This window comes from Syngnathus typhle, linkage group LG1 (assembly GCF_033458585.1).
Source record: "Syngnathus typhle isolate RoL2023-S1 ecotype Sweden linkage group LG1, RoL_Styp_1.0, whole genome shotgun sequence".
Lineage (NCBI taxonomy): Eukaryota > Metazoa > Chordata > Actinopteri > Syngnathiformes > Syngnathidae > Syngnathus > Syngnathus typhle.
In genome coordinates this window covers 1,949,898-2,184,442 of record NC_083738.1, presented here as the reverse complement: position 1 = coordinate 2,184,442, position 234,545 = coordinate 1,949,898, and the positions used below count along the sequence as shown (strand labels likewise).

At 42.8% G+C, this 234,545-nt stretch overlaps 1 protein-coding gene across 30 annotated transcripts; it reads left to right on the top strand.

The window, feature by feature from the left end:
- The first annotated feature begins 221 nt into the window (after positions 1–221).
- On the top strand, positions 222–230,232 carry uvssa (UV-stimulated scaffold protein A). 30 transcript variants are annotated; one of them, XR_009715162.1, is made up of 14 exons: positions 222–485; positions 37,020–37,144; positions 40,802–40,955; positions 67,900–68,076; positions 93,958–94,078; positions 98,298–98,783; positions 112,226–112,335; positions 132,660–132,788; positions 227,028–227,318; positions 227,398–227,775; positions 227,865–228,341; positions 228,415–228,514; positions 228,632–229,210; positions 229,323–230,232. XR_009715162.1 is itself a non-coding variant. In XM_061285285.1 (14 exons), the coding sequence occupies exons 2-13, from the start codon at positions 37,035–37,037 to the stop codon at positions 227,051–227,053; spliced, it is 1,749 nt and encodes a 582-aa protein (XP_061141269.1). In that variant the 5' UTR covers positions 222–485; positions 37,020–37,034; the 3' UTR covers positions 227,054–227,087; positions 227,233–227,323. The 30 variants fall into 30 exon arrangements, 12 of the variants coding, with proteins under 12 accessions (XP_061141269.1, XP_061141287.1, XP_061141296.1 ...); XM_061285285.1 differs by lacking the exons at positions 227,398–227,775; positions 227,865–228,341; positions 228,415–228,514; positions 228,632–229,210; positions 229,323–230,232 and adding exons at positions 205,900–206,002; positions 209,748–209,922; positions 210,028–210,087; positions 218,538–218,635 and having other exon boundaries at positions 227,028–227,087; positions 227,233–227,323; XR_009715158.1 differs by having other exon boundaries at positions 227,865–228,039; positions 228,201–229,210.
- The last annotated feature ends 4,313 nt before the right edge of the window (positions 230,233–234,545 follow it).

The following is a 234,545-nucleotide window of genomic DNA, read 5'->3' as shown; positions in this document are numbered from 1 at the left end:
ACTGAGTTAGCAGTTTTGAGTAGGTGGCAGGAGATTGCCTGATTACAAATGTCACAATAACGATGTATGTTTTTCAAATATAAGTAATAAACCAATCTAGTTCAATAAATAAACAATTACTGACTGTATACCATGAATAAATTCTTTTGGGAATTGTTTTCTTCGCAAAAAATCTCGTGACGTCATCAAACGTGTTAGGACCCTTAGCCAATCGGAACACGCAGTAAATGTAGTACCTACATCCGGTCTTCTCGCTCGGCGCGGACAAACTAAGGAAAATTCCGAGGCAAAGAGATCCGAGGAGGTCTCAAAAAGAACAACCATTGAACAACTGAAAAACGTCGGAGAAACGTCGGTCCTACACATCAGCAACAACAAATAAATATTCATATCGAAAGAGATTACGATTGCCAAAAAATCGTTCAAACTCATCCGAATAATCTGATCTCTGGAACGAGATTTCGATCCTCACAAACTGTCACCGGGTAAGTGAAGTCTTTGTATTCGTGTTATACTCCCGGGTACATTGACATTTTAACTGATAGACCAGGGCGGGCAATTCAAATGCTCAGGATCCAACTTCTGTAGACTTTGCACATCATCAGACCATTTAAATCAGGTGTGTTGCAACAGGGAGAGATAGAAAACATGTAGGACACCGGTCCTCCAGATCGGGAATTGTGATAGACCCTTCTGCTATGACGCCACGTTTGTACGTGTTGATGTTACATTCATGGAAGGTCGGAAATTGGAAATATCCTACTCGGATTTTCACGTTTCCGACCTCATGCAAACCAGTCGAATATAAACAACAAAAATGGCTGATTCAATGAAGGTAGATTGGTTGAAAAGTTTTGTACATGAAAACCCAAACTCGTACTTGAAAAAGTAACATTTGAAACTGAAAATAAACGTGTTGAACTTGAAACTTGAAAAAACAAGATACAAATACTTGTATGAAAACTTTTGAGTTGAAAATAGTTTTGCTTCACTTTTGTAAATTTAGTGTGTGTGCGCGTGCGTGCGCGTGCGCGTGCGCGTGTCAAAGTCAAAGTCAGCTTTATTGTCAATCTCTTCACATGCCAAGACACACAAAGAAATCGAAATTACGTTTCCACTATCCCACGGTGACGAGACATAGTACACGATATACATACAAGTAAACAAGAAGGCACAAACAGTGAATAATAAGAGTGATAAATAAATAATAAATAAACAAATAACACGATAAATAAGAGGAGCAAAACGGAGCAAGTGTGCATGCAGCAGACAGTCAGAACATAGCGCAAAAGTACAGGATGCTACGCAGAAGGGGGGAGAGAGATCAGGATCCTAACAGCCTGGAGTATGAAGCTGTTGGTGAGTCTGGTGGTGCGGGAGCGCAGGCTCCTGTTCCTCTTCCCAGAGGGCAGAAGATCGAACAAAGAGTGAGCGGGGTGACTTACATCACTCACAATCGTGGTCGCCTTGCGTGCGTGTGTGTGAGAGATTCATCCGCATCCGTGACTCACTTTGGTTTCGCTATGCATGATGGGTTAGTGTGTGATAATTTTGAAGGCCGACATATTGCATTGCTTTGTAAGGTAAACCATATTTCTAATTAACGTACAATGCACCCATGTCCTCTAGCGACCAACAAGGAACATTACGTGTTGGAAATGTCAACACAGTGGTTATCCTGCCCTCCGAATATGTTGAATATCCGAAGACAGTAAGCTCAACCACTTTCACTCATCAAGACTCTGAAACCCAGGTTGAAGGTTGACTCCAAGTTTAATACCAAGGGAAATGGGAGAATACAAACCACATTGTCATATGAAATAAATTAATTAAATCAATATGAAATCTCAATCATGCCTTTAACTTTCACAATATGAAATATGTATCATGTCACTGTAACAAACGCACTGTTATCTTATCGATAGTAAATCATTATTTATATATTTATTACGCATGAACACATTGACTACGGCCACAATATGGCGACAGGATACTGCTTAACCAACATGACGTTAGCTTTCCCAACAGATCGTCTAACATCACAGGAAACTATAATTTCAGAACTCAAAGGATGTATTTCAAAACATAATAATTTAAAACAAAGTTACATACCAACGATGCCTTGTATAACACAAAATGTAGGCAGTAGTTTTGCCGAACTGCAGGCGAGGATAGAACAAGCAGCGTTCGCTTTCAACACCGTGCCGAACATGTGCTTACTGCCCCGCTTACTTCCTGATTCTAGTCACGTGACCAACCTTAGGAACAATAATCACAGACTACAAAACAAAGACATGACAGTGGTGTTCAAATTTCTAAACAATGTACCGTAAATTTCGGACTATAAGCTGCGACTTTTTTCTCAAATTTTGAACCCTGCGGCTTATAGTCCGGTGCGGCTTATATAGAATTTTTCCCGTGATTTTTGTGATGACTTGATCACTTTTATACACTCGTGAAAAGGCTGTGGACCGCTGTTGTGCGGCACCGCTTTGCTGGGCGGAGGGATATATGACACGGTCACTGGGGAGAAAAGTGGTGTGTTGATCGCATGTCCATCCGCCAGGGAAATAGTGCCGTAGAATTTACACAAAGATGACACAGAACGAGATCAAGACGGACAATACTGAAAGGAAGCTTTTATACACAAACCGTCATTATGGGGGGCTTCTATATGATTTTTTCTGTGATTTTTGTGACGACTTGATCACTTTTATACACTCGTAAAAAGGCTGTGGACTGCTTTTGTGCAGCACCGCTTTGCTGGGCGGAGGGATATGACATGGTCACTGGGGAGAAAATTGGTGTGTTGATTGCATGTCCATCCGCCAGGCAAATAGTGCCGTAAAATTTACGCAAAGATGAGACAGAACGAGATCAAGACGGACATTACTGAAAGGAAGCTTTTATACACAAACCGTCATTATGGGGGACAAAAGAAATACATATGATGCCGCTTTTAAGCTAAAGGCACTCGATGTTGATGACATTGTGTTGCGTCACCCTTTTCTTTATTTCGTGGTCCCGTCTACTCTGGAGCTATACGTGTCGCTTGCTAGTTTAATGTAAATTAGCGCTTCCTGCATGAATAAAATTAGCATGAACAAACCCTCATCATGGAAAATGCTAGAAGAAATGCATAAAACCGACGAAAGAGATACTGAGAAAGTGTGTGGCAAAGGATAACTAACGCTATACCAATCGGAAGACTTCAATGGTTTCAATGCACAGGAGGAAGATGAAGACGATGCTCTTTTTTTACTTTTGCTTGTATGCTTTTTTTAATCAGCCCTGTTAGTGCTGTGCTACCGTGTTGCTGCTGTGTTACCGCCGCGTCTCAGTGACTTTTACTGGTATGTTTTATTTAATCAAACCCTATTAGTGCTGTGTTACTTCCGTGTTGCTGGGGTATTACTGCTGCGTCACAGGCAGCGTTTGGAAAGAAATGTTAAGGTATGTTATTAAAACTTTAAAAAAAGCTTTCGGTGTCCAGTCTTTCTTTGTTAATAACTCGCGTGCACACTTCCGTGTTGCTGCGGTACTACTGCTGCGTCACAGGCAATGTTTAGAAAGACATGTTAAAGTATGTTATTAAAACTTTAAAAAGGCTTTCTGTGCTTTCTGTGTACTGTCTTTCTTTGTAAAAAAAACTCATGTGCACATGCGGCTTATAGTCTGGTGCGGCTTATACAAGAAGAAAAACTAAAATATCCCCGGATTTTAGCTGGTGCGGCATATAGTCCGGTGCGGTTTATAGTTCGGAAATTACGGTATATACTTTTCGCGGGTGATTCTGGAATGCGGGATCACTGTGTGTGTACGTGTGTTTGTGTGTGTGTGTGCGTGCGTGTGTTCTCCATGGATCGCCACCTTGCCGTGGTGGAGAGCCTTGCGTGTTCCGATGAACCTAAGAGAAATGCCGTCTGGAGTCTCGGGAGGAGAAGACGACAGCCTCCACGTGGCCTCCTCTGCAAGTAGCAAGAAATGGCGCAAGACCAACTTGTGAAACGAATGTCGTCAACCAAACGTCGAGCTCGTCGAGCTCGTCGAGCTCGAGCTGGCAGGCTCAGGGCCGGCGGACGGGCAGTCATCCCGTACAGTTCTTCAACTCAATGTCGAGGGCCTAACAACCGCCAAACTCGAAGTCCTGCGTCACCTGGCTAACTCCAACGAGGCAGCGGTTCTGCTCCTGCAGGAGACACACTGCACATCCGACAACATCCTCAAGATCCCTGGGTTCCATCTTGCTGGGTCCACCTACAGCAAGCAACACGGTGTGGCAACGTTCGTCAGGTCTGAATTAAGCTGGTCAGCCAGCAGCCAATCCCCACCTGGCTCTAACATCGAGTGGCTGGTTACAAAAATCCAGGAAACATCAGTCGTCAACGTATACAAACCCCCACCATCGGAGCTGTCCGTGACATCACTCCCATCAACAACTGCACCTGCCATCTATGCAGGTGACTTCAACTGTCAGCACACAGACTGGGGTTACAACCACACAACACCTAATGGAGTGGCGCTGAGTGAATGGGCCTCCAACACTGATGCTCTGCTGCTGTACGACCCCAAGGAGCCTCCAACGTTCTTCTCTGCACGCTGGAACACCTCCACCAACCCGGACCTGGCCTTCGCCATCTGCCACAGTAACGACCCAAAACCGGAGAGACGCATCCTGGATAGGTTTCCCCGATCACATCACCGGCCATCCATCATTAAAGTTCCAGCACTGGTGGAACCGGTACCAGGGAAACCCGTCAAGCGATGGAACTTCCGAAAGGCCAACTGGGAGTCGTATGCTGAGGAGACTGAAAGAAGGTCAGCTGGCCTGCCAGACCCAGACACAGCCGATCTGGATGCGGCCTATGCAGCCTACTGCCAGGTCCTCCTGGGTGCGGCAAAGAAGACCATCCCACGGGGCTATAACAGGAACTACATCCCGGGTTGGGACAAGGAATGCAGCCGCCTTCTGTGCGATCATCAGAGGGCTATCTCCAGAGAAGAGGTGGACATGACTGCAGCAGCACTACTCCAAAAGCTGGATATCACTCGTAGGGCCAGATGGACGGAAGTCGTCGAATCAATCGACTTCACCCATTCTAGTCGCAAGGCGTGGCAGACCATCAACCAGCTCACAGGCAGAAATACAACACCCCACAGCTGCCCAGTCACAGCAAATGCCATTGCATCCCATCTCCTGAAGAACGGCCGCTTCCCGGATGCTGACAAAGTTTTTGCCCGACTGATATCGTGTGAGGTGTCTGGCCTCTCGGGAGCGGCCAGTGTCGATTCCAACCTCTCGGGAGAATTCACAGCAGAGGAACTCAGTGAGGCCTTGAGCAAGCTCAAGCCAGGCAAATCCCCTGGCCGTGACAACATCCACCCAGAGTTTGTCATCCACCAGAGCACAACAACATCTGGTTGGCTCTGTGCTTTCTTTACATCATGCTACCGGAGATTAAAGCTCCCAAAGACTTGGCGCCGTGCCTCTGTCATAGCTCTGCCGAAGCCAAATAAACCTGCAGAAGATCCTAAGTCATACAGACCAATCTCGCTGCTCTGTGTCCCATTTAAGATCTTGGAGAAGATGATCCATAGCCGCATCGAGCCAGTGGTGGACTCACAGCTCCCACGGGAACAAGCTGGTTACCGTTGTGGAAGATCAACAGCAGACCAGGTAACACTACTCTGTCAGGACATCGAGGACAGCTTCCAGGACAGGGAGAAAGCTGGGGTAGTGTACCTAGATCTGACGGCTGCATATGACACCGTGTGGCACCGGGGACTCCACCTGAAGCTGCTGAGGACAATACCAGACCGGCACATGGTGAAGTTCATCATGGAGACAATTTCCAACCGCAGCTTCATCCTCCAGACCAGCAGTGGCAAGTGCAGTAGGCTCAGAAGACTGAGGAACGGGGTACCGCAGGGGTCTGTCCTCTCACCGATGCTGTTCAATGTTTACATCTACGACCTACCTGATACAACATCGAGAAAGTATGGCTACGCAGACGACCTTGCCATCATGCTGAGCCGACCAACATGGAAGGCGATGGAAGAGGGTCTTAATGAAGACATGGGCACACTGGTAGCATACCTTTCGGAGGTGGCGTCTACAGCTCAGCATCGGAAAGACAGTCGCAGCGGCATACCATCTTAGCACCAGAGAAGCCAGGAGAGAACTCGAGGTGCGCGTAGACAACAAATGCCTGGAGGTCCAGCAAGCCCCGAAGTACCTTGGAGTACGCCTGGATCGGACATTATCCTTCAAACAACACCTGGAAGAAGTCAAGGCCAAGGTGACATCCAGAGCCGCGCTGATCCGCCGCCTCGCTGGAACAACCTGGGGAGCCTCCGCTAAGACGCTGCGAATATCCACCCAAGCCCTGGTCTTCTCTGCAGCGGAATACTGCAGCCCAGTCTGGAGCAGAAGCCCGCATGCGAGAAAGGTCGACGTGGCTATTAATACCTCCCTCCGGATAATAACTGGATGTTTGAAACCCACTCCTGTGTCCCTCTTGCCGGTCCTCGCTGGAATAGCACCGGCCGGCCTCCGACGGGAGGCTGCCACCCTCGCCCTGGCCAGGAAGGCACAAAAATATGACTGGCACATCTTGCACAACACCACAATAACACCAGCACCTCCAAGCAGACTCAAGTCCAGACACCCCTACAACAAGGCAGCACAAGCGATGCTCAACTCCACCTCTGAGGACATCTCCAGAGATGCATGGCTGGCAGCAGCTTGGAAGCAGGAGTGGGAGTCTGCCGGACCCTCCCGAGTCCACCGCTACATTTGGGACCCAGGAGATGGCGCCATCGGAGGAGCCGACCTACCACGCCGGCAATGGACCATGCTGAACCGCCTACGGACTGGGGTCGGTCGCTTTGGGTCATCAATGAAGACGTGGGGCTTGGCGGACAGTGCGGCATGTGAGTGTGGTGACCCTGAGCAGACCGCCGACCATATAATCAACATCTGCCCCTTATATGCTCCACCCTCGGAAGCCAGCCTTTTCAACCTAGGACTAGAGATGCGGGCATGGCTACGCGACACCGAGTTGGACATTTGACATTTGACGTTACACGAATGAAGAAGAAGAAGAGTCTCGGCTCCTGGTAGATTCAACCATGGCGGTAAGGTCGAAGGGGAGGTTCCAGGCAAAGTGCGATCCAAAGACCTCAACGGTGGGAGTGGCGGAGGATGACACTGTGAGTCACAACGGCACTGAAGGCGGGCGAAGGCTGCAACAGAGGGTGGTCTCCAATCGTCATGGACCCATGCCATTGGATCCCGGCCCCTTTCTGCCAAGGACCGTGTGGTGGCTGCAGGCGCATCAGTCTCCCCACGTTAAAAGACGTCACGCGCAGGCGTCCTCCTGAAGGGAACGTATTCCATTTTACATCCTGGACAACAAAGTCCTGTGGCGATCAGGAAGTGGTAACGGGGGCAGGACAGTGAGGTCTGGCAGCCCCTAGCCACAACCTGGCACACAGGCGGTGGGTGTTAGATTCAGCCGTTAAGTTCTTGGACTGAGGCAGAAGAGCTTCTCGGCAGCTGCACCCATTACTGAGCAGCCCTATTTAGGATCCACTCTGCTCACCCCATTTAGGGGAGGGGGTTAGAAAAGGTACCCTAAATATAGCCTGCCTCACAAAATCCTGTCTGGAATACCGCATCCAGAGGGATCACCATCACGCGGTCAGAAACAAAAACATGTACACATCGGAGCCTGGAACGTGCGGACCCTAACGGACAACCAAGCCAGTGATCGACCTGAAAGGCGAACTGCCATCTCCAGAGAGCTAAGGAAGTTCCAGATCGACGTCGCAGCACTCTCCGAGACCCGACTAGCAGATGAAGGGCAGCTGAAGGAGGAAAAAGGTGGATATACTTTCTTTTGGAAAGGAAAACCTGCAACTGAGCCAAGAATCCATGGTGTGGGTTTTGCTAGCAAGAACCGCCTCATCAACCACCTCCATGAACTCGCTGTGGGCATTAACGAGCGCCTAATGACCATACGCCTGATGCTTGCCAACAATCAGATGGCCACGGTCATTAGTGCCTATGCACCAACACTTGATGCACAGGACGAAGATAAGGAGGACTTCTACGCTGACCTAGACAAAGTCCTATCGGAAGTCCCCAAGGAGGATAAGCTAATCCTGCTTGGAGACTTCAACGCCAGAGTGGGACGAAACCACCACCTATGGAGGGGTACGCTGGGACGAGAAGGGGTTGGAAACACAAACTCTAATGGCACATTACTACTAACCAAGTGCTCAGAACACAACCTGGTCATCACCAACAATTTTTTCCGTCAGAAAACCAAGTTCAAAACATCTTGGATGGATCCTCGCTCCAAACTGTGGCATCTCATCGACTATGTCATTGTCCGCTCTAAAGACCGCCGCAATGTCCTAAACACCAGAGCAATGACCAGTGCAGACGACTGCTGGATCGACCATCGCCTCATTCGCTCCATCATGTCCATCCGCCTAATGCGGAAAAAACGGATGCAGAAAAGACAATGCCGGCCAAGAATAAACATCGAGCTGTTGAATGACACCGCCTACCAACAACAGCTGCAGGAGGCTCTTAGTGCAGCGCTGCCCAACCACTACCCAGAGGATACTGAAACACACTGGAGCACACTTTCGACTACCATAATGAACACCTGCAAAAAAATCCTCGGGCACAAAAAGCGGACGCATCAAGACTGGTTTGATGAGAATGACACTGAGATCCAGCAGCTAATTAACAACAAGCGGCAAGCTTTCATCAACTGGCAAAATGACATCCACTGCAAGGTGAAAAGAGTAGCCCATGCCAAAGCGAAGGCAGCCGTCCAAACACAGGTTAGGAAACTGAAGAACCAATGGTGGACAAAGAAGGCTCTGGAGATCGAGCAGCTTGCTGACTCTGGAGACACGAGAGGCTTCTTTGATGCCACAAGAGCGGTGTATGGTCCCAGCCACCGCTGCCTAACCCCCCTTCGCTCAAAGGATGGCCTGCTGCTGAAGGACAAGGAGGCAATTGCAAACAGGTGGAAAGAACACTACGAGGACCTCTTAAACAGGGACACTACACCTGAGATGGAGGCTCTTGATCAACTACCACAACAGCCCACAGCTGAAAGCATGGGAGAGCCACCCAGCCTGAACGAGCTGCAGGATGCCATTGGGAAGATGAGGAACAACAAGGCTGCTGGGCCCGATGGAATTCCAGCAGGTCTTGAAGAAAGGCGGATCCGACCTTCTCAGGCACATCCATGCCCTGCTTCTTAAGATCTGGGAAGAAGAGGGAATCCCTGGCAGCTCAGAGATGCCTTAATCGTCCCCGTATTCAAGAAAGGAGACAAGGCAGACTGCGGGTATTACCGTGGCATTTCTCTCCTCTCCGCCATAGGGAAAGCCCTCGCTCGGGTTCTGGCCAACAGACTCACCCCCCTGTCAGAAATCATCCTTCCTGAGTCTCAGAGTGGATTTCGCCCAAGCAGAGGCACCACAGACATGGTTTTCATTGCTCGACAACTGCAAGAAAAATGCCGGGAACAAAATCCACCACTATACATGGCCTTCATATACCTCACCAAAGCCTTCGATTCAGTTAACCGTCAGGCCCTTTGGCTGGTTCTATCCAAGATTGGCTGCCCAGACAAATACATCCGAGTACTGAGACTACTGCATAACATGTCAGCCACAGTGCTCAGCGGCAGTGGAGACGAGACGGAACCTTTCAGGGTTGACATAGGTGTCAAACAGGGATGCGTCATCGCTCCAACAGTATTTTCCATCTTTATTGCTGCTATCCTCCGCCATACAAGCAAGCATCTGCCCCACGGAGTCAAAATCATGTACAGAACTGACGGCCAACTCCTCAACATCAACCGACTCAGGGCTAAAGGTCAAACCACCACCATATACATCATGGAGCTGCAGTATGCGGACGACAATGCCCTTGTGGCCCTGTCGGAAGTAGACCTACAGAGTATTCTGTCTGCCTTCGCGAAGGCATACAAACAGCTTGGTCTGGCCATTAATATAAAAAAGACCCAAATCCTCCACCAACCACTACCAAACTGCAGTTTGCTTGTCCGCCCCCCAAACATCTCTATTGATAACATCCGACTGGAAAAGGTTGACCACTTCCCCTATCTTGGCAGCCTCCTGTCATCTAAAGCCACCATTGATGATGAAATTGACCATCGCCTCAGCTGTGCCAGTGGGGCTTTCTCAAGGCTATGGAGGCGAGTCTTCGAGAATCGTGACCTCCAAGCAAAGACCAAAATCCTGGTCTACAAAGCTGTGGTCCTCCCCACCCTTCTGTATGGGTCAGAAGCCTGGACCACATACAGCAGGCACTTAAGGGCACTGGAGACCTACCATCAGAGATGCCTCCGGAAAATCCTCAGGATCAGCTGGAAGGACCGACGCACCAACACCAGCGTCCTGGAGGAGGCTGGCTTGCCTACCATCACTGCCACCATTGCCCAAAACCAACTGAGATGGATTGGCCATGTAATCCGCATGCCTGACTCTCGCCTCCCAAAACAAGATCTTTATTCCTAGCTTGCTGAAGGAAAGCGGGCCCCGGGAGGTCAGAAAAAGAGGTTCAAGGACAACATAAAAGCAAACCTGAAGAAGTGTCACATAAACCTTAAAACTTGGGAAGACAAGGCCGCAGACAGGACGACGTGGAGAATCCTTGTCCGTGACGGCGCCGCGCAATATAACGTTGACCTCCACCATGCCGCTCAAGACAAACGCAGACGCAGAAAGGAGAGAGCCCCCACCAAGCAGGCCCAACCCAAACCCACCACCATTACATTCCCCTGTCCACACTGCACCAGAGTTATCGGGTCCAGGATCGGCCTCTTCAACCACCTGAAGACCCACAAAGACCAAGAAGGAAGACCGTCATACTCGACTACGAGTGACCGCCGATGATGTCTGTGTGTCTGTGTGTGTGTGTGTGTGTGCGTGTATGAGAGTGTGACAGACAAAATTGTTGATACCTCTTTGTTAATGTAAGAAAAACCTACAATTGCCACAGAAATAACTTGAATCTAACCAAAGTAAGGTCAATTATACAGTTCTTACTGTTTCTTATTGGGGGCAAGAAGGAGGACCGTCTCGTAGATGGGACGCTGGTACATTCCCGTCTGTCTAGGAGACGTTGACCTTGATTTTACTTAACATGCCATTGTTGCTGGGGAAGACCTGAGTAATCAGTCCCATAGGCCACTCGTTTCTCACGAGCTGATTGTCTCAATGTCTGGGGTGGAAGCCCGCCACTTCTGTCGCGGCTGAAATGATCCCAAAACGTTTGGGCCAGATGTTGGGCTTGGCACCACTGGGACTTGTTGAGGTCTTTGATCCAATCACCGACTTGGGCTGAAGGTACACTCACCTTCTGGGTGAGAAGGGTTGCTGGAGTAAGAATGAAAGGATCATCCGGGACAGTAGACACTGGAATCAGAGGTCTGGCGTTGATGATCGCAGCAACCTCTGCCATCATTCTGGAGAGTGCTTCGTGGCTGAGTCTCGAAGTTCCAAGCTGGAGGAACATTGAGTCCAGGATCTTTCGTGCTACTCCAATCATCCTCTCCCATGAACCATGTGAGAGACGTGTGGAACGTTGAACTTCCATGCACATCCTTGGTCCCGGAGGAACTTTTCGACCGAACCGTTGTTGACGTTTGAGGGGATCTTCAGCTCTTTACAAGCGCCGACAAAGTTGGTTCCTCGATCGGAACGAATGAGCTTCACAGGGCCCCTGACGGCAAGTAAACGTTGTAGGGCGTTGATGAAGTTTGAGGTGTCTAAGGATTCAATGACTTCGACGTGGACGGCTCGTACACTCATGCACAGAAATAACACTGCCCAACACTTACTGTGTGCGAGGCCACCTCTCATACGGCGTGAAGATACAGTCCATGGTCCGAACACATCGATGCCCGTTTGTGAATGGAGGTTCGGTAGAGAGGCGGTCTGCCGGAAGGTCTTCTGTGTTTGGGGGGTGCCACACAGTTTGCGACATGTGACACACGCTGCTCACACGCCTTTTGCCGCCAATTATCCAGAAACCGGTAGCCCGCACAGCGCCCTCAGTGAACAGTCTTCCCTGATGTTTTGTCTTCTCATGATAGTGTCGAACCAAGAGCGTTGCTATGTGATGTTTCCTAGGTATGAGGGGGGTTTTCTCCTCTTGCTGGAGCTGCGCTTCTCTGACACGACCTCTGACCCTCAGGGACCATTGGCGTCGATGAAGGAATCCAAGGTTTTGAGAGGGCTGTCTTTAGAAAGTTTCTCCTTCTTTCGCAGAAGGGCATACTCGTGAGGGTAGATCTCCTCTTCAACTGCCCGGATGAATTGTTCTTTTAGACTGAGAGAGTTGGTCGATTGAGATTGTTGCGTGGCAGTGATGCCAACCTTTGCAGCCACTGGCTTTGGTTGTAGAATCCTTTTTGAAACAACGAGCAACATGGGTTAGGCGAGCTATGGCGTGGGTCAAAGTCCAACTTGGAGAAGCGCTGAGACCTGAGTTGTTTGCTCGACATCCTTGTGCTCATAGTCGACACTAGGGTACGGATGTCTGGATCTGATGAAGGATTCACCAGCTCGAAGGAGTCTTCTTCAGGCTGGACCTTAAGGGGCTGCTTCAGGAACGCAGGTCCAGACAGTCAGCTGGAGTCTGAGAGACGTGCAGCAGTAATGGACCTCGTGGCGATATCTGCAGGATTCAGTTCTGTAGACACGTGCTGGAGGGGCCACTTCTGCGTGTTTGTTCCGGAAGACCTTCTCCATGAAGGTGAGGAAATGCTGTTTCATCGCTGGTTTCCTTTCCATGATGTTCAGGAACGAGAGGTTGTCAATGGAGGGAGCCACCTTATTATCATCTTTTGCTTGTTGAAACACTGTAGAACCCAGCTGGTCGGTTTCTCCGTTGCAGATAAGTTTCTCTGTCGACTGTAGTTTAGGATGATCGGTGCCTTGGAATTGACTGTACCTGTCTTTCACCTGAAGGACGTTTGGACAAGGTTCGAAGATGGAGGGGCGTTTCTGCTCTGTAGTCCTGATGTACAGGGCGTTTATGGTGTCAGGCTTGTGAACCCCACCCAAACACACATTTCCGACGATCACCCATCCAAGGTCGAGTTTCTGGGCGAATGGAGCATCTCTTGGACCGTTCACCTGCTTGCGGACTTTATGGGCCGTGATGATGTCTCGCCCAAGGAAAAGCATTATGGGGGCGCTCTGTTCAAGTTCTGGGATGAGATGAGCGATTGATTTCAGGTGAGGGTGGTTGGATGCAGCATGCGGAGTTGGTATCTCGGATCTGTTGTTTGGGATTTTGTTGCATTCTACAAGACTTTTAGTTAGTTAGTTTATTGTTTAGCACATATTATATCAATAACTGTGCAAGGAGGGAGACGAAGCCTAGGGCTTGTAAAGAGCTCCACTCCTTCTAACCCCCAATTCCAACCCTTAATGCTGAGTGCCAAGCAGGGAGGCAATGGGTCCCATTTTTACAGTCTTCGGTATGACCCGGCCGGGGTTTGAACCCACAACCTTCCAGTCTCAGGGCGGACACTCTAACCACTAGGCCACTGAGCTGGTACTTGGCTGGGGAAGCCTAACTTTGCCGTCCATGGATTTGATTTGGTAGCCCGAAGCTCTTTTCCCCATGGTTTCTGTCACTCCAGAACATGTGCGGAAAGAGTATGGAGAAAAGGGGGTCCATGGACATTGAAGGTGTCAAAGAACTCTGAACGAGCCAAGGATCTGTTGCTGTGTTCATCGATGATTGCGTAGACCTTTGTTGCTTTCTCACGATGGTTGACAGTGTAGATCCTGACAAGGCAGATTTTAGAGCATGATCTGTCGCTCTGTTCACCACCGCAGACATCGGTGCAATCGCCTGTGACCTCCGAAGGCGCTGTAGGGACGGGCTTGTCGCCATGCTCTGTAGTGGGGGCTGGCTCCTTTGTCTGCGATACTGGTCCAGGGTGAAGTGCAGAGTCACGTTTCTCACTCCCGCATTCAATACATGTGGCTGTATACTTGCAGTCCTGGGCCATGTGCTTAGTTGACGTGCAACATTTAAAGCAGATTTTGTGCTCTTTCAGAAAAGCTCTCCTCTATGGGTTTCTCCGGGAAAGCCCGAGATTTCCTTAACAGGTGGGGCTTTTTTTTTTTTTTTGGTATGGCGCCGCTGTGAGTGGCAGCCTCCCAGCAGTGTTCTCTCTTTTCCTCTTTATTTCCTTTTCTCTTTTTTCTTTCTTTCTATTTGTCCATTTGGCGACGCTGGTGCCTTCTACCGCACCTCGGCGTCTGCAGATCGCTTCGGATCGGATATTTCTTTTCCCTGGGTCCGGGATGGCTGCACACATCGGTTGGGACCGCCGTGACTCTACGACGGCTTCCTGCTCATCTGGCCGGTGCTGACCGGGTCCCTCACCTTGGCCTCGCAGCCGCGACCCCTGTGGGGAGTCCGCTCACTGGTGCTCGTCGGAACCAACGACCTTCGCCGTGCCAGCCCCATGATGACCATCTCCACGTGGACCGACTTGGTGCCCAGGACGGTGCTCACACGTTTGCCTGTTTTGTGATTTTTAACTGATTCACGACCACGGTCCATTGGGCGCCGTTGAACTTGGCTGCCCTTACACCTGTTTATGGACCCCGTGGAGGCTATTCTGTGTGTTTTGGGGTGTTCTTTGGTGTTGGGGGTGGGGGGCCGGTTGGCCGCTGTTACTTTTTTTTTTTTTTTTTTTTCCTTTGTCTTGTTCCTTTGCTTTGATGGCTTTTAACTTTCGCACTTACTGGCTTTCTTTGTGGTGCCGTTGTCTGGCAGCCTTATAAGAGCCTATTGAGTTGCGCTCATGCCATCCGTGTGTCTTTTATATACCCACTCACACTGCTAAGGCCTAAACTTCCCCATCCCCGGGATCAATAAATGTTCAATCAATCAATCAATTGTGAATAGGGCACTGGCGATCGGGGTTTTCGGCTCCAGCGCTGCGTTCCATAGCACTGACATCTGTCTTGTGGACTGAGATCTCCCTTTGTCCGTTGTTAGGATACGGATTTTAGCTATTGATCTGACTCCAAATTGTGATCAACACTTAACACAAGAATTGCTATGTTCTAATCCACACACTGGCGCACCTAACAATTTTGCGAGTTCGTTCTGTCAAAGAGAAGACCAGTAGATAAATCAGACCGAATTTACCAATTGTTTAATCCTGACAAAGCACAGGCGCCTGGGTCTTGGGTCCTTAACACAAAAACTCGTGTGCCTTCGTGACCAGAAAAGACGACACATTCTTCCGGGTTGCCCAGTTTTAAAGAAACACAATATGAATATTCAAACATGCAAAAGATTGTGTGGTGATTGGTCGATGGTCGATGGTCATCTCCTCCTCGTTTGGGTTTTCCCCTGCTCAGCACAGGTGTCTGGACCACAAAGACGAGTTGTTTTTCGCGTTCCCATCGGCCTTGAGATATGCTCCCTTTCTGGACCTCCTGTTCCACAATACTTTGAAGAAAACAAATTCATGTAGCCTGCACATTCCTTTCCACTTATTAAGCGACCACACTACTACTAGAAATTATATTGATATGATTATATGTGTCTAACGGAGCCTTAATCAAATGTGTTTGCAAACTGCCGAAAGTACATTTCCCTTTATTCCCTCCGTCATTTATGAGGTCATCACCCGTTACTCTAGCAAGCAGCGACCAGCATGCTGTGGCTCATGTTGAGTCACCAGGGTATATTGGCCGTTTGGTGACAACGGGCCAACGGTTTTCTCGATCAACCGGACAGTGAGTGACCTAATACATGGAATACAACAACAAAACCATCACTGCAGTAAAGCCACAGCAACGAGCACAGACATGATGAGGCCTTTCCAGCTTCCGAACGTTTTCATCCAATCAGACCAAATATCGGTGCGTACACCTGAATGATCTTTCATCTTTTTATTCAGTGTCCTTAGTCCTTCCAACGCCTGGGTCAGTCAGCCCTCTGGCGCCGTGTTGTTGGGGATGAAAGTACAACATGCATCACCAAACATTCCGCACACACCATGTTCCTTAGCCAATAGCATGTCCAACGCAATTCTATTTTGGAACGACATCAATGCCAATTGTTCATGGACCGCTGCAAATGATACATTTTTATTGGGGGTGATCCATAGGAAAATGCTTTCGAATCCCGAGGACACTTGATTAACGAGTTCATACTTATCTGGCACACCCTGGGGCACTCCAATGGCGTCAATATATGTTGGATCGTTGTCGCTTAACCATGTGGGCAAAACATCTCTTTTGGCTCGCTTCAGGAGCCCCGCCAGTGGGGACTCCATGTTCCAATTGAGATTCTGTATTTCAATGGGGACAACCACCATAGGCATTATCAAAGACACAAGGGCACAGATACTTGATGCATCCTTCGGCAAGCGATCATATAATTTGTTGTCACCACACCACAACCAGATGTCACTGGTCTTCCTCTGCTCCTTCCATCACTGCTAGTTGAATTCTGGCATGTCCTGTTAAAGCTTAAAAACAAGTAAATTTTGAAAAAAAAAAAAAACCTTTGAATATCACAATTACAAATTGAAACCTACTCACCCATTTCTATTTTACAACCTACTCACCCATTTCTATTTTACCACTCCCCCTTTTGACACATTCACCCAATGTGTCAATACGTATCAAAAGGAACCTGCAAAGCACCCCCTCTCATCACCACACTCATTGTAGCCATGCCCGCGGAACCTCTAGCTCCTCTACCACACACTCAGCAACACAAACAAAATCATTCCACTCCTGTCATTGAGCTTATAGCCCTGCTGACAGCGGACATTTGTACACACAAAAACAGACTTCAAGTAACAAAATAAAAACAGTCATAGAACGAATCCTGGCGCCCGCGGATCATGTCCTGAAAACCATATCATCAACAAGGTCATCATAAAAACCAAAAGGGCAAGGGTCAACATTCTTGTAAATTCAACACAAATTTTCCACGAACGCAATCGACAACCTGCAAGAACGAAAACAAGTTACGCAAGTGGCGCGCAATCCGCTCCTTGGCTGGTGGCTGTTACTGCTGCAAAAAATTAAGTCACACAGAATAACAAAGCAAAGCGTGCACTTGTCGCAAGCAAGCTCAAGCGTCAAACATTTGGTCACTGTCCACCTAGTCCGTCACCCCGTCGGGTGAGCTCAAAGTCGTCACACGTCAAATCGTCCAAAGTCTTAATGTTCGATACTAGTTCTGTCTTGTCTAACCATATTACTGAAATGGGCCTTCTCCATCGCAGTTTTGTTGTCGATGGTGCCCCTGAGTAATCCTAAACCCATATTTAGTCCAAAATTAGTCCTGATCAATCGTGCTTTTCAAATCTGTAGTATCTTTATATTTTTCAGGTGAGAGGAATGTTATCCTCTGCTGTGATCACATCACCCCAACTTTGAATCATGTCAACCATTCACAATAGTCAAGTAAAGTCAAGTTTATTTGTATAGCCCTAAATCACAAGCAGTCTCAAAGGGCTTCACATCGACAGAAATTGACAATTATTCTCAAAGCATCCCCTGATCTTAAGCTCCCAAAATACAAGTACACAACAATACTTGACAATACACAAACACCACACCACAAGCACAGACTTGACATTCATACACCATTACAAACAAACTGTCATTCCACAACACACACATAAAACCCCATACAATATTAAATTGTAAAAGGAATCCTCCCTACGCAAAATTTTCTCCTCAATTAAAATTTCCCTTTTTTATTTTAAATCCAAAGTTAATATCTAATTGTCTGGTTTCCTGTCCTCTCCTCGTTTGCCAATATGCATAATGCTGGAACATGATTTAACTCCCCATTTAGTTTGCTCACATCTCTCACTTAGACTATTTGACACTTTGTGTTGAGCTGTAACTTCAATATTTCCACATTCCCATATTTCTTCCACTAAACAGTTCCATTTGGCTTTCAGTTTAAATTCATCCCTCCAAATAACTACCTCTGGCAAAGAACCAACAATTTATAGAGCACTCCGTTTTACTGTTACCTTGTTCCCTCAGTCATCTTCTCACAAGCATAACTGACCCTCCTAAAAAAATAATGATACCAAAAATAATGTTTAAAAACAATATACACAGCTTCCTCCTGCCACTTACGCTATCACCTTGAAGATTATTGTTCTCATTTTTGTTGATGCCAATTCTTAGAATTAAAACGAAATGCTTACTTTTGCTAATGGAGTCACGCTATATCACAAATTTTGAAAACCTTCTTCCACGCTCCCCCTTTCTACCTATCAAAACCAATTAGAAATATTTTTGCTGTCATGATCATCATTGTGTCCCTCACACTTATTGTTCCCGTACTTTAAATTGTCAATTTTTGTACCTTTGAAGCCCTTTGAGACTTGCTTGTGGGCTATATAAATAAAATTGACTTGCCTTGACTTTATCATGATTCAACTTCTTCTGCATTCTTATGCCTCTTTTTATTTATTTATTCATTTTTTAACTTAACTACTTCTACGAATTCATCTGATTCACTTCATTCCACTTTTGACACATTCCAAATATTCATGCCAAATATTCTAAATATTTACGATTTTCGAGAAATTTACAAATTTTAAGCCAATATTTCACCATTCATTCTTCATGGCTCATTCAATATTTCTCATTTTCTTCCACATAATTCCTCCAATTAACCTTCTTTCACTTTCCAATTCACCTTCTCTCACTTTCTAGATTTAAATTTCACATTTTCACTTTAAACATTGCGAAATGCGGTAACATTTTGCAAATTTTTTATTTTTTTTTATTTCATTTTGTTTACTGTTCATCTTATGCCTACCTATTCCAAAACTTCCCACTTGTGAAAAATTTCAAATTTCCAACTTTAAAATTCACGCCCAATTTTGCAAAATTCTTTCGATATTTTCATCCATTTTCTGACCAATTCAACACGTTCCAAATTTAAACATAATCTTGTAGCATTCCCCGAATTTGTATTCAGCCTCTTCGCCTTCACACACAATTTCTCCAGAAATTACAAATTCTAGTTATTACTGTTCATCCTCCGTGACCCTCGTAAAGACAAGCCACACCAGTAATGGATGGATGGATGGATGGTTAATCCTAACCCTAAATGCCTATCATGAAGTGTCATTTAAATCAATTGTTGCAAGGGTCATGTCACTGTATTTGTTATTTAAAGCCCTACTGTATCCTTTTTAAAAGTAGTGCCCTGTATTACTATTTTGCTGTCGTATGATTTATCATTATTAGTGCATCTTCACTGTCCATATCTATGTATTTTGTTTTTATCCCCGTTCTAGTGTCAATAAGCAGCCTTATTATTCCCTCTTTTATCAAAACTCCTCAGATATGTCCGCCCCAGCACCCAAACACACTTCCATCCCTTTTGTCCCACACTCCACTAACTTTGTAATGCTTCAGCAGTCTTTAGCAATGTGTCCAGTTTGACTTCATGTGACTCATGCAAGTCCTTAGCAGCCTCTCCTCTTAGATTCTCATGATGATGATTCAGGGCTGGATCATCCCTCACTCTCAAATGCGTCCATCTTGTCTTTGTTCTTTCAGTCCATTTTCTTTTTGATCTGCAATTGTGTGTATTCCCGCAAACTGTATAGTTCTTGTCCTGTGAAGAGCTGTGCTTGCCCCCTTCAAGCATGACAACAGCTCCTGTTGTTCTCCCAAAGGTCAAAGGTGTCTCATGACCAGGGACAGTCCTCTGTTGATTTTGAGACAGCCAGTGGAGTAAGAGGACTCAGTTCAGGAATCGTGCCATGCGCTAGGGAAGAACACACTGAACACAAATTTAACAAAACTATCTTTGTGTTATCAGTCTTCCTGTGTACCCCAAATCTTCCTATTAACATTTTGTATCCTATCAGTTGCGCGCACTCATCATCTTACTATCAAGCCGCCCTTATCAAATGCTTTTTTTTCTTCTGAGCAATCCATCCACCCTATCCATTAACACGGCTAAAATCCTCGTTCCAGTGTTTATCATCAAATAAAGTTCCGAAATCTTTTGTAATAAACTGTAATATAATTTAACAATTCACAACATATGCGATGAATGTTATTGTTCAATCTATAGGTCATACAGCGCCTGTGTTCCAACTATGACATTCCTCCTTGATTTACCATCTCATAAGTTATTGTTGTCAGCAGCGCTAAATGATAGTGCTCGAAAGTGAATGCCTTATCGCCCAATTTAAAACACATGCCACATTTGAGCTAGTATTTATTCATTTATTTATTTGCCATCCTCATGTTAGCTGGCATATGTCAGAATTAAAATGTAAATTTGCTTTCAATTTTAAGTCTTTCAAAACTGCTATATCCTTACTGCACCGAAATAAACAGTTAAATATATCTTTAAAAACAACCAAAACAATCTATGCTCCTGCACAGACTCTTACAAGTGGCACCCAAATGCCAGATTACAAATCAAACCTCCTCCTTCACTCTCACATTTTTTGATAAAACAATCTACTTATCTAAACACTGTCATCACCTACTAAATTAATGGCCTGCAAATACAATGTTGTTGCTGTGGTCCCTCAAAACATGTGACTAAAATTTGGATAATTATTAACCCCCATCAATTGAGCAATTATCATCACTATTTACAAGTTAGCCCCCCTCTCTTCTCTCACTTCTCCTCAACATTGTATCAATGTTGACTAGGGGTGTAACGATACATCGATACACATCGATTAATCGATATAATGCTCTACGATTTATTGGCATCGATGCTAAAGGTAAACATCGATTTATATCGCCGTGTTTGACCTCGGACATTAGACGCGACTTTATTTTGAAATCCAGTTCATTGTTGCTTGCTTCCTCTTTCCGGGAGCAGTGCGCCCGGCGTTGTTGTGTTGTGAGCAGAGCACGCACGTGAAAGGGGAGGCGACAACTAGTACCCGGCTCCTGGGCTGGTGCTATGGCTAGTGTCCAAAGAGACGAGGAAATTTGCTCCCCTTCAGGCTTCAAGTCATTCGTTTGGAAGCACTATGGATTCCAAAGAAAAGATGGCTCAACGGACAAGACACGTGCAGTTTGTAAATCCTGCCATGCGGTGATCAAATATTCAGGGAGCACAAATCTCGCCGCACATTTAAAGAAAAAACACATCATCAAAGTTCAGTGTTAAAGTAAGCAATTTGTATAATACAATACTCTTGTAATTTCATAAATAAAGAGTTTGCAGTACCTTGTTGATTTTGCGTATGAATTGTTATAAATCAGGATATTGTTCTATATTTTTTATTTAAAAAAAAAAAATCGATCGTAGAGCACTATATCGCGATATATCGTGAATGAATCGCAGCAGGCTTTAAGATATTGGCAAATATCGTATCGTAGTTCTTTATATCGATATTATATCGTATCGTGACAAAACCCGCGATTTACACCCCTAATGTTGACGTCACAATCTGGCCAGGCCCGCACGTCCCGCTGGCCCCCACCCTTGCCGGTATGAGCCGAACGGGCCCCCTCCTTTCTTGAACATTCTCTGATCCATCCCATCTTCCTCCTCACACGCCCGCACCCACACATGTGCACATAAACGCACACACAGCGAGCGCGCACACAACCGCACTTACACACACGCATCCGCACGGCACGCACGCCAATACACAAAGTGCTCGCACAGAGCTCAGACGAACGACGACAGACTGACACAAACTTTTACAGAGATTACGCACATACACAGAACACACAGACAAAGGGATTTGAATCCATCTCTCATGTAGCTCACAATTTGCGCTTCCACATCAGCATACATTCCTCTCAATCTCACTCCATTCATTCCTCTCATCACACGCACACTCCCCCCAATTTGGTTGCACATTTTGGATATTTTAGCGGTCTGGTCTCTCACAGGAGGAACTGTTACCACCGGATACTTTTTGAGGAGGCCTCACTTCTCCTCGGGGATCTCACAAGCACCCCAGCTATTTGAATGCGATCGTCACCGCACCCTTGTCCGCCACGACGAAGCACTAGGTCCCTGACCTATCCTTAGTACGCGCAAGTCCCTGACTTTACCATACACGTTACACACGTAAGTTCCAAACTTATTCACCGTATATGTAACTTAACTTCTTGCACACCTTATTTGATCTGAACGACAGTCTCCTCTTAAATTTCCTCTTTCAATTTGCAGAATTTCGACATATAGTAACAGGTATTCTGCTTACCTCATCGGTTTAGGAGACGTCGTACCAGCTCAACGTTGTGCGCTTTTTCCTTATTCCAACGGTACGCCGACCGGGAGACAGCTGTCCCAGACTAACTGTCCGATGACTTGGACACAGACCACGAGTTAGTCAATTACCCTTCTTTTGACATCACGTACAGGGTCACCAAGGAACTGTTAGGATACGGATTTTAGCTATTGATCTGACTCCAAATTGTGATCAACACTTAACACGGACCTGCGTGAACTTGGCCCCCCACCCCCCGCAAAATTTAAGCAAAATAGTCTGTTTCGTTTGTGCTTCGTTTGTGCAGGTTTGTGCAGCAAAAAGTTTCGTTTGTGCTGCGATGGTTTTTTAGTTATGAACGATTCTTTTATAGGTCATCCAGAGTTCACCCAGCCCCCCATCTGCTCAAAATGGACCCAAAATGGTACCGTTCGTTTGTGCTTCGTTAGTGCTGGTTTGTGCAGCAAAAAGTTTCGTTTGTGCTGCTTCCGTTTCGGAGATATTAGACATTTATTTTATAGCGATGACGTCACCCAGCCCCCCACCTGTCTCCAAATGGACCCAAAATGGTACCGTTCGTTTGTGCTTCGTTTGTGCAGGTTTGTGCAGCAAAAATTTTTGTTTGTGCTGCTTCCGTTTCGGAGATATTACACATTTATTTTATAGCGATGACGTCTGGTAGCCCCCCCCCCTTGTTTACTTCCAAACGAGCCAAAATAGTGCCGTTCGTTCGTTTGTGTTTCGTTTGTGCTGGTTTGTGCTGCAAAAATTGAACCGATTGTGCCGCAAAAAAAATTGTTGGCGTTCAGTGAATCATTCAATTCGTCATTTATTTAATACTAATTTATTTTCTAGAGATGTCAAATCCTTGCTCCATGGACCGTTAATTAACCATTTGTTTGTGCCATTGCAATTTTTCATTATTAAAATCATGCTTTTTCATTAACCCCCTGTCATGTATTTTATTCTTTTTCACTTGACATCATGATAACTCCTTAATTCTTACACATGTATTATCCAAGTGACCTCTGCAGGTTGGTAAGACATATCGCAACAGGGTGGCAAAAAACAAAGACGTGCAACTTTTTCAAGCGACAAATGCACAACTATCTCCGAAGATTTAACAGTGAGTGACAGAAAGCGTCTTTTTCTGGGAAGTGACCATCGACAGCCACATGTATGGCGAACATCACAGGCAAATAAATCGATGGACTTTGGAGACCCTGAGCCAAGCCACCTTCCAAATTTGGCCACCCTGCGCAAGGCAAAGCAAGAGAAAAATGATTTGGCATTAGGTGACAAAAATCCAATTTTATCATTGCAGATGTTGAAATACAGTGCACCTCACAGTGACAGCATCAAAGACATTGGACATGACAAGTTCTTCTGTCACTATTGGAGTCAAACACAAATGCATGTGTACAAGAGCTTAAAGAAATCCCAGCCAATATTATGTGTTGATGCAACTGGCTCAATAGTTAAAAAACTGATGAGGCCGAATGGCATGTCTGGCCATATCTTCCTGTATCAGGGCGTTATGACAGGGCATACCAGCTCCAGTGTCCCAGTCGTGCAGATGCTGTCAGAGAAGCATGATGTTAATGCTATCACACAGTGGCTGAAGGAATGGATCCATGCAGGTGCATCTGTTCCTAAAGAAGCAGTGAGTGACTTTTCTCTGGCGATTCTTGGAGCTCTAGTCAAAGCTTTTACCCCTCATCCTGATCTGAAGAGCTACATCAATGAGTGCTTTAACATTTCACGTGGGAATCAACCTGGACATCTACCCCCATGTTTTGTCAGGGTAGATGTAGCACACTGCATTAAGATGATCTGCCGATGGGACTGCCTGAAAAACAAAAGACCTCGTGTTAAGGATTTCTTTGTTAGGTCAATAGCACAGCTTCTTAAGTCACAATGTTTGCAACATTCAAAAGAACTTCTTCGTGCTATCACCATTGTGGCACTGAGTGAGACAGAGGGTAATGACAATTCTGGAGCCCCTATCCCATCAGAAAAGTGCAAGAAATACTTGAGAGCGCAAATCGCAGAGGAATTTTTCCCCATTTCAGATGAGGAAGTTGAGGGACAAGAACCAAGTGATGCATTAAATCAGCACGTCCAGACTAATGTCCGAGAGTGGGTGACAGAAATATGTGAGGAGAGCAGGTCATTTGCTATGGCTGACGGGGATAGAGACAACATCCACTTCCTCCCTGAGATTATTCCCCAAATAACAAGACTTGGAAGTTACTTGCCCCTCTGGACAGCAATAATAGTCCCTCTCTTCAAAAGCGCCAGCATCACTGCAAGTTCCGCAGCTGTTGAAGCAGAATTCAAAAACATAAAAAAAGGCCTTTTCAAGCACGAAAGCCTACCCATTCGTGTGGACCGGTTTGTTGCTCGTCATCTTTCCTTCATTGAGGGAAACATGCGGATTTGCTCCGCAAAACAAAAAAGTGATGTGTGTGATGCCACGACCGTCAGAGAGCCTGACAATGTCTGCAGTACTTCTCAAACTGAAGTAGTAAACAAAAGGGGAGAAAAATCTCATCCTGGAGCGGAGCCAGATGCATCTACTGACAGTGTAGTTGAAAACTGGAGAGGTTTAGCGGTCCCACCGAAAAAAAGAAAGATAACTTCATATCTCTCTCCTTGTCCTGAATGGCTGCATATTGACACACAAGTGGGCTGGAAAAAAGTCAAGGTACCATTGTTGAAAAACGGGAACCATCAACAGCCTGTTAAACTTCGCACATCAAAAGTGTTTGTGCTCAATACTTGTGCATTTGATTCTGTCTTGCAATGCTTATGCTGTTCTTTCTGTGAAAGTTTTTCATTTGAAAAGACTGTTCTGAACTATGAATGTGGGAACCAATTCCTCCACCTGGTGAAAACCATCACAACACAGAGTGTGAACCCACAGGTATACTCACAGAGGGCAGAACTGCTGGGGGAAATATTCTAACCTGTCCTCCTGACCTCTGGTGCTCTCCAAATTGATGCACAATGCCACATCTCCACTGTAATTGAGAGCGCAATGAGGAATATCCCAAGTGTTTATTTGATAAAACAATGCTCCTCACAGTACTGCAGTTTAAGCCAACAAGTAACAAGGCAAGTTTCACTTGTTTGTCCAAACGTTGCTGTCCTGCAGACCTGTGGCATGGCTTCTCTTCAGACTGCTGCTGAAGAGGGACTCAGCCTTCCTGACTCTCTCTGCCTCAGGCCAATTGAAAATCCTTCCCAGTGTCCGTCTTCATTCAAAACTCTGGACAACAATACAGGCAAGGCTCTGTGTTCAGGTAATGTTACTCACAGCTACAATCTGGGAGAGTTTGTGTGGATTGACACTGACCTTGGTAGCAGTTGCAAGGAAGTTGCCTTGCTTGAATTTCCCTCCAGTCTGGAGCTAAAAGAGAAGACCTTTACTTTGAGAGCAGTCATTGGCTTTGAACCAGGGCTGACCCAGGATTCTCTCGGGCATTATGTGGCATACTGCAGGAGGACTGCATATGCCTGGGAGATCTATAATGACCTGGGAAGTGGAGTGAAAGCAGCATCAGTAAATACTAAGATCTTCCCACATGCTGTGTTCACACAGTGCAGTGATGCATTGTTTGAATTGTTGGAAAAAAATGTTGATAATGTTCCCTTTGACAAAGAAAGTTATTTTTTCACGTTTTCAAGTTTCTTTTTCTGGCTGTCATCAACTTCACATACATGTATTAATTGTTGCATTAATTAATTAATGTTTTGGAGCAGACATAGACTCATCAGGGTATTTAGGTTGCGGTGAACCTTTTGCATGTCAGATGTAATTGAAAAAAATGATCACATAGGCTTATTGAAAACAAGGAAATTAATCAATGAGCACGATACAAACATAATTACAGAAATATCCTCGTACTAAAAGCCATTCCCCGCAGTGAAAGTTTTCTGTAAGATAAAAAGAAAAGAAAAAAAGGCTAAGAACATATTTACCTTGTATTCGTCCTGCATCAGGAGCATTCCAGGAGCTTGAAATTCGCGACAAAATACAGTGACGTGGGGCTGGGTGACGTCTTCGCTATGAATTAAATGTGTAATATCTGCAAAACCATAGCAGCCGGCACAATCGGTACAATTTTTGCAGCACAAACCAGCACAAACGAAACACAAACAAACGAACGGCACTATTTTGGGTCGTTTGGAAGTAAACAAGGGGGCGGGGCTACCTGACGTCATCGCTATAAAATAAATGTTTAATATCTCCGAAACGGAAGCAGCACAAACGAAAATTTTTGCTGCACAAACCTGCACAAACGAACGGTACCATTTTGGGTCCATTTGGAGACAGGTGGGGGGCTGGGTGACGTCATCGCTATAAAATAAATGTCTAATATCTCCGAAACGGAAGCAGCACAAACGAAAATTTTTGCTGCACAAACCAGCACTAACGAAGCACAAACGAACGGTACCATTTTGGGTCCATTCTGAGCAGATGGGGGGCTGGGTGAACTCTGGATGACCTATAAAAGAATCGTTCATAACTAAAAAACCATCGCAGCACAAACGAAAATTTTTGCTGCACAAACCTGCACAAACGAAGCACAAACGAACGGTACCATTTTGGGTCCATTTGGAGACAGGTGGGGGGCTGGGTGACGTCATCGCTATAAAATAAATGTGTAATATCTCCGAAACGGAAGTAGCACAAACGAAAATTTTTGCTGCACAAACGAAGCACAAACGAACGGTACCATTTTGGGTCCATTTGGAGACAGGTGGGGGGCTGGGTGACGTCATCGCTATAAAATAAATGTCTAATATCTCCGAAACGGAAGCAGCACAAACGAAAATTTTTGCTGCACAAACCAGCACTAACGAAGCACAAATGAACGGTACCATTTTGGGTCCATTTTGAGCAGATGGGGGGCTGGGTGAACTCTGGATGACCTATAAAAGAATCGTTCATAACTAAAAAACCATAGCAGCACAAACGAACATTTTTGCTGCACAAACCAGCACAAACGAAACAGACTATTTTGCTTAAATTTTGCGGGGGGTGGGGGGCCAAGTTCACGCAGGTAACACAGTGGTTCTCAAATAGTGGGGCGCGCCCCCCTTGCTATACCTGGGGGGGCGCGTGTGACCCTGGGGAACAGGCTTTTTTTTTGGCAGTACTAGAATAAAGTGTAATTGCGCCTTTACTACAGCAGGGGGCAGTGGCGCTCTCATTGTTACTTCTGTCACGTTTGCGACAGTGCAACATTTTACGACTTACAAGACAAGTTAGGATAGTCACGGTGGAGAGGGGGGGCGCGAATAGTTTCTTCTTGCTAGGGGGGGCGTAACAGAAAATAATTGAGAAGCACTGACTTAACACAAGAATTGCTATGTTCTAATCCACACACTGGCGCACCTAACAATTTTGCGAGTTCGTTCTGTCAAAGAGAAGACCAGTAGATCAATCAGACCGAATTTACCAATTGTTTAATCCTGACAAAGCAAGCTAATACAGGCGCCTGGGTCTTGGGTCCTTAACACAAAAACTCGTGTGCCTTCGTGACCAGAAAAGACGACACATTCTTCCGGGTTGCCCAGTTTTAAAGAAACACAATATGAATATTCAAACATGCAAAAGCTTGTGTGGTGATTGGTCGATGGTCATCTCCTCCTCGTTTGGGTTTTCCCCTGCTCAGCACAGGTGTCTGGACCACAAAGACCAGTTGTTTTTCGCGTTCCCATCGGCCTTGAGATATGCTCTGGACCTCCTGTTCCACAATACTTTGAAGAAAACAAATCCATGTAGCCTGCACATTCCTTTCCACTTATTAAGCGACCACACTACTACTAGAAATTATATTGATATGATTATATGTGTCTAACGGAGCCTTAATCAAATGTGTTTGCAAACTGCCGAAAGTACATTTCCCTTTACCGTGCATTATCGTGTTCTTGCTTGGTTCAGGAATGTCCGTTTGGCTAATGGCCTTGAAGCTCGGGTCGTTCATGATTTTAGCCTGATGGAAGACGAAGTCCACGAAGATTTCGAAGGGGGGAATGAAACTCCATAATGTTGTTTGTAACTGAATCCGACAGTCCGCCACTTCTCTTGCAGGCTAAAGGGCAGCCTTTGAACCAGGGGACTTATTCCTCTGGCTGTGTCTAGGTACTGAAGGCCTGGAAGGGTTCCGTTTGCCTTGGCTGCTCTTAATTCCATCAAGAGGTCATGGAGCTTTTCACAGTCTTTGTTGGTGATATTTGAGAAATTGTTGAGGCGTTGGAAGAGAGCCTCTTCGACTACTTCAGGGGCTCTGTAGCATGCGTCCAGTCTGTCCCATGTCATCTGGAGTCCTCGTTGGGGATGATTAGCATTGGCATCCCTGATACGTTTTGCATGCTCTCCCGACTCTTTCAAAGTCAAGTCAAAGTCAGCTTTATTGTCAATCTCTTCATATGTCAAGACACACAAAGAAACCGAAATTCCGTTCCCTCCAACCCACGGTGACGAGACACAGTACACGATAAACATACAAGTAGACGTCACAAAATAAAAACAAGAAGGCGCAAACAATAAATAATAAATAGATAAAATGAGTGATTAATAAGTAATAAACAAATAACCCAATAAATAAGAGGAGCAAAACTGAGCCAGTGTGCGTACAGCAGACAGTAAGCATAGCGCAAAGTACAGGGCGCTACGCAGAAAGGGGGGCGAATTCAGGATCCTAACAGCTTGGAGTATGAAGCTGTTGGAGAGTCTGGTGGTGCGGGACCGCAGGCTCCTGTACCTTTTCCCAGAGGGCAGAAGATCGAACAAAGAGTGAGCGGTGTGACTTACATCACTCACGATCATGGTCGCCTTGCGGGTGAGATGGGAGGTGTAAATGTCCTTCAAGGAGGGGAGCGAAGCACCAATAATCTTACCAGCCGTGTTCACTATGCGCTGCAGGGCCTTCAAGTTGTAGTCAGTGCAGCCGCCACCCCAAACAGCAATACAGCTGGAGAGGACATCGGAATGGTGCTGCGGTACTTGACCAGTAGCTCCATCTCCTCGCTGGGAGTGAGATTGAGTCCTCTCACAGCGTTTTGGAAGGACAGTTGCGAAGCTCTGTAGCTTGCAGGCTTGTTGTTGAATTGAGTCATACCTGTAGTGACCAGCTCGCAACAGGCAATATATATATATATATACAGTGCCTTGCGAAAGTATTCGGCCCCCTTGAACCTTTCAACATTTTGCGACATTACACACACACATATACAGTGGAGCCTCGTTTTTCGACCACAATCCGTTCCAGAAGGCTGTTCGAGAAATTAATCGTTTGAATTCTGAATCATGTTTTCCCATTACAAATAATGGGGAAAAAATTAATCAATTCCAAGCACAAAAAACCTCGCCTTTTTTAAGCATTTTTTAATTTGCGCATTTTTGTCCGATCACACAACTGCAGCGCACGGCCGAACGCGTAAGCGTAGCGCGTCGCCAACCGCGTAACTGCACCGCACTGGTCGCATTATTGTGACAGAGCCATCGCTGAAATTTAGAAAATATTTCTAAAGTACCGTTTTTTTCGGACTAAAAGTCGCTCCGGAATATACGTCGCATTAGCCATAAAATGCACAATGAAGTGAAAAAAACATATAAGTCACTCCGGAGTATAAGTCGCATTTTAGGGGAAATTTATTCGACAAAATCCAACACCATGAACAGACATGTACGAGCAACAACAGGCTAAACCAGGGGTGGGCAAACTACGGCCCGCGGGGCACATCCGGCCCACGGTACCGTTTAATCCGGCCCGCCAACCCTGAACAAATTGTATTATTAAACTTTTTTTTTGGTCTTTTTGCCTGCAATGACTGCGTTTCCCCAGTAGATGGGAAAGCGTTCGCCTGCGCATTTACTATCGGAAGCCGTGTCAGAAAGCTCGGTGCACACTCACAAGTGCGTGTACGTACTCAGTAGTACGGACATGGCGCACTCGCGCTCTATTTGTATCAGTCCCGAATTTAGAGCGTGGGCTGTGACGACAGCATTCTTGTAATTCGCGCGCTGAGCTTTCAGATGCAGTTTTGCGCTAAAGCCACCCATAAACCTTCCCCTGGAATCCTTCCATTAAAATGAGTCGCCCAAGGAAAAGCAAGGTGGACACACTGCCGAGTGTTTAAAAAAGAGTGGCCAATTCGGCTCGACGTACGCGACGTGACGTTCAGCAACATGAACATCAACATCAACCCGTCTCAGATCGAGGTCAACGGACCAACACCTCGGATCTCTCCTAAGAATTGCCACAACAAATTTTACTCCAGACTATGACGTACTAGCAAAAAAAGGGAGACCAACAACACTGTTCCCACTGAAAATGAAGGGGAGGCATTTTGAATATGATTTGTACACATAGCAGGGATTGAAACTAGCGACCATTCTCATTTTCGAACAATTCAGGATGCTCAAGGACATTGATGCACCACCTGTTTGCGACTAATCGTAACCTGTAAAGTTCTTAAGGCTTACTTTAAGGAAGTGTTTCCCGTTTCCTCACCTCTGTTACCAGGTGTTTGCGAGTTAAAACTCTGCTCTGATTTTCAGATACCCCTCACCGTGTTGCCGTTTTGATTACCGTTTTTTTCCGTGTATAGTGCGCAAAATTTAACGAATTTATTGTCCTAAAATCTGGGGTGCGCATTATACATGGGTACAAAAAATTTAAAAAAACAATTTTTTAATTTTTTTTTTTTTTTTTTTTTTTTAGAAAACAAAACCAACAACAGGACTGACCGACAAAGTCGTGGAACAAAAAGACAGGGTGACATTACCAAAGACAGGAACAGAAAGCAAACAGACATCATGACAGTAACACATGCAATGATCCGACGGTGAGCGAGGGGCAGACAGGACTTAAATACAAAACACGTTACATTGATTGAGGTGACACAGGAAGAGAGGGGCGACGCGAACAGAAACTATGGAAACCTAGACACATAGCAAAACTGGGGACGAGACATGACAAATCTCCCCCGAAATAAAACTTGTAATCACCTTTCTTCTTGTTTATTGTCAATCGCGCATCGCATTCAGCCATCCTGTCCCAACACACTTAGTCAAAAAAATCCATAATTGACGACACATCGTTTGATGCGATGGTGCAATCCTTGATGGTGTGTTATTGTCAAATATTGTTTGTTTTTTAATCTCCATCGCGGACCGGACGTCATGCGGAAGCAGTATGACTGTGCATGCGCGAAAGCAGTATGACTGCGCATGCGCACTATGGGTCAGCTGCGCAGAACGGATGCGCAAGACAAGTCAGCTATTTACTAATTAGCGAGAGTTCGGTTTAATTAGCAGTTTCATCGAATGGATAAGAGAGCAAGTTATACTGTAGCATTTCGAAAGAAAGTCATTGAAGTGGCAGAAGAATTAGGCAATAGGGCAGCTGCGCGCCAATTTGACGTCAATGAGTCAAACATAAGACTCTGGAGGAAGAAAAAAAAATAATTTGATACAGCGAAGGCTTCAGCAATATAGTCCTCTTCTCTTCTTGACTGACAATGAATGTGATAGTTTAATACAATCAGCAAATAACAAAATGCGTATTACAGGTCGGTCATATTTTATTTCACAACACTTTGCCTTGTTCCTTTCGTCTCTGCTGTTCACTTCAAACACGCTCCATACGAGCGCAATGCTCTCGTATCAGACAAGGCTTGCTCGATCACCTGCTCGTTTGCTGTCTGTCACAATGTACCCTACACAAATCCGAAACATTTGTTGCGGCTCCGAGTCACGACGAGGGGCAAGTTTTGGTTTCCAAGGGTGTTTTTATTCCTCTTCAACGTCTCTCCCATACAGAGCCGCCTTTTTCACGTCTGCACGCCTCTTTCACGTGCGCGCACGGAGCGCGGTGGTGCGTTTACGGGCAGTCGGAGAAATCAACGCCAACAAAAAAAATTACATCCAGCCTAGTTAAGACCATACCAGAATATAAAAATGGGACCCATTGCCTCCCTGCGTGTGTGACGATCATTGGGACTTAAAAAAAAAAAAAAAAAAATAAAAAAATTCATAAAAAAAAAAAATCATAAAAATTGGGTGCGTATTACACATGGGTACAGGCTTTTTTCCAGCATCAGCATGCCATTTTTAGGGTGCGTATTATACATGGGGGCGCACTATACACGGAAAAAAACGGTACTTTATTTGGGTGTATGCTTTCACCGATTCTTCAAGATTATAAATTTGGTCAGAATGTTTGCCGTTTGATGTGATCTCATAAGATAAACATCTTTCATTAATCTGACCTGCAGGCACTGAAGTGATGGAGACTGTTATTCATAATAACAGTGTCGTATTTTATGAGAATCACTGATAGCAGTTTTTTAGTGAATTATTTTTATTTATTTTTTTTAATGCTAATAGTATCAATAAATGCATTTGTTTTCAAAAAACTTGTTTGGAATATCCATGCTTTACTACCTACCAAATGACCTTTACAGGTTGCTTATATTACTTCACACAAACACTACGTCCATCTGCTCCTGGTTCGGCCCTCCGGTCCAAATTTAGAACCCAGTTTGGCCCGCGAGTCGAAAAGTTTGCCCACCCCTGGGCTAAACAATAGGTAGCTAACGTGACATGAACACAAACGAAGAGCTGAGAACGGCCCTGACGTAACATTCAGAGTTATTCAAATATAACTATTACATAAATAACATGTTAATCAAACTATCTGTGTCACTCCAATTCATTAAATCCATTGATCGTCCTTTATGGAAACGATGCCGTGTATGTGTCGCGCCGCTGACGTCTAAATATTCTAAATATTCCACAGACTCATATAACGATATATAAAGTACCGTAATTTTCGGAGTATAAGTCGCACCGGAGTATAAATCGCACCAGCCATAAAATGCCCAAAACTGTGAAAAAAAAAACATATATAAGTCGCTCCGGAGTATAAGTCGCATTTTGGGGGGTAATTTTATTCGACAAAATCCAACACCAAGAGCAGACATGAACGAGCAACAACAGGCTAAACGATACGGTATGCTAACGTGACAAACACAAACGTGGAGCTGAGAATGGGCCTAACGTCATTAAATCCATTGATCAAATTTCTTGTCCTTCATGTCATCCTGGTGACAGAGGACATGTCCAGAGGATATGGCGCTTTGAAGTGTTAATTACTTTATTTGATTTTTTCTCTCTATTTTTCATGTTTTGAATATGTTCAAGATAAAGATATCAAAGCACGTGAAGTGATCAACTATACTAAAAATAACATGTGAAGTGGTCAACTATACTTGTAAGTAAGTGATGTGTTAATGATCAAGTAAAAATTTGTGAAAAAAAACATATATGTCGCTCCTGAGTATAAGTCGCCCCCCCACCCAAACTATGAAAAGAAAACGCAACTTATAGTCCGAAAATTACGGTATATATCCAATAACATCATATAAACAACAATATTATCAAACAATCTGTGTCACTCCGAATCATTAAATCATCGATCAAATTACTCGTTATTATTATTACTAGTCCTTTGTCAACAACGTCAGCCTCGTCGTTATTCCACAGATCTAGTATATAACAATATTGTAGCGTTAACAATGTACCAGGAAAGACTTGGGTTTGGTAAACGGCTCTTTATTTAACAAAACAAGAGTTCAACGAGCCAACAACTACTGAACTGTAACGATAAAAACATATTACAAGTTGCTATACAATGAAATACTGTGATTTTCCATTCATAATGCGCAGAATTGAACTAATATATTGTCCTAAAATCTGGGGTGCGCATTATGCATGGGTACAACAATTTTTGAAGAAAATCTCCCTCGAAATAAAACTTGAAATCACCTTTCTTCTTGTTTGTTGTCAATCACGCATCGCATTCAGCCATCCTGCCCAACACACTTAGTCAGTAAAATTCATAATTGACAACACATCGTTTGATGCGATGGTGCAATCCTTGATGGTGTGTTGTTGTCAAATATTGTTTGTTTTTTAATCTCCATCGCAGACCGGATATCATGCGGAGGCCGCCATGACAGTATGCGCAGAATGGATGCGCAAGACACGTCAGCTATATAAAGAGCGAGAGTTCAGTTCTCTACCTATGTTTATTGTCAATCGCGCATCGCATTCAGCCATCCTGCCCAACACAGTCAGTAAAATTCATAATTGACGACGCATTGTTTGATGCAACGGTGCAATCCTTGATGGTGTGTTATTGTCAAATATTGTTTGTTTTTTAATCTCCATCGCAAACCGGATATTATACGGAGGCCGCCATTACAGATGCGCAGAACGGATGCGCAAGACACGTCAGCTATATAAAGAGCGAGAGTTCAGTTCTCTACCTAAATGCGTATTACAGGTAATATTTTATTTCACAACACTTTGCCTTGTTCCTTTCTTCTCTGCTGTTCACTTCAAACACGCTCCATACGAACACAATGGTCTCGTATCAGATGCTTGCTCGATCACCTGCTCGTTTGCTGTCACAATGTACCCTACACAAATCCGAAACATTTCTTCGCTATCGAGTTTGCTAGCGCATGCGCAGTGATACTGACCGGCAGAATAACATCCGGTTGTTCCCAAAGATGATCTTTTCTCTGAAATAATTTTACGTGTACGGACTTAAGAGTCAAAATTTGGGTGCGTATTATACATGGGTACAGGCTTTTTTCCAGCATTGACATGCCATTTTTAGGGTGCGTATTATGCATGGGGGCGTATTATACATGGAAAATTACGGTATATCAAATAACTATAACATAAATAGTTCACCGCCACACGGCCCCAAGCACCGGCGTCGACTTCCAGGCGTGTGGCGGCGTGCACTTCTATTCCCGGAGGTGGAAGAGAGCTCCATAGAATAGGACCGGGCGTGTGTAAAATCCATGTCTGAGCCCCATCCACCGTCCCCGGGCAGCCACCCGGCCGAGCGCCGGCCCCCGCCTTCCATCCACGCAGGTGAAAGAGATCTCCGTAGAATAGGACTGGGCGTGCGTAAAAGCCATGTCAGATCCCCATCCACCGTCCCCGGACAGCCACCCGGCCGAGCGCCGGCCCCCGACTTCCATCCACAGAGGTGAAAGAGAGATTCGTAGAGTTGGACCAGGCGTGCGTTAAAGCCATAATAGTTTTTCAAACCTTCTGTGTCGCTTCAAATCATTAAATCCTTCAAACTCTTCGTCCTTTGTCACTTACCAACAAAGCCGCTGATGATGCCGGTAGTACGTGGGGCCCTTCGTCATCTTCGTCATCCCGTGATCGAATCTTTGTACTTTATGTAAACAACCGCCGCGCCGCTGATGTCACTTGAAATTCAAATTACAGTAATCCCTTGCTACATTGCGGTTCGTTTATCACGGTTTCGCTTTAATATTTTTTTTTAATTTTGAAAATTTGTGAAAAAATTCACATATAAGTCGCTTCTCAGTATAAGTCGCCCCCCCACCCAAGCTATGAAAATAAACGCGATTTATAGTCCGAAAAATACGGTACTGATGTACTTTCCAAAATTTAAGTGGACCTCAGTGTGCAGGGAGATTAATTTTGTCCGATCGCGCAACTGCATATATATACACAACATAGTTATCTTTTATGTTAGCAAAGCAATGCTAATCTGGCTCACAGATGGCCTGAAAAATAATTAAATAATTGAAACATTACGTATATGGATAGGTCTGATGACACTGAACATTTTGAGTGGCTCAAAGTAAAAAACAATAATCCAGAAATGACAAAATTATCACACCTCAAAAGCACTGGGCAATTTTGCATTCAGGGTTTTTTAACACAGAGAAATTGAAAAAATTGTCCATGAACAAACCCTGACAAAAATATTAACATTAAATATTAACATGCACAAACCATCACTCACCTTTGTTGCTCAGTGAGCTATAGATTCAACTTTTATCATCTACCACCATTTTTAGACTACAATATGTATGTGTGGCGTACCATCTGGTCTAAACATGCAACGTGGTATCCAGTCTTGTCTTATTTATTTACAAAACCTGTTTTAGCAGCTATCCGAATTTCGTTGTACAACTAAGTTGTAAAATGACAATAAAGGGCATTCTATTCCATTCTATTCCATTCTATTCTATTCTATTCTATTCTATTCTATTTTACATAGCCAAAATCCAAAACGTTCTTTATTTTTTTTTTCATCCACCTAACTTTTTGGGGGTGATAGTAGCTGGAAACCCACCTCAAGTTGCTCTCTCCATTGAACATAAACAAACCATTTCTCGTTTCGCTTTTAGAAAAATGAAAAACAAACATTTATCTGATATTCTATTTTTATTTAATATAACTTGAGCTTGCTTTGTCTGGAAACCAGGAGAGGCTCTTTTTCTGCTACTACTTCTATGCGTCTAGCAGCAGTGACTAAAGCAGCTTGTATACAATGTCATTCAAAAGAATGCGCCAAAATCATCACATGTTAATTTAAAAACAACGAAACAATCAAAAACTTTCGCTTTGACACTTGTTGTACATATCTCAAAGTCTTAATGTATTGTTATTACTCAATTTGGCCAGTGCGGCAGCACTAACAACATCAAGGCGATATTTTCTTCCCAAAACATGCCTCAGGTTATTGCAGTCCACCGTGTTGATTGCAGCTGTTAATCAATAGTTTGTCATCGATGTTTTTATCGATAGTGTTGAAACGTGAAGTTTGTCTTTAACATGTAATATGGAGGACATGTTACTTCACACAGGAGTTACTTTGAGGAATGGAGTTGTCTCAGAGGGACAGAGTCTCTGAGCTTGTGGAAGAGCTTACAACTTCTGGACAGCTGCAGCTAAACAAGGAACAAATGAAGAAACTCAAGAATATTTGCAAGTATGTCAAACCCTTTTTTTTGTCATGCATTTCCAGCAACTCTGAGAAAGATCACCAAATGATTCCCGAGCGCGGCACTGCTGCTGCTCACTGCTCCCCTCTCCCCGGGGGATGGATCAGAATCACACGGAGATGGGTTAAATGCAGAGGACAAATTTCACTACACCCAAATGTGTGTGTGACGATCATTGGGACTCAGGGCTGTGGACTCGGTCGGATTTTTGCACCGAGTCCAAGTCCGAGTCCGGCCTCTTGACCACGAGTCCGAGTCCGGCTGTCCATTTTTTCTGTTAATTCATGTGACTGCTTAGTCTTTATTCAAGGCTAATTTAGATCAAAATCTAAATAATTACAACAGTTTTGTGATGGCTTTGTCTTTATTAAACATATAAACAAATACAATAAACAGATACTTTCAAGTTTTAATCATTAATTACACCATTATAGCTCAGATATTTATCTAAACACAAATAATTAGTGACGACCCCACAACTATCGAACCACATCAATGATATAAGCTGGGTGACATAATCGTCCTTGACATTGGTACATAATGTAAACATTAGCCTAAGTGCAACTCAACGTGGCCTGTCCGTTATTTACATTTGTTGGCGGCCTGGGCACCTGTCCGTCAGTATTCTCCCCACCGACTCACAATGTCCCGGGTCAAGGTTAACAGCTACCTAAATAATCGATCTCCAGCAAATTAAATTGGAAAATATTCTTTCTGACCCTCTCACCATCTCCAAAGGGGTTCCTCAAGGCTCGATCCTAGGCCCATTGCTGTTTCCCATTTACATTAATGATGTAGTCAAATATGTCGGCAGTAAGATCCACCTTTTATGCTGATGATACTATCCTATACTCTGAAGGTACTTCTCTCCATTCTGCAGAATCCTCATTACAATTTAGCTTCATCTCCGTTGAACAATATTTCCATAATCTCCATCTCTTTCTTAACACTAAGAAAACCAAATGCAAAATTTTTAACCGGTCTCGTGCTCCCAACGATACCCCTAAAATATTTTTGGTCGAAACTCCATTTCTCTGCAGCTTATGATTGGAATACTATGCAAAATACCCTAAAATTCACTGTCATCACATCATTTACTGTTTTCAAACAAAAATTGCAACAAGTTTTAACCGACTCTGCAGCTGTTAGTTTAAATATGTTATATTGTATAGCCTTTCCCCAACGTATCATCTATTGATACACATTCTAATACATTTTCAACCACCAAGTGACATGCTCTCCAGTGTCTCACAAACAATGCTGTCTTCAATAAAAAGTGCCACTCCTCTACTTGGTTTATTATTCCTGCTCTTGTGCACAAATTTATATCCGTCAAGGTAAAAGTCCTTGTACTTTTCTTCATTAATGCAAATTTCAGATATTGCAATGATGTTAAAAGGTTTGGCCAAAGTCAATGGATAATCCTGAGTTTTGTTTTCCAAAGTTGGCAGATAAACTGGCATTGAAGTGAATTATTGAGAGCTTTCCATCCATGCCGATGCAACTGTTAAACTGCTTCTTAGAGTAATAGCTAAAAAAAAAATTCCCATTACAATAGTAAAGACTGTCATTGATCAATATCTTCATTTGGGTCATTTGAACTTTTTGTGTGTGTGTGTGTGTGCTTTATGTGCATGTGTGTGCTTTGTGCTATGTACCTGATTCATGTTGGAATTATATACACTGCACAAAAAAATTAAAGGAATCATTTTTTATCAGGGTATGGCATGAATTCAATTACACTTTTCTGATAAGGTTTGGGTCAAGTACGCGGCAGAGGGGGGACCGATATCTGCTGCTTTGTGCACGGAGAAACGGGTTGAGCACTGCCCGAGTCCTACAGAATGACCTCCAGCAGGCTACTGGTGTAAATGTCTAGGTCCAAACAGTCAGAAACCGACTTCACGAGGGTGGCGTCAGGGCACGACGTCCTGTAGGTCCTGGGTTCCTCCTGATCTACAACAATGCCCGGCCTCATGTGGCAGGAATATGCAGACAGTATCTGGAGGATGAAGGAATTGACACAATTGAATGGCCCTCACGATCACCTGATCTAAACCCGATAGAACACCTCTGGGACATAATGTTTCAGTCCATCAGACGCTGCCAGGTTGCTCCTCAGACTTTACAGGATCTCCCTGATGCCCTTAGATCTGGGAGGGCATCCTACAACACACCATCCATCGTCTCATTAGGAGCACGCCGCGATGTTGTCAAGCATGCATACAAGCCCCTGGGGGCCACACAAGATATTGTAAATAATTTTGATTTGCAGAAATCGAATTTAGGCAAAATGGATGAGCCTGCCACATCATTTTTTTCACTTTGATTTTTGTGGTGTCTATATACTGATCCCCTCTGTAGGCTGAAAACTTTTTTCCATCAAAAGATCTGGCATCCTTTTGTTCCTGAGACATTAAATCGTCCATATCAGTGTAGCCCGGTGATTACCAGACTAATAGTTTATTTAATTATTTCTGTTACAGTAATTGTCATAATATTCATTATTATGATAGTATATAAATCCTATTTTTTATTTAAATATAGGTCACCCAAACTTAAAAGTAAACTGTCTGTTTAAGCAAGTTAGGTTGTGTTTGTGTTCATACCATTTCATTGGTCAATTAAACAAATTGGCATTGCATAGTCAAATGTGATTGGCTGTTGTTGGGGAGAGGGTTTTTTCCCCCCGGGAAAAAAGAAAGCGTTGAAAAAGACTGAGCGGAACGGACGTATGCGGTATCCTTCCGAAGGAATTGACAGGGTTGTTGGTAAATAATTTGCTAAGAATACAGTGGTATGTTTTAAGATACGTACAGACTCTCTTAGTTTTGCCGAGTCGGGAAAGTTTTGTTTGTCGCAAGAGGAGCGAGCCTGGAACCGGAAATTAGCAAGGCCGTAGCAACCGCGGTTAACGTCTGAGCTACGTTGCCATCTCGTTGCCACGCACTCAAGCTACCGGACGACAGAGGCCATCTCGTTGCCACGCACTCAAGCTACCCGACGACAGAGACCATATCTTGCCACGCACTCAAGCTACGGACAACCGAGACCGTTTATTGCCACGTACTCAAGCTGCAAAAAACCGACGAGGAATTTTAGCTTTGCCGAGTAGTGAGCAAGGCGGGGAACAGGCCTGCAACGGGGTGGTGCGGACTGAGTTGTGAGTACGGAGTGTGCGTGTGTGCGTGAGTGGGCCCACTACACTAAAATTCTGAGCGTGTGTGTATCTGTGTGCGCGTGTGAAAAGAAGTTTGTCTTTTGCCATTGTTCTATGTGGATTTATTTTCGTTTTTGTATTAAAATATGGCTCGTTCTAATTTCGCCAATACGTTATAGTTGCTCTGGGTCTCATTTTAGCTAGTGTTTGTTTGGTTGGTAGTTTTCACCGACCTCACTTAATTAGGTGAACCTTCGTGGTATCCACCTGAGGGCAAACCGGACCCAAGCACCCACCATTCTCTGGTAAGTTCTACACTGAGTGGTTTAAAAGGGTGCTACATCAGTATAGATATCCAAATCTGATGTGTTTTCAAAGTGTTCCTTTAATTTTTTTGAGCAGTGTAGTAGGTTGGTTGGCCTTCTTATGAAGCATCTCTGAACTGTTTTCGCACTCTAATCATTTCTGGTGTTATTCCTTGTAGGGAATCTAACGACTGCATCAATCATGTCTACCGCTCACTAATGTCCCAGCTCACCCAAAACCATGCCGACATCCGTCTTGCAGCCCTTATGATAGCCAGCGACCTTTTCCCCAAATCACATCACTTCCGAACACTCCTGGTGGAGAACTTCCAGGTACTGGGGTAAAGTAAACATTATATCAAATGAGGGCCGAATGTTTGAGAGTGTTGGCAAAGGAAATGAATGCACATTCACATCATGGTTCCTCAGTGTTCGCCCAAGGTTGCAAACGTTTGATGTTTGCCAAGCGTTCACTGAATGTTTACCAACAGTTTTAATGATTTTTAAACATTGTGAAACAGGCTTTAGTTTAATATTCATTGTAAAAGTACTTTGTATGTTCTGGGTGAAAATCATAACTGCGAATGAAAAAGTTTGACTTGTTTGGTAGTGTGTTTGCTGACACAAGAAACAGTATTAATTCTAAAGAGGACAGCTAGAGGCTGACCTTTTTGAGAGATTATCATGGGGATGCCAGTAAATTTTACTATTAATCACCGGGTCGGGCCAGAGTTACAATTCAAGGTTGGATTGATTTCAAAGTGGAATGATTCATTTTGATTAAGTCTGGTACGACTCAGTTCGAGAGGGTATGATTCAATTACTTTCTTGTTGTCCTTTTACATAGTATTGTCAAATCCTGCACTTGTCAAATGTAAACGACCGGCTCTCCGTTTAAAGCAGTGCTTCTCAATTATTTTCTGTTACGCCCCCCCTAGCAAGAAGAAAACTATTCGCGCCCCCCCCCCTCCCCACCGTGACTGTCCTAACTTGTCTTGTAAGTCGTAAAATGTTGCACTGTCGCAAACATCACAGAAGTAACAATGAGAGCGCCACTGCCCCCTGCTGGGAAGATGCGCAATTACACTTTATTCTAGTACTGCAAAAAAAAAGCCTGTTCCCCAGGGTCACACGCGCCCCCCCAGGTATAGCACGGCGCCCCCCAAGGGGGGCGCGCCCCACTATTGGAGAAGCACTGGTTTAAAGGGTTAAAACTCTACTTTGGGCCTACTGCTCTAACGCAGCTCTCATGGGGAGACGAGAGTTACCGTAAATTTCGGACTATAAGCCACGACTTTCTTCTCAAATTTTGAACCCTGCGGCTTATAGTCCGGTGCGGCTTATATAGGATTTTTTCCATGATTTTTGTGATGACTTGATCACTTTTATACACTTGTAAAAAGGCTGTGGACCGCTGTTGTGCGGCACCGCTTTGCTGGGCGGAGGGATGTATGACACGGTCACTGGGGAGAAAAGTGGTGTGTTGATCGCATGTCCATCCGCCAGGCAAATAGTGCCGCAAAATTTACACAAAGATGAGACAGAACGAGATCAAGACGGATAATACTGAAAGGAAGCTTTTATACACAAACCGTCATTATGGGGGGCTTACCGTAATTTTATAGTATAAGTAGCACCAGCCATAAAATGCCCAAAAAAGTGAAAAAAATATATATATAAGTCGCTCCGGAGTATAAGTCGCATTTTGGGGGGCAATTTATTCGACAAAATCCAACACCAAGAACAGACATGAATGAGCAACAACAGGCTAAACGATACGGTATGCTAACGTGACAAACACAAACGAGGAGCTGAGAACTGACGTAACATTCAGTTATTTAAAAGATAACTATTACATAAATAACACGTTTATAAAACCATCTGTGTCACTCCAATTCATTTAATCCATCGATCGTCCTTTGTCAACAATGCCGTGTGCCGCGCCGCAGTTCAAATTATTCCACAGGCCCATACAACGATATATAAACTATATTTTAACTAACTAACACATAAACAACAATATTATAAAACCATTTGTGTCACCCCAAAACATTAAATCCATCGATCAAATTTCTCGTCCTTTATGTCATCCTGGTGACAGAGGACATGTCCAGAGGATATGGCGCTTCAAAGTATTAATTACTTTATTTGAATTTTTTCTCTCTATTTTTCATGTTTTGAATATGTTCAAGATAAAGATATCAAAGCATGTGAAGTGATCAACTATACTAAAAATAACATGTGAAGTGGTCAACTATACTTGTAAGTGATGTGTTAATGATCAAGTAAAAATTTGTGAAAAAAAACATGTATAAGTCTCTCCTGAGTATAAATCGCCCCCCCACCCAAACTATGAAAAAAAATAGTTTCTATTCACTCCTGAGCAATGTTCCCTCTAATTTTTCATGTATCTGGGCATACACACAAGCTCACTGAGGACTACTCTGAGCAACATCAGATATGCACGCTTTATTTTTAAATAAGTAATTTGGTCCACTTAAAAAAAAGACAAAAATCTGAAAAATGGGATGTGTAGATGTTATACAGTATGTGAGAGTCCTGCTTTGGCCATGGGAAGAGTCCTAATCATGCTAATCTGAAGTCTGTTTTTCCGAGGCTTCACCAGCATGTTAATTTTCTCACGCATGGCGACAGCTTCCTGGGCCTGGTCTACTCTTCGCATAAAGAAGCTTTCAAAGCCGCCCCCCTCCCCCATCTTGGCCTTTCTGACCATATCACTGTTATGCTTTTGCCCGCATACAGACAAATGGTGAGAGCATCCAGACCGGTTCGAAAGCGGGTAAGGGTGTGGCCTGAGGGTGCCTGATGCGCTTTGTGACTGCTTTGGCTCTACTGACTGGGACATGTTTAGGAGGGCTGCCACTTGCGACGATCGGACAGACATTGAGGAGTATACTGACTCTGTTTCCTCTCAAAATCCATCGTCACTCGGGCTAACCGGAAGCCATGGCTGACGGGGGCTGTCTTCAGGCTGCTGAGGGCCAGGGACAAAGCCTTTAGAGCGGGGGATGAGGCTGGATTGAGGACTGCGAGGGCCGACCTGTCCCGGGGCATCAAAGAAGCAAAGAGGACGTTCTCTTGCAAAATTAACGCCCACTTCAAGGACAGCAGGGACGCACGGAGCCTTTGGCAGGGCATTCAGACCATCACGGACTACAAGCCCGCACCGCAGAGCTGTGAAGGGGACGTCCGTCTGCTCAATGACCTTAACCGCTTCTTTGCTCGCTTCGACGCTCAGAACAGCACTTGCCCGCTAAAGGCCACTCCTCCTTCACATGAGCTGCCCCTGTGCCTCTCCGCCGACAGCGTGAGGAGGGCGCTTGCCGCTATCAACATCCATAAGGCGGCGGGCCCTGACAACATCCCGGGTCGAGCGCTGAAGGACTGCGCTGGTGAGCTGACGGATGTCTTCACAGACATCTTTAACACTTCCCTGCAGCAGGCCATCGTCCCGTTGTGTTTCAAAGCTTTGTTTCAAAGCTGCCACCATCTGTGCCGAAGAAACCTGCTCCGTCCTGCTTCAATGACTACCGCCCCGTGGCACTTACGCCCATCATCATGAAGTGCTTTGAGCGGCTTGTCATGGAGCACATCCGTTCCGTTCTCCCCCCCACCATTGACCCCTTCCAGTTTGCGTACCGAGCCAAGCGGTCCTCTGAGGATGCCATCTGCTCTGCCCTCCACTCGGCCCTCACCCACCTGGAGAGAAGGGACTCGTATGTGAGATTGCTGTTTGTGGACTTCAGTTCTGCTTTCAACACCATTGTGCCACAACGTCTCATCAGCAAACTTGACAAGCTGGGCCTCAGTACCTATCTCTGCAACTGGCTACTGGACTTCCTCTGTCAGAGGCCACAGGTGGTACGTGTTGGCGACAAGATCTCTGCCAGCATCACGCTGAGCACAGGGGCCCCCCAAGGCTGCATGCTTAGTCCGCTACTCTTCACCCTCTTGACGCATGACTGCATTGCAACCCACAGTGACAACCGCATAGTGAAGTTTGCTGACGACACGACTCTGGTGGGTCTCATCACCAAGGGAGACGAGACTCAGTACAGGCTGGAGGTTGACCTTCTGACCACGTGGTGCAGGGACAACAACCTCCTGCTGAACGTCGACAAGACCAAGGAGGTTGTTGTTGACTTCCGGAAGGTTCACACCCAACACCTGCCGCTGACCATCGACGGTGCTGTGGTGGAGAGAGTGAGCAGCGCCAGGTTCCTGGGGGTGCACATCAGTGAGGATCTCTCCTGGACCACGAACACCGCATCACTGGCGAAGAAGGCCCAGCGCCGCCTGTACTTCCTGCGGAAACTCAGGCGAGCGAGCGCTCCTCCGGCCGTCATGACTACATTTTACCGTGGCACCATTGAAAGCGTCCTCTTCAGCTGTATTGCTGTTTGGGGTGGCGGCTGCACTGACTACAACTTGAAGGCCCTGCAGCGCATAGTGAACACGGCTGGTAAGATTATTGGTGCTTCACTCCCCTCCTTGAAAGACATTTACATCTCCCATCTCACCCGCAAGGCGACCACGATTGTGAGTGATGTGAGTCCCCCCGCTCACTCTTTGTTTGAGCTTCTGTCCTCTGGGAAGAGGTATAAGAGCCTGCGCTCCCGCACCACCAGACTCAACAACAGCTTCATACTCCAGGCGGTTAGGATCCTGAACTCGCTTCCCCTTTCTGCGTAGCGTCCTGTACTTTTGCGCTACACTTACTGTCTGCTGTATGCACACTGGCTCCGTTTTGCTCCTCTTATTTATTGTGTTATCTGTTTATTTATTATTTATTCATCATTCTTATTATTTATTGTTTGTGCCTTCTTGTTTTTATATTGTGTCGTTCACTTGTATGTCTATCGTGTTATATGTCTCGTCACCGTTTGTGTGTCTTGACGTGAAGAGATTGACAATAAAGCTGAATTTGACTTTTGACTTTGGCTTTGGCCATAGAAAGAGTCCTGCTTTGGCCATGGAAAGAGTCCTGCTTTGGCCATGGGAAGAGTCCTGCTTTGCCCTGGCTGAGGGTCCTGTTCTGGAAGATCTGAGACATATACACCTTTCATACATAACATTTTGCTCACATTAAAACATTCACATTTTGCACAATGACTTGTGCTGTAGCTTGTGACACTGTAACACTTTGTCTGTAAAATATCTAATTACACAGTTTTTCTTGGCATTTCTACTACCCATAAATAATCTAAAAGTAACAACATTTAATGATTAATATCCATAAAGACAAAATCTTAATAACCGTCACTAGAATATGCACAAATCTGACTTAAATTTTACCTTATTTTTCACGTCTGTCCTTCTCACTTCTCCAATGGTTGTACACTTTGTCCAGGTTGATGGCTTTGTCTGCTTCTTCGTTTGACTTTATGCGCATCAGCTGGTCCAAATGTGTTACTTCAAGACGATTTCTGGATTTTGTTTTGATATGATTCATTAAACTAAATCCTCTTTAACAGTCGGCATTGGAAGCTTGAAATGTAGCACAAATATTCACAAGCTGTGAGATCTCCTTCAGCTCCTCACATCTAAGTAGACCTTTCTGACTTGAAAAAGAAAAAAATTTCACCCAATTCCACCGCTTTTTCTTCAATTTGCACATACTCCGACAGCCATTCCATCTTAAAAGAACTGCATTTCTTTTTTACTGTGGCTTGGTGACTGGATGTATCGCTGCCTGTTCGTTTTGCCATGATGCGGGGTTTGTATTAGCATCACTTAACCTGCTAGCTAACCTGCACGGCGCATATAGGCAGGGTCCAGACGCAAGCACCGTCAATGCCATGATTGGCTTCGTACCGTAAGTGAACCGTATCCTACATTGGCTGGACACCTGTCACTCACTGAGTGAGAAATAAAATATATATATATTATTGGGCGAATTAATTAGATTAGGTCTAATATTAATATAATATTATTGATATAATATATTATAATAATATGTTATAATCTAATATTAATAATATCTAATATTGGTGAGCAGCACCAAGTTCCTGGGGGTGCACATCAGTGAGGATCTCTCCTGGTCCACCAACACCGCATCACTGGCGAAGAAAGCCCAGCGCCGCCTGTACTTCCTGCGGAAACTCAGGCGAACGAGCGCTCCTCCGGCCGTCATGACTACATTTTACCGCGGCACCATTGAGAGCGTCCTCTCCAGCTGTATTGCTGTTTGGGGTGGCGGCTGCACTGACTACAACTTGAAGGCCCCGCAGCGCATAGTGAACACGGCTGGTAAGATTACCGTTTTTTTTTCGTGTGTAATGCGCCCCCATGTATAATACGCACCCTAAAAATGGCATGCTGATGCTGGAAAAAAGCCTCCCATGTATAATACGCACCCAATTTTTATGAATTTTTTTAATTTTTTTTTTTTATTTTTTTATTTTTTTTTTTATAAAGTCCCAATGATCGTCACACACGCAGGGAGGCAATGGGTCCCATTTTTTAGTCTTTGGTATGGTCTTAACTAGGCTGGATGTAATTCTTTTTGTTGGCGTTGATTTCTCCGACTGCCCATAAACGCACCACCGCGCTCCGTGCGCGCATGTGAAAAAGGCGTGCGGACGTGAAAAAGGCGGCTCTGTATGGGAGAGACGTTGAAGAGGAATAAAAAGACCCTTGGAAACCAAAACTTGCCCCTCGTCGTGACTCGGAGCCGCAACAAATGTTTCGGATTTGTGTAGGGTACATTGTGACAGACAGCAAACGAGCAGGTGATCGAGCAAGCCTTGTCTGATACGAGAGCATTGCGGTCGTATGGAGCGTGTTTGAACTGAGCAGCAGAGACGAAAGGAACAAGGCAAAGTGTTGTGAAATAAAATATTACCTATAATGTTCATTTTGTTATTTGCTGATTGAAACTGCTAATTAAACTGTGAATTGAAACTAATAGGAAGAAAGCAATAACACACCATCAAGAATTGCACCATCGCATCAAACGATGTGTCGTCAATTATGGATTTTACTGACTAAGTGTGTTGGGCAGGATGGCTGAATGCGATGCGCGATTGACAACAAACAAGAAGAAAGGTGATTTCAAGTTTTATTTCGGGGGAGATTTGTCATGTCTCGTCCCCAGTTTTGCTATGTGTCTAGGTTGCCATAGTTTCTGTTCGCGTCGCCCCTCTCTTCCTGTGTCACCTCAATCGATGTAACGTGTTTTGTATTTAAGTCCTGTCTGCCCCTCGCTCACCGTCGGATCATTGCATGTGTTACTGTCATGATTTCTGTTCCTGTCTTTGGTAATGTCACCCTGTCTTTTTGTTCCACGACTTTGTCGGTCAGTCCTGTTGTTGGTTTTGTTGTACCATGACTTTTTTTAAATAAAAAAAAAAATAAAAATAAAAATAAAAAAAAATTGTACCCATGTATAATGCGCACCCCAGATTTTAGGACAATAAATTTGTTAAATTTTGCGCACTATACACGGAAAAAAACGGTATTGGTGCTTCGCTCCCCTCCTTGAAGGCCATTTACACCCCCCATCTCACCCGCAAGGCGACCACGATTGTGAGTGATGTGAGTCACCCCGCTCACTTGATCTTCTGCCCTCTGGGAAAAGGTACAGGAGCCTGCGCTCCCGCACCACCAGACTCTCCAACAGCTTCATACTCCAGGCTGTTAGGATCCTGAACTCGCACCCCCTTTCTGCCTAGCGTCCTGTACTTTGCGCTATGCTTACTGTCTGCTGTACGCACACTGGCTCAGTTTTGCTCCTCTTATTTATTGGGTTATTTGTTTATTATTTATTCATCACTGATTTTATTTATTTATTATTTATTGTTTGTGCCTTGTTTTTATTTTGTGTCGTCTAGTTGTATGTTTATCGTGTACTGTGTCTCGTCACCGTGGGATAGAGGAAACGGAATTTTGGTTTCTTTGTGTGTCTTGACATATGAAGGGATTGACAATAAAGCTGACTTTGACTTTGTATGTGTGCGCGATTGCGCACGCGCGCAGCTTAGAGGGAACATTGCTCCTGAGTGTAAGTCGCCCCCCCACCCGACTACTTATAGTCAGAAAATTACGGTATATATGATTTTTTCCGTGATTTTTGTGACGACTTGATCACTTTTATACACTCGTAAAAAGGCTGTGGACTGCTGTTGTGCAGCGCCGCTTTGCTGGGCGGAGGGATATGACATGGTCACTGGGGAGAAAAGTGGTGTGTTGATCGCATGTCCATCCGCCAGGCAAATAGTGCCGTAAAATTTACACAAAGATGAGACAGAACGAGATCAAGACCGACATTACTGAAAGGAAGCTTTTATACACAAACCATCATTATGGGGAGCTTATATATGATTATTTCCGTGATTTCTGTGATTTGATCACTTTTATACACGTAAAAAGGCTGTGGACCGCTGTTGTGCGGCACCACTTTGCTGGGTGGAGGGATATATGGACACGGTCACTGGGGAGAAAAGTGGTGTGTTGATCGCATGTCCATCCGCCAGGCAAATAGTGCCGTATAATTCACACAAAGAAGAGACGGAACGAGATCAAGACTGACATTACTGAAAGGAAGCTTTTCAAAGTCAAAGTCAGCTTTATTGTCAATCTCTTCACATGTCAAGACACACTAAGAAACCGAAATTACGTTTTCTCTATCCCACGGTGACGACACATATTACACGATAGACATACAAGTAAACGACACAATATAAAAAAGAAGAAGACACAAACAATAAATAATAAGAGTGATGAATAAATAATGAATAAACAGATGACACACTAAAAAAGAGGAGCAAAACGGAGCCAGTGTGCATACAGCAGACAGTAAGCATAGCGCAAAGGTACAGGACGCTACCCAGAAAGGGGAAGCGAGTTCAGGCTCCTAACAGCCTGGGGTATGAGGTGAGTCTGGTGGTGCGGGAGCGCAGGCTCCTATACCTCTTCCCAGAGGGCAGAAGATCAAACAAAGAGTGAGCGGGGTGACTCACATCACACACAATCGTGGTTGCCTTGCGGGTGAGATGGGAGATGTAAATATTAGGGGTGTAAATCGCGGGTTTTGTCACGATACGATATATCGATACAAAGAACTACGATACGATATTTGCAATAATGGAAATTAAAAAACCCTACTTCCCTACTTGGCACTCACTAGAATTGGGGGGTTAGATCACCAAATGATTACCAGGCGCGGCACCGCCGCTGCTCACTGCTCCCTTTAGGGATGGGTTAAATGCAGAGACAAATTTCACCACACCCAGACGTGTGTGTGACAATCATTGGGTTTTTACGTTTCTTCTTTTTTTTACTGCCTACCAACTTCTAGCTAACCAGCTACTAGCCACTTCTAGCATTTGATCTGGATTATTCCCAGCTGCTGTTACGTCTCATCTCTTCCATGAACTATCACTTCTACTTCGGGCTCCTATTCCACCAATTTCTCGCCCATTTGTCTACACTGCTGGTCTTCATCGCCTCAACTAAAATCAACATCTCCCTGCTGCTGCTGCCTCAGCTGCCAGCAAGGCAGGGCTTCTTCGCCGTTGCCGCTAAATCCACCGTAGCGCTGGACTATCTTTGAACTGACATTTCCATTATGGCTCACCCATCCCCTCTTTCTGGACTACCTCTCGCCCCCCCGTCACCCCCACCTCCCGTACTGCCAACCTCAACAACCTCCGCTCCCGCTCCTCCATCCATCTCCTTTGCGCTGCTGAACTGTTGCCCCCTCTTCAACAAATGACCAGTTATTTTTAAACTACTGCTGGACAATAACTTTGAACTGCTCCTTCTCTGTGAAACATGGCAACAGCCCCTGGATTTCTATGCTCTCAACCAAGCCACTCCGTCCAACTACAGCTACATCGCCAAACCCCGCCTCTCTGGGCGAGGGGGTGGCATTGCTGTCCTCCATAAGCAGTCCCGACCCATCACTGAATTGAACTGCAACCTCCCATTTATTTCATCCTTTGATCTCACTTTTCCCCTCCATAACTCTACTACTGGTGTTCTCATCTACCGCCCCCCCAGGTCACATCCGTCTTTTCTTTCTGAACTCTTTGAACTCACCATCATAGCCTCAGTCTCCTATCACCTCCTACTCATCGGTGACTTCAACAGCCACATTGACCAGCCAACTGCCCCACTGACGTCTGACTTCATCTCTCTTCTGGACTGCTTTCATCTCACCCAGCACATCAACTTCCCCACCCACACCAAAGGCAACACCCTGGATATAGTATGCTCCTCCTTTCCACTCACATCCAAACCCCAACCTCTCGCCTTCCCACTGTCAGATCATCTCTGCATCCTCTTCTCCGCCCCTCTACCCTCGCCTCATAATTCCACAAAACGCACCATCTCCTACCGCAACATCAAGAGTAAACCTAATCACGCTTTGCCAGCTCTTATCCTCTGCCCTTCCCTTCCTCCCCTGATGACCTCGAACCCCATGCTCAACAACATTCTTTCTGACTCCCTTGATTCCCTAGCCCCCTGGAAAACGTCCTCTATTACATTCACTAACTCTGCCCCCGGTCCACCTTGGAACTTCGCTCCATGAAACAAACTGGCTGTCAACTTGAACGCCTCTACAAAAGAACCCGCCTCACTGTCCATGCTGAAACATTCAAACAGCACATCTCCTCCTACCGTGATACTCGTCTTGCTGCCAAATCTGCTTACTTCTCATCTCTCATTAATGACACCAACCAGAACCCCCGCATACTGTTCTCCACAGTCAACAAATTGCTCCGGCCACCGGCCACCAGCCCACCCTTCTCACCCGCCCTCTGTAACTCCTTCCATGTCAACTTTAACAACAAAATCGCTCAAATCAACAGTTCTCTGACTGGGACCATCAATAACTCCTCCTCCCCCAGCTCCCCTGCTCTCCTGCTCCCCCTTCCTAACCTCCCACCCTTCCCCTCTCTCACTGCCTTCTCCCTTGTCGACTCCTACATCATCCTAGACATCATCACCGCATCTAACACAACAACCTGCTCTCTCGACCCCCTTCCAACGACCTTAACTAAGGCCTGCCTCCCTCACCTCACCACCCTTTTTAATCAGTCTCTATCCCTTGGCCACTTTCCCACTGTCTATAAGCTTGCAGCCATCACCCTGTCCTCAAAAAGCCCACCTTGGACCCAGTCAATTCCACACCCATTTCCAGTCCACCAACCCGTATGAACCCCTCCAATCCGGGTTCCGCCCACTTCACAGCACCGAAACAGCTCTTGTTAAAGTCACCAACGATTTCCTCATTTCTCCAGACTCTGGTGCCCTCAGCATCTTGTTACTACTTGACTTTAGCGCAGCCTTTGACACTGTGAACCACTCCATCCTCCTTCAAAGGCTGCACCAAAAAGGTGTTGAAGGCACTGCACTCAACTGACTCACCTCCTATCTCGCTAACAGAAACCAGTTCATCTCGCTCTCTGGTCACACATCCATCCTCTCCCCAGTTACACAGGGGAGATTATTCTTGTTCTTGGCCCCCTCCTATTCATCTTTTACCTCTTTCCCCTTGGTAATGTCATTCGCAACTCAATCTGGACTTCCACTGCTACGCTGATGACACACAGATCTATATACACACCACACCAACCCAAAACCCTCACCTACCTTGAAACCTGCATCTGTACAATAAAACCATGGCTGACCCACAACTTTTTCAAACTCAACAGTGACAAAACAGAGCTCTTCCTCATAGGCACGAAATCCCCCCTCAATAAAACTGGATCCATCACACTCACCATTGACTCCTCAACCATCACTCCCTCCCCTCTGGCACGCAACCTTAGCATTATTTTCGACCCGACAGTGTCCTTCCACCTTCATGTTAGCTCAGTTGTCCAGACCTCCTACTTCCACCTCCGCCGCACCGCCAAAATCCAACACTGTCTCTCTCTCCCTGCCGCTAAATCCCTAATCCATGCGCTCATCTCATCCCGGCTTGACTACTGCAACTCCCTTCTCACTGGAATCCCTGCTCACTCACTCCATAGACTTCAACTACCGTTTTTTTCCGTGTATAGTGCGCAAAATTTAACCAATTTATTGTCCTAAAATCTGGGGTGCGCATTATACATGGGTACAAAAAAAATATATATATTTTTTAATTTATTTATTATTATTATTTTTTTTTTATTAAGTCCCAATGATTGTCACACACGCAGGGAGGCAATGGGTCCCATTTTTATAGTCTTTGGTATGGTCTTAACTAGGCTGGATGTAATTTTTTTTGTTGGCGTTGATTTCTCCGACTGCCCATGAACGCACCACCGCGCTCCGTGCGCGCACGGGACAGCAAACGAGCAGGTGATCGAGCAAGCGTCTGATACGAGAGCATTGCGGTCGCATGGAGCGTGTTTGAAGTGAACAGCAGAGAAGAAAGGAACAAGGCAAAGTGTTGTGAAATAAAATGCACAGAACGGATGCGCAAGACACGTCAGCTATATAAAGAGCGAGAGTTGTTTTCTTCCTATTAGTTTCAATTCACAGTTTAATTAGCAGTTTCAATCAGCAAATAACAAAATGCGTATTACAGGTAATATTTTATTTCACAACACTTTGCCTTGTTCCTTTGGTCTCTGCTGTTCATCCTAAAACACAAAGGCGCTCTTTAAGCAATGCGACAGTGAGCGCCCGGCGCGCTGCGGTTGCGCGACCGCACCAAATTAAGCTCCCTGCGCAGTGCGCACTGAGGTCCACTTAAATTTTAGAAAGTACATCAGGACTTTAAAAATATCTTCTAAATTTCAGCGACGGCTCTGTCACAATAATCGACCAGCGCGGTGCAGTTGGGCGGTCGGCGGCGCGCTACGGTTGAGCGTTCTCTCTCGCACTCTCTCTCTCGCTCTCTCTCGCTCTCGCACACACGCGCACACACGCAAACCGGATATCATACGGAGGCCGCCATTACAGATGCGCAGAACGGATGCGCAAGACACGTCAGCTATATTAAGAGCGAGAGTTCAGTTCTCTACCTAAATCCGTATTACAGGTAATATTTTATTTCACAACACTTTGTCTTGTTCCTTTCTTCTCTGCTGTTCACTTCAAACACGCTCCATGCGACCGCAATGCTCTCGTATCAGACGCTTGCTCGATCACCTGCTCGTTTGCTGTCCTGTGCGCGCACGGAGCGCGGTGGTGCGTTTACGGGCAGTCGGAGAAATCAACGCCAACAAAAAAAATTACATCCAGCCTATTTAAGACCATACCAAAGACTATAAAAATGGGACCCATTGCCTCCCTGCGTGTGTGACGGTCATTGGGACTTAAAAAAAAAAGAACAAAAAAAAAAACAATTTTTAAAAAAATTCATAAAAATTGGGTGCGTATTATACATGGGTACAGGCTTTTTTCCAGCATCAGCATGCCATTTTTAGGGTGCGTATTATACATGGGGGCGCACTATACACGGAAAAAAACGGTAGTCCAAAACTCTGCTGCTCGCCTCCTTACCCACACCCGGTCCTGCAAACATATCACTCCTGTTCTCCACTCTCTTCACTGGCTCCCCATCAAGAAGCGTATCATCTTCAAAATACTCCAGTTAGAGTGAGCAACACCCTAACATGTGCTCATAGCGATGGTCGAATGAAGTCTGACTCAGGCCTCGTCAGGCGCTTATTTATTGAGAGAAACAAAGTGGGGTTGAAAGTGGGGGTTTGGGAACACACAGATTGGGTGAAGACGGTCCCCTGCTGATCAAAGCATAGCAGGGGACCTTTTACGACGTTCTGTAAACAAAGCAACTTTGATTGCTTCCTCTGCAGCTACTCAATAAGTTGAAATGATCTTAGCACTTTGGTAAACTAATTTTGTCTAGACAGGACACACTAGTTAAATTATTACAGGTTATATTCCAACATAATCATACGATGAAGATATTCTGCAAACCCTAACATATCCCTCCTGTTTTATCATATGATTATGTCAACCTCGATCAATCAAACGCAAGTAAGAAAATACAATGAAAGCAATAACTTCCAGTGAAGATGAGGCTTTTCCTCAATACTCCAGTCCAAAGTATGTGCAACTCAAAAAACCTGCGGCCAGATTATGTGCAGGAAAAGAGTTACACGGTCCCTCTGCCTTAGGCGACCAGACTGTTATCAATCAAGATAAAAAATTGCTCGTGATTGTTCAGCCGTTGGGGGCTTGGCACGCCCACTGGTGGAGGATGAGCACGATTCTCACCCCCTTCGCAGATCTGCTCCGTCCGGGGAGAATTTGGGAATGTCTGCTGCGTAGTAGTTGTCTTCAGTGGCTCAGGGTGGACTACCTGGCCACCAAGGGGGAAGAGGATTATTCTGCCTCTGTATGAACTGGGGCGGGGACTGTCGATGGCTGGTCTGGTTCCTTGCAGGAACCCTTCACTGGGACGCACTGGGACAGATGATACCACGATCCTCCTTTGCCGGCCAGCCGGACGGCATGTGAGATGCGCTCCACCAATTTATAGGGTCCAGTCGACGCAGGCTCCGTCCCCCTCCTTCTTGGGAACGTTGGGGTGATCTGGACCTGGATCCGCCACCGAAAGGACAGCAGCACGTCCGGAAAACAGCAAAAAACAGCACCTTTTCTGCAACCTTTGCATTAGTCATTTGAGATGTTTCTTCTGCTCCTCTCATCACTGTTTTGGTTGCCCTGGTTACAGAGGCGTTGCTACACCAAAGGGAGGGAAGATTGTGTCTGTAGCAACGTTGATTAGCTAAGGAATGTAGTGTGGTGCAAACTAGCACTTCATTGTCGGCCCGTGACCCCCGCAGAGTTTGTCCATCTGTTCTTCTCCAGTTGTTGGCCGAGAAGTCCGTGAGTGAGAACAGATAACTTCAATTGCCGCTTTCCTGTGGGACAATGCAACTAAACCTTGGCTAGACTTTATCTACTTAGCAAATTAACACTCAATAACAATAAGTAACTTGTCCTAAACACTAAAACAAATGTTAAATAAATGTAAGGTAACTGGTATGCAGTTCCTTAAACAAACATTGAGTAAATATAGGATAACTTGTACGCAACTACCTCAAACTGTGTTTAACACTTAACAAAAAAACCAGTTCTGATCTACGAACCAAACCTACAGTTAACTAAAAGGAATGAAGTTTCTTTCAACCAAATAAGAACATTTCGCCTATGCAAATAAGCTCTGCTCATTGTTAGTGAAGGCCTCTTACAGAAACAAAAACACACAGATAACATAAGGACAGGAAGGACACATATGGCTGACAGGGATCAAAAGACTTCCTTGTCACTAAAGAGACTCCCCTGTCACTAAAGAGAAAGAACGTAGATAAAAGGAAAGCCATAAACTCGTAAATGACAAGGCTTTACTTAAATTATTCCAACATTTCCCTCCTGTTTATCACATATTTGCTCAATGTTTATATTACCAAAAAAAAACAACCACTTCTCTCGATTTTCAGTTGTCGGATCACAAGTATGAGCACAAATAAGTTTACACCAAAAAAGGACAAATGTTGCGACATCATTATTCGGAAACACACAGATCTGGGAAAAAGTCTGTAAACTCAAGTGCAATAATTGCATCATCATCATCGTTATCAACATGCTGTCGTTCAGACATTAGGCATACCCGGGCCATCTCGTCGTCCATGGGCGAGATTGCTGTAGTGATAAGACGATTAAACAGAGCACGGAGACATGGAATACAACAACATCCACACAAGGTGAGTATAGCAGTTATTTAGGACACAAGGGCTTCATACTTCCCAAAAGCAGTCATCCACTTGTTGTGCTCTTTCATCCTCGTGTTGAGGGATTGCAAGTTTGCAGTCATCTTCGTCAGGCTCCCATCAGGGGCGGTGTCCTTCTGGATGAAGGTGCAGCATTGTTCCCTGAACATTAAGCAGACCCTTCCTTTCCCAGACAACAACATAACAAGAGCATTGCGGTTCTGGATTGACATTAGGGAAGGCATGGCTAGCTGTTCGTGCACTGCCTCAAGTCCCACTTGTGTCCGTTTGCCCAATTTCTGCATGTTGCAATGGATGTAATTTATCCTGTCAACGTTCTTGTTCATCGTCCACCAGCAGCAAATGGAGGACTCCCATCCCGCTTCAATTTGGTCAATTAATTCTTATTAATCAGGAACTCCTCTGGGGACTCTAATTGCATCAATTTCAGTCAGATCATCGTCGCCTCTCAAATTTAAAGACATTATGTTTTTGTTTTTTCCAGCTTTTTCTCCGATCTTGGCATGTCGGTACATATATAATTTTGGTTGACTACAGTCTCTAAAAGCAATGGTTTCTTTTCTTTTTCTTCCATTCAACGGATATTATATAGGACACTTTGTCAAACATTTTCACAATCAGTAAACAAACTATCCACATTCATTTTCGAGATATTGATTCCATTCTTTAACATCTACAGCAGTTGTTGACAAACTATTATTTCTTTACATAACGTTTTTGCCACTGTTAAGGCATTCAGTGTTTATTTTGAAGCCAATTCAATCCATTTTTAGAATGCATCTATTATGACCTGGCATTATAACCCTGTGGATTGTGTTAAGCACATGTTAAACAAGCTCTAAAAAAATTTTCATAAACGTTTTGAATATGAATCAAATTCATATGTTGTATAAAGCTGACTGAACTGCCCTTCCATCCCCCCTGTTGAGCCAGGTGTCAACGGCACGTGACAACCCCATGGCTCAATACAGCTGCCCATTTGTATCGTTTCCTTTCCTTTCTCAACGTAACAACCCAATCCACCAATCGAATAAAAAAAATAAACAAAATAAACAAAATAACTGCTGGTAAAATAATATAATAGTTAACTGTTGTAGTTTCATAACTTTAACTAACTCAATCGCTCTCTTATTCTCAAATTTTAAATTTAGCTTTGAAATGTCGGTATTTCATAATCGTACATCATTCAATTCCAGAAAGCAAGTTCTTTCCAATCTTAACGAATTCGGTTTTGTTTTGCGGTGCAAATCAGATAGACTACAGATAAATAAATTCTTTAGTGCACCTATATTAGCGAATTTCATCCTTTTAACACCTAACACAACACACAGACAACACAAAAACAGCAGAGACACAGCTCACAAACAATACCAACAAATAACGCTGCGCAGACGTCATCCTCTATTTTGACGTGTTGGTTATACTTTTTCTTTTTCTTTTTTCTTTCCTCAGTGCTTTTTATCCTTCGTGCAACTATTGTCACACCTTCCCTAGGCATCACCCTGCTTCGATATCACTTGCCACCACGCACTCAGCACACCCCTGGAATGGGTACGACCCTACTCCGCGCACAGCCACAGCAAGGGAAGCAAGAGGGGGGGGGCCCGGCATTTTCATACTGATTTACAACAAAAGCACAAATCACTTATGTCTGTTTGGGAGGATCACAACAGCCAAACGTTACAAATGACAAACCACAAGACACAGGTCTGGGAACCACATCAACGACCGCCAAACGCAAATGCCGGGTCAAGGACTGTTCTTCGTCTGTTCTTTGCAACTCTTGTCAAAAGCAACCTTTATTTTTCTTTTGTTTGTATTTGTTTCTTTTTTTTTCTTTTTCTTCTTTCCTTTCTAGCATCTAACTTACTCAAAATCATTCTTCCTTCAAAGTCACTCAACTACTTGTCCATAGCAGTCTCCGACAACTTCAACCATTCAACCTGTATTTTCCCTTCAGTCGGGCATTCAGTCATCAATGCTCATTTGCATCTCACACACAGTCTCCAAAAAGGAGTCTTTCCATCACATTGGTCCCAATTCATCCAAGCACTCCACACAACATTCACATACCATTTTCAATTCAAGGTTCCTGATAGAACAATCCACTAATCCCAAAAAAACTCAATACAATAAAAACGGCTGGCAAATTAATTAAATTAAGTTTTTTCTTTGTTTTCAAATTTAAAGAACTCAATCTCTCAGATTCAGCTTGCATATAGAAGATCGTATAATCTTACAACACAACCAATCAATAATTTCTAATAAATGTAGCATACAATGTCTCTGTATTAGCATGAGCGGTCAAAAAAAAGGGGGGGGGGAAGCTTGACATGTTGAAAATTTGGCTTTTCCTCTGCCTCTTCCTCCACCCTTTGATTGGTATTGTTTTGCACGACGACACGCTCTCGCCAAGTGGCCCCGTTTCCCACAGTTCCAACAGTCCAAATTTTAGCTGGAGTTTGAATTGAATGGCGGCCTGCGGCCTTGTTGGTCTCTTACTCTTCCTCTGCCCTTTTGGGAGCTTCGGAAGATCGTTGCATCTTCATTTAGATCATTATCATCATCAAATGGGATGCCACTGTGCACCCAGAATTCTTTTCCAAACCCTAATTGAATAGTGGTCTCATCACTTTTTATCTTTCCATTTTTTGTCTCTTGAGTTTGTTCTCTTCTCTCTTGCGAAGCTTTCAACCACATTCTAGCACAATTCAACTCTCTCTCTTTCCTTTTCTTTTTCTGTCCCTTCGTCATCCTATCTACACTCTCCTCCAAAACATCAACCACTATCTTCCACACTTCAACTTTCAACTTCCCTTCTACACCATACTTTTTCTTCCACTTCGGCATGTATTGCATACAATTAAGACATTTACTCGCCATGAACTTCTCATCTTCTTCAAGAGCTAGAAATCTACCGTTCTTATTTCCCATCTTAATTTGGTATTTTTGGTTTATACAATTTTTTTTTATTTCTTTTCTTTTCTTTGAGGATCCTCAATGCAGGTTTAAATTGACCTTTTACCAAATTCTCTCCGCAGTCAATTTATCCTACCAGTCGCACTCTCAACACACAAACACCAACGCTTTTTATTTCTAGGCCTACCCAAGATGGGTGTAAAACCCTCCAACACAGCTTGGAAGAACGGACAAAAAAAGAATCTACGCCCTTCTTCAATTAAGAAAAAGAAGCTCTGTTTTTTCTTAGCCCGTTCCTTTCACTGGGACTTGAACCCAAGCTGTTCTTTGGCCGGAAAAACGTACAAAGAAAAATCTACACCCTTCTTTGACTAACAAAAAAGAAGCTCTGTGTTTCTTAGCACGTTCCTTCCACTGGGACTCTAACCCAAGCCAGATCCCTCAGCTTGGAAAAACAGACAAAGAAGAATCTACGCACTTCTTCGATGAACGAAAAAGAAGCTCCGCTTTTCTTAGCCTGTTTCTTCCTCTGGGACTTGAACCCAAGCTGTCTCCCGTGCACCTTTTACGCGTTTCACAACCACACCATTTTTTTTTTTTTAACTTACCTGACCCCTGGTCCGTTGCATTGCGGGAACCCGTCAATCCACCACTGGCAGACGAAGGCAGACCTAAGATGCTGGCCCAGCGAAGAAATTCTCTTCCCAGGACTTTCTTTTCCAGGTCCCCCTAAAGGGCGCTGGCTTGTCGACAATGCAGCACGTCCTCCTCCGTCAGCCAGATGGCGGGTATGAGGGTCCCGGGTTTCGGCACCAAAATGTTAGGGTGTTGCTCACTCTAACTTATTTTGCAAGAACCACACTGGAGTCAAGTTAGTCATTTTAGGCACCTGCAGGCGGAGAGTTCACTCGTCGCTGTGCTCACAGCGATGGTCGAATGAAGTCTGACTCAGGCCTCGTCAGGCGCTTATTTATTGAGAGAAACAAAGTGGGGTTGAAAGTGGGGGTTTGGGAACACACAGGTTGGGTGAAGACGGTCCCCTGCTGATCAAAGCATAGCAGGGGACCTTTTACGACGTTCTGTAAACAAAGCAACTTTGATTGCTTCCTCTGCAGCTACTCAATAAGTTGAAATGATCTTAGCACTTTGGTAAACTAATTTTGTCTAGACAGGACACACTAGTTAAATTATTACAGGTTATATTCCAACATAATCATACGATGAAGATATTCTGCAAACCCTAACAACTCCTCCTTACCTTCAAACCCCTTCACCACCTGGGTCCTACCTACCTATCCGAACTCCTTATCCCCTACCGCCCCAACCGTCCCCTCCGATCCTCCAATACTTCACGTCTGACAGTCCCAAAATTTAAACTCAAATCCTTGGGTGACAGAGCCTTCTCTTGCACAGCATGCCGACTCTGGAACTCTCTCCCTCAATCTGTCTGTGACTCACCCACACTCCCCATAAAAACGTACCTCTTTTCTCAAGCCTATGACCTCCCCTACCCATAACTGGTGTCCTCTTCTTAACTTTATCCCATTGTCTCTTCCCCGTCCCCCTCCCCCCGTATGTCTTTACCTTGTTCCCTGTAAGCGTCTTTGGGTTTTTGAAAAGCGCTATACAAATCTAATGAATTATTATTATTATCTCAAAAAGAATGAAAAATCTACCTTAGTCTAATTGACGTGCCCGCGGGCCAAAGCCCTGACGGGGAGAGCTTGCGAGCGAGCAAGCCCTGTTCTTTGTCAGAACGACCTCTTTATAGGCCTCCGTATGTAGGTCCTACGCCAGCTTGGTCACGTACGAGTTTTGACATTACGTCATATACCTGTGTTTCCCAGGACTGATTCTAGAATAGATTGCAGCTGCATCTCCAACCTCAACCGAATGAGGTGACCTCTGGGTCTTCCACCACACAGTATCACTATTAACCCCTGCCTCCTTTCTGTCTTTGTTCACATTTATACATTCATGTGTAAATGGAACATCAGTGTTAAATACATGTTTGATATCGATTAACAATTGCAACAATAAAACATGTTTTCACTGTAGTCACTTTAACACATAATCGTAACCAGGGCTGTGGACTCGGACACTGACTCGGGGACTCGGACTCGGTGGACCGAGTCCGACAATAAAAAACAAACAAACATTTGTTTATTTTTCGTGGCTATTTGCCTCGCTTGAGTTCAATATGGTTTTTGGTCAAATGCGCATGTGCGTGAGGGGAAATCCCGCAAAGGAGGAGGGACAAACAGAGCGATTGGTTTTGCTGGCTTTTTAATGAATGGCGACTGCGACTACGGGGGCCCATTAGGTCCAGAAAAGCTGACAAGACGCTTGCCAAAATGGCAAGGAAAAAATGCACGGCTAAACTAATATATGACGATGAACACAGGACGTTTTTAACAGAGTTAAAGTTGTTTTTTGTTGAACGCTATGGCAAGCCATTCTGCCTGATATGTCGGACGTCATTGGCGCATTTAAAAGCTTCAAATGGTTAGCGCCACTTCAGCTCACTTCATGCCAATATCGATAAGGACTTTGCAAAAGGGACTGAATTTCGCAAGCACAAGTTTGGAGACTTTGAAAAGTCAAGCAGAAAAATAGGTACAGTTTTTCAAAAAAATTACAAAGCACTCAGAGACTGTCACACTTGCATTGTTTCAACTGGCTTGGAAAATTGCACGAGCTAAAAAGGCATACAATGAAGTGGAGTTTGTTAAAATATGTCTCAGTGACGTTATTGAATTTTATTTTCATCATGCTGCTGAGAATGTGCGTAGGAATACTGTCCACAGCCCTGCTTGCTTGTTATGAAGACAAATTTAATTGTTGCGTGCGCGCCCGCGCCTGCCTGCCTGCGTGCGTGCATGTACAAGACCCACAATGCCCCGCGCGCAGCCAAGATGGAAGAACCCTGGAGCAGCAAGAGAACAATGTTTTGCCTCTAGATTTGGGGGGGAAACGGAGCATAAGTTACGATCAATGCGACCACGTTGAGTTGCACTTAGGCTAATGTTTACATTATGTACCAATGTCAAGGACGATTATGTCACCCAGTTTATATCATTGATGTGTTTCGATAGTTGTGGGGTCGTCACTAATTATTTGTGTTTAGATAAATGTCTGAGCTATAATGGTGTAATTAATGATTAAAACTTGAAAGTATCTGTTTATTGTATTCGTTTATATGTTTAATAAAGACAAAGCCATCACAAAACTGTTGTAATTATTTAGATTTTGATCTAAATTAGCCTTGAATAAAGACTAAGCAGTCACATGAATTAACAGAAAAAATGGACAGCCGGACTCGGACTCAGACTCAGACTCGGACTCATGGTCAAGAGGCCGGACTCGGACTCGGTGCAAAAATCCGACCGAGTCCACGGCCCTGATCGTAACTATGCTCATGGGTTCTCCTCTCAAGTTGTTTCAAAGTTTATTATAGTAAAACAATAATATAAAATAATCCAAAATTGTGTGTCGCTATGTGTAATTCAGACAGGTCTTGTTTCTCTAGTCAATAACAATTTAATTTCCATCCTATGTCAAGTCAATCTAACTTTGGCACCATCTTCTGGTGAAATTTGGAACGGCGATGGAGGTTGACTGGTTCAACCAACAACCCCCCCTTTACCAGTTTAACAATAGGTAATTTTGAAGAACTAACTTTTAAGTACCGTATTTTCCGCCCTATAAGGCGCACCTAAAAACCTAAATTTTTATCAAAAGTCGACAGTGCGTCTTATAGTCCAGTGCGCCTTATATATGGATCAAGTGATGAATTTGTTGATCCATACTGGTTGTACACAGTGCTCTGCCAAAATGTTTTAGTACGTTTTAGTACGACTAGTAAATTATAAGGTCGCATCGCTTTTCAACATTACGGTAACTGTAGTCAGGGGGCGTCACCGAATAGCTGTTGTACCCGCAAGGCTATTTCATTTCAAAATAGGCTGCTCCGTTAATGTTTCGAGTAAATCTACGGATCGATATGGAAGGGAAACATAGGTAAGTAGTACCAATTAGGGGTGTAAATCGCGGGTTTTGTCACGATACGATATATCGATACAAAGAACTACGATACGATATTTGCCGATATCTTAAAGCCTGCTGCTATTCATTCACGATATAGTGCTCTACGATCGATATATACATTTTTTTTTTTTAAATAAAAAATATAGAACAATACTAGTGTTCGACTCCCCTTTCACGTGCCTGCTCTGCTCACAACGCAACGCCGCGGCGCGCACTGCTCCAGGAAAGAGGGAGCAAGCAGCAATGAACTGGATTTCAAAATAAAGTCGCGTCTAATGTTCGAGGTCAAACACGGCGATATAAATCGATGTTTACGTTTAGCATCGATGCCAATAAATCGTAGAGCATTATATCGATTAATCGATGTGTATCGATGAATCGTTACACCAATGTACCAATGCGTTCGATCGAACTTTAGTCAGTTCTGATCATTTTATAGGAGATTGTTTGAGAAACGCGATTGTTTACACTTTGCTGAGGCTCATGGGAGATTGCGAGCTGAGGCTCATAGAAAATTGCGGATAGTTAATGCTGTAACGATAGCTGCTATACGCGCGAGGGTATTTCATGTCAAAATAGGCTGCTCTGTTAATGTTTCAAGTAAATCTACGGATCGATATGGAAGGGAAACATAGGTAAGTAGTACCAATGCGTTAGATCAAACTTTAGTCAGTTCTGATCATTTTATAGGAGATCGTTCGAGAAACGCGATTGTTTACACTTTGCTGAGGCTCATGGGAGATTGCGAGCTGAGGGTCATGGGTTTTTGTGGATGGCTAATGCTATAACGATAGCTGCTATGCGCGCGAGGCTATTTCATGTCAAAATAGGCTGCTCTGTTCATGTTTCGAGTAAATCTACGGATCGATATGTAAGGGAAACATAGGTAAGTAGTACCAATGCGTTAGATCGAACTTTAGTCAGTTCTGATCATTTTATAGCAGATCGTTTGAGAAACGTGATTGTTTACACTTTGCTGAGGCTCATGGGAGATTGCGAGCTGAGGCTCATAGAAAATTGCGGATGGCTAATGCTATAACGATAGCTGCTATACGCGTGAGGCTATTTCATGTCAAAATAGGCTGCTCTGTTAATGTTTCAAGTAAATCTACGGATCGATATGGAAGGGAAACATAGGTAAGTAGTACCAATGCGTTAGATCGAACTTTAGTCAGTTCTGATCATTTTATAGGAGATCGTTTGAGAAACGTGATTGTTTACACTTTGCTGAGGCTCATGGGAGATTGCGAGCTGAGGCTCATAGAAAATTGCGGATGGCTAATGCTATAACGATAGCTGCTATACGCGCGAGGCTATTTCATGTCAAAATAGGCTGCTCTGTTAACGTTTCGAGTAAATCTACGAATCGATATGGAAGGGAAACATAGGTAAGTAGTACCAATGCGTTAGATCAAACTTTAGTCAGTTCCAATCATTTTATAGGAGATCGTTTGAGAAACGCGATTGTTTACAGAGGGCTCGTTGGTTATTGGCTAGTGGGTGCATACCGCAACCCTAGTCAACCTCAGTTTGTTGCAGTAAAGCTTCTATTTTATGCGCCTTATAGTCTGGTGCGCCTTATATATGGACAAAGTTTTCAAATGGGCCATTCATTGAAGGTGCGCCTTATACCCCGGTGCGCCTAATAGGGCGCAAAATACGGTAACCCTTACTCAGGCCCCCTTCAGGTCTCCCATGTCAAGCTTTGTCATCATCTTCTGGTGAAATTTCGAACTGCATCTGAGCTCATTTAAATCCAATACACATTCACGCACCATCTTGTACCATCCTAACCATCATGTAACTTGACAATATATACTCTATGAATGAACTTGTCATGAGTGATGGGCATCATTTTGATTTGAATTATGCTACTACTGTTAATGCTACTGTTTATTGATGTGGTATATAAGATGTTGGTACTTTTCTTTGTCAAAGTCAAATCAAGTTTATTTATATAGCCCTTAATCACAAACAAGTCTCAAAGAGCTTCACATGGGCAAAGTTGAAAATTATTCTCAACAACCCCTGATCTCAACTCCCAGGCGGGCAGGAGAAAACCCCAACTGGGGAGAATTGAGCAACCTTGAGAAGGAACCACAGATGGGAGGATCCCCCTTCCAGGTTGACCAGGCTGCAATGGATGCAGAGTGGGCAACATTGAACACATAATATAAAACGAAAAAGTAGATGTCCATATTCAAAATGAAGACCTGCAGGAAGGTGCCCCTCAATTGTCATGGCAGTGTCTGCAAGCGGGGGTAATCTGCCTCAGATCCCTCATCCAGAATGTTCGACAATGAATCCAGATAGCCATTTTCACTTTGGGTGTCACCTAAACCCACCCATCCTGGGAGGGGGAGGCAGGACAGAGCACAAACTGCAACCGAATTGGCCAACTCAGGTTACCATTTTTTCTGTGCTATAATGCACACTTAAAAGCTTTTAATCTACTCAAAAAACCACAGTGCGCCATATAATCCGGGGCGCTTTATATATGGATCAATTGGTGAATTTGTTGATCCATGGTTGTACATGGTGCTCTAACCAGTGTGAGTAGTAAATTGCAAGGTCACATCGCTTTCAGCATTACAGCAACTGTGGTCAGGGGTGTCACCGAAGTAATAGCGGTAAATACTCATACTGTGCTTACACCTAGTCCAACACCACTTATGTGTGTATAAAGATGCCAAAATGGCATGCATGCCACTATTTGCCAATGGATTGTGGAGGCCTGGGCTGATATATCAGCCTCAACTGTGGTCCGAGCTTTCGCAAAGGCAGAAATAATAACTGAACTGCCAGGGAATAGCAGTGACACTGACATGGATAATGACGAGAGGGAGCCGGGCATAATGAATGTCGCACTCGCCCAACTGTTGAATTCGGACACAGAAGAGAAGGAATTCGGCGGATTTGTGGGTGGGGATATGTAAATATTAGAGGTGTAACGATTCATCGATACACATCGATTAATCGATATAATGCTCTACGATTTATTGGCATCGATGCTAAACGTAAACATCGATTTATATCGCCGTGTTTGACCTCGGACATTAGACGCGACTTTATTTTGAAATCCAGTTCATTGTTGCTTGCTTCCTCTTTCCGGGAGCAGTGCGCGGCGTGTTGTGTTGTGAGCAGAGCAGGCACGTGAAAGGGGAGTCGACAACTAGTACGCGGCTCCTGAGCTGGTGCTATGGCTAGTGTCCAAAAAGACGAGGAAATTTGCTCCCCTTTAGGCTTCAAGTCATTCGTTTGGAAGCACTTTGGATTCCAAAGAAAAGATGGCTCAACGGACAAGACACGTGCAGTTTGTAAATCCTGCCATGCGGTGATCAAATATTCAGGGAGCACAAATCTCGCCGCACATTTAAAGAAAAAACACGACATCAAAGTTCAGTGTTAAAATAAACACTTTGTATACTACAATACTCTTGTAATTTCCTAAATAAAGAGTTTGCAGTACCTTGTTGATTTTGCGTATGAATTGTTATAAATCAGGATATTGTTCTATATTTTTTATTTAAAAAAAAAAAAAAATCAATCGTAGAGCACTATATCGTGATGTATCGTGAATGAATCACAGAAGGCTTTAAGATATCGGCAAATATCGTATCGTGTTTCTTTGTATCGATATGTTATCGTATCGTGACAAAACCCGCGATTTACACCCTTAGTAAATATGTACATTTACATTTGAACAACGTCGTGTTATTGTGCAGTGTTTGTATTGTATATTGTTCAACTGTTCAAAAAAACTCAATTATGACACGGAAGAAGAAAGATTTGACGCATTCGTGGACAGGGATATGTAAATATGCACAATAATGTTTAAACAATGTTGTGTTGTGCAATTTTTGTATTGTATGTCGTATTGTATATAAAGTTTGCCGTATCTAAAGTTTGACTGAATACCCTGTTGACTAGTTTGACATTCCCTTTTGCACAGCACCATATAGTGGATGCATAACAACCCCAGTTTGATGCAGTAGCTTCTATTCTATGCGCCTTTTAATCTGGTGCGCCCTATATATGAAAATATGTCTGAAATAAAACTTTCAATGACGGTGCACTTTATAAACCAGTGCGCCTTAGATCGAACAGAATAGAATCGGACAAGTCGTAGCAGTATTACAGACATGACAAAACGCAGTTCTAGTTGTGTTCTTAATGGGTTTTTGAAAGGAGAGTATTTGGTCAAATATAACAGATTGGTTCCAGTATCACTTTTGGTAATAGTACGTTTATCTAGATTTACAGTGGTTTCTTTAAATAGGTGCTGATAACGAGCCGGACCAATTATCAACATCTCCGTTCTTATCTCTATAAAATAAAATAAAATAATTATCACACTTTTTTTTAACATAAATACATGTACTTATCTTGAAATTACATTAAGCATAAAATAAATTGATAAACCCAGAAAAATAGATGGTTCGAATAATTAAAAATATAATTGTGTATTTGTTTACCTTTTACTGAAAATGACAATAAAATTGACTTAGCCAGTTGTCCAGATCTATCACACGTGTCATGTAGACATTGTTTGTCTTTTATTAATGAATCAGTCTTTCTCTCTTATGCAGGAGTTCTTGGAGTTGACAGTACAGACTAACTTAAAGCGGCCCCTGCCCCCTCCTCAACTTGTAGCCAGGAAACTGCGGTCACTTGCTGTCCAGACTATCCAGTCCTGGCAATCCTCCTATGGGTCAGCATATAAAAAGTTGGAACTAGGCTATCATTTTCTCAAACAGTTTAAAAAGGTGAGCAATGTGATGTTTCTTCTCATTGAACATTTATATTAACATGATAATTTATGTGGATACATGTTGAGTATTGCTAACAGACACACTAATGTCCACTTTATGCCATCGGCTAATAACCCATAAAAGGCTAACAATGTGGTGTTGAGATTCACTCTGTGGTTTACTTAAATTGGACAATGTCCTTTGTTTGTCAGTCCATCAACCTTTCACCTCCTCTTTCCTTTTGTCAGTGACATTCACAACTGGTGAGGTACTGACTTCCCAGGAGTCAGATATATATAACCAAAAGCAGTGAGCCGCTTTTTAATTTTTGATAAGTATTTATGGTATCTAAACTTCATCTCTAAAGCGCTTTTCACTGACCAAGGTCACACAGTGCTTCACATGACAATAAAAAAAATCTAATACGACACATATCCAATTTGAAAAATTAAATCAGAGAAAGTTAAAATCACTACTTGCCAAATTTAACTTTACTTAATTCAACAAAAACGCAACTAGACTAACTGCTTCCTCAGAAATATGCAATATTGAAATATTTTCCAATATGTGTAATAGAATGGATTTTATTACACTACAAAATCATCAGAGCAGATGAGAGTACAGAGGGGGGGGGCTCAAATTTGACACAGGTGCTTATGAATATAAATTGGGAAAATGATCTCATCCATAGGCGGCTCGGTGGCGCACTGGGTAGCACGTCCGCCTCACAGTTAGGAGGGTGCGGGTTCGATTCCACCTCCGGCCCTCCCTGTGTGGAGTTTGCATGTTCTCCCCGGGCCCGCGTGGGTTTTCTCCGGGCACTCCGGTTTCCTCCCACACCCCAAAAACATGCTTGGTAGGCCGATTGAAGACTCCAAATTGTCCCTAGGTATGAGTGTGAGTGCAAATGGTTGTTTGTCTCTGTGTGCCCTGCGATTGGCTGGCAACCGGTTCAGGGTGTCCCCCGCCTGCTGCCCGATGACGGCTGGGATAGGCTCCAGCACGCCCGCGACCCCCGTGGGGACTAAGCGGTTCGGAAAATGGATGGATGGATGGATCTCATCCATAACCATGTAGATAATAACTATATGTCTTCATGACTGTTATTCAAGACAAATTATCTGCATTTACTAGAAAAATCAAACCAAAACCAACTAAGAAAAAAATCACCTCACGTGGATAAATGAAACTATTTGGACATTATTAAAAAAAAAGAGATCTTGCTCTTACTTGAAGCATCATTTAAAACCAAAAAAGTAAAAAAAAAAAGTAAATGATAGACTAACATCCAAGTCAAGTCAAGTTTATTTATATAGCCCTAACTCACAAGCAGTCTCAAAGGGCTTCACATAGAAAAAACAAATTGACAATTATTCTCAAAGCATCCTCTGATCTTAAGCTCCCAAGAGGGCAAGGAAAAACTCAAAAAAACCCTACTAGGGGAAAAATGAGAAATCTTGAGAAGGGACCACAGATGGGAGGATCCCCCTTTCAGGATCACCAGGCTGCAATGGATGAAGAGGGCACATAAAATACATACTATAAAAAAATCAAAGAAAAAGTGGATGTTCAAATCAAAGCGAAGAGCTGCAGAAGGTGCCCTCGATTGTCCTGGCAGTGTCTTTGAGGAGGGTAAGCCGCTGCAGTTCCCTCATCGTGATTGGTCCACGAGAATCCAGACAGCCGCTCTCAGCTTGGGTGTCACCTAACCACCTCCCCAGCTGGGGAGGGGTGGGAGGGGCTGGGGGGAGGGAGCGAAAAAACTAACTCCAGCCGAATTGGCCACTACAGGTTAATTAAAGGACATATCATAGAAATGTGTCTTAAATGTTTCTACTGAGTAGCTGTTCTAATATCCATTGGTGGGGCATTCCAAAGCTCTGGAGCCCGAATAGAAAATGCTCTAGACCAGGGGTGTCGAACTAATTTTTTTGGCGGGCCGCATTGTAGTCATAGGTTCTTTCGGAGGGCCATTATATACAGCTACAAAACAAGCTGACAAATAACTAGTTTTCAGATCAGACGAGTAAAAACTGGTCATATATTAAAAAAAAAAAGAGATTAAAAGTGAAGACAATTTGCAATTCTAGTAATGACACAAATTTGATGCACAATTTGTCTTTGCGGGCCACATAAAATGATGTGGCGGGCCGTATCTGGCCCCCGGGCCTTGAGTTGGACACCTGTGCTCTAGACCGGGGGTGGGCAAACGTTTCGACTTGTGGGCTGAATTGGGTTCTAAATTTTGACTGGGGGACAGAACCAGGAGCAGATGGATGTAGTGTTTGTGTGAAGTACCGTTTTTTTCATGTATAATGCGCAAAATGTAACTAATTTATTGTCCTAAAATCTGGGGTGTGCATTATACATGCAATTTTTTTTGTTTTTTTATTTTATTATATATATTTTTTATCCGGATATCATACGGAGGCCGCCATTACAGATGTGCTTTCTTCTCTGCTGTTCACTTCAAACACGCTCCATACGAACACAATGCTCTCGTAGCAGACGCTTGCTCGATCACCTGCTCGTTTGCTGTCATAATGTACCCTACATAAATCCGAAACATTTCTTTGCTATTGAGTTTGCTAGCACATGCGCAGTGATACTGACCGGCAGAATAACATTCGGTTGTTCCCAAAGATGATCTTTTTTCTGAAATAATTTTACGTTTACGGACTTAAGTAGGAGTCAAAATTTGGGTGCGTATTATACATGGGTACAGGCTTTTTTCCAGCATCAACATGCCATTTTTAGGGTGCGTATTATACATGGGGGCGCACTATACACGGAAAAAAACAGTAATAGGAATGACATGTAAAGGTCATTGCATAAAAGGTTTTTACTTTTAGTAGGTAGTTAATCATGGATAATCAAAAAAAGCTTTTTGAAAACAAATGCATTTATTAACGGCATTAAAAAAATATTTTACCCCAAAACTACTATCAGTGATTCTCATTAAATGCGACACTGTTATGAATAATATTTCCATCACTTCAGCGCCTGCAGGTCAGATTTATGAAAGGCAAAATCACATCAAATGGCAAACATTCTGACCAGATACATCCTCTTGAAGAATCAGTGAAAGAATACGTACATCTAAATAAATTAATAATGAAACTATAAGTCGCGTTTTATTTCATAATTTGGATGGGGGGGTGACTTATACTCAGGAGCGACTTATATATGTTTTTTTCTCACAAATCTTTACTTGATCATTAACACATCACTGACTTAAAAGTATAGTTGACCACTTCACATGTTATTTTTAGTATAGTTGATCACTTCACATGCTTTGAGATCTTTATCTTGAACATTCAAAACATGAAAAATAGAGAGAAAAAATCAAATAAAAATCAAATAAAGCATATAACACTTTAAAGCGCCATATCCAAGTCCACTGTCTGCTTCTTCTTATCGTGGCTACAAGGCAGTTAGTTACAGGCTTGGCTAGATGTGGTTCAGCCACACCTGAACACATTTCTGTCCCTTCTCGTTAAACTCTGCTAAATCCGATGCTGTGCAGGGATGTTCCAGCAGGGGGCATATGAGGAGGTGTTGCATGGTCTGTGGTTCATTGCCACAGTCACACTCAGTGTTCCGATCATCCAGATGTCCCCATTTGGCGAGGGTGACTTTTGCACGTCCAACACCAGATCTTAGTCTATTTAGGCATTTCCACGTTGCATAGTTGGTGTCTGCTCCTGGGGGCATTGCCTCGCTTGCCTTAAGCTCCATTGTAGTTTCTGGTGGAAGACTGTCAAGTCTTTCTTCCCACCGACTGACTCTTTCACCTGTGTTCTGAGGGGTGGGACACTTTTCAGAAAACATTTCCTGGACTGAAGGCGGCTTTTGGCTGGTACATGGCCGAAGAGAGGATGTCTTTGGTCAGTGGACTGTTGTTGCCACTCTTCCTTGCTTGCTGCTTGTCTACGTATCTCTGGTGGGGCTATTCCTGCCAGGATGTACAGGCGCTCTGTAGGCGTTGGTTTTAGACAGCCAGTAATAAGATGGCAGGTAGCATTTAGGGCGAGGTCCAGCTTCTTGGCATGGGCAGCTCGCTCCCATACTGGGCAAGCATACTCCGCAGCTGAGTAGCAGAGAGCAAGTGCAGTTGGAAAAAAGCCTGTACCCATGTATAATACGCACCCAATTTTTGTGAATCTTGTGAATTTTTTTTTTTTTAAACTCCCAATGATCGTCACACACGCAGGGAGGCAATGGGTCCCATTTTTATAGTCTTTGGTATGGTCTTAACTAGGCTGGATGTAATTCTTTTTGTTGGCGTTGATTTCTCCGACTGCCCGTAAACGCACCACCGCGCTCCGTGCGCGCATGTGAAAAAGGCGTGCGGACGTGAAAAAGGCGGCCCTTGGAAACCAAAACTTGCCCCTCGTCGTGACTCGGAGCCGCAACAAATGTTTCGGATTTGTGTAGGGTACATTGTGACAGACAGCAAACGAGCAGGTGATCGAGCAAGCGTCTGATACGAGAGCATTGCGGTCGCACGGAGCGTGTTTGAAGGGAACAGCAGAGAAGAAAAGAACAAGGCAAAGTGTTGTGAAGTAAAATATTACCTGTAATACGGATTTAGGTAGAGAACTGAACTCTCGCTTTTTATATAGCTGACGTGTCTTGCGCATCCGTTCTGCGCATCTGTAATGGCGGCCTCCGTATGATATCTGGTTTGCGTGTGTGCGTGTGTGCGTGTGTGCGCGTGTGTGCGAGAGCGAGAGCGAGTGAGAGAGAGAGTGCGAGAGAGAACGCTCAACCGTAGCGCGCCGCCGACCGCCCAACTGCACCGCGCTGGTCGCATTATTGTGACAGAGCCGTCGCTGAAATTTAGAAGATATTTTTAAAGTCCTGATGTACTTTCTAAAATTTAAGTGGACCTCAGTGCGCACTGCGCAGGGAGCTTAATTTGGTGCGGTCGCGCAACCGCAGCGCGCCGGGCGCTCACTGTCGCATTGCTTAAAGAGCGCCTTTGTGTTTTAGGATGAACAGCAGAGACCAAAGGAACAAGGCAAAGTGTTGTGAAATAAAATATTACCTGTAATACGCATTTTGTTATTTGCTGATTGAAACTGCTAATTAAACTGTGAATTGAAACTAATAAGAAGAGAACAACTCTCGCTCTTAATATAGCTGACGTGTCTTGCGCATCCGTTCTGCGCATCTGTAATGGCGGCCTCCGTATGACGTCCGGTCCGCGATGGAGATTAAAAAACAAACAATATTTGACAATAACACACCATCAAGGAGTGCACCATCGCATCAAACGATGTGTCGTCACTTATGAATTTTACTGACTAAGTGTGTTGGGCAGGATGGCTGATTGCGATGCGCGATTGACAACAAACAAGAAGAAAGGTGATTTCAAGTTTTATTTCGAGGGAGATTTGTCATGTCTTGTCCCCAGTTTTGCTATGTGTCTAGGTTGCCAAAGTTTCTGTTCGCGTCGCCCCTCTCTTCCTGTGTCACCTCAATCGATGTAACGTGTTTTGTATTTAAGTCCTGTCTGCCCCTCGCTCACCGTCGGATCATTGCATGTGTTACTGTCATGATGTGGTTTCTGTTCCTGTCTTTGGTAATGTCACCCTGTCTTTTTGTTCCACGACTTTGTCGGTCAGTCCTGTTGTTGGTTTTGTTGTACCATGACTTTCTTTAAAAAAAAATAATGATAATAATAAAATAAAAAAATTAAAAAATTTAAAAAAAATTGTACCCATGTATAATGCGAACCCCAGATTTTAGGACAATAAATTCGTTAAATTTTGCGCACTATACACGGAAAAAAACGGTAGTCTTCTCAATGTGGGTCTTAAAGGAGAGGCATCTATCCAGGGTTACCCCTAGGTAGACTGGGTGCTCACAGTGTTCAACGGGGGTTCCTGACCAGCTGACCTTCAGTTGGCGCTTAGCTTCACGATTTTGCAGGTGGAAGGCACACACCTGTGTCTTAGATGGGTTTGCACGTAGATGGTTTTCTTCATAGTAGGGTGTTAGCTCTGTCTGTTAGCACTGTCTGCTGTATGCACACTTGCTCCATTCTTTCTCCTCTTATATTTATTATGTTATTTGTTTATTTATTCATCACTGTTATTTATTCATTGTTTGTGCCTTGTTTTTATTTTTTTGTGTTGTTTACTTGTATGCATATTGTGTACTATGTCTTGTTACCGTGGGATAGTGGGAACGTAATTTCGATCTCTTTGTGTGTCTTGGCATATGAAGAAATTGACAATAGAGCAGACTTTGACTTTAACTTTGATGAAACAACTAAATAAACAAAACAAAAAACTACAGCTGAAAAAAAACCCTGTTGTTTTCAGACGAAACTGGATGAGTGCGCTCTAAATTTCACCATTGGCCGTGACTCATCAACTGGGAAGGGCTTAACAAAAATGGCACCAAAAAGAAACTCATATTCTGCAGGTTACAAACTTCAAATTGTAAAATATGCAGCCGAAAACAGTAATCGAGCAGCAGAAAGAAAGTTTGGAGTTAGTGAGAAACTTGTAAGGCATTGGCGAAAATCGGAGCTTCTTCAGAGCGAACAAAGCTCTGCTTGTGATGGACAGCATGCGAGTGCATATCACGCCACAGATAAAAGAGAAATTAAAAAGCCTCAACTCCATACCTGCCATCATCCCTGGAGGCTGTATTAAAATACTTCAGCCACTTGACGTCTCCGTGAATAGGAGCTTTAAAGCAGTTCTGCGTAAACTGCGGGAGCAGTGGATGGTGGACGGAGAACACAGCTTCACGGCAACCGGGAGAATGCGACATGCAACATTCCTGGACGTCATTGGATGGATTGACAAAGCGTGGGCTTCGGTTACACCCAAAATCGTTCTGTCAGGATTTAGAAAAACTGGAATAATTCCAACTGAAACTGACGAGAAGTCTGACGTCAGCGACGGAGATGACGAAGGGCCCGACGTACAGCTACTAGCCATTTCTACCATTTTATCTGGATTATTCCCTGCTGCTGTCACGTCTCATCTCCTGCATGAACTATCACTTCTGCTACTCCAGGCTTCCATTCCACTAACTTCTCGTCCATTTGTCTACACTGCTGCTGATCTTCATCATTTCAACAACAATCACCGTCTCCCTGCTGCTGCTGCCTCAGCTGCCAGCAAGGCTGGGATCCTCCGCTGTCGCCGCTACATTTACCGTAGCTCCGGATTATCTTTTAAACGACATTTCCCTGATGGCTCACCCATCCCCTCTTTCTGGACTAACTCTCGCCCCCCCGTCACCCCCACTTTCCGTACTGTGAACTTCAACAATCTCCATTCCCCCACCCCCGCTCCTTCATCCATCACCCTTGCACTGCTGAACTGTCGCTCCCTCTCCAACAAATCACTAGTTATTTTCGAACTAATATTGGACAATAATTTGGATCTGCTCCTTCTCTGTGAAACATGGCAACAGCCCCTGGACTATTTTTCTCTCAACCAAGCCACTCCGTCTAACTACAGCTACATCGCCAAACCCCGCCTCTCTGGGCGAGGAGGTGGTATTGCTGTCATCCATAAGCAGTCCCTATCAATCACTGAATTGGACCTCAACCTCCCATCTATTTCATCCTTTGAATATCTCGCTTTTTCCTTCCCCAACTCTACTACTGCTGTTCTTATCTACCGCACCCCCAAGTCACATCCGTCTTTTCTCTCTGAACTCTCTGAACTACTCACCATCTTATCCTCAGTCTCCTATTGCCTCCTACTAATCGGTGACTTCAATATCCACATCGACCAGCCAACTGCTCCACTGACGTCTGACTTCATCTCCGTTCTGGACTGCTTTCATCTCACCCAGCACATCAACTTCCCCACCCACACCAAAGGCCACACCCTGGATATAGTATGCTCCTCCTTTCCACTCACATCCAACCCCTGTCCTCTCACCTTTCCACTGTCAGATCATCTCTGCATCCTCTTCTCCGCCCCTCTACCCTCGCCTCATAAATCCACAAAGCGCACCATCTCCTACCGCAACATCAAGACTGTAAACCCAATCACGCTTTGCCAGCTCTTATCCTCTGCTCTTCCCTCCGACCCCACTTCTTCCTCCCCTGATGACCTTTCCACCACGCTCAACAACATCCTTTCTGACTCCCTTGATTCCCTAGCTTCTGGAAAACATCCTTTGTTACATTCACTAACTCTGCCCCTTAATACACACCGGAACTCCGCACCATGAAACAAACTGGCCGTCAACTCGAACGCCTCTACAAAAGAACCCGCCTCACCGTCCATGCCGAAACCTTTAAACAACACATCTCCTCCTATCGTGATGCTCTTCTTGCTGCCAAATCTGCTTACTTCTCATCTCTCATTAATAACACCAACCGAAACCCCCGCATACTGTTCTCCACCATCAACAAATTGCTCCAGCCACCGGTCACTAAGCCACCTTCCTCACCCGCCGTCTGTAACTCCTTCCTTGTCAACTTTAACAACAAAATCGCCCAAATCAACAGTTCTCTGACCGACACCATCAATAACTCCTCCTCCCCTGCCCTCCTGCCCCCCCCTCCCTGACCGCCCGCCCTTTCCCTCTCTCACTGCCTTCTCCCTTGTTAACTCCTCCACTATCCTAGACATCATTACCTCATCCAAGACAACCACCTGCTCTCTTGACCCTCTTCCAACGACCTTAAGTAAGGCCTGCCTCCCTGTCCTCCTCCCCTACCTCGCCACCCTTTTTAATCAGTCTTTATCCCTTGGCCACTTTCCCACTGTCTATAAACTTGCAGCCATCACCCCCATCCTCAAAAAGCCCACCTTGGACCCACTCAACCTCTCCAACTACCGTCCCATCTCCAACCTTTCACTGCTTTCCAAAACCCTTGAACGCATTGTCTCCGCCCAACCCCACACCCATCTCCAGTCCAACAACCTCTATGAACCCTTCCAGTCCGGATTCCGCCCACTTCACAGCACTGAAACAGCTCTAGTTAAAGTCACCAACGATCTCCTCATTTCTGCAGACTCTGGTGCCCTCAACATCCTACTACTACTTGACTACTACTAGGCCCCCTCCTAATCATCTGTTACCTCTTTCCCCTTGGTACTGTCATCCGCAAACTCAATCTGGACTTCCACTGCTACGCCGATGACACCCAGATCTATATATGTACGACACCAACCCGTAACCCTTCCCTCACCCATCTTGAAACCTGCATCTCTACAATAAAAGCATGGCTGACCCACAACTTTCTCAAACTCAACAGTGACAAAACAGAGCTCCTCCTCATAGGCACTAAATCCTCCCTTAATAAAACTGGATCCATCACACTCACCATTGACTCCTCAAACATCACTCCTTCCCCTCTGGCACGCAATCTTGGCGTTATTTTCGACCCCACAATGTCCTTTCAACCTCATGTTAGCTCAGTTGTCAAGACCTCCTACTTCCACCTCCGACGCATCGCTAAAATCCGGCACTGCCTTTCTCTCCCTGCCGCTGAATCTCTCATCCACGCCTTCATCTCATCCCGGCTTGACTACTGCAACTCCCTTCTCACTGGAATCACTGCTCACTCACTCCATTGACTTCAACTAGTCCAATCCAAAACTCTGCTGCCCGCCTCCTTACCCACACCCGGTCCCGTGAACACATCACTCCTGTTCTCCACTCTTTTCAGTGGCTCCCCATGAAGGAGCGTATCATCTTCAAGATACTCCTCCTCACCTTCAAAGCCCTTCACCACCTGGCTCCCACTTACCTATCCGACCTCCTTGTCCCCTACTGCCCCAACCGTCCCCTCCGATCCTCCAATACTTCACGTCTGACAGTCCCAAAATCCAAACTCAAATCCTTCGGTGACAGAGCCTTCTCCTGCACATCACCCCGACTCTGGAACTCTCTCCCCCAGTCTGTCCGTGACTCACCCACACTCCCCATCTTTAAGTCCCGTCTAAAAACGTACCTCTTCTCCCAAGCTTATGACTTCCCCTACCCATAACTGGTTTCCTCTTCTTAAGTTTATCCGATTGTTTCCTCCCCCACGCCCCCTCATGTATGTGTTTGCCTTGTTCCCTGTAAGCGTCTTTGGGTTATCGAAAAGCGCTATACAAATTTAATGAATTATTATTATTATTATTATCATTATACATGGAAAAAAAACGGTAGTTTATATATCGTTGTATGGGCCTGTGGAATAATTTGAACTGTGGCGCGGCACACGGCATTGTTGACAAAGGACGATCGATAAAAGACTAGAAAGGACGAGAAATTTGATCGATGGATTTAATGATTCGGAGTGACACAAATGGTTTGATAATATTGTTGTTTGCTGACGTCATAGCCCACAGTCGAAATTCGGCACTGATGGAAATAGAGCGGGGTCCCTACTACTTATTACGTACAAGCAATGTGAGCGTGCACCGAACTTTCTGACACTGCTTCTGGGAGTAAATGCGCGGGCGGGCGCTTTCCCATCTACTGGGGAAACATAGTAATTGCTCAAATAGAAAATGACGCAGAAAATGTTTAATCATAAAAAAATTCAGATTTTGCGTGCCAGATTAAACAGCCCCGTGGGCCGGATGTGGCCCGCCGGCCGTAGTTTGCCATTATCTTTTTTGGGCCCTCGCGGTCACTAAGAGACTAGCGTTTTGCGAGCTGAGGTTACGAGACAGAACATAAGGAACAACTAGGTCGACGAGATATGAAGGCGCTAAGCCATGCAATGATTTATAGGTTAATAGAAGAACCTTGAAGTCACATGTTAAATGGACCGGAAGCCAATGTAAATTGGCTAATATTGGGGTAATGTGATCAAATGTTCTTTTCCGCGAGAGCAGCCTTGAAGCAGCATTTTGTACTAACTGTAGACTTTTGATACTGGACCAGAGAATAATGCGTTACAGTAGTCCAGGCGCAACGTAATAAACGCATGTATAATAGTTTCCGCATCACCGATCGCGAGGATCGGACGAATCTTAGCAATATTATGAAGATGAAAAAACGTAATTCTAGTTATGTTCTTAATGTGCTTTTGAATGGATAGCGTTTGATCAAATATTACCCTGAGATTAGTTACAGTATCGCTCTGAGTGGTAGTACGGTTATCAATAGTTATAATGGTTTTCTTAAATAAGTGGTGTCAATCGTGCACTTATCTGATGTAAGTGACCGACCGGCTCTCCGTTTAAAGGGTACAATTCTGTACTTTAGCCCCTCTGCAGCCCCTCTACGTCTGTAGGGGAGCCCCTCTGCAGCCCCTCTACGTCTGTAGGGGAGATGAAAATGGATTTAAGCCGGTACGGAAAGAAGATTCGTTCCGAGTCTAACCGCTGTTCAGGTAACTCATCTATTGTTAGATTAATTCCGTCATTTCCAGACGCCAGTCCCGCTGAAATCATAGAAACCCGAGGGTTGAGTAACTACTTTGTCAAGACCCAGGATCTCCTAGATCGCGGCCGTTTCAGCGGCTCTCCTTTCCTATTAAGATTGTTGCTTTTGTTATTCGCTCGGAATAGTTTAGCTGTCTTTGTTAAGACCGCGGGAACTCTTTTATTTTTACTAGCGTCACACTAGCTGAGCATAAATTAACGGTTTCAAACCAGATTCTGACACTCCCTGATGTCAAGGATTAAAGCTGTCTTCATTTAAAAAAGAACTGAACAGTTTAAAGTATGACTATGATAGAGAAACTAGAGATTTAAAGCATAAAATATCAAAATAATCATTCATCGAAATTAAATGATTATAAAGTAGAAATTTGATGAATAAGCAAGAAAGAGACTTACATATTTCAATTGTTCAAACAACTAACAATAATTTCCACTCACCATTCTCAATAGAGCAAAAATTATTCAGTCTTGAAGTTCTCTCGATTGAAAACTCAAAAATATAGTAAAAAGGGTAAGAGGCTAGAGGTCTAAAGTCAAAGTCAAAAAAGTCAAAGTCAGCTTTATTGTCAATCTCTCCACATGTCACAACACACAAAAAGACCGAAATTACGTTTTTCTCTATCCCACGGTGACGAGACACATAACACGATAGACATACATGTACGCGACACAATATAAAAACAAGAAGGCAAAAATTCTAACAATCAATAGTAAGAGTGATGAATACATAATAAATAAACAGATAACACAATAAATAACGGAGCCAGCAAGCATAGCGCAAAAGTAAAAAAAACATCATAAACAAAAAGGCACAAACAATAAATAAGAGTAATAACAAATAATAAATAATAAGAGCCAGTGTGCATTCAGACAGTTCAGACAGTAAAAGTACAGGACGCTACGCAGAACGGGGGAGCGAGTTCAGAATCCTAACAGCCTGGAGTCTGAAGCTGTTTGAGAGTCTGGTGGTGCGGGAGCGCAGGCTTCTGTACCTCTTCCCAGAGGGCAGAAGATCGAACAAAGAGTGAGCGGGGTGACTCACATCACTCACAATCGTGGCCGCCTTGCGGGTGAGATGGGAGGTGTAAATGTCCTTCAAGGAGGGGAGTGAAGCACCAATAATCTTACCAGCCGTGTTCACTATGCGCTGCAGGGCCTTCAAGTTGTAGTCAGTGCAGCCGCCACCCCAAACAGCAATACAGCTGGAGAGGACGCTCTCAATGGTGCCGCGGTAAAATGTAGTCATTACGGCTGGAGGAGCGCTCGCTCGCCTGAGTTTCCGCAGGAAGTACAGGCGGCGCTGGGCTTTCTTTGTCAGTGATGCGGTGTTGGTGGACCAGGAGAGATCCTCACTGATGTGCACCCCCAGGAACTTGGCGCTGCTCACTCTCTCCACCACAGCACCGTCGAGCAGGGCTGGCCGCCCCCGCGTTTGCCCCTCTTCAGCCTCCTCGCACACCGCTTTCGACGCTTCCCAACCGGGGGAGGAATAGCAGACGAGCCCGGCGACGCTTCAGGACGTAGCAGTCCGAGCTCCTTTGATGTTCCCGCATCAAAGTCCAGAACTCGACAAAACTCGCTTTTGCCGATGTCAAGCAGAACCTGCCTGCCGTACTTGTAGCACGACTCAGTACGACGAGACGAACAAAAAAAACTGCCGGACAAACACTCATTAGACGGACAAAACACCGTTTGGGCGGGACAGAGAGAGGTCGCTGCGTATGCACGCGCCGCCATCTTGAAAAAAACAAAACAAAAAAATCAAAAACAAATGCTGTTTGGTGGAAAAGTCGAGTGATCAGTTCTTGTTTTAAGCTCAGTGGCCTAGTGGTAGAGTGTCCGCCCTGAGACTGGAAGGTTGTGGGTTCAAACCCCGGCCGGGTCATACCAAAGACTATAAAAATGGGACCCATTGCCTCCCTGCTTGGCACTCAGCATTAAGGGTTGGAATTGGGGGGTTAGATCACCAACTGATTCCCGAGCGCGGCACCGCTGCTGCTCACTGCTCCCCTCTCCCCCAGGGGAAGGATTAAAATCACACGGGGATGGGTTAAATGCAGAGGACAAATTTCACCACACCCAGGTGTGTGTGTGACGATCATTGGGACTTTAATTGTTTTTTTTTAATTTAATTAATTAATTGTTCCAAAATCCGAATTCTGTTTAAAAGAACAGGCTGGCCTAAAGAATGGAGATGACTACGCCTTAATGATGGCTCCTCTCTACTGCACCGAGGTCTGCATCTCCTAGCCCAGGGGTGGGCAAACTACGGCCCGCGGGCCACATCCGGCCCACGGGACCGTTTAATCCGGCCCGCCAACCCTGAACAAATTGTATTATTAAACTTTTTTTTTTGGTCATTTTGCCTGCAATGACTGCGTTTCCCCAGTAGATGGGGAAGCGCTCGCCTGCGCATTTACTACCGGAAGCCTTGTCAGAAAGCTCGGTGCACACTCACAAGTGCGTGTACGTACTCAGTAGTACGGACATGGCGCACTCGCGCTCTATTTGTATCGGTCCCAAATTTAGAGCGTGGGCTGTGACGACAGCATTCTTGTAATTCGCGCGCTGAGCTTTCAGATGCAGTTTTGCGCTAAAGCCACCCACAAACCTTCCCCTGGAATCCTTCCATTAAAATGAGTCGCCCAAGGAAAAGCAAGGTGGACACAGTGCCGAGCGTTTAAAAGAGAGTGGCCAATTTGGCTCGACGTACGCGACGTGACGTTCAGCCACATGAACGTCAACATCAACCCGTCACAGATCGAGGTAAACGGACCAACACCTCGGATCTCGCCTAAGAATTGCCACAACATATTTTACTCCAGACTATGACGCACTAGCAAAAAAGGGAGACCAACAACACTGTTCCCACTGAAAATGAAGGGGAGGCATTTTGAATATGATTTGTACACATAGCAGGGATTGAAACTAGCGACCATTCTCATTTTCAAACAATGCAGGATGCTCTAGGACATTGATGCACCACCTGTTTGCGACTAATCTTAACCTGTAAAGTTCTTAAGGCTTACTTGAAGTAAGTGTTTCCCGTTTCCTCACCTCTGTTACCAGGTGTTTGCGGGGTAAAACTCTGCTCTGATTTTCAGATACCCCTCACTGTGTTGCCGTTTTGATTACTTTATTTGGGTGTATGGTTTCACCGATTCTTCAAGATGATATATTTGGTCAGAATGTTTGCCGTTTGATGTGATCTCATAAGATAAACATCTTTCATTAATCTGACCTGCAGGCACTGAAGTGATGGAGACTGTTATTCATAATAACAGTGTCGTATTTTATGAGAATCACCGATAGCAGTTTATTAGTGAATTATTATTATTATTATTTTTAATGCTGATAATAAATGCATTTGTTTTTAAAAAAAAAACTTGTTTGGAATATCCATGCTTTACTACGTACCAAAATCTTTTACGCAATGACCTTTACAGGTCGCTTATATTACTCCACACAAACACTACGTCCATCTGCTCCTGGTTTGGCCCTCCGGTCCAAATTTAGAACCCAGTTCGGCCCGCGAGTCAAAAAGTTTGCCCACCCCTGTCCTAGCCTGTCTTTGATCTTAAAATTGGACTAAATCCAATTTGAAGATAGTATAAATTCATCTTAACGGACCTAGGGTTAATCTCGGAAAGAATGAAATCTATCTTTGTTTAATCGGCGTTCTCGACCCACGGCAGTAGTCGCAGGGCCATACCCCTAACGGGGAAAGGCCACTGGGCGAGAGAGAGCGATGCTCTTTGTCCGAACAAACCTTTTATACCAGTCCAGTTCGTGGGTACTGTGCCTGCTTGGTCACGTCCCAGTTTTTTTCCATGATGTCATACATTGGCCTCAGATGACCCAAATGCTTCCAGAATAGTCTGCACCTGCATCTCGGCCGGTCTCAACCGTTCAACCAGATGAGGTGACCATGTTCTCACGGAAGTAACAATTTTCTCAGGGAGGCTTCATCCTGTTTCCCACTCCCAAATCTTGTCAACTGTCCATCAACGTGACATTTGCAAATGTTCTTTTCTCTGACGTGTTCCGTCAAACAGCATTTTGTTTATGCCTCAACTGGAAAAACGTGACCGAGGTCACGCTCCTGTGTGGGATCTCAGTCTTCCACCACTTAGTATCACCATTAACCCTTTTCGCCTCCTTGTCTTGGCTCACATTTATACATTCACGTGTAAATGGAACATCAATATTACATACATGTTTGATACTGATCAAACATCATGACAATAATAACACATACTTTCACAATAGTCAGTTTAACACAATCATAACTATGATCGTGGATTCTCTTAGTTAGCAGGTTAAAACACTCAAGCATCATCAAAACATATTTTGACAAGCTGGTGACCTGTAGGTCAAGCTCAAAGGTGGGATTGCAGTCTTCCACCCACGGCATCAGTCAGCCCCTTGTCCTTACTCAACTCTTAATACATTCATGTGTAAATGGAACATCAGTGCTATGATGCTGCTCAAGTTGCTACTAACTATACAATATTGCAAAGCAGAATAAAATAAAGTATATTGCGGCTTACTCTGTGATTAACATGTCTCATTCTCATTACTTAACGATGAGCATGGGCTTCCCTAGTTAGCAAATTAAAATATTCAAGCAGTTTCAAAGTATATTATAGCACAGTGGTGGCCAACCCGTGGCTCGCGAGCCGCATGCGGCTCTTTGGCTGGTTTCATGCGGCTCTTTTACGTTCATATCAACATTTGTGTTTATTTTTCGTGCGTATTTGCTTCGCTTGAGTTCAATATGGTATTTTGGTCAAACGCGCATGCGCGTGAGGTGAAATCCCGCAAAGGGGGAGGGACAAACCCATTTGAGGAGTGTCAATTTCGCTCTCAAAATGGCAAGGAAAAAATGCACAGCTAAACGAATATATGACGATGAACACAGGGCAGAGCGATTGGTTTTGCTGGCTTTTTAATGAATGGCAACTGTGACTACGGCAGCCCATTAGGTCTAGAAAAGCTGACAAGACGCTAAGCCAAAGATGGCCAACCCAGCCAAAATGGCAAGGAAAAAATGCCCAGCTAAACGAATATATGACGATGAACACAGGACGTTTTTAACAGAGTTAAAGTTGGTTTTTGTTGAACGCAATGGCAAGCCATTCTGCCTGATATGCCGGACGTCATTAGCGCATTTAAAAGCTTCAAATGTTCAGCGCCACTTCAGCTCACTTCATGCCAATATCGATAAGGACTTTGCAAAAGGGACTGTATTTTGCAAGTTTGGACACTTTGAAAAGTCAGGCAGGAAAATAAGTACAGTTTTTCAAAAAAATTACGAAGCACTGCGAGACTGTCACACTTGCATTGTTTCAACTGGCTTGGAACATTGCACGGGCTAAAAAGCCATACAATGAAGTGGAGTTCGTTAAAATATGCCTCAGTGACGTTATTGAAATCTTGTCTCCTGAAAACGACAAACTAAAACGAATGGTCTGTCCCGCCCACATAGTAAGTGAAAAAACTTATTATGTTTTTGTTTGTGGAATTTGTCGAACTGAGAGTTTGTCTGTGTGAGACAATGCACACAATGTTCATTTTTGAAAATGTGGTCTTTGGTTTTAGTACTGTAGGAGTCAATTTGTCATTATCATGTTGGTGCGTGACATAATAATGTCACACAATAAATTTGGCTGAGCAGAGGGGTGTGTCTGTGTGTGCGTGTGTGTGTGTGTGTGTGTGTGTGTGTGTGACGGGGGGGTGTTCATGTGTGCTCATGTGTATGATGTGGCTCTTTGCGATGACGCAGTAAAAAATGTGACTCTTAGTCTCTGACTGGTTGGCCACCCCTGTTATAGCAAAACAAAATAATATAACATAATCCAAAATTGTGTGTTGCTGTGCTTCAGAACAAATCTTCATCTAATCGATGACTTTTTAAACTATTAATTTACTATGTTAGGTCAATCTAACTTTGGCAGCATCTTCTGGTGAAATTTGGAACAGGAATGGAGGTTTACTGGTTCAACCAAAAACTCCCCTTTACCAATTTAACAATAGTTAGTTTGGAAGAACTAACTTTTAAGTAACCCCTACGGAGGCCCCCTTCTTCAGGTCTTCCATGTCAAGCTTTGAAATTTGAAATTTCATCTTAGCCAATTCGTCTGGGCCAAATCCAATACAGACTCACGCACCATCTTTTACCATCCTATCCACCATGTAACTTGACAGTAGTGATAACGTGCTGGACCAATTATCAGCATCTCAGTTTTGTCTGGGTACGACGGAGGAAATTGAGAGACATTCATTGCTTGATCTCTGCAAGCCTCAAGATTACAACAGTCCCGCGGATCTGTCATCGATAACGGCATATATAATTGATGGTCATCTTCGTAACATTGAAAACTAATATTATATTTACGTATTATATCCCCAAGCGGAATCATATAAATATTAAATAGAATTGGTCCGAATACCGATCCCTGTGAGACAGCACACGTAACATTATAGAACTCAGAGGTCGTGTTGCCATGGACCACATCCATGGCATCCGCATCCTGTCTGATAGATAGGAATTGAACCAGCCTAGTGCTGACCCTGAAATACCAACACAGCTTTTAAGACGCTCTAATAAAATATCGGTCTACAGTGTCGAAGGCAGCACTAAGATCGAGTAATAACAATACCAAAGTGTTTGAATCCATCTCTCTCAGAAATAAAATGGTAAAAGAAATTAGATGAGCAAAATAATTTTTTCCATCAATATAATTAGCACCGTAAAAAGGAATTCTAAAGACATTTGGACAAATATTATAAAACTGATGGGGAAAGACTAAAGTGCACAGAAACATAGGGAGTTACAACGAGAGGAGAAGGTCATCCAGGATCCAAAGAACATTGCAACAACTTTGAATGATTACTTTATAGACTCAGTAGAAGAGGTAACTGCTCACAGATAGCTCACCACCCACCTTTGCCATTTAACTCAAACATCACCTACCGTATTTTTCGGACTATAAATCGCGTTTTTTTTTCATAGTTTGGATGGGGGGGAAGGGGCGACTTATACTCAGGAGCAACTATTTGTGAATTTTTTCACCAATTTTTAAAATTCAAAAGTCTGCGATGTAGTGAAACCGCGATAAACGAACCGCCATGTAGCAAGGCATTACTGTAATCTAAACTGCAACTGCGGCGCGGCACATACGCGGCGGTGTTTTACATAAAGGACAAAGGATTCGATCACGGGATTTAATAACTTGGAGTGACAGAGATTGGTTCATAAAATTGTTGTTTATAATTATATGAGCTTGTGGAATATTTTGAAGTGCAACCGCCGTCAGCGGCGCGCACCCGTATTGTTGACGTAAAGGACGATCGATGGATTTAATGATTTGGAGTGACACAGATGATTTGATAAAGGTGTTATTTATGTTAGTTATTTGGATAACTGTCAATGTTACGTCAGGCCCGTTCTCAGCTCTTCGTTAGTGTTTATGTCACGTTAACGTACCGTATCATTTAGCCTGTTGTTGCTCGTTCATGTCTGTTCTTGGCGTTGGATTTTGTCGAATAAATTTCCCCCAAAATGCGACTTATACTCCGGACCGACTTACATGTTTTTTTTCACTTTATTGTGCATTTTATGGCTAATGCGACGTATATTCCGGAGCGACTTTTAGTCCGAAAAATACGGTATCCTAAATTGTGTGCAGCATCGCAATCTTACGTGTGCGTGTTGGCGACAAAATCTCCGCCAGCATCACGCTGAGCACAGGGGCCCCCCAAGGCTGCGTGCTCAGTCCGCTGCTCTTCACCCTGCTGACGCATGACTTTACTGCAGCCTGAGGGTGCCTCTGATGCGCTTCGTGACTGCTTTGGCACTACTGACTGGCACATGTTTAGGCGGGCAGCCACTTGTGACGATCGGACAGACATAAAGGAGTATACTGACTCTGTTCCCTCTTACATCACAAAGTGCATTGATGATGTGACTCACTCGAAATCCATCGTCACTCGGGCTAACTGGAAGCCATGGCTGACAGGGGCTGTCCTCAGGCTGCTGAGGGCCAGGGACAAAGCCTTCAGAGCGGGGGATGAGGCTGGCTTGAGGACAGCGAGGGCCGACCTGTCCCAGGGCATCAAGGAAGCGAAAAAGGCGTTGTCTTGGAAGATTACACCCCACTTCAAGGACAGCAGGGACGCACGGAGCCTTTGGCAGGGCATTCAGACCATCACGGACTACAAGCCCGCGCCGCAGAGCTGTGAGGGCGACGTCCGTCTGCTCAATGATCTTAACCGCTTCTTTGCTCGCTTCGATGCTCAGAACAGCTCTTGCCCGCTGAAGACCACTCCCCCTTCACACGAGCAGCCCCTGTGCCTCTCTGCCGACAGCGTGAGGAGGGCTCTTGCCGCTATCAACATCCATAAGGCGGCGGGCCCTGACAACATCCCAGGTCGAGCGCTAAAGGACTGCGCTGGGGAGCTGACGGGTGTCTTCACGGACATCTTTAACATTTCCCTGCAGCAGGCCATCGTCCCTTCGTGGTTCAAGGCTGCCACCATCGTACCTGTGCCGAAGAAACCTGCTCCGTCCTGCTTCAGTGACTACCGCCCCCGTGGCACTGACGCCCATCATCATGAAGTGCTTTGAGCGGCTTGTCATGGAGCACATCAGATCCATTCTCCCCCCCCCCACCTTAGACCCCTCCTAGTTTGCGTACCGAGCCAAACGGTCCTCTGAAGATGCCATCTGCTCTGCCCTCCACTCGGCCCTCACCCACCTGGAGAGGAGGGACTCGTACGTGCGATTGCTGTTTGTGGACTTCAGGTCTGCCTTCAACACCATTGTGCCACAACGACTCATCTGCAAACTCGACAAGCTGGGCCTCAGTACCTACTTCTGCAACTGGCTACTGGACTTCCTTTGTCAGAGGGCTCAGGTGGTACGTGTTGGCGACAAAATCTCCGCCAGCATCACGCTGAGCAAAGGGGGCCCCCAAGGCTGCGTGCTCAGTCCGCTGCTCTCCACCCTGCTGACGCATGACTGCACTGCAACCTACAGCAACAACCGCATAGTGAAATTTGCTGACGACACGACTCTGGTGGGTCTCATCACCAAGGGCGACAAGACTCAGTACAGGTTGGAGGTTGACCTTCTGACCGCATGGTGCAGGAACAACAACCTCCTGCTGAACGTCAACAAGACCAAGGAAATTGTTGTTGACTTCCGGAAGGGTCACACCCAACACCTGCCGCTGACCATCGACGGTGCTGTGGTGGAGAGAGTGAGCATCACCAGATTCCTGGGGGTGCACATCAGTGAGGACCTCTCCTGGTCCGTCAACACCGTATCACTGGCCAGGAAAGCTCAGCGCCGCCTGTACTTCCTGCGGAAACTCAGGCGAGCAAGTGCTCCTCCGGCCGTCATGACTAGTGCGGCTAAACAAACAACATGTTTACTCGACCCTCTTCTAGCCAAACTACTTAAAGAATTATTTCAAATTTTAGGACCGTCCGTCTTAAATATAATCAATCTGTCTGTCTCCTCTGGGATAGTCCCAACAGCCTTTAAAACCGCTATCATTAAACCGTTACTTAAGCGACCAAATCTTGACCCGGACTGTCTCAGTAATTATAGACCAGTTTCAAACCTCCCATTCATAGTTAAACTTCTTGAAAAAGCAGTAGCGCAGCAGCTTATTGATTACATGGTCGCCAATAATCGATATGACACTTTTCAGTCTGGTTTTAGAGCTAATCATTCCACTGAGACAGCACTTGCTAAAGTGACTAACGATCTCCTCATAGCTATGGATTCAAACACTCCGTCTGTACCGTTACTACTCGATCTTAGTGCTGCCTTCGACACTGTAGACTTCGATATTTTATTAGGGCGTCTTAAAAGTTGTGTTGGTATTGCAGGGTCAGCACTAGGCTGGTTCCATTCCTATCTATCAAACAGGACGCACCGAGTGGTCCATGGCAATGCGTCCTCGGAGCTCTATAATGTTACGTGTGGTGTCCCACAGGGATCGGTTCTTGGACCAATTCTTTTTAATATTTATATGATTCCGCTTGGGGACATAATACGTAAATATAATATTAGTTTTCAATGCTATGCGGATGACACCCAATTATATATGCCGTTATCGATGACAGATCCGCTGGATTGTTGTAATCTTGAGGCGTGCCTTGCGGAGATCAAGCAATGGATGTCTCTCGACTTCCTTCGTCTTAACCCAGATAAAACTGAGATGTTGATAACTGGTCCAACTCGTTATCAACACTTATTCAAGGAAACCGCTATAACTATAGATAACCGTACTATCACTCAGAGCGATACTGTAACTAATCTCGGGGTAATATTTGACCAAACGCTCTCCTTTCAAAAGCACATTAAGAATATAACCAGAATTGCGTTTTTTAACCTTCGTAATATTGCAAAGATTCGTCCGATCCTCTCGACCGGTGATGCGGAAACTATTATACATGCGTTCGTCACGTTGCGCCTGGACTACTGTAATGTACTATTTTCGGGTCTTCCTAAGTCCCGCATCAAAAGTCTACAGTTAGTACAAAATGCTGCTGCAAGGCTGCTCTCTCGGACAAGAACATTTGATCACATTACCCCAATACTAGCCAACTTACATTGGCTTCCGGTCCATTTAAGATGTGACTTCAAGGTTCTTCTATTAACCTATAAATCACTGCATGGTTTAGCGCCTTCATATCTCGTCGACCTAGTTGTTCCTTATGTTCCGTCTTGTAACCTTCGTTCGCAAAACGCTACCCTTTTAGCGACACCGAGGGCCAAGAAAATGTCTGCAGGCTCTAGAGCATCTTCTATTCGGGCTCCAGAGCTTTGGAATGCCCTACCAATGGATATTAGGACTGCTACCTCAGTAGAAACATTTAAGACACGTTTAAAGACACATTTCTATGACATGGCCTTTAACTAACCTGGAGTGGCCGATTCGGCTGGAGTTTGTTTTCTCTCCCTCTCCACCCCCTCCCTCCCTCCTACGTGGCTAGGTGGCACCCATGCTGACAGTGGCTATCTGGATTCTCATGGGCCAATTCAGGATGGGGGAACTGCAGCTCAACCTCCTCGAAGACTCTGCCAGGACAATTGAGGGCTCCTTCGGCAGCCCTTCGCTCTGACATGGACATCCACTTTTTATTTCATTGATTTTCATATTGTATCATTTGTGCCCTCTCTGCATCCATTTCAACCTGGTGATCCTGAAAGGGGGATCCTTCCATCTGTGGTCCCTTCTCAAGGTTTCTCATTTTTTTGAGTTTTTCCTTGCCCCTTTTGGGAGCTTAAGATCAGGGGATGCTTTGAGAATAATTGTCAATTTTTGTCTATGTGAAGCCCTTTGAGACTGCTTGTGATTTAGGGCTATACAAATAAACTTGACTTGACTTGACTTGACTACATTCTACCGTGGCACCATTGAGAGCGTCCTCTCCAGTTGTATCGCTGTCTGGGGTGGTAGCTGCACTGAATACAACGTGAAGGCCCTCCAGCGCATTGTGAACACGGCTGGTAAGATTATTGGTGCTTCACTCCCCTCCCTGAAGGACATTTACACCTCCCATCTCACCCACAAGGCGACTACGACTGTGAGTGATGTGAGTCACCCCGCTCACTCTTTGTCCGATCTTCTGCCCTCTGGGAAGCGGTACAGGAGCCTGCGCTCCCGCACCACCAGACTCACCAACAGCTTCATTCTCCAGGCTGTTAGGATCCTGAACTCTTTCCCCCCTTCTGCGTCGCGTCCTGTACTTTTGCGCTATATTCCGACTGTCTGCTGTATGCACACTTGCTCCATTTTTGCTCCTCCTATTTGTTGTGTTATTTGTTTATTTATTATTTATTCATCACTCTTATTTATTCATTGATTGTGCCTTCTTGTTTTTATTTTTTTGTGTTGTTTACTTGTATGTATATTGTGTACCGCTTTTTCCGTGTATAATGCGCCCCCATGTATATTACGCACCCTAAAAATGGCATGTTGGTGCTGAAAAAAAGCCTGTACCCATGTATAATACGCACCCAATTTCATTTTATTTTTTTAAGTCCCAATGATCGTCACACACGCAGGGAGGCAATGGGTCCCATTTTTATAGTCTTTGGTATGGTCTTAACTAGGCTGGATGTAATTTTTTTTGTTGGTGTTGATTTCTCCGACTGCCCGTAAAGGCACCACCGCGATCAGTGCGGACATGTGAAAAAGGCGTGCGGACGTGAAAAAGGCGGCTCTGTATGGGAGAGACGTTCAAGAGGAATAAAAACACCCTTGGAAACCAAAACTTTCCCCTTGTCGTGACTCGGAGCCGCAACAAATGTTTCGGATTTGTGTAGGGTACATTGTGACAGCAAACGAGCAGGTGATCGAGCAAGCGTCTGATACGAGAGCATTGTGGTCGTATGGAGCGTGTTTGAAGTGAACAGCAGAGACGAAAGGAACAAGGCAAAGTGTTGTGAAATAAAATATTACCTGTAATACGCATTTTGTTATTTGCTGATTGTATTAAACTATCACATTCATTGTCAGTCAAGAAGAGAAGAGGACTATTCGCATCGGATCCATAGTGCGCATGCGCAGTGATACTGCCTCGGTATGACGTCCGGTCCGCCATGGAGATTAAAAAACAAACAATATTTGACAATAACACACCATCAAGGATTGCACCATCGCATCAAACGATGTGCCTTCAATTATGAATTTTACTGACTAAGTGTATTGGGCAGGATGGCTGAATGCGATGCGCGATTGACAACAAACAAGAAGAAAGGTGATTTCAAGTTTTATTTCGAGGGAGATTTGTCATGTCTCGTCCCCAGTTTTGCTATGTGTCTAGGTTGCCATAGTTTCTGTTCGCGTCGCCCCTCCCTTCCTGTGTCACCTCAATCAATGTAACGTGTTTTGTATTTAAGTCCTGTCTGCCCCTCGCTCACCGTCGGATCATTGCATGTGTTACTGTCATGATGTCTGTTTGGTTTCTGTTCCTGTCTTTGGTAATGTCACCCTATCTTTTTGTTCCACGACTTTGTCGGTCAGTCCTGTTGTTGGTTTTGTTGTACCATGACTTTCTTTAAAAAAAAATAATAATAAAATAAAAAAAATTTAAAAATTTAAAAAAAATTGTACCCATGTATAATGCGCACCCCAGATTTTAGGACAATAAATTCGTTAAATTTTGCGCACTATACACGGAAAAAAACGGTAGTCTTCTCAATGTGGGTCTTAAAGGAGAAGCATGTATCCAGGGTTACCCCTAGGTAGACTGGGTGCTCACAGTGTTCAACGGGGGTTCCTGACCAGCTGACCTTCAGTTGGCGCTTAGCTTCACCATTTTGCAGGTAGAAGGCACACACCTGTGTCTTAGATGGGTTTGCACGTAGATGGTTTTCTTCATAGTAGGGTGTTAGCTCTGTCTGTTAGCACTGTCTGCTGTATGCACACTTGCTCCATTTTTTCTCCTCTTATATTTATTATGTTATTTGTTTATTTATTCATCACTGTTATTTATTCATTGTTTGTGCCTTGTTTTTATTTTTTTGTGTTGTTTACTTGTATGCATATTGTGTACTATGTCTTGTTACCGTGGGATAGTGGGAACGTAATTTCGATCTCTTTGTGTGTCTTGGCATATGAAGAAATTGACAATAGAGCAGACTTTGACTTTAACTTTGTCGGTCAGTCCTGTTGTTGGTTTTGTTGTACCATGATTTTCTTAAAAAAATAAAAAAATAAAAATTAAAAAAATTAAAAATTTAAAATTTTTGTACCCATGTACGTATAATGCGCACCCCAGATTTTAGGACAATATATTAGTTAAATTTCGCGCATTATACACCGAAAAAAACGGTACTATGTCTTGTCACAGTGGGATAGTGGGAACGTTATTTCGTTTTCTTTGTGTGTCTTGGCATGTGAAGAAATTGACAATAAAGCAGACTTTGACTTTGACTTTTTGACTTTGATAGACCTCTGTGTGGTCTCAAAGGTTCTAAACCCAAAGATGCAACATTTCTAAAATACCACAAATGTTTCATTGACAATTTAAGTAATATTACAAGCCAATCTATAAATGAAAGTTGTTTCCCCTAAACCTTGGAAGTCCTCAGTTATTACACCAGTCTTTAAGTCGGGTAATCCTACAATAGCCAACAATTACAGACCGATAAGCATTCTTCCAGCAGTTTCCAATGTCATGTAAAAATATAGTAGCAGAAAAAATTGTTGATCACCTTTTTACAGTCCATACACACTGAACAGGATGCAATTTGGATACCAACCTACCAAGTTGTTGTCCCTCAAATGTGACATGTCAAATGTATGCTGATAAGGGATAAGTCACATCTGCTCTCCCACTGCCCCACCCAATGGTTGCCAGTTTGCTGAAAGCATGTAGATGTATGAAACTGTCCTTGGCGGAAAAGGAGTGGGGCTCACTGCTCTTAAATGTATTCTGAAACATTTACAAATAAATAATAGCTATTTCTACCTCATAATACACTTTTTTTTCCTTCTAGGTAGACTTTCAGGAAGCTGAGGCCGGGACAGTGCCTGAGCAGGAAAGACAGATTGAGAGACAAAGGAAAATGCAGAGGATATACGATGAGAAACTGAACGCAGCCATTAGAGAGTTGGAGGGTAAATGCGAAGTGCACTACACCTGACGCTTGATTTTACACACATCGATTCCATGCGACTCTCTGTCTAATGCGGTTTGGTCAAGGACCTCAAATTCTTTCATCCTAGATACATTTTTAAGTACCGTATTTTCCGCACTATTAGGCGCACCGGATTATAAGGCGCACCTTCAATGAACGGCCCATTTTAAAACTTTGTCCATATATAAGGCGCACCGGATTATAAGGCGCATAAAATAGAAGCTATACTGCAACAAACTGAGGTTGACTAGGGTTGCGGTATGCATCCATTAGCCAATAACCAACAAGCCCTCTGTAAACAATCGCGTTTCCCATGAGCCTCAGCAAAGTGTAAACAATCGCGTTTCTCAAACAATCTCATATAAAATGATGGGAACTGACTAAAGTTCGATCTAACGCATTGGTACTACTTACCTATGTTTCCCTTCCATATCGATCCGTAGATTTACTCGAAACATGAACAGAGCAGCCTATTTTGACATGAAATAGCCTCGCGCGCATAGCAGCTATCGTTATAGCATTAGCCATCCACAAAAACCCATGACCCTCAGCTCGCAATCTCCCATGAGCCTCAGCAAAGTGTAAACAATCACGTTTCTCAAACGATCTCCTATAAAATGATCGGAACTGACTAAAGTTCGGTCTAACACATTGGTACTGCTTACGTATGTTTCCCTTCCATATCAATCCGTAAATTTACTCGAAACATTAACGGAGCAGCCTATTTTGAAATGAAATAGCCTCGCGGGTACAACAGCTATTCGGTGACGCCCCCTGACTACAGTTGCCATAATGTTGGGAAGCGATGTGACCTTGTAATTTACTAGTCGTACTAAAACGTACTGAAACATTTTGGAAGAGCACTGTGTACAACCAGTATGGATCAACACATTCATTAATTAATTATAATAATAATAATAATAATAAATTATATTTATAACGCACTTTACATTTGGGGGAATCTCAAAGTGCTACATGGCAGATAAAAAACAAGAAAACAAAACAAGGACAAGTTTAGAACAACTGGACGACAACCAAGATATGAGAAAAATTACGGAAATGCTAAGGTAAAGAGGTGAGTTTTAAGTCCAGTTTTGAAAGAGTCAGTGGATTGGGGTGCTCTTAGGTGGTCGGGGAGGGAGTTCCACAGTGTAGGGGCTGTATAGCAGAAGGCTCGGTCGCCCATGGTGCGCAGCTTGGTTTTAGGAACGTGGAGAAGGTGTGAATTGGATGAGCGGAGGCTTCGGGTGGCAGGTTTTGGGGCAAGGAGTAATTGATCCATATATAAGGCGCTCTGCATTATAAGGTGCACTGTGTTTTTTTTAGTAAAATGTAAGTTTTTAGGTGTGCCTAATAGTGCGGAAAATACGGTAGTATTTTATATTGATGATATACGGACTGTACGAAGCTAAATGACGTGCACATCTTGATTTGATAAAGTTCCGTTACCAATTTAAACACGTTTGACAAGAAGAAGTCGGGCTGTTTGATCTTTATCTGCTTTACGGGTAGCGAATAACTAGGATTGTTTTTGAGTCGGAAAGTTCGTGGAAGCAACTCATCCACACAGTCACTCACAAGTTAAACAGCGTGTATATTGTATGTATGTATGTATGTATGTATGTATGTATGTATGTATGTATGTATGTATGTATGTATGTATGTATGTATGTATGTATGTATGTATGTGTATGTATGTGTATGTATGTGTATGTATGTGTATGTATTAGGGGTGTAACGATACATCGATACACATCGATTAATCGATATAATGCTCTACGATTTATTGGTATCGATGCTAAAGGTAAACATCGATTTATATCGCCGTGTTTGACCTCGGACATTAGACGCGACTTTATTTTGAAATCCAGTTCATTGTTGCTTGCTTCCTCTTTCCGGCGTTGTTGTGTTGTGAGCAGAGCACGCGCGTGAAAGGGGAGGGGACAATTAGTCCGCGGCTCCTGGGCTGGTGCTATGGCTAGTGTCCAAAAAGACGAGGAAATTTGCTCCCCTTTAGGCTTCAAGTCATTCGTTTGGAAGCACTTTGGATTCCAAAGAAAAGATGGCTCAACGGCCAAGACACGTGCAGTTTGTAAATCCTGCCATGCGGTGATCAAATATTCAGGGAGCACAAATCTCGCCGCACATTTAAAGAAAAAACACGACATCAAAGTTCAGTGTTAAAGTAAGCAATTTGTATACTACAATACTCTTGTAATTTCCTAAATAAAGAGTTCGCAGTGCCTTGTTGATTTCGCGTATGAATTGTTATAAATCAGGATATTGTTATATATTTTTTACTAAAAAAAAAAAAAAAAATCGATCGTAGAGCACTATATCGCGATATATCGTGCATGAATCGCAGCAGGCTTTCACGTGCCTGCTCTGCTCACAACACAACAACGCCGGGCGCACTGCTCCCGGAAAGAGGAAGCAAGCAACAATGAACTGGATTTCAAAATAAAGTCGCGTCTAATGTCCGAGGTCAAACACGGCGATATAAATCAATGTTTACGTTTAGCATCGATGCCAATAAATCGTAGAGCATTATATAGATTAATCGATGTGTATCGATGTATCGTTACACCCCTATCAAATAACTAGTATATAAGCAATAATGTTATCAAACCATCTGTGCACTCTAAATCATTAAATCCATCGATCAAATTTCTCGTCCTTTGTTTCTGAACAACGCCGCGCGTGCGCCCTGACGTCAGCCTCGTCGTTATTCCACAGATCTACTATATAACTATATCGTAGCGTTAACAAAGTTCAAGGAAAGACGTGGGTTTGGTAAACGGCTCTTTAACAAAACAAACTTACAGGCGTGTGGCGGCGTGGACTTCCAGCCACGGAAGTGGAAGAGAGCTCCATAGAATAGGACCGGGCGTGCGTAAAAGCCATGACCGAGCCCCATCCACCGTCCTCGGACAGCCACCCGGCCGAGCGCCGGCCCTCGACTTCCATCCACGGAGGTGAAAGACAGCTCGGTAGAGTAGGACCGGGCGTGCGTAAAAGCATTGTCCGAGCCCCATCGGTTGACATGACTGTTAGATGCCCGTCTCGCCTCCTTGACAGACCTGCGCCGATGGACTGAATGTCTCGGTAGCATGCAATAATTGGATGGGGTCCGGTTGGTGACTGACTTGTAGTGTAACATAACTCCGCTGCAAGACACATAAAATTACCCTATTTTCTGGACAATAAGTCGCAGCTTTTTCCATAGTTTGGCTGGGGCTCCGACTTATACTAAGGAGCGAGTTATGTTATATTTTTAACACATTACTTACTAGTATATCACTTAACATGTTATTTTCACACTAAACCGCATGAGGGCGCTCTAGGCCTGTGGAATAATTGGAACTGCAACTAACGATGAGTCTGACGTCAGCAACGTAGCAGAGGAACCGCCGCGTCTACTTTCGGAGTCAGCAGAGTTGTTTATAAGTGACACAAACGATGAAGATTTCGATGGATTTAATGATTTGGATTGACATGGATGGTTTGATAAACTTGTTAGCATGTTATGTAATGTATTACAGTGAGTGGCGGAGGTTCCCTTCATGTTACGTACAGTCTTCTAATTGTTTTTTTGCCCCGATCTACGTAAAACGTAGTCCTCAGATTGCTTCATCGGGTCTACATATTATGCCTGTATTTTACGGAAGCCACATAAAACAATTTTACAGATTTTGGAATCCGGTTGACACAAAAAGCACACGTTATCAAAAGAAAAATTAAATTAAAATTAAAGGCTTCTAGGTGCACCTTATGGTGCGGATAATACGATAGTAAAAAATATATGAATGAACCCAAGCCATGTGGCTTTACAAGGGTGAAAAAGTGCTGTTTTTGTTTTCGTGTCAAAAGAAAAATGTGAATGATCCATCCATCCATCCATCCATCCATCCATCCATCCATCCATCCATCCATCCATCCATCCATCCATCCATCCATCCATCCATCCATCCATCCATCCATCCATCCATCCATAGGTAGTGATTTTTAACATCCATCCTGTCCCGCTCCCTTCAAAGGTAGTGATTTTTAACATCCATCCTGTCCCGCTCCCTTCAAAGGTAGTGATTTTTAACATCCATCCTGTCCCGCTCCCTTCAAAAGTAGTGATTTTTAACATCCATCCTGTCCCGCTCCCTTCAAAAGTAGTGATTTTTAACAAAAAATTATGTCTTTTACAGACTGTTCCCCGGATATTGAGATGACACTGAGAGAATTAGACTCCTGTTTGAAGCTGCTTTTTCCTCAGTTCACACTTCAAGACACCCTCACAACTAACAGCTGCCACCTCACACAAACAAACACTGGATGTTTGTCAGATGATGAAAGTCCCTGCTGTAGCAAAAACTTGATAAATGACAGAACAGAGAAGATACAAGAGAGTAAAGAGAGGGTGACAAAAGAAGAAAATGACAGAGACAATAAAGATGAGCGTGAGGAGAAAGAAATAAAGAAAAAGAAGCAGAAAAGGTGGGAAAGTGAAGAACTGAAGATGCGAAACAAACAGAAAAAAGGAGAGATTGAAGTAGAACAAAGGCATTCGATAAAACATGAAGCCAAGGGCAGATGTGAAGCAGAAGAGCGTGACCTTCTTCATGTAGACTGTTTTATTCAAAACTCTGGCCTTTTGTCCCGCTCGTATCGTCTGGACTTGAACCTTAGTCCTGGTGAGTAAAATTTTTCAATTTCACAAAATTTAAAAGAAATGTCACTTGTATTTTGTTTGCGTGAAAGATACCGCCATATAGCACTACACTGCCCGCATGTTTATAATTCACTTTTTTTTTTTATCCGTCAGATATTATCTGATTTTAAGATCTGGTTATGTGGTTCGTATATTGTGCATTCAGAACTGCACTATTGGTCCACTTAATTTGATTGATTTGTTTATTCCAGCAATCTCAACACTCTTATTACAACTTCATTTCACATTTTGTTTCACAACTTGCTGGAAAGGGAAGCCAGTTGAAGCAATTCTGCTTAGCTAGTCCCGTCTCGATTTTAACCAAGGATTTGGAGTCGGAGTCACAATCTTGCAGGCACCCTGGGCACTGTCCCCATCAAAAGGTGGCACTTGCACCGATCAATGACTTTTAATTGTCTCCCATGCTGGCCTCCTGTAGCTTGACCATTGTGTTATTAAGTTCAGACATCTCAAGACGGAGGGTTGCCAAAATCTCTGGCCTATGCTCTCAGCCCTCAGGTTGCTTTCCAAGGCTGGAGGTCCCTCGTTTCCAAGGGCGCCAGATTTAATTTCTTTTAGCTTACCGTTTTTTTCCGTGTATAGTGCGCAAAATTTAACTAATTTATTGTCCTAAAATCTGGGGTGCGCATTATACATGGGTACAGTTTTTTTTTAATTTAGTCCCAATGATCGTCACACACGCAGGGAGGCAATGGGTCCCATTTTTATAGTCTTTGGTATGGTCTTAACTAGGCTGGATGTAATTTTTTTTGTTGGCGTTGATTTCTCCGACTGCCCGTAAACGCACCACCGCGCTCCGTGCGCGCACGGGAAAAAGGCGGCTCTGTATGGGAGAGACGTTGAAGAGGAATAAAAACACCCTTGGAAACCAAAACTTGCCCCTCGTCGTGACTCGGAGCCGCAACAAATGTTTCGGATTTGTGTAGGGTACATTGTGACAGACAGCAAACGAGCAGGTGATCGAGCAAGCGTCTGATACGAGAGCATTGCGGTCGCATGGAGCGTGTTTGAAGTGAACAGCAGAGAAGAAAGGAACAAGGCAAAGTGTTGTGAAATAAAATGCACAGAACGGCTGCGCAAGACACGTCAGCTATATAAAGAGCGAGAGTTGTTTTCTTCCTATTAGTTTCAATTCACAGTTTAATTAGCAGTTTCAATCAGCAAATAACAAAATGCGTATTACAGGTAATATTTTATTTCACAACACTGCCTTGTTCCTTTGGTCTCTGCTGTTCATCCTAAAACACAAAGGCGCTCTTTAAGCAATGCGACAGTGAGCGCCCGGCGCGCTGCGGTTGCGCGACCGCACCAAATTAAGCTCCCTGCGCAGTGCGCACTGAGGTCCACTTAAATTTTAGAAAGTACATCAGGACTTTAAAAATATCTTCTAAATTTCAGCGACGGCTCTGTCACAATAATGCGACCAGCGCGGTGCAGTTGGGCGGTCGGCGGCGCGCTACGGTTGAGCGTTCTCTCTCGCGCTCTCTCTCTCGCTCTCTCTCGCTCTCGCACACACGCGCACACACGCAAACCGGATATTATACGGAGGCCACCATTACAGATGCGCAGAACGGATGCGCAAGACATGTCACTTATATAAAGAGCGAGAGTTCAGTTCTCTACCTAAATCCGTATTACAGGTAATATTTTATTTCACAACACTTTGCCTTGTTCCCTTCTTCTCTGCTGTTCACTTCAAACACGCTCCATACGACCACAATGCTCTCGTATCAGACGCTTGCTCGATCACCTGCTCGTTTGCTGTCTGTCACAATGTACCCTACACAAATCCGAAACATTTGTTGTGGCTCCGAGTCACGACGAGGGGCAAGTTGTGGTTTCCAAGGGTGTTTTTATTCCTCTTCAATGTCTCTCCCATACAGAGCCGCCTTTTTCACGTCCGCACGCGTCTTTCCCGTGCGCGCACGGAGCGCGGTGGTGCGTTTACGGGCAGTCGGAGAAATCAACGCCAACAAAAAAAATTACATCCAGCCTAGTTAAGACCATACCAAAGACTATAAAAATGGGACCCATTGCCTCCCTGCGTGTGTGACGGTCATTGGGACTTAAAAAAAAAAACCAAAGAAAAAAAACAATTTTTAAAAAAATTCATAAAAATTGGGTGCGTATTATACATGGGTACAGGCTTTTTTCCAGCATCAGCATGCCATTTTTAGGGTGCGTATTATACATGGGGGCGCACTATACACGGAAAAAAACGGTATTTTACAGGAGCAACCGCATGAGGGTCAACGTTGAGTGGTGATAGTCTGGTCGATTGCGCTGAAAACCCAGTTTAGGAGATCCATAGTTTATGATACAGTTGGGGAAGTGCCTGTTCTTGCCGCTAGGAGATTTGCTCCCGGTGCGCCCTCAAGACTTCAACTACTGCTCGTTTATGTATTACCGTATTGGCCCGAATATAAGACGGTGTTTTTTGCATTAAAATAAGACTGAAAAAGTGGGGGTTGTCTTACATTCGGGGTCTAGACATTATACCCATTCAGAACGCTAGATGGCGCCAGATATCTTTAAAATGAATGCTGAATTTAACTACCCAGGCCAAAGCGAACCCCTGTCACGAAGAATAAAAATAAAAATTGCGGTAGCACGAAGACGAAAAATAAAAAATAGTTAGAATGAAAAGAAAATAAGAGAAGAGATAACAGAAAATGGTTAAACCAGAAGCCATTAATTTACCAATGTGATTGCACTTTAGTTTACATATTTAAATGTTCAGATATTAAGACGTGATAGACAGTTTTTGCATGATTTGAATGAGGCATAATAACTATAATTATATAATAATTTTTCTCTCGAATATATTGTTATAATCATTTGTCTCAGATGTACTGTAATTATTTTCTGTATAAAAATTTAATTTGTTCAAAAAGTATTTTTTCAAACTTGTCTTGAAAAAGAGGGGGTCGTCTTATAATCAGGGTCGTCTTATATTCGGGCCAATACGGTATGTGGGCAGTACAGTGATCCTTCGTTTATTGCTGATAATTGGTTCAAAGACCGCCCGCGATAGGTGAAAATCTGCAATGAATCAATATTTTTACAATATCCAAGAGACTTTTATAATTTTATTTTTAGACACTTTATTTTATTTATAAACCCTTTATTGTATTCTTAAACATTTTAAAGTTAAACTGACTCTTAGAAACATTCAACAAATTGTAAATGTGTCACAGCTCCGCCCTGGTCTCGCCGTGGTGGCCGGCTGACGCGCCCCCGCAGACCAGCTCCAATGCGGAGCTGCACATCTCTGCAACCTGTGCCCTTGTTACTGGCTCATTAGGGCGTGTATTTAAACCCCGCAAGCCCATCAGTCTGGGGTGGTTCGTCTGCCTCAATACATGTATGCCTGCCACCTGGTTCTGCAATGCCACCTGATTCCCATTTGCCCGATCCACTGTGTAGCGCGATGCCTGTTTATGATTCGCTGTTTTGCGAAACTTGGTTTTATGATCTGCTATGGACTCTGTTTGGCTTGACCTTCTGCCTGTCCCTGACCAACCATGAGCTTGTTATGACCGCCTGCTTTGATGACGCACGATGCACGTTCACTGAACGCCTAGTCAGCTTGCCTCGTTGTCCTGCTCTGCCGGCATTCCAGCTCTCCTTGTCTCTGTTAAACTTTGTGTGAGCCCGTTTTGCATTTGGTTGTCCTACCTCATTTGTGACAAAACGAAGTGCAAATCAGAGATGCTGCTGACTCTGCTGACGCAAATGAAGTGGAAGATCGGTTACGTAGCGGGAACCTGAGACAAAGTGTGGTTAGAACTGCTCTTACAGTTCTAAGCCAATCAGCGGCAAGATAGAGATCAACATGTTCCCATATGTCTCGTCTCCTCTACCGGCCAATAGTGTGCTGTAAAGTCATATGGGAAGACAAAACCCCGCGTGAAGTGATGTCGCAAATAGCAGTGATGCACCATGTATATCCGCAATATCTGTTTTCATAAAAACCCGCGATGGACCATGGGCACAATAGGTGAAGCGCAAGGAACCACTGTATATTTACTTTGTTTTATGTTAATTAAGACAAAAGCTATGCAGCGATGCTGCATCATTTCTAGGTGAGATCTCGAGCCCAGATATGACCACATAATTTATTTTATATTGCTGGTCGATATCTTCTTCTCTGTTTGTAAAAATTTTCATCAGCTGGTCTTTCCTGGCATTCTCATCTTTGAGAACTGCAATTTCTTCCATCGTGGTTTTAATCCAATCAATCGAGTCTCCATTTTCATAATACTCTTCTTAATGTCGCTGATCTCCCCTCCAGTCTCTTGAAGAGAGTTCTCTGCAAATTCTTTTTCCAGATGATTTATCACTGCTACACTCATACTTATCTTATTTCATATTTATATAGTAGGGGTGTAACGATACATCGATACACATCGATTAATCGATATAATGCTCTACGATTTATTGGCAACGATGCTAAAGGTAAACATCGATTTATATCGCCGTGTTTGACCTCGGACATTAGACGCGACTTTATTTTGAAATCCAGTTCATTGTTGCTTGCTTTTTCTTTCCGGGAGCAATGCGCCCGGCGTTGTTGTGTTGTGAGCAGAGCACGCACGTGAAATGGTAGGCGACAACTAGTACGCGGCTCCTGGGCTGGTGCTATGGCTAGTGTCCAAAAAGACGAGGAAATCTGCTCCCCTTTAGGCTTCAAGTCATTCGTTTGGAAGCACTTTGGATTCCAAAGAAAAGATGGCTCAACGGACAAGACACGTGCAGTTTGTAAATCCTGCCATGCGGTGATCAAATATTCAGGGAGCCGCACATTTAAAGAAAAAACACGACATCAAAGTTCAGTGTTAAAGTAAGCAATTTGTATACTACAATACCCTTGTAATTTCCTAAATAAAGAGTTTGCAATACCTTGTTTGAAAGAGCTCACGTAAGGATATTGTTGCGTTTTGGTAAAGTGAATTAGTGTTCCGTCTGTACGGCTGGTCTTTGAATGCACCCCGCTTCAATGGCAGAACGCGGATGAATTTAAAGACATCAAATGAGAATAATCCTTGATAAAAATGAAAATTGACTGACGCAAACGTGAGTTCTTCATGTTTTTATTGAAAACAACAGTGCTGACGCCGTGCGACATAGGTTTTTCGCTATAATTCGGTATAATTCGAGGTAGTCCACCCTTACCCAAAGTTAAGGTTTCATGGGAATATTATTGTCATAATTGTCTGGACCATATATAATAATTGTTTAATGGTAGTTATTGATAGATCTTGAAGATGTCAAGTTTTAGGTGCATAAGACTATGTTGTTCATGCATATAGCACGTTCATTGTAAGAGGGGAAGAGATGTTTTGTATTTTGGGCTAACTCAAATTCCGTAGTAGAAAAACCCCGGAAGTGGGATGGGCATTCTGTGTTGTTGTGGTACGGCCTGTGAACGCACTGTGAGTAAGGAATAAAGCAGTTATCATTCACGTCGTCGTCCGACCTATTCTTGCTATCTAAGGACCTGGAAAATAGTAAGGATATAACATATATCACGGGTCATTACGACGAGTTTGGTGGAGTTTTTACTGCTTCTTCCAACTCCTACCGCGCTGACTGTAACCTGACACTCTCTGGCTGCGTCTTGCCTCTTTTCTTTTATTGTCGGACTCGGTGGACTCGGTCAAAATCAGCACAGAGTCCGAGTCCGGCAAAAATGACCGAGTCCGACCGAGTCCGAGTCCCCGAGTCCGAACCGAGTCCACAGCCCTGCCGGCCGGGTCATACCAAAGACTATAAAAATGGGACCCATTGCCTCCCTGCTTGCCACCCAGCATTAAGGGTTGGAATTGGGGGGTTAGATCACCAAACGATTCCCGAGCGCGGCACCGCTGCTGCTCACTGCTCCCCTCTCCCCCAGGGGATGGATCAAAATCACATGGGGATGGGTTAAATGCAGAGGACAAATTTCACCACACCCAGATGTGTGTGTGACGATCACTGGGACTTTAACTGTAACAAGCAATATGGCCTCTTCTGAATTCTCAGCCCTCCCTCCACAGAGCTCTTTGTAGTTTTGAGGCACGTGAACAGTCGTGCACAAATGCAGATAAAGACTGAAAGTGACCCCCACATACAGGCTGCTCTCTCAAACAATGAAAGTGTTGGGTTTCAAATAATAACACTTGATTTCGAACACGTGAACACGAATGCACAAATGGAGATAAAGACTGTAAGTGACTCCATACAGGTTGCTCTCTCAACCAATGAAAGTGTTGGGTTTCAAATAACCCTTGATTTTGCAAAAACAACCTCCAGCAGCAGTTATGCAACAGGGCTTGTCAAAATTACCCAAAAGTTACTATTTTTAAAACAGCGAACTGCGCATGTGCCGCGGCGCAGCGTTTTCGGACAAACACAAGAGCCGCACAGGTCGTGAACAGCTGGAGCGCAAAGGACCAGCTCGCTATTTTTGTTTTTATCAGAGATAACATTAACGGACCTATCATGGTTGGAACAAAACACTGCTGCTTTGGTGTCTGCCGAAGCAACTCGCGATATGCTGACCGGGATCATATGAGGGGAGTTTTTTCATATCTTTCCCAAAGCCGCGGAAGAACCGAGAGAAATGCTTTCGCTGGGTAGAAGCTTGTAAACGGCAGGGATCTACAGTACATAATGTCACCAAAGACACATATATATATGCTCCCTGCATTTTGTCAGTGGAAATGGGCCAACATCTGAAAATCCCGATCCAATACCAGCGACTGCAACGTCTGTGGAGGTAAGTTCTGTCACGAATGGGGTGGTGGAGATGGAGCGAGGCGACCAAGTGCAGCTTGGACCAGGGTTTATTGCAGCAAACTCAAAAGACATACTCGGCAACTAACATAACTTACTGGCAAAATCAATAACAGGAACCGAACAGCCACGTGAGACAAAACGGACAGCGTGGCATTCCATGACAGCAGCAACAGCATGCACAATGCTCCGACAGCACACAAACAGAACTTAAATACAACACAGGCAACAAGAGGCAGGTGAGCATGATTACACTAATCATGGGCACACAAGAAGGGAGGGGCGACGCGAACAGAAACCATGGCAACCTACACACAGCAAAACTGAGGACGAGACATGACAAGTTCATCGTTTGCTTTCTCAGTACAAAGCATGCTATTGGTAACCATAACACGTGTTTACCCATTGAAGCCACTGCTACTACAATGAAATTAAACACTTTTCTGTTTCCTTTTTGAAAAGATTGTGCATATCAAATAGCTCCACCTTACCCTTGGAAGCCACTGCTACTACAATGAAATTAAACATTTTCTGTTAACCTTTTGAAGAAATTGTGCATAACAAGTAGCTTCATCTTACCCATGGAAGCCACTGCTACTACAATGAAATTAAACACTTTTCTGTTCACCTTTTGAAGAAATTGTACATCTCAAGTAGCTTCATCTTACAGTGTTATTTTCTTTTACTGTATTTGTTTGTTACATGAGTTTGTGTAACTGACCATAGAGGATTCTGCCTGGGAGTCTTTACATATATATCACTTTATTCTTGACCTCCCAACTTTGCTTAGGGAGGTTCTAATTTTCTGCAATTACTAAAAATACCCTCGAGAAGACACAGAAAAAGTTAAGCTTAACCTACGTACCAGCTCAGTGGCCTAGTGGTAGAGTGTCCGCCCTGAGACTGGAAGGTTGTGGGGTCATACCAAAGACTATAAAAATGGGACCCATTGTCTCCCTGCTTGGCACTCAGCATTAAGGGTTGGAATTGGGGGGTTAGATCACCAACTGATTCCCGAGCGCGGCATCGCTGCTGCTCACTGCTCCCCTCTCCCCCAGGGGATGGATTAAAATCACATGGGGATGGGTTAAATGCAGAGGACAAATTTCACCACACCCAAATGTGTGTGTGACGATCATTGGGACTTTAACTTTAACTTTTAACCTCACCGCGACTGACGACAAAGCAATCAGCAAAACCATGCAGCACCAGAAATCGCATTAACGGTAAAACAATCTTTGTTCATCATTGGTTAGCAACAGCATAACATTATTAAAAAGAAAACAAGAGACTTATTGTATTGTATTGTATTGTATAAGTGTTGTTCTTAGATTTATTGCACATATTGACTTGTATGTATGCATATTGCATGGCTCTCACATTACGTTTTACAATCCGTAATTTCTGGACTATAAGCCGAACCTGATTATACGGCGCACCAGCTATAATTAGGGGAAAATCTTGTTTTGTTTATATATAAGGCACACCGGACTCTAGGTTACAGGTTTTTTTATGTCTAATTATCATTTGTAAGAGAATATACATAAAGAGGACTGTTTTTTGGGGGACACATATCTTTTATTAACATTTATAATCATACTGTGCAGGAAAGTGAAAAGCGTGACGCAACAAGATGTCATCAACAATAGCCCAGTGCCCTCTAGTGGCCGGAGGAAACCTCTACAGTAGATGCAGCAGCTCAATTTCCTTAAGAGCCAAATCAACTGCCTTTAACTTAAAAGCGGCATCATATGCATTTCTTTTTTCCCTCATAATGAGGGTTTGGCTATAAAAGGGTCCTTTCTCCAGTAATGTCCGTCTTGATCTCATTCTGTTTCTTATTTTTGTCAATTGTGCGGCACTTTTTGCCTGACAGATGAACAATACACTACTCTTCTCCCAAGTGACCGTGTGTCTGGTCAGATAGCCACAACAACGGTCCACAACCTTTTTAAGCACAAAAATCACAAAAAATCCATAGATACGCCGCACCAGATTTCAAGCCGCAGGGTTCAAAGCTTGTGCAAAAAGTAGCGGCTTATAGTCCTGAAAATATGGTATGTGGCGTTCATGGCTCTCTCAGCCAAAAAGGATCCTTGCCATAGTTATATCCACGTTGACTCCACATACAAGACAAACCGGTCCGAGTTTTACATATGTAAACAGATATTCTGCCTCCACCTTTTTTTTTAAATATATGCAAAAGTGTGTTGTGTTGTTTTAAAGCTCCTGTTTTCTGCCTTTCTTTTTGCCATTTTTGAAAAGGGGTAGCTCGGAGATAGCTGTAACTTGAGATTGCGTTGACAATTGTTGCAGAGTTTCTGGGTCCTGTCCTGATTGACGCGCCAAAACAGTAGGGCATTGTGGGATTTGTAGTATGAGCGGTAAATGTGCAGTTTAATACCGGCAGGTCACTTTTTATCATACAATAATGTAATAATTTTGTATTGCCTTGCAAGCCAAATAAAATTACACTGTGTGCCAGTGTTTGATACCAATGTTCTTAAGGCTCTGGATGATGTGGGGCTGTCCTGGATGGCACGACTCTGCAACATTGCATGGGCCACAGTGCCTCTAAATACGAAGACTGGGGTGGTGGTTTCCCTCTTTAAGAAGGGTGCTTTTTAAGTACAGGCGAATCACACTTCTCAGCCTCTCTGTTAAGGGATACTTGGTAGTGCTGGAGAGGAGGTTCCATCAGGACATTGAATCTCAAATTCAGGAGGGTGCTGGGTCAGTGGGATTTTTGCCCTTTGATTGGAACACTGAACCAGCTCTCCACCCTCAGCAGGGGACTAGAAAGTGCATGTGAGTTTGCTCAACCAGTCTACATGTACTTTGTGGACTTGTAGAAAGCGTTTGGCTGTGTACTCAAGGGGATCATATGGGGGTGCTCCAGCAGTAGGACAGGGAACCAGATGCCTGAGTACGCGCTGTCTGACTAGTATCAGAATTTGGTCCGCATTGCTGGCAGTAAGTTGGATTTTTTTTCCAGTGAGGGTTGGGAAGCTTTTTGTCATCAATTCTCTTCATAGCATTCATTGGCAGAATTTCTACGCGCAACCGAGGTGTTGGTGAGAGTTAGGTTTTCTAATCTAAGTATTGCATCTCTGCTTTTTTGTCATGACTCGTCCCCGATCATGTCTGTGTGCAGGAGGGAGTCCTGTGTGCTCATGTCCGTGTGCTCGCACCTCCCCTCCTGTGTGCCCATGATTAGTGTGATCATTCTCACTTGCCTCTTGTTACCTGTCTTGTATTTAAGTCCTGTCTGTGTGTCACTCCCTGTCGGATCATTGCTTGTCTGTTGCGTGTCTGTTATGTGTGCGTGCGTTGTGTGTTAGTGTCACAATGTCCTTTTGGTTCCTGTTGCTGTCGTCATGTCCTGCTGTCTTCTTGTTTCACGTCCCGGTCAGTCACTCAAGTTATTGTTTTGTTAAGTTGTATCAGTTTGCCTTTTGAGTTCGCCAATAAACCCTGGTCCAAGCTGCATTTGGTCGCCCTGCTCCATTCCCCGTTCCTTTACTATGTGTCTAGTTTGTCATGGTTTCTGTCTGTCTGTGTACTCACCGCTCCCTTCTTGTGTCAACTCACAAACCATGTACTAATAATCACAGTCACCTGCCTCTCGTTACCTGTCTCGTATTTAAGTCCGGTCTGCGTGTCACCCTTGTCAGATCATTGTTGTCGTACTGTCTTGCTGTCGTCATGTCCTACTGTCTTCTTGTTTCACGTCCCGGTCAGTCACTCAAGTTATTGTTTTGTTAAGTCGTATCAGTTTGCCTTTTGAGTTCGCCAATAAACCCTGTTCCAAGCTGCATTTGCTCGCCCTGCTCCATTCCCCATCCGATTCCTGACACCTTTTGCTGCTAATGTGGCATTGTTGGGTTCTTCAAGCCGGGATCTTCAACTTTCACTAGAGCAATTCACAGCTGAGTTTGGGGTGGTTGGAATGAAGATCAATGCCTACAAATCTGAGACCATGGTACTAAGTTCATAAAGGGTCCTGCCCTGAGGTCCTGCCCAAATGGATGAGTTCAAGTGTCTTGGGGTCTTGTTGAGGAAAGGGAGAATGGAGTGGGAAATTGACAGGTGAATTGGTGCAGCATCTTCTGTGATGAAGACTCTTACCAGTCCATCATAGTGAAGGGGGAGCCGAGCCGGAATGTTAATCTACTGGTTAATCAATGTTCCTACCCTCAACTTGTGATCGAGATAATAAGCTCCAGTATACAAGCGGCTGAAATTAGTTTTCTACATAGAGCTAATGAGAAAATATCAGTCATCCAGGAGAGTCAAGCCATTTCTCTTCTGCATTGAGAAGAGCCAGAAGACGTGGCTTAGGCAGTTGATTGTTGGACGCCCTTTCTGATGAGGTGCTTTGACCATGTCCCACTGGGAAGATGCCCCAAGGACAACCTGAAACATGCTGGAGATACTGTCTTCCTGGCTGCATTGGGAACATCTCTGAGGAGCTGGACGAAGTGGTTAGGGAGAAGGAAGTCGGGGCCTTCCTGGTTAAACTGCTGCTGCCGTGACCCAACCTCGGAAAAGCATTAGAGCAGTAGTTCTTGACCTTATTGGAGGGACCGGACCCCACCAGTTTCATATACGCATTCACCAAACCCCTCTTTCGTGAAAAGAAAAAACATTTCAAATTCAAGACATCAATGTTAACTAGAATTTTGCAATTTCTGGAGAAATTGCGTGTGAAGGCGAAATGTATGAATAACTTCTTCGGGGAATGCTGCAGAACGATGTTGAAACATGTTGAATTACTTGAGAAATGTAGAATATTTGGAGAATTTGTGGTGAATTTCAAAATAAAAGATGTGAAGTTTTTGGTAAGTTGTGGAATAGGGAGAAACATGATGAACAGTTGAAAGTTGGAAAGGGTTGAATCGGTTGAAAAATGTAGAAATGAGAAGGGAATATGGAAATATTGGAGAATTGGGTGTGAATTTCAAAATAAAAGATGTGAAGTTTTTGGTAAGTTGTGGAATAGGTAGAAAAATGATGAACAGTTGAAAGTTGGAATGGGTTGAATCGGTTGAAAAATGTAGAAATTAGAGTAGAAAAACGAAATTTTAGAGAATTTTGGTTGAATTTCAAAATAAAAGATGTGAAGTTTTTGTTAAGTGGGAAGTTATGGAATAGGTAGAAAATGGTGAACAGTTGAAAGTTGGAATGGGTTGAATCGGTTGAAAAATGTAGAAATGAGAAGGGAAAAAGGAATTGGGTGTGAATTTCAAAATAAAAGATGTGAAGTTTTTGGTAAGTGGGAAGTTGTGGAATAAGTAGAAAAAGTAGAAATTAGAGGTGAAAAACGAAATTTTGCGAAATTTTGTCGGAATTTTTAACGTGAAAACGTGAAATTTTTTAATTTTGGGAATGTCGAGAATCCTTCCGAATGTGATTAGAATGTGTTGAATGATGTGAATTTCAAATTGGAACGACGTAAATGTGAAATGTTGAATGTGCCATTAAGAATGAATGGTGAAAAAATTGTCGGAATTTGGGGAATTTTGCGGAATCGGAAAATTTTCGGAATGAGAAAAATACAAGCCACCCTTTCCTGAATATTTGGAATACGTGAAAAGTGGAATGGAGTGAATCGGGTGAATTTTGTGAAAGAAGAAGCGGGACAAAAAAGTGAGAATAAAATAGAAGAATAATTCACCTTCACACAAAGTAAATGGAGTAGAATAACATGTGTGAAGGCCTTCGCCTTCACACAATTACTGGTGCATAAAATGAGCCGTGCATGAACCAAAACAATGCATGAGCTCAAGTCAAATTACATACCTGCAAGTCAGTGTGATGATAAATCAGGTGTGTTTGGACCTCCGCAGTGGAGGCTCTGCCGAACCCCTGAGACCAACTCACCGAACCCCGAGGGTTCAATGGAACCCAGGGTGAGAAGCACAGCATTAGAGGATTATGATGATAGTGGTTTAAATTCATCACGCATTTTAAGCATTTATTTCAATATAAATTAAATTTTGGGACTCTTCGTCCTTCATATCTTTCAGTTTGACCTGGAATAATAATGTCTGAATTTTCCAAAGGATTTATGTTTTTTTTATTTAAGCTTGCATTTATGTCATATTCATCTCAATAATTATTTGTTGTTCCTGGTTTTTACTGTATTATTCACCTTTTAATATTTCCAGTATGAAATGTTTTGTAATAAAGATTAGCTTGTAATTGTATTTTTTTCTCATTCGGGTTTGTTATTATGGTATGATTTATAGATGTATAGTTCGGATGCAATAGCTCGGTGACTGCAAGTGAAGTTCAGCGTCCTTTAAAATAGCCCTCTCCCAAATAAAAAAAATCCCAAAAGCGGTGAATATGTACCATGCTGGACTTTTTATTGACAAAGTATGCGCTAGAATATCCTCATATTTTGTTTTCTGCTGCATAAAACCGGATTGTCATTGGATAAATGCTGTGCTTTTTTCCATATTGAACGTTCGGGAATGTATGGGACAACGGGATGGCCCAGATACTTGGTTTCTGCATGATGATTGAATGCTCTGTGCCTGTGTGGAGCTGAGCTTCTCCTTATTTAAATGACGAGCAGCAGCTACTCGTATAGTTACGTCCTATTTATTTAATTTTACACAGGTTTTCATGTAGAGGAGACGGAGGATAATGAAGTTGTAGTTTCTACGTTGTTCGATCTACGAAGACTACTAATTACCAAGCACCTACCTGCTGTACGGCATTGGGTTCAGGTTTGTACATGCAGAAGCAACACTTCTCATTTGTGTACATTCATTTTAGGGATGTCCAGTAACTGTTGTTTTTCACCGATGCAATAACTTCCAGTCGCTGACCTTTAAATAGGTCACACATTCAACAACTGGGAACACGAACACACATATAAAACAAGAAGTAACGTCCTTCTAACGCTACACATTTTTAATGTATTGCACCAGTCAATACATTAGGGGTACTGAATGGCTCAAGTAACGTGGCGGTCCTAGACAGTTTATCTAGGGTAGCGAGGGGCTGACAGGAAGGACATAGTTGGGGGTGTCAAAGCTTATAACCCCCCCCCCCACACACACACACACACACACACGCGGCCAAATGCACACGCACACACATACGCACACACGCATGAACGCACACACATTTGTAATTCAGGTTTCATTTTCTGCACTCCTTGGCACATTTAATGAATGTCACATGAATAAACTAGCTTAATGTTGAGTACTAATGGAGTGTGTTTCGGCTATCCAATAACTCTCACCTTGGGCTGCCACAAACGATTATTTTGCTAGTCGACATGGCACCGATAGTAGTTGCTATTAGTCGTTTAATTGGATCATAGATTAAATGCAGCATATTGCAACAGCAAGCACCTGCTCTTTTACAACCATCATTATATTACAGCCTGTTTTATTTGAGGAATGTATCATAAAAATAATGACATTACATTATGAATTATGACATTAACCTTTGATTAAACTCTGCAACTTGTAACATCCTCGAATTATTTTGATGAGATTTATCATGTCTTCGTAATTATATACTGCAGATTCTTTTGTTCAATAGCACAACTTAAATTGAATATACTGTGGCCTTAACATTTTTAGCTGTAAAGGTTTGAGCTTTTTAAAATGGAGCCAAAAACTACTGTGCCCTTTATGCACACTTGCACTATGAATAAAATAAAATTATTTATACAGTAAAAAATAAATGCTAAACATAATTCACTCTTCTCAGGTTTCAACTATCAAGCTTTTTTCGTAATGTGGAAGACTGAAATCAGATGAGCAAAATAATGGAAAAAGGATGGGGGCTAGGAAGGAAAGGGGGGAGGGATTACTAATTCAATATATAAACTGATAGACAATATAAACATCGGACACGACATAAAAGACAAACAAAGTAAGATAATAGATCTGCAGTAGATGCAGTAGATACCCATGATTAAATAAACAATAAACACCAAATAAAAGTCTCAGTATAACAAACAACAGTGACATCTCAAACATCTCAACAGCCCTTCCCTTTGAAGTGGGAGAAACAGCAAAGTGTACATATTTTATAAGGTTAGACAAACTCATACTTTTTCATGGGCATGTATGTGCAAATCTTATTATTTTATATAAACATAACTGCTCAATCAGAACGCGGATACAGCACACAGAGCTTTGTAACCTTCCAATACACATAGGCACAGACCGCTGACACAGCACACACACACACACACACACAGAGCAGTGACTCTCCAATACACATAGATACCAAATGGTCAGGTGACAGCTGAGCCGAGGTTTACCTCATAAGGGCATCCTTTTGCTTTCCCACCTTTTCTTTATCCGGACAGTATAAAACCTGGAGAGGAGGGGTTGTTTTTTCATCTGCTGCAATGCCTCATGTACTGACCGCCATTGAACAACCCGAGATCTTGCCAATAAAGAACCAACTGTTACTCCACATCTTTCTGCTCAATGACCTTAACCGCTTCTTTGCTCGCTTCGACGCTCAGAACAGCACTTGCCCGCTGAAGGCCACTCCCCCTTCACACGAGCTGCCCCTGTGCCTCTCCGCCGACAGCGTGAGGAGGGTGCTTGCCGCTATCAACATCCGTAAGGCGGCGGACCCTGACAACATCCCGGGTCGTGCGCTGAAGGACTGCGCTGGTGAGCTGACGGATGTCTTCACGGACATCTTTAACACTTGTTTTAAAGCTGCCACCATCGTACCTGTGCCGAAGAAACCCGCTCCGTCCTGCTTCAATGACTACCGCCCCGTGGCACTTACGCCCATCATCATGAAGTGCTTTGAGCGGCTTGTCTTGGAGCACATCTGATCCGTTCTACCCCCCACCATTGACCCCTTCCAGTTTGCGTACCAAGCCAAACGGTCCTCTGAGGATGCCATCTGCTCTGCCCTCCACTCAGCCCTCACCCACCTGGAGAAAAGGGATTCGTATGTGAGATTGCTGTTTGTGGACTTCAGTTCTGCCTTCAACACCATTGTGCCACAACGCCTCATCAGCAAACTTGACACGCTGGGCCTCAGTACCTACCTCTGCAACTGGCTACTGGACTTCCTCTGTCAGAGGCCTCAGGTGGTACGTGTTGGCGACAAAATCTCCGCCAGCATCACGCTGAGCACGGGGGCCCCCCAACGCTGCGTGCTCAGTCCGCTGCTCTTCACCCTCCTGACGCACGACTGCAGTGCAACCTACCGCGTCAACCGCATAGTGAAGTTTGCTGACGACATGACTCTGGTGGGTCTCATCACCAAGGGAGACGAGACGAGACTCAGTACGGGCTGGAGGTTGACCTTCTGACCACGTGGTGCAGGGACAACAACCTCCTGCTGAACGTCGACAAGACCAAGGAGATTGTTGTGGACTTCCGGAAGGGTCACACCCAACACCTGCCGCTGACCATCGACGGTGTGGAGAGAGTGAGCAGCGCCAAGTTCCTGGGGGTGCACATCAGTGAGGATCTCTCCTGGTCCACCAACACCGCATCACTGGCAAAGAAAGCCCAGCGCCGCCTGTACTTCCTGCGGAAACTCAGGCGAGCGAGCGCTCCTCCGGCCGTCATGACTACATTTTACCGCGGCACCATTGAGAGCGTCCTCTCCAGCTGTATTGCTGTTTGGGGTGGCGGCTGCACTGACTACAACTTGAAGGCCCTGCAGCGCATAGTGAACACGGCTGGTAAGATTATTGGTGCTTCACTCCCCTCCTTGAAGGACATTTACACCTCCCATCTCACCCGCAAGGCGACCACGATTGTGAGTGATGTAAGTCACCCCGCTCACTCTTTGTTTGAGCTTCTGCCCTCTGGGAAGAGGTACAGGAGCCTGCGCTCCTGCACCACCAGACTCTCCAACAGCTTCATACTCCAGGCTGTTAGGATCCTGAACTCGCCCCCCCTTTTTGGGGGAGTTTTGCTCCTCTTATTTATTGGGTTATTTGTTTATTATTTATTCATCACTCATTTTATTTATTTATTATTTATTAGTTATTGTTTGTGCCTTCTTGTTTTTATTTTGTGTCGTCTGCTTGTATGTTTATCGTGTACTGTGTCTCGTCACCGTGGGATGGAGGAAACGGAATTTCGGTTTCTTTGTGTGTCTGCCATATGAAGGGATTGACAATAAAGCTGACTTTGAACTTTGAACTTTGTTTTTCTTGCTCAATGACTGACATCGTGAATAAAATAGCAACACCTTCTATAAAACATGAACAAAAATAACAACAAACAGCAACATTTTCACATTTGACAACCTACCGTAGTTTTTGGACTAAAAGTTTCTCCGGAGTACAAGTCGCATCAGCCATAAAATGCACCATAAAGGGGAAAAAAAAGATATATAAGTCGCACCGGAGTTTAAGTCACATTTTTGGGGAAATTTATTTGACAAAATCCAACACCAAGAACAGACATGAACCAGCAACAACAGGCTAAACAATACGATATGCTAATGTGACTTAAACACAAACGAGGAGCTGAGAACGGGCTTGACGTAACATTAACAGTGATTCAAATAACTATAAAATGAAGAACACGTTTATGCAACCATCATTAAATCCATCAAATTCTTTGTCCTTTGTGTAAACAACGCCGCGTGTGCCGGACTTGTTGCAGTTCAAATTATTCCACAGGCTCATATACCGTATTGGCCCGAATATAAGACGACCCCGATTATAAGACGACCCCCTCTTTTTCAAGACTCAAGTTTGAAAAAAGGCTTTTTGAACACAGAATTTAATTTTTATACAGAAAATAGTTACATCTGAAACAAATGCTTATAACAATATATTCGAGAGAAAAAGCATGTTATTTTGCCTCATTCAAATCATGCAAAAACTGTGTATCACATCTTAATATCTGTACATTTAAATATGGAAACTAAAGTGCAATCACATTTGTAAATGAATGGCTTCTGGTTTTTGAAATGTAAATAAACCAATCTACTGTGATAAAACAACAAAATGCAATAACTGCATTAACCATCAAAGTGAAGTCTAACTGTAGTCTTGAAACAAATCTGAATAAGGAAAAACATTGCAATAAAATAATGCAAACTGCTACCGCTATTGTCGGGGAGCCTGAGGACTGTATAGGGGGTTGGCTTGAATGGTTATACTCTTTTCACCCCGGGTGTCGGTCAGAACACAGGAAGATAGACGTGGTTCAGTTTTGATTGCTTTACTGAATTATTGGCAAATAATAATAAATAATAGGGGTGTAAATCGCGGGTTTTGTCACGACACGATATCATATCGATACAAAGAACTACGATACGATATTTGCCGATCTCTTAAAGCCTGCTGCGATTCATTCACGATATATCACGATATAGTGCTCTACAATCGATATATATATTTGTGAGGCGAGATTTGTGCTCCCTGAATATTTGATCACCGCATGGCAGGATTTACAAAGTGCACGTGTCTTGTCCGTTGAGCCATCTCTTCTTTGGAATCCAAAGTGCTTCCAAACGAATGACTTGAAGCCTAAAGGGGAGCCAATTTCCTCGTCTTTTTGGACACTAGCCATAGCACCAGCCCAGGAGCCGCGTACTAGTTGTCGACTCCCCTTTCACGTGCCTGCTCTGCTCACAACACAACGCCGCGCACTGCTCCCTGCTCCCGGAAAGAGGAAGCAAGCAACACTGAACTGGATTTCAAAATAAAGTCGCGTCTAATGTCCGAGGTCAAACACGGCGATATAAATCGATGTTTACGTTTAGCATCGATGCCAATAAATCGTATAGCATTATATCGATTAATCGATGTGTATCGATGAATTGTTACACCCCTAATAAATAACCATAAATGAAATACTCTCGGCAACACACCAAAAATAAGTCATCGATAGACGTGGTTCAGTTTTGATTGCTTTACTGAATTATTGGCACATAATAATAAATAATAGGGGTGTAAATCGCGGGTTTTGTCACGATACGATATCATATCGATACAAAGAACTACGATACGATATTTGCTGATATCTTAAAGCCTGCTGCGATTCATTCACGATATATCACGATATAGTGCTCTACGATCGATATATATATTTTTTTAATAAAAAATATAGAACAATATCCTGATTTATAACAATTCATACGCAAAATCAACAAGGTACTGCAAACTCTTTATTTAGGAAATTACAAGGGTATTGTAGTATACAAATTGCTTACTTTAACACTGAACTTTGATGTCGTGTTATTTCTTTAAATGTGCGGCGAGATTTGTGCTCCCTGAATATTTGATCACCGCATGGCAGGATTTACAAACTGCACGTGTCCTCGTCTTTTTGGACACTAGCCATAGCACCAACCCAGGAGCCGTGTACTAGTTGTCGACTCCCCTTTCACGTGCCTGCTCTGCTCACAACACAACGCCGCGCACTGCTCCCTGCTCCCGGAAAGAGGAAGCAAGCAACAATGAACTGGATTTCAAAATAAAGTTGCGTCTAATGTCCGAGTTCAAACACGGCGATATAAATAGATGTTTACGTTTAGTATCGATGCCAATAAATCGTATAGCATTATATCGATTAATCGATGTGTATCGATGAATCGTTACACCCCTAATAAATAACCATAAATGAAATACTCTCGGCAACACACCAAAAATAAGTCATCGATCGAGACAACAAAATAGATTTACTGGCGACCGTTAATCGCCGTGTCGCTGCGTAACGGCTACCCGTACGATGCGAGGCAAACTTCAAGGAGCGCGCCGGAGCTGTCAATCAAACGGCGCGCACACGAAGCAAACCGCGATCGGACAAACGGCACAACAGTGGACAGTAGTAACAATAGTAGACAGTAGTAAAATGTATATACTCACTTTGTGTCGAAGACGCACGCGATCAAGTGAAATACACAGTGAGATACAACTGAAAATGGGTATAATGCAGTGGTTCTTAACCTGGGTTCGATCGAACCCCAGGGGTTCGGTGAGTCGATCTCAGGGGTTCGGCAGAGCACCCGCCACGGAGGTCCGGACACACTTGAATTATTGTGTAAATATGTGATGACACACACGGGCTTGGCCATCACCGGCTGCAGATGATCATGCTACACTGCTTGGCCAATCAGCGCTGCGGGGAATTTAGTGCAGACTCAGTAGTCAACCTTTGACTGTTGTTGTCGTACGTCGTGTAATTTCTTTAATATTTTATTAATATATTTTATTTTACTAACTATGTCGGGGAAAAGAAGAAAGTGGTCGGACGAATATGTTAAACATGGATCCTCATGTATCACGGAACGTGATGGGAGTGGGCGTCCTATCTGCATGATTTGCAACGCCAAATTGAGCAATTCTAGTCTTGCACCGGCAAAACTAAAGGAACACTTCTTGAAGCTGCATGGAGACGGGGAATACAAGAACACAACCAGATTCGATGAAAGGGCCACTCTGCCTGCTCTTAGATTTGTACCTGTTAACAAACTGATCCTGACAGCATCGTACGAAGTTGCTTACCTGATTGCAAAGCAGGGCAAGCTACACACCATTGGGGAAACACTTGTGAAACCAGCTGCATTAAAGATGGCGAATCTGATACTCGGAACAGCGGCCGAAGGTAAATTATCCCAAATTCCCCTTTCAAATGACACCGTCAGTGACAGAATAGAAGACATGAGTAAATACATCTTGGCTCAAGTAGTCGCGGATCTGATTTCAAGCCCGGCAAAATCCAGCCTTCAACTCGACAAAACCACAGACGTTTCTGATCTAAGCCAGCTTGCTGTTTTTGTACGCTATGTGAAAGACGACATGATAAATGAAGAGTTTTTATTTTGTAAGCTTCTTACAACAACAATGAAGGCAGCCGATGTGAAGAAGCTTGTGGATGACTTCTTCAGAGACAACAATCTTTCATGGGATATGGTTTCTGCAGTTTGTACGGACGGAGCTCCAGTCATGCTGGGAAGAAAGTCTGGTTTTGGTGCGCTAGTAAAGACCGATGCACCACACATCATTGTGACGCATTGTATTCTGCACAGGCATGCGTTGGGAACAAAAACCTTACCTAATAAGTATTAAAAACTGTGGTGGAATGTGTGAACTATGTGCGAAAAAGTGCTCTGAGGCACCGCATCTTCAGAGAGCTCTGAATTTGAGGAACTTCTATTCCATTCTAATATTCTGTGGTTATCCCGGGGACAGGTGCTGAATCGTGTTTTTGCCATGCGTGTGGAATTAGCCCTGTTTTTGCAAGAGCACCAACACTGCCATGCAGATTGCTTCAAAAATCCTGAGTTCATTCTCATTTTAGCGTACATGGCTGATATATTCGCAGCTCTCAATCATCTCAATCAGCAGATGCAGGGTGGTGGAGTCAATATCATGGAAGCGGAAGAACACCTGAAGGCTTTACAAAAAAAGCTACCGTTATGGAAACGACGAACAGAGAACAATAACTTTGCAAACTTCTCGCTCCTGGACGACTGTGCAAGTAAGATCAAAGATGTGTCTGGAATCTGAGATATTTCTGTATCCACGGAACTGAAGGAATCAATTACCACGCACTTAGATGAGCTTGCAAAGTCTCTCGACGGATATTTCCCTACAATAGAGTCATATCCAGCATGGGTGAGACAGCCGTTCACGTTTGCTGTTGAAACAGCAGATGTCAATGATGAATTCCTCGACGAAATCATTGAAATTCAGCAGAGCCAGGTTCAACAGCAACTCTTCAGAACAACGACGCTCTCAACGTTTCGGTGTCGACAAATGAACAAGTATCCAGTTATTGCTAAGAAAGCCCTGGATTTTTTCCTTTGTGAGCAATCCTTTTCAAGGATGCTGGACATAAAAAATTGACAACATAAAATTGCTGTGAAAATGACATGAGAGTGGCACTTGCCAAGGTGAAGCGACGCATATCTGAACTGATCTCTCAAAGGCAACAGCAGAAGACACATTGATTTCCAGGTATGTTATTTGGTGTGAGTTTGTAAGTCATTCCCCCCCCCCACACTAAAGACGGGTTCGGTGAATGCGCATATGGAACTGATGGGGTTCGGTACCTCCAAAAAGGTTAAGAACCACTGGTATAATGTTGAGACCCCGAGTATAAGACGACCCCCACTTTTTTCGTCTTATTTCAATGCAAAAAACATCGTCTTATATTCAAGCCAATACGGTAACTAGATATAAACTATATATCAAACAACAATAATATAAACAACAATTTTTTCGAACCATCCGTGTCACTCCAAATCATTAAATCCATTGGAATCTTCTTCAATGCAAAAAACATCGTCTTATATTCGGGCCAATACGGTAACTAGATATAAACTATATATCAAACAACAATAATATAAACAACAATTTTATCGAACCATCCGTGTCACTCCAAATCATTAAATCCATTGGAATCTTCGTCCTTTGTGTAAACACCGGCGCTTCTAACCCCGGAAGTGTGTGCGGTGCGCCGCTGACGTCAGTTGCAATTCAACTTATTCCACAGGCCCATCTAACTATATATAAATTATATATCAAACTATAACATAAACAACAATTTTATCAAACCATCTGTGTCCCTCCAAATCATTAAATCCATTAATGTCACTGACAATTAGTGTCACTTAAAAAAAAAAAAAAAACAGCTGTTGACTCCGGAACTCCATGCGTCAGTTGTCAGTCGTCAGTTGCGGCTCCAATTATTCCACAGATCTACGTATATATTTATATTGTAGCGTTACCAAAGTACCAGGCAAGACGTGGGTTTGGTAACCGGCTCTTTATTTCACAAAATAAGAGCTCAACATACGCATGAGCCAACACACAGTGCTATAAGCATGCGCCCTAGATTGCCCTAGCAAGTGATTACTGTATATATTTACTGTGTATATTTATTACCGTTTTTTTCCATGTATAATGCGCAAATTTTAACTAATTTATTGTCCTAAAATCTGGGGTGCGCATTATACATGGGTACAATATTATTTTTTTTTTATTTGTTTTTTGACACGTCAGCTATATAAAGAGCGAGAGTTCAGTTCTCTACCTAAATGCGTATTACAGGTAATATTTTATTTCACAACACTTTGCCTTGTTCCTTTCTTCTCTGCTGTTCACTTCAAACACGCTCCATACGAACACAATGCTCTCGTATCAGACGCTTGCTCGATCACCTGCTCGTTTGCTGTCACAATGTACCCTACACAAATCCGAAACATTTCTTCGCTATCGAGTTTGCTAGCGCATGCGCAGTGATACTGACCGGCAGAATAACAACCGGTTGTTCCCAAAGAGGATCTTTTTTCTGAAATAATTTTACGTTTACGGACTTAAGTAGGAGTCAATATTTGGGTGCGTATTATACATGGGTATAGGCTTTTTTCCAGCATCGACATGCCATTTTTAGGGTGCGTATTATTCATGGAAAAAAACGGTATGTATATACGTATATGTATTTGACACCGTGCTGAACCAGCCCACCCCAGTGGACCCAACTGTCCTTCCAGAGTTCCTTGAACATCCTAGCTCACCAAATCTCCACCTCTCCCAACCTTCAAGGAAATCCTGCACGCAGTCAAAACCTTGAAAAAACACAAATCCCCTGAACCTGACAGCATCCCGGCTGAACTTCTCAAGGAAGGAGGCTACCGCTGTATATGGACACTGCATCTCTACATTTTAGAGGTGTGGAGATGAGAACGTGTCCACAATAATGCAAAGATGCCAACACTGTTACCATCTATAAGAACAAAGGAGATAAATCCATCTGCCCCAATAGTAGGGGTATCTCTCTTTTGGCCACTGCTTGAAAGGTCCTTGCCAAGATCATGCTCCGCAGACTCATCTCGGCAGACTCATCTCAGCAATATCAGAACGGGTCACCCCAGCGTCGCAGTGTGGTTTTCGGAAAGACAGGGACATGATCTTTGTGACACGTCGGCTCCAAGAGAAATGTTGGGAGCAGCACAAGGACTTGTTCATTGCCTTTGTCAATCTCTCAAAGGCATTTGACACAGTGAACAGGGACCTACTGTGTGAGATTTGGGTGACCATCCAAGTTTCTCATCATCCTTGTGCAGTTTCATTCTGTGATGATGGCCCGAGTGGTAGTAGGAAGACACAGCTCAGAGGCCTTTGGTGTAAAAACTGGAGTGCGGCAAGGTTGTGTGCTGGCTCCAGTTCTCTTTAACATCTTCCTCGTTTGCTACGCAGGAGGATAAAGCAGCAGGCTGGAGTTACCATAGGCTTCAGGCTCGATAGTAACCTGTTTAACATCAGGAAGCTACAGGCAACTACCAAGCTGACCTCGGAGACCATCATTGAGCTACAATACGCCGATGACTGTGCCCTGGTTGTTCACACACCAGAGGCTCTGCAAAACATCCATTCGGCAGCCGTAACTGCATATACCAGAATGGGGCTGACGACCAACACCCAGAAGGCAGAGGTAGTAGTCTGTCAGTCCAGCGCTGACCTCTTACAAAACCCAACAATAACTTTCACAGCAGCAGGGCAACAGGCGCTCACGGTGCCCACCTTCAAATACCTGGGGAGCATAATGTCTGACACCTGCTCAATGGATGACGAGATTCAAATTCGCCTCAAACAAGCATCAGCATCTTTTGGTCACCTAAGGAGAAGGGTTTTTCAGGAACCTCAAACTCCACACCAAAGTGCTGGTCTACAGAGCAGTATGCATCACTGCACTACTGTATGGATGTGAGGCATGGACTATTTACAGCCGCCATCTGAGAAGCCTGCAGACCTTCCATGTGAGATGCCTCCAGAAGATCCTTGGCCTCACATGGAAGGACAAAGTGCCACACACAGAACTGCTGTAGAGGGCAAGCGGCCGTAGCGTGGATTTGCTCACACTTGTTCAATCAACGTCAACTCAGGTGGATGAGGCACATCATCCGAATGCCCAGCCATAGACTCCCACGCAGAATCCTCGACGGTCAGTTACACCTGGGCCAATGCAGTGCTGGTGGGCAGACGAAGCAGTTCAAAGATCAGATGAAGACCACCCTGAAGAGATGCCAGATCAACCCCTCTTCACTGGAGGAACTCGCTTCCTGCCGAGACCTCTGGCGCTCCCACTCCTCACAGGGAGTGGATCACATGGAGGAACACCGCACACAACATCGTGCAGCAAAGCGTGCGAAGAGGCCCGCTCGCCAAGCCACCCCTGCTCCCCCCAGCACCTCCTTCACATGCCCGGTCTGTAACCGCACCTGTGGATCCTGGATCGGACTATTCAAACATCAGCAGACTCACAAATAAAAGAAGATGGTCATCGATAGAAAACCATAAGCAAGCATGAAAGTCAATTTTGTTTATATTTTACTTTAACGCCTTACTTAAACAAAACCTCACTCTAAACACCACAAAGACAAAATAATTCCTCCTGGGCTTCTGCAAACACAGCACAGACCCTTGGCCCCACTGATCATCATCATGACCTGCGTCAAAAAGGTCCACTCATTCTACCTCCTGGAAGTGCGCAGAAATGTGCGACAACCTCTCCTGGACTGTCAACACTACAGCAGTGAAGAAAGCTCAACAGCGACTACACTTCCCAAGAGTGCTCAGGAAAAATACGTACGTCTAACCCTAACCCTAACCCTAGCGTGCTGCATCATGGTGTGGTGGAGAGAGGAGAGAGAGATACAGCGAAAATCATTGACTGCCTTCTCCCATCCCTAAGAAGACATCACCATCTCCCGCTACCTCAGCAGAGCGACTAACATTGCCATGGATTCAAAACATAGAACATCATATGACTGCCTTCTCCCATCCCTAAGAAGACATCACCATCTCCCGCTACCTCAGCAGAGCGACTAACATTGCCATGGATTCAAAACATAGAACATCATATCTTCGAACAATTGTCCTGAGGTTGGCGCTACAGAGCTCACAAGACACACTCAAACAGATTCAAGGACAGCTTTCTTGAGCTATAAACCGAAAATAACCAGTGCTAATGCACTTCTTATACGACCGTATTCTTCACTGTATCCAACCTTGTACCCCACCCCAAGTTGCAATAAGCTACGACACTTTAATACATGTGCATTACTTCTATATAAATCTCTCTATATATATTGGGCGTGTAATAATACGTTTTATGACCGATACAATACGTTTCGATATAAAGCTTGATTTGACACAAAGCAACATATCGTTTTTTTGGAATGTTACAATTCGATGTGATGAAGGCAATTTTGATATGATAACATGATGTACAGTGTGACTTATCTGTACATCAATTTATACTAATTAAAAGCAAATTCAAATCAACAATGTATTTATTTTCATTGGATTTTATTTTTAAACCAATTCAGCTTTACTGATTTCAAAACACCAAGCTAGTTCTCATAATATTCTAGAACAGTGGTTCTTAACTTTGGTTCGATCAAACCCTAGGGGTTCAGTGAGTCGGTCTCAGGGGTTCAACAGAGCCTCTACGGAGGTCTGAACAAACCTGAATTATTGTGTAAATTCTGATTTGCCAGTATGTAGTTTGTTGTGAGTTCATGCATTGTTTTGGTTTTGTTCTTTGAACAAGGTGGTGTTCATGCACAGCTCATTTTGTTTACCTATAAAAAACATCTTTGTCTTGAATAATTTTTTTTTTAAAAAAATCACTAACAAGGGGTTTGGTGAATGTGCATATGAAACTGGTGAGGTTCGGTACCTCTAAAAAGGTTAAGAACCATTGTTCTAGAATAAACAAAGTGCAATAAAAAATACTTAGTTCTCCTTTTATTCCCGAACTTGCTTATTTAAAAACTAGTTCTATTTATAAATATTTGATTTCGCATATTTTTTTAATATTTTGCTTAGCTGAACAATATTCAACATTGTCTTTTGTGGAAGAAAAATAATAGAACCATTATTTCTGGACTATAAGCCACACCTGATTATAAACAGCACCAGCTAAAATTCAGGGGAAATCTTGTTTTGTTCATATATAAACCGCACTTGACTATAATATTGTTTTGTTTCTATATAAGGCACACCGGACTTTAAGCCACAGGTATTTTAATGTTTAATTACCATTTGTAAGACAATGTCCACAAAGAGGATTGTCAGGAAAGAGATAGTTCTTTGGGGACGCATACCTTTTATTAACATACGTTTATTGACAGAGATGACGGAGCTCTGCAAACATACAAACATGCTTAAATCTCAGCGACAACCATAATAAACTTAATGTGCAGGGAACACTAGCAACACACAAGTAACAATAAGTAAAATGGGACCACTTACAGGGGTAAAGTTGACAATGCAATATGAGTACACGTAAATTTCCGAAGACATGAACCCGGAAAAAAAAATACTGAAAAGGGTGACGCAACAAGATGTCATCAAGAATAGCCCAGTGCCCTCTAGTGACCGGAGGAAACCTCTACAGTAGATGCAGCAGCTCAATTTTCTTAGTTAAGAGCCAAATCAACTGCCTTTAACTTAAAAGCAGCATCATATGCATTTCTTCTTTCCCCTCATAATGAGGGTTTGTGTATAAAAGCGTCCTTTCTCCAGTAATGTGAGAAATTGATTTCGTTATGTCTCTTGTTCATGTCAATTGTGCGGCACTATTTGCCTGGCGGACGGACATGCGATCAACACACCACTCTTCTCCCCAGTGACCGTTTGTCTGGTCACACGTCCCTCCGCCCAGCAAAGCACAACGGCGGTCTACAACTTTTTTACTAACAAGTGTATAAGTGTATTAGACAGCACAAAAATCACAAGAAATCCATAGATACGCCGCACCAGACTACAAGCCGCTGGATTCAAAGCTTGTGCAAAGAGTATTGGGCCATAGTCCAGAAAATAGGTTCAATTATATTTTTACACTCAATATACCCGCTGCTGTGATTGTTTTGTATAAATAATTACCGTTTTTTTCCGTGTATAATGCGCCCCCATGTATAATACGCACCCTAAAAATGGCATGCTGATGCTGGAAAAAAGCCTGTACCCATGTATAATACACACCCAATTTTTATGATTTTTCTTTAATATATATATACCGTTTTTTTCCGTGTATAATGCGCCCCCATGTATAATACGCACCCTAAAAATGGCATGTTGATGCTGGAAAAAAGCCTGTACCTATGTATAATACGCACCCAATTTTTTTTAATTTAAGAAAAAAAAACATTTTTTTAATTTTTTCTTTTCCAATGATCGTCACACACGCAGGGAGGCAATGGGTCCCATTTTTATAGTCTTTGGTATGCTCTTAACTAGGCTGGATGTAATTTTTTTTGTTGGCGTTGATTTCTCCGACTGCCCGTAAAGGCACCACCGCGCTCAGTGCGCACATTTGAAAAAGGCGTGCGGACGTGAAAAAGGCGTATATCTGTATGGGAGAGACGTTAAAGAGGAATAAAAACACCCTTGGAAACCCCTCCCTTCCTGTGTCACCTCAATCAATGTAACGTGTTTTGTATTTAAGTCCTGTCTGCCCCTCGCTCACCGTCGGATCATTGCATGTGTTACTGTCATGATTTCTGTTCCTGTCTTTGGTAATGTCACCCTGTCTTTTTGTTCCACGACTTTGTCGGTCAGTCCTGTTGTTGGTTTTGTTGTACCATGACTTTCTTTAAAAAAAAAAAAAAAAAAAATTAAAAAAAATTTTTTTTTGTACCCATGTATAATGCGCACCCCAGATTTTAGGACAATAAATTAGTTAAATTTTGCGCACTATACACGGAAAAAAACGGTAACTGTATTCAACAGTAAATGATGTTGCCAACGGCTTAGATATTCTGTTTAAAAAAATATGGTCTCATGTCTGGCAGTAAAAACTGTTGACCCAAGGCATTTATTTATCCCCCACCCAAATTTAATTTCATTTCCCCCTCTCCTGATTTGGCAGGTCAAATAAATTATATAATCCACCTACCCCCTGATATGTGCTCACATACTAGTCATTGATGTTTAGTGCATTTAGTATTTCGGTGGATTTGTGATGTCCTACTGTGTGAGTGGTCAATGAATGCACCTGGATTAAACTGCAGAATGACGTTCTTTTCCTTCTCCACACAGCTATTGAGCGTTGAATCCAAGCCCTTTTTTTCCCCCCACAACCTTGTTTATATAACTGAAAAGCAAAACACACGTGTGTGTTCTTTGTGTCTTAAAGCGAGTAATGTCGCACTGATGTTACTCAATACGTGCGTGCTTCCACTAACGCAGTGCTTCTCAAATAGTGGGGCGCGCTATTCCTGGGGGGGCGCGTGTGACCCTGGGGAACAGGCTTTTTTTTTGGCAGTACTAGAATAATGTGTAATTGCGCGTTTACTACAGCAGGGGGCAGTGGCGCTTTCATTGTTACTTCTGTCACGTTTGCGACAGTGCAACATTTTACGACTTACAAGACAAGTTAGGATAGTCACGGTGGGGAGGGGGGGCGCGAATAGATTTCTTCTTGCTAGGGGGGGGCGTAACAGAAAATAATTGAGAAGCACTGCACTAACGTGACTTACCAGGTGAAACATCGAATTAAAAAAAATTGATATATATATTTGCGTGCTTGATGTAATCTTCGGCAGACAGCGCCTATCAGAGTTGACACGTTTGAGTGAAAACAACTTAAGGCAACAAATAGCATTCAGACTTGAAAAAGAAATGTCAGGGTATTAAGAATTTGGGTTCTGAAATTATCTCAATTATATCGATTAAATCAATTAATAACGATGTTGATGTGTGGCCAGCATCGATGTAATCAAGTCCAGCTCTCTGTCACGTGTCCGCTCCTCGAGCACCCTGGTCAGCACCTGTCTCCTACGCACATTTGATTGTAGCAATCAAGCTCATCACCGATACCTGCTTATGTAGATGGCCACAACTTTGTCAATTCACCTGTGATGCTACCAGAGATGCTGGCCGTACTCCGACTGACTCCCGTTGCCAACCTTGCTTGCTTCTTTGCCCGATCAGCCCTGAACGCTGCCCGGCCTGACCTACTGCCTGTTCCTGACGACGTCTCTGTCTTTCGTTTTGTCTGTCTGTTTGCCTAATCTGCTCCGAACTCTATCTGGCCCGACTTGCTGCCTGCCCCGACCACGAATTCGCTTTACCCCTGTCTGCCTCGACGACGCATGCTACCACGACTCTTGAACACCTGCCCGTCGGTCTACCAGCCTGCTTGTTCCCATCCCGCAAGCAACCAGCCGTGTCTCAACACCTGTTGTCAGCCCCATCCTGCGCAGCTTCTCGCTGCACCTGCGCTGCCAATGCTCCAGTCTCTCACTTTCCTTTTCCCTATTTTCAATAAATCTGCTCACGTCGCATTTGGTAGTCCTGTCTTGGTACTGACGCACTAGTGATGTGCATTCCAGTTCTTTTAAGTGAACTGAATCTTTAGAATCAGTTCACTCAAAATATTCGTTCAAAAGATTGGTTTAAACGAATCGTTCAACGAATCCCCCCCCACATGCGCACACACACTGATTTTTATTTTTTTTGGACCTCTCTTATGTATACCGTTTTTTTCCGTGTATAATGCGCCCCCATGTATAATACGCACCCTAAAAATGGCATGTTGATGCTGGAAAAAAGCCTGTACCCATGTATAATACGCACCCAATTTTTAAAAAAAAATTCTTTTTAATTTTTTTCCTTTTTTTATTTGTTTTTTTAAGTCCCAATGATCGTTACACACGCAGGGAGGCAATGGGTCCCATTTTTATAGTCTTTGGTATGGTCTTAACTAGGCTGGATGTAATTTCTTTTGTTGGCGTTGATTTCTCCGACTGCCCGTAAAGGCACCACCGCGATCAGTGCGGACGTGAAAAAGGCGGCTCTGTATGGGAGAGACGTTGAAGGGGAATAAAAACACTCTTGGAAACCAAAACTTGCCCCTCGTGGTGACTCGGAGCCGCAACAAATGTTTCGGATTTGTGTAGGGTACATTGTGACAGCAAACGAGCAGGTGATCGAGCAAGCGTCTGATACGAGAGCATTGCCGTCGTATGGAGCGTGTTTGAAGTGAACAGCAGAGACGAAAGGAACAAGCCAAAGTGTTGTGAAATAAAATATTACTTGTAATACGCATTTTGTTATTTGCTGATTGAAACTGCTAATTAAACTGTGAATTGAAACTAATAGGAAGAAAACAACTCTCGCTCTTTATATAGCTGACGTGTCTTGCGCATCCGTTCTGCGCATCTGTAATGGCGGCCTCCGTATTATATCCGGTTTGCGATGGAGATTAAAAACCAAACAATATTTGACAATAACACACCATCAAGGATTGCACCATCGCATCAAACGATGTGTCGTCAATTATGAATTTTACTGACTAAGTGTGTTGGGCAGGATGGCTCAATGCGATGCGCGATTGACAACAAACAAGAAGAAAGGTGATTTCAAGTTTTATTTCGAGGGAGATTTGTCATGTCTCGTCCCCAGTTTTGCTATGTGTCTAGGTTGCCATAGTTTCTGTTCGCCTCGCCCCTCCCTTCCTGTGTCACCTCAATCAATGTAACGTGTTTTGTATTTAAGTCCTGTCTGCCCCTCGCTCACCGTCGGATCATTGCATGTGTTACTGTCATGATGTCTGTTTGGTTTCTGTTCCTGTCTTTGGTAATGTCACCCTGTCTTTTTGTTCCACGTCTTTGTCGGTCAGTCCTGTTGTTGGTAATTCACACATTTCTTTCTATAATACGACACCTACACACTGATCGTTTGGCAACAGTCTCTCACCCGGTCGTGAACGGGAAGTTGCGTCATTGACGGGTTCGTGAACAGGAAATTACGTCACCGACTCGTAAAGTCCCACCTCCATCTATCGCTCGCTGCTGATTGGTCTTTCGCGCTGATTCACAAATAAGTGACAGACAGCATTGCTGCTATGCCAGCCGACACACGATATGCCGACATGGATGTTTTAATTTTGTTTTTGTTGGCTTGTAGTTGATGGTGTTATGGTGTATATGTTATGGATGTTGTATACCGAATGTGTTTGTGTTTGAATAAAAGGTTGAAAAAAACCTCGTTATGCCGACATTTTGGGAACACCAACTCATATAACAACGTAAAACACATACATATTGTCATATAAAGCAGTTAACCAAATGTCTAATTTTTAGGTTTTGATTGGCGAATGTAAAAACAAGGAATAAAACACCAGACGTGTTTTAACATAAATGTTTATTAAAATAATAATAATAATAAAATGAAAAGTAAATTTCAAACCAGCAATCTAGTATGAAATTGCAGTAGATATATTGGATGACAATATTTAGGCATATATATGCATACACGTTATTTAAAAACTACTATGGAAATGCAAATCATTCACTCACTCACTGATTGGTTAACTCACAGATTCGTTCGTTGGTGAACGGGAAATGCAATTTGCGACTCGTTCATGAACGGGAAGCTATGTCAATGACTCGTAAAGTCCCTCCATCTAACGCTCTCTAGCGCTGCTGATTGGTCGATTCATGATTCACGAAGATTCATGAGTGAGTGACAGACAGCATTGCTGCTATGCCAGCCGACACGCGTTATGCCGATATTGATGTTTTAATTTTACATTTCTTGGCTTGTAGTTGATATTGTTATTATACCGAATGTGTTTGTGTTTGAATAAAAGTTTGGAAAAAAAAGACGTTATGCCAACATTTGTTATTTAAGGGGACACCAACTCATATAACAACGTAAAACATAAAATTAACCAAATTGTTTTAATGTTTTAATTGGCGAATATAAAAACAAGGAATAAAACACCAGACAAGTTTTAACATACCGTAATTGTCGGACTATAAGTCACTCCGGAGTATAAGTCGCACCAGCCATAAAATGCCCAAAAAAGTGAAAAAAAAACATATATAAGTCGCTCCGGAGTATAAATCGCATTTTGGGGGGCAATTTATTCGACAAAATCCAACACCAAGAACAGACATGAACGAGCAACAACAAGCTAAACAATACGGTATGCTAACGTGGCAAACACAAACGAGGAGCTGAGAACGGGCCTGACGTAACATTCAGTTATTTAAAAAAACCTTTACATAAATAACACATTTATAAAACCATCTGTGTCACTCCAATTCATTAAATCCATCGATCGTCCTTTGTCAACAATGCCGTGTGCCGCGCCGTAGTTCAAATTATTCCACAGGCCCATACAACGATATATAAACTATATTTTAAATAACTATCACAACAATATTATTAAACCATTTGTGTCACTCCAAATCATTAAATCCATCGATCAAATTTCTCGTCCTTTACGTCATCCTAGTGACAGAGGACATGTCCAGAGGATATGGCGCTTTAAAGTGTTAATTACTTTATTTGATTTTTTCTCTCTTTTTTCACGTTTTGAATATGTTCAAGATAAAGATATCAAAGCATGTGAAGTGATCAACTATACTAAAAATAACATGTCAACTATACTTGTAAGTGATGTTTTAATGATCACGTAAAAGATTGTGAAAAAAATCATATATAAGTCTCTCCCGAGTATAAGTCGCCCCCCCCCACCCAAACTATGAAAAAACCCACGACTTATAGTCCAAAAATTACGGTAAATGTTTATTACATAATATTAATATTCATAATAATATTAGTAATAATAATATTAAAAGTAAATTTCAAACCAGCAATCTAATGTGAAATCGCAGTAGATATATTGGATAACAATATTTAGGCGTATATATGCATACACGTTATTTAAAAACTACTATAAGTGTTATAAAAGAAATATTGAAAGATTTGACGACAATGCCGAGTTCTGTCAAAAAAGTAAAACGTCAAAGTCTGATTTAATGTCAATTTCGTCACATGCCAAGACACACAAAGACATCGAAATTACGTTCCATGGATGACATGACTGAGAGTGACCCCACAGAGATGGAAGCAGCCAAGTGGGATCTAAAATATATCGGTCTTTATATATTTTGTTGGCGTTCAACAGGAACAACCAGCCATATATGATTTGTCTTTAGCATCTTTATCATATTGAGGGCATCAGTGTGATTTTCATCCTCTGCAATCTAATGACTATAATTGTATCTTGAAAGGGAAAATGGTATCTTGAAAAATAAAGCACATTTGTTTGTATGTTTATAGGTCTTCACCAAGTCTGGTGCTAATCAGCACCTCTTGAGAAGAGCACTGGATCTTAAAATTTCCCTGGAATCTTCTCTGCTGAAACTGAGCGAGTTGAACATTGACTCGAAGAGTGGAGTAAACAAAATGGTGAGTTATTGTTATGTATGTACATTTTGGTAAATTGATTTTAAATGTGACTTTAAATGAGATCATGATTTTATTTTGTCTGAACAATTGGTTAGTTTTTGATAGTTTTAGTTGTTTTAAAACTTTTTACAAAAAGTACCACGTAAAAAATACTTATTAAAATAAAAATAAAAGTCAAAGTCAAAAAGTCAAAGCTTTATTGTCAATCTCTTCACATGCCAAGACATTGAAATCGAAATTACGTTTCCACTATCCCACAGTGACAAGACATAGTACACGGCATACATACAAGCAAACAACACAAAATAAAAACAAGAAGGCACAAACAATGAATAATAAGAGTGATGAATAAATAATAAATAAACAAATTACACAATAAATAAGAGGAGCAAAACGGAGCAAGTGTGCATACAGCAGACAGTCAGAATATAGCGCAAAAGTACAGAAGGGGGGAGAGAGTTCAGGATCCTAACAGCCTGGAGTATGAAGCTGTTGGTGAATCTGGTGGTGCGGGAGCGCAGGCTCCTGTACCTCTTTCCAGAGGGCAGAAGATCGAACAAAGAGTGAGCGGGGTGACTCACATCACTCAATAAAATAGAATATTAATCTCTCAGCGCTGCCATTGTGACTAATTGCGTAGCGCAGACTTTATTTGTATAAAGGACATCTAATGTTATTTTAAGCCACTGTAGGATTGTTCATATTGAACATGCCTTGAATATATACAGTGCCTTGCGAAAGTATTCGGCCCCCTTGAACCTTTCAACATTTTGCGACATTTCAGGCTTCAAACATAAAGATATAAAATTTTAATTGTTTGTCAAGAATCAACAAGTGGGACACAATTGTGAAGTGGAACGAAATTGATTGGATAATTTAAACCTTTTTAACAAATTAAAAACTGAAAAGTGGGGCGTGCAATTTTAGTCGGCCCCCTTGCGCTAATACTTTGTAGCGCCACCTTTTGCTGCAATTACAGCTGCAAGTCGCTTGGGGTATGTCTCTGTGAGTTTTGCACATCGAGAGACTGTAATTCTTGCCCATTCTTCTTTGCAAAACAGCTCAAGCTCAGTGAGGTTGGATGGAGAGCGTTTGTGAACAGCAGTCTTCAGCTCTTTCCACAGATTCTCGATTGGATTCAGATCTGGACTTTGACTTGGCCATTCTAACACCTGGACACGTCTATTTGTGAACCATTCCATTGTAGATTTGACTTTATGTTTTGGATCATTGTCCTGTTGGAAGATAAATCTCCGACCCAGTCTGAGGGCTTTTGCAGACTCCAACAGGTTTTCTTCCAGAATGGTCCTGTATTTGGCTCCATCCATCTTTCCATCAATTTTAGCCATCTTCCCTGTCCCTGCTGAAGAAAAGCAGGCCCAAACCATGATGCTGCCACCACCATGTTTGACAGTGGTTGATGGTGTGTTCAGGGTGATGAGCTGTGTTGCTTTTACGCCAAACATATTGTTTTGCATTGTGGCCAAAAAGTTCGATTTTGGTTTCATCTGGCTTGTGGCAAACTTTAAACGAGACTTTTTATGGATATTGCACAGTAATGACGCTGAGACTCTAAGAGTGGTGTGAGTTCATCAGAGCAACAGCCTGGGGGAAGAAGCTGTCTCTGTGTCTGCTGGTTTTGGCGTACCGAGCTCTATAACGCCCTATAATGCTCTATTACACACAGGTGCATTCTATTTATCATCATCAGTCATTTAGCACAACATTGGATCATTCAAAGATTGTCACTGAACTTCTGGAGTGAGTTTGCTGCACTGAAAGTAAAGGGGCCCAATAATATTTGACGCCCCACTTTTCAGTTTTTTATTTGTTAAAAAAGTTTAAATTATCCAATCAATTTCGTTCCACTTCACAATTGTGTCCCACTTGTTGATGATTCTTGACAAAAAATTACAATTTTATATCTTTATGTTTGAACCCTGAAATGTGGCGAAATGTTGAAAGGTTCAAGGGGGCCGAATACTTTCGCAAGGCACTGTATATAAAAAAACGATTTAAATAATAATTCAATTAAATTATAATGCACATTAGGTAAATCAAAAAAGTTTTCCTAATTAAATATTTTGAACCAAACAGTTGTCAAAAATGAAATACAACTGTAATAAACGTCAAAGTTAGTAAATGCAACTGAACTGCACTTAGGCTGTGTTCATTTTGCATACCACCTGAGTTAACTAGACATCTAAGAGAACGCTATTTGGCAGAAAATGATTTGAGAAGCTCTGGGGTGGCTAATAGACCTGTCAAGGAAGATTAGTGGTATAAAGATGTCACTTTACTGATCATATGAGCTGACTACTCCCTTGAGACAAAGAAGCATGTGTGTTTTGGCCAGAAGAGTAGGCTACAATTGAACAGTTAAAGATGGTGTACTTAAGACAGACAAGGAGGGAAAGCTTTTTTCTCACTGAATGATCAATTTCTCGGCAGACAGTGACAATTGGGAAAGCCAATGGAAATAGATGAGATCTACAAAATCACACTAGATTGGTGATAAATTGATACCGTGCTACAAATTTAAGCAAGAAAAGAGCTCTTGGTCATTTCAAGCCTGTGCAGCATTTGCATTTTCTCCTGTTGCCTGTGTGGTTTTTATCTGGATACAAATGGCCTAGAGCATTGTTTCCCAACCACTGCGCCACGGTGAGACATATTCAGCTGTGCCGTGGGAAATTGGCCATTATTAATTACGGAGCGCATTGTAAATAGGATCGCCAAAACAATGGTCAGCGCAAGGCCTGGTCAGCCACATGCTAATGGCGCATGCGTGGCTAATCAGAGAATCTTGATTTTCATGTCAGTCTGATTGTGCTGCATTGGCACATATTCAGTTTGCTGCTGTGTGCTTTTGATAACTGACGCTCTGACTGCTGTGGTGCATTTGCGGAAATCCCAGTATGTAGTTCAACCGTAGAACCTGAATTGTTCATTTTCACCAACATAAAATACACAGTCAAGTCGTGACACCTTGAATGTGATGACCACTCAACGTCTTTAAACGAGACTTTGTTCTGATTGCAATATTTATAGAGCTAGTCTAAAACAGTAAACAAAGTCATATTGATTCTTTTGGATTTTAATCCCAATCACTTTCAATAGTTGATTCCTTATATTGTCTAAAACCTTTGATTAAAAATAGAAAATACAATTTAAAAAATATATTATATATATATTTATTTATTTTTATCTAATTGATTGATTTGCGTGTCAATGCTGATCCACTGGCTAGTAACCCATAACAAGATTGTGTTTCGAGCAGGTACGGGATCATGTCTACCAAGTCTGAAGCGGAAACGGAATTAAAGTCAAAGTCTGGTTTATTGTCAATCTCTTCACAAGCCAAGACACACAAAGAAATCGAGATTACATTTCCACCATCCCACGGTGACAAGACATAGTACACGACATACATACAAGCAAACAACACAAAATAAAAACAAGAAGGCACAACCAATGAATAATAAGAGTGATGAATAAATAATGAATAAACAAATAACACAATAAATAAATAAGAGGAGCAAAACGGAGCGAGTGTGCATACAGTAGACAGTCAGAATATAGCGCAAAAGTACAGGACGCTACGCAGAAGGGGGGAGAGAGTTCAGGATCCTAACAGCCTGGAGTATGAAGCTGTTGGTGAGTCTGGTGGTGCGGGAGCGCAGGCTCCTGTACCTCTTCCCAGAGGGCAGAAGATCAAACAAAGAGTGAGCGGGGTGACTCACATCACTCACAATCCTGGTCGCCTTGCAGGTGAGATGGGAGGGGTAAATGCTCGTTGTGTTGCAGTTACAGATTCGTTCTTGATAAACATTTCCACAATAGAACAAAATAACAATATTTGAAAACTAAACGAAAATGAAACGAAACTAAACAAAACAGCATTACAGTAATCCCTCGTTTATCGCGGATAATTACCGTTTTTTTCCGTGTATAGTGCGCAATATTTAACTAATTTATTGTCCTAAAATCTGGGGGGCGTATTACACATGGGTACAAAAAAAATTTTTAATTTTTTTTTTTTTTTAATATTTTTTTATTTTTTTTATTTTTTTTAAAGAAAGTCATGGTACAACAAAACCAACAACAGGACTGACCGACAAAGTCGTGGAACAAAAAGACAGGGTGACATTACCAAAGACAGGAACAGAATGACAGTAACACATGCAATGATCCAACGGTGAACGAGGGGCAGACAGGACTTAAATACAAAACACGTTACATCGATTGAGGTGACACAGGAAGAGCGGGGTGACGCGAACAGAAACTATGGCAACCTAGACACATAGCAAAACTGGGGACGAGACATGACAAATCTCCCCCGAAATAAAACTCACCTTTCTTCTTGTTTGTTGTCAATCGCGCATCGCATTCAGCCATCCTGCCCAACACACTTAGTAAAATTCATAATTGACGACACATCGTTTGATGCGATGGTGCAATCCTCGATGGTGTGTTATTGTCAAATATTGTTTGTTTTTTAATCTCCATCGCGGACCGGACGTCATACGGAGGCCGCCATTACAGATGCGCAGAACGGTTGCGCAAGACACGTCAGCTATATAAAGAGCGAGAGTTCAGTTCTCCACCTATTAGTTTCAATTCACAGTTTAATCAGCAGTTTCAATCAGCAAATAACAAAATGCGTATTACAGGTAATATTTTATTTCACAACACTTTGCCTTGTTCCTTTCGTCTCTGCTGTTCATTTCAAACACGCTCCATACGACCGCAATGCTCTCGTATCAGACGCTCGCTCGATCACCTGCTAGTTTGCCGTCTGTCACAATGTAGAGAGCCGCCTCGTTCACCTGCGCGCACGGAGCGCGGTGGTGCGTTTAGGGGCAGTCGGAGAAATCAACGCCAACAAAAAAAATGACATCCAGCCTAGTTAAGACCATACCAAAGACTATAAAAATGGGGCCCATTGCCTCCCTGCGTGTGTGACGATCTTTGGGACTTCAACCTCTCATCTGTACATTTCTTTTTTTTTTTATCGGTACATTTTTTGTGTGTCAATAAATGTATATGAAACCATTTAAGTGCATATTTTATTATTAGAACATTAAATAACTTGTGAGGCTTTGGAGGGAGTGGGAAATGGAGCAGGGCGACCATGTGCAGCTTGGACCAGGGTTTATTGGAAGAACTCAAAATACATACTTGGTACACTAACCTAACTCACTGACAAAATAAGACTGATTGAAAATGGACGTGAAGCAAAAAGACATCATGACATTAACACAACAATGACTAGACCAGGGGTGGGCAAACTTTTTGACTCGCGGGCCGAACTGGGTTCTAAATTTTGACCGGAGGGCCGGACAAGGAGCAGATGGACGTAGGCGTTGTGTGAAGTCATATAAGCGACCTGTAAAGGTCATTGCATAAAAGATCTTGGCCTTTAGTAGGTAGTAAAGCATGGATATTCCAAACAATTTTTTTGAAAACAAATGCATTTATTAACAGCATTAAAAAAATAATAATTCACTAAAAAACTGCTATCAGTGATTCTCATAAAATACGACACTGTTATTATGAATAACAATCTCCATCACTTCAGTGCCTGCAGGTCAGATTAATGAAAGATGTTTATCTTATGAGATCACATCAAACGGCAAACATTCTGACCAAATATATCATCTTGAAGAATCGGTGAAAGCATACATCCAAATAAAGTAATCAAAACAGCAACACGGTGAGGGGTATCTGAAAATCAGAGCAGAGTTTTAACTCGCAAACACCTGGTAACAGAGGTGAGGAAACGGGAAACACCTCCTTAAAGTAAGCCTTAAGAACTTTACAGGTTAAGATTAGTCGCAAATAGGTGGTGCATCAATGCAGGATGCTCAAGGCATTGTTTGAAAATGAGAATGGTCGCTAGTTTCAATCCCTGCTATGTGTACAAATCATATTCAAAATGCATTTTTTTACAATAAACTTGAGAGCCTCCCGTTCATTTTCAGTGGGAACAGTGTTGTTGGTCTCCCTTTTTTGCTAGTGCGTCATAGTCTGGAGTAAAATTTGTTGTGGCAATTCTTAGGCGAGATCCGAGGTGTTGGTCCGTTTACCTTGATCTGTGACGGGTTGATGTTGATGTGGCTGAACGTCACGTCGCGTACGTCGAGCCAAATTGTCCACTCTTTTTTAACATTCGGCACTCACTTCTTTTTTTCGGGCCACTCATTTTAATGGAAGGATTCCAGGGGAAGGTTTGTGGGTGGCTTTAGCGCAAAACTGCATCTGAAAGCTCAGCGCGCGAATTATAAGAATGCTGTCGTCAAAGCCCACGCTCTAAATTCGGGACTGATACGAATAGAGCGAGAGTGCGCCAAGTCCGTACTACTGAGTACGTACACGCACTTGTGAGTGTGCACCGAGCTTTCTGACACGGCTTCCGGTAGTAAATGCGCAGGCGAGCGCTTCGCCATCTACTGGGAAAACGCAGTCATTGCAGGCAAAATGACCAAAAAAAAAAAGTTCAATAATACAATTTGTTCAGGGTTGGCGGGCCGGATTAAACGGTCCCGTGGGCCGGATGTGGCCCGCGGGCCGTAGTTTGCCCACTCCTGGACTAGACTGACTGACCAGGACGTAAGACAAGAAAACAACAGGACCTGATGACAACAACGCACGCAACAACTGACAAGCAATGGTCCAACAGTGAGCGAGGGGCAGACAGGACTTAAATACAAAACACAAAACACGAGGCAGGTGAACGTGGTTACATTGATTGAGGTGACACAGGAAGGGTTGGGCGACGCGAACAGAAAACATGCCAACCTAACAAAACTGGGGACAAGACATGAGAGAAGCACACTGACATGATCCACGGACATACGGACAAAACAATGACATGGACGTGACCGGGGACGAATCATGACATAACTGTTTCAAACATGTACATATTACATTAATAGTATAAATAACATACAGAAAATGTTGTATAAATATTGAAAATATAAATATTATACGTGTGTGCGTGTAACATGTTAACAAGAAGTACTGGGTAGGCTAACGAATTAGCGGGAATTTGCTAATTTGCGATCGTGCTAACACGCGAAAACGGACCTCAAAAGGAGTTTAAACGAACAGTTGGAGCAATACTAGATGGTCCTAAAGGTTAGACACGTGATCGTTAATTTCTCTTGTTAGGAGATCCACTTACATCGTCAATGACTCCTGTACCACTGTAACCAATAGGGGTGTAAATCGCGGGTTTTTTCACGATACGATATAATATCGATATAAAGAACTACGATACGATATTTGCCGATATCTTAAAGCCTGCTGCGATTCATTCACGATATATCGCGATATAGTGCTCTACGATCGATTTTTTTTTTTTTTTTAGTAAAAAATATATAACAATATCCTGATTTATAACAATTCATACGCGAAATCAACAAGGCACTGCAAACTCTTTATTTAGGAAATGACAAGAGTATTGTAGTATACAAATTGCTTACTTTAACACTGAACTTTGATGTCGTGTTTTTTCTTTAAATGTGCGGCGAGATTTGTGCTCCCTGAATATTTGATCACCGCATGGCAGGATTTACAAACTGCACGTGTCTTGTCCGTTGAGCCATCTTTTCTTTGGAATCCAAAGTGCTTCCAAACGAATGACTTGAAGCCTAAAGGGGAGCAAATTTCCTCGTCTTTTTGGACACTAGCCATAGCACCAGCCCAGGAGCCGCGGACTAGTTGTCCCCTCCCCTTTCACGCGCGTGCTCTGCTCACAACACAACAACGCCGGAAAGAGGAAGCAAGCAACAATGAACTGGATTTCAAAATAAAGTCGCGTCTAATGTCCGAGGTCAAACACGGCGATATAAATCGATGTTTACCTTTAGCATCGATACCAATAAATCGTAGAGCATTATATCGATTAATCGATGTGTATCGATGTATCGTTACACCCCTAGTAACCAACATATGTACACACATGTAAAACAGGAAGTGGTATCGCCTGAAAACGGCCTTCAAAATACAGTGGAGGCTCGGTTTTCGAACCGATTAGTTGATTAGTTGAATACCCTACTAGTATACTTTTTCATGATATTCTAATATTTTGAGATAGGATATTTGAGTTTTCTTAAGCTGTATGCCATAATCAGCAATATTAAAATAATAAAAGCCTTGCAATATTTCAGTTAATTTGTAATGAGTCCAGAATCATGACATTTTTGTTCTTTTAATTGCATTACAGAAAATAAAGAACTTTATCACGATATTCAAATTTTCTGACAGTCGTATATACCGTAAATTTCGGACTAAAAGCCGCGACTTTTTTCTCAAATTTTGAACCCTGCGGCTTATCTAGGATTTTTTCTGTGATTTTTGTGACGACTTGATCACCTTTATACACTCGTAAAAAGGCTGTGGACTGCTGTTGTGCAGCGCCGCTTTGCTGGGCAAAGGGATATGACATGGTCACTGGGGAGAAAAGTGGTGTGTTGATCGCATGTCCATCCTCCAGGCAAATACTGCCGTAAAATTTACACAAAAATGAGACAGAACGAGAACAAGTCGGACAATACTGAAAGGAAGCTTTTATACACAAACCGTCATTATGGGGGGCTTATATATGATTTTTTCCGTGATTTTTGTGACGACTTGATCACTTTTATACACTCGTAAAAAGGCTGTGGACTGCTGTTGTGCAGCGCCGCTTTGCTGGGCGGAGGGATATGACGTGGTAACTGGGGAGAAAAGTGGTGTGTTGATCGCATGTCCATCCGCCAGGCAAATAGTGCCGTAAAATTTACACAAAGATGAGACCGAACAAGATCAAGACGGACAGCGCACCCTGACGGTTTCACCATCTTCGCTGGGGATTTTAATCATGCCAACCTGAAGTCTGTTTTTCCGAGGCTTCACCAGCATGTTAATTTTCCTACAGCTTCCTGGACCTGGTCTACTCTTCGCATAAAGGAGCTTTCAAAGCCGCCCCCCTCCCCCATCTTGGACTTTCTGACCATATCACTGTTATGCTTTTGCCCGAATACAGACAAATGGTGAGAGCGTCCAGGCCAGTTCGCAAGCAGGTACGGGTGTGGCCTGAGGGTGCCTCTGATGCACTGCGTGACTGCTCTGGCTCTACTGACTGGGACATGTTTAGGAGGGCTGCCACTTGCGACGATCGGACAGAAATTGAAGAGTATACTGACTCTGTTTCCTTCTACATCAGGAAGTGCATTGAGGATGTGACTCACTCAAAATCCATCGTCACTCGGGCTAACCGGAAGCCATGGCTGACGGGGGCTGTCTTCAGGCTGCTGAGGGCCAGGGACAAAGCCTTTAGAGCGGGGGATGAGGCTGGCTTAAGGACTGCGAGGGCTGACCTGTCGCGGGGCATCAAAGAAGCAAAGAGGGCGTTCTCTTGCAAAATTACCGCCCACTTCAAGGACAGCAGGGACGCACGGAGCCTTTGGCAGGGCATTCAGACCATCACGGATTACAAGCTCGCGCCGCAGAGCTGTGAAGGCGACGTCCGTCTGCTCAATGACCTCAACCGCTTCTTTGCTCGCTTCGACGCTCAGAACAGCACTTGCCCGCTGAAGGCCACTCCCCCTTCACACGAGCTTCCCCTGTGCCTCTCCGCCGACAGCGTGAGGAGGGCGCTTGCCGCTATCAACATCCGTAAGGCGGCGGGCCCCGACAACATCCCGGGTCAAGCGCTGAAGGACTGCGCTGGTGAGCTGACGGATGTCTTCACAGACATCTTTAACACTTCCCTGCAGCAGGCCATCGTCCTGTCATGTTTCAAAGCTGCCACCATCGTACCTGTGCCGAAGAAACCCGCTCCGTCCTGCTTCAATGACTACCGCCCCGTGGCACTTACGCCCATCATCATGAAGTGCTTTGAGCGGCTTGTCATGGAGCACATCCGATCCGTTCTCCCCCCCACCATTGACCCCTTCCAGTTTGCGTACCGAGCCAAACGGTCCTCTGAGAATGCCATCTGCTCTGCCCTCCACTCAGCCCTCACCCACCTAGAGAGAAGGGATTCGTATGTGAGATTGCTGTTTGTGGACTTCAGTTCTGCCTTCAACACCATTGTGCCACAACGCCTCATCAGCAAACTTGACACGCTGGGCCTCAGCACCTACCTCTGCAACTGGCTACTGGACTTCCTCTGTCAGAGGCCACAGGTAGTACGTGTTGGTGACAAAATCTCCGCCAGCATCACGCTGAGCACGGGGGCCCCCAAGGCTGCTTGCTCAGTCCGCTGCTCTTCACCCTCCTGACGCATGACTGCACTGCAACCTACAGCGACAACCGTATAGTGAAGTTTGCTGACGACACGACTCTGGTGGGTCTCATCACCAAGGGAGACGAGACTCAATACAGGCTGGAGGTTGACCTTCTGACCACGTGGTGCAGGGACAACAACCTCCTGCTGAACGTCGACAAGACCAAGGAGATTGTTGTGGACTTCCGGAAGGGTCACACCCAACACCTGCTGCTGACCATCGACGGTGCTGTGGTGGAGAGAGTGAGCAGCGCCAAGTTCCTGGGGGTGCACATCAGTGAGGATCTCTCCTGGTCCACCAACACCGCATCACTGACAAAGAAAGCCCAGCGCCGCCTGTACTTCCTGCGGAAACTCAGGCGAGCGAGCGCTCCTCCAGCCGTAATGACTACATTTTACCGCGGCACCATTGAGAGCGTCCTCTCCAGCTGTATTGCTGTTTGGGGTGGCGGCTGCACTGACTACAACTTGAAGGCCCTGCAGCGCATAGTGAACACGGCTGGTAAGATTATTGGTGCTTCACTCCCCTCCTTGAAGGACATTTACACCTCCCATCTCACCCGCAAGGCGGCCACGATTGTGAGTGATGTGAGTCACCCCGCTCACTCTTTGTTCGATCTTCTGCCCTCTGGGAAGAGGTACAGAAGCCTGCGCTCCCGCACCACCAGACTCTCAAACAGCTTCATACTCCAGGCTGACAGGATCCTGAACTCGCTTCCCCGTTCTGCGTAGCGTCCTGTACTTATACTGTCTGTATACACACTGGCTCTTATTTGTTGTGTTATCTGTTTATTTATTATTTATTATTACTCTTATTATTTATTGTTTGTGCCTTCTTGTTTTTTATATTGCGTAGTTTACTTGTAGGTCTATCGTGTAATAAGTCTTGTCACCGTGGGATAGAGAAAACGTAATTTCGATCTCTTTGTGTGTCTCGGCATGTGAAGACGTTGACAATAAAGCAGACTTTCACTTAGACTTTGGTTGTTGACAAAGTACACATATAAACATCATACTTTCATGGCAGTCCACATCCGACACAGCAGATCATCCTGTAAAGGTCAAATTGATCTTTTAAATTGCTACAATGCAGCATTGAATTTTTTTTGTTTTTTCGTTTTTAATTCTACCAAATTTCAATCATCCTTAGTTTCTCACTTGGTTTCAAAACATGGTAATCTATATTGTCGCCCAAACAGTTTTTATACGGGGTTAAACCCACAGTACTTGTAATATTTATGTACAGTTTGACCAGGTCTAAACATTTTGTCCATGATCTTTCAGTTTTTTCCATGCACATTTTCACACTTTATACCAGTCCTGTCATGAGAATTAATTTCTGAAATCTCATATCTCTGTATTACCGTTTTTTTCCGTGTATAGTGCGCCCCCATGTATAATACGCACCCTAAAAATGGCATGCTGATGCTGGAAAAAAGCCTGTACGCATGTATAATACGCACCCAATTTTTATGAATTTTTTTTTATGAATTTTTTTTTTTTTTTTTTAAGTCCCAATGATCGTTACACACGCAGGGAGGCAATGGGTCCCATTTTTATAGTCTTTGGTATGGTCTTAACTAGGCCGGATGTAATTTTTTTTGTTGGCGTTGATTTCTCCGACTGCCCATAAACGCACCACCGCGCTCCGTGCGCGCACTGGAAAGAGGCGTGCGGACGTGAAAAAGGCGGCTCTGTATGGGAGAGACGTTGAAGAGGAATAAAAACACCTTTGGAAACCAAAACTTGGTGATTTCAAGTTTCATTTCGAGGGACATTTGTCACGTCTCGTCCCCAGTTTTGCTATGTGTCTAGGTTGCCATAGTTTCTGTTCGCATCGCCCCTCTCTTCCTGTGTCACCTCAATCGATGTAACGTGTTTTGTATTTAAGTCCTGTCTGCCCCTCGCTCACCGTCGGATCATTGCATGTGATGAACCAGCTCAGTGGCCTAGTGGTAGAGTGTCCGCCCTGAGACTGGAAGGTTGTGGGTTCAAACCCCGGCCGGGTCATACCAAAGACTATAAAAATGGGACCCATTGCCTCCCTGCTTGGCACTCAGCATTAAGGGTTGGAATTGGGGGGTTAGATCACCAACTGATTCCCGAGCGCGGCACCGCTGCTGCTCACTGCTCCCCTCTCCCCCAGGGGAAGGATTAAAATCACACGGGGATGGGTTAAATGCAGAGGACAAATTTCACCACACCCAGGTGTGTGTGTGACGATCATTGGGACTTTATTCTTTATTATTATTTTATGTGTTACTGTCATGATGTCTGTTTGCTTTCTGTTCCTGTCTTTGGTAATGTCACCCTGTCTTTTTGTTCCACGACTTTGTCGGTCAGTCCTGTTGTTGGTTTTGTTCTCTAAAAAAAAAAATAAAAAAAATATTGGTATTTCTTTCCATAACGTTTTTGCCACTGTTAAGGCATTCAGTGTTTTTGTTGAAGCCAATTCAAACCATTTTGAGAATGCATCTATTATGACCAGGCAGTATAACCCTGTGGATTGTGTGTAGCGCATGTTAAACAAGCTCTACAAAAGAAATTTTGTTTTGAATATGAATCAAATCCGTATGTTGTATAAAGCTGACTGACCAGCCCCACTATCCCTCCTCTTGAGCCATGTGACACATACTATGGCTCAATATTGCTGCCCATTTGTATAGGTTCCTTGGTAGGATAGGTCTGTCTTCAGTCTTTCAGTCTATGGACTTTGTCGCTTTACATCTTTAAAAATGTGTCAGTGATTTAATCTGCTTCTTGTGTATGTAAAATTTGAACTGTCTTCTGCGCTGCAGTTTTGCGGTTCTATCTGCAAGCTTGTTGCCTCTTGACACCTTATCAGTCTCGTGTGTGTGCACTGGACACGTGCATATAGCTACTGCTTCCACAACTAGCTTAGCAAGTAAATGGCTGGCCTCCCCGAATGGGGAGCGACTCAGCTAGCAAATGATTAGACATTTTCACATGATTTCATCATCATTTAATTTGACACACCTTTTAAAATGCTTTTCAGTGTCCCAGTGCACACGTCCTGCGTGTGTAACCGGTTCTCTCAACTCGTTTTCCCCATCCTAATTTTTCTTTTCTCAAGGTGACAACCCAATCCACTAATCAAGAAAGAAAAAGAAAAATCAACAAACTAACTGCCAATAAATTAATATAATAGTTAATTGTTGTTGTTTCTTAACTTTACCTAACTCAATCACTCTCTTATTCTCAAATGTAAAAACTTGTGTAGTCTTGACACAACCAATCGACTATTTCTCCTAAATTTAGCTTTGAAATGTTTTTATTTGATAATTTTGCTTCATCCAATTCCAGAAAGCAAGTTCTTTCCATCGCTCAAATTTTGTTTCATCAGGGCTAGGCATTAATGCAGTGTGGACCAGTTTCTGCCCACAAAAAAAATTGCTTGCCTTTCTTTTCTTCTTATTTTTACAAAATTGGTTTTGTTTTGTGGTGCAAATCAGATAGACTACAGTCTAGCAAATTCTTTCGTGCACCTACGTGAGCCAATTTCATCCTTTTAACACATAACACTTACAGCACAAATACAGCAGAGACACAGCTCACAAACAATACCAACAAACAACGCTGCGCAAACGTCATCCTCTATTTTGACGTTTTGGTTATACTTTTTTTCTCATCAGTGCCTTTTATCCTTCATGCAAATATTGTCACATCTTCAGTCCGCTGGTTCTTTTCCTCGGATGATCTCGGCAGCCCTCCCGGTGTCCAGCCGGACTGCTCGAGGCAGTCCCGTCAAAGGGTTGTTTACCTCGGCCAAGGATTTTTTCCTGCGTCGAGTAGACCCGCCGGAAGCCGTTCAGGACATGTGGAGATCCCGGACGAGACCCCAATTTCTGTCAGGTTTTATTCACTGACTAAATAACTGTTAAGAGAAAAGCATCAGCAGACAAACCACAAGTGAGACAGAATATTGAGTCTTAGCTTGCGCAAGGAGTGCAGTACAGACAGCTTACAATGACTACACTAATGTCTGTCTGCATCCTTGCTCTTTTTATTTGGACTTGCCCTACCCACAAAGTGAAACAGAAGCCACTAAGGGAAAAAAGGGGAAGCGCGAAGGCTCTGCTTCGTAAACGTAAAAAACGGCAGGTGATATACTTATATGGCGATATAGGAAGAGGCATTAAGAGTTCAGCAAGTTCAGCAACCACTTGGGCAGGAAACCAGGGGCGCTCTTAGCGCTCGGTCTGTCGAGAGTGTGAGCCACTCGACCAAGAAAGATGATTGATAGACACAATGCCGTTGCAGGGCATTGTTTTCTCTGCAGCTGCATCCCGCCGACCCAGATGTAACCTCACACTTTTTCTGTGGTAAGACATAAGAACAGCAAAGCAGAGCAGCAAGCACATATTCGTAGTAATATTGCGGTAGAGCATTCATCGTAATATTGAAATAAAGAAACAAAAAGAGAACGCATGATAACATGTATATACATTTTTCCAACAATCGGCCAGAGGACAGACCCCTGCGGTACCCAGTTCCTCAGTCTTCTGAGCCTACTGCACTGGCCACTGCTGGTCTAGAGGATGAAGCTGCGGTTGGAAGTTGTCTCCATGATGAACTTCACCATGTGCCGGTCTGGTATTGTCCTCAGCAGCTTCAGGTGGAGTCCCCGGTGCCACACGGTGTCATATGCAGCCGTCAGATCCAGGTACACTACCCCAGCTTTCTCACTGTCCTGGAAGCTGTCCTCGATGTCCTGACAGAGTAGTGTTACCTGGTCTGCTGTTGATCTTCCACGACGGAAACCAGCTTGTTCCCGTGGGAGCTGTGAGTCCACCACTGGCTCGATGCGGCTATGGATCATCTTCTCCAAGATCTTAAATGGGACACAGAGCAGCGAGATTGGTCTTCGGCAGAGCTATGACAGAGGCACGGCGCCAAGTCTTTGGGAGCTTTAATCTCCGGTAGGATGATGTAAAGAAAGCACAGAGCCAACCAGATGTTGTTGTGCTCTGGGTGGATGTTGTCACGGCCAGGGGATTTGCCTGGCTTGAGCTTGCTCAAGGCCTCACTGAGTTCCTCTGCTGTGAATTCTCCCGAGAGGTTGGAATCGACACTGGCCGCTCCCGAGAGGCCAGACACCTCACACGATATCAGTCGGGCAAAAACTTTGTCAGCATCCGGGAAGCGGCCGTTCTTCAGGAGATGGGATGCAATGGCATTTGCTGTGACTGGGCAGCTGTGGGGTGTTGTATTTCTGCCTGTGAGCTGGTTGATGGTCTGCCACGCCTTGCGACTAGAATGGGTGAAGTCGATTGATTCGACGACTTCTGTCCATCTGGCCCTACGGGTGATATCCAGCTTCTGGAGCAGTGCTGACGAACATTGCCACACCGTGTTGCTTGCTGTAGATCAGGGGTCCCCAAACTTTTTCCTGTGAGGGCCACATAACCTTTCCCTTCTCTGATGGCGGGCCGGTGGCAGTTTGTAACAGAAAAAGTGTGACGATCGTAGGGGAGCTTAAAAAAATTATTGTTTTCCAGAAAGCCACACATAACCAAATAACGGTTATTTAATAACCCTTTCCAGGTTCTTTACAGAAAAAAAGTCAGGAAACAAATAATAACACTATTAATGAAATAAATAATAACTAAACCCTCTCTGAGTTCTTCACAGAAAAAACAGGAAATAAATAACTAAATAACTCTCTCTGGGTTCTTCATAGAAAAAAAAACATGGAACATTAACTTTCTGTTGTGCCATGCACAATCTTAACAGATAAAAGTTCAGCTCAGTTGTCAGAGCAGAACCTCTCTGACACATATGAGCAGTCTCTTAAAGTTCTTGTGTTCCTTCCTTATAATCCTTTTGTAGGTTCCAGTAGGCTTGTAGACACTGCTGTCTTTTTTGTTAAAGTTTGATAGTGCGTCATAGTCTGGAGTAAAATTTGTTGTGGCAATTCTTAGGCGAGATCCGAGGTGTTGGTCCGTTTACCTCGATCTGTGACGGGTAGATGTTGACGTTCATGTGGCTGAACGTCACGTCGCGTACGTCGAGCCAAATTAGCAACTCTTTTAAACGCTCGGCACTGCTTTACTTGGGCGACATTTTAACGGAAGGATTCCAGGGGAAGGTTTGTGGGTGGCTTTAGCGCAAAACTGCATCTGAAAGCTCAGCGCGCAAATTACAAGAATGCTGTCGTCACAGCCCACGCTCTAAATTCGGGACTGATACAAATAGAGCGCGAGTGCGCCATGTCCGTACACGCACTTGTGAGTGTGCACCGAGCTTTCTGACACGGCTTCCGGTAGTAAATGCGCAGGCGAGCGCTTCCCCATCTACTGGGGAAACGCAGTCATTGCAGGCAAAATGAGCAAAAAAAAAAAAAAAGTTTAATAATACAATTTATTCAGGGTTGGCGGGCCAGATTAAACGGTCCCGCGGGCCGTATCCGGCCCGCGGGCCGTAGTTTGGTGACCCCTGCTGTAGATGGACCCAGCAAGATGGAACCCAGGGATCTTGAGGATGTTGTCGGATGTGCAGTGTGTCTCCTGCAGGAGCAGAACCGCTGCCTCGAGGGAGTCAGCCAGGTGACGCAGGACTTCGAGTTTGGCGGTTGTTAGGCCCTCGACATTGAGTTGAAGCACTGACAGGCCTCGGTTTTCGACGGTCGGGATGACTGCCCGTCCGCCGGTCCTAAGCCTGCCAGCTCGAGCTCGACGAGCTCGACGTTTGGTTGACGACATTCGTTTCACAAGTTGGTCTTGCACCATTTCTTGCTACTTGCAGAGGAGGCCACGTGGAGGCTGTCGTCTTCTCCTCCACACGAACCGCAATCGGCAGCTACTCTGGAACACGAACCGCAATCGGCGGCAACTCAGGAACACGAACCGCACTCAGCGGCAACTCTGGAAGTCCATACCGCAATTGGCGGCAACTCTGGAAGTCCGTACCGCAATCGGCGGCAACTCTTGAAGTCCGTACCGCGAGCAGCGGGATTCAGAAGGCGGAGCCATCACGCGCCGCAGCAGTCGGGCCAAGGACAATCGCGGGTCCGGCGCAACTGGATCGAAGTCTGGCAATGGTTGCGGGTCCGGCGACGCTGGGGTGGGGCCCGATGGTGGCCGCGGGTCCTGATGACGCCGGGAGGAACTCCTTTGGCGGCCACGAGTCGGGCGTCGCTGGAGCGAAGTCTGATGGCGGCCGCGAAGCCCATGGCGGTGGAACAAGCTCGGACGACGGACATGGATCGGGCGTCGTGGACGGGAGCTGGTGGTGGAGGGGGTCCAAGCCCTGGTCGCTGTAGTGGTCGGATCATTCTGGCAAGGATCGGATGGAGCAGGGCGACCAAATGCAGCTTGGACCAGGGTTTATTGAAGCAAACTCAAAAGGCAAACTGACATGACTTAATGACTGACTGACCGGGACGTGAAACACCAAGACAGCAAGACATGACAAAAGAAAGACAGTACGACAACAATGATCCGACAGGAAATGACACGCAGACAGGACTTAAATACGAGACAGGTAATCAGAGGCAGGTGACTGTGATTTTTAGTACATGGTTTGTGAGTTGACACACGAAGGGAGGGGCGAGTACACAGACAGACAGAAACCGTGACAACCTAGACCAGTGGTTCTTAACCGGGGGTGGTGCGAGAATGCTTTCTAGGGGGTGCGAGGACACCCTGGGGGAAATTTACAGTTCGGGGTAACTGAAAAAAGTGAAAGATTCTGGAAATCAAGAAGTCATTGTGTTAATTGGCATTAGGGATAATGCTAATTAAGCCTTATAGCTGTAAAGTAAACCAATTATTATAGTAATTATTTAGGGTTAGGGGTGCGAGAACTGGTTGGTGAATTGAATGGGGTGCGAACAAGGAAAAAGGTTAAGAACCACTGACCTAGACACATAGTAACATGGGTGGGGACGAGACGTGACAACTTTAAAAGGCCAAAACATTTTATGCAATGACCTTTACATGTCGTTTATATTACTTCACACAAACACTACATCCATCTGCTCCTGGTTTGGCCCTCCGGTCAAAATTTGGAACCCAATTCGGCCTGCAAGTCAAAAAGTTTGCCCACCCCTGGTATAAGGTCCATTGAATAACCTAATATAGACTTCTATATCAGGTTACAGAAATAACCACACTTCACATGGATCAATAGTTGTTTAAAACAAAGCAATAGAACTTCTGTACATTATTTATACAACTTATAGCTGGTTTAGGGTTTAATATTTTATATCTGATGGTGGGGGCAAGCGGTATAGAAAATGGATGGATGAATGGATTTAATTTTAGTCACAGGTTACAGAAATAACCACACTTCACACGGATCAATGGTTGTTTAAAAAAACAACTTCTGTACCTTATTTATACAACTTACAGCTGGTTTAGGGTTTAATATTTCATATTTGATGAATTTAATTTTGTCATCTATTTTAGGTTATTCCATAGCCCTAATATCAGGTTATAGAAATAACCACACGGATCAATGGTAGTTTAAAACAGAGCATCACTACTTCTGTACATTATTTATACAACTTTCAGAATGGTTCTGGGTTTAATATTTCATATTTGATGGATTTAATTTTGTTGTCTATATTAGGTCTATGTGTAGACCTAAAATAAACATCTATATTAGATGTTCTCAATAGTCACTATACACCCCTTCCCCTTTTTAGTTTTAAGTAATATCTAATAATTGCATCAACTCTAATCATGCCTCCAAAGGAAGCAAGCGGGAGTAGTAAAGCCATCTTAAAACACAAAGACGCTCCTAAAGCAATGCGACACTGAGCGCCCGGCGTGCTGCGGTTGTGCAATCGAACAAAATTAAGCTCCCTGCGCACTGATGTCCAGTTAATTTTGGAAAGTACAGTACATATATATACATATATACATACAGTATATATATATATACATATATACATACAGTATATATATATATACATATATATATATACATATACATATACATATATATATATACATATACATATACATATATATATATATATACATATATATATATATATACATATATATATATATATATATATATATATATATATACATATATATATATATAGGGCGGCTCAGTGGCGCACTGGCTAGCACGTCCGCCTCACAGTAAGGAGGGTGCGGGTTCGATTCCACCTTCGGCTCTCCCTGTGTGGAGTTTGCATGTTCTCCCCGTGTCCGCGTGGGTTTTCTCCGGGCACTCCGGTTTCCTCCCACATCCCCAATTTTTGGTAGGCCGATTAAGCGCTCCAAATTGCCCCTGGGTGTGAGTGCGTGTGCGGATGGTTGTTTGTCTCTGTGTGCCCTGTGATTGGCTGGCAACCAGTTCAGGGTGTCCCCCGCCTACTGCCTGATGACAGCTGGGATAGGCTCCGGCAAGCCCGCGACCCCTGTGGGGATAAAGCGGTACAGAAAATGGATGGATGTACGTATATATATGGCTCACAGTTGGGAGGGTGCGGGTTCAATTCCACTTCCGATCCTCCCTGTGTGGAGTTTGTATGTTCTCCCTGTGCCCGCGTGGGTTTTCTCCGGGCACCCCGGTTTCCTCCCACATCCCAAAAACATACTTGGATGGCCAATTGAGCACTCCAAATTGCCCCTCGACGCGAGTGCGGATGGTTGTATATATATAGAGTCTATATATATACACATACATACATATAGGGGTGTAACGATTCCTCGATACACATCGATTAATCGATATAATGCTCTACGATTTATTGGCATCGATGCTAAACGTAAACATCGATTTATATCGCCGTGTTTGACCTCGGACATTAGACGCGACTTTATTTTGAAATCCAGTTCATTGTTGCTTGCTTCCTCTTTCCGGGAGCAGGGAGCAGTGCGCGGCGTTGTTGTGAGCAGAGCAGGCACGTGAAAGGGGAGTCGACAACTAGTACGCGGCTCCTGGGCTGGTGCTATGGCTAGTGTCCAAAAAGACGAGGAAATTTGCTCCCCTTTAGGCTTCAAGTCATTCGTATGGAAGCACTTTGGATTCCAGAGAAAAGATGGCTCAACGGACAAGACACGTGCAGTTTGTAAATCCTGCCATGCGGTGATCAAATATTCAGGGAGCACAAATCTCGCCGCACATTTAAAGAAAAAACACGACATCAAAGTTCAGTGTTAAAATAAGCACTTTGTATACTGCAATACTCTTTTAATTTCTTAAGTAAAGAGTTTGCAGTACCTTGTTGATTTTGCGTATGAATTGTTATAAATCAGGATATTGTTCTATATATTTTTTAAAAAAAAAAAAATAAAAAATCGATCGTAGAGCACTATATCGCGATATATCGTGAATGAATCGCAGCAGGCTTTAAGCTATCGGCAAATATCGTATCGTAGTTCTTTGTATCGATATGATATCGTATCGTGACAAAACCCGCGATTTACACCCCTAGAAAGTATCCATGGTGTTTTTGGATCTGCAGTTGTACGCCTCTCTAACACTATAGTGGGAATGAAGACAGTAGAAAGTGCATGTGAGTATGAGATATCCATCCATCCATCATTTGAAACGCTTATTCTCACAAGGGTCATGGGCGTGCTGGAGTCTATCCCGGCTGACTTTAACCAGTAGGCATGATACACCCTGAACTGGTTACCAGCCAATTGCAAGGCACATACCGTAATTTTCGGACTATAAGTCGCTCCGGAGTATAAGTCGCACCAGCCATAAAATGCCCAAAAATGTGGAAAAAAACCCCATATATAAGTCGCTCCGGAGTATAAATCGCATTTTGGGGGGCAATCTATTCGCCAAAATCCAACACCAAGAACAGACATGAACGAGCAACTACAGGCTAAACGATACGGTATGCTAACGTGACAAACACAAACGAGTAGCTGAGAACGGGCCTGACGTAACATTCAGTTATTTAAAAAAACAATTGCATAAATAACACGTTTATAAAACCATCTGTGTCACTCCAATTCCTTAAATCTATCGATCATCCTTTGTCAACAATGCCGTGTGCCGCGCCGCAGTTCAAATTATTCCACAGGCCCATACAACGATATATAAACTACCGTTTTTTTCCGTGTATAGTGCGCCCCCATGTATAGTACGCACCCTAAGAATGGCATGCTGATGCTGGAAAAAAGCTTGTACCCATGTATAATACGCACCCAATTTTTATGATTTTTTTTAAAAAAAAATTTAAATATTTTTTTTTTTTTTTTTTTATGTCCCAATGATCGTCACACACGCAGGGAGGCAATGGGTCCCATTTTTATAGTCTTTGGTATGGTCTTAACTCGGCTGGATGTAATTTTTTTTGTTGGCGTTGATTTCTCCGACTGCCCGTAAACGCACCACCGCGCTCCGTGCGCGCAGTAGAAAGAGGCGGCTCTGTATGGGAGAGACGTTGAAGAGGAATAAAAACACCCTTGGAAACCAAAACTTGCCCCTCGTCGTGACTTGGAGCCGCAACAAATGTTTCGGATTTGTGTAGGGTACATTGTGACAGACAGCAAACTAGCAGGTGATCGAGCGAGCGTCTGATACAAGAGCATTGCGGTCGTATGGAGCGTGTTTGAAATGAACAGCAGAGACGAAAGGAACAAGGCAAAGTGTTGTGAAATAAAATATTACCTGTAATACGCATTTTGTTATTTGCTGATTGAAACTGCTAATTAAACTGTGAATTGAAACTAATAGGAAGAAAACAACTCTCGCTCTTTATATAGCTGACGTGTCTTGCGCATCCGTTCTGTGCATTTTATTTCACAACACTTTGCCTTTCTTCTCTGCTGTTCACTTCAAACACGCTGCATGCGACCGCAATGCTCTCGTATCAGACGCTTGCTCGATCACCTGCTCGTTTGCTGTCCCGTGCGCGCACGGAGCGCGGTGGTGCGTTTATGGGCAGTCGGAGAAATCGACGCCAACAAAAAAAATTACATCCAGCCTAGTTAAGACCATACCAAAGACTATAAAAATGGGACCCATTGCCTCCCTACGTGTGTGACGATCATTGGGACTTAAAAAAAAAAAATAAAAAATAAAAAATAAAAAAAAATTACATTTTTTTTGTACCCATGTATAATGCGCACCCCAGATTTTAGGACAATAAATTAGTTAAATTTTGCGCACTATACACGGAAAAAAACGGTATTCCACAACTTCCCACTTACCAAAAACTTCACATGTTTTATTTTGAAATTCACACCCAATTCTCCAATATTTCCTTTTTCCCTTCTCATTTCTACATTTTTCAACCGATTCAACCCATTCCAACTTTCAACTGTTCATCATTTTTCTACCTATTCCACAACTTACCAAAAACTTCACATCTTTTATTTTGAAATTCACCACAAATTTAGTTAGTTAGTTTAGTTAGTTTATTGTTTAGCACATATTATTATATCAATAACTGTGCAAGGAGGGAGACGAAGCCTAGGGCTTGTAAAGAGCTCCACTCCTTCTAACCCCCAATTCCAACCCTTAATGCTGAGTGCCAAGCAGGGAGGCAATGGGTCCCATTTTTGCAGTCTTTGGTATGACACGGCCGGGGTTTGAACCCACAACCTTCCAGTCTCAGGGGGGACACTCTAACCACTAGCCCACTGAGCTGGTTCTCCAAATATTCTACATTTCTCAAGTAATTCAACACGTTTCAACATCGTTCAGCAGCATTCCCCGAAGAAGTTATTCATACATTTCGCCTTCACACGCAATTTCTCCAGAAATTGCAAAATTCTAGTTATTATTATTATTATTATTATTATTATTATTATATTGTGCAGAGTAGGCTTAGCGCTTCAGAGTCACCTGTGGCGTAGTAGGACTTCTGAAATTTTCTTTTAAATGCAGCTTTCTTTTTTTTTAGAAGTTGTAGCCTCTTCTTCTTCCGTCTCCTCATTGGGCTTTTTTCCTTTTCGGAAGAAGCTTTCCAAACAATTCTGATTCTTGCTCATTTTTGCTTGCTTCGCAGGCTCGACTGGGGTGACATGTCACTTGACCGGAACGAGCGTCTTGACCTGTGTCAAGAGACACAGATGTACTGACGGATGTAATTGGGAAACAATCGCCAGTTCTTTTGTATTTTTCAAAATGAATTTTTACTCATTTTTGCTAGCTTTGCGGGCTCGACTGGAAACATGTCACGTGACCGGGACGAGCGTCTTGACCTGAATTAATTGTCGATAGAAGAAAATCATTTTTCCCTGTGCCGCTTGGCGGCCCGGTACCAAGTGACCCACGGACCGGTACCGGTCCACAGCCCGGTGGTTGGGGACCACTGTGTTAGCATGTTTAGTCTGATAGTGTCTGTTTAGGTTCAAATCCTTAAATAAGGCAACCGTCTCTTTACAAATTAGACAAACACAATTGCCTTGCTTTTCAGTGAAGAAGTATTGTAATTCCCATTTCTCTTGAAAGCGACGGCCCTCAATGTCAACTTTCCTGGTTTTATTTGCAGTCTCCATGGCAGAAAGGAGTGGAGAAGGGTGATGCTGCCACCTCGTTGTAATAGCAGAAATTATAATTTCAAGTTTCCTGATTTTTTTTTATTCAGTTTGACAGTGCAGGCGGGCCCTAAATAATACATTATGAGACCAAAGCCGCGTGCCGGACTTTGGACGTGCCTGCTGTATGACATTGATGTGCGTCGCCGTTTGAGTCCCTATATTTAAATACGGTATTGGCACGAATATAAGGTGATGTTTGCATTGAAATAAGACTGAAAAAGTGGGTGTCGTCTTACATTCGGGGTCTAGACATTATACCCATTCACTTGTGCGCAGCGGTAAGTTAAAGGTTGCTGGTATCGACTTAGTATGTTGCTGTAATCGTGTGCGTCTTTGACACAAAGTGAGTATATACATTTCATTGTTAGTGTTTCATTGTTGTTATTTCGACTGTTTCAGAACCCGAATTCTGACCTTAATCCGAATATTGACTGTATGTAGACATACCACACACACACACACACACACACACACACACACACACACACACGCGCACACACACACGCACACACACACACAATCACACACACACACACACACTGTCTCTCACGCATTCAATGTGGTAATCATTTGCCGGAACTTGGCAGGCCAGGCTACATTACCATATAAATAGCTACTTCACTGAATGCCCATCACAATGTAGTCCATTTAAATTTCAGTTCATAAGATTGAATCGATTTTTAAATGTGGTCCCATCTAACTTGTCAACAGACAATTCAAGTCAGGGTAGCAGTTGTCAGTGCAACACCAAATTGTTTCCTGCTTTTAAAGACAGCCCAACATCAGTCTTGTTTTAAAGTGCTATTTAGGTCATTGGGTAGGTTTTTCTGTACATCTAATTGTTAAATATGTCGGAGTATATCAATAATTCCATTCACTTTTTATAAAACAAATATGTGAGAAATATTAGGGCTGCAACTCATGATTATTTTTATAATTTGCATTCCTTTCCACAAAAACAGAATGATGCTTCAAATGCATAAAATCCACACATATTAATGTTGATTCAGTGACCGGTTTGGTATGCAGCAAAAAAAGGAAAAAATTGTTATCCATAGTAATCTGCATTCATGGAGGACGACAGAAGTCTGAGAATGTTTACTGTTGAGAGGATGAAATGCAATTTTAAATTGAACAAGGCTCTAAACAATTACTCTGATAACAAAATGATCAATTATTTGGACAATAAATTCCTTGTTGATTAACTGGCAAATGTTTGCACCTGTAGAGGCCAGGGGCACAAGGCACTTGAAACTATATGATGGTCCCATGCCCAGAAAATGCAGCTGGTTCAGAAGGGTTAAAACCTTTCCAAACAATTACGATATTCACTGCCAGCCTTGTTCCAAGCAGCCAACTCAATAATGCCAGGTGTTTTAGAGTAGTTTGACTGATCTTTCAAGGCCCACAGAGTATTGTGTTTCACAGCTGTGTAAACATGGAATGTACCAAAAAAAGATTACTCTCTTCTTTTATTGGAAAATTGTTTTCCACCTTTCTCTAATCTTTAGAAATCAACCGTTGTCACCATTGTTTCTGTTTCCCAAATTTTGACTCCTACTTAAGTCCGTAAACGTAAAATTATTTCAGAAAAAAGATCATCTTTGGGAACAACCGGATGTTATTCTACCGCTCAGTATCACTACGCATGCAGTAGCAAACTCGATAGCGAAGAAATGTGTGAGACTCTCAACGGGATCACCAATATTTGAGTGATGTTCCAGTTATCTATCACAATTATTTATTATTATAATAATAATATATATAATATATATAATAATTATTTATTTATTATTCACAATCGTCATGGTGATCTTTCTAGTGATTTCTTAACTAGGCTGGATGTATTTTTTTTTGTTGCCGTTGATTTCTCCGACTGCCCATAAAGGCACCACCGCGATCAGTTAGGTTAAAATGAAAAGAGAGGAAAGTAACGTGCGGACATGTGAAAAAGGCGGCTCTGTATGGGAGAGAAGTTGAAGAGGAATAAAAACACCCTTGGAAACCAAAACTTGCCCCTCGTTGTGACTCGGAGCCGCAACAAATGTTTCGGATTTGTGTAGGGTACATTGTGACAGCAAACAAGCAGGTGATCGAGCAAACGTCTGATACGAGAGCATTGTGTTCGTATGGAGCGTGTTTGAAGTGAACAGCAGAGAAGAAAGGAACAAGGCAAAGTGTTGTGAAATAAAATATTACCTGTAATACGCATTTTGTTATTTGCTGATTGAAACTGCTAATTAAACTGTGAATTGAAACTAATAGGAAGAAAACTGAACTCTCGCTCTTTATATAGCTGACGTGTCTTGCGCATCCGTTCTGCGCATACTGTCATGGCGGCCTCCGTATGATATCCGGTCTGCGATGGAGATTAAAAAACAATATTTGACAATAACACACCATCAAGGATTGCATCACCGCATCAAATGATGTGTCGTCAATTATGAATTTTACTGACTAAGTGTGTTGGGCAGGATGGCCGAATGCGATGCGCGATTGACAACAAACAAGAAGAAAGGTGATTTCAAGATATATTTCGAGGGAGATTTTCTTCAAAAATGGTTGTACCCATTTATAATACGCACCCAAAATTTTAGGACAATAAATTTGTTACATTTTTCGCATTATACATGGAAAAAAACGTTAGATCTTATTCTTTGTGTTGAGGGTGTGATGGATACATACCAAATATTCAATTGCTTTGGAAAGATTTTAAGGTGGCTCCTGCTGCTTACAGGCGCTAAAGAAAATAAGAAAATATTCTACTTCAATATCTACATGTTTATTGAGTAAAACAATACATAATGTTTTGACAAGAAAGTAAAAACATTTTTTTTATGTAGTGTACTCACTGCCCTGCGATTGATTGACTGGCAACTAGTTCAGGGTGTCCCGCGCCTACTGCTCGATGACTGCTGGGATAGCCTCCAGCACGGCTGCGACCCCCGTGGGGACAAGCGGTATCATGGATGGATGGATGGATGGATGGATGGATGGATGGATGGATGGATGGATGGATGGATGGATGGATGGATGGATGGTCTATTCACTCACTGTAAGATATACGTAGAGTATAATATACCAGGCGAAATGCCTCGAAAAAGTCAAGATTTTTTTTGTAGGAAGGGAGGGGGTCCTGAAAGAGTACACTTTGTACAGTTTGGAAAATGTTGATGAATTGTGAATGACCCCTAGTTGTGTTTGTAATTTCACCACAATTTGATAAAACTTTATTGCATAGGTAGTGTGATCTGTTAGGTCATTAATGAGAAGTGGCAGCAGAGAGAAAAATATTACTGCAAAAAGGAGACTGGAGAGAGAGGGGGAGGGTGCCGAGGGGTTCAGAGCAGGCAAAAGGCTGCCTCGCTAGATTTCAGTGAGGTTTCACAGGACATATAACATGTCTGATGTTTAAGCACACATGAAGACACAGTGGTGAACAGCTACTTGACCCATGAGCCATTAAAAAGTATTTGTGCAAAGTTGCCAAGCAGTCATATATTACAAGGATACATTTCAATGTTTAAATTTGCATTTTATGTTGGTATTGACCACTTGTCTCTTATGATATTGATCATCAAATATTGCCCAGCCCCTATTGGGGGATATGTGAGTTTGTCTACAACGAGAGTGGATTTTTGAAATTGTTACTAATGATTTCAGAAGTGTTGTTTAGCTTTTACTAATTCCGACGTCAGATTACACCAAGTACTAACTCGATAATGAGCTGACAGAAATGTGTGTTTTGAGTTGTCTTGATGTGTCGTGGGCCGTGAAGTGTGACATTCTCAACGATTTGACGTCTGGTGTCTAGGACAGTTCACAACCACTATGACGAATGTTAGAGTGACGTTTACTCTAACTTATTTGCAAGAACCACACGGGAGACAGTATGCCCTTTTAGCACTTGCAAGTGGAGAAAACCTTTTTCACCTTGTAGCATACAAGGTGATCGAAAAGTAATCTGACTTAGGCCCCTTGCAAGAGCATATTTATTGAGAAAACAGGGTGGGGGTGAGAGTGGACATGTTTGGTGGTCACCTCAGCAACTGGTTAATCAGTGCAGAGGGTCTAAGCTCTTTGTTATACAAGGTTGTGGAAACAGAAACTAGAGGAGCGTTTTAGATAACTAAGCAAGAATGTTTCCACACCATTTGGAAAGTTTCAACAACTGAATGTGGAAACTTTCCAGAGTCAAGGAAAGGTGAAAGGTTTTAACAAAGTTAATAATTCTAGTCTACATTCCAGCATAATCATACGATCAAGATAATTTGTCAACCCTAACAACGAAAGTCTGGCATGTCAGAATTTTTGTTTGTCTTGCTGCATAGTGTGACATAACCTACGTCGTCCTTCGACTGGTTCTTGGGCATTGAAAACATCGGAAAAGAGTGCCCTCCTACTCAGGATGAGAGTTTGGACATGGCACACAGAAACAAACAAAATGGAATAGAAAGGAACGGACAGTACCTCAGCTGCTCTCCGGTGGGCCACGATATGGAGGAAAGATTTGTAGAGGTCTCTCTCTCCCCCCCGACATGACGACCCTCCAATACACTGAATATTTATCTTGTAGTCTGACAGCGTGACCATTGTAGGTGACAACGATGTTGTGTAGTCTAAGAAGACCAATACTCTTTCTTAAAATTATAACATTATCTGTACAGGTCAAAATGGACTTCAGTTTAGTCATTATCCACATACGCATCACTTTCATGCTCTGATTTGAAAGTCATTATGCTCATCATTTCAAAAGTGTTTTAGGTCAGCATGAAAAATGTTTTAATAGAAACAGTAGAATATCTCTCTCTCTCTCTCTCTCTCTCTCTCTCTCTCTCTCTCAAAAAATGAATTTGGAGTTTAGTCCTTACCCACATACGCATCACTTCCATGCTCTGATTTGAAAGTATTATGCTTGCTCATCATTTCAAAATTGTTTTAGGTCAGCATGAAAATGTTTTAATAGAAACAGTAGAATGCTGCATATTGGAGATTTTTTCTCTCTCTATATATATAAATATACATATGTATATACGTATATATATATATATATACCGTATATATATATATATTTTTTTTATATACCGTAATTTTCGGACTATAAATCGCTCCGGAGTGTAAATTGTGTTACTCCAAATCATTAAATCCATTGATCAAATTTCTCGTCCTTTATGTCATCCTGGTGACAGAGGACATGTCCAGAGGATATGGCACTTTAAAGTGTTAATTACTTTATTTGATTTTTTCTCTCTATTTTTCATGTTTTGAATATGTTCACGATAAAGATATCAAAGCATGTGAAGTGATCAACTATACTAAAAATAACATGTGAAGTGGTCAACTATACTTGTAAGTAAGTGATGTGTTAATGATAAAGTAAAAATCTGTGAAAAAAAACATACAGTGCCTTGCGAAAGTATCCGCCCCCCTTGAACCTTTCAACATTTCGCCACATTTCAGGCCTCAAACATAAAGATATAAAATTTTATTTTTTTTGTCAAGAACGAAATTTATTGGATAATTTAAACCTTTTTAACAAATAAAAAACTGAAAAGTGGGGCGTGCAATATTATTCGGCCCCTTTACTTTCAGTGCAGCAAACTCCAGAAGTTCAGTGAGGATCTTTTAATGATCCAATGTTGTCCTAAATGACTGATGATGATAAATAGAATGCTCCTGTGTGTAATCAAGTCTCCGTATAAATGCACCTGCTCTTTGATAGTCTCAAGGTTCTGTTTAAAGCACAGAGAGTACCATGAAGACAAAGGAACACACCAGGCAGGTCCGGGATACTGTTGTGGAGAGGTTTAAAGCCGGATTTGGATACAAAAAGATTTCCCAAGCTTTAAACATCTCAAGGATCACTGTGCAAGCAATTATATTGAAATGGAAGGAGTATCAGACCACTGCAAATCTACCAAGACCCGGCCGTCCCTCCAAACTTTCATCTCAAACAAGGAGAAGACTGATCAGAGATGCAGCCAAGAGGCCCATGATCACTCTGGATGAACTGCAGATAACTACAGCTGAGGTGGGAGAGTCTGTCCATAGGACAACAATCAGTCGTGCACTGCACAAATCTGGCCTTTTTGGAAGAGTGGCAAGAAGAAAGCCATTTCTCAAAGATATCCATAAAAAGTCTCGTTTAAAGTTTGCCACAAGCTACCTGGGAGACACACCAAACATGTGGAAGAAGGTGCTCTGGTCAGATGAAACCTAAATCGAACTTTTTGGCCACAATGCAAAACAATATGTTTGGCTTAAAAGCAACACAGCTCATCACCCTGAACACACCATCCCCACTGTCAAACATGGTGGTGGCAGCATCATAGTTTGGGCCTGCTTTTCTTCAGCAGGGACAGGGAAGATGGCTAAAATTGATGGGAAGATTCATGGAGCCAAATACAGGACCATTCTGGAAGAAAACCTGTTGGAGTCTGCAAAAGACCTGAGACTGGGACGGAGATTTATCTTCCAACAGGACATAATGCAAAACATAAATCCAAATCTACAATGGAATGGTTCACAAATAGACGTATCCAGGTGTTAGAGTGGCCAAGTAAAAGTCCGGACCTGAATCCAATCGAGAATCTGTGGAAAGAGCTGAAGACCGCTGTTCACAAACGCTCTCCATCCAAGCTCACTGAGCTCGAGCTGTTTTGCAAGGAAGAATGGGCAAGAATTCCAGTCTCTCGATGTGCAAAACTGATAGAGACATACCCCAAGCGACTTGCAGCTGTAATTGCAGCAAAAGGTGGCGCTACAAAGTATTAGCGCAAGGGGGCCGAATAATATTGCAAGCCCCACTTTTCAGTTTTTTATTTGTTAAAAAAGTTTAAATTATCCAATAAATTTCGTTCCACTTCACGATTGTGTCCAACTTGTTGTTGATTCTTGACAAAAAAATGTACTTTTATATCTTTATGTTTGAAACCTGAAATGTCGCAAAATGTTGAAAGGTTCAAGGGGGCCGAATACTTTCACAAGGCACTTTATATAAGTCGCTCCTGAGTATAAGTCGCCCCCCCACCAAAACTATGAAGAAAAACGCGACTTATAGTCCGAAAATTACGATATATATTTTAACTTTAATATTATATATATTTATATATATTTTAATCCACTGTACGTAGTTTTGGAATTTTGCAAATAGAACACACAAATGATCTGAGAACCTGATGAACTCTGACGTGAATGCTCATGTTGCTATCTTCGACAACAGTCACAATTGTTGGCCTTTCTGTGGAATATGGACTTTCGAGATGTTGAGGTCAAGAATGTGATGTTGTGTACATATGTGTCAGACGTTTTATAACGTGTAAGAGATAAAAAGTATCAAATGTAGCTGCCTTTGACATCAATAAAAACTGAGCACTTACATCAAGTATACCGTTTTTTTCCGTGTATAATGCGCGAAATTTAACTAATTTATTGTCCTAAAATCTGGAGTGCGCATTATATGGGTACAATTTTTTTTAAATTTTTTTTTTTTTTTTTTAAGAAAATCATGGTACAACAAAACCAACAACAGGACTGACCGACAAAGACGTGGAACAAAAAGACAGGGTGACATTACCAAAGACAGGAACAGAAACCAAACAGACATCATGACAGTAACACATGCAATGATCCGACGGTGAGCGAGGGGCAGACAGGACTTAAATACCAAACAAAGTCAAAGTCTGCTTTATTGTCAACATCTTCACATGCCGAGACACACAAAGAGATCGAAATTACGTTTTCCCTATCCCACGGTGACAAAACATATTACACTATAGACATACAAGTAAACGACGCAATATAAAAAACAAGAAGGCACAAACAATAAATAATAAGACTAACAATAAATAATAAATAAATAGATAACACAATGAATATACTGTTATACATGGGTACAGGCTTTTTTCCAGCATCAGCATGCCATTTTTAGGGTGCGTATTATACAGGGGGGCGCACTATACACGGAAAAAAACTTTAAATAGATAACACAACGAATAAAAGCCAGTGTGCATACAGACAGTAAAAGTACAGAACGCTACGCAGAACGGGGAAGCGAGTTCAGGATCCTGACAGCCTGGAGTATGAAGCGGTTTGAGAGTCTGGTGGTGCGGGAGCGCAGGCTTCTGTACCTCTTCCCAGAGGGCAGAAGCTCGAACAAAGAGTGAGCGGGGTGACTCACATCACTCACAATCAGGGTCGCCTTGCGGGTGAGATGGGAGGTGTAAATGTCCTTCAAGGAGGGGAGCGAAGCACCAATAATCTTACCAGCCGTATTCACTATGCGCTGCAGGGCCTTCAAGTTGTAGTCAGTGCAGCCGCCACCCCAAACAGCAATACAGCTGGAGAGGACGCTCTCAATGGTGCCGCGGTAAAATGTAGTCATGACGGCCGGAGGGGCGCTCGCTCGCCTGAGTTTCCGCAGGAAGTACAGGCGGCGCTGGGCTTTCTTTGTCAGTGATGCGGTGTTAGTGGACCAGGAGAGATCCTCACTGATGTGCACCCCCAGGAACTTGGCGCTGCTCACTCTCTCCACCACAGCACCGTCGATGGTCAGCGGCAGGTGTTAGGTGTGACCCTTCCGGAAGTCCACAACAATCTCCTTGGTCTTGTCGACGTTCAGCAGGAGGTTGTTGTCCCTGCACCACGTGGTCAGAAGGTCAACCTCCAGCCTGTATTGAGTCTCGTCTCCCTTGGTGATGAGACCCACCAGAGTCGTGTCGTCAGCAAACTTCACTATACGGTTGTCGCTGTAGGTTGCAGTGCAGTCATGCGTCAGGAGGGTGAAGAGCAGCGGACTGAGCACACAGCCTTGGGGGGCCCCCGTGCTCAGCGTAATGCTGGCGGAGATTTTGTCGCCAACACGTACTACCTGTGGCCTCTGACAGAGGAAGTCCAGTAGCCAGTTGCAGAGGTAGGTACTGAGGCCCAGCGTGTCAAGTTTGCTGATGAGGCGTTGTGGCACAATGGTGTTGAAGGCAGAACTGAAGTCCACAAACAGCAATCTCACATACGAGTCCCTTCTCTCCAGGTGGGTGAGGGCCGAGTGGAGGGCAGAGCAGATGGCATCCTCAGAGGACCGCATGGCGCTTTAAAGAGTTAATTACTTTATTTGATTTTTTCTCTCTATTTTCATGCTTTGAATATGTTCAAGATAATGATATCAAAGCATATGAAGTGATCAACTATACTAAAAATAACGTGAAGTGGTCAACTATACTTGTAAGTAAGTGATGTGTTAATGATCAAGTAAAACTTTGTGAAAAAAAAACGTATAAGTCGCTCCTGAGTATAAGTCGCCCCCCCCACCCAAACTATGAAAAAAAACGCGACTTATAGTCCGAAATTTACGGTAGATTTCTGTTTGAGCCATACATGACAGGTCACTTTAGACCAGGCCGGGTCACAGGTTACTAGGCCACCTGTTAGGATGGGTTTGAAGTCAGTTAAGTTAAAGGTAACTAGCGCTAGGCTAGATTCCCAGCATACACAGTCCCTTGTGTAGACTAGAGCGTCACAATCTGAATAGTGCTACAGTATTCATCGACACACTTTCTACTGAGGTAGTAGACACATCCAATTACTCCACCCTGACCGGTCTCGTTGATGAAACGGTGCCTGTTCCAGATAATATTACATGTTTGCTGAATATTCACTATCAAATTCCTATGGTCGTATCTACCCGGTGTGCTAATAAACATTTGAGAGGTTATGTGAGGCCTAGAGAACACAATCTTACTCGCATCTCGTTTAAAAATCCTTCGATAGATACGCACCCTGATCGACCGATTACACTTAAACTTCGTTTTATGAATATTAGATCGCTTCATACAAAAGCAGTTCTCGTTAATGACCTCATCACGGAACATAATCTAAACGTTTTTGGTCTTTGGGAGACCTGGTTAAAACTTAATGAACTGCTGATGCTTAACGAGGCCTCGCCTCCAAATTCTGTGAGCTCGCAGGTGGCGCGTCCTCGAAAAAAGGGAGGGTGTGTCGCCCTCATCTCTAATTCCGAGCTTAGATTTAGGCCTTGTTCGATTAACGTATTTAAAACATTTGAAGTTCTCACTTTCCGATCCACCGCTTTACCGTCATTTTATCTTGCTGTTATTTACCATCTACCCAGGGCTTACTGTGGCTTCCTGGATGAATTTTCAGAATCCGTGGCTGATCTAGTGACAAATGCGGTGATTAATTAATAATAATAATAATAATAATATAATAATTATGGGTGATTTCAATATCCACACGAATTTACTGACAGACCCACTTACTTCGGCGTTTCAGACTTTAACTGATACGTTTGGTTTTACGCAAGCCGTACGGGCAGCAACGCATAAGAATGGAAATACCTTAGATCTAGTATTATCCCAAGGACTGGCAACTTCAAATATAACAGTACTGCCATATACTACTGTTATGTCTGATCTTTACTTAATAAAATATGAAATTTTAGTTCTTTGTCAAAGACAAGAGTGCAATCAGAATTACAGCAGCCTCAATATTAACTCCGTAAGTGCGACTGCGCTATCTGAGTTACTGTTGCCGGCAACTGCCATATTTCCTGCATATTTCGGCTCTATTGATAATCTTACAAATGAATTCAATGCGACATTGTTAAATGCCACTACGTCTGAAAACCCGCCGTAGAATGCCTACTCCGTGGTTCACAGATGAAACACGTACGCTTAAGCAATTGTGTAGAAAGCATGAGCGCAAATGGCGTTTAACCAAACTTGAGGTTATCCATCAGGCATGACGTGACAGCCTCCTGAAATATAAAGATGCGCTTATCTTAGCAAAAACTAATTATTTCTTGCAAGTTATTAATCTCAATAAAAACAATCCTAAATACTCATCCGTTACAGGGGCAAAGCTAACACTACGTCAGCCGACCTCCGATAGCTCCTTCCACTCAGCTGACGAGCTCATGAAATTTTTCACTCGGAAGATTGAATCCATTAGGGATGAGATCAAGTTGACCATTCAAATCGCTCAGTCGAGACTGCCGATTACCGGCTGACGATCATGCAATAACCCTGTCAAATTTTAAAAGCGTGTCCCTTGAAAGGCTTACACAAATGGTTAGTGTGGCTGAACAAACAACATGTTTACTTGACCCTCTTCCAGCCAAACTATTTAAAGAATTATTTCAAATTTTAAATATAATTATTCTGTCTGTCTCCTCGGGGATAGTACCAACAGCCTTTAAAACCACTATCATTAAACCGCTACTTAAGCGACCAAATCTCGACTGTCTCAGTAATTATAGGCGGGTTTCAAATCTCCCATTCATAGCAAAACTTCTTGAAAAAGTAGTAGCGCAGCAGCTTATTGACTACATGGTCGCCAATAATCGATATGAATCTTTTCAGTCTGGTTTTAGAGCTAATCATTCCACCGAGACAGCACTTGCTAAAGTGACTAATGATCTCCTCATAGCTAGGGATTCAAACACTTCATCGGTATTGTTATTACTCGAGCTTAGTGCTGCCTTCGACACTGTAGATTTCAATATTTTATTAGAGCATCTTAAAAGCTGTGTTGGTATTTTAGGGTCAGCATTAGGCTGGTTCTATTCCTATCTATCAGACAGGACGCATCGAGTGGTCCACGGCAATGCGACCTCTGAGCTCTATAATGTTACGTCTGGTGTCCCACAGGGATCGGTAGTCGGACCAATTCTATTTAATAATTATATGATTCCGCTTGGGGACATACAGTCAAACCTCGGTTTTCGTCCACAATCCGTTCCAGAAGGCGGTTCGAGAAGGGAATCGTTCGAATTCCGAATTATTTTCTATTTTTCCCATTACAAATAATGGAGAAAAATGTAATCCGTGCCAAGACAAAAAAAAAAACGCCTTTTTTTCATTTGCGCATTTTTGTCCGATCGCGCAACTGCAGCACACCGCCGACCGCGCAACTGTAGCGCGCCGCCGACCGCGCAACTGCACCGCGCTGGTCACATTATGGTGAAATTTAGAAAATATTTTTAAAGTCCTGATTTACTTTCCAAAATGTAAGTGGACCTCAGTGCGCAGGGGCCTTAATTTAGTCCGATCGCACAACTGCAGCGCGCCTGGCACTCACTGTCGCACTGCTTTAAGAGCGTCTTTGTGTTTTGTGATGGCTTTACTGCTCCCACTTGCTTTCTTTGGAGGCATGATTAGGGGTTAACACAATCCTCAAAGTAATGAAAATACAATAACAACAGAGTCAGTCGGCATCCAGGCCGCGCGGCCGGGTTTTCTCGGGTCCTCTTGGCTCATTTCGCAAGGTTCGACCTCCGAAATTTGTTCGACAACCGAAGCAAAAAAATATTTCGTTCGAATTCCGATTTGTTCGAGAACCGGGACGTTCGAAAACTTTAATACGTAAATATAATATTAGTTTTCAATGTTACGCGGAAGCCATTATTGATGACCGATCCGCGGGACTGTTGTAATCTAGAGGAGAGCCTTGCAGAGATCAAGCAATGGATGTCTCTCAATTTCCTTCGTCTTAACCCAGATAAAACTGAGATGTTGATAATTGGTCCAGCACATTATCACCACTTATTTAAGGAAATCACCATAACTATTGATAACCGTACTATCACTCAGAGCGATACTGTAACTAATCTCGGGGTGATATTTGACCTCTCCTTTCAAAAGCACATTAAGAATATAACTCGAATTGCGTTTTTTTTCATCTTCGTAATATTGCTAAAATTTGTCCGATCCTCTCGACCGGTGATGCGGAAACTATTATACATGCGTTTATTACGTCGCACCTGGACTACTGTAACGCTTTATTCTCTGGTCTTCCTAAGTCCGGTATCAAAAGTCTACAGTTAGTACAAAATTCTGCTGCAAGTCTGCTCTCACGGGCAAGAAAATGTGGTCACATTACCCCAATATTAGCCAACTTACATTGGCTCCCGGTCCATTTAAGATATGACTTCAAGGTTCTTCTATTAACCTATAAATCATTGCATGGCTTAGCGCCTTCATATCTCATCGACCTAATTGTTCCTTACATTCCGTCTAGTCTCTTAGTGACCCCGAGGGCCAAAAAATGTCTGCAGGGTCTAGATCATTTTCTATTCGGGCTCCAGAGCTTTGGAATGCCCTACCAATGGATATTAGAACTGCTACCTCAGTAGAAACATTTAAGACACATTTAAAGACACATTTCTATGATATGGCCTTTAATTAACCTGTAGTCGCCGATTCGGCTGGAGTTTCTGTTTTCGCTACCTCCCCCCATCCCCTCCCACCCCTCCTCGGCTGGGGAGGTGGTTAGGTGACACCCAAGCTGAGAGTGACTCTCTGGATTCTCTTGCAAAATATATCCGGAGTTCAACCTACTTTTTCCTGTTTAGTGTCATTTTGTGCTTTGGTGCCCATTCGTCCAGCCTTTCTGCCTCCAGGCACATTGATGAGTCTGACATGATGCTGGATATAGGGATCGCTCTTGACAACCCAATGTCATCTGCGTATCCAACATCAAGAGTGTCCTCAAACAAAGCATCCCGGGTAGCCATATAAAGGAGGAAGCCATATGGGGAAACTACACCCCCTTGTGGCACCCCAGATGTGACGTCAATCCAGGGGCTAAGAGCCCCATTTGCCATCACTCTTTGTCTCCTCCCTGTGATATAGCTGTGTAGCCAGGCTGTCAGAGATGGGCATAGTTTTAGGTCCAGTATGTTTTGCATCAGGATCCCATGGTCAATTTTATCGAAGGCTTTGGACATGTCTGCCAACAGTATTCTCACTATTGTTGGTTTGGAGTCAGTTTTTATGAGCTAGGTGTGCATTGCCCTGACTAAGGCTGTTGTAGTACTGTGCCTGGGCAGATATGCATATTGGTTTTTGCACACTTCAGGCACTGTGGGCATTAGTTTTTACAACACAAATCTTTCTATTATTTTCCCTACCCAAAAGGTTAGTGAGATGGGGCGCCAGTCTGATATTGAGCCAGGGTCTTGGCCTTTGGGTATGGGACAGACGTTTGACTCAGCAGGACACACCCCTGCTGATATGAGCAGTTGACCAGATGTGTAATGACCGGGGCCAGGTCCTCTGCCAGTTCTTTAAGCAGCCAGGTTGGGATACTGTCTGGCCCACTTGCTTTCCGGGGGTCCAGCCGGGTGAGGGCTAGCTTCATCTCACCTATACTGCAGATGTTATTTTGTGTAGGTCTAGGTAAGGGGATAACACAATTGGGCATTGTATTGGTCCATGATTTGACAAAGAAGTTGTTCTGAGCCTCTGCAGCTTTGTTTTCTTCTACTCCCTGTATTCTGATTTTTGCGTCAGATAATGATTTAGTTCGTCCTAGACCTTTATTTATAAAATTCCACCACTCCTTGGGGTTCTTTTTCTTTAAGTTTTGCATTTCATTTTTGTAATATGTTGTTTTTTCCTTATATATGAGTCTTTGGACAGAGTTTCTCATTTCTCTCCATTTTCCCACTTTCCCCCATTTATTATACGCTTTTTGTCTTTTCTTTATAGCCTGTTTTATTTTCTCCGTCATCCATGGTTTATCCACAGTTATTTTTTTCTGTCTCATAGGAATGCATATGTCCATTGCTGTCCGGATATAGGTGTTAAAACTTGATGCCTTGGCAGTGATGTCCTCAGCCTCATAGACAGCAGACCAGTCGGTCATAGCGATGCATGTTGACAGAGCCTCTTCTCTTTCTGTCGTCACTAACCGGCCCCTCCTACGTTTCACCTTTTGTTTCTGCCCTGTTGAGTTTAAAGGGCTCATCACCAAACACTTGTGGTCACTGGAACCCAAGGGGGCAAGGGTGGTTGGGGGGCTGTAAAGTTTTGCCATGTTGGTGAAAATCAAGTCTAGGGTTGCCTGCCCTCGGGTCTGAGGTTTAACTATCTGCCGAATCTCAGGGTGGGAGGAGGTTAACATTTTTGCAGGCAGTTTATTATAATCTCCACATACTAAATACAATCCCATGTGGGGGAAAGACTCTTTAATTGTGTCTATAGTATTTATTAGATATTCCAGAACTTTGACTTGGCACAGTTTTCTGTTTGCCCAGGGCGAGTGATACAGATTTACCACAAATAGAGTTGAGACACTTCTGGGGGTTCGACGCAGTTATAGTTGGACCCATGCAAACTCAATGTCATCGTTCTCCAAAGCCTTTCTCCTTTTTGCCTGCAGTCTCTCATGACAGTACACAGCCACGCCCCCTCCATTTTTGCTATTCCTGTCTCTCCTAAATAGTTGGTAATCCTTGACTGACAGCGATTCATCCGGTATACTATTGTGAGCCCACGTTTCAGTAACGCACCCGATGTCTGCATCCAGGGTTTTCAGCAATATTTCATATTCATCCGTCTAATTTATCAATGACCTCGCGTTGCAGAGAGTTAACTTTGGCATCCGCGGTTGCTCACGTTCAGGTTTCACACACCGTATTGCAGACGGGGCACTCACCCGTTTCTCCCTTTGTTTGGGGTTCAGTCTGTGTCCTTCTATGATTGTTATTTTATGGCGTCTCTTTTTGCCGGCTTTAGATCCTCTTGCGTGTCAAACCTGCACTTTCAAAGGGTTCGATAAACCGGGGTGAAGGGACTCTGACCACCCGAGTTAAATTAATTCTATAAGAATCAATATACCGTTTTTTTCCATGTATAATGTGCAAAATTTAACTAATTCATTGCCCTATATAATTTTTTTTTTTAATTTGGATATGATACGGAGGCCGCCATTACAGATGCACTTTCTTCTCTGCTGTTCACTTCAAACATCCGGTTGTTCCCAAAGATGATCTTTTTTCTGAAATAATTTTACGTTTACAGACTTGAGTAGGAGTAAAAATTTGGGTGCGTATTATACATGGGTACAGGCTTTTTTCCAGCATCAACATGCCATTTTTAGGGTGCGTATTATACATGGGGGCGCATTATACACGGAAAAAAACGGTAATCTCTTTATGACGCCAATCCCTCAAGTCAAACGACGCTCGTGCTGTGTAACTCAAATTTGAGGCACGTCGTCAGAATAACCGCGTCATAACGGTGGCTCACTTCTATTGTTTGAGGCTTTTCTTATGTTACGGATATTTTTAGATGTCTTTGTTAAGACCTCAGGGATTCGTTGATCTAGCGCACACTTGCCCTAGTAGTTGTGCCGAAGTAACTATTTATACGGGTCTGCTCTACTTTGTTGCCGAAGTAGCGAGCCTACTTGTCTTTATTCGATGAAGGATTGAATTAATGGAAGTTTGACAATAATAGTATTTGAGAAGAAATTTAATACATTAATCATTAATTCTAAAACTATATATAAACTCCTAACTGTTGAAATGCTTCAACCAACTCGATTGTTTAAACGAATTATATTTCTTTTAAAACGACTCAAAATTTTAAACAAATTATAATTATCCTTCAAATAATTTTGAAGGCAATTTAATGCTTGAATTGTCCGCGAACAATTAAATGGATTTGAATCCAACAATAATCCGACTAGTCTAATTTGGGGTGGCTGCTGCACTGACTACAACTTGAAGGCCCTGCAGCGCATAGTGAACACGGCTGGTAAGATTATTGGTGCTTCGCTCCCCTCCTTGAAGGACATTTACGCCTCCCATCTCACCCGCAAGGCGGCCACGATTGTGAGTGATGTGAGTCACCCCGCTCACTCTTTGTTCGAGCTTCTGCCCTCTGGGAAGAGGTACAGAAGCCTGCGCTCCCGCACCACCAGACTCTCAAACAGCTTCATACTCCAGGCTGTCAGGATCCTGAACTCGCTTCCCCGTTCTGCGTAGCGTCCTGTACTTTTACTGTCTGTATGCACACTGGCTTTTATTCGTTGTGTTATCTATTTATTTATTATTTATTGTTACTCTTATTATTTATTGTTTGTGCCTTCTTGTTTTTTATATTGCGTCGTTTACTTGTATGTCTATCGTGTAATATGTCTTGTCACCGTGGGATAGGGAAAACGTAATTTCGATCTCTTTGTGCGTCTCGGCATGTGAAGATGTTGACAATAAAGCAGACTTTGACTTTGACTTAAACACATTCGTCGTCTTACTTAAATGAAGTACCGTCATTTTCGGACTATAAGTCGCGTTTTCTTTCATAGTTTGGGTGGGGGGGCGACTTATACTCAGGAGCGTCTTATATGTTTTTTTTTTCAAAAGTTTTCAAAAAATAAAAAAGTGAAACCGCGATAAACGAACCGCATTGTAGCAAGGGATTACTGTAATTTGAATTTCAAGTGACGACAGCAGCGCGACATCGCGTCAGCAGCAGCTCCGTCGAGTCAATCTTTGTCCTTTATGTAAACAACCACCGCGCTGCTGATGCGGCGTCGCGCTGCCTCGTCGTTATTCCACAGATCTACTATATCAGTGGTCCCCAACCTTTTTTGTACCACAGACCGGCTACATGTCAGAAATATTTTCGCGGACCGGCATTTATATAAATAAATAATAAATTTATATAAATAAATAAATAATACATTTATAATAAATATATGAATACGATGAAATAAAATGATACGACTGACATAAAAACAAGTACAAATGACAAAAATAAAATTCACCATTACGTTGAATGAGTGGGAGCACTGAGTTTGTTTCTCAGAAACGACCCGGTCCCATCTAGACATAATCGGAGACAATGACACCCGAAGTGATTAAGGTTTGTCTTTTATTGCAGGATGCTTGGTCTCCATGTGTTGAAGCAGTTTTGAATGCTTCATTGCCTGATTAGTTAGCCTGTCGCCACATATTAGCTTTGCGGGCTCGACTGGGGAAACATGTCACGTGACCGAGACGAGTGTCTTGATCTGAATTAATTGATCGTCGATAATCATTTTTTTTTTCTGTGCGGCTTGGCGGCCCGTGGCCCGGTGGTTGGGGACCACTGTACTATATACCGTAAATTCCGGACTATAAGCCACACCGGATTATAAGGCGCACCAGCTAAAATTGGAGGATATTTTAGTTTTTCTCTTGTATAAGCCGCACCGGACTATAAGCCGCACGTGCACACGCGTTTTTTACAAAGAAAGACAGTTCACAGAAAGCCTTTTTAAAGTTTTATTAACATACTTTAACATGTCTTTCTAAAGATTGCCTGTGACGCAGCAGTAGTACCGCAGCAACACGGAAGTGTGCACGCGAGTTATTAACAAAGAAAGTCTGGACACAGAAAGCTTTTTTAAAGTTTTAATAACATACCTTAACATTTCTTTCCAACGTGAGTTATTAACAAAGAAAGACTGGACACAGAAATCTTTTTTAAGGTTTTAATAACATACCTTAACATTTCTTTCCAAACACTGCCCGTGCCGCGGCAGTAATACCGCAGCAACACGGAAGTAACACAAGACTTATAGGGCTGGATTAAAAAAAACATACCCGGTAAAAGTCACTGAGACGCGGCGGTAACACAGCAGCAACACGGTAGTACAGCACCAGCAGGGCTCGTTAAAAAACATGTAAAAAAAAGTAACCGCGTCAGCAGCGCGACGCCGCGTCAGCAGCGCGACGCCGCGTCAGCAGCGCGGCGGTTGTTTACATAAAGGACAAAGATTGACTCGGCGGAGCTCTCTTTCACTTCCGTGGATGGAAGTGGAGGGCCGGCGCTCAGCCGGGTGTCTGTCCAGGTACGGTGGATGGGGCTCGGTCATGGCTTTTACGCACGCCCGGTCCTATTCTATGGAGCTCTCTTCCACTTCCGTGGCTGGAAGTCCACGCCGCCACACGCCTGTAAATTTTTTTTGTTTAATAAAGAGTCGTTTACCAAACCCACGTCTTTCCTTGAACTTTGTTAACGCTACAATATAGTTATATAGTAGATCTGTGGAATAACGACGAGGCTGACGTCAGGGCGCACGCGCGGCAATTTTGACAAAGGACGAGGAATTTGATCGATGGATTTCATGATTTAGAGTGCACAGATGGTTTTATAACAATATTGCTTAGTTATTTGATATATAATTTATATATCGTTATATGGGCCTGTGGAATATTTTGAAGTGCAAGAGCCGTCAGCGGCGCGCACGCATTGTTGACAAAGGACGATTGATGGATTTAATGAATTGGAGTGACGCAGATGGTTTTATTAACGTGTTATTTATGTAATAGTTTTTTGAATAACTCTGAATTTTACGTCAGGGCTGTTCTCAGCTCTTAGTTTGTGTTTATGTCACGTTAGCATAGCCTATCGTTTAACCTGTTGTTGCTCGTTCATAACTATTCTTGGTGTTGGATTTTGTCGAATAAATTACCCCCCAATATGCGATTTATACTCCGGAGCGATTTATATATGTTTTGTTTTTTTCACTTTTTTGGGCATTTTATGGCTGGTGCAACTTGTACTCCGAGCGATTTATAGTCCGAAAATTACGGTAAACGGATTGGAATCTAACAATAATCCAACTAATCTAATTTAAACACATTCGTTGTTTTACTTAAATGAAGTACATATTTGAACAAATTAAATATTTAACGGGATAAACTGATCCTTCAAGTAATTTTGAAGGCAATTTAAATCGGCAATTGTCCGAGTGAAATTTAGACGCGGCCCGACAAATACAGGACGGGCCCGTGACCAACGGACAATTAAACGGATTTGAATCTAACAATAATCCGACTAGTCTAATTTAAACACATTCATTAATGTTATTTATCACGGTCCGATTTTATACCATAATAACTACCTGTAAATGAATCGAATTGTCAGAACAACAACAAACAATCGATTGCACATACCATGGGTGGCCAACCAGTCAGATACTAAGAGCCACATTTTTACTGTGTCATCGCAAAGAGACACATCATACACATGAGCACACATGAACATCCCCCCCCACACACACACTCACACACACCCACACATGCACACTCACTCACACGCACACACACACACACACACCTCTGCTCAGCCAAATTTATTGTGTGGCATTATCATGTCACGCACCAACATGATAATGACAAATTGACTCCTACAGTACTAAAACCACAGACCAAAGACCACATTTTCAACAATGAACATTGTGTGCATTGTCTCACACAGACAAACTCTCAGTTCAACAAATTCCACAAACGAAATCATAACATAAGTTTTTTCACTTACTATGTGTGGCGGGACAGACCATTCGTTTTAGTTTGTTGTTTTCAGGAGACAAGATTTCAATAACGTCACTGAGGCATTTTTTGACGAACTCCACTTCATTGTATGGCTTTTTCGCCCATGCAATGTTCCAAGGCAGTTGAAACAATGCAAGCGTGACAGTCTCTGAGTGCTTTGTAATTTTTTTGAAAAACTGTACCTATTTTTCTGCCTGACTTTTCAAAGTGTCCAAACTTCTGCTTGCGAAATTCAGTCCCTTTTGGAAAGTCCTTATCGATATTGACATGAAGTGAGCTGAAGTGGCGCTGAGCATTTGAAGCTTTTAAATGCGCTAATGACGTCCGACATATCAGGCAGAATGGCTTGCCATTGCGTTCAACAAAAAACAACTTTAACTCTGTTAAAAACGTCCTGTGTTCATCCTCATATATTCGTTTAGCTCTGCATTTTTTCCTTGCCATTTTGAGAGCGAAATTGACACTCCTCAAATGGGTTCGTCCCTCCTCCTTTGCGGGATTTCACCTCACGCGCATGCGCGTTTGACCACAATACCATATTGAACTCAAGCGAAGACAAAGCGCACAAAAAATAAACACAAATGTTGATATGAACGTGAAAGAGCCGCATGAAACCAGCCAAAGAGCCGCATGCGGCTCGCGAGCCGCGGGTTGGCCACCCCTGGCATATACCATACAAATTAGCGCACAACGAATTAAATGATTATACAATCTACATTTATTGAAGAAGCATGAAATAGAATTACAAATCTTAATTCTCACTGATACCCGTGCAAATAAGATTCAGTCCCGGAGTCCTTTTGATTATAAAACATAAATCAGAAGAGTAGGAAAAGGTAGCTACTAGGGGTGTAAATCGCGGGTTTTGTCACGATACGATATATCGATACAAAGAACTACGATACGATATTTGCCGATATCTTAAAGCCTGCTGCGATTCATTCACGATATATCACGATATAGTGCTCTACGATCGATATATATTTCTTTTTTTAAATAAAAAATATAGAACAATATCCTGATTTATAACAATTCATACGCAAAATCAACAAGGTACTGCAAACTCTTTATTACGAAATTACAAGAGTATTGTAGTATACAAAGTGCTTACTTTAACACTGAACTTTGATGTTGTGTTTTGTCTTTAAATGTGCGGCGAGATTTGTGGTCCCTGAATATTTGATCACCGCATGGCAGGATTTACAAACTGCACGTGTCTTGTCCGTTGAACCATCTTTTCTTTGGAAGGGGAGCAAATTTCCTCGTCTTTTTGCACACTAGCCATAGCACCAGCCCAGGAGCCGCGTACTAGTTGTCGACTCCCCTTTCACGTGCCTGCTCTGCTCACAACACAACAACGCCGCGCACTGCTCCCGGAAAAAGGAAGCAAGCAACAATGAACTGGATTTCAAAATAAAGTTGCGTCTAATGTCTGAAGTCAAACACGGCGATATAAATCGATGTTTACGTTTAGCATCGATGCCAATAAATCGTAGAGCATTATATCGATCAATCGATGTGTATCGATCAATCGTTACACCCCTAGTAGCTACCATTTGTGTGCTATTTTGGTGGAAATAAAGTCGAGTGATCAGTTCGCTTTTATTTCTAAAATTCAAATTTGGGAAATAGGTTGGCCTCGAGAGGACCGACGCTGTCCTCCCCCTCGCGTAAACACCGAAAAAGCCGTTACCCTCACCTAGATCCTCATGCAATGTCGTCAAGTCCAATTCTTTGAGTAAATCCAAGTTAATCCAAGCAAGCAATCTTGCGTCTCACACTTCCTGAGGCTTGAAAAAAGTCTTGGAACTCTTGCGGGCTTCTTCACGTATTAATGCTCTTCAGGAGAGAGAAGCCCCGTGGTTTCTTGTGGTGGCTTTTTTATAGGCCTCTCTAACCCCCCCCCCCCCTTTACTGGTACCTATACTTTGCATAGCATAGGATTGCACAATTTCATCTGATTGCCCTTTTGCCCCTCAGCTGTGAACCTCTGCTGGTTCAGCATCTCTATTGGGTAATCCGGGCCCTTTCCCACGCTAAACAAAACTGCTGCCCCTTGGCAGCTGTTTCCGCTTTTTCATTTTTCCCACGCACTATTTTGCACCAAAAATACAGCCAACATCCAGCCTCCCAATTCCTCTTTTGAATTTTTCACATCCCTTTTTATGAAAATAACACTTCAATGTTAGATGTCAAGAAAACATAAAATCATGAATCCTTGATTATACTGATTGAAACATCTCAAGACATCTGAATCAACCTTTTTGAATATTTCTTACTGATTAACACGTCATAACTTTTGAATCAACATTTTAAACATTTTTTAACACACCACCATATTCATAGTAGTGGGCACCTTGGTCCAATTATGCGATAATATTGCTTTAAGCTGTTACTGAATATATTTAGCCAAGCAAAGAAATAAAATCAAAAATCCAAACATCTGTGCTTCCATGTGTGACCCAAAACCGACCTTGTATTATTCTGTTTATCCCTAATTTTGCTAGTTCAGCTTATTTTGCCTGACTTCCCTTCTGGTCTCGTGTAACGGTTTGGCACCATCTCTTGGAAAAATTTAAAATTTCAGTAACGCCAATTTATCCAATAACTCTCAATTCAATTTTTTCACCATCTGCTGCTAAAATTTGGAATTTCAGCAATGCCAATTTATCAAATAACTCAATTCAATTTTTGCACCATCTGCTGCTAAAATTTGGAATTTCAGCAATGCCAATTTATTCCTGGGAACAATCCAATACTCACTTTTTGCACCATCTGTTCTCCCCATCAACCATGTTACTTGACATGCGCGACTTCTTTTGTGGGATATCCCGATGTTTGACAGCTTTTGTTTTATATTCCCATTGAGCTGGACAGCGTGTTTCCTTAGACTCATTAGGAAGTGCGGAGAGTATTTGTAAATATTCGAACCTTCCATCTCCTTTCAACTTTAGCGATGGCAACGCATGATGTAAAAACAGTTTAATGCGACTTGTGCGACTTGTACTCTGGAGCGATTTTTATTCCGGAAAATACGGTACATAATTTTTTTTCTCTATACTGTCATTAACACAGTGCTTCTCAAATAGTGAATTCCTGGGGGGGCGCGTGTGACCCTGGGGAACAGGCTTTTTTTTTGGCAGTACTAGAATAAAGTGTAATTGTGTGTTTACTACAGCAGGGGGCAGTGGCGCTCTCATTAATACTTCTGTCACGTTTGCGACAGTGCAACATTTTACGACTTACAAGACAAGTTAGGATAGTCACGGTGGGGAGGGGGGGCGCGAATAGTTTTCTTCTTGCTGGGGGGGGGCGTAACAGAAAATAATTGAGAAGCACTGCATTAACATATTAAAGTAACTTTTAATGGCCATTGTTGGTACAGTTTACTGACAGGGTTTATTCTAACTCTTCCATAAATTTTCCCATTTTGTCTTAAACCAAGTCAGATTTGATAACGTGAAGGGGCCAGGGGGCCAATAGTTTTTACTGACATTTTTTAATTTATAGAATTTCATGCAAATCCACACTGTTACAAAATAAATTTCATTGTCACAATTGTCTTTTTTTTTTTCAAATGACAAAATAACCAAATATAAGCCACTCGGGCAGATGTGAACAACTCTAAAAACACAAATTCTGCCTTTCATTCATATCTGAAGAGTCTGATAACAATGAACAAACTGTATGAAATACCTTACATTTACATGAGTTTAAAATTATTTTTGCCTCATAAACATTTTATGTTTAAAATAAGTTATAAGTAATGCAAAGTTGGCTTTTATTATTAAAACTTAGAACAAGTGAATTTTGCTTTTGTCATTTACAATATCCTTCAGAAAGTAATAGTTTGTGTAGCGTCTCTACAGGTTCTACAGTTATATTTCATAGTTTGGGTGGGGGGGGGCGACTTATACTCAGGAGCGACTTATATGTTTTCTTTTCAAAAATAAAAAAATATAAAAAGTGAAACCGCGATAAACGAACCGCAATGTAGCAAGGGATTACTGTAATTTGAAATTTAAGTGACGACAGCAGCGCGACGTCGCGTCAGCAGCAGCTCCGTCAAGTCAATCTTTGTCCAGGCCACACGCCTCTAAGTTTGTTTTGTTAAATGAAGAGCCGTTTACCAAACCCATGTCTTTCCTTGAACTTTGTTAACGCTGCAATATAGTTATATAGTAGATCTGTGGAATAACGACGAGGCTGACGTCAGGGCGCACGGTCGGCGATGTTGACAAAGGACGAGGAATTTGATCGATGGATTTAATGATTTGGAGTGACACAGATGGTTTGATAATATTATTGCTTAGATAATAGTTATTTGATATCTAATTTATATATCGTTATATGTGCCTGTGGAATATTTTGAAGTGCAAGAGCCGTCAGCGGCGCGCACGCATTGTTGACAAAGGACGATTGATGGATTTAATGAATTGGAGTGACGCAGATGGTTTTATTAACGTGTTATTTATGTAATAGGTTTTTGACTAACTCTGAATTGTACGTCAGGGCCGTTCTCAGCTCTTAGTTTGTGTTTATGTCACGTTAGCATAGCCTATCGTTTAGCCTGTTGTTGCTCGTTCATGACTGTTCTTGGTGTTGGATTTTGTCGAATAAATTGCCCCCCAAAATGCGACTTATACTCCGGAGCGACTTATATATGTTTTTTTCACTTTTTTGGGCATTTTATGGCTGGTGCGACTTATACCCCGGTGCGACTTATAGTCTGAAAATTACGGTAATATTTACTTTTGACTCACAGCCCCACGTGAAGAATTGCTGTTGTGATGCCAGTTCAGCTTGGAGCTGCTTCACTTTATCGGCGCGGTCACTCCCTGTTAGCTTGTCGTATGTGTTAGGATGTTTAGTCTGATAGTGTCTCTTTAGGTGGAAATCATTAAAAGTTAAAGTTAAAGTCCCAATGATCGTCACACACACATCTGGGTGTGGTGAAATTTGTCCTCTGCATTTACCGTTTTTTTCCGTGTATAGTGCGCAATATTTTACTAATTTATTGTCCTAAAATCTGGGGTGCGTATTATACATGGGTACAAAGAAAAAAAAAAAAAATTCTTTTTTTTTTTTTAATTTTTTTTAGTAAAGTCATGGTACAACAAAACCAACTAGAATTTTGCAATTTCTGGAGAAATTGCGTGTGAAGGCGAAATGTATGAATAACTTTTTCGGGGAATGCTGCCGAACGATGTTGAAACGTGTTGAATTACTTGAGAAATGTAGAATATTTGGAGAATTTGTGGTGAATTTCAAAATTGAAAGTTTGGAATATTTGGTAAGTGGGAAGTTGTGGAATAGGTAGGCAAAAGATGAACAGTTGAAAGTTGGAATGGGTTGAATCGGTTGAAAAATGTAGAAATTAGAGTAGAAAAACGAAATTTTGGAGAATTTGGTTGAATTTCGAATTTGGAATTTTTAGTAAGTGGGAAGTTGTGGAATAGGTAGGCAAAAGATGTACAGTTGAAAGTTGGAACGGGTTGAATCAGTTAAAAAATATAGAAGTTAGAGCAAATGTTGAATCCCCATAGAGAATGGATGGGAAAATAAAAAAAAGCAATTGCGCCAAAATCTTTCTAAATTTGGAACAAAACAAAAAAAACAGCCTCAGGAGGTTCACTTTTGGGGTAAAAATGTTGAAACGGGTTAAATCGGACAAAAAACGAAGACGTTAGCGCAAATGTAGCTATTTGGGGCACTTAGTGTTGAAATAAGGTCACTTCCGGCTTGATTCGGGTCATTTCCGGTCTAATTTGGGTCACTTCCGGTTTATTTGGGACACTTCCGGTTTAATATAGGTCACTTCCGGTTTAGCTGAGGTCACTTCCGGTTTATTTGGGGTCACTTCCGGTCTAAAAAGGTCACTTCCGGTTCATTTGGGGTCACTTCCGGTTTATTTGGGGTCACTTCCGGTCTATTTGGGGTCACTTCCGGTTTATTTGGGTCACTTCCGGTTTAATTTGGGTCACTTCCGGTTTATTCGGGGTCATTTCCGGTCTAAAAAGGTCACTTCCGGTACATTTGGGGTCACTTCCGGTTTGATTTGGGGTCACTTCCGGTTTACCTGAGGTCACTTCCGGTCTATTTGGGGTCACTTTCGGTTTGATTTGGGGCACTTCCGGTTCATTTTGGGTTCATTGGGGGCACTTGAGGGTCAATCCAAGATGGCCGCCACACTGGAATTGGGGGTCAAGGGTTGAATGTGTAAGCGTAGTGGAAGTGGGGGTGAATGGGAGTGAATGTGGGAAGCATAAGGTGAATGCATTTGGAATGGTTTGAATCGGTCGAAAAATGTAGAAATTAGAGTAGAAAAACGAAATTTTAGAGAATTCTGGTTGAATTTCAAATTTGAGAATTTGGAATTTTTGGTAAGTGGGAAGTTGTGGAATAGGTAGGCAAAAGATGAACAGTTGAAAGTTGGAATGGGTTGAATCGGTTGAAAAATGTAGAAATTAGAGTGGAATAACGGAATTAGAGAGAATTTTGGTTGAATTTCAAATTTGAAAATTTGGAATTTTTAGTAAATGGGAAGTTGTGGAATAGGTAGGCAAAAGATGAACAGTTGAAAGTTGGAATGGGTTGAATCGGTTGAAAAATGTAGAAGTTAGAGGTGAAAAACGAAATTTTGTGAAATGTCGAATGTGCCATTAAGAATGGATGGGGAAAAATTTGTCGGAATTTTGGGAATTTTGCGGAATCGGAAAATTTTCGGAATGAGAAAAATACAAGCGCTCATGTCGTGAATATTTGGAATACGTGAAAAGTGGAATGGAGTGAATCGGATGAATTATGTGAAAGATGAAACGGGACAAAAAAGTGGCGGGAATAAAATAGAATAATAATAATAACTAGAATTTTGCAATTTCTGGAGAAATTGCGTGTGAAGGCGAAATGTATGAATAACTTCTTCGGGGAATGCTGCCGAATGATGTTGAAACGTGTTGAATTACTTGAGAAATGTAGAAAATTTGGAGAATTTGTGGTGAATTTCAAAATAAAAGATGTGAAATTTTTGGTAAGTTGTGGAATAGGTAGAAAAATGATGAATGGTTGGAAAAAAGTTGGAATGGGTTGGATCGGTTGAAAAATGTAGAAATGAGAAGGGAAAAATGAAATATTGGAGAATTGGGTGTGAATTTCAAAATAAAAGATGTGAAGTTTTTGGGAAGTTGTGGAATAGGTAGAAAAATGATGAACAGTTGAAAGTTGGAATGGGTTGAATCGGTTGAAAAATGTAGAAATGAGAAGGGAAAAGGGAATTGGGTGTGAATTTCAAAATAAAAGATGTGAAGTTTTTGGTAAGTGGGAAGATGTGGAATAGGTCGAAAAATGAGGAACAGTTGAAAGTTGGAATGGGTTGAATCGGTTGAAAAATGTAGAAATGAGAAGGGAAATGGGAATTGAGTGTGCATTTCAAAATAAAAGATGTGAAGTTTTTGGTAAGTGGGAAGTTGTGGAATAGGTAGAAAAATGATGAACAGTTGAAAGTTGGAATGGGTTGAATCGGTTGAAAAATGTAGAAATGAGAAGGGAAAAGGGAATTGGGTGTGAATTTCAAAATAAAAGATGTGAAGTTTTTGGTAAGTGGGAAGTTGTGGAATAGGTAGAAAAATGATGAACAGTTGAAAGTTGGAATGGGTTGAATCGGTTGAAAAATGTAGAAATGAGAAGGGAAAAAGTAATTGGGTGTGAATTTCAAAATAAAAGATGTGAAGGTTTTGGGAAGTTGTGGAATAGGTCGAAAAATGATGAACAGTTGAAAGTTGGAATGGGTTGAATCGGTTGAAAAATGTAGAAATTAGAGTAGAAAAACGAAATTTTAGAGAATTTTGGTTGAATTTCAAAATAAAAGATGTGAAGTTTTTGGTAAGTGGGACGTTGTGGAATAGGTAGGCAAAAGATGAACAGTTGAAAGTTGGAACGAGTTGAATCGGTTGAAAAATGTAGAAATGAGAAGGGAAAAGGGAATTGGGTGTGAATTTCAAAATAAAAGATGTGAAGTTTTTGGTAAGTGGGAAGTTGTGGAATAGGTAGAAAAATGATGAACAGTTGAAAGTTGGAATGGGTTGAATCGGTTGAAAAATGTAGAAATGAGAAGGGAAAAAGTAATTGGGTGTGAATTTCAAAATAAAAGATGTGAAGGTTTTGGGAAGTTGTGGAATAGGTCGAAAAATGATGAACAGTTGAAAGTTGGAATGGGTTGAATCGGTTGAAAAATGTAGAAATTAGAGTAGAAAAACGAAATTTTAGAGAATTTTGGTTGAATTTCAAAATAAAAGATGTGAAGTTTTTGGTAAGTGGGACGTTGTGGAATAGGTAGGCAAAAGATGAACAGTTGAAAGTTGGAACGAGTTGAATCGGTTGAAAAATGTAGAAATGAGAAGGGAAAAGGGAATTGGGTGTGAATTTCAAAATAAAAGATGTGAAGTTTTTGGTAAGTGGGAAGTTGTGGAATAGGTAGAAAAATGATGAACAGTTGAAAGTTGGAATGGGTTGAATCGGTTGAAAAATGTAGAAATGAGAAGGGAAAAAGTAATTGGGTGTGAATTTCAAAATAAAAGATGTGAAGGTTTTGGGAAGTTGTGGAATAGGTCGAAAAATGATGAACAGTTGAAAGTTGGAATGGGTTGAATCGGTTGAAAAATGTAGAAATTAGAGTAGAAAAACGAAATTTTAGAGAATTTTGGTTGAATTTCAAAATAAAAGATGTGAAGTTTTTGGTAAGTGGGACGTTGTGGAATAGGTAGGCAAAAGATGAACAGTTGAAAGTTGGAACGAGTTGAATCGGTTGAAAAATGTAGAAGTTAGAGCTGAAAAACGAAATTTTGTGAAAATTTGTCTGAATCTTTAACGTGAAAACGTGAAATTTTTGAATTTGGGAATTTTGGGAATGTCGAGAATCCCTCCGAATGTGATTAGAATGTGCTGAATGATGTGAATTTCAAATTGGAACGACGTAAATGTGAAATGTCGAATGTGCCATTAAGAATGAATGGGGAAAAATTTGTCGGAATTTGGGGAATTTTGCGGAATCTGAAAATTTTCGGAATGAGAAAAATACAAGCGCTCATGTCGTGAATATTTGGAATACGTGAAAAGTGGAATGGAGTGAATCGGATGAATTTTGTGGAAGAAGAAGCGGGACAAAAAAGTGGCGGGAATAAAATAGAATAATAATAATAAAGTAAATGGAGTAGAATAACATATGTGTGAAGGCCTTCGCCTTCACACAATAATAATAAAGTAAATGGAGTAGAATAACATATGTGTGAAGGCCTTCGCCTTCACACAATAAAGTAAATGGAGTAGAATAACATGTGTGAAGGCCTTCGCCTTCACACAAACTAGAATTTGCAATTCCTGAAGGAATTGCGTGTGAAGGTGAAGAAGTTGAATAAATATTTAAGGAATGTTGCAGAATGACGTTGAAACGAGTTGAATCGGTTGAAAAATGTGGAAATGAGAAAGGAAAAAGGAAATGGGTGTGAATTTCAAAATAAAAGATGTGAAGTTTTTGTTAAGTTGTGGAATAGGTAAAGAAATGATGAACAGTTGAAAGTTGGAATGGGTTGAATCGGTTGAAAAATGTAGAAATGAGAAGGGAAAAAGGAATTGGGCGTGAATTTCAAAATAAAAGATGTGAATTTTTTGGTAAGTGGGAAGTTGGGGAATAGGTAGAAAAATGATGAACAGTTGAAAGTTGGAATGGGTTGAATCGTTTGAAAAATGTAGAAATGAGAAGGGAAAAAGGAATTGTGCGTGAATTTCAAAATAAAAGATGTGAATTTTTTGGTAAGTGGGAAGTTGTGGAATAGGTAGAAAAATGATGAACAGTTGAAAGTTGGAATGGGTTGAATCGGTTGAAAAATGTAGAAATGAGAAGGGAAAAGGGAATTGGGCGTGAATTTCAAAATAAAAGATGTGAATTTTTTGGTAAGTGGGAAGTTGTGGAATAGGTAGAAAAATGATAAACAGTTGAAAGTTGGAATGGGTTGAAGCGGTTGAAAAATGTAGAAATGAGAAGGGAAAAAGGAATTGGGCGTGAATTTCAAAATAAAAGATGTGAATTTTTTGGTAAGTGGGAAGTTGTGGAATAGGTAGAAAAATGATGAACAGTTGAAAGTTGGAATGGGTTGAATCGGTTGAAAAATGTAGAAATGAGAAGGGAAAAGGGAAAAAGGAATTGGGTGTGAATTTCAAAATAAAAGATGAAAACGTGAAAATGTTGAATTTGGCAAGTTTGGGAATGTCCCCAATGTGATTTGAATGTGTTGAATTATGTGAATTTGAAACTGGAACAACGTAAATGTGAAATGTTGAATCTCCCATTAAGAATGAATGGGGCAAAATTCGCCATAAATTTGTGAATTTTGTGAAAACGGAAAATTTTTGGAAGGAAAAAAATCTAAGCAGTGTTGCCATGAATATTTGGAATAAGTGAAAAGTGGAATGGAGTGAATCGGTTGAAGTATGTGGAAGTAGTTAAGCGCCGAAAAAGTGGGCAGAATAAGTAGAATAATAATAACTAGAATTTTGCAATTTCTGGAGAAATTGCGTGTGAAGGCGAAATGTATGAATAACTTTTTCGGGGAATGCTGCCGAACGATGTTGAAACGTGTTGAATTACTTGAGAAATGTAGAATATTTGGAGAATTTGTGGTGAATTTCAAAATCGAAAGTTTGGAATATTTGGTAAGTGGGAAGTTGTGGAATAGGTAGGCAAAAGATGAACAGTTGAAAGTTGGAATGGGTTGAATTGGTTAAAAAATGTAGAAATTAGAGTATAAAAACGAAATTTTGGAGAATTTGGTTGAATTTGGAATTTTTGGTAAGTGGGAAGTTGTGGAATAGGTAGGCAAAAAGTGTACAGTTGAAAGTTGGAATGGGTTGAATCAGTTGGAATGGGTTGAATCGGTTAAAAAATGTAGAAATTAGAGTATAAAAACGAAATTTTGGAGAATTTGGTTGAATTTGGAATTTTTGGTAAGTGGGAAGTTGTGGAATAGGTAGGCAAAAAGTGTACAGTTGAAAGTTGGAATGGGTTGAATCAGAGAAAAATGTAGAAGTTAGAGCAAATGTTGAATCCCCATAGAGAATGAATGGGAAAATAAAAAAAAGCAATTGCGCCAAAATCTTTCTAAATTTGGAACAAAACAAAAAAAACGGCCTCAAGAGGTTCACTTTTGGGGTAAAAATGTTGAAACGGGTTAAATCGGACAAAAAACGAAAAAGTTAGCGCAAATGTAGCTATTTGGGGCACTTAGTGTTGAAATAAGGTCACTTCCGGTTTGATTCGGGTCATTTCCGGTCTAATTTGGGTCACTTCCGGTTTATTTGGGTCACTTCCGGTTTAATTTGGGTCACTTCCGGTTCATCTGAGGTCACTTCCGGTTTATTAGGGGTCATTTCCGGTCTAAAAAGGTCACTTCCGGTACATTTGGGGTCACTTCCGGTTTGCCTGAGGTCACTTCCGGTCTATTTGGGGTCACTTCCGGTCTATTTGGGGTCACTTCCGGTTTATTTGGGTCACTTCCGGTTTAATTTGGGTCACTTCCGGTTCGTCTGAGGTCACTTCCGGTTTATCAGGGGTCATTTCCGGTCTAAAAAGGTCACTTCCGGTACATTTGGGGTCACTTCCGGTTTGATTTGGGGTCACTTCCGGTTTACCTGAGGTCACTTCCGGTCTATTTGGGGTCACTTTCGGTTTGATTTGGGGCACTTCCGGTTCATTTTGGGTTCATTGGGGGCACTTGAGGGTCATCCAAGATGGCCACCACACTGGAATTGGGGGTCAAGGGTTGAATGTGTAAGCGTAGTGGAAGTGGGGGTGAATGGGAGTGAATGTGGGAAGCATAAGGTGAATAAATTTGGAATGGGTTGAATCGGTCGAAAAATGTAGAAATGAGAGTTGAAAAACTGAATTTTTGAGAATTTGGTTGAATTTCAAATTTGAAAATGTGGAATTTTTGGTAAGTGGGAAGTTGTGGAATAGGTAGGCAAAAGATGAACAGTTGAAAATTGGAATGGGTTGAATCGGTTGAAAAATGTAGAAATGAGAAGGGAAAAAGGAATTGGGTGTAAATTTCAAAATAAAAGATGTGAAGTATTTGGGAAGTTGTGGAATAGGTAGAAAAATGATGAACAGTTGAAAGTTGGAATGGGTTGAATCGGTTGAAAAATGTAGAAATTAGAGTACAAAAACGGAATTTGAGAGAATTTTGGTTGAATTTCAAAATAAAATATGTGAAGTTTTTGGTAAGTGGGAAGTTGTGGAATAGGTAGAAAAATGATGAACAGTTGAAAGTTGGAATGGGTTGAATCGGTTGAAAAATGTAGAAATGAGAAGGGAAAAGGAAATTGGGTGTGAATTTCAAAATAAAAGATGTGAAGTTTTTGGTAAGTGGGAAGTTGTGGAATAGGTAGAAAAATGATGAACAGTTGAAAGTTGGAATGGGTTGAATCGGTTGAAAAATGTAGAAATGAGAAGGGAAAAGGAATTGGGTGTGAATTTCAAAATAAAAGATGTGAAGCTTTTGGTAAGTGGGAAGTTGTGGAATCGGTAGAAAAATGAGGAACAGTTGAAAGTTGGAATGGGTTGAATCGGTTGAAAAATGTAGAAATTAGAGTAGAAAAACGAAATTTTAGAGAATTTTGGTTGAATTTCAAAATAAAAGATGTGAAGTTTTTGGTAAGTGGGACGTTGTGGAATAGGTAGGCAAAAGATGAACAGTTGAAAGTTGGAACGAGTTGAATCGGTTGAAAAATGTAGAAGTTAGAGGTGAAAAACGAAATTTTGTGAAAATTTGTCGGAATTTTTAACGTGAAAACGAGAAATTTTCGAATTTGGGAATTTTGGGAATGTCGAGAATCCTTCCGAATGTGATTAGAATGTGCTGAATGATGTGAATTTCAAATTGGAACGACGTAAATGTGAAATGTCGAATGTGCCATTAAGAATGAATGGGGAAAAATTTGTCGGAATTTTGGGAATTTTGCGGAATCGGAAAATTTTCGGAACGAGAAAAATATAAGCGCTCATGTCGTGAATATTTGGAATACGTGAAAAGTGGAATGGAGTGAATCGGATGAATTATGTGGAAGATGAAACGTGTCAAAAAAGTGTGGAGAATAAAATAGAAGAATAATAATAATAATAATAGAGAATGGTGTAGAATAACATATGTGTGAAGGCCTTCGCCTTCACACAATAACTAGAATTGCAATTTCGGAAGAAATTGCGTGTGAAGGCGAAGGCAGATGTTAATTTACAAACGTTAAGCGTTAAAAATGATGAGCGGGAAGAATAGAAAGGGAAAATAAATTATTGTGAAATAAATGGGAAAATGTTACAAATACATGTTACAAAAAGGTACAAATGATAAGCGTTAAAAATGAAATGTTATAAATGTTACAAAAAAGGTACAAATGATAAGCGTTGAAAATGATAAGGGGAAGGATAAAGAGTAAAATAAATAATGACGCCCAATGTGGGAATCGAACTGACGCGGGTTTTGATACCACTCGGGAAAGATGCTCGTGTACTGGAATCACTTGTGTTTCCCACGAGCTAATTGTGTCCCTGTCTACATACTGGTTGAATTTGGTTAATGTAATGAATGTGTTTGTTGAATGCGAATACGTAATCAAAGTGGTGGAAATTGCTTAATGTAATGAATGTTGAATGCGAATGTTAGTTACAAATGATAAGCGTTGAAAATGATAAGCGGGAAGAATAAAGAGTAAAATAATTAATGACGCCCAATGTGGGAATCGAACCCACTACAGGAAACTGGCTCGGGTTGACATTGCCATTAAGAATGAATGGGGAAATAAAAGGCACAAATTTGCTAATTACTTAAAAACGGTAAATGTTATGAACGCGAAAAATACTGGCAAGCGTGCCATGAATTTTTGGAACGTGTGAAAGGTTGAACGAGGTGAATCGGTTGAAGCATGTGGGAGTAGTTAGATGTCAAAAAAGTGGGAGGAATAAGTTGTTTAATAATAAAGTACAATATCAATGTGTGAAGGCCTTCGCCTTCACACAACTAGAATTGCAATTTCGGAAGAAATTGCGTGTGAAGGCGAAGGCAGATGTTAATTTACAAACGTTAAGCGTTAAAAATGATGAGCGGGAAGAATAGAAATGGAAAATAAATTATTGTGAAATGAATGGTAAAATGTTACAAATACATGTTAAAAAAAGGTACAAATGATAAGGGTTAAAAATGAAATGTTACAAATGTTACAAAAAAGGTACAAATGATAAGGGGGAAGAATAAAGAGTAAAATAATTTATGACGCCCAAAGTGGGAATCGAACCCACTACAGGAAACTGGCGCAGATTGACATTGCCATTGTGTTTCCAACTGAGCTAATCAGGGTCCTACCTAAGTCATTGTTGAAATTGGTTAATGTAATGAATGTGTTTGTTGAATGCGAATGCGTAATCAAAGTGGTGGAAATTGCTTAATGTAATGAATGTTGAATGCGAATGACAAAAGTTACAAATGATAACCGTTGAAAATGATAACCGGGAAGGATAAAGAGTAAAATAAATAATGACGCCCAATGTGGGAGTCAACTGACGCGGGTTTTGATACCACTCGGGAAAGATGCTCGTGTACTGGAATCACTTGTGTTTCCCACGAGCTAATTGAGTCCCTTACTATTTTGTGGTTGAAATTGGTTAATGTAATGAATGTGTTTGTTGAATGCGAATACGTAATCAAAGTGGTGGAAATTGCTTAATGTAATGAATGTTGAATGCGAATGTTAGTTACAAATGATAAGCGTTGAAAATGATAAGCGGGAAGAATAAAGAGTAAAATAATTAATGACGCCCAATGTGGGAATCGAACCCACTACAGGAAACTGGCTCGGGTTGACATTGCCATTAAGAATGAATGGGGAAATAAAAGGCACAAATTTGCTAATTACTTAAAAACGGTAAATGTTATGAAGGGGAAAAAAGGCGGCAAGCTTGCCATGAATTTTTGGAACGTGTGAAAGTTTGAACGAGGTGAATCGGTTGAAGCATGTGGGAGTAGTTGGATGTCAAAAAAGTGGGAGGAATAAGTTGTTTAATAAAAATAACTAGAATTGCAATTTCGGAAGAAATTGCGTGTGAAGGCGAAGGCAGATGTTAATTTACAAACGTTAAGCGTTAAAAATGATGAGCGGGAAGAATAGAAAGGGAAAATAAATTATTGTGAAATAAATGGGAAAATGTTACAAATACATGTTACAAAAAGGTACAAATGATAAGCGTTAAAAATGAAATGTTATAAATGTTACAAAAAAGGTACAAATGATAAGCGTTGAAAATGATAAGGGGAAGGATAAAGAGTAAAATAAATAATGACGCCCAATGTGGGAATCGAACTGACGCGGGTTTTGATACCACTCGGGAAAGATGCTCGTGTACTGGAATCACTTGTGTTTCCCACGAGCTAATTGTGTCCCTGTCTACATACTGGTTGAATTTGGTTAATGTAATGAATGTGTTTGTTGAATGCGAATACGTAATCAAAGTGGTGGAAATTGCTTAATGTAATGAATGTTGAATGCGAATGTTAGTTACAAATGATAAGCGTTGAAAATGATAAGCGGGAAGAATAAAGAGTAAAATAATTAATGACGCCCAATGTGGGAATCGAACCCACTACAGGAAACTGGCTCGGGTTGACATTGCCATTAAGAATGAATGGGGAAATAAAAGGCACAAATTTGCTAATTACTTAAAAACGGTAAATGTTATGAACGCGAAAAATACTGGCAAGCGTGCCATGAATTTTTGGAACGTGTGAAAGGTTGAACGAGGTGAATCGGTTGAAGCATGTGGGAGTAGTTAGATGTCAAAAAAGTGGGAGGAATAAGTTGTTTAATAATAAAGTACAATATCAATGTGTGAAGGCCTTCGCCTTCACACAATAAAGGACAGGAATAACAATAGTGTGAAGGTCTTCACCTTCACACTAATAATAGAGAATGGTGTAGAATAACATATGTGTGAAGGCCTTCGCCTTCACACAATAAAGGACAGGAATAACAATAGTGTGAAGGTCTTCACCTTCACACTAATAATAATAATAAAGGACAGGAATAACAATAGTGTGAAGGTCTTCACCTTCACACTAACTAGAATTTGCAATTCCTGAAGGAATTGCGTGTGAAGGTGAAGAAGTTGAATAAATATTTAAGGAATGTTGCAGAATGATGTTGAAACGAGTTGAATCGGTTGAAAAATGTAGAAATGAGAAGGGAAAAAGGAACTGGGTATGAATTTCAAAATAAAAGATGTGAAGTTTTTGGTAAGTTGTGGAATAGGTAGAAAAATGATGAACAGTTGAAAGTTGGAATGGGTTGAATTGGTTGAAAAATGTAGAAATGAGAAAGGAAAAAGGAATTGGGTGTGAATTTCAAAATAAAGGAAGTGACGTTTTTAATAAGTGGGAAGTTGTGGAATAGGTAGAAAAATGATGAACAGTTGAAAGTTGGAATGGGTTGAATCGGTTGAAAAATGTAGAAATGAGAAGGGAAAAGGGAATTGTGTGAATTTCAAAATAAAAGATGTGAAGATTTTGGAAAGTTGTGGAATAGGTAGAAAAATGATAAACAGTTGAAAGTTGGAATGGGTTGAATCGGTTGAAAAATGTAGAAATTAGAAGGGAAAAAGGAATTGGGTGTGAATTTCAAAATAAAACACGTGAAGTTTTTGGTAAGTGGGAAGTTGTGGAATAGGTAGAAAAATGATGAACAGTTGAAAGTTGGAATGGGTTGAATCGGTTGAAAAATGTAGAACCGAGAAGGGAAAAAGGAATTGGGTGTGAATTTCAAAATAAAAGATGTGAAGTTTTAGGGAAGTGGGAAGTTGTGGAATAGGTAGAAAAAGTGATGAACAGTTGAAAGTTGGAATGGGTTGAATCGGTTGAAAAATGTAGAAATGAGAAGGGAAAAAGGAATTGGGAATGAATTTCAAAATAAAAGATGTGGAGTATTTGGTAAGTTGTGGAATAGGTAGAAAAATGATGAACAGTTGAAAGTTGGAATGGGTTGAATCGGTTGAAAAATGTAGAAATTAGAGTAGAAAAAGGAAATTTTAGAGAATTTGGGTTGAATTTCAAAATAAAAGATGTGAAGTTTTTGGTAAGTGGGAAGTTGTGGAATAGGTAGGCAAAAGATGAATAGTTGAAAGTTGGAACGAGTTGAATCGGTGGAAAAATGTAGAAGTTAGAAGTGAAAAATGAAATTTTATGAAATTTTGCAAAATTTTATGCAAATTTTAAAAGTGAAAACGTGAAAATTTTGAATTTGGCAAGTTCGGGAATGTCCCCAATGTGATTTGAATGTGTTGAATGATGTGAATTTCAAACTGGAACAACGTAAATGTGAAATGTTGAATCTGCCATTAAGAATGAATGGGGCAAAAATCGCCATAAATTTGTGAATTATGCGAAAACGGAAAATTTGTGGAACGAGAAAAATGTGAGCAGACGTGCCATGAATATTTGGAATAAGTGAAAAGTGGAACGGAGTGAATAGGGTGAAGTATGTGGAAGTAGTTAAGCGTCAAAAAAGTGGGCAGAAGATGTTGAATAATAACTAGAATTGCAATTTCGGAAGAAATTGCGTGTGAAGGCGAAGGCAGATGTTAAGTTACAAACGTTAAGCGTTAAAAATGATGAGCGGGAAGAATACAAAGGGAAAATAGATAATTGTGAAATAAATGGGAAAATGTTACAAATACATGTTACAAAAAGGTACAAATGATAAGCGTTAAAAATGAAACGTTACAAATGTTACAAAAAAGGTACAAATGATAAGCGTTGAAAATGATAAGGGGGAAGAATAAAGAGTAAAATAATTTATGACTCCCAATGTGGGAATCGAACCCACTACAGGAAACTGGCTCGGGTTGACATTTCCATTGTGTTTCCGACTGAGCTAATGAGGATCCTTCCTTCTTGCTGGTTGAATTTGGTTAATGTAATGAATGTGTTTGTTGAATGCGAATGCGTAATCAAAGTGGTGGAAATTGCTTAATGTAATGAATGTTGGATGCGAATGACAAAAGTTACAAATGATAACCGTTGAAAATGATAACCGGGAAGGATAAAGAGTAAAATAAATAATGACGCCCAATGTGGGAATCGAACTGACGCGGGTTTTGATACCACTCGGGAATGATGCTCATGTACTGGAATCACTTGTGTTTCCCACGAGCTAATTGAGTCCCTTACTATGTCGTGGTTGCAATTGGTTAATGTAATGAATGTGTTTGTTGAATGCGAATACGTAATCAAAGTGGTGGAAATTGCTTAATGTAATGAATGTTGAATGCGAATGTTAGTTACAAATGATAAGCGTTGAAAAGGATAAGCGGGAAGAATAAAGAGTAAAATAATTAATGACGCCCAATGTGGGAATCGAACCCACTACAGGAAACTGGCTCGGGTTGACATTGCCATTAAGAATGAATGGGGAAATAAAAGGCACAAATTTGCTAATTACTTAAAAACGGTAAATGTTATGAACGCGAAAAATACTGGCAAGCGTGCCATGAATTTTTGGAATGTGTGAAAGGTTGAACGAGGTGAATCGGTTGAAGCATGTGGGAGTAGTTAGATGTCAAAAAAGTGGGAGGAATAAGTTGTTTAATAATAAAGTACAATATCAATGTGTGAAGGCCTTCGCCTTCACACAATAATAAAGGACAGGAATAACAATAGTGTGAAGGTCTTCACCTTCACACTAACTAGAATTTGCAATTCCTGAAGGAATTGCGTGTGAAGGTGAAGAAGTTGAATAAATATTTAAGGAATGTTGCAGAATGATGTTGAAACGAGTTGAATCGGTTGAAAAATGTTGAAATGAGGAGGGAAAAAGGAATTGGGTGTGAATTTCAAAATAAAAGATGTGAAGTTTTTGGGAAGTTGTGGAATAGGTCGAAAAATGATGAACAGTTGAAAGTTGGAATGGGTTGAATCGGTTGAAAAATGTAGAAATGAGAAGGGAAAAAGGAATTGGGTGTGAATTTCAAAATAAAAGATGTGAAGTTTTTGGTATGTGGGAAGTTGTGGAATAGGTAGACAAAAGATAAACAGTTGAAAGTTGGAATGGGTTGAATCGGTTGAAAAATGTAGAAATGAGAAGGGAAAAAGGAATTGGGTGTGAATTTCAAAATAAAAGATGTGAAGTTTTTGGTAAGTAGGAAGTTGTGGAATAGGTAGAAAAAGGATGAACAGTTGAAAGTTGGAATGGGTTGAATCGGTTGAAAAATGTAGAAATGAGAAAGGAAAAAGGAATTGGGTGTGAATTTCAAAATAAAAGAAGTGAAGTTTTTAATAAGTGGGAAGTTGTGGAATAGGTAGAAAAATGATGAACAGTTGAAAGTTGGAATGGGTTGAATCGGTTCAAAAATGTAGAAATGAGAAGGGAAAAAGGAATAGGGAGTGAATTTCAAAATAAAAGATGTGAAGTATTTGGTAAGTTGTGGAATAGGTAGAAAAATGATGAACAGTTGAAAGTTGGAATGGGTTGAATCGGTTGAAAAATGTAGAAATTAGAGTAGAAAAACGAAATTTTAGAGAATTTTGGTTGAATTTCAAAATAAAAGATGTGAAGTTTTTGGTAAGTGGGAAGTTGTGGACTAGGTAGGCAAAAGATGAATAGTTGAAAGTTTGAACAAGTTGAATCGGTGGAAAAATGTAGAAGTTAGAAGTGAAAAACGAAATTTTATGAAATTTTGCAAGATTTTATGCAAATTTTAAAAGTGAAAACGTGAAATTTTTGAATTTGGCAAGTTTGGGAATGTCCCCAATGTGATTTGAATGTGTTGAATGATGTGAATTTCAAACTGGAACAACGTAAATGTGAAATGTTGAATCTGCCATTAAGAATGAATGGGGCAAAAATCGCCATAAATTTATGAATTATGCGAAAACGGAAAATTTTTGGAACGAGAAAAATGTGAGCAATCGTGCCATGAATATTTGGAATAAGTGAAAAGTGGAACGGAGTGAATCGGTTGAAGTATGTGGAAGGAGTTAAGCGTCAAAAAAGTGAGCGGAAGATGTAGAATAATAACTAGAATTTGCAATTCCTGAAGGAATTGCGTGTGAAGGTGAAGAAGTTGAATAAATATTGAAGGAATGTTGCAGAATGATGTTGAAACGAGTTGAATCGGTTGAAAAATGTAGAAATGAGAAGGGAAAAAGGAACTGGGTGTGAATTTCAAAATAAAAGATGTGAAGTTTTTGTTAAGTTGTGGAATAGGTAAAGAAATGATGAACAGTTGAAAGTTGGAATGGGTTGAATCGGTTGAAAAATGTAGAAATGAGAAGGGAAAAAGGAATTGGGTGTGAATTTCAAAATAAAAGAAGTGAAGTTTTTGGTAAGTGGGAAGTTGTTGAATAGGTAGAGAAAAGATGAACAGTTGAAAGTTGGAATGGGTTGAATCGGTTGAAAAATGTAGAAATGAGAAGGGAAAAGGGAAAAAGGAATTGGGTGTGAATTTCAAAATAAAAGATAAAAATGTGAAAATGTTGAATTTGGCAAGTTCGGGAATGTCCCCAATGTGATTTGAATGTGTTGAATGATGTGAATTTCAAACTGGAACAACGTAAATGTGAAATGTTGAATCTGCCATTAAGAATGAATGGGGCAAAACTCGCCATAAATTTGTGAATTTTGCAAAAACGGTAAATTTTTGGTAGGAAAAAAATCTAAGCCACGTTGCCATGAATATTTGGAATAAGTGAAAAGTGGAATGGAGTGAATCGGTTGAAGTATGTGGAAGTAGTTAAGCACCAAAAAAGTGGGCAGAATAAGTAGAATAATAATAATAATAATAAAGGACAGGAATAACAATAGTGTGAAGGTCTTCACCTTCACACTAATAATAAAGGACAGGAATAACAATAGTGTGAAGGTCTTCACCTTCACACTAACAATAGTGTGAAGGTCTTCACCTTCACACTAATAATAATAATAACTAGAATTTGCAATTCCTGAAGAAATTGCGTGTGAAGGTGAAGAAGTTGAATAAATATTTAAGGAATGCTGCAGAATGATGTTGAAAACAGTTGAATCGGTTGAAAAATGTAGAAATGAGAAGGGAAAAAGGAATTGGGTGTGAATTTCAAAATAAAAGATGTGAAGTTTTTGGTAAGTTCTGGAATAGGTAGAAAAATGATGAACAGTTGAAAGTTGGAATGGGTTGAATCGGTTGAAAAATGTAGAAATGAGAAGGGAAAAGGGAATTGGGTGTGAATTTCAAAATAAAAGATGTGAAGTTTTTGGTAAGTGGGAAGTTGTGGAATAGGTAGGCAAAAGATAAACAGTTGAAAGTTGGAATGGGTTGAATCGGTTGAAAAATGTAGAAATGAGAAGGGAAAAAGGAATTGGGTGTGAATTCCAAAATAAAAGATGTGAAATTTTTGGTAAGTGGGAAATTGTGGAATAGGTAGAAAAATGATGAACAGTTGAAAGTTGGAATGGGTTGAATCGGTTGAAAATTGTAGAAATGAGAAGGGAAAAAGGAATTGGGAGTGAATTTCAAAATAAAAGATGTGAAGTATTTGGTAAGTTGTGGAATAGGTAGAAAAATGATGAACAGTTGAAAGTTGGAATGGGTTGAATCGGTTGAAAAATGTTGAAATAAGAGTAGAAAAACGAAATTTTAGAGAATTTTGGTTGAATTTCAAAATAAAAGATGTGAAGTTTTTGGTAAGTGGGAAGTTGTGGAATAGGTAGGCAAAAGATAAACAGTTGAAAGTTGGAATGGGTTGAATCGGTTGAAAAATGTAGAAATGAGAAGGGAAAAGGGAATTGGGTGTGAATTTCAAAATAAAAGATGTGAAGTTTTTGGTAAGTGGGAAGTTGTGGAATAGGTAGGCAAAAGATAAACAGTTGAAAGTTGGAATGGGTTGAATCGGTTGAAAAATGTAGAAATGAGAAGGGAAAAAGGAATTGGGTGTGAATTCCAAAATAAAAGATGTGAAATTTTTGGTAAGTGGGAAATTGTGGAATAGGTAGAAAAATGATGAACAGTTGAAAGTTGGAATGGGTTGAATCGGTTGAAAATTGTAGAAATGAGAAGGGAAAAAGGAATTGGGAGTGAATTTCAAAATAAAAGATGTGAAGTATTTGGTAAGTTGTGGAATAGGTAGAAAAATGATGAACAGTTGAAAGTTGGAATGGGTTGAATCGGTTGAAAAATGTTGAAATAAGAGTAGAAAAACGAAATTTTAGAGAATTTTGGTTGAATTTCAAAATAAAAGATGTGAAGTTTTTGGTAAGTGGGAAGTTGTGGAATAGGTAGGCAAAAGATGAACAGTTGAAAGTTGGAATGGGTTGAATCGGTTGAAAAATGTAGAAATGAGAAGGGAAAAGGGAATTGGGTGTGAATTTCAAAATAAAAGATGTGAAGTTTTTGGTAAGTTCTGGAATAGGTAGAAAAATGATGAACAGTTGAAAGTTGGAATGGGTTGAATCGGTTGAAAAATGTAGAAATGAGAAGGGAAAAGGGAATTGGGTGTGAATTTCAAAATAAAAGATGTGAAGTTTTTGGTAAGTGGGAAGTTGTGGAATAGGTAGGCAAAAGATTAACAGTTGAAAGTTGGAATGGGTTGAATCGGTTGAAAAATGTAGAAATGAGAAGGGAAAAAGGAATTGGGTGTGAATTTCAAAATAAAAGATGTGAAGTTTTTGGGAAGTTGTGGAATAGGTCGAAAAATGATGAACAGTTGAAAGTTGGAATGGGTTGAATCGGTTGAAAAATGTTGAAATAAGAGTAGAAAAACGAAATTTTAGAGAATTTTGGTTGAATTTCAAAATAAAAGATGTGAAGTTTTTGGTAAGTGGGAAGTTGTGGAATAGGTAGGCAAAAGATGAACAGTTGAAAGTTGAAACGAGTTGAATCGGTGGAAAAATGTAGAAGTTAGAAGTGAAAAACGAAATTTTATGCAAATTTTATGCAAATTTTAAAAGTGAAAACGTGAAATTTTTGAATTTGGCAAGTTTGGGAATGTCCCCAATGTGATTTGAATGTGTTGAATTACGTGAATATCAAACTGGAAGAACGTAAATGTGAAATGTTGAATCTGCCATTAAGAATGAATGGGGCCAAATTCGCCATAAATTTGTGAATTTTGCGAAAACGGAAAATTTTTGGAACGAAAAAAATGTGAGCAGTCGTGCCATGAATATTTGGAATAAGTGAAAAGTGGAACGGAGTGAATCGGGTGAAGTATGTGGAACTAGTTAAGCGTCAAAAAAGTGAGCGGAATAAGTAGAATAATAAAGGACAGGAATAACAATAGTGTGAAGGTCTTCACCTTCACACTAATAAAGGACAGGAATAACAATAGTGTGAAGGTCTTCACCTTCACACTAACTAGAATTGCAATTTCGGAAGAAATTGCGTGTGAAGGCGAAGGCAGATGTTAAGTTACAAACGTTAAGCGTTAAAAATGATGAGCGGGAAGAATACAAAGGGAAAATAGATAATTGTGAAATAAATGGGAAAATGTTACAAATACATGTTACAAAAAGGTACAAATGATAAGCGTTAAAAATGAAACGTTACAAATGTTACAAAAAAGGTACAAATGATAAGCGTTGAAAATGATAAGGGGGAAGAATAAAGAGTAAAATAATTTATGACTCCCAATGTGGGAATCGAACCCACTACAGGAAACTGGCTCGGGTTGACATTTCCATTGTGTTTCCGACTGAGCTAATGAGGATCCTTCCTTCTTGCTGGTTGAATTTGGTTAATGTAATGAATGTGTTTGTTGAATGCGAATGCGTAATCAAAGTGGTGGAAATTGCTTAATGTAATGAATGTTGAATGCGAATGACAAAAGTTACAAATGATAACCGTTGAAAATGATAACCGTGAAGGATAAAGAGTAAAATAAATAATGACGCCCAATGTGGGAATCGAACTGACGCGGGTTTTGATACCACTCGGGAATGATGCTCGTGTACTGGAATCACTTGTGTTTCCCACGAGCTATTTGAGTCCCTTACTATGTCGTGGTTGAAATTGGTTAATGTAATGAATGTGTTTGTTGAATGCGAATATGTAATCAAAGTGGTGGAAATTGCTTAATGTAATGAATGTTGAATGCGAATGTTAGTTACGAATGATAAGCGTTGAAAATGATAAGCGGGAAGAATAAAGAGTAAAATAATTAATGACGCCCAATGTGGGAATCGAACCCACTACAGGAAACTGGCTCGGGTTGACATTGCCATTAAGAATGAATGGGGAAATAAAAGGCACAAATTTGCTAATTACTTAAAAACGGTAAATGTTATGTAGGGGAAAAAAGGTGGCAAGCTTGCCATGAATTTTCGGAACGTGTGAAAGTTTGAACGAGGTGAATCGGTTGAAGCATGTGGGAGTAGTTAGATGTCAAAAAAGTGGGAGGAATAAGTTGTTTAATAATAATAACTAGAATTGCAATTTCGGAAGAAATTGCGTGTGAAGGCGAAGGCAGATGTTAAGTTACAAACGTTAAGCGTTAAAAATGATGAGCGGGAAGAATACAAAGGGAAAATAGATAATTGTGAAATAAATGGGAAAATGTTACAAATACATGTTACAAAAAGGTACAAATGATAAGCGTTAAAAATGAAACGTTACAAATGTTACAAAAAAGGTACAAATGATAAGGGGGAAGAATAAAGAGTAAAATAATTTATGACGCCCAAAGTGGGAATCGAACCCACTACAGGAAACTGGCGCAGGTTGACATTGCCATTGTGTTTCCAACTGAGCTAATCAGGTTCCTACCTCAGTAACTGTTGAATTTGGTTAATGTAATGAATGTGTTTGTTGAATGCGAAAGCGTAATCAAAGTGGTGGAAATTGCTTAATGTAATGAATGTTGAATGCGAATGACAAAAGTTACAAATGATAACCGTTGAAAATGATAACCGGGAAGGATAAAGAGTAAAATAAATAATGACGCCCAATGTGGGAATCGAACTGACGCGGGTTTTGATACCACTCGGGAATGATGCTCGTGTACTGGAATCACTTGTGTTTCCCACGAGCTAATTGAGTCCCTTACTATGTCGTGGTTGCAATTGGTTAATGTAATGAATGTGTTTGTTGAATGCGAATACGTAATCAAAGTGGTGGAAATTGCTTAATGTAATGAATGTTGAATGCGAATGTTAGTTACAAATGATAAGCGTTGAAAATGATAAGCGGGAAGAATAAAGAGTAAAATAATTAATGACGCCCAATGTGGGAATCGAACCCACTACAGGAAACTGGCTCGGGTTGACATTGCCATTAAGAATGAATGGGGAAATAAAAGGCACAAATTTGCTAATTACTTAAAAACGGTAAATGTTATGAACGCGAAAAATACTGGCAAGCGTGCCATGAATTTTTGGAACGTGTGAAAGGTTGAACGAGGTGAATCGGTTGAAGCATGTGGGAGTAGTTAGATGTCAAAAAAGTGGGAGGAATAAGTTGTTTAATAATAAAGTACAATATCAATGTGTGAAGGCCTTCGCCTTCACACAATAAAGTAGAATAACAATGTGTGAAGGCCTTCGCCTTCACACAATAATAATAAAGGACAGGAATAACAATAGTGTGAAGGTCTTCACCTTCACACTAATAATAATAATAAAGGACAGGAATAACAATAGTGTGAAGGTCTTCACCTTCACACTAATAAAGTAAATGGAGTAGAATAACATATGTGTGAAGGCCTTCGCCTTCACACAATAATAATAATAATAGAGAATGGTGTAGAATAACATATGTGTGAAGGCCTTCGCCTTCACACAATAATAAAGTAAATGGAGTAGAATAACATATGTGTGAAGGCCTTCGCCTTCACACAATAATAAAGTAAATGGAGTAGAATAACATATGTGTGAAGGCCTTCGCCTTCACACAATAATAATAAAGTGAATGGAGTAGAATAACATATGTCTGAAGGCCTTCGCCTTCACACAATAATAATAAAGTAAATGGAGTAGAATAACATATGTGTGAAGGCCTTCGCCTTCACACAACAACAGGACTGACCGACAAAGTCGTGGAACAAAAAGACAGGGTGACATTACCAAAGACAGGAACAGAATGACAGTAACACATGCAATGATGCAGACAGGACTTAAATACAAAACATCGATTGAGGTGACACAGGAAGAGCGGGGTGACACGAACAGAAACTATGGCAACCTAGACACATAGCAAAACTGGGGACGAGACATGACAAATCTCCCCCGAAATAAAACTCACCTTTCTTCTTGTTTGTTGTCAATCGCGCATCGCATTCAGCCATCCTGCCCAACACACTTAGTAAAATTCATAATTGACGACACATCGTTTGATGCGATGGTGCAATCCTCGATGGTGTGTTATTGTCAAATATTGTTTGTTTTTTAATCTCCATCGCGGACCGGACGTCATACGGAGGCCGCCATTATAGATGCGCAGAACGGTTGCGCAAGACACGTCAGCTATATAAAGAGCGAGAGTTCAGTTCTCCACCTATTAGTTTCAATTCACAGTTTAATTAGCAGTTTCAATCAGCAAATAACAAAATGCGTATTACAGGTAATATTTTATTTCACAACACTTTGCCTTGTTCCTTTCGTCTCTGCTGTTCATTTCAAACACGCTCCATACGACCGCAATGCTCTTGTATCAGACGCTCGCTCGATCACCTGCTAGTTTGCCGTCTGTCACAATGTACCCTACACAAATCCGAAACATTTGTTGCGGCTCCGAGTCACGACGAGGGGCAAGTTTTGGTTTCCAAGGGTGTTTTTATTCCTCTTCAACGTCTCTCCCATACAGAGCCGCCGTGTGCGCACGGAGCGCGGTGGTGCGTTTAGGGGCAGTCGGAGAAATCAACGCCAACAAAAAAAATGACATCCAGCCTAGTTAAGACCATACCAAAGACTTTAAAAATGGGACCCATTGCCTCCCTGCGTGTGTGACGATCTTTGGGACTTAAAAAAAAAAAAAAAAAATTAAAAATTTTTTTTAAAAAAATTCATAAAAATTGGGTGCGTATTATACATTTTTTCCAGCTTTTTTCCAGCATCAGCATGCCATTGTTAGGGGTGCGTACTATACATGGGGGCGCACTATACACGGAAAAAAACGGTAACCCATTCCCATGTGATTTTGATCCATCCCCTGGGGGAGAGGGGACCAATGAGCAGCAGCGGTGCCGTGCTCGGGAATCATTTGGTGATCTAACCCCCCAATTCCAACCCTTAATGCTGAGTGCCAAGCAGGGAGGCAATGGGTCCCATTTTTATAGTCTTTGGTATGAGCCGGCCGGGGTTTGAACCCACAACCTTCCAGTCTCAGGGTGGACACTCTACCACTAGACCACTGAGCTAGTAAACAAGACAACCGTCCCTTTACAAACTAGACAAACACAATTGCCTTGATTTTCAGTGAAGTATTGTAATTCCCATTTCTCTTGAAAGCGACGGCCCTCAATGTAAATTTTCCTCATTTTCTTTGCAGACGCCATGGCAGAAATGAGCGGGGGAGGGGTGGTGCTGCCACCTTTTTGGTAATAGGAGGAATTACAGTTTCAAGTTTCATGATTTTTTTTATTCAGTTTGACAGTGCAGGCTGGCCATAAATAATACATTATAAGACCGACGCTTTGGGCCGTAGAAAATCTGACTGGGGGCTGGACTTTAAACATGCCTTTTCTAAGACTTAGAGCAGGGGTGGCCAACCAGTCAGCGACTAAGAGGCACATTTTTCTACTGTGTACCGCAAAGGGCTGAAGTGAAGCGAACACGCAGCGTTTGACGTCCCATTAACACAACCCCCCCCCCTCGAAGCGAAGCGAACACGCAGCGTTTGACGTCCCATTACCACCCCCCCCCCCCCCCCCCCCGAAGCGAAGCGAACGTAAAGGAACCGCATGAAACCCGGCAAAGCTTGACCACCTGTGATTTAGAGGTTTTTAAATGATTACAATGATAATCGGGGGAGCCTCTTTTATTTACAAAAAAAAAAAAAAAATCCAAATTGCCCGTGAGGTGTGAGTGCGAGTGCTAATGGTTGTCTATGTCTTCCCTGCAATTGGCTGGGAAATAGTTCAGGGTGTCCCCCGCCCACTGCCCAATGTAAGCTTGGATAGATTCCACCCTCGTGCGGATAGGCAGTTCAGAAAATAGATGGATGGATAAATTAATCATTCAAAAATGACATCAAATTACCCCGCCTTTTTTCCTCAACATGAAATGTGTTCATGAAGTTCCACTTCCGTAGTTGGTGCTGCCTCTATCACCCATGTTTCACTGAGGAGAAGTCTCGATCATATGCCATAAGAATTCTATTCATCGTCGATGATTTGTTAACCGGTGATTTAATATTAAATAGAGCTAACCTTGCAGTGATAAGACACCTGCTTTTTCAGAGGTTGACAACCCATCGAAACTAGGTTAGTAGCAGACTTTAATTCTTTCTGAGAAACAGCTCTCAGAGGTCAATAGGACGGTCAGAGTCAAATTCTGCAAACAATTCCCACAAAGAAATTTTTTGTTTGTTTGTTTGTTTGCTGCAGTGTGAAGCGGAGAAAATATATTTTTTTACAACTTTCTCTGTTCTGACAATGTGGGTGGGAAAGACCTTCGTGCTCTATGGACAATCTGTAAATTGTTAAAACATACAATTATAATTACTCCGAAATATTTTCTGTTTGTGTATTTGGTGAGGGGTGGCGGCAACTGAATCAAGGCTTGTTGGGTGACAGAGCGGTCCAGCAACTTGTAATGCAGCAACAGCAAGGCGCCTCAAATTTGAAAGTGCTCTATTGTAGAGCAGCAGCAGCAGCGTGATGTCAGACAAGCACTTCGAATTACAATTCACAGCATGATTAAACTATCCCATTTTCTGCCGAGTCATTAGTTTTTCTCTGTTTCTCTGTTCCTTCACTATCTTAAAACGAGTTAAGGAGGTACTTTTTTTGCAACCATGAGATACATGTTGCCGAGGTGCAGTTTAACCCGTGTCAAAATCTCTGTTTTTACTGGTGGTTGCTATGTCAAAAGCAAAAATGTGCACATTGACAAGCGGTAAATTTGAGTTGCTGACTTTTTCACACTGAATGAGTTTGAAAAGGGCTACAACTCAGGAATGTATGTTGTTTTCTATTTATTATTTGCACTAAAAACACATTTCCTTCTGTCATTAAGGCCTCATCAGATGAAGAGGAGGATGATGATGATTGCAGTGATTTTATTGTTGTACCAGAAAATGGATGCAAGTCACATCAAAATAATCTACAAATGGAAAATGGTTGGTTTAACACACACATTAAACACACTTAATAATTCTATCACGTTTGCATGTCCTGATGATTTCAAATCTCTGGCTGCACCAGCACTTTTAAGATCTATAGTTATGGCAGAGCCGTAAAATGCACCACAGATTGTACATTTAAGGAGCTGACCACATTTATCTGAAAAAAAAATACCGTAATTTTCGCACTATAAGTCGCTCCGGAGTATGAGTCGCACCAGCCATAAAATGCCCAAAAATGTGAAAAAAAACATATATAAGTCGCTCCGGAGTATAAGTCGCATTTTGGGGGGCAAGTAATTTGACAAAATCCAACACCAAGAACAGACATGAACGAGCAACAACAGGCTAAACGATACGGTATGCTAACGTGACAAAAGCAAACGAGGAGCTGAGAACGGGCCTGACGTAACATTCAGTTATTTAAAAAAGACTCTTACATAAATAACACGTTTATAAAACCATCTGTGTCACTCCAATTCATTAAATCCATCGATCGTCCTTTGTCAACAATGACGTGTGCCGCGCCGCAATTCAAATTATTCCACAGGCCCATACAACGACATATAAACTATATTTTAAATAACTATCACATAAACAACAATATTATCAAACCATTTGTGTCACTCCAAACAGGGCTCGAAGCTTATTTTTTGCCCAAGTTGCCCTCGGGCAAGTTGGAGAAAATTTTACTTGCCCGAAACAAAATTTTACTTGCCCGAATTTTTTTGGAGTGGATTTTTACTTGCCCGACACATTTTTGCAATAAAAAAGACAACACTATAAGTTTTGCCTTCATATGCCTTCGTATCCGCCAACCGGAAACAAGCTCTGCTGGTGCGCAGGCGCAGAAGAGCCAGGGACGGGTGAGAGAGCATGCATTTAATTACGAAGCGCTTTGCCGTTATCAATGTATTGCAGACTTACACGAGAAACTAACCGCTCCCTAGAAAACAAAATGTCGGACCAGAAGCGGCAGAAGTTGCGAGAAATTATGCACAAAATCGTCTTTTTACAGCTTGAAAACATGGTATTATGGCAGGGCAAGTTCGGGCAAGTGAGGAAAAAATTCTACTTGCCCGTCTGCCATCGCTACTTGCCCCGGGCAATCGGGCAATCGTTAGTTTCGAGCCCTGCCAAATCATTAAATCCATCGATCAAATTTCGCGTCTTTTATCGATCGTCCTTTGTCAACAATGCCGTGTGCCGCGTCGCAGTTCAAATTATTCCACAGGCCCATACAACGATATATAAACTATATTTTAAATAATTATCACATAAACAACAATATTATCTCCAAATCATTAAATCCATCGATCAAATTTCTCGTCCTTTATGTCATCCTGGTGACAGAGGACATGTCCAGAGGATATGGCGCTTTAAAGTGTTAATTACTTTATTTTATTTTTTCTCTCTATTTTTCATGTTTTGAATATGTTCAAGATAAAGATATCAAAGCATGTGAAGTGATCAACTATACTAAAAATAACATGTGAAGTGGTCAACTATACTTGTAAGGGATGTGTTAATGACCAAGTAAAAATTTGTGAAAAAAACATATATAAATCGCTCCTGAGTATAAGTCGGCCCCACCCAAACTATAAAAAAAAACGCGATTTATAGTCCGAAAATTACGGTACCTTTAATCTCAACCCCAAAAAAATCTGAAATTGAACTGCTACAATCCATAATGTCACACAAGATAAAATATTCAGCAACAGTGCTAAGCATGTGAATAAAGAGTTCCAGATCTGCAGCCTGTGGACCTCAGGCTTCCTAGACTAGTATGGAAATGTATCAAATTTGGATTCATACATTTTCATATAAAATGTGTCGCAAAAGCAAGCAGCTGTTCTTTTATAAGCATCAATATATTACAGTCTGAATTATTTGAGGTATGTGCAAATAAAAATAATGACAAACAAAGATTCAATGTTTATTAACCTTAACAACTTGTACCGGCATTCCTAATGTTTATAAATTAAAGTGCAATGTAAATTGAAGGCGAGACAGCATTTTTAGTTGTAATGGTTTGGTGGATTTTAAAATGGAGCCAGAAACTACTATGCACTATTCACACTTGCGCTATGAAAAATCCCTCCATCTATCCCTCCAGGTGTTGCAAAGATACTTACGTGATCTGTTTGGGGGCTATTTTTCACTCCATTATTTTCTCCATTTTCTATTATGTATTTTGATCTTATACGTGTGTGTGTGTGCGTGTGTGTGTGTGTATGTGTGTGTTCGTGCGTGCGTGCGTATGTATATTTATGGGTTAAGGGGACAAGTTCATCTGTTTTTGTTGACTATAGTGATAGCTCTCAGGAAGAAGCTATCCCTGAGTTTGCTTGTCCTTGCTTTGTGTAACCTGTACCTTCGGCCTGAGGGTAACAGGTCAAACAGGTGATTACTGGGGTGGTAAATGTCCTTGGTGCTGTTACCAGCTCTGGTCAGGTAGCGAGAGTTGGCAAGGTCCTCCAGACTGGGCAGACTGTGATCTTTTGGGCTGTGCAGATGACCCTCTAGTACTCTCCTGTCAGCTGTAGAACACCCCGCGTACCACGCGGTGAAGTATTATGCCAAATGCTCTCTATGATGGCTCTGTAGAAGGTCACCAGCAGCCTCTCCTCCAGGTTGTTCTTCCTGAGCACTCAGGAAGTGGAGACGCTGCTGGCCTTTCCTCACCACCACCAAGGTGTTCACGGTCCAGGAGAGGTCCTCGTATATCTTTACTCCCAAGAATCTCATGGTGTGGACCCTTTCTGCACAGTCCCTGTGGATGTGAAGTGGGGTCGGTTCCGCTCTGCCCTTCCTGAAGGATATGATGATTTATTTTGTTTTATGTGGTGTTCAGTTGAAGGTTGTTAACTGAACACTACACAGTCAATCTGTTGACCTCATCTCTGTAGTCTGACCCGTCTCCCCCTGAGACAAAAGCGAGTCTTGGCAGCCACCCTTTTTTTCACGCCTCCTCAATTCTTGCACACCACATTGTCACTCTCCGCCATATTGCTAATAGAGGAGCTGGGTCTAACTGCATCCTACTCTAAAAAATTAATCTGTGATGATTATTTTTAGTCTTCGTGATAGGGTTATTCTATTAACTAGCAATAAAAGAGAGGATACCAAGAACACAACCTGAGCCAGCAATACTTGTTGCGCCACAAGGAAAAATAGAGCTTTCAGCGCCCCGAGATCTTTGGAAGTTCCATTTCCCCTGTACTGCCTTTTATTGCAGTCGACCTGGTAGGAGTCTCACAATAGCCTACCATATGGAAATATTTATGTGTGTGTGTTGGGGGGTAGTTACAACAAGCGCGTGTTTTTACATGATAACATTCGTCCAATGACTCTTAACACTGCTTCAGGAATCATTGTTGCCCAACACCCACGTGCGTCTTTTATTTCCATTTACCACTTATTTCAGTTGTTATGAGCTAATTCAAATCTTATAGTCGGAAGAATGTTCTCGAGACGTCCATTTCTCCGTCTGTCAACCCGGAAGTCCCCCGAACTCCTTTTAATAATGACTTTTCTAGCACCATTCAGTGGTTTTGCATAAAAACTCATCTGAGTCTATGATGATGACAAGTTGAGTACAAATTCACCAACATATTTGTCACACCCATAGCGTTGTAATGATGGGAAGTCAAAATAGATACGTCTGAGATTATTCTTGAAAGTGTTATGAGCCTACATTGAATTTTTATTTTGTCTGCCTTATCTGTGTTGTACATTGTAGACTGGCATGATGCAGGTCTAGTTCGAGACATTGAAGTTGAAACAGGGCAAAACCCAGGATCTGATGGAATGGATAAATGGGGTAAAAGAAGGAAGAATAAATATCCCAACCTCAGTAATCTCAAGGACCGCGCCAACACATCACGAGCTCGGCTTGAGAAGCGAATATTCAACAAGTATTTTCCCGTTTTTTTCTCATAACTTTAACATGGTTTCTATAGCACAGCTTGTTTTTCTTGTTGTTTTGACTTATTTTCTCAACCTCTACTTTTTCCCTGTAGGAGTGCCATGCGCAGAGTTGCTCAGATGATGACCAAAGTTGACAGCAAAAAACATGAAAGGTTTTCCAACCAGTTCAACTATGCGCTCAATTGACTTTCTTTTTTTTTCTCATTAGATGTATCATCAATAACTGTACTACATAATTTTGGTTATCTACTAATTTTACAAAATATCTCGAGAAGCAGCTGCTGGTGACCTTCTACCGAACAACCATTGAGAGCATCCTAGTGTACTGCATGACGGTGTGATACGATGCGTGCACCGTCGCGAACAGGAGAGTGATGCAGACAGTGCTAAACACCGCTCAGAGTATCACGGGCTGCCCTCTCCCTTCCCTGGAAGATAGCGCCAACACCAGCGACCTCAGCAGAGAGACGAACATTGCCGCGGACCCAACATACCCCGAACATCATATTTTCGAACTATTGCCCTCAGGACGACATAATAAATTCACAAAACCAGCACAAACAGACTCGAGAACAGCTTCTTCCCCAGAGCTATAAGTGCGCTGAACAACAGCATAAAACAAATAGACCAAACATAATCACTGCTGATGCACTTCTGTTACCATCCTTCCTGCACTTTACTAAACCTGGTACACTTACATAATGTGCTAAAGGCCACTCATTACATATGCACTATTTAAAATGTATACAGTCAACCCTCGTTTTTCGTGGGTCTTACGTTCCAAAAAAAACCCGTGATAGGCGGAATCTGTAAAGTAGTAACCTTTTTACAATTATTAGTGTGAAGGCGACGGCCTTCATACTTATGTTATTCTTCACCATTCACTGTATTATTAGTGTGAAGGCAACACCAGGGGTGTCCAAACTTTTTGCAAGGAGGGCCAGATTTGATCAAGTGAAAGGGCACGGGGGCTAATACCGTTTTTTTCCGTGTATAGTGCGCCCCCATGTATAATACGCACCCTAAAAATGGCATGCTGATGCTGGAAAAAAGCCTGTACCCATGTATAATACGCACCCAATTTTTATGAATTTCTTTTTATTTTTTTTTTATTTTTTTTAAAGTCCCAATGATCGTCACACACGCAGGGAGGCAATGGGTCCCATTTTTATAGTCTTTGGTATGGTCTTAACTAGGCTGGATGTTTTTGTTGGCGTTGATTTCTCCGACTGCCCGTAAACGCACCACCGCGCTCCGTGCGCGCACGGGACAGCAAACGAGCAGGTGATCGAGCAAGCGTCTGATACGACAGCATTGCTGTCGCATGGAGCATGTTTGAAGTGAACAGCAGAGAAGAAAGGAACAAGGCAAAGTGTTGTGAAATAAAATATTACTTGTAATACGGATTTAGGTAGAGAACTGAACTCTCGCTCTTTATATAGCTGACGTGTCTTGCGCATCCGTTCTGCGCATCTGTAATGGCGGCCTCCGTATGATATCCGGTTTGCGTGTGTGCGAGAGAGAGCGAGAGAGAGAGCGCGAGAGAGAACGCTCAACCGTAGCGCGCCGCCGACCGCCCAACTGCACCGCGCTGGTCGATTATTGTGACAGAGCCGTCGCTGAAATTTAGAAGATATTTTTAAAGTCCTGATGTACTTTCTAAAATTTAAGTGGACCTCAGTGCGCACTGCGCAGGGAGCTTAATTTGGTGCGGTCGCGCAACCGCAGCGCGCCGGGCGCTCACTGTCGCATTGCTTAAAGAGCGCCTTTGTGTTTTAGGATAACAGCAGAGACGAAAGAAACAAGGCAAAGTGTTGTGAAATAAAATATTACCCGTAATACGCATTTTGTTATTTGCTGATTGAAACTGCTAATTAAACTGTGAATTGAAACTAATAGGAAGAAAACAACTCTCGCTCTTTATATAGCTGACGTGTCTTGCGCATCCGTTCTGTGCATTTTATTTCACAACACTTTGCCTTGTTCCTTTCTTCTCTGCTGTTCACTTCAAACACGCTCCATGCGACCGCAATGCTCTCGTATCAGACGCTTGCTCGATCACCTGCTCGTTTGCTGTCCCGTGCGCGCACGGAGCGCGGTGGTGCGTTTACGGGCAGTCGGAGAAATCAACGCCAACAAAAAAAATTACCGTTTTTTCCCGTGTATAGTGCGCCCCCATGTATAGTACGCACCCCTAACAATGGCATGCTGATGCTGGAAAAAAGCTTGTACCCATGTATAATACAATTTTTATGAATTTTTTAAAAATTTTTTACAATTTTTTTTTTTTTTTTTTTTTTAAGTCCCAAAGATCGTCACACACGCAGGGAGGCAATGGGTCCCATTTTTAAAGTCTTTGGTATGGTCTTAACTAGGCTGGATGTCATTTTTTTTGTTGGCGTTGATTTCTCCGACTGCCCCTAAACGCACCACCGCGCTCCGTGCGCACACGGCGGCTCTGTATGGGAGAGACGTTGAAGAGGAATAAAAACACCCTTGGAAACCAAAACTTGCCCCTCGTCGTGACTCGGAGCCGCAACAAATGTTTCGGATTTGTGTAGGGTACATTGTGACAGACGGCAAACTAGCAGGTGATCGAGCGAGCGTCTGATACAAGAGCATTGCGGTCGTATGGAGCGTGTTTGAAATGAACAGCAGAGACGAAAGGAACAAGGCAAAGTGTTGTGAAATAAAATATTACCTGTAATACGCATTTTGTTATTTGCTGATTGAAACTGCTAATTAAACTGTGAATTGAAACTAATAGGTGGAGAACTGAACTCTCGCTCTTTATATAGCTGACGTGTCTTGCGCAACCGTTCTGCGCATCTGTAATGGCGGCCTCCGTATGACGTCCGGTCCGCGATGGAGATTAAAAAACAAACAATATTTGACAATAACACACCATCGAGGATTGCACCATCGCATCAAACGATGTGTCGTCAATTATGAATTTTACTAAGTGTGTTGGGCAGGATGGCTGAATGCGATGCGCGATTGACAACAAACAAGAAGAAAGGTGAGTTTTATTTCGGGGGAGATTTGTCATGTCTCGTCCCCAGTTTTGCTATGTGTCTAGGTTGCCATAGTTTCTGTTCGTGTCACCCCGCTCTTCCTGTGTCACCTCAATCGATGTAACGTGTTTTGTATTTAAGTCCTGTCTGCCCCTCGCTCACCGTTGGATCATTGCATGTGTTACTGTCATTCTGTTCCTGTCTTTGGTAATGTCACCCTGTCTTTTTGTTCCACGACTTTGTCGGTCAGTCCTGTTGTTGGTTTTGTTGTACCATGACTTTATTTAAAAAAAAAAAAAAAAAAAAAATATTAAAAAAAAAAATATTAAAAATGTTTTTCTTTGTACCCATGTATAATACGCACCCCAGATTTTAGGACAATAAATTAGTAAAATATTGCGCACTATACACGGAAAAAAACGGTACATCCAGCCTAGTTAAGACCATACCAAAGACTATAAAAATGGGACCCATTGCCTCCCTGCGTGTGTGACGATCATTGGGACTTAAAAAAAAAAAAAATAATAATAATTTTTTTTGTACCCATGTATAATGCGCACCCCAGATTTTAGGACAATAAATTAGTTAAATTTTGCGCACTATACACGGAAAAAAACGGTATGTTTTTCGGAAATTATTCAACTACAAAGATTTCATGCAAATACACAGTTATAAAACAAATTTAATTGTCACAATTGTCTTTTTCAAATGACAAAATAACCAAATATAAGCCATTTCTTTCATTCAAAAATTGACCGTCTTAGCCAAATTCGTAAATTTGCGGCGAAAATCTCCCCATTCATTTTTAACGGCACATTCAACATTTACCGTTTTTCTCGCTTTTTGTTTTCTCGCTTATCGTTTTCTCGCTTACTGTTATTCACGCTTACGTTTTTTCTGCTTACCGTTTTTCGCGCTTATCTTTTTCTCGCTTACCGTTTTTCACACTTACCATTTTTCGCGCTTACCGTTTCACGCTTACCGTTTTTCTCGCTTACCATTTTTCACGCTTACCGTTTTTTGTGCTTATCATTTTCTCGCGTACCATTTTTCAAGCTTATGCTTTTTCGCGCTTGTTTTCCTGCGTACCGTTTTTTGCTCTTACCGTTTTTCCCGGTTAGCGTTTTCTCTCGTACCGTTTTTCGTGCTTCTCCTTTTTCACGCTTATTGTTTTCCAACTGTTTTCTAACCCGTTCCAACTTTAAACATAGCTATCCCCAAATAACATTTTTTTCCATGTATAATGCCCCTCCATGTATAATACGCACCCTAAAAATGGCATGTCAATGCTGGAAAAAAGCGCACCCCAACTTTTTTTTTTTTTTTAAGTCCCAATGATCGTTACACACGCATCTGGGTGTGGTGAAATTTGCCCTCTGCATTTGACCCATCCCCGTATGATTTTGATCCATCCCCTGGGAGAGAGGGGAGCAGTGAGCAGCAGCGGCGCCGCGCTCGGGAATCATTTGGTGATCTAACCCCCCAATTCCAACCCTTAATGCTGCGTGCCAAGCAGGGAGGCAATGGGTCCCATTTTTATAGTCTTTGGTATGGTCTTAACTAGGCTGGATGTATTTTTTCTGTTGCCGTTGATTTCTCCGACTGCCCGTAAAGGCACCAGAGAGAGGAAAGTGACGTGCGGACATGTGAAAAAGGCGGCTCTGTATGGGAGAGAAGTTGAAGAGGAATAAAAACACCCTTGGAAACAAAAACTTGCCCCTCGTCGTGACTCGGAGCCGCAACAAATGTTTCGGATTTGTGTAGGCTATATTGTGACAGCAAACGAGCAGGTGATCAAGCAAGCGTCTGACACGAGAGCATTGCGTTCGTATGGAGCGTGCTTGAAGTGAACAGCAGAGACGAAAGGAACAAGGCAAATTGTTGTGAAATAAAATATTACCTGTAATACGCATTTTATTTGCTGATTGTATTAAACTATCACATTCATTGTCAGTCAAGAAGAGAAGAGGACTATTCGCATTGGATCCATAGTGCGCATGCGCAGTGATACTGCCTCGGTATGATGTCCAGTCCGCGATGAAGATTAAAAAACAAACAATATTTGACAATAACACAGTTCTGTTCCTGTCTTTGGTAATGTCACCCTGTATTTTTGTTCCACGTCTTTGTCGGTCAGTCCTGTTGTTGGTTTTGTTAGAGAGTTATGTTAGTTTACCAAATCTGTGTTTTGAGTTCCTCCAATGAACCCTGGTCCAAGCTGCACTTGGTCGCCCTGCTCCTTTCCACACTCCATCTGTGACAAGATTTTCTTCAAAAATTGTTGTACCATGATTTTCTTAAAAAAAAAAAAAAAATTGTACCCATGTATAATGCGCACCCCAGATTTTAGGACAATAAATTAGTTAAATTTTGCGCATTTTACATGGAAAAAAAACGGTATTTATTTTTGACTCACAGTCCCGTGTGAAGAATCGCTGTTGTGGTGCCAGTTCGGCTTGGGGCTGCTTCACTTTATCAGCGCGGTCACTCCCTGTTAGCTGGTCATTTGTGTTTGCATGTTTAGTCTGATACTGTCTCTTTAAGTTGAAATCCTTAAACAAGGCAACCATCTCTTTACAAATTAGACAAACACAATTGCCTTGATTTTCAGTGATGTACAGTAATCCCTCGCTACATCACGGTTGCGAATTAGCATCTTTCCGCTAACTCGTTAGCCTGCCCAGTACTTCTTCTTTGCTGCGGGCCAATAAAAACTGGACCGCGGGCCAACTGCGGCCCGCGGGTCGCAGTTTGGACACCACTGGTTTAGCCTGTTGTTGCTCGTTCATGACTGTTCTTGGTGTTGGATTTTGTCGAATAAATTGCCCCCCAAAATGCTTATACTCCGGAGCGACTTATATATGTTTTTTTTTTCACTTTTTTGGGCATTTTATGGCTGATATGACTTGTACTCCGGAGCGACTTGTAGTCCGAAAATTACGGTATCTATGTACATATAGACAGATAGACATCGAACGATCGCCCATTCGGTCACTCAGTCATTTGGTCTCGGTCATTCTGTCACTCGGTCACTCAATGAATCAGTCAGTCAGTCAATCAATCAATCAATCAATCAATCAAACTCACTCACTCACAAGTGTTAACTAATTTGTAATAGTATTGCAAGCAGTCTAAACTCTAATGGAATATGGGGATGTCCATATCAGTTTTATCAAATTCTAATCCTACTTTACCTTTGTATAAGGCACAGGTGTCAAACTCAAGGCCCGGGGGCCAGATGCAGCCCGCCACATCATTTTACGTGGCCCGCGAAGACAAATTGTGCTTCATATTCATGTCATTATTCGAATTGCAAATTGTCTTCACTTTTAATAATATTTTATTTTTAAATATTAGACCAGTTTTTACCGTAATTTTCCATGTATAATACGCCCCCATGCATAATACGCACCCTAAAAATGGCATGTCGATGCTGGAAAAAAGCCTGTACCCATGTATAATACGGCCCCAAATTTTGACTCTTACTTAAGTCCGTTAACGTAAAATTATTTCAGAAAAAAGATAATCTTTGGGAACAACCGGATGTTATTCTGCCGGTCAGTATCACTGCGCATGCGCTAGCAAACTCGATAGCGAAGAAATGTTTCGTATTTGTGTAGGGTACATTGTGACAGCAAACGAGCAGGTGATCGAGCAAGGGTCTGATACAAGAGCATTGTGTTCGTATGGAGCGTGTTTGAAGTGAAGAGCATAGAAGAAAGGAACAAGGCAAAGTGTTGTGAAATAAAATATTACCTGTAATACGCATTTCGTTATTTGCTGATTGAAACTGTTAATTAAACTGTGAATTGAAACTAATAGGTAGAGAACTGAACTCTCGCTCTATATATAGCTGGCGGAAGTAAGATGGCGGCGCGTGCACACGCAGTGGCCTCTCTCTGTCCCGAACGGTGTTTGGTTTTGTCGTTTAATGTGGGTTTGTCCGACAGTTTTGTGTGTTCGTCTCGTCGTACTGGGTTGTGCTACAAGTACAGCGGGCTGGTTCTGCTCGACATCGGCGAAAGTGAGTTTAGTGGCATTCTGGACTTTGAAGCGGGGACATTAAAGGCGCTCGGTCTGCTCCGTCCTGAAGCGTCGCCGGACTCGCTGCTATTCCTCCCCCGGTTGGGAAAGCGTCGGGAGCGGTGTGCGAGGAGGCTGAAGAGGGGCGAGAGCTGGGGCGTTTGGGCCAGGCTGGCGTGCCTTCCATTCTTCTGGCAAATGTTCGGTCGCTGGACATCAACATGGCTTGCTTTCGCTTGCTGAGATCTACGAACCGGACAGTGCGTAACTGCTGTGTGCTCGAGTTCACTGGGACTTGGTTGACCGTCACATTCCGGACTCTGCTGTGCATCTGGAGCGCCTAGCGTGCTATCGGGCGGACCGGGCCATTGTACGAGCGGGAACATCGCAAGGAGGTGGAATGTGCGTCTACATCCATGACGAATGGTGCCGGGACTCTGTAGTGGTATGCAAGCATTGCTCGCCACTGGCGGAGTTTGTGATCTTCAGGCTGTTAGGGTCCTGAACTCTCTCCCCTCTTCTGCGTAGCGTCCTGTACTTTTGCGCTTTGTTCTGACTGTCTGCTGTGCACTCTTGCTCCGTTTTGCTCCTCTTATTTACTGTGTTATTTGTTTATTTATTATTTATTCATCACTTATTATTCCTTATTCATTGTTTGTGCCTTCTTGTTTTTATTTTGCGTTGTTTTACTTGTATGTTTATCGTGTACTGTGTCTTGTCACCGTGGGATAGGGGAAACGTAATTTCGATTTATTTGTGTGTCTTGGCATGAAGGAATTGACAATAAAGCTGACTCTGACGTGTCTTGCGCATCCGTTCTGCGTATACTGTCATGGTGTATGATATCCGGTCTGCGATGGAGATTTAAAAAACAAACAATATTTGACAATAACACACTATCAAGGATTACATCATCGCATCAAACGATGTCTCGTCAATTATGAATTTTACTGACTAAGTGTGTTGGGTAGGATGGCTGAATGCGATGCGCGATTGACGTGTCTTGCGCATCCGTTCTGCGCACACTGTCATGGCGGCCTCCGTATGATATCCGGTCTGCGATGGAGATTAAAAAACAAACATTATTTGACAATAACACACCATCAAGGGTTGCACCATCGCATAAAAGGATGTGTCGTCAATTATGAATTTTACTGACTAAGTGTGTTGGGCAGGATGGCTGAATGCGATGCGCGATTGACAACAAACAAGAAGAAAGGTGATTTCAAGTTTTATTTTGAAGGAGAGTTTCTTCAAAAATTGTTGTACCCATGCATAATGCGCACACCAGATTTTAGGACAATAAATTAGTTAAATTTTGTGCATTATGCATGGAAAATGACGGTAACCCCTTACTTTTCATAATGAGTTTGTAAATGTGATCGTTTTCAGGCCGGCTCGGCAGGCTCCAGTTTTCAATTTCATATGTTTGACATGTGTCCGTGTGTGGATTATTTTTTGTTTATCAATATGAATTTTATTTTTATTTTTTGGTATTATGGATGTTTATTGTGCGGAGAGCTGCATGCACAGCTCCAGGAGAGTGATGGCTTTTGTTTATACAGCCATGTGAGATGCTGCCAGTCGAGTTTCAGGGACTGGGAATTGGTGATTCCAGGCCAGGATGGCATCTGGAGGTACACCGAAGTCCAACTGGCGATGGGTATGTTACCATGGACATTGTTATCTTTACTTTTTAACTATAGTGACAGATTTTTTAGAATGTGTCAAAAGGGGAGGGGGAAAACAAGAAACAAAAAAAAAACAAAGGGGGGAATTGTGAGATTTTAAGTGTTTTCAGATTTGATGGTTTTTAAGTCTTCAACATGCTAGACGGAGAAGAAGAAGCAGCTCGGCAGAAATGAAGTGAATGGGAGACAACATTGTGAAATGGAGCCAAAGCCTGGTAACAAGTGTGGAGAGTTTTAAAATAGCTTATAATAAATTGTAGACCTTTACAAGATAGGATCAAATAGGTGGGAGAGTATTAAATGTAAAAAATTGGAACAATAACATACAGACTAAAAACAAATTGGGAACAGGTGGATAGCTTATGAACTTTAAAGTTTGAATAACACATTATTCACGTGATTCATTTGCAGGATAAACAAGGGAAGGGATAAATTGAACAAATTTAAGATGATTGCAGGAGTATTATGTCAAGTTAAGGTTATAGTCCCAATGAACGGCACACACACATCTGGGTGTGGTGAAATTTGTCCTCTGCATTTAACCCATCCCCGTGTGATTTTGATCCATCCCCTGGGGGAGAGGGGAGCAGTGAGCAGCAGCGGCGCCGCGCTCGGGAATCATTTGGTGATCTAACCCCCCAATTCCAACCCTTAATGCTGAGTGCCAAGCAGGGAGGCAATGGGTCCCATTTTTATAGTCTTTGGTATTACTTACCGGGTTACTTAAGTCCGTAAACGTAAAATTATTTCAGAAAAAAGATCATCTTTGGGAACAACCGGTTGTTATTCTGCCGGTCAGTATCACTGTGCATGCGCTAGCAAACTCGATAGCGAAGAAATGTTTAGGATTTGTGTAGGGTACATTGTGACAGCAAACGAGCAGGTGATCGAGCAAGCGTCTGATACGAGAGCATTGTGTTCGTATGGAGCGTGTTTGAAGTGAACAGCAGAGAAGAAAGGAACAAGGCAAAGTGTTGTGAAATAAAATATTACCTGTAATACGCATTTAGGAAGAGAGCTGAACTCTCGCTCTTTATATAGCTAACGTGTCAAAAAAAAAAAATTGTTCCCATTTTATAGTCTTTGGTATGACCCGGCCGGGGTTTGAACCCACAACCTTCCAGTCTCAGGGCGAATACTCTACCACTAGGTCACTGAGCTGGTCGGAAACAAATAGATTCAACAAATTTTTCTTTCTCTATAAAATGGTGGCGTTTGGGTTTGAAGTACATAGTCGCTTCAAAGGAGGAAAAGCATCATTTAAGATACGTTATTGATCAATAATTAAATGTTAGAAAAACAACAGATTGAATAAATTACGATGACTATGCTTTGAGAAGGCTATCCCTTATACCAGGGGTGTCAAACTCATTTTTTCGTGGGCCGCAGTGTAGTCATAACTTTTTTCGGAGGGCCGTTATGACTGTCACCCCAAATAAATGTATGAACACCTCATATTATATACAGTAAAAGCTACAAAACAAACTGACAAGTAACTCGTTTTCAACTCAGACAAGTACAGTTTTTTTCCATGTATAATGGGCAAAATTTAACTAATTTATTGTCCTAAAATCTGGGGTGCGCATTATACATGGGTACAAAAAAAAAACCCAATTTTTTTTTTTTTTAATCCGGATATCATACGGAGGCCGCCATCACAGATGCGCTTTCTTCTCTGCTGTTCACTTCAAACACGCTCCATACGAACACAATGCTCTTGTATCAGACGCTTGCTCGATCACCTGCTCGTTTGCTGTCACAATGTACCCTACACAAATCCGAAACATTTCTTCGCTATCGAGTTTGCTAGCGCATGCGCAGTGATACTGACCGGCAGAATAACATCCCGTTGTTCCCAAAGATGATCTTTTTTCTGAAATAATTTTACGTTTACGGACTTAAGTAGGAGTCAGAATTTGGGTGCGTATTATACATGGGTACAGGCTTTTTTCCAGCATCGACATGCCATTTTTAGGGTGGGTATTACACATTTACATATCAAAAATTACGGTAATTGAATTCATGCCATACCCCGATAAAAAAATGTTCCTTTAATTTTTTTGAGCAGTGTAGTTACATATTTACAAGTTCATTTACAATGGTACTCGTTCGAGGAATGCCGGTGCAAATGGTCGGCCCCTATACATTTTCATCTAACCAAATCTGGCCCGCTTTGCAAAAGTTTGGACACCCCTGAACTAAACCAAACGTTGCAGGTGGTCATTTCTTCATGTGCTTTGGTCATCTTGGCACTCTGAAAACCCCAAGAGCATCTTTACTATGCCAACCTCATAACTGCGGTGGAGGAAGATGGACAAATCAGAAAACGCAGCGTGAAAATGCGATTGGAGCAATAAAAAGTAAAAATTTGTGTAACACCTAAACCAAACGATGCAGGTGGTTATTTCTTCATGTGCCTTGGTTAACTCTGCATTCTGAAGTCCCCAAGAGTACTTTTTACTATGCCAACTTAACCGCAGCAGTGGCGCAGTAAAAAGTGGAAGTTGGTGTAACACCTAAACCAAACGTTGCAGGTGTTCATCTCTTCATCCACTACCTTGGTCAACTCTGCACTCTGAAGTCCCCAAGAGCATTTTTTACGATGCCAACCTAACTGCAGTGAAGGGAGGTAGACAATTAGAAAACGTGCTCAGCGTAGCGTGAAAATGCGATTGGAGCAATAAAAAGTCCGTAATTCAGGACAGTAATTCGGGAGATTCTTGCAGTGAAGCTTGCCGTGGAGGAGTGGAAGCAGTGGCTCAAGGGTGCCACGACTCCCCTTCTAGTTTGGACGGACCACCACAATCTGGAACATCTGAAGAACGCCACGAGGTTGAACCCCTGTCAAGGCCGATGGTCCCTGTTCTTCGGGAGGTTCAACGTCATGCTCTCCAATCGGCCAGGTTCCTGTCTCTTCCAATCCAATAAGTGCCGGACACCGGCCCCGACATATCAGGTGGTATCATGATCGTCAGCGCTGGTAATCGGCGGTCTCGACTGAGCGATTGGAATGGTCATCTTGATCTCATCCCTAATGGATTCGATCTTTCGAGTGAAAAATTTCATGAACTCGTCAGCTGAGTGGAAGGAGCTATCGAGGGTCGGCTGGCGTAGTGTTAGCTTTGCCACTGTATCAAATAGGTATTCAGGATTGTTTTTATTGAGATTAATGACTTGCGAAAAATAACGAGTTTTTGCTAAGATAAGAGCATCTTTATATTTCAGGAGGCTGTCACGCCATGCCTGAGGGAAAACCTCAAGTTTGGTTAAACGCCATTTGCGCTCGTGCTTTCTACATAATTGCTTAAGCGTGCGTGTTTCATCTGTGAACCACGGAGTCTATCTATGGCAGTGGTCCCCAAACTACGGCCCGCGGGCCGTATACGTCCCCCCTCCGCATTAGACCCGGCCCCCGAACAATACCAGAGACGGAAAAAAATGCTAAACAATACCAGACCCCCTGAACTAGGGGTGTAACGATTCATCGATACACATCGATTAATCGATATAATGCTCTACGATTTATTGGCATCGATGCTAAACGTAAACATTGATTTATATCGCCGTGTTTGACCTCGGACATTAGACGCGACTTTATTTTGAAATCCAGTTCATTGTTGCTTGCTTCCACTTTCCGGGAGCAGTGAGCGGCGTGTTGTGTTGTGAGCAGAGCAGGCGCGTGAAAGGGGAGTCGACAACTAGTTTGCGGCTCCTGGGCTGGTGCTATGGCTAGTGTCCAGAAAGACGAGGAAATTTGCTCCCCTTTAGGCTTCAAGTCAGTCGTTTGGAAGCACTTTGGATTCCAAAGAAAAGATGGCTCAACGGGCAAGACACGTGCAGTTTGTAAATCCTGCCATGCGGTGATCAAATATTCAGGGAGCACAAATCTCGCCGCACATTTAAAGAAAAAACACGACATCAAAGTTCAGTGTTAAAATAAGCACTTTGTATACTACAATACTCTTGTAATTTCCTAAATAAAGAGTTTGCAGTACCTTGTTGATTTTACATATGAATTGTTATAAATCAGGATATTGTTCTATATTTTTTATTAAAAAAAAAAAAATGTCGATCGAAGAGCACTATATCGCGATGTATCGTGAATGAATCACATATCGGCAAATATCGTATCGCGTTTCTTTGCCTATATATGATATCGTATCGTGACAAAACCCGCGATTTACACCCCTACCCTGAACAATACCAGAGACGGGAAAAAAAATACTAAACAATACCAGAGACGGAGAAAAAATGCTACTACGACCTCACTTTGCTCCAGCACGTTTTTACCCGTATGGCCACTCATAACCCAGTCATAGAATGTGAAAGAACGGAATAATGGCAAAAAGGTTGGGTGAGAGAAAAATTGATTCCGAATGCAGGGTATTTAACTTGCAGTGGACACACTTTTTTTTTTTTTTTGTTCAATTCAAAGACTGCTTGTCTCGTCTGTCAAGAGATGGTGGCGGTATTCAAGGAATACAACCTGCGCCGACATTAAAGTTCTGAAAGGGGGATCCTGAAAGGGGGATCCTGAAAGGGGGATCCTTCCATCTGTGGTCCCTTCTCAAGGTTTCTCATTTTTCCCCTGGTAGGGTTTTTTTTTAGTTTTTCCTTGCCCTTTTGGGAGATTAAGATCAGGGGATGCTTTGAGAATAATTGTCAATTGTTTGTCTATGTGAAGCCCTTTGAGACTGCTTGTGATTTAGGGCTATACAAATAAAGTTGACTTGACACCGCGGAGCTTCTTATTTTTATTCGTGGAGTTACCGCAAACTTTGAGATGTGCGAGCTACAAAGCTTGAAAGGCACTACGACTGGGGAGGATATTTTCGACAAAGTATGTAAAACCATGCAACAGTTGGATCTGGACTGGGCAAAGGTTGCTAGCGTCACAACTGACGGGGCCCCAAGTATGATGGGCCCGTCTCGGGGTTTAATAGGACGCATGAGCCGGGAGATGGAAGAATGAGGTCTCAAGCGAAGTTGAACTTTTACCTAGGATTGTGCACGGCACAGCATAACTTTCTTTCTGTTAAGAACCCACTGAGGGTTATTTGATTCTTTATCGAGTTCATAAATAGTGGTATTGGCCTATATATTTTCCACGTTATTTTATTCTGTGAAGAACCCAGAGAGGGCTATTTGATCTCAGAAAGGGTTATTAATATTTGGATATGTGTGGTGCGCTGGAGTGTCAGCATGTTTTCTGGAAAACACTAAATGATTACTTTTAGGGACACCTGTGATTGTCACACTTTTTTTGTTAGAAACTGACCCCGGCCCCCCATCAGAGACGGGAAAAGTTATGCGGCCCTCATTGGAAGAAGTTTGGGGACCCCTGATCTACGGCAATCTACGGCGGGTTTGCAGACGTTACAACGCCACAGAGTCGATGGCATTTAAAAATGTCGCATTTAATTCATTTGTAAGATTATCAATAGAGCCGATATATGCGGGAAATATAGCAGTTGCCGGCGACAGTAACTCAGATAGCAGTCATGGAGTTAATTATACGGCTGCTATAATTCTGATTGCTCTCATATCTTTGACAAAGAACTAAAACTTCAAATTTCATTAAGTAATGATCAGACAAAACAGTAGTGTATGGCAGTACTGTTATATTTGAGGTTGCCAGTCCTCGGAATAATACCACATCTAAGGTATTTCCATTCTTATGCGTTGCTGCCTGTACGGCTTGCGTAAAACCAAACGTATCAGTTAAAGTCTGAAATGCCGTTGTAAGTGGCTCTGACGGTAAATTCATGTGGATATTGAAATTGCCCATGATTATTATATTATCCGCATTTGTCACTAGATCAGCCACGAATTCTGAAAATGCATCCAGGAAGCCAGAGTAAGCATCGGGTGGATGGTAAATAATAGCAAGATAGAATGACGGTAAAGCGGTGGATCGTACAGTGAGAACTTCAAATGTTTTGAATACGTTAATCGAACGAGGCCTGAATCTAAGTTCGGAATTTGAGATGAGGGCGACATCCCCACACTTTTTTCTAGGACCCGCCACATGCGAGTGTCAGGTTTCGGATGAGGAAATGGAGCAGGGCGACCATGTGCAGCTTGGACCAGGGTTTATTGGAAGAACTCAAAATACATACTTGGTACACTAACCTAACTCACTGGCAATACAAGACTGACTGAAAAAAACGTGAAACAAAAGACATGACGTTAACACAACTATAACTAGACTGACTGACCAGGACGTGAGACAAGAAAACAACAGGACCTGAAAACAACCGACAAGCAATGATCCGACGGTGAGCGAGGGGCAGACAGGACTTAAATACAAAACACAAAACACGAGGCAGGTAAACGCGGTTACATTGATTGAGGTGACACAGGAAGGGTGGTGCAACACGAACAGAAACCATGGCAACCTAGCAAAACTGGGGGCAAGACATGAGAGAAGCACACTGACATGATCCACGGACATACAGACAAAACAATGACAACATGGACGTGACCGGGGACGAATCATGACAATGAGCTCACAAAATTTGGAGGCGAGGCCTCATTAAGCGGCAGCAGTTTATTAGGTTTTAACCAGGTCTCGCAAAGACCAAAAGCGTTTAGATTATGTTCCGTGATGAAGTCATTAACGAGAACTGCTTTCGTATGAAGCGATCTAATCTTCATAAAACCGAGTTTAAGTGTAATCGGTCGATCAGGGTTCGTATGAATCGAAGGATTTTTAAACGAAATGCGAGTAAGATTGTGTTCTCTAGGCCTGACATCACTTCTCAAATGTTTATTAGCGCGGTGGGGCGATACGACCGTAGGAATTTGATAGTAGATATTTGGTACACATGTAATATTATCTGAAACAGGCACCGTTTCATCAGCGATACCAGTCGGCGTGGCGTAATTGGATTTGTCTACTACCGCAGTAGAAAGTGTGTTCACGTGTACTGTAGCACTATTAAAACTGTGACGCTCTCGTCTACACAAGGAGCAATGTGCATGCTGGAAGTCTAGCCTAGCGCTAGTTAACTTAAGTTTAACAGACTCCAAACCCATCCTAACAGGTGGCCTAGTCACCTGTGCCCCAGCCTGCTCTAAAGTGACCTGTCATGAGTGGCTCAAACAGTAATCTATATTCCCAGAAAGAGTGAAGGCGCCTTCACGGTTAGGATGAAGGCCGTCCTTCCTCAGCAGGTCGGGCGACCCCAGAAGGAGGACCAGTTATCTATAAAATACAGTCCCTGCTTTTTACAGAACCCAGCCATCCATCGATTAAGGGAGACTAATCTACCAAATTTCTCATCAGTGGCTCTCCCAGGCAGGGGGCCAGAGACAAATACTCGATGCCGACTCATCTTTCTGGCGAGTTCACAAGTCCTCGCTATGTTCTTTTTTGTTATCTCTGATTGCCTCATCCTAACATCATTGGCGCCGACGTGTATCACTATGTCCGAGTAGCTATTGTTGTTGGAACTACGCTGTTGACTAGGCCTATTGCGAGTCAGCTCCCTAAGATTAGCTTCTATGTCAGGTGCTCTGCCCCCAGGAATACACATTACCGTGGCTGGATTTTTAAGCGTGATATTCCGGGTAATGGAGTCACCTATGACCAAGGTGCCAGGGCCGAGATGACTTTGGACGGCTATGCATCTTACCTGCCTCATCACGATTAGCAAGCTGCTTGGGGCTAATGCTAACTGGGCTAGCGGGCTGACTACAGTCCGCGTCTGTGTTATCGCATAACATCTACTGTTATCGCACTATTCTGCTCTAGCTGGCAGACACGTCTCTCTAGCAGGAACAACCTCTCTAAGAGAAGGGTGCAGTTGGTGCACGAACCCGTACAAACCTCTTGATCCGCAGCCATACTTCCTGTCCGATGATCGACGGTAGACAAACGGCTACGAAGCCTCCGATAGTTCGTGCCAGGAGACGCAATATGTTCACTGATTGATCAGTTGATGCACGGGAAGGCAGTTCACTCATTGACTCGTTTGCGAGCGAGAAAGTGAGGACTAGTTCCCTCACTGATCAGTTCTTGCGATGAACCGGAAATGCAAAATGAAAACTTTCACATGCTTGTGAGCAGTCTAACTGCAGAATTTTTTACTAACTGTAAATTTTTAATAGTAGACATAGGAAGACCAGAAAATACATTACAATAATCGAGGTGCGACGTAACGCATGTATAATATATGTTTTGAAAGAATGGAAAGAATCTTAGCAATTTTGCGGAGAAAGAAAAAGGCAGTTCTAGTAATGTTCTTAATGTGTTTTTAAAAATTTGGCGATATCTTTTGCCCCATTATATCGTGGTGGAGTGGTTTGAGTGTCCTAATGATCCTAGGAGTGAAGTTGTCTGTGGCTTTATGCCCCTGGCAGGGTCACCCATGTCAAAAGGGTCCTAGACGTCATATGATGGCGCCGCGGATGGAAGCCACGGTGAGTCGCTCTCTGTTTATTTGTCTTATTTTGTGTGTTTTCTGTGTCCTCTGCTGTCCATCCCGGATCACTTTTACCAGAGAAGCGCTGTTAAACATCGGACAGTCTTCTTCTGGTATTTCCTCTCCTGTTCTCTCCGATTCAGACTGTTTGTCGGAGATTCTAGTCGGAGCGGCGGTGCTGTACAAGCTAGCACGACGACGGCGACGGGGAAAACGAGCCGGAGCACTCGTAAGGCTGAGGCAGAGAGGGTTCCGTTCTGCCCTACCGTCAATTCATCTGCCGAAATGTCCGCTCCCTGGCAAACAAGATGGACGAACTGCTGCTCCTCACTTCAAGGAACACGGACTTCAGCAGATCCGCCGCGCTGTGCTTTGTGGAAACGTGGCTCAGCGAACAAACCCCCCACCACGCCGTGGAGCTAGCCAGGTTCAGGCTAACGCGAGCAGATCGCAGCGCAGAGCTCTCCGGAAAATCAAAGGGAGGTGGTCTCTGTTTCTACATTAATGAACGTTGGTGTACTGATGTCACGGTGTTGAAAGAGTTTTGCAGCCCTCTCCCAGAAACACTTTTCATAAACTGCCGGCCGTTCTATTCACCACGGGAGTTCTCCTCGATCGTCATGGCGGCTGTTTACATCCCACCACACGCACATGCGAGTGAAGCCATGCAGATGCTGGCTGACCAGGTAACAGACATGGAGAAACTTCTACCAAACTCACTAATCATTGTTCTGGGTGATCTTAACAGGGCGAACCTCGCACATGAACTCCCCAGATACAGACAGCACGTAACGTGTCCCACCAGAGGGGCACAGACTCTGGACCACTGCTACACCGTGATCAAGGATGCATACCACTCTGCGGCTCGTGCAGCTTCAGGACTCTCGGGCCACTGTCTAGTGCATCTGATCCCGGCCTACAGGCAGAAACTAAAAACTTCTAAGCCTGTGGTGAGGACTGTGAAGAAGTGGACAGTGGAGTCAAGGCAGGACCTCCAAGCCTGCTTTGACTGCACCGATTGGGAGCTTTCGAAGCTACAAGTTCAGACTTGCATGAACTCACTGACACTGTCACATCATACATCAGTTTTTGTGAGGATCTGTGTGTGCAGACTAAGACCTTCTGCAAGTACAACAACGACAAACCTTGGTTTACACCGAACCTCAGGAGGCTGCGCAAAGTCAAGGAGGAGGCCTACAGGAGCGGCGACCGCGACCTGTTCAGGCAGACCAGAAACACACTGAACCGAGAGGTCAGGAAAACCAGGAGGTGTTACGGGGAGAACCTGAAGAGACACCTCTCTGCCAATCCTGATCCCTCAACAGTGTGGAAAGGTCTGCAGAGCATCACGGGCTACAAGAAACGAATCCCCCGTCCTGTGGAGAGCCCAGGGCTTGCTAACCAGCTAAACAAATTCTACTGCAGGTTTGGTCGGTCCTCCCACACAACGGGATTTCCTGCAGCACAATCTACATACTCCTCTCCCCACAACTGCTCTGTCCACACCTCTATCATCGCTGTCACCCACTCTCTCTCTTGCAGAGGCCGCGCCCGCACTCCAGGTCCGCGAGGAGGAAGTGCACCAGATGTTCCGGAGACAAAAGACCAGGAAGGCACCGGGCCCAGACGGCGTGTCACCTTCCTGCTTGAAAGTCTGCGCTGAGCAGCTGGCGCCCACCTTTGCACGGGGATCTTCAACCGTTCTCTGGAGCTGTGTGAGGTGCCCTCGTGCTTCAAGAGCTCCACCATCGTTCCAGTGGCCAAGAAGGCCGCCATCACAGGTTTGAATGACTATAGACCGCACTGACATCTGTGGTCATGAAATCTTTCAAGAGGTTAGTGCTGAACCACCTGAAGGAGGTCACGGGCCCCCTGCTTGACCCCCTCCAGTTTGCCTACCGGGCAAACAGGTCAGTGGATGATGCGGTCAACATGGGACTGCACTACATACTGCACCACCTGGACACCCCAGGAACGTACGCCAGGACCCTGTACGTGGACTTCAGCTCGGCGTTCAACACCATCGCTCCTGACATCCTCCAACAGAAGCTCATCCAGCTTGCGGTGCCTGCCTCCACCTGTCAGTGGATCACCACCTTCCTGACCAACAGGAGACAGCGTGTGAGGCTGGGGGGCATCACATCTGACACCCGGACCACCAATACTGGAGCCCCTCAGGGGTGCGTCCTCTCCCCACTGCTCTTCTCTCTCTACACCAATGATTTCCCCTCAGGTGACTCTCCTGTGAAGCTCCTGAAGTATGCAGACGACACCACTCTCATCGGACTGATCCAGGACGGTGATGAGACTGCGTTGAGACAGGAGGTGGAGCGGCTGGTCCACTGGTGTAGCCAAAACCATCTGGAGCTGAACCCGCTCAAGACCGTGGAGATGACAGTGGATTTCAGGCGAGACCCTTCACCACTTTTACCCCTCACTATCCGCAGTAATACTATTCTCTCCACAGACACCTTCAAGTTCCTGGGAACCATAATCTCTCGGGACCTGAAATGGACCGGCCACATAGACTCTGTCCGGAAGAAGGCCCAGCAGAGGCTGTACTTCCTGAGACAGCTCAAGAAGTTCAACCTGCCGCGAGAGCTTCTGAAGACCTTCTACACTGCCATCATCCAGTCTGTCCTCTGCACCTCCATCACTGTCTGGTTTGGATCGGCCTCCAAACAAGACAAGCACAGACTGCAATGGACAATCAGGACTGCAGAAAAGATCATTGGAATCAACCTCCCATCTATCCAAGACTTGTACCTGTCCAGGACCAGGAAACGTGCAAGGAACATCTCTACAGACCCTTCTCACCCAGGTTGCAGTCTGTTTGAACTACTCCCCTCCGGACGGCGTTATAGAGCTCGGTACGCCAAAACCAGCAGACACAGAGACAGCTTCTTCCCCCAGGCTGTTGCTCTGATGAACTCACACCACTCATAGAGTCTCAGAGTCATTACTGTGCAATAACATCCTGCTCTTCACACCTTTTTGGATTTGTCTACACTGTTTTTGCCATTTTCCACATGTCCTGAGTGTTGTTAGTCACCTAAATGTTGAACAGAGGGTGTGTTTAACCGAAGTCAGATTCCTTGTTTGGCATGCTCTAACATGGCGAATAAAAACTCTTGAATCTTGAATCTAGGTGAGGGGCCAGACAAAGCACAGCTCATAGACCCCTTATGATGATAAATAAAAATGGACTTTCTTTCACTTGCCCGGATGCGGGTCCCTGGAGCCAGGCCTGGAGTTGGGGCTCGAAGGTGAGCATCTGGTGGCCGGGACTTCACTCATGGGTCCCAGCCAGGCAGAGCCCGAAAAGGCAACGTGGGTCCCCCTCCCATGGGATCACCACGTATGGGTGGGGCCAAAGCTTGGGTGGTGGCCTAAGGCCTTGGCGGTCCGACCCCCGGCTACAGAAGCTAGTTCTCTGGCAGTAACGGAGCCTGAGCTGGTGTACGGGGCGGAAATGTTTTGACTTGCCTCCCCACACATCTTGGGTTGTGGTACCAGTCCTCTTGAGACGGGTGGAGTTGCCCAGGGTGAGAGGCGCCAATCAAGTGTGGGCATACTTATTGCCCCCCAGCTAAGCACATTGGGGTTCACCCCGATGAACGAGGGTAAATGTTGTGCGGCAGTTCTGAATGACAAGCCTCTACAACATCGCATGGAAATCGTGCCTCCGGATTGGCAGACTGGAGTGGTGGTCCGCCTCATTTTAAGAAGGACCGGAGGGTGTGTTCCAATCACAGAGGAATAACACTCCTCAGCCTCCTTGGTAAGGTCTATTCAGGGGTGCTGGAGAGGACGGTCTCTGATTCAAGACGAGCCATGTAACCACATCCTTCATCCTGGCCGTGGAACATTAGAACAGTGGACAAGCTCTATACCCTCGGCAGGATCCTCGAGTGTGCATGGTAGTTCGCTCAACCAGTCCACATGTGTTTTGTGGACCGAGAGAAGGTGTTCGACCGTGTTCCTCAGGGACTTCTGTAGTGAGTGCTTCGGGGGTACGGGGTACCATCCCCATTGATAAGGGCTGTTCTGTCCCTGTATCACCGATGTCAGAGTTTGGTCTGCATTTCCAGCAGTAAGTCTGATTTGTTTCCTGTGAGGGTTGGACTCCGTCAAGGCTGCCCTTTGTCATCGATTCTGTTCATAACTTTTATGGACAATATTTTTAGGCGCGACCGAGGCATTGAAGGTGGCTAGTTTGGTGACCTCAGCATTGCATCTCTACTTTTTTGCAGACGATGTGGTGCTGTTGGCTTCTTCAAGCCGTGATCTCCATATCTCACTGGAGTGGTTTGCAGCCGCTGTGAAGTGGTCTGGATGAAAGTCAGCACCTCCAAATCTGAGACCATGGTCCTCAGTTGGAAAAGGGTGGAATGCCCTCTCCGGGTCGGGGATGAGATCCTGCCCCAAGTGGAGGAGTTCATGTATCTTGGGGTCTTGTTCACAAGCAAGAGCAGGATGGAGTGTGACATCGACAGGCAGATCAGTGCAGCGTCTGCTGTGATGCGGACTCTGTCATGGTCCGTCATGGTGAACAGAGAGCTGAGCCGTAAGGCGAAGCTCTTGATTTACCGGTCGATCTACGCTCACCTATGGTCATGAACTATGGGTCGTGATCGAAAGAACAAGATCCTGGATACAAACGGCCAAAATGAGTTTCCTCCACGGGGTGTCCTGGTTCTCCCTAAGAGATGGGGTGAGAAGCTCAGTCATCGTAAGGGGCACGGAGTCAAGCCGCTGCTCCTCTACATTGAGAGGAGCCAGATGAGGTGGCTCGGGTATCTCCCCAGGATGCCTCCTGGACTTCTCCTAGGGGAGGTGTTCCAGGCATGTCCTACCGGCAGGAGACCCCGGGACGATCCACGACGCGCTGGAGAGACTGTCTCTCGTCTGGCACTGGAAATTGCCTTGGGATCCCCCGGGATGAGCTGGGAGAGGGAAGTTTGGGCGTCCCTCCTCAGAATCAGAATGCCTTTTATTGTCATTATACATCGTATAATGAGATTAGGGCTGCCCAACAGTGGAAAATAAAACTATAAAGTATGAAAAAATATGCTAAACGTCAAACTATATACGTATATACAATGTAAACCAAGTTTGCAAAAGTGACAACTGCACAGTTGTGGTGGTTGAAGTATAAATATATTGGACGTAGAAGAATATGTTGTCCAAAGTGATCAGGCTTATTGCATGTTTGAGTTGAGACTATTTATGGCTCTTGGAAAAAAGCAGTTTTTATGTGTTTGTCCTTGTCCTGATGTTCCTGTAGCGCCTCCCCGAGGGCAACAGGTCAAACAGGACAGAGCCAGTGTGGGAGCTGTCCTCATATCATTGGAGCCAGCGTGTATCACTATATTTGAGTAGCGAGTGTTGTTGGTAGCGCAGTTAGACTTGTAGCGAGCCATCTCCCTAAGGTTAGCTTAAATGTTTGGTGCTCCGGCTCCAGGAATAACATTACTGTGGCTGGATTTTTAGTGTAATTTTAGGTTTTAAGCGTGTTATGGAGTCACCTATGAGTAGGGTGCGAGTACCAGTAGACCAAGGTGGATTGAAATGGTCTTAACAGTCTCATTGCTGTTATCAAACTGCTTAGGGCTAATGCTAACTAGGCTAGTGGGGTGGCGACAGCCCACATTTTTGTCCGCCACATCTACAGTTATCCCGTTATTCTGCCCTACCTGGAGGACACGTCCGTCAAGCAGGGACCTCCTCTGTAGAAGAAGGGTGCAAGTGGTGCTCTGAGCCATACAAACGTGTTTCCAAAGCTATATTGTTGCCCAATGAATGACGGTAGACAAGTAACCACGGAGCCCCGCTGGATTCTGAGCAGTGATGTGTATTTTCGTTACTTTGAGGATTGTACAATCCCCTAATCATGCCTCCAAAGAAAGCAAGTGGGAGCAGTAAAGCCATCCTAAAACACAAAGACGCTCTTAAAGCAATGCGACAGTGAGCGCCCGGCGCGCTGCGGTTGCGCGATCGGACCAAATTAAGCTCCCTGCGCACTGAGGTCCACTTAAATTTTGGAAAGTACATCAGGACTTAAAAAATATTTTCTAAATTTCACAATAATGCGACCAGTGTGGTGCAGTTGCGCGGTCGGCAACACGTTACGGTTGCGCCTTCGGCGGTGCGCTGGTTACGTGATCGGACAAAAATGCGCAAATGAAAAAATGCTTAAAAGAGGTGTTTTTTTGGGGGGGGGGAACGGATTAAAATATTTCTATTATTTGTTATTTGTAAAATTTATTTTTTTTTTTAAAAAAATTCATAAAAATTGGGTGCGTATTATACATGGGTACAAGCTTTTTTCCAGCATCAGCATGCCATTCTTAGGGTGCGTACTATACATGGGGGCGCACTATACACGGAAAAAAACGGTAGTTTATATATCGTTGTATGGGCCTGTGGAATAATTTGAACTGCGGCGCGGCACACGGCATTGTTGACAAAGGATGATCGATAGATTTAAGGAATTGGAGTGACACAGATGGTTTTATAAACGTGTTATTTATGCAATTGTTTTTTTAAATAACTGAATGTTACGTCAGGCCCGTTCTCAGCTACTCGTTTGTGTTTGTCACGTTAGCATACCGTATCGTTTAGCCCAGGGGTGGGCAAACTACGGCCCGCGGGCCACATCCGGCCCACGGGACCGTTTAATCCGGCCCGCCAACCCTGAACAAATTGTATTATTAAACTTTTTTTTTTTTTGTCATTTTGCCTGCAATGACTGCGTTTTCCCAGTAGATGGCGAAGCGCTCGCCTGCGCATTTACTACCGGAAGCCGTGTCAGAAAGCTCGGTGCACACTCACAAGTGCGTGTACGTACTCAGTAGTACGGACTTGGCGCACTCTCGCTCTATTCGTATCAGTCCCGAATTTAGAGCGTGGGCTTTGACGACAGCATTCTTATAATTCGCGCGCTGAGCTTTCAGATGAAGTTTTGCGCTAAAGCCACCCACAAACCTTCCCCTGGAATCCTTCCATTAAAATGAGTGGCCCGAAAAAAAGAAGTGAGTGCCGAGTGTTTAAAAAAGAGTGGCCAATTTGGCTCGACGTACGCGACGTGACGTTCAGCCACATCAACATCAACCCGTCACAGATCAAGGTAAACGGACCAACACCTCGGATCTCGCCTAAGAATTGCCACAACAAATTTTACTCCAGACTATGACGCACTAGCAAAAAAGGGACACCAACAACACTGTTCCCACTGAAAATGAACGGGAGGCTCTCAAGTTTATTGTAAAAAAATGCATTTTGAATATGATTTGTACACATAGCAGGGATTGAAACTAGCGACCATTCTCATTTTCAAACAATGCAGGATGCTCAAGGACATTGATGCACCACCTATTTGCGACTAATCTTAACCTGTAAAGTTCTTAAGGCTTACTTTAAGCAAGTGTTTCCCGTTTCCTCACCTCTGTTACCA

Bases quoted from the DNA above. Each gene is read 5' to 3' on its own strand.
- uvssa (XM_061285255.1), top strand. From the start codon at position 37,035: ATGGAGTTGTCTCAGAGGGACAGAGTCTCTGAGCTTGTGGAAGAGCTT. The intron at 40,956-67,899 runs GTACTGGGGTAA...TCTCTTATGCAG, and splicing joins TCCTGGTGGAGAACTTCCAG to GAGTTCTTGGAGTTGACAGT. The intron at 68,077-93,957 runs GTGAGCAATGTG...TTTTCCTTCTAG, and splicing joins TTCTCAAACAGTTTAAAAAG to GTAGACTTTCAGGAAGCTGA.